The 288,358-nt window shown below is 41.8% G+C and overlaps 2 protein-coding genes, 1 long non-coding RNA gene and 1 pseudogene across 29 annotated transcripts; 3 read left to right on the top strand and 1 right to left on the bottom strand.

The window, feature by feature from the left end:
• LOC112547773 (serine/threonine-protein kinase 17B pseudogene) overlaps positions 1 to 4,699 on the top strand; it is a 7,750-nt pseudogene extending 3,051 nt beyond the window's left edge.
• A 41,015-nt stretch (positions 4,700 to 45,714) lies between these two features.
• Positions 45,715 to 175,430, top strand: LOC112547772 (uncharacterized). Of its 3 annotated transcripts, XR_012901752.1 has the most exons (6): positions 45,715 to 45,823; positions 47,486 to 47,555; positions 48,153 to 48,403; positions 155,111 to 155,161; positions 158,079 to 158,302; positions 160,819 to 160,958. It is a non-coding gene; the product is annotated as an uncharacterized LOC112547772 (long non-coding RNA). The 3 variants fall into 3 exon arrangements; XR_012901753.1 differs by lacking the exons at positions 45,715 to 45,823; positions 47,486 to 47,555; positions 160,819 to 160,958 and adding an exon at positions 175,039 to 175,430 and having other exon boundaries at positions 48,040 to 48,403; XR_012901751.1 differs by lacking the exons at positions 45,715 to 45,823; positions 47,486 to 47,555 and having other exon boundaries at positions 48,040 to 48,403.
• CDH10 (cadherin 10) lies at positions 107,775 to 275,188 on the bottom strand. Of its 3 annotated transcripts, none has more exons than XM_075921417.1 (12): positions 274,596 to 275,188; positions 217,314 to 217,694; positions 175,440 to 175,734; positions 160,801 to 160,920; positions 160,182 to 160,349; positions 151,185 to 151,363; positions 139,623 to 139,876; positions 132,407 to 132,543; positions 130,172 to 130,293; positions 120,738 to 120,846; positions 117,837 to 118,088; positions 107,775 to 108,800 (listed from the first exon to the last, which is right to left on the bottom strand). In XM_075921417.1, exons 2-12 carry the CDS (start codon positions 217,542 to 217,544, stop codon positions 108,307 to 108,309), a joined length of 2,361 nt encoding a protein of 786 aa, XP_075777532.1. In that variant the 5' UTR covers positions 217,545 to 217,694; positions 274,596 to 275,188; the 3' UTR covers positions 107,775 to 108,306. The 3 variants fall into 3 exon arrangements, with proteins under 3 accessions (XP_075777532.1, XP_006112678.2, XP_075777531.1); XM_006112616.4 differs by having other exon boundaries at positions 151,176 to 151,363; positions 274,596 to 275,187; XM_075921416.1 differs by lacking the exon at positions 274,596 to 275,188 and adding an exon at positions 248,507 to 250,897 and having other exon boundaries at positions 151,176 to 151,363.
• LOC142827203 (uncharacterized) lies at positions 247,422 to 288,051 on the top strand. Of its 23 annotated transcripts, XR_012901743.1 has the most exons (9): positions 247,422 to 247,694; positions 251,044 to 251,100; positions 255,002 to 255,067; positions 262,448 to 262,499; positions 275,200 to 275,244; positions 276,090 to 276,125; positions 280,143 to 280,464; positions 280,625 to 280,800; positions 281,425 to 288,051. XR_012901743.1 is itself a non-coding variant. In XM_075921420.1 (8 exons), the coding sequence occupies exons 2-7, from the start codon at positions 251,079 to 251,081 to the stop codon at positions 280,767 to 280,769; spliced, it is 633 nt and encodes a 210-aa protein (XP_075777535.1). In that variant the 5' UTR covers positions 247,422 to 247,694; positions 251,044 to 251,078; the 3' UTR covers positions 280,770 to 280,800; positions 281,425 to 288,051. The 23 variants fall into 23 exon arrangements, 9 of the variants coding, with proteins under 9 accessions (XP_075777535.1, XP_075777533.1, XP_075777536.1 ...); XM_075921420.1 differs by lacking the exon at positions 262,448 to 262,499 and having other exon boundaries at positions 255,005 to 255,067; XM_075921418.1 differs by lacking the exon at positions 262,448 to 262,499.
• Positions 288,052 to 288,358: the final 307 nt, after the last annotated feature.

The raw sequence follows: 288,358 nt of genomic DNA, 5'->3' as shown, positions 1-288,358 counted from the left end.
CTGCTGCCTCATTACTTCCTGATGTTGGGAATTGCATTTGGTCAGATCTTGAAGTGGAACTGCTGGGATAGTGCCGGTGACTTCCCTTGCCATTTTTAGAGTAGCACTGGCCCTTTTTGGAAGCTTGACTTTGAAGACACTGATCCTGGTTATATTAGGGATGTGGCCTTGCTTGAGAGTGATGGGAATTATGCTGTTCTCCTGAAGATGGGCTCTGATAGAGGGTCTTTCCTGCAAAACAAGACCTTCTGGGGACAAGGCATCACTGGATGGTCTTGGAGGCCATATAAAATCTCCTGGAGGTGAAGTTCCACTGTGTGGTCTTAGTAGTAGGAATGGAGATTGATCCCCATCTTCTCCAATTTAACTAATCATTGCCTATATAGGATTGTATCAAATGCCTTACTGAAGTCCAGATAGATAAGATACATGACATTTCTTTCATCTAAAACAATTTTTTACCTTCTCAAAGGAGATCAGGTTGGTCTGGCACAATCTATCTTTTATAAAATTATGTTGTATTTTATTGCAGTTATCTGCAACCTCCCTCTCCTTGCAGCACCAGTATTCTTCATGGCAAGTTTCCAAAGTTGTTGTCTGTTTCTAGCCTAATGGAGACTTCTGTAGGGCTCCTACAATGCCCTCTTTCTGTGTTGTGATGGTGGCATGCCTTTTTGGATGCTTTGGCATAACATCATTTAGTAACCGAATGTGTATCTGGCTCAGACAGACTTCCAGGGTTGCCTTTGTTTCTTGGGGATGGCTACAGAAAAATTATCTTCAATCATGATATTCGTAATGTTAACAAAAGGGAAATGATGTTCTCTGTCTCTGTGCATGTACCTGAAGGACTTTGATTTCTGCATGAAAACAATATTCTGCCTCTTGATTTAAAGCCCCAGAACATCTTGCTGGGCAGTTCCAATCCTATTGGTGATATAAGAATAGTAGATTTTGGTATATTTCAGAAGATTGAGAATGCCAGTGAACTATGGCAAATCATAGGAACTGCAGAATATCTAGCTCCAGAAATCTTAAACTACGATCCTATTACCAAAGCTACGGGTATGTGGAACATTGGTGTAATCTCATATATGCTGCTAACTCAAGAATCTCAATTTGTCGGAGCAGATAATCAAGAAACTTTCCTCAATATCTCTCAAATCAATGTGGATTATTTAGAAGAAACTTTTGCATCAATTTCATACCTGGCCAAAGACGTCATTCAGAAACTTCTTGTCAAACCCAGAGGAAAGACCATCAGCAGAGGCCTGTCTCTCTCATTCTTGGCTGCAACAAGGGGAATACATACTATTGCATAGTCCTGAAGAATCTTCCTGTTCTTATAGAATCATAGAATCATAGAATAATAGGACTGGAAGGGACCTCGAGAGGTCATCGAGTCCAGCCCCCCGCCCTCAAGGCAGGATCAAGCTCCGTCTACACCATCCCTGACAGATGTCTATCTAACCTGGTCTTAAATATCTCCAGAGAGGGAGATTCCACCACCTCCCTTGGCAATTTATTCCAATATTTGACCACCCTGACAGTTAGGAATTTTTTCCTAATGTCCAATCTAAACCTCCCCTGCTGCACTTTAAGCCCATTACTCCTTGTCCTGTCCGCAGAAACCAAGAGGAACAAATTTTCGCCTTCCTCCTTGTGACACCCTTTTAGATATTTGAAAACCGCTATCATGTCCCCCCTTAATCTTCTTTTTTCCAAACTAAACAAGCCCAGTTCATGAAGCCTGGCTTCATAGGTCATGTTCTCTAAACCTTTAATCATTCTTGTCGCTCTTCTCTGTACCCTTTCCAATTTCTCCACATCTTTCTTGAAATGTGGCACCCAGAACTGGACACAGTACTCCAGCTCAGGCCTAACTAGTGCAGAATAGAGCGGCAGAATGACTTCACGAGTTTTGCTTACAACACACCTGTTGATACAACCTAGAATCATATTTGCTTTTTTTGCAACAGCATCACACTGTTGACTCATATTCAACTTGTGGTCCACTATGACCCCTAGATCCCTTTCCGCCATGCTCCTTCCTAGACAGTCGCTTCCCATCTTGTATGTATGGAACTGATTGTTCCTTCCTAAGTGGAGCACTTTGCATTTCTCTTTATTAAACCTCATCCTGTTTACCTCTGACCATTTCTCTAACTTGCTAAGGTCATTTTGAATTATGTCCCTATCCTCCAAAGAAGTCGCAACCCCACCCAGTTTGGTATCATCTGCAAACTTAATAAGAGTACTCTCTATCCCAATATCTACATCATTGATGAAGATATTGAATAGTACGGGTCCCAAAACAGACCCTTGAGGAACTCCACTTGTTATCCCTTTCCAGCAGGATTTAGAACCGTTAACAACAACTCTCTGACTACGGTTATCCAGCCAATTATGCACCCACCTTATCGTGGCCCTATCTAAGTTATATTTGCCTAGTTTATCAATAAGAATATCATGCGAGACCATATCAAATGCCTTACTAAAGTCTAGGTATATGACATCCACCGCTTCTCCCTTATCCACAAGGCTCGTTATCTTATCAAAGAAAGCTATCAGATTAGTTTGGCATGACTTGTTCTTCACAAACCCATGCTGGCTATTCCCTATCACTTTATTACTTTCCAAGTGTTTGCATACGATTTCCTTAATTACCTGCTCCATTATCTTCCCTGGGACAGACGTTAAACTGACCGGTCTATAATTTCCTGGGTTGTTCTTATTCCCCTTTTTATAGATGGGCACAATATTTGCCCTTTTCCAGTCTTCTGGAATCTCCCCTGTCTGCCATGATTTTTCAAAGATCATAGCTAAAGGCTCAGATACCTCCTCTATCAGCTCCTTGAGTATCCTGGGATGCATTTCATCAGGACCTGGTGATTTGCTGACATCTAACTTTCCTAAGTGATTTTTAACTTGTTCTTTGTGTATCCTATCTTCTAAACTTACCCTCTCTCTGCTTGTATTCACTACGTTAGGCACACCTCCAGACTTCTCAGTGAAGACCGAAACAAAGAAGTCATTGAGCATCTCCGCCATTTCCAAGTTCCCTGTTACTGCTTCTCCCTCCTCGCTAAGCAGTGGGCCTACCCTGTCCTTGGTCTTCCTCTTGCTTTTAATGTATTTATAAAAGGTCTTCTTGTTTCCCTTTATGCCTGTAGCTAGTTTGATCTCATTTTGTGCCTTTGCCTTTCTAATCTTGCCCCTGCATTCCCGTGTTGCTTGCCTATATTCATCCTTCGTTAGTTGTCCTAGTTTCCATTTTTTATATGACTCCTTTTTTATTTTGAGATCATGCAAGATCTCCTTGTTAAGCCAAGCTGGTCTTTTGCCATATTTTCTATCTTTCCTATACAGCGGAATTGTTTGCTTTTGGGCCCTTAACAACGTCCCTTTGAAATACTTCCAACTCTCCTCAGTTGTTTTTCCCTTCAGTCTTGCTTCCCATGGGACCTTACCTACAAGTTCTCTGAGCTTATCAAAATCTGCCTTCCTGAAATCCATAACCTCAATTGTGCTGGTCTCCCTTCTACCTTTCCTTAAGATCATGAACTCTATTATTTCGTGATCACTGTCCCCTATACTGTCTTCCACTTTCAAGTTCTCAACTAGTTCCTCCCTATTTGTTAAAACCAAATCCAGAACAGCTTCTCCTCTGGTAGCTTTTTCAACCTTCTGAAACAGAAAGTTGTCTCCAATGCAGTCCAGAAACTTATTGGATAGCCTGTGCCTCGCTGTGTTAGTTTCCCAACAAATGTCTGGATAGTTGAAGTCCCCCATCACCACCAAATCTTGGGCTTTGGATAGTTTTGTTAATTGTTTAAAAAAGGCCTCATCCACCTCTTCCACCTGGCTAGGTGGCCTGTAGTAGACTCCTAGCATGATATCACCCTCATTTTTTACCCCTTTTAGCTTAACCCAGAGACTCTCTACACAGCTATCTCCTACGTTCATCTCCACTTCAGTCCAAGTGTGTACATTTTTAATATACAAGGCAACCCCTCCTCCCTTTTTTCCCTGTCTGTCCTTCCTGAGCAAGCCGTACCCTTCCATACCAATATTCCAATCATGCGTCCCATCCCACCAGGTTTCTGTAATACCAATGATATCATAGTTGTATTTATTGGTTAGCAATTCCAGTTCTTCCTGCTTATTACCCATACTTCTCGCATTTGTATATAGGCATCTAAGATACTGATTTGATCTTGCCTCCCTGTTGTGCCCTGACCCTCCTTTCTCCTTGCCATTATAGGCCGTAGTCCCCCCCATTTCCAACCCATCTCCCAGTCCCGCACATTCAGCACTTACCTGTGGGCTTTGCTCACCTGCCCCCGACAAACCTAGTTTAAAGCCCTCCTCACAAGGTTAGCCAGTCTGTGTCCAAACAAGGCCTTCCCGCTCCTGGAAAGGTGAACTCCATCTCCGCCAAGCAGTCCTTCCTGGAAGAGCACCCCTTATCCATTGCAGGAACACACAAAGTGTTCAGAGGAAAGGAATACCAAATCAATTTGTAATGGTACCTGTTGTGACCAAACAGATAGAGAACATTTCTGAAGACAGTAGTACAGTCTCTAAACATTTTTGATGTGATAATTCATTGCAACATCCTCAAGACTTCACAACATACTTAGCTTTGTTACTATACATCTGTCTGTACAGGTCCTCCAAACTGAATTTAGGGTTTTAATCCAATGGTGAATATTATGAGATAATTTTATCCATTCATGCTTCACAGTTATACTGGAAATGCACTTTCAAGTATGTCTCTTTATGTGTTTCTTCCTTTCAAGTCCATTGCTGGCAATGGTTTTTATTCTTGCAGTACTAGAGTTCTGGCATCAGGGGAGTGCCTTATGTTTCAAAGGCAATTAAGTTGACTATATTTGCATGTTTCAAGTTTTAGTCCAAAAAAGTTTTGTTGTTTTTTTAAAGGACAATATGCAATGGGCTTAAATTGCAGCAAGGGAGGTTTAGTTTAGACATTAGGAAAAACTTGTAAACTGGTTAAACACTGGAATAAATTGCTAGGGAGGTTGTGGAATCTCCATCACTGGAGATATTTATGAGCAGGTTGGATAGACATCTATCAGGGATAATCTAGACAGTGCTTGGCCGTGAAGGCAGGAGACCGGACTCAATGACCTCTTGAGGTCCCTTCTAGTTGTAGGATTCTATGATTCTAGAACAGGTGGGGGCATCATTGCTGTTGCTTAGATGGCATAATGTAGACCAGTTCCAAACGAACTAGGAACAGCTGAGGCACATTAAAATACAAGAAAAAGTAAATCCCTTACAAACCTCAGAACAGCTTTAGTTCAGTTTTCATTTGGTCAGAGGTTCAAATTGTCCTTTGTCTGAACTGTTTTGCCTTCATGATATTCCACCCTTTTAATTCTACTTATACAACATTAGTTGTGTGCAAGAGAAAAGAAAACACTATCAAGACAAAAACAAGAAACAGTTAAGTGACTAATGATAGAATAGTAAAATCTCCTGTGAGGCTACTTAGTAAAAAGAATGCATTATAAATAGGATAGTAATTTATAATAAGAAGCAAAGGTTAAGAAGCATACAGCTGATGGTTCAGGTTCCACAAATGGAACTTGATTATTTTCATTTCCATTTAATTTACAAGTTCAGCATCTTACAAGAAAAAAGAATGGGATCAGACATGGCATGTTAGCATAATAAATGCTCATTACCTGATTAACAATGAAATGGGTTATTTACCAGTGCACAGTATATCTGCAAAGCATTTTATCATACAGAAATCATAGAATCATAGAATCATAGAATAATAGGACTGGAAGGGACCTCAAGAGGTCATCGAGTCCAGCCCCCCCCCCACCCTCAAGGCAGGACCAAGCTCCGTCTACACCATCCCTGACAGATGTCTATCTAACCTGGTCTTAAATATCTCCAGAGAGGGAGATTCCACCACCTCCCTTGGCAATTTATTCCAATATTTGACCACCCTGACAGTTAGGAATTTTTTCCTAATGTCCAATCTAAACCTCCCCTGCTGCACTTTAAGCCCATTACTCCTTGTCCTGTCCGCAGAAACCAAGAGGAACAAATTTTCGCCTTCCTCCTTGTGACACCCTTTTAGATATTTGAAAACCGCTATCATGTCCCCCCTTAATCTTCTTTTTTCCAAACTAAACAAGCCCAGTTCATGAAGCCTGGCTTCATAGGTCATGTTCTCTAAACCTTTAATCATTCTTGTCGCTCTTCTCTGTACCCTTTCCAATTTCTCCACATCTTTCTTGAAATGTGGCGCCCAGAACTGGACACAGTACTCCAGCTGAGGCCTAACTAGTGCAGAGTAGAGCGGCAGAATGACTTCACGAGTTTTGCTTACAACACACCTGTTGATACAACCTAGAATCATGTTTGCTTTTTTTGCAACAGCATCACACTGTTGACTCATATTCAACTTGTGGTCCACTATGACCCCTAGATCCCTTTCCGCCATGCTCCTTCCTAGACAGTCGCTTCCCATCTTGTATGTATGGAACTGATTGTTCCTTCCTAAGTGGAGCACTTTGCATTTCTCTTTATTAAACCTCATCCTGTTTACCTCTGACTATTTCTCTAACTTGCTAAGGTCAGAGAAATGGTCAGAGGTAAACAGGATGAAGTTTAATAAAGAGAAATGCAAAGTGCTCCACTTAGGAAGGAACAATCAGTTCCATACATACAAGATGGGAAGCGACTGTCTAGGAAGGAGCATGGCAGAAAGGGATCTAGGGGTCATAGTGGACCACAAGTTGAATATGAGTCAACAGTGTGATGCTGTTGCAAAAAAAGCAAATATGATTCTAGGTTGTATCAACAGGTGTGTTGTAAGCAAAACTCGTGAAGTCATTCTGCCGCTCTACTCTGCAATATAATGCACCATAATATTCCATTTTACTATCGGTACTAAAACTATTTTAAATAATAAATTTAAAAGCGATTATGTTAAGCAAATGTAAATTACCAGCAATAAGCAAATAGTACTACCTGCTAATTGTTTACAGGCTGGCAAGCAAAATTACTTCCAGACTGTAATAATCTGAATATGATTGAAGGACACTCATGATTTTCATGGTAAAATACCCTCAGTTATCTCAAATGCTCAATGTATTAATCTTAAATTACTAGCCAATTTGCCCATCATAAGATGGGATTTTCAGGTCTCTCCTCCTCGTCGGTCTTCTGTCCTGAGCCTCTGGTCTTTCGCTCCGTCTCGCTCTCTCTATCTCTCTCTCCTCCTACTGCCTCCCCGTCTCTCTCTCAGCTCTCCTCTGCCTTCTGCCTCTGTCTTTCTCTTCTTCTCCCCTTTCTTCCTCTCACTTGGGGGACTGAGGAGCCAAAATGGCCCAAATGGTCACCCTCCTGCCCCCCTTCGCCTCCCACCGTAGCACTCTGCTGATTTCTGCGCTGCTCAGCTGGGCCGCTGCGGAGGAGCAAGCATCTGTTTGGGTTTCCCCGTGGCGGCCCGGCTGAGCGGCACAGAAGTCAGCCGAATGCCACGGCAGGAGGTGAAGGGGGGCAAGGCGGTGATGTACACGGCCAGACCCCGCCCCCTGGCGATGTAAGTCACCGTCCTGTCCCTCTTCCCCTCCTGCCATGGCACTCAGCTGACTTCTGCGCCACTCAGCCGGGCCGCCACAGGGTAGCAAGTGGTGCAAGTGGCTGTTTGGGCCCCGCACTCCCCATGCAGCACAGGCCACCCATAGGGAACAGCCAGCACTTCATCAACAGCGTCGCCCAGAGGGAACAGTCAGCATTTCAGCGTTACAGACTCTCAGATATTGGGCTACTATATATATGATTTTCTTTATTTCTTCATGATAAGATACTCCTATGTTTCTGTTAGATAATTGAAACTGCTTTAGAGAAGATGAGTGAGAATATTCAGCTGGAAATATAGGAAGATGATATGTACGAGCCAGATAGGAGCACGAGGGTGAGGACATAGGCAATTTCATCAGTTGCATATGATCTGAGTCTTGTACGGTATGCAGAGAACGATTGTGACAAGTGTATAAATACAACCTATTCACATGTATGCATACTTGTGTCCTAGTCCATGTTAAAGGTCATATACTACTGTAATATAATGTGAAACTGCTCCTGCACAGTGGTTGCCTTAAAAATCAGCATTTGCTGGTAGTTTAAGATACTGTTCAATCGGCACTAACTTTATTTCCCTCTAGAATTTAGAACTGGAGGATATCTGGAGAAATGGTCAGCAAATTCTAACTTAGTGAATGACTAGTTTTCAAGTCATGTGAAATGTCAGCACTGATGAGTTTAACAAAACTCACTGTTCCTAAAACAGATATTGAATCAGGTTAATGAATGGCTAGTCAGTGTCAACAACCTGAGCAGCCCTTATGATGTAAATTTAAGCATAGAACAAGTGTGGAATATGTGGTTAGGTAAAGGGACGAGCAGTGAGAGAGAATAAATAAATGCAGGACTAATGTGTGGATTTGGTGAATGAGTTCTTAGGGACTTTAAAACAAAGGAAAACAGAGAAATCTAATGCAATGTATTTTAAAGCAGATTTTGCACAATGTAGGTGAAAAGGACTATTTAATCGTAGAATAAAAAACAAACACAAAGTGACAGTACTTAGTTGCCACAAGAATCATCACTAGTGTAGGTGTGTCTTTTAGTTATACCACTTATGCCAGCAGATGCCAATAAAGATAAACAAATAATTTTGGTTAAAGGGAACATAATTATAAAGACTGCTACTGAAAATCAGTTTGACTGAAATTAATTTCACCCAATTTACCTTTATTTTGGGGGCTGATCTTACAAGATGCTGACCCACCCTCAATTCCCCTTTTAAGTCAATGATAGTTTGAGGATACTGAGGATATAGAGTCTGTCCCAGGATTTGAGGCAAGATATGTAAATATTTCTCCTAATTGTTTCAGTCTTTTTTAATCTGATCTTTATCACAATTAGATCATAAATCACATGAGCTCAGACTTTATTGTACCTCATGGGAAAATATAGACTCCACAGCAGTATGCTTTATCAGCTCATTTGGCATTCCTACTCTAGGTAGAGTGACATTACATAATTTGTGATGACTTTGTTCTGATATCTAGCCTTCATACAGGATTGATGGTCCAGAGTCACAGAAGTGTCATCAGTGATAAATTCCAGCTAGACTTTAATCTTTTTTTTTTTTTTTTTTTGCTTGATGTAACATCAAAGAATAATATCACAGGCTGCAAGATATTTTAGACAAATTATTAGAGGAAGAGGATCCACGACTGACAGATTGAATGAAAACTGTATTTATATTTTAAGGTGCATCTTCCTTCTGAGATTCTAGAGACTCTGAAGTAAAAATTCAAATTAGACAGAATCTCAGGAAAGATCTAAAGCTCTCTAGTTCATCTTTTACTATTTATCATATGTTTACAAGTTTGAAATTGTATTACTTGTTCTGGGAAGTTGGAAAAGTGGCCTGGTCAACACTTGGATGAGGGGTAAAGAGTGAAAACAGGTGCTAGTAACAGCAGGTGATTCATGTTGAGGAGATTACCCTCTCTGATATTGATAGTCAATATGGTATAAGGCAAGGCTCTTTGTGGTTCAGTTGTGAGATTTAAAATGTGAAGTAAAACCAGGATTCTGCTCACCCCTTGTCCCTGTTAAAAATAACATAGCATTTCCCCTACAATAAGAGGAATATTAAACTTTTGTATTTTGGACAAATTCACATTTGGCCAATTCTGTCTTCTTTTATTCCTCCTTACAGTTTGAATTGGATGTGGTATTTGTTGGCGGGGCGGGGAGGGGGGGGGTTGATAGCAGCTTTCAACTTCCTGAAGGGAGGTTTCAAAGAGTATGGAGAAAGGCTGTTCACAGTAGTGACGGATGATAGAACGAGGAGCAATGGTCTCAAGTTACAGTAGGAGAGGTCTAGGTTGGATATTAGGAAAAACTATATCACTAGGAGGATGGTAAAGTACTGGAATGGGTTAAATAGGGAGGTGGTAGAATCTCCATCTCTAGAGGTTTTTAAGTCTCGGCTTTACAAAGCCCTGGCTGGGTTGATTTAGTTGGGATTGGTTCTGCTTTTGGCAGGAGCTAGACTTGATGACCTCCTGAGGTCTCTTCCAGCTCTATGATTCTATCTCCAACTCAACTGGAATATATTGCTACTATGATTTAGTATTTTCAGTAATAGGTTTTATGGGACATAGGTCTGGATCACAGTAATATGAGTAACACCCTGATTGTCAACATTACTAGAGAAAGGTCAATGAATGGATGGTGGAGGCTGGGGTTGACAGCTGGATTAACCTTTCAATTCCATATCAATGTAACTTCTGTTTTTTCTTGCAAAAGGAGGACTGGTCTCTCTAAAGCAAAGCTGAAATTCAGCTCATTAATTAAACCAATGAGTATGAAAGAATAATCTAGTGTCTATGCTGATTCTGTCCTTGGTCTTTTTCTGTATGGAGATGACAATAGATATTTAAACTTTGATGATGTAGGGAAGACATTGACATTCCAGCAAAATGCTTAGGTCACTTCTAGTAACTGGAATATTGATTATCATGCTTATTGTCAAAAGCACCTAAAAAACCTCTGTAAATCTTAGCAAGCTAGAGGGCAGGAGAAAAGAAAGAAGAAAGGGAGATCACAAGAATTGCCATCCTGTTGGGATTTCTTTTAAATTTTAAAGGGCCGTTTTTCCGGAAAAACTACACTTACGTCCACACTGTTCGAAAGAACAGAAGGTATTTTCTGACAGTGGTAAACCTCTTTCTATGAGGAAGAAGCCTTTTTCCAAAAAAGCTTTTTCGGAAAAAGGCATATGTGGATGCGGAAAAATGTTTTTTCAAAAGAAGAAGCCGCCAGGAAAAAACACAGGTGCCCTGGTGGCTACTCTGTCCACAGTAATCACAGCTGAAATGTGAGAGAGCATCCAATCAATGTGGATACTATCTTTTGAAAAAGCAAATTGCTTTTTCATTGTGCTTTTTCTGCGTAGACACTCTCTTTCAAAAAAAGTTTTTCTGGAATATCTCTTCTGGAAAAGCTTCTTCCAAAAGAAGCTTGGAGTCTAGACAGCCTATGTTTGTCAGGGCCACAAGAGATGTGCAAAAACATCTGCATAACTAACAGCTAAACCTTCTTGCTCAGTGTCACTGGTGATTGGCAAGTTAAGTAATAGAAGCATAAAAAAGGGGGAATGGTCTGCATAGAGTGGACTCCTCTTAAGTTCCTTAACAGCAGATGGAAGCCTTCCCACCAGAAATGTATAGTCAACCACTCAAAAACCACTCCAGTCTCTGGGGAACAATCAATTTGGGTGCTCTAATTAGTTTCATTCGTGTATATATGCTTGAAATTATATTAAGTAAAAACATTAAGTGAAATTACTCTTGTTTGCACTAATCATCAGGCAGACATGCCATGCCCCAGAGATTTATTTCGTGATACCAGCTCTTGAATAGTAGTGTTTCCAAGGGCTTTGGGTTCAGAAAGCCCTGGGTAATAATTGAGGTTACTGTGAAATAGTCATTCATGGGAAAGTGGATTGATATAGACATCTCACTTCACAAAACACCATTATTTGCCAATAGCTTTTGGTCAGTCATAAATAGGGCAGGTTTGAACCAGTGACCTCTGGTGAAAGCCTCTATATTCCATTACCAGTTCTTTGATCTATGCAATTCCCTTCAACTACATTTTTCCCTTTCACCTATGTGCTTGTATTAACCCCATCTAAAGATCAATGCACACAAAGAGTAGGCCCAAGTTTTACTTTATGCAGACTATCTCCTATTTCATCATACTACTTCTAATTATTCTGTTTCACATGATTTACACTCAAAAAGATTATATTTTCATTATGTCTTCTTTCTAATGTCAGAAATGACAGCTGTTTGAAACTCCAAGATTTATCTAAAGATAAAGACCTTATGAAACCTTCACTAGTTTTCTGAATTGCTCTTCAATTAAATGGTAGGTCTTTTGAATGCAGTAGAATAAAAGGACACAAAACAGCACACAGTATCATGTAACTTTTTACACCTTATTTTCCAAATGCATTGTAATAAAAGGGGATGATTTGTAGGGTATATTCAAGTGAGTTTTTTTAAAACAGCAATTTCATATCTGTTTCTTTTCTTTTTTTTGTAAAAGTCTGAAAAGGTATTGACGTTTCATCAGAGGAAATGGATTTCAAGCTACTGCCCAGTAAATGTAGCTTGGAAAAATTTCTATATATTTCACCAAAGACAATGTAATTGACCTTGGGGCAATGGATAACAACCTGTCATTATAATTTGACAGAATAACTGGTTGTCTTCTAATGCTTAACATTCATTTGTGTAGTGTTCCTTCAGTAATACGATCTTTCATGTAGAAAGAAAATACCAGAACTCTTCTCTATATCTTGAAATGGAAGGTTTTTTTCATGCTTAAGAAATATATAGCCTATGTACTGAAATAAAATAGCAGATAATTTAAAAATAAAGAGCAAATAAACATAATGCAAAAACAATTATTTGTCAATTCACAATGTCAGCTTCCTATCCGTTACACCATGGTCATACATTCTTGTCTTCAGTGAAAGCTATGAATTTTCTCCAAACAAAAGAGAAATAAGCATAAAATGCTTTCTACTAACTAATATTTAATAAGCTAGATTTTCTTCAAAGTAAAATTCTTACCATCAGTTTGCATCAAGATGTCTGACTAAGCCTCTGGGTTGCAATCTCTCCACCAAAGTCAAAGAGCTGTACCTTTTCATCTTAGGTGGAAGTTGGGGTTTCCTTTGTACTACAGTGAATTTTTCAAATAGATTGTCCTGAAGAATATATCCATGTAAAAATATATTTCCAAGCCACTAGGTAAGGAATATGGAGTCTCTTTCAAGGGAAGTTTCCTGCTGTTTTTTGCCATGCTGAAAATGTCTGTTAAAATGTTAATTATCTAGTTCCTGCCTCCTCTGGTGCAACTGGATGATGATTAGAAATGTGATTTTTTTAATCTTCTCCCTCGCTTTGAAAGTTTGCCTTTACCCCTTGTTTGCTTACTCAGTCTATTTGTGAAATATGGAAATACATTCTAATTGTCTTTCAAAATACTTTGGGAGTAATTACCAGATGGAGAAACTATATTTCTCTCTCTTGGAGTAGAGTAATTCCTATTTGGCTGGAAAACTGAAATTGTGTATTTAAATATGGTTAAGTTAATAACTTTTCATCAGTTGCTTACAACTGAGTATGAGCTTTTCATTGGCACATTGCAAAGCATATTGTTAACAGACATTGACAATAGTGAGTAAGGTTACTCACTATTTAGGGGGTCACAAGCTGTCTTTTCTAATTGAGGCCAAATTTTCTCAGTTGGGAGTAAATGGTAGCCATTTTATGAACTATACAAATCCATCTAGGGCCAGGCCCATACTATACCTGGAAAGTCGGTTTAAGGTACTCTGTATAATACATGTATGTATAATATGTATCATACGTAGGTGGAGTTGGCTTACATTAAACTGAGCTTGGTGCTGTCTCCACTGCGGGAGGTTGATGGGAACAAATGTTCCCATCAACTTTCGTTACTTCTCACAACTGTGAGGAATCCAGGTGCCAGCAGGAGCTGCCTTTGGCTATACTAGACACCAGAATGTTCATCTCCGGCGTGGCAAGCGAGGACATGCCCTAAGAGGCTAAATGTTTGTATAATGCACATCCACTAATGTAATCTATGCCATCAAATGCCAACAGTGCCCCTCTGCCATTTTAATTGGCCAAACTGGACAGTCTCTGCGGGAAAGAATTAATGGACACAAATCAGATAGCTGAAAAGGCAATACACAAAAACCTGTTGGAGAACACTTTAATCTTCCTGGACACTCATTAATGGATCTCCAAGTCGCTGTTTTTCTTCAGGCCAATTCCACAAGCCAAATACACAGAGAAGGGTTAGAACTTAACTAATTTACAAGTTTAATTATTATGCAAATAGTATGAACAAGGACACAGGCTGGCTCGCACACTACCTTCCACATCCTATGACTTAAACTACCAACTAAACAATGGAGGTTCTAATTGTTCTGATCAGCCTGTTATAACTATTTGAACCACCTACTCACTCTCTCTCTCTCTCTCTTAATTTTTTCTCCTTTCCCTCTCTTTTTATTTTCCTCTCTCCTCATCCCCACCAGCTCCTTCCCTTGTTTATTCTTAGATCTGGACTTCTAATACTCCTGGCATCTGAAGAAGTGGGTTGCTCCCATAAAAGCTTATGATACCATTGACATGTTTTGTTAGTCTTTAAGGTGCTTCTAGTCTATTTGTTGTTTTTAAAGACTTTTTAGGTTCATTTAAATAGTGCTGTTGGCACCTTATTCAATTGATTTAGATAATGTATTGGAATTTGGAAGACTCACCCTGTCAATGAGAGACACATGTATTTCTCTGTTGTGAAAAGTTGCAGTGCCCCATTCTGTGGTTTAAGCAGTTTTCTGGCCTATCTACAGGAATTGTCTCATAAATTGTTAATGGACACAAGGAAGTTAGTAAACACATCAAGATCTCACTTTTGGCTTCAAACTCGTCTCAGGCCACACATGCTAGGATGTTTAGTCACACACAATTTGGCATGTTCAATAGTGTAGGTGATGGGCATAAACAATATCCCTTTAGTAATAGTAACTGCTGATTTTCACAATAGGTTTCCTAACTACTCAGAAGCCACTGGTGCGATTCACATGTCTATAGTGTGACCTCCTAAAAAAACATAAACCTTAAGGCTGTGTCTAGACTGGCATGATTTTGCGCAAATACTTTTACCGGAAAAGTTTTTCCGTTAAAAGTACTTGCGCAAGAGAGCGTCTATACTGGCATGTGCCTTTGCGCAAAAGATTTGCTTTTGCGCAAAAGCATCCGTGCCAGTGTAGATGCTCTCTTGCGCAAGAAATTAACGTGGCTGTCTACACTGGCCCTCTTGCGCAAGAATACTTGTTCAAAAGGGCTTATCCCTGAGTGGGAGCGTCGGAGTATTTGTGCAAGAACCACTGATTTTGTACATTACAAAGTCAGTGTTCTTGCACAAATAATCGCGGCCAGTGTAGACAGGGGGCAAAATTTTGCGCAAAAGTGACTGCTTTTGCGCAAAATAATGCCAGTCTAGATGCACCCTAAAGGTTTTGTTATGCAGGCCCTCAAGGATCACAGCAGTCTATATATGAATGCCAATGTTATCTGCACTAGCAAAATTGATGATGTCTGCATTTTCCACAAATTGGGAGTCTAACTTCAAAAATAGGCTGAGACATTATTGCCACTGAATGACATGGTCCTAAATAGAATCACTGTCCCTGCTGTGATTTTAAGAGACCCTGTAAAACCTTTTTCTTGGCTTCTGAAGCCATCTCGTGATACCAGAGGCCCAAACAGAAAGTTTAAATTTGTAGCGGGGTCAACCCACCACTGTGAAATCGCCTGCTGGTTAGTCAGGACATCAGCTCATTTTATGGGAGTCATCGCCTGTCATCATGCTGCTCTACTGTTTCCAGTGATTGACGACTCCCATGCAGTGTTATACTAATTTCAGGGATTAAAAGCTTGACTTCCTGGCTGACCAGGCTATTGTGAGCCACTCAGTGCTCTGCACAACACACTGTTAAATTCCTCAGAAAAAGATTCAGAGAGATGGGAAGCTCTCAAAGTTCTGGCTCTCATCCCTGGTTTCAATGAACTACTTAATCCACTCCCTGTACTGGTCACATCTGTTGAATCCCCAGCACTGCCAGTTTATTTGCTGCTTCTTTATGCTCCATCTTTCACACCTCACACCAGAGATTTATCAGAATCTGGCTATAGCCATGTGAGACGGTAGGCTTGTGCTTGACAAAAGATGTTGTTGTATTGATGGCCATACATAGGGCCAGTGATGGTTCTGCAGTTCAGGGATCAGAATGAAATGGAAGAGTAAAATGCTGAATAGGTATGCTTGCAGCCCTCAGGAGTCTTTCATGTCCAGGGAGTTCATTCCTGGGATAAAAAGGCCAAGAATGCTGGGCTTTGGGATTGTAGGATTCTTAGGACATGAGTCTAGGACCCTTGGCCTGAACTGCAAAATGATGCTGTTTGAACCTGAGTGTCAGTGGGTGTTGGGCTATAATCTCACTTCCCTGATTAATCCCAGGGGTCCTGGGCAGGGCCAAACAGCTTTACATTTAGATAGAAGAGAGGGGGTTGGGCTTAAGACTGAGTCTCTACCTGAATCTGGGCTTACATTGCATCATATCCAAAGAGGGATGGGTGCTTCAGTGGAATTTTGAGTCCTGTGACTGAAGAACAGAAATCCAGTATCTGTATAACTATGTAATGTTTGGTTTAAGAAATTGATCATTCCCTTACCCCTTCCTCTATGAAATTAAGAAATCTTTAACAAGATGAGAATGGTAAATGTCATCTTATTTCTGATACTTCCAAAAATTATTAGCACATGTTGGGTATATTTGTATCTATTCTCTCACCTATCCATCTGCATGCTGAGCCATGGTACATTCAAGTATATATCAACTTCGCATCAAATCTCAAAGTAAGCAATGGAAATCTTTTTTTGTTGATTTCAATTACTTTTGGATCAGACACTTCGTTTTTTTAAGTCCCTTAGGAAAAACTCTTGAATCTAGGCTTAGAAGTAATCAAGTCAATATTGTATTCCTGAAAATCTTTCATAGGTTGGGGGGGAGGGGGGGAATACACAGAGAATAAGAACTGGTTCTAGGCTATTTCATTACCAAATTGAAATGGATTTCTCTTATCAGTAATGAAAAGATTATTCTATAGTCAATGAAACAAAAACAATCACAGACAAATATTGAAAGACAATGTCTGATTTTGCACCCAGAGTTCTTTATGCCTGCAAAATTCTAACACATATTTAGTCATAAATTATAAGGTCAAAAGAGAATATTATCTACTTGCCCTTCTACATAACAATGGCCAATTAATTTGTTGACATTAATTCAAATTTGAACTATAGCATGCCTCTTAGAAAAACATTCAGTCATGATGTATGGATTTCCAGTGATGGAGAATTGACCACAATCCCTGGAAAGTTTTGTTTTTTCCAATGGTTAATTATGCTCTCTTGAAAATTTTGACTTATTTTTAATCAGAATTTGTCTGGCTTCATCTTATATACATTGAACCATGTTATACCCTTGTCTTCCAGTTTGAAATGCCCTCTATTATCAAATTTCTGTTCCTTATGTAGATATTTATATGAACTGAAGTGAAGTGACTTTTTTAGACATCTAATTTCTGACTGCAAATCAAAAAGGCATACATTTAAATTTTGATATTTGCTTTCTAATGATAATGACTGAAATTTTTAGTTTTTTTTCTAATAGCAGATGTAAAATTAAGTCCTGACCTTGAAATTGACTCAACATGGGTAGATCATCATTGAAGCAAATAGGGGTCCATGCAGTACAATGGTCCTCCAGCTGTTAACTTGCAAAATTTAGGAAGTTAAGAGTAATATTTTCTAAGGAATCCAACTCCTAGTTTCAAAAGCGCTTTGAACACTTAGGAGCCCGGGTCTCATTGAATGTCCATCAATGGCTCCTAGATTACTAAAATACATTTTTTTAAATGTTGCCCTTAAAAGTCAGATTGTAGCTATATTAAAAAGGAGTGCTGATTGTGAACACTTCTACCAGAGACATGGCTTATTGCTGTTGGAAAAGGGTTGGAAAAGGACAATAAAATGATTAAGGAGAGAGATTAATAAAAACTGAGACTTCTCAGCTTAGAAAAGAGAAGACTAAGAGAGGACTATGTAGAGTCTATAAAATCATGTCTGGTGTGAAGAGAATAAATAAGCACAAATTATTTATTTCTTCCCATAATACAATAAAAAGGAGTCACTAAATGATATTAATAGGCAGCTGGCTTAAAACAAACAAAAGACGTTGTTTCTTCACACAAAGCAGAGTCAGTCTGTGGAACTCTTTGCCAGACAGTGTTGTGAAGCCAAGACTATAAGGCTATGTCTAGACTGCAAGCCTCTTTCGAAAGAGGCTTTTTTGAAAGTATCTTTCGAAAAAGCCTCTTTCGAAAAAGCGCGTCTAGACTACAATACACGGATTGGAAAATCGATCCACTTTTTTGAAAAAGAGCGTCCTGACTGCTGGACGCTCTTTTGAAATCAAAAGCCACCCGGAACCACTTCTGCCAGAGCATGGGGGCAGCATTTCCTTCTGGGTGCTGCTGCCTGCCCTTTGCAGAGACGCGTGGTGAAAGGGACGCCCCTGAACACCTGTTGCTCTGCTTCTGCAGCTGCCTTTGCTGTCCCTCTAGGAGGTAAGCACGGCATTGCAGTGCTGGTTTGGAGTGCTCAGCTTCCTGGGACACCCCAGCAGGTTTTTTGTTTGGAGGTTTTTCTGTTTTAGACCCGTTTTTTCGGCATGGAGCCAGAGATGCCCCTGGGCAGGCGATGGCCCCACGCCATCATATTGCAAGTGTTGCTGCATCTGCATGACACAGTCATGAGGCTACTTCCTCATCTGGACCCAGACCAGAGGTACGAAGGGATAGTCCGTCATGCAGCCCCACTGCCCTTGTCTCCAAACTTCTTTGTGGACAGGCGTGTTTGGAGGCTTGACACCAGCTCTGACTGGTGGGACCGGCTCGTTATGGAGCTCTGGGATGACCAAGAGTGGCTACGCAACTTCCGGATGTGAAAGACCACTTTCCAGGAGCTGTGTACCTGGCTCGCCCCTTCTCTGCAACGGTAAGACACCCACCTGCGGCCCACTATCCCCGTGGAAAAGAGGGTCGCCATTGCCCTCTGGAAGCTGGCAACCCCCAACAGCTACTGCTCCGTGGGACACCAATTTGGAGTGGACACAGGTCTACTGTGGGATACATCCTGATGGAGGTAAGTCATTGTCTGGGGACAGTCACAGTTTGGGGTGGTGGGAAGGGAGACTGTCAGGAAAGGCAAAGTGGAGTGTGAGTGGGAGGGAGCTCCTCCACTCACCCTGAATTGTTGGGGGGGGGAGTTCTGAGGAGGGGATTCCCGGGGTGTTTGAGAGGGAAGGTGGGTGGTGGGTTTTCCTCCTAAGAGATAAGGCACCCCTTCTAACATTTTGTTGTCTGTCTCTTTCTGCAGGTGGTGAGGGCCATCAATTCGGAGCTGCTCAACAGGCTCGTCTTTCTAACAGATCTGGACAGCGTCATGGCCGGCTTTGCTGCCCTTGGCTTCCCGAATTGTGGAGGAGCGCTCGATGGGACACACATTCCAATCCATACACCGCCCCATCGAGCAGCCCAATTCATTAACAGAAAGGGCTACTGTTCTATGGTCCTCCAGGCCCTGGTCGACCATCGTGGCCAGTTTTCTGACATTTGTGTTGGGTGGTCAGGGCGGGCACATGATGCCCGCATCTTCAGGAACTCGTACCTGTACCGGAGGCTTCAGGCAGGAACATTTTTCCCGCATCACGACTTTGCGGTTGGGGATGTGCACATGCCGGTGTGCATAGTGGCTGATGCCACCTACCCCCTGATGCCATGACTGATGAAGCACTACACTGGCCACCTGGATGCAAGCAAGGAGCAGTTGAATGCTCACCTTAACCGGGCTCACAACCAGGTGGAATGTGCGTTCGGACGTTTAAAAGGCAGATTCCGGTGCTTGCTCAAACACCTAGACATGGGGGAGAGCAACATCCCTGAGGTGGTGGCCGCGTGTTGCGTTCTCCATAACCTGGTGGAGAGGAAAGGGGAGGCCTTCCTACCGGGGTGGGGTACAGGTGCTGATGGTCAGGAGAGGCACTTTGCCCAGCCCCGGACAGCTGCTATCCGCCAGGCTCACCGGTCTGCTGTTTGCATACGGGAGGCCCTACAGGAGCAATTCTCAATTGGAGGCCACTGACTCTACTGAGGGGCTTCTGCCTGGGGACTGGGCCCTGGCCCAATAGAAGCTTCCCTCCACAACCCATCTCCTGACTCTGTTTGGAGAAATAATAAACACCAGCGTTTGTCTCAAAATAATAAGTTCTGTTTTATTTTTTTAAATATCACTCACTGGAAAATAGTATAACTGTTGCAAACATAAAAAAGCTTTTGTTCATTTTTTATGTAGAAAATATACGTTCATGTCAAACTATGTACAATAAACATTTTGTTTAACACATTCCTTGTCATTTAACTGGGATGATGGGGGTGCTTGAAACCTGGTGGGGGGAAGGGGACTTGAAACCTGGAGTGGGGAAGGGGACTTGAAACCTGGAGGGTGGAAGGGGATCAGGTTGCACGGTGCTTGCCTGATCTCAGTCTCCTGCTTGGGCCTCGTGTTCGGGGTCCACCACGGAATCGGGTGGTGCGCCTGTCGGTTGGCTGGATAACAGTGGGTAGGTGCTCTTGAGACTGGGAGGCCTGGGGGAGAGGAGGGCCAGGGGGAGAGAGGTGCTGGGGAACTGGGGGGGCTGGGGGAGAGGAAGGTCCAAGGGGGGAAAGGGATGCTGCTGTGGAAGGGAGGTTTGGTGGGGCAGGGTCATGGGGTGCTGGAAGAGCAGGACCAGGCACAGGAGCAGGCAAGCCGCAGACCTCCCTGAGAGTGGCACTCAGGGACGTGCGCTGCTGGACCAGCTCCTCCATCAGCCGATCATGCCACCGATCCTCTGCCTCTGCCCTCTCTCGCAGGATGGTGTTGAGCTCTTGCACGGCCTCCACATGCTGCCTCAGGATGTCCACATACACTGTGGACACTGTGGACACTGTGTCTGCGGCTCCCATGTCCCTGAGATGGAGGTGGGGCTGGGATGCTGCGGCCCTCTTGCATAGCTGGTCCGGCTGTGGAGGAAAAGAGGAAGACACAATCAGTCATAAAAAACTGGACTATGTAGCACTTAAAATACTAACAGGATGGTTTATTAGGGGATGAGCTTTCGTGGCCCAGACCCACTTCCTCAGATCAGAGTAACACGGCTACATTTCTATCACAATCAGTCATGTGTGCAACAGCTGTCCAAAAGGGCATGCCCTCTCCTTGAGACAGGGGAATCAGACATTCTGAAGGTAACACCTTGTGTGACCTGGACATTGCCCATGCGAGAGAGCTGGTAAGAGGCCATTGGGCACTGCTCCTTCTCACTTTCAGGGGATCTTTGTTAACATTGGAGGTTTAGGCCTCCAGGAGAAACAGAGATCCAAGTACCACAGAAAGGGATAGAGCTTCTGGGGACCCTATCCATGAGCCCCTGACCAGCATCTTACTTGAAAGATCTAGAAGGGACACTGGTATGGGAAAACAAGAAGCCCAGCCTCCCTGGGCAAAGGAAGATCATTAGGCACTTGAAATATTTTCAGAGCAAGCTGAGGAGTTTCACTTCCCTCACTGGAGCAGGGTTTTGGGTACAAACTTTTAGTAGGGAAATGAATAATAAAATAATTGCTTAGTTCCTTACTCACCTTCACAGAGTATCCCATGGCAGATTAATGGGGAAAAAAATAGGATGTAAACATGAACTGATTCCTCTAGGCATGTGTAGATACCCTCCTCCCATCCCCAAACAGAAATCTTCTTCCTTACAGGATGAAGTCCAGAAGTCCAGCATCAGAGTTAAAGAATCAGATAGTACAATATGGGTATGTCTAGACTACAGGGTTTTGTTGACAAAAGTGGACTTTTGTCGACAAAACCATACCTGCGTCAACACTACCACAGAGTTCTGACGACATAATGTCAACAGAACTTGGCAGTTTTGTCAATGGCGGTAAACCTCATTCTACGAGGAATAACGCCTATTGTTGACAGAGTTCTGTCAACAGTAGGTGTTATTGCATCTACTCTGTCCTTTGCATCTACACTCTCATGTCGACAAAGCAGCTTGCTTTGTCGAGAGAACTGGATGTAGTCTAGACGCTCTTTGTCGACAGAAGCATTGTCGACAGTATCTGTCGACAAAGCCTCTGTAGACAAAAGCCGGTAGTCTACTTCAGAGTGGAACCCGAGAGAACTGAGGACAAGTAGAGCAGGGACCTTTCTGAAATACCAAAACAAAAATCCTATTGTAGGCTTGTCCTCAGAGCATTCACATTTTTACCATTCTCAGACCACTTTTGTTTGTTTTTACAGCTGGATAGCAGACTTTTTTTTCCCCCCGTGTTGATTACTGTCATTTGATCTTACATGTTCTTCCCAGGGTCTTCCTCTAGGATCATTGTAGCAATAATATCAGCTTTAGGAAAGAAGAAAATGTAAGTTTATTTTCCTGGACAATTTCTCTGACCAGGGTTCTATACAGAGAGAAAGCTAAAGCAACATTAGAGTTACAAGCTATCTGAAACTTCAGAGGGGTAGCTGAGTTAGTCTGTAACTGGAAAATTTTTTTAAAAAACAACACATAGTCTAGCTGCACCTTAAAGACTAACAAAACATGTAGATGGTATCATGAGCTTTTGTGCGTACAATACACTTCTTCAGATGACCAAAGTATTGAAAGTCCAGATCCAAGAATAAATAAGGAAAGGGGGGGGGGAGGAGAACAAAAAAACGAGAAAAAATAGTGAATTGGATTTTCAAGTTACAAGAGGCTGATAAAGAACCTCTATAAGTACCAACCAGCCAAACCATGGGTACTTATAGAGGTGCACATTGTTTTTTATCAGCCTCTTGTAACTTGAAAATCCAACTCACTATTTTTTCTCCTCCTCTCCCTTCCCCCTCCCCCCCCCTTTCCTTATTCATTCTTGGGTCTGGACTTTGAATACTCTGGTCATCTGAAAAAGTGGGTTGTACATACAAAAGCTCATGATACCATCTACATGTTTTTTAGTCTTTAGGTGCTACTAGACTATTCGTTGTTTTTTTTAAAGTTTTTCCAAGCTATCTGAAGTATATTTGATTACAAACACAGAGATATGCTGCCAGGGAAATCAATCATAGGCCTGGCTGAAAAAAGCAAAGATGAAGATAACCCTTATGGAAAAGTGGTATCTCAGAAACAAAAATTCAACTCTTACAGGGGCTTATTGGAAATATTGATCTCATACATAGGCATGCACCATTGAGCCAGATTTCATATACCCATTGGGTGCATCTAAACTGGCAAGATTTTGCACAAAAGCAGCCGCTTTTGCGCAAAAACTTGCCAGCTGTCTACACTGGCCGCTTGAATTTGCGCAGGAACACTGACTTTGTAATGTACAAAATCAGTGCTTCTTGCGCAAATACTTTCATGTTCCCACTCGGGAAAAAGCCCTCTTGTGCAAGAATACTTGCTCAAGAGGGCCAGTGTAGACAGGGAAGAACTGTTTTGCGCAAAAAAGCCCTGATGGCTAAAATGGCGATCGGGGCTTTCTTGCACAAAATCGCGTCTAGACTGGCCATGGATGCTTTTGTACAAAAGCACTTTTTGCACAAAAACATCGGTGCCAATCTAGACGCTCTTTTGTGGAAATACTTTTAACGGCCATTCAGTACTTGTGGATATCCCCTCTGCATCTCATCCCACAATCAGATTTCTTCTTAAAGGAATCTTCTTGACTCAGTTCAGGGAATAGTACCAGAAAGAGAAAGTGAGCACAGGAACCACCACTTGGAACACAATGATTAACTGAGATCTCGTGCACAGATCCTTCCACAGATATGAGATCAGCTCTGGTCATGAGTGTCAATATGCCTAATAGGATTTTCATAATAAATGGGGAAAACATTCTGTATTGGGCAGAAACAGGTTTCCTGTTTGTATGGGCATGTCTAGACTATGTTTTATTTTTGAAAGAGGATATGCAAATTCCGCGGGTCTTTTTTCAAAAGTGTTCTTTTGAAAGTGAAAGTAGTCTGGATGCATTTTTTTTCAGGAAAAAAAACCCTTTTTCAAAAAACTGCATAAACCTCATTTTTTTAGGAAGAGCGGTTTTTTGAAAAAGGATTTCGGGTTTGGGTAAGGTAGGGCTTTGTGACCTAGGGATGGAAGTGGAGCACAGGTTCTGGGAGGGAGTAAAGGTGCAGGAATGAATTTTGACCCGAAGGAGAGGGTGTAGCAGTGGGTGCAGGTTCTGGAAGGGAGTTGTGACTTGGGTGGGATGTGTGTGCAGAGGATTTGGGTAGTGACCTAGGGCAGGGAGTTGGGACGTTGCAGGTGTTAGGGTGCCAGAGGAAGGCTGTGGCTGAAAGTCATTTACCTGAGGTGGCTCTGAGCCAGTAGCTAAACCGGCTCCCTGAGGCAGGTTCCCTTCTGCAGCAGCCCCAGTTCCCTCTGTGTGCTGCTCAGAGTTGCACAACACTGAAGGGCAAGAGATTTTGTATACCCCTCTGCCCCCAAGCCAATCATTGCAGCTGGGAGCACACAAATTCTCACTCCACCTCGCAGGGTTGTTTGGTGCTAAAGGGGAATCATCAGCCATCTTGAACAATGAGCCCTGCTACATGGTGTGCACTTTTGGCGAGGGAAAGGGGAAGAAGATGTTGCACTCTCCCCCATCCTCTCCCTACCAAATGCGTGTCTCTCACCCCCATCTTACTTGCCAGGTGTGTGCCTCGCTATTGAAAATGGCTGGCAGCTCCCTCTAGGCACTGTGTTCCCGTGGTAAAGAGGAGCCACCAGCCATTTTGAACAGCCTAAGGGTCTTGGCAGGGTGGGCCACAGTCTGAATCAAATGGGTTGATAGGCTGAATCTGGCCTGTAGACTGTGTCTTGCTCACTCCGGTCTAGAAGCTGTCATTTATGGTCATATTATGCCTTTTAGTCTTCATCTTGAAGCACAGGCAGTCTTCAGTGTCCCGGAAAGGTGTCTTAGAAATGTGTTGAATTTCAAGTTTCTTAGGCAAAAACTCAAGACTTCTTACATTTTGATATATTTTTATTTAAAGTAGAATCTATAATTAAATAAGAAATTATAGAATAAAGATGGTCACAAAGTTAAATGAATAAGCTGTACTTCTATTTAGTTCTTCACTCTTCTAAAAGTTAACCCACACCAATCTACATACAATTCTTTGTTCATCTGAAATACTGAGTTGGGTAGTTGGAATCATGTGTCTCTTCACAGGCTAATGAGAATATAAAGCATATTTCTTGAGGATTTTTAAATTGCAATTGCATGCCACTGCTCTGGATTCTGTTTCAAGATCCAGAGATCTGTATATCTTTACACGTGAAAGTCTTGAAATGTCCATCTGCATTTTTAATTTCAGACATTTAAGAAACTAACATACTTCTTTTTTGCTACATACAACTCTATGACGAAACTCCCAGTAGGCTCATTGTAGGTCATTATTATCCTCCTTGATTATTATTATCCTCCTGCTTTGAACCTGCTGTGTTTTCCCTGATATGACTGTGTGATAGCTGTGCAAGGACCATTTTGAATTTGTCTGGTCTCCATGGGAAGTACTTTCACATTCTTTATTTTTAATATACTTAGTGTATTGTACCTAAATATGAAAATTACTTGTCAGCTGTTCTCCAACAAATTTGCTTGAGTGCTAGCTAGATGAAACAACTATGTAAACCTTTAATCTTTATATCAGATCCTTTTATTCCTTCTTCACTTTATGAGCTGTACACTATTTAAATTTCATGTTTCACCTAGTCTTTCATACAATATAGATTCCTTGCATATCTTTTCTCATCTTCTCAAGTATTTTCATTAACCAACATTCCTTATTTAAAATTAAACCATGCATTATCATGACACTTGGTGATTACAGTTTCCTAGCAACTGTAATTTTTCTTAAACTGCCTTTTGTCAACTCAAAGGGTCTATATAAAGTTCACACCATTTTTTGTGGACTTTAGTTAGAATGCTTAATTATTTCCTTTTTTAACCTTGAAGATTACATAGGGAAGAGAGCTGTGAGTAGTATTAGGGCACAAATTCTTTATTTGACTAGCCTCTGGAAAGCAACACAATCACACTTCAGCAAGCCAGGCTTCAATATAATAGATGACAATGGAACAGTGTGTAGATTGGGGTGGGAACCTCAGGCCCTGGCCCCTGGCTTGCTTGGATCCAGCCCCCAAAGCTCAGGGCTCTCCTCTCCCACCCCCCAGCATTGAGGAAGCCTGTGCCTACTGCAGAACTGGAGCACACAAAATCTACTAGCCTGGACCACTAGGTTCTGATGTGCGAGGGAAATGTGAGGAGTGTCTTTCTCCCTCTCAGTTAGGGGCCACATCAGTGAGGTTTGTCTTTTTTTTTTCTTCTCACTTGCGTGCAGTCCAGGACTGATTTTTCTGTGGGTCAGCAGCCCCTGATCCAAAAAAGGTTTCCCACTCCTGGTATAGATTAAGGCCCAGTCCGAAAAAAAGATTTGTTGGGATAACTACTGTTTTTGTAAAACAAGCTTATTTTGTTTGACAAATCTGAATAAACGATGCTGACAAAAGGACATTTTTGCCTTGTTAAACTGTTTCCACAATAAGGCTTTTGCTGGTAGAGAAATGTTGCAAAAAGACAGGCCCCTGACTTCCATTGCTCTACTAGAGAAAATCCTGGCCTAAGATGAAAGGTTTGTTGATGAGAATGTATTAACCAACTCTTCTGAAAATTGTAGTGTAGAGAAGGGGGAGTTCTATTAAAGCAAGCTAACTTAGTCAGGTCAAAGCCTAGGTGAGAAACTCAGGTTTAATTCTGCCAGTGTATCACATGCTTTTTTAATTTGTTTTGCAGTAACAAGCAGAACTTCATTTATTAGGCGCACTGAGCAAAATATGATCCCCCACTCCCAGAGAGAATCTAAGTATGAAAGCAGAACAAGTGTACACAGATAGATGGATGGGGATCACACGAAAACAAACAGACAATATTAATCAGTGTGATAGACAAAGGGTTGAGGAAAGCAGATGTCTAACTATTGTCCAGTTTTTGTAGACATCACAAGTAAGGATAGTTTGAGAAAAGATAATGAGTTTGTGTTGCAGTAATTTAAGGGAGCCACTCCTTAACATTGGACAAAGTATATGGGTGACTGTTTCCAAATGTAACTGGGGGGAGATAAAAATTGATGTCATTGGGTGAAGGAGTTGCCATGTCAATAGTGAATGAGAGATAGTAAGTAGGGTGGGGGATAGGATATGAAGGGCCTTGAAAGACAATACCTTTATTTGCTCGTGGGAGAAAGGGGAACCAGTGAAGGGATGAAAAAATAGAGCTGACGTGGTCAAAGTAATGATCTAGGAAAGTGATCTTTGGAGGTGCCTTTTGAATGGATATGATCAGGGCAAGAAAAGAGGATGTTGCAGTAAATAATACTAAGGATGGACTTGACTGAGCAGTATTAGATGAAGATATAGATATAATATGCATCCCAGAAACTTGGGACATAGTAATTCCAGTGTATAAAATACACAGGAATAGTGGAGTAAGTCATCCTATAGGGAGAGTGGCACTACATGCAAAAGAATGAATGGACTCAAATATAGTAAAGATCTTAAAGAATCAAACTATACTACATAAGGTTACCAACTTCCTAAATGCACAAACCAAAGGCCCCTTCTCTGCTCCTTCCCCGAAGCTCTGCCTCTAGCCTTCCCCTTCTTTGATACCCACCTTCCCACTCTCACCCTCTTGTCATTCACTCACCCCCACCCTCATTCACTTTCACCAGGCTGAGGCAGGGGGTTTGGGATGCAGGTGGGCATAAGATCTGGGGTGAGATGGGCTCTGCGTGGGGACATAAATGAGAGGTTCAGGCTGGGACAGAGGGATGTGGGGGGAGGAGGGAAGAGAGAGCTCTAGCTGGGAAGTGTTGAGGCTGGGGTGTGGCTGGGGATAAGGGTTTTGGAGTGCAGGAGGAGACTACAGGCTGGGGCAGGAGGGTTGGGTATGTTTGGGCATGTGGGACACAGGGTCCTGCTGGTGCTTGCCGGTTCTGCCTGGTACCTGTGGCCCGTAAGTGCATGAGCAGCCAGGGAAGTTCCATGCAGTGCCCTTATATCTACAGACACTTTCCCTGCAGCTCCCATTGGTTACATAATGTGGGGGCAGTACTCAGAGCCTCCCTGGCCAGCTCTGCATGTAGGGGCCACAAGGACCTAGCGACTGTTTCTGATGTGTGGAGCCAGAGCAGATAGTGAGTCTACCTTAGCCTGGGGCCCCAACTGCATGCTGACTGGTGTTTTAATGACCCAATCAGCAGTGCTGACCAGAGCCACTGCATCCCTTTTTCATCTGCGTGTTCCAGTTAAAAAACTGATGTTTGGCAAGCCTAGTAACAATCTGTGTCAAGAAAACTAATATCGAAAAACTAGAGTCGATATGAAGATTTCACCCCCAAAAGAGAGTGTTTACGCTATGTCTACACTGCAGATTTGTTTTTCTGAAAAACAGACTTTTTTTAAAAAAACTTCACTTACGTCCACACAGAAAAAAATTGAAAGAACAGAAGGGATTTTCCAACATTGGTAAACTTCTTTCTATGAGGAAGAAGCCTTTTTGTGAAAGACCTCTTTCAGAAAAAGGCGTGTGTGGACAGGGAAGAAAGAGTTCTTTCGAAAGAAGAAGAAAGAGGAAAAAGCACAAGCGCCCCAATGGCCACTTCATCCTTGGTAATCACAGCTTAAATATGAGATAGCATCCACACTGAATGGATGCTATCTTTCAAAAAAGCAGGGGGCCTTTATTCATGAGAAGACAGCATACTGAATTGCAATAAAGCACTCCCAAGAGATGGTAAGGGAGATGCTTACAGAGGGTTACAACTCAGAGATGTGTGCAGGTATTGGCACCCTAAGAAAAGTAGGCAGAGAGGCTGGGGTGCTGGAGAAAATGAGCACTCCCAGAAAGGGAAAACTAATGGGGGAGGAGGAAGAGAAGAGAAAGGGATTGCTAGACACAGAATTTTGAATCTGCTGCAGGAGGGGGAGGAAACACCGGGTTGGCTCACTGTGCTGCTTCACTAAATGCTTGAGGATCTCAGTTTGTTCCTCCATTATCCCGAACATGCGTTCTGTGGGCTATCTGTAGAAGGCCTGATCAATGTCCCTGCTGTTGAGCAACATGCGTAAAAAAGAGTCTGTTAACACTGAATCTTACACTGAAATATTTTATTTACAAACCCCTTTTCCAACATTTGCACTCACTTTCTCACTGACCATTACAAGGAATTCATCTCAGCAACCACAACAATCAGAGTGAGTGAGGGGATGGGGCTGATATCAGTTGTGGATACAGACAAAAGACATTCTGTCCAAGGCTAGAAAATCCCCTTTGCAGGAACACAGTTCTAATTAAGCCACACTTCTCCACAGATGGCTAACACCGTGGGAGATATTTCCCTGCTCAGAGTAAGCAAGGGCACAACTTCTTGAGATTGTAGTTTCCACTCTGTTGCTATGTTCCACTTTGGTTTCTGCACAAATGATTGATGAATGGTACAGGCTAGTCTCCTGCAATGGGGACAAAGTGGAGAAAGCTTCATTGCCATGGAATTTGTGGCAGAAAATGTAGAAATACCTCAGAGCAACCTCTGGAAAGTGATTGCTCAGACTGGATGACTGTCAGCAATGGAGAACAGTTGCTGGCTGCCAGACACACTTGGCAACCCAGGGGGAGTTCCTGGTTCTTGTCTGCCTCAGCCTCCTCATCTACAATATCATCCTCTGGGCTAGGTCCTCCATATACTATCTCCATGCTCACTGAAGTATCCACAGGGCTCTTGGAGGTAAGGTGTGGTCACCACTAAGGATAGTGTCCAGTTCTTTATAGAAATGGTAGGTCTTCTGTGAAACACTGTAGTGTTGGTTTGCTTCATGTGCCTTACAATAGACTTGTCTCCATTCTTTAATCTTTGCTCTGCACTGTAGTGTGTCCCTTTCATGCCCCTTTTCACACAAGGATCGAGAAATGTGTGTGTACATGTCCCTGTTCATACAGGCCATTTGCAGCTAGAACTGGACACATTCCTCTCCCCAAACACTGATCAGATGCAAAGGCACCATGGCAGTCCAAGTCAGAGAATGTTTGGTGCGATGGCCGCATGGGCTTTCTGGGAGATGCCATGAGAACTGCAAGCTAAGCCAGTCTGTGGGAGCTGGGGGAGGGTTCAGGGGCTCATGTGGCGAGAAAGGGGGCTTGAGAAGGGATAGGGTGAGCACTGGTCACTTAGCTGCAGGGCAGCAGAATTCAGACTGCTGAACAGAGCTGCAGATTGGGAATTGTGGACCAGTTCCTGGAGGCCAAAATCAGCAACAAAATGACTCAAGGCATCTGCACTGCATGTTTGTCGACAACATAGGGAGGGGGGAAGACAAATTTTATCTGTTGTGGAACTGGAAGTTTTTTTGTCAGTGAAAATAACCATTTTTCCCAACAGAAGTTGCATTGCAGTGTGAATGTTCATGCAGTTTGGTTGACAAAAAGCACTTCCCTTGAAAAATTTGTCAATGTAGACAAAGCCTTGGCCTTCACTAAGGCTATAAAGTATTTTCCCACATCCAAGCCATTTTCTTTTAGTTAACATATCTGAAGAACTATCCAAGATTGAAGTGCTAAAAGAGAAGGTTTTGCAACTTTAATTGATAAATTAAGAAGTCTTTAAGACCAGATGACATTCACCCAAGGGTTCTGAAAAACTCCAATATGAAATTGCAGATCTCCTAACCGTGATATATTACCTATGGATTAAATCGGCTTCTGACTGGAGGATAGCTAATTTCAGAGTTGTGTGCAGTATTAGGTCATATATTTGAGAGGATAGAGAAGAAAACATCAACTAAAAATTTGTAACTCATCTGCTCCAAATATATCATAAATATAAAAACCTCCAATCAGATATTACCAATACATTTCAGACAAAATAAAAGTACCAGAACTATAGAAGTTCAGCTTGCCTCATCATTTTATAAAACAGTTGCCTAGAGATTAGAGGCAAATAAATTTGACGCTGACATTTTAATATCAGTGAAGACCAGCTGAACTTGTCTCTCCTCGGGAAGCTTTCATTTTTCAATTATGGTCAGAATAGAAGAATAGTTGGAGAAATAGTGGTCAAAAACAGCTAACATAGTTTAATAAAAGCCAGGTCACAATTAATGAATCTGATTAACTTCTTTGAAGAAATAACAGTGAGAGATGATTGGGTCATGACATGCACATAATCCACTTAGATTTCTAGCTATCTTTTAAAATAGTATAGCATAAAAGCCTAGACTATTAGATAAAATGTTAGTAATTCTAAATTGGTAAAATATCTCAGAAACTGGTGTTAGAGAGTAGTATTATATCAAATGTGTAGATTATATAGGAAAGACTGGCAAGTGGACTTCTACATTTATCAGTGGTAAATCGAATGATCTTATTATATAACCAGAGGACTTAAGAAATAACAAGGAATTTTCAGAAAACACTAAATTGGTTGTGCAATCAGTACTGAAGGGGATACAGATCGATTTCTAAGGTTGTCTACACTATCTACACTACCAGGTTATTTCAAAATAATCTATTTTAAAATAACTCCTGAAATAGCTATTTTGAAATATGTTTATTCCTCTTCACAAGCAGGAGTTGCTATTTTGAAATAACAAGCCCATTATTTCAAAATGACAGGCTTGGTTGTGTGGAATATTACTTTATTTCGAAATAACTCCCCAGTGTAGACATGCCCTAAGAGAGTAGGAAGAATAGAGAACCGGTTAAATAGTTCATGCAGAATAACAGAAAAAGGTAAACTTGTTTTTTTATGGCCAAAGTCTACAAAACACTAATCAGGAAAAAAATAGAAGGTTGGGTAAAGGACATTTTAATCCAATGTCTGGCATAGTTGTATTAGAAGAGCAGCACCAGGCAGCAGCCCATGGATGTTAGGAGCTCTTGCATTGAGCCTCAATCACATCAGGGCTGTAGGGTGTCCAGGTTACAGTAGTGTGCTACTTTCAGTGGAACACACCATCAGAGATAGATTAAGCTCTGGGTTTGTTCAGAAAGGCTGGTGAGACAAAACCCAAAGTTACTGTGCACATTTTGAATGTCAATGGAAAGATAAAAGGGTATTGTGAAGATGGAAAAACTCATATGAATTACTGCATTAAAGTATGACAAGAAAAGGAAATCTTGTATTTTAGGGATGTGATGATTCTTCAGTGTGATCCATATTCAAATTTGGTATTTTGCTGATATTTGTATTTAAGCAATTATGGGTAAGGGGAGACAATGAATATGAATCAGTGGAGAAATGGCTACCATTAAATCACAACTATTGTTTCAACAAAGCTTACAAGAGCCACTTATGGTTCCCTCCAGTTGATCTCAAAATATTTCTCTCATCCCTACAAAATTTTGCAGACTCTGTTTCATTCATTATAATGAATCCCTTCTACTACCATGTTCAGATTCATACTAGTCTACAGCCAGTTCTTGGCCCCCAAACTAAAAACTAGCTCTATTGCATCCTGTGTTCGTCTTTCTATATATATATAAAAGCTTTTCCTGTGGGACAACAGAGTGACGTCAGTACGTCTCTCTACATCCTGCAACCCCTCCTCTCCAGCCACCTGGCCTCCTCCCTCCCTCCCTTACCAGTGCTGAGGCCCCGGCCTCCCTGGTGCTGGGACAGAGAGCAGCCACACAGCTTTCCTGGTCTTCCTGGAGCTCCGGGGCCTGGGGTGACAGCCACAGGTGTCCTGGTCTTGCAGAGGGGGAAAGGGGTCTGGGAACCATGCGCCATCCCCCTTTGTGGGGAACAGGAGCTGTGAGGCCTCCCCCCTTGTGGTTGGAGGCACAGCCAGGCCTCGGCTCCTCTCCCCAGCAGCTCGGGGGGCAAAGAGATGGGGTGGGGGAGCAAAGAGGAAGGGGTGGTTTCAGCCTCTGCAGTGGAAGGGAAGAGCTATGGCAGACTCAGACCCTCCCCAGCAGCTGATGTGGGTGCAGAGCCAGGCCTGCCTTAGCTGGCCCCAACCGCCCAGCAGCAGAGGGTGGGAGACCTAGCTCTGGCCTTGCCTCAGGCGGTCCCAGCGGTTGGGGTTGAGAAAGCTGACGCAGGCCAGGGCTACCACGCCTTGAACTGGCCCTCCCTGGTGGCTGGGGGGAGGGAGAGAGGTGAGGCTGCCTATCCCTAGAAGGGGGGGTTGTCAAAAGTAGCAAGCCAGGGGGACTGCCCCCTACTATTAACTAAAAAGAAAATAAAAAAGACATTTTTGAATATTGACATCTGGGATATGTAAAAGTTGGATGTCACACAACTATTTGAGAGACTAAGAGACTCAAAAACAAGGGGACATGAACTAAAAGATGATAAATTGATGTACTTAATGGGAATTTAGAAGTTCCTTTGTAAGGAAGAATACAAGATGTGTACAAACAAAAAAATTAGCATATATTGTCAGTAGGTAGCTTTAAAGGAACATATGACTTCCTTCCATCCTGAATTTCTTGTTGGCATTTCAGTAGTGATAAAACTTTTACATTTCATGTCAGCTACCACCTGACAAGCTGCCTATTTTATTATTATTATTTATGGTTTAACAGGGTAATGATACAGCTTAAACAACTTAGTCAAAAAAAGCGAAAAGAATGATGACATTTTAAATAAGATTTATTTTTGTAGGTAATAGAACTTGTATAGCATTCTTAAAAATGGTAAATTTCCACTGGAGCTACTAATGCAATATAAGTAACTAATTGATGGGGATGTTTTTGTTCTATATAATGAATCTGGTTTTGGGACAATATCTGTTTGGTCTTTTCATCTTGATTCAAAGTTTACTACCGTTCATACATTTTTTTCTGATCTGTGTGCCATATTTATCCAATCTGTATATGCTGTCACTGGTAGTCTTATCATTACGGAAAGATGTGATTTTATCTTATTTTCTTCTCCAGATTGAAATGCAAATGAACCTTCTACTTGTCTTCAATTTCAAGTTCACCAGTGAACTTCTATTCATACTCCCTGTATTTCACTCTGGGCATACTTTACATGCTAAAGACTTACAAGACGTATTGGCAAATTGGAAGCCCTCAATGCCAAATGTGGATTACATCTCAGTATTTGTACATCCTGTGGCCAGGGCAATTGACAGCAATTCTGGACAGCAGGGCAGAAATCAGTTGGCCCTCTGCGCTCCTCCCTTGTTTTGGGTCACAGCCTCTCTGAGGCTATGTCTAGACTGCAGGTTTCTTTTGGAAGAAGCTTTTCCAAAAGAGATCTTCTGGAAAAAAGTCTTCCAAAAGAGAGCGTCCACATTGCCAAAGTGCATCGAAAAAGAGGTCTGTTTTTTCAGAAGATAGCGGTCACACTGAATGGACGCTCTCTTGCATGTAAGCTGTGATTACTATGGATGGAGTGGCCACCAGGGCACCTGTGCTTTTTCCTCTTTCCTTGTCTTTTGAAATAACTCCCTCTTCCCCATCTGCACACACCTTTTTGTGAAAGAGCTCTTTCAGAAAAAGGCTTCATCATCATAGAAAGAGGATTACCAATGTTGGAAAAAATCCTCTGTTCTTTCGATTTTCTTTCAGAAGAACGCAATTGCAGTGTGGTCGTAATTGAAGTTTTTCGGAAAAATGGCCATTTTTCTGAAAAAAAGAAAACCCTTTGTAGTGTAGACATACCCTGCCTGGAGAATCCCTAAGCATTACCAGAAGAGTCCTGAGCTTGCTCATCCGCATGCCACAGGTGCTCAGATGAATGCTATGGTGGCTGCACCACACTGAGCCTCCTCTTTCTTCCCTGGACAAGCCTGCCTGCTCTGGGGAAAATGCAGCAGTGTCTCTTGATTCATTTATTTTTATATGACCTATGCAGTTTTGAGGGCCCAGTAATCCAGCAATAATACAGCACTATGGAGAGGATATAGCCTGAATAGATCCTGAACTCTGATGTCATGCAAAGATCGTCGATTCCAGATAGGGTGTAAACAACCTGTGGCAGATGTTATTATGCAAATCTGGTGAAAAATGTCCATATGAGATTTGGAGGGCCTGCTGCATCTAGAACTCAAATAGCAAAAGCTGGAGACTGCTTTGACAGGCTCATTTTTCAGAGAGATTGGAGTCATGGGTGGACCTGATCCTGGGTTTTGTGGCTTTGTCTTTGACCACAAAAGATGAGGCTGACCTTGTCTAAAATGAGGGATATAAAGTAAAGTTTTCACTGTTTATTTTATAGGACTTGAAGAATTTTTTAAGCTTAAAAATAAGAAACATTAGAAGATACTTCTGTTTAAATAAAGAGATCTCCTAGGGCTGCTGTGATTCATGGCCTAATTCTGACATGTGCTGAAAAGCAGCATGTGGAATTCTTTAAGTAGCATAATCTCAGGTTGCAGTAAAATGTCTTTATTTAACTATTATATGAGCAATATAATGAATGAAAACCAGTTTTGGTGTCTGACTCAGAAAATCTCTATACTGTACTCTGTCTTCATTTCTCTCTAGGGAGCAATTCATACTGAAATCAGGTGACTGAAGTCTTTTGCCTTTGGGACATGTGTTCTAGTTAATGACAGGTGAATGACAAGCATTCTGGTGTTTCAATTTGGATAAGCTGCTGAAAATGGATTGCAATTTAGATGATTATTTTAAGGATATCACTTTTTCCTCCCTTCCTGGTATTCCATTTCTCTCCCTTGTTTCTTAATTTTAATTCACCCATGTCCTCTTTCATTCTTTTTGCCATCCCGTAGTTCCTTAATGTACTTCGTCCTTACTATACTTCCATTTCTCAGAATGCCATCAATTATTTATTTATTTTCCACCTATTGTGGGTGCACTGTGTGTGCCAGCTTAACCTGAGTAGAGCATGAAGTGAGTGAATGCATTTACCTCAAAATCTCTGGGTAATATTCAGAATTATCATTCATAAAGAGAGGTGTTATTTTCAAAAGAATATATCTTGCTCTGATTAGTTATTCAGTAAGGCTATGTCTAGATTGCAGGCTTCTTTCGAAAGAGGCTCTTTCGAAAGCATCTTTCGAAAGAGTCTCTTTCGAAAGATCGCGTCTAGACTGCAGGCGGATCTTTCGAAAGAGAAATCCGCTTTTTCGAAAGAGAGCACCCAGCGAGTCTGGATGCTCTCTTTTGAAGACGGCCTCTTTACATTGAAGAACGCCTTCTTTTGAAAGAGGAACTTTCGAAGGAAGGCGTTCTTCCTCGTGAAACGAGGTTTACCGCCATCGAAAGAAAAGCCGCGTTCTTTCGAAATAATTTCGAAAGAACGCGGCTTGAGTCTGGACGCAGGGGAAGTTTTTCGGGAAAAGGCTACTTTTCCAGAAAAAACCCCTGAGTCTGGACACGGCCTAAGGGTGTATCTACACTGCACTGTTATTTCGAGATAACTAGCATAATTTCAAAATAACAATGCAAGAATCTATGCAGCCATTCCATTATTTTGAAATAATTTCAAAATAATGGATGGCTTATTCTGAAATCTGTAAACCTCATTCTACAAGGAATGATACCAATTCTGAAACAGCTATTTTGAAATAAGTGGTGTAAATATGCTCCATTGCTGCTATTTTGAAATAGCTCCTCACGAGGGTCATTCTAAGTAATTTCTCCCCAGTGCTTCCCAAGGTGCCTGAATAGTGATAGCACATCCACATTAGGGGAACCAGCCTTGGACAAATTTTGAAGCTTCCCTGCAGTGTGGACATGCTGTTTCGAAATAAGCTATTCCGGTAAATATCTTCCAGTATAACTTAGGGTATGTCTACACTAGCTCATTAATTCGAGCTAGGTAGGCAAATGAGGCGACCAGAGTTGCAAATGAAGCCCGGGATTTAAATATCCCAGGCTTTATTTGCATGTTCCCATCTGGTTGCCATTTTGAAATTTCACTATCCCGAAATCACTGCCGCGTGGCTACACGTGGCAGTGAAACATTAATTCGAACTAAGTCCTTAATTCGAACTAAGGCCCCTACTGGATGAAGGAGGTAACCTAGTGACAGATGATGTGGGGAAAGCAGAAGTACTCAATGCTTTCTTCGCCTCTGTTTTCACGGACAAGGTCAGCTCTCAGACAAATGCGCTAAATGACGCAAGATGGGATGAAGTTGGACAGCCGTTGGTGGGTAAAGAACAGATTGGGAACTATTTAGAAAAGCTAAATGTATACAAATCCATGGGTCTGGACTTAATGCATCTGAGGGTACTGAGGGAGTTGGCAAATGTCATTGAGGAGCCTTTGGCCAGTATCTTTGAAAAGTTGTGGAGATCGGGAGAAATCCCAGATGATTGGAAAAAGGCAAATGTAGTGCCCATCTTCAAAAAAGAGAAGAAGGACAATCCAGGGAACTATAAGCTGGTCAGTCTTACCTCAGTTCCTGGAAAAATCATGGAAGGGATCCCTAAGGAATCCATTTTGAGGCACTTGGAAGAGAGAAAAGTGATTAGGAATAGTCAGCATAGATTCACAAAGGGCAAGTCGTGCCTGACTAATCTGATTAGCTTCTATGATGAGGTAACTGGCTCTGTGGATGTGGGAAAGTCAGTGGATGTGATATACCTTGACTTTAGCAAGGCTTTTGATACGGTCTCCCACAATATACTTGCCAGCAAGTTAAGGGAATGTGGATTGGATAAATGGACGGTAAGATGGATAGAAAGATGGCTAGAAGGCCGGGCCCAGCGAGTAGTGATCAACGGCTCGATGTCAGGATGGTGGTCAGTTTCTAGCGGAGTGCCCCAAGGTTCAGTTCTAGGACCGGTTTTGTTCAATATCTTTATTAATGACCTGGATGAGGGGATGGATTGCACCCTCAGCAAGTTTGCGGATGACACTAAGCTAGGGGGAGAGGTAGATATGCTTGAGGGCAGAGATAGGGTCCAGAGTGACTTAGACAAATTGGAGAGTTGGGCCACAAGAAATCTGTTGAGATTCAACAAGGACAAGTGCAGAGTCCTGCACTTGGGACGGAACAATCCCAAGCATAGTTACAAGCTGGGAACCAATCAGTTAAGTAGTAGTTCTGCAGAAAAGGACCTGGTGGTTACAGTGGATGAGAAGCTGGATATGAGTCAACAGTGTGCCTTGTAGCCAAGAAGGCTAATGGCATATTAGGGTGCATTAAGAGGAGCATTGCCAGCAGATCCAGGGATGTCATTATTCCCCTTTATTCGGCTTTGGTGAGGCCTCATCTGGAGTATTGTGTCCAGTTCTGGTCCCGCCACTACAAAAAGGATGTGGACGCATTGTAGAGGGTCCAGTGGAGGGCAACCAAAATGATTAGGGAGCTGGACCATATGACTTCTGAGGAAAGGCTGAGGTAGTTGGGTCTGTTTAGTCTGCAGAAGCAAAGAGTGAGGGGGGATTTGATAGCAGCCTTCAACTTCCTAAAGGGAGGTTCCAAAGAGGATGGAGAGACGCTGTTCTCAGTAGTGACAGATGGCAAAACAAGGAGCAATGATCTCAAGTTGTGGTGGGAGAGGTCCAGGTTGGATATTAGGGAAAACTATTTCTCTAGGAGAGTGGTGAAGCACTGGAATGGGTTACCTACGGAAGTAGTGGAGTCTCCATCCCTACAGGTGTTTAAGTCTTGGCTTGACGAAGCCCTGGCTAGGTTGATTTAGTTGGGATTGGTCCTGCCTAGAGCAGGGGGCTGGATTTGATGACCTCCTGAGGTCTCTTCCAGCTCTATGGTTCTATGATTCTGTTACTCCTCATGGAATTAATTGTTACTCCTTGTTTCACAAGGCATACCGGAGCAGTCAACAAAGGCTTCCCTTGTCTACTGCAGCATATCTAGCCCTGCCCTGCTGTACCGATCAGTTGATCATCAGCACAGCACGGTGGCCATTTTTATGTAAATGAAGTGGCAGTTAGTGTATGCTAATGAAGCATGGGTTATTTAAATCTCTGCTTCATTAGCAATTTTGATGTGCCTAATCTACAGCTTTCTGTTGACAGAGAGGTGTAGTCTAGACACGGCCTAATGTGAGAATCTGGTGGTAAAGATAAAATTTAATTTGTCCTCAGAGTTTGCTTGATTCCACTATAAAAACAAATAAGCCAACAAACCAACAATGTCCCTGATAAAAATACCTACTGATTTGTTTCCTTCATTAAACAGTCTTTATTCTGAACTTCTTTATTTTCCGTGCTAGTGAAAACAAACAAAAAACAACAAAAAACATTTCCTTGAAGCAGACGGTGACAGATTAGACCAAATCTCCTTCTAACTTTAGGAGGAGTCTAAAGCCTCTTTGAACCTTATTTTATAAAATGATCTATCAGTCAATAACAATAATCTAAAGTCACCTTTCTCCATGTCTTGAATACTTTTTTGGTGTAATAGGTATTCATGCTGAAGAAGAGAAAACAAAACACAACACTTCTGCACTTCACATGAGATTTTAACTGTGAACATCTCATGTTTTGGAACATTTGGTCATTTTCCACGCTGAACAAGACCAGGCAGAGGACTGAATTCTTTAAATGCCCTTTGGGCCTCAAAAAAAAAATAGTAAAAAAAAAAAGTTGTTAAAATCATCAGGCCATATAAATTGTTTTATTGATTTAATGATTTAATGACTGCTATTGTGCATTGATAAAAAAGACAGTTGGAGCCATTCTTGCAGGAGTGCAATATCTCTTACATCTGATAAATGATATGACCAGGACAACCTCAGTTAGTTAATAACTAATCATTAGAAATGGGAAACCACTTGACATCAACTTAGATTTCAATCTATTTTACCACTGGCACTAAGTCTATACTTTCAGCATTGTATTCTGGCATTGTGGGCCTTTTTGTTTAATGTTAAATCATTTTTATTTCAAGACACTAAGTCTGCAGTAATCACAGAAAGCTGTTAATGCACAGGACTGCATAACTGCTACACAGTAAAAGGCAATATAAATTACTTCAGAGAAATTTCAAGTAAGGGTTTCAGCTTAAAATTATAAAGAGATTCAATAATATGAGGAGCCATGATGGTAGATAGTTCAATCACTAGGGTGTATTTCTAAGCATAATTGAAAAGCAGAAGCCAGATGCCCAGATATTTGTTACATTCTTGCAGTTTATTGAGCTTCAGGGGGTAGCCAAGTTAGTCTGTTTCAGAAAAAAACAACAAATGGTCTGGTAGCACTTTATAGACTAACAAAACATGTAGATGGTATCATGAGCTTTTGTGGGCATGGCCCACTTCTTCAGATGACCAGAGTTATTTGTAGGGGATATGAAAACTGGAAATAAATAGGAGAGGGGAAGAAAAAGGAAAAAGGAAGAGGGGGTGAGGGAGGGAACAAGGCATCATTAAACATCTGGAGAATGGGTACTTAAAGAGATACTTAAGCAGATAAAGATCAAAGTTGATAGATAGATTGCTGAGACAGGAGGGATACCACTCAGAAAGTTGTTAGCACCTTCAGTGGTAGAGTCCCCACCAGCCCATACCTCAATTGAGTCCATTAGCATGTGAATTGAATTTGTGGATATACTGTAATTCCAAGCTTTCCCTATGGATTTGGTTTGAAGAGCTGGCTTGTGTCAGGACCGCCACCTGCAGGTCTGTCAGAGTGTGATTAGGCAAGCAGAAATGTTCTCCAATTGGCTTTTGTGTGTTCCTTTTACATATATCTGATTTATGTAATTGATTCTTTCACACAGAGACCATCCAGTTTGTCCAATATATATATAGCAGAGGGGTACTGTTGGCATTTGATGGCATAGATCAAATTACTAGATGTACAGTCAAATGATTGTTTGATTTTGTGGCTTATGTTGTTTGCTTCAGTGATGAATTTGTCAGTGTAGATATGTGGGCAGAGTTGGCATCTTTTTTGGTTGCAGGGCTGAGTTCCTGGAGGCTTATGATGTGGTTGTGTGGCATGGTGTGACGGACCGGGCCGTGTCTGGGCACAGCTGAGGGCGTCCACTCAGGGCGAATTGCTCAAATCCGGGGCTCCTTACAGTCCCCAGACTGGTGACCTCTCCAAACAGGCCACAAACCAGTCTCAGAGCGCTTCTGCTGCCTGCCTGTAGCCTCACGAGCAAAACCCCTTTGACACCCCAGCAATATCCATGCCCCAGATGGCCCCGGGCCTCATACACAGGTGGGAGGGGGGGGGGGTCCTAGCACCCAATCCCACCTACCCCGAACAAGTTCTGCCCGGTTCCAAGAAACCAGACACAGATCCCTGGTCAATTTACCCTCTGGATCTTACCCACAAATCACGCTGGGCCAATCCTTTAGAATCTATATCTAAAGGTTTATTATCACAAGAAAGAAAAGCATGAGAGTAAGGTTGTTAAAGATTACTAAGTTACATGTACCGAATCTCCCAGTCCTCGATGCAGGCTCTAGCAGAGATGTTACAGCTCCTGGTTTAAAAGTCCTTGTTGCACATCCTAAGATCAGGATGGGTCCACAGGTCTTTCGGGCCCTTCAATTCCTGCAATGCTGCCTCTGGGATGAAGTGCTGAGCTGAAGACAAAATGGCATCGACCACATGGCCTCTTTATACCTCCTTCCTGGCCTCTTCTTGTATGCACAGGTCACCTGGTCAGAGGCCAATCTCTGTGTTTCCTGCTGGCTGCTCTCAGGTGACAGCCCCCATTCTTTGGGTGTGTCTTTGGCCCATCAAGTGCCATTGTCCCACAGGGTCTGGCTAATCAGCCTGTCCATAGCAATGCTTAACCACATTCAGAGAAATATTCAGCTTCCACACAGATTACAGATTCCTACCTACACAAACAGATATTATACACTCACATAAATAGCGTACATAAGATCAGCAAACAATAAGCTCCTATTCAATACCCCACATGGCTCCCTTTTATACCAATTTCTGGGGCCAACACCCCCACCTAGGGGTGCAGCAGCGATCTGGCTGCTTCCCTCGAATTCGGTAATGTGACACATGGTTATCAGAAAGAATGCGTTTTATGATGGGGGTTGTCTGTAAGCAAGAATAGGCTTTTTTCCAAAGGCCTCAGAGTGAGGGATCATTTTCCAAGATGGGTTGTAGATTGTGTATAATGCGTTAGAGGGGTCTGAGGTGTGGACTATAGGTAACAACAAGAGGAGTTCTGTTATTTTCTCTTTTGGGTATGTCTTGAAGTAGTTTGTGTCTGGGTGGGTATTTTTGGCTCTGTCAATTTGTTTTTTCACTTCCCTGGGTGGATATTTCAGTTTTATGAATGCTCTGTAAAGACCTTGTAGGTGATTGTCCATGTCTGTGGGGTCAGAGCAAATCCGATTGTATCGTTGGGCTTGGCTGTGTACAATCGACTGAAAAATGTGTCTGGGATGGAAGCTGGAAGCATGAAAGTAAGTGTAGTGGTAGGTGGGTTTCCGATATAGGGTGGTTGAAATGTGTCCATTATTTAACAGTACAGTAATGTCCAGGAAGTGGATTTCCCTTGTGGTCCAGGCTGAGGTTGATAGTAGGGTGGAAGTTTGTTGTTTGTCTCAATTTGTAGCAGTGTACACACAAAGATAAGATATATGCATTTCTACCTTTTTCATGGTGTGAGAACAATGGTGAGTGTTTGGAATGAATAGAATTGAGTGAAAAGAAAAAGGAAGTTTTTTCTGAAGATACAAACAAATAAACCTGACAAAGGGACCATTGACAATAGCATTAGATATTATGTATTAACCACAATGTCATTTGACTTTTAAGATTAATTTCCAGAATTAGACAGCCCTTAGACATATAGTTTACAGTTTACTCATTTAACATTATGGAAGTAATTCTGGAAGTAGTATTCATTTTAAAAGTCAAAAGGATATTTAACATTTGAAAAAGGAGTTGTAGTCAATACTAAAGTGACATAGTCACTGTTGATCATGACATATGAATTCATTCTTGAATACTCTTCCCAAAGTAAGTTGTTCTCCCTCTGTTTTCCATGAGGATGAACAAGTAATTTTGTGCTGGGTGCATTTGCAGATATTTCATGTTTTAGTGACTCAAAGTAAAGTTGAAATGGAGAAGGTTATGATTTTTGTGGAAGAGCTATCTCTTTTGTAGCCATTCAAAAATACTGTTTCGCAGAGGATGTATATTCAGGTAGGGCAGATGGCAACATTTCTTGGAACATCTGTTGCCCATCATTCTTCTGCACAGCAAGCCAGATGCTGTTGACAACTTGTATGTAAATCATACTGACAATTTGTTCAGTGTTTTTCTTGCTGAGACTGAGGTTATCCTGGTCATATCATTTATCAGATATTGGAGATAGTACAATCCCGCAAGAATGGTTCCAACTGCTTTGTTGGCCAATGAACTACCAGCAGTCATTAAATCAATAGAACAATTTGTCTACCTTGAATTTATCTCTATCTTACATCAGGGATTATTACCCCTTCTCTTCCTGGTACTGTGTGAAGATATACATTGATATTAAATGTTTTAGAGAATAGAAAAATGTAAAATTGCTTCCTGTTATTGTTCTTAGTTTTTCTACGTATGTATGCATGTATGTATTTACTGTGGCATTGGCAGATATTTCAATGACCTTGTGTTTTAAAATTACTTTCATCTCAAGAAAGTGACATGTATTACTATACAAATGTCAGGCTTTTAAGTTTGCAAATGCCTTCTATAAAGTATTCACATTACAGGAGGTTTATTTACAACCTATTTCAGGTTATGCTCTCTTTCATTCTAATTTTACCCAATAGATGCAGCAACTTCTGGATAGTGCTTCAGGGGTATCTTATTTTTTCTTTAATTAATGTAGCAACTCAAGTACTAAACTAAAATTATTGTTATTTCATAGATTAATTTAGATTTTCTAAGCAACCTTAATTGAGCAGTATGACATTATAAAGACAAAAATATATTTACATATGGTATCCATAGTGTAGAAGTATTAAGACTTTGGTTAGTGCAACCCTTGCTAATAGAAATTGTGTGAACAAGTGCCCAAAAACCCGAGTAAATTTGCACAGTATTACACAAAGTTGCAAAAATCCCCAGAAGGACTTTACTGTATTAAAATCAGATCCTAAGAGGTACTTACTTCATAAGTTCAGCTTCTTGTTTTGTATATAGTACACACAGAGAACTCCAAATCATTTACCTTTTTTACTTAGTCAGAATGTGCACATCGATGATACATCTAGTTGCCCAGATCATGTTGTCCCCTGTAAATGGCCCTACTGACTTCAGTGGGACTGCTTTTGTGATTAAAGTCAGCAGAATTTGTCCCACCTTCTAAAACAGTATATGTTCCATACTCAGAACTTGGACATACTTGAGAGAATTATTTAAAATAATCCTTCATAGAACGTTTATATAGAATCATAGAATCATAGGACTGGAAGGGACCTCGAGAGGTCATCGAGTCCAGCCCCCCGCCCTCAAGGCAGGACCAAGCTCCGTCTACACCATCCCTGACAGATGTCTATCTAACCTGTTCTTAAATATCTCCAGAGAGGGAGATTCCACCACCTCCCTTGGCAATTTATTCCAATATTTGACCACCCTGACAGTTAGGAATTTTTTCCTGATGTCCAATCTAAACCTCCCTTGCTGCACTTTAAGCCCATTACTCCTTGTCCTGTCCTCAGAAACCAAGAGGAACAAATTTTCTCCTTCCTTCCTATGTTTAAATTTCAGAGAGGTAGCCATGTTAGTTTGTTTCAGCAAAAACAACAAGGATTCCAGTGGTACTTAAAAGACTAACAAATGTATTAAACTATTTTAGATTGGTATTGAATCTTTGAACTCAAAACTACACTTACTATTGATCATCCAGTTTTCATCACTATAGTATCTAGGCACTAATTATGTATCAGCATTTTTATAGATATGTTATTCTTTGTAGTCTCTTGAATAACACATGATTTTATGTACTTTTATAGTCCTAGAGTGAATTCCTGGCAAATTGATGGCAAAAGTTTTGTTGATTTCAGTGAGGATTTCACCTTTGGAATCTTAAAAATCCTTCTACTTTTCTGGACAAATGTGTTCCCTCCTCCCCCACTTGCAGGAACTGAGTGTTATTCACTGAAAATTCCCTGAAGGTTAGGATTGATTGCACCTGGAATATTATGAAATTTTATCTGATGTTTGTATAAAATTTGAGGTGTTTAAAAAATAAAAACCTACTTTCATGCAAAAGAAGTTCAAAGTTAGTCATATATTCAGATTTGAAGTCCAAAAGAGACTGTTAATGATATCTAACCAGACCTCTTGAATCACCTGCCCTGCTTTGAGTAATCTGCACCCTTTAATTTCTGTATCAAGCCCATAACTTTTTAAGAAAGATGCCCATTCTTTAAATCTAAAGACTTCAAGTGATGGAGAACCCACCACATCTGTAGGTAAGTTGTTCCAATGATTTATTGCCCTCATTGTAAAAAATCAGCACCATACTTCCCTGCTTTAGTTGCAAAACTGAACTCAACCTTTATGGAGCTGAAACTGGTGCTTCCAGTCTTCCACCACATCTAACATGAAGTAACAATACATATCTCCATAAAGCTTTTCATGTGACCGATTACTATTTTCAAAGTAATATCCTTGAGTTTTATGGAAAAGAAATATAGGAATAATTGTTACATTTTGTAATTTTCTTCACAAAAACAAATATGTTGAAATCCAGGTACGATTCAGTAAACGCTAAATGAACAACTCCCATGTCGAGTCTTTTGAAATAAGTTTTTTGGAAGCATAAATAATGCTGGGCCATGCAAACTTAAAAAAGGATTAACTTGCTGATAAACAGGATAAAGTACTGCCAGTTTCTCTCTTTCCATTTTCCTCCCTCATGTCTAAGTGTGTTTTATTAATATTATTTTTAAAGCAGGTTAGTTTGCTGAGGGAGTTACTTACAAAGATGATACCCATTCAGTGAAAATTATTTCTGTTTTCTCCTGCGGTGGAAAGGTTGAATGGAAAAAGCTTAGGTGAGTACTAAGCCTGGCATAAGCTGACATGTCAGCAGGGTTCCATAAATACGAGATTAGTTTTAGAAGTTCAGCAGGACAGAATAGTTCAAACCAATCATTTGGGGGTATACATTAACTTTTATGAAAAGGTGGAACATATTTTAATTCATTCTGACACAACAAGGATTAAGAATCAGAAAGTACAAGTCAAATGGTACCTCAGCCTTTGTTAGCACAATAGATGCTGTTGGCATGGCTTTAAAAATAGCCTATTTTAGGGCTTATCAAGGCCCACAATGAAAGTCCAACATCTTTCTTCATTTTTATATTTCAATGAGTGTGCCATACAACTAATTTTGAAATATTGTAACTACTTAAGGGAGATGTTTGATATTTAAATAAAACAATATTTTCTTCTGTTCTATGAGAATTTGAATGTTTATCTGAGAGAATGAACTATTACCAGGAATCAATTCTTAAAACACTGTGATTAGACATAAAATTGTTAGGGCCTTCATCCTGAAAATATGCATGTGAGTAACTATACACATGAAACTAGTCTCTTTTAAATTCACTGGGCATACTGGTGATCTGTCACCATATGTCAGTTTTTGCCAAAGAGGTTTCTTCTGCCATCAATGCATGCAGAGATTCTGTTCTACATAACAAGGGCTAAACAGGTACATTAATAAGAGATTAACTAACTCAATGGCATTATGTCCACATATACATTTGTGCAACCCCCTGAACAGCTATAGCTAAGGCTAGACACGTCTAGTGAAGTTTGAAGTATTCCTTCAGATTCCTTTCTACAATCATGTTTAAATGAAGAATAAATTAAATAATCTTTGCTCAGTTATTCATTGTCTAGGCTACGGTAAAAAAGTATTATTTTCACAAAACGGGTTCTGATTATTTTTTTTATACTCCGGGTAATTTAATTGTCCATTCTCTCCATCATTTCATCTTACTTGTAGTCAATAGGCTTAGTCTCGTTCTGCTCATTTCATGAATTTTTAAATGTTTGCTGTTTTTCTTATTTGTATTTAAGATTTTAAATTTGAAAATGATCTAAAATATTGTTTATTTTTATTTAGAATTCATGAAAAGATGTATAGTTCTTCTTTGAATGCTGGTCACTCTGTGCAGTCCACTGTAGGTACATGTGTAGTTCTTTAGACTCAGAAGAGAATTGCTGCAAGTGGTATCCATTGATTCATGCATGTGCCCCTGCTCTCTTCATGCTTCTTAGAGAAGAAGCAAGAGACTCAGGAGCAGATGGAGTAAACAGACCACTTTATTGCAGATATTCATTCCCCTCGTACCCGCAACACAACATTCCGAGGGAGCAATGATTTGGCACCAGTTACACTCCCTTGTCCATTTCGTATATTAATTCACACATATCTATCACTACTTCCCCATAATCCTTATGTAGTAATGTTAACCCCTATACAATAAATATTAACAGGCAGATTATGAATATTATTATACCTGCCTCTATTTACTGTTTACAAAATTTCTAATTAAATCAACATTTCTCTACACTCCATACTTTCTGAGTCAGCAGTTTACAGAGATTACAAAGGATGTGAGCCTGAAAGTATTTTTACAGAGCAAATAAGAGTAAGCAAAAGACAAAACAGAGAAGAACAGCTGCATGCTTATCTATCTTTCTAGGTTGCAAGACCGAAGGGAAAAAGCGAGTTCAAAGGACAATGCCTGCTGTAGCTGGACTCCTACCACTAATGTATAGCCATCCCTAACCCCTATTAATTCTTACATATCCCAACAATGCTCACTGCCACCAAGAGTATAATGAGTAGGGTGTGGAGCAATCATTTCTTCCATTCCTTTTTTATTGCTGCATGATCTGAATTGGAATCTCCAGTTTCAGTTTTCTTCTTCAAGACTGTACATATTTCAAAGTTTGTTAGTTTTATCTTTAGTTTCTTAGTGTAAGTATTTTTTTAATAATATTATTAGCAATTAGTTAGACTCCCTGTCCAGGAACCCAGCTGGTTCTCAATATGGGAATTGGATAATGCCCAGAACACCAGACTTTAAAAACTGTCTCTCCTTTCCTCCCTCCTTCTGACAGTGATGTCTACCAGTGCTGCCTATACTTCCTCAGGGAAGCAAATATATCTGCCAGATGTAATTCAAGTTGAACCTCTGAAATCCAAGTCTCTGGCCCTGCACCATCCATGGGGGGGAGGGAGGGGCTGATGGTGGCCAGGAGGTGGGGTAGGGGAGCAGCAGTTCCAGCAGGGAGGCTGAGCAACCATAGCTAGGCTGACAGGAGAATCAGCAGTTTTGATTGCAGAGAGGCCAAATCTTTGTGCAGCAGCGGAGGAGTGGCCCCCAACTGAGGACGGACCCTGAGCGCCACCAAGGCCGGCGGGCGGCCAGACCTTGGCCCCGGGGCCATAGGGACAGCCGTCGCCACCGGCGGTCGACCAGCCCCAACTCCGATGAGGGTCGAACCCCACCACGCCAGACCCGGAGGGAACGGCCAAGCCGAGAGCGGACCCGGCCAAGGGAGCTCTCCCCGGCGACTTCCCCCGAACGACCCAGGAGCCGAGTGACCGAGCCAGGGTAAGTTCTGGGGGTTGAGGCGGCGCCGCCAAGAGCTGCCAGGAGGGAGGAAGGAGCCCGGGGCAGGACACTTTTGGCGTCCATGGGTGGACGGGTTACGGAGGGAGTGACCCCCCATCCACCGCGCCGGGGCACTAGCAAGCCCCGACGCTCAGGGCCCCGGGCTGGGACCCGGAGAGAGGGTGGTTTGTCACCATGTTTCCACAGAAGTAATGAAAGGGGTTGGTAAACCATCATAAGTAGCCAGACAACTGTCATAAGGAAGTTAATAGTGTTTAGGACTTTGTCTACACTTTTGAGTTTAAAGTGCGGCCATGGCAGCATTGCCACAGCAGCACTTTAATATATCCACTTTCCCCCTCAATGTAGGCAATAGTCATTGTTCAAAGAGCTGAGCTAGTCTCAGACATTTCACTCAAAACACGCTGGTTAAAATAAAGCATCAAACAAGTTTATTAACTACAGCAAGATAGATTTCAAGTGGTCATAAGTGATAGCAAAGAAATCAAAACAGATTACAGAGTAAATAAAACCTCAAACTAAGTCTAAAATACCAGATAAATTTGAATGAGGAATCTGACCTAACTGCAGACTTGCAGATTCTAAAGGCACAAACTGATTTTGCATTACAGCTTGGGTTCCCTTCCCCCATTCTAAGTCATTTGTCTTTCACAACTTGTTTCAAGTGTTGCGTTTTGGGAGAGTGAATAAAAATTATGATGTTACTTACCACTTTATATTGTCCAATCCTATGGTCAGGATATGCTTTCTGCCCAGTTGGTGGGGAAAGTGGTTTGGTCACATGCCCTTGAATACTGTGCTGTTCATATCAGCCATTACTCATTGGTGGACTGAAATATTCACAGGAAGGCAAAGCCCTTTCATTGTAGGTATGTAAAATCCTAGTTAAAAAGATAACTAGTTAAATGGTTTAACCAGTTAACCATGATCTTGTGACTAAGTGCAGCTGGGGCCACCACACCACAGGGTGCTCTAGGCATGCAGGGCTGAGTCTGCTGCACTGCGGGCAGAGACTGCTATGGCCAGGCAAGGCCAGCCACACTTTGCCATGGGTAGAAGGTTGCTCCGGCTAGGCCAGGTCCACTGTCTCATGCTGTGGCTAGGGGCTTCTACAGCTTGATTGGTGCATACCCCACCTGCACCATAGTATGATTGGCCTGGCCTGGTTGGAGTGCCCCCTGAATGTGGTGCAGTGTGGTTGACCCATCTGAATTGGAGCAGCCTGGCCGGACCTACCACAATGCAGGCTGCTATGCCTGGGCAGAGCCCGCTGCACCACATTGCACCACAGGTGGGGACTTCAATGGCCAGGCTTAGCCAAGCTTGCTATACCATGCCGCGGGTGGTGGTGCTGCTCCAGCCCAGCATAGCCAGGGCAGCCGCCATGCCAGCTAACCAGTTACTCTGCTAAATGTGCCAGTAAGTGGATGCTTACTGGGTAACCAGTTAACTCTTTACTTCCTTATTCCATGGTCTGAGTCTTTATTGATAAGACTTTCTTCATGGTTGTACCTAAAAGGAAAGTTGTGATCATTACACAGATGTGACTACATTTGAAATACAAATATCCATAACTCCAGATACAAAAATGATACATAAAGGCATTTAAATAAAAATGTCCGCCGCTTTTTTCCGGCTTTTAGAAAAGCCGGAAAAGAGCATCTACACTGGCCCCGATCCTCCGGAAAAAAAGCCCTTTTCCGGAGGATCTTATTCCTACTTCAAAGGCATTTTTATTTAAATGCCGCGGGGGATATTTAAATCCCCCGCGGATTTCCCTATTACGACCTGTGAAATTAACATTTCGGAAAAGGGGCCAGTGTAGACGTAGCCAAATAGAAAAAGGATAATTATAGTCAGCATATCATAACTTTTCTATAGACACCTTATGAGACAGATACTGTGCAAGATGTAGCATAATAGTTATAGAATCATAGAGCTGGAAGAGACCTCAGAAGGTCATCAAGTCCAGCCCCCTGCCCAAGGCAGGACCAATCCCAACTAAATCAACCCAGCCAGGGCTTTGTCAAGCCGAGACTTAAAAACCTCTAGGGATGGAGATTCCACCACCTCCCTAGGTAACCCATTCCAGTGCTTCACCACCCTCCTAGTGAAATAGTTTTTCCTAATATCCAACCTGGACCTCTCCCACCACAACTTGAGACCATTGCTCCTTGTTCTGCCATCTGTCACTACTGTGAACAGCCTTTCTCCAGCCTCTTTGGAACCTTCCTTCAGGAAGTTAAAGGTTGTTATCAAATCCCCCCTCACTCTTTTCTTCTGCAGACTAAACAAACCCAAATCTCTCAGTCTCTCCTCATGGTGTTCTACACAGCATTTGTGAAATCATTATAGTACTCTGCTTTATATAAAATATAATACTTAGTGACATTTCACTAGTATATTTATAGTGTGTGTTAGAATAGCTTGTTCTGTAGTCAACTAAGTGTTTAAATACTCGTACATCTTATAAAAATTTTCTATCCATCTTATTAAAATAGCAATAAGCATTAAACCACTGTTCTCTCTCTCTCTCTCTCTCTCTGTGTATAGATAGATAGATAGATAGATAGATAGATAGATAGATAAAATTAGAAAATTTATAAAATTAAGATATATAGGTAATCTTGGTAACAAAATTAGAAAGATGATCTATATATCTTATTAATATAAAAATAACCATTAAATCATTTTAATATTAATAAAAATGTCTAAAAATAAAAGTCAGTCTAATATAGAGCAGTAATGGCTTTTGAGTATGCTGTAGCTATACTGCAATGTTACAAAAAAAGGAAATATTGTTCAATAAATACAACAAAAAGGACATTTTATATAATGTGCAAGAATTTAAAAAGCCCACAAAAATCCAAACAAAAAATTGTGTGCAGATAATAGCTACAGTATTTATAAATATCTACATACCAGATTTATCCTAGTGATATCAGTGTGATGAATCAAAAACTCATGCTGAACTTCATTTATTTTGCAAAACTTACTCTTTCACCTGTACTCTTTCCACAAATCCAGCTGGCACTGGAACTGAAAAATCTCTGATCAGCTTCAAACTTCCACCATTTAAAAACTAGAAAGAGGGCAGGGAAGGGAGAAGTATTTCACTTTTCTAATCCCAAATATGAAACTCCCGCCTATGTATGAAACTTATGATAGTACATGGTCCTGGATCTCCAATGAGCAATTTTGCACCAACGACGGGCTTAAATTCTAATGTTGTGCATGTCCCAGCTTTCTAACAAGATAAGCACTTGCTAATTCTAACCCTGGAAAATCCAAGATATCAGACTCTGAAATGGTGGCATCAATTATATAGGTCCTTACTCTGCAAATTCTCATACACATTCCTCACTTTACTACTGTAAACTTCTCATTGTAGTCAACTTCAGCATTTGCACATAATATAGGGTCAGGGATGATCATCTGCCTGGAAATTGTACAGACTTTTTTCTGGATAATTTTCAGCTCTCACTCATAGTTTTACTGATTAATAGGCATATATGTGTTAAATATGTAACTATATATCAAAAATATTATTTTTAAAGAAAATTAAGCATTTGAAAATAAAGTTTAACACAGATAAATACTAAAGCAACCCAGAGTTACATAAGAACATAAGAACGGCTGTACTGGGTCAGACCAAAGGTCCATCCAGCCCAGTAGCCTGTCTGCTGACAGTGGCCAGCACCAGATGCCCCAGAGAGGGTGGACCGAAGACAATGATCAAGTGATTTGTCTCCTGCCATCCTTCTCCAGCCTCTGACAAATAGAGGCCAGGGACACCATTTCCATCCCCTGGCTAATAGCCTGTTATGGACATAACTTCCATGAAATTATCTAGGTTCTCTTTAAACTCTGTTATAGTCTTAGCCTGCACAGCCTCCTCTGGCAAGGAGTTCCACAGGTTGACTACACTCTTTGTGAAGAAGAACTTTCTTTTATTAGTATTAAACCTGCTACCCATTAATTTATTTTGGTGTCCTCTAGTTCTTCTATTATGGGAACTAATAAATAACTTTTCTTTATCTGCCCTCTCCACACCACTCATGATTTTATATACCTCTATCATATCCCCCCTCAGTCTCCTCTTTTCTAAACTGAAAAGTCCCAGTTGCTTTAACCTCTCCTCATATGGGACCCGTTCCAAACCCCTAATCATTTTAGTTGTCCTTTTCTGAACCCTTTCCAAGACCAAAATATCTTTTTTGAGGTGAGGAGACCACATCTGTACACAGTATTCAAGATGTGGGCGTACCATAGTTTTATACAGGGGCAGTAAGATATTCTGGGTCTTATTTTCTATCCCTTTCCTAATAATTCCTAGCATCCTATTTGCCTTTTTGACCGCCGCTGCACACTGTGTGGAAGTTTTCAGAGAACTGTCCACGATAATGCCAAGATCTCTTTCCTGATTTGTCGTAGGCAAATTAGCCCCCATCATACTGTATGTATAGTTGGGGTTATTTTTCTCGATGTGCATTACTTCATACTTATCCACATTACATTTTATTTGCCATTTTGTTGTCCAATCACTCAGTATGGTGAGATCTTTTTGGAGTCCCTCACAGTCTGCTTCTCTCTTGACTATCCTAAACAGTTTGGTATCATCTGCAAACTTTACAATCTCACTGCTTACCCCTTTCTCCAGATCATTTATGAATAAGTTGAAAAGGATTGGTCACAGGGCTGACCCTTGGGGCACACCACTAGTTACCCCTCTCCATTCTGAAAATTTACCATTTATTCCTACCCTTTGTTTCTTGTCTTTTAACCAGTTCTCAGTCCAAGAAAGGATCTTCCCTCTTATCCCATGGCAATGTAATTTACACAAGAGCCTTTGGTGAAGGACCTTGTCAAAGGCTTTCTGAAAATCTAAGTATACTGTATCTACCTGGGACCCCTTTTCTTCATGTTTGTTAACCCTTTCAAAGAACTCTAAGGCTGTGTCTACACTGGCACCATTTTCCGTAAAAGGGATGCTAATGAGACACTTCGGAATTGCAAATTCCGCAGGGGATTTAAATATCCCCCGCGACATTTGCATGAACATGGCTGCCGCTTTTTTCCAGCTCGGGGATTTGCCAGAGAAAAGCGCCAGTCTAGACGGGATCTTGCAGAAAATAAGCCCTTTTCTGGAAGATCCCTTATTCCTACTTTCAAGCGCCAGTCTAGACGGGATCTTGCGGAAAATAAGCCCTTTTCTGGAAGATTTTCCTACTTTCAAGTAGGAATAAGGGATCTTCCGGAAAAAGGCTTATTTTCCGCAAGATCCTGTCTAGACTGGTGCTTTTCTCCGACAAAACCCCGAGCCGGAAGAAAGTGGTAGCCATGTTCATGCAAATGCCGCGGGGGATATTTAAATCCCCCATGGAATTTGCAATTCCGAGGTGTCTCATTAGCATCCCTTTTACGGAAAAGGGTGCCAGTGTAGACACAGCCTAATAGATTAGTAAGACATGATTTCCCTTTACAGAAACCATGTTCTCTTGTCCGACAAATTATGTTCTTCCACATGCCTCACAATTTTATTCTTTACTATTGTTTCAACTAATTTGCCCGGTACTGATGTTAGACTTACCGGTGTGTAATTGCCAGGATCGCCTCTAGAGCCCTTTTTAAAGATTGGTGTCACGTTGGCTATCTTCCAGTCATTAGGTTGGGAAGCCGAATTAAAGGATAGGTTACAAACCACAGATATAGTTCAGCAATTTCCCATTTGAGTTCTTTTAGAACCCTTAGATGAATGCCATCCGGTCCCGGAGATTTGTTAACATTAAGTTTTTCTATTTGTTCCAAAACCTCCGCTAATGACACTTCAATCTGGGACAGTTCCTGAGATTCATCACCCACAAATGATGATGCACATTTGGGAATCTCTCTAATGTCCTCAGCTGTGAATACTGAAGCAAAGAAATCATTTAGTTTCTCCGCAATGGCTTTATCGTCCTTGATTGCTCCTTTTATATCTCGCTCATCTAGGGGACCCACAGGTTTTTTAGCAGGCTTCCTGCTTCTAATGTACTTAAAAAACATTTTGTTATTTCTTTTTGAGTTTTTGGCTAGCTGTTCCTCAAAATCTTTTTTCGCTTTTCTTATTACATTTTTACACTTGATTTGACAGTGTTTATGTTCCTTTCTATTTATCTCACTAGGATTGGACTTCCACTTCTTAAAAGATTCCTTTTTATCACTCACTGCTTCTTTTACATGGTAGTTAAGTCACGGTGACTCTTTTTTAGGTCTCTTGCTATGTTTTTTAATTTAGGGTATACATTTAAGTTGGGCCTCTATTATGGTGTCTTTAAAAAGTTTCCATGCAGCTTGCAGGGATTTGGCTCTAGTCATTGTGCCTTTTAATTTCCTTTTAACTAACCTCCTCATTTTTGTGTAATTCCCCTTTTCGAAATTAAATGCCAGAGTGCTGAACTGCTGAGGTGTTTTTCCCACCACAGGAATGTTAAATGTTATTATATTATGGTCACTATTCCCAATTGGTCCTGTAACGGTTATCTCCTGGATGTGATCCTGCGCTCCACTCAGGACTAAATCGAGAATTGCCTCTCCCCTTGTGGGTTCCTGTACCAGCTGCTCCAAGAAGCAGTCATTTAAGCCACTGAGAAATTTTATCTCTGCTTCTCTTCCTGATGTCACATGTATCCAGTCAATATGGGGATAATTAAAATCCCCCATTATTATAGAGTTCTTTATTTTGGTAGCCTCTCTAATCTCCCTCTGCATTTCAGTGTCAGTATCGCTGTCCTGGTCAGGTGGTCGGTAATATATCCCTACTGCTAATTTCTTATTACTGGAGGATAGAATTACTATGCATAGCGATTCTGTTGAACATGTTGATTCATTTAATATTTTTATTTCATTTGATTCTACATTATCTTTCACATACAGTCCCACTCCGCCACCCACCCGGCCTGCTCTATCCTTCCGATATATTTTATATCCCGGTATGATTGTGTCCCACAGATTTTCCTCATTCCACCAGGTTTCAGTGATGCCTATTATGTCTATCTCCTCCTTTAATACGAGGTACTCTAGTTCACCTATCTTTTTAGTCAGACTCCTAGCATTTGTGTAGAAGCACTTTAAAAATTTGCCACTGGTTATTTGTCTGTCCTTCCCTGAAGCATTGGATTCCTTTATATGCGGTTGTTTGTCTGCTCTGGCCCATGGTTTGACCTCTCCCCTACTCTCTTTCTGACTACAGCTTAGAGAATCTCTATCAATGGATTCTCCTCTAAGAGAAGTCTCCATCCGATTTACGTGCATCTCCGCACCAATCGGCTTTCCCCCATCTCTTAGTTTAAAAACTGCTCTACGGCCTTTTTAATGTTTAGTGCCAGCAGTCTGGTTCCACCGTGGTTTAAGTGGAGCCCATCCTTCCTGTATAGGCTCCCCCTCTCCCCAAAGTGTCCCCAGTTCCTAATAAATCCAAACCCCTCTTCCCTACACCATCGTCTCATCCACGCATTGAGACTCTGAAGCTCTGCCTGCGTAGTTGGCCCTGCGTGTGGAACTGGAAGCATTTCTGAGAATGCCACCATAGAGTTCCTGGATTTCAGTCTCTTTCCTAGCAACCTAAATTTGGTCTCCAGGACATCTCTCCTACCCTTCCCTACGTCATTGGTACCTACATGTACCACGACCATCGACTCCTCCCCAGCTCTACATATAAGTCTATCTAGATGCCTTGAGAGATCCGCAACCTTCGCACCAGGCAGGCAAGTGACCATACGGTTCTCCCGGTCATCACAAACCCAACTATCTATGTTTCTAATGATCGAATCACCCACTACTAACACCTGCCAGTCACCTGAACCAGAGTTCAGTGACAAATAGTGATCTCAGAGCTCCATTCCAAGTATCCTATTATATTTATATTATACATATTTTTCCGTATCTTAACTATGTTTTTTCTTTTTCATCGTGGATTATTGGTTGTCAATACCGCGATATCCATGGCTGTATTTTCACTTGTCCTTTTATATATAAAGCTTTTAACATATAATAATCCAAATTAAGTAAGTATTATATTATAAATTATATTTTTTACTGCACATGACTCTTTGCAGACTGGCCACAAAGAGTAACCAGAAAAGGACGGGTAATCACACCTGCGCATATGACTTAAATACATATACACATTTAACATATCACATTTCCTTTTCCAAAAAGGACCTTACTTTTCAGCAAGGTTAGAAAACTGTTTCATGGACACACTCTAATTTATTGCCAAGGGCCAATGGTTCTTCTCTTAAGGGATTCGGAGGCAATAAGCACATAAATTGGGTGAAGGCTTACAGATTTTACTAAGCAAATATTAAGGTAAAGTAAAATACTTAATATCAGAATAAAGTGCAATGCTTTTTAAACAAATCTTAGAATAAAATACAATACTTATTAAGCCTAAGCAAACCTCAGAATAAAATGCAATGCCTACGTCTCTTCTGCTGCTGGGAACCTCCTAAAGAAGGACAGCGGACGGACTCCTGTGGCTGGTACGTAGTACCTTCTGTGGCTTTGGTCTACGCCAAGGTTCCAATGTTAAGAATATTCCCGGCTTTTATATACTGTTGGATCTGCAGTAATCACACCTGTTGTTTTGAGAACCTAACAAGATTGTTGATACTTTGCATATTTTCCCAGGCCAAATAATTAGCATTATCAAGTGGGAAAGTTTTGGCATAGATAGCTATGTGATCTTCCCAAGCCCTCCTGCACTCCCATGCCAGGTGGCTGTCCCAGAACTTGTTGAAAGTCAACAGTGCATTCCTACACTGTACCATCTTGAGCAAACAGCTAGCTCTTTGAGAATAACAAAAGAATAATAAGAAGCAAAAGAGCACAAATGGCTGCTTAGAGCATCCAAGCCTGACAGGAGATGCAGGCATAAAGGGAATGATTGTGGTACACCACTTAATTTCCTCAACCTCACAATCATCTTCCACATTTCCACTACACCTATTGATATTTAGTGGAATTACAGAATCAGTAATTTCTTTGGAGTGGTCTGATCATGAATTACTCTCCAGCCAATAGGACCAGTTGAAGAAGCAGCCAAAGCAAGGGGCTGCTGTACCTGAGGGGAATGTCTTCCAAGAGTGACCTTGGGGAAAACTGCAGAAAAGAACTAGCCAGAGAATGCAGCCTGTAGGAGCAGCTGCAAAAGCTACTTTGGACATTCAAAAGATGTTCTACAGTTTTAACTGGACCTATCTTTGTCCGTTCTCATTGGCTTTTTACTACAAACCTCTCTCTTCAGCATAGCTTCTTCTTAGGAGCTTGTGTATAGGGAGAATTAGTGCATGATGAGTTGGAGTGCCAGTCTACACTGCTCTACTCTGCCGCACACTGAGCCACCATGTGGCTCTTCCTATCATGCCCTAAATATTCTCTAGTGCATTTTGATATAGTAGTGTTTGAAAGCTCTTGAAACAGTCATAGGGAGCTACTCATGTGCTCACATAATAAACATAATAAATATAATTAATTTTAAAAACAATAATATTTGTGCACCCTCAGTCTCTCATTGAGTGTAATAGAGTTTTGATGCTCCAGAAATGCAGAGTTGAGCACAAAGTGAACTTGTGCATTTAAATGATTATACAATTGCTGATGAACCATTTATTTCCCTTTTTTTCTATTAATTGTATTTTCCCATCTATTCTTTTTTAGTTTTTGTCTCTAATAAATATCTAATGAATCATTTAGGCAGCATATGATCCTTTGACCTTTGTTTCTTTAATTGATTATTATTTTTGGTGTCCTTACTGCATTCTTCAGACTCAGTTTAAACAGGACTTGGGGAAGAAGCCCAGACTATGGCAGTGTTCATGCCTGAATTCAAGAAAAAAAAAACCCCAGATAATCACATTTCATTTTAAAATTATTCACAGCATCTAGAGCTGATTTTTTTTACAGTTAATGAAGGGAAAGAATGGCCATAGGCATTTTGTTCAACTTTCTGTGCAATACAATGAATAAGCGAGTAAACATATGTATATAATAGGATAAATATTTGAATGCATTAATAGTTTGTTGATAAATGAAATAGCTTCTCCTGTAAGAGAGAAACTAATGCTGACCATTTTATATAGCCATCTGAAAAACAGTTGTAATTTTCTATGTCCGGAAATTTTGACAATTCAGTATGACATAAGAATTAACAAGGATGTATTGGTCCCGTTTCACTATGGCATATGGAAATGGGAAAAAAGAAGAAAGGTGGACTTGTCCAGAAATGTATTTATTTTTCATAATGTACATTAAGGGAAACTGCCCTATTATGGGATCAGAAGCATACTGTCAGTGTTTAAGGAGAGAAGCACACGATGCTTTAATAATATGCCAAATAGATAACTGCCCTAATGTTAATTTCAACAAAGCCTCAATTAATATTTTGGCAAAGCCTAGCAACATATCACTTAGTTGTATTTATCAAAGGTTTGAATGATGTTTAATTAAAACAGCTTGACAAGAAAAAAATGCCAAAATCCCATTAGAATAATGATTTATGATTTCTACCTGTAATGATTTTGTCCTTTCTGACAAGTTTTGGTCGACAATGTTACCTTCAATGCAAGGAGTAAAAAGGAGTTTGTGAGATGAAAGCAACTTCAAATGTGCAAAGTGTCCCATGGAGTATAAGACTGGTGAAGGGATATTACTGCGTATTAGTGAAGAACACCAGTTTGTCACATAGCAATTACGACCTCTTTCAAGAGCATGTTCACAATGGAAATACGCCAATTGAGGGAATGGGGAAACTGCAGCTGTAGCTGTGGCCAGACCATTGATCTTGAGTTTATGGATTTAAAAAGAAATGTAAGCCATTAACTTCTCACTCAAGAGCTAGGGCCTCATTCTGATGGCACTTGAGATGGGGGGGGTGGTGAGGGAGGAAAGTAAGGAGCTTCTCCTTGCCCATTTTGTGTGGCTGCGGAAGGTCACTCACAATAGCAGTCTCTGAGTTTCCAGTCACTGCTTACCGCTGCCCTTTCTTGAGTGAGACTAAAATACAAATTAGCAGAGGAGGAAGGAGGAGGTAAACTCTCACCTGACTCCTGCACTGGCCAGGAAAGCAGGGCCAGGTCGCTGGGGGACCAGTCTACAACATGTCTGCCTGAGACACCATTTTTCTATCAGAGCGGTTTGGCATCACCCCGTAGTCAGGATTGTGGAATAAATGCTACATTCTCACAACTAATATTTACCTGTCTCTTATGAGAGCTGAGTGATTACCATCATTTGGTTGTTTAGATAGCACATTGAACTGTTTAAGTCAGTGGTCTCCAACCTTTTTACACCCAAGATCACTGTTTAAATGACAGACCAAGCCAAGATCTACCGCCCCGCCGCTTCCTTGAAACCCCATCCCTTCCTTGAAGCTCCGCCCTCTCTATTCTCCTCCTCTCCATCACCTGCTATCCCCAATCCTTATACTGCTGCTTTTTTTAAAAGGGTTTTCCAACATTTGGAAGAGGTTTTTCAACATTTGGAAGTGGTGATCAGCCAGGGTGCACCAGGCTTCACGTGGGCTGGTGAAGAGAAGAAGCTGCCTGACCAGCTGGCTGTGGCCTTCAGACTGGAAGAGGCTGAACCGCGCTCCAGCTGATCTGGCGGCTTCCCCTCTGCACCTGCCCACATGGAGCTCGGTGCACCCTGGCTGAGCGCCATGGTCAGCTGGCCGGGAAGCCGCTTCTCCTTCACTCCCACCCGGCTGCCCTGCGCTCAGCCCGGGAAGCTTGCTCCAGCACAGCTGGAGCTAGATGCAGCCTCCCTGGGCTGAGTGCAGGGCAGCCGGGCTGGAGGGAAGAGAAGTGGCTGCCCAGCCAGCTGGCTATGGCGCTCAGCCAGGGTGCACCAAGCTCCATGTGGGCAGGTGCAGAGGAGAAGCCGCCGATCAGCTGGAGCGCGGGGCAGCCTCTTTTAGCTGAAAGCGACAGTCAGCTGGCTGGGGTGTTTCAGCCCTCCTGAACTCCCAGCTCCCACCATTCCTCGCAGCTACTCACCTGTGTTGTTGCTCGGTGAGTAGCTGCTCCTCAAATGAGGAAATCTAATGTAAATGTACTGCGCAGGCGTGCAGTTCAGAGAGGGCTCAAGAGCTACTCTTAGAGCCCCTGAGATCTACCGGTAGATCGCGATCTACTGGTTGGTGACCATGGGATTAAGTGAATTAAAGTATGAGTAAATGCATGAAGAGAATTAACATGGTGTCTCAGGATCCATATTATTTCAGCACCTTTTTTTCAAGATAGATTGCAGGTTTGCTGCTTTCCTGTATAATCTTCATGACAATTAATTCTCAGGATTCACTATTGTGGCTATTCCTTTCCATCATCAGTACAATGCATGTGGATCACAACTGCTGCGTTTTTAGTACTTTATAGTTGGCAGTTCACACAACAAATTAATAGTACTTGTTCTCAAATACTAAAGTCTATTCTTAAAGTGAAACTACTCCATTGTCACAGTCTTCTAAGTGCTGTCAAGTAGCTTATAATTAATTGAATGTTCCTTTTTTTCAGTAAACCTACAGACATTTTATCAGGCATTTCTGATAAAAGACTGCATCAGTGTTTCGGGGTATTCTCCCTCTATGCTCCATTGTGCCCTTGGATAGAATTTGCAATATTTCATTTCTTTATAGTAATGTTGCTGCATTTCTTCTCTATCCATCACATTCTGAAAACATAATAATGTATTTTCTTTTCTTTTTAACTCTCTCTTATTCAAGTTGCTACTTTTAAGTCCGGTCTTTTGTCAGCATCTTACATGTGAACAGATTTTTAGGTACTGCATTTTCAGGCCACTGAAAAAAAACCTCAATTAGAAAATGCTTCCACTATATCAATCTATATAAATTAGATTTTTTTTCATCAAATTCTGATTTTATATTTTTAAGTAAGGGCCCATCCTTGATTCACCAAAGTCTTGGGTTCAACTTTATGTACAGTAACTTTTCAATAAATAACAGTAAATACCAATATATTGTTACTTGTTTGTAATAGTGCTGCATCAAATGCCTGTTTAAATTTGTATGTTGAAAAATTCCATGATAATAATGACCTTTTTGTTCTTTCCTGTACTGACTGCATGTTGTTTATAATAAGCTCTCTCCAGAAATCACATGGCCAAATTTTTCAAAGCAACCTATAGCTGAGTAAATATGATCTTATGTTTCTAGATGTATGCATGCTGCAGTTACACTATTTGTAAGTATCTCATAAAAGTCTAATAATTGATTAATATTAGTGAATGGGTAATGACCTGTAATGGAGTCTAACAGATCATTATGTTGCCTTTAATTATGGCCAAAAAACATCTGTAATACCTCCAACAGATATGTTTGTAGATCTACTAGAAGACTTAACCTGACATTGTCGAGGTGCAGGAGGGGGCCATGCAGACCTCCCTCTGGCACTCCCAGGGCTTGAGGAGAGGGGCCATGTGGGCTTGATGATGTGGCCATGCTGTGCAGGGGGAGGAGAGGCAGGGCTGTGCTGCCTAGTCCCAGTGGTGCTGTTTTGGGGCTGGCTCTCTTCAATATCTTCATCAACGATTTAGGTATTGGCATAGAAAGTACGCTTATTAAGTTTGCAGATGATACCAAGCAAGGAGGGGTTGCGACCAGTCTGGAGGATAGGGTCATAATTCAAAATGATCTGGACAAATTGGAAAAATGGTCTGAGGTAAACAGGATGAAGTTTAATAACGACAAATGCAAAGTGCTCCACTTACAGAATGGGAAGCGACTATCTAGGAAAGAGAACAGCAGAAAGAGATCCAGGGGTTATAGCGGACCACAAGCTGAATATGAGGCAGCAGTGTGATGCTGTTGCAAAAAAAGCAAACATGATTCTGGGATGCATTAACAGGTGGGTTGTGAGCAAAACACGAGAAGTCATTCTTCCGCTCTACTCTGTGCTGGTTAGGCCTCAGTTGGAGTATTGTGTCCACCGCATTTAAAGAAGGGCACCGCATTTAAAGAAGGATGTGGAGAAATTGGAGAGGGTCCAGAGAAGAGCAACGAGAATGACTAAAGGTCTAGAGAACATGATCTATGAAGGAAGGCTGAAAGACTTGGGTTTGTTTAGTTTAGAAAAGAGAAAATTGAGGGAGGACATGATAGCAGTTTTCAGGTATCTAAAAGGGTGTCACAAGGAGGAGGAAGAAAACTTGTTCATCTTGGCCTCTGAGGGTAGAACAAGAAGCAATGGGCTTAAACTGCAGCAAGGGAGGTTTAGGTTGGACATTAGGAAAAAGTTCCTAACTGTCAGGGTGGTTAAACATTGGAATAAATTGCCTAGGGAGGTTGTGGAATCTCCATCTCTGGAGATATTTAAGAGGAGGTTAGATAAATGTTTATCAGGGATGGTCTAGACAGTATTTGGTCCTGCCATAAGGGCAGGGGATTGGACTCGATGACCTCTTGAGGTCCCTTCCAGTCCTAGTATTCTATGATTCTACGATAAGGTGATGAGCCCCATCCTTAGCTGACTACTCCCTTCCTGTTGAGTCTGCTTCCAATGATCACTCTGTAGGATAGTTGTCCCCCATGTTCCTGCCCCAATTGTAGACTGTGCAGTATCACATTTCTCTGATCAGCTCCCTCCCTTTCTATGTATGGAAAACAATCTAATTCCAGGAACTTCACATTTTCCTGCCACAACCAAACCCTGACCTTGCTTTAACTTAGGATAAGAAGAAGCTGCATACCAAATTGGGTGGTTCTAGTTCTTACAGTTTACAAAAATTTCTTGAACAACTGGATTTGCAGACAGACAGATGTCTCTAACATATCTGTATATAGATGTAATGTGTACATGCCACTAATGTCTTAAAGACCCTTAAGGCAGTCATTAATAATGTATTAATACTTTGTAGACATAACCTTTATACAATATGTGATCTGTGCTATTTTAGGTAATCTACACATATTACATATGCATTTTCTTCCCTATTATAACTGTAAATAACACTACGCAAAGTAAAATTATTTTTTTGTTGAGTACCTACTGTTGTAATTGGTTAGATGTGATATTTTTATGGTCAAGAAGTATTGAGCTATTTAATATTATTTGAAATAACTGTTTGAACAGAAAGGTCTGGAAGGGAAAATGCAATCAGGTGACTAGTGCATGTGATAAATAGTATATTAATGAAAACTCAAATGGTGTGACTTTTCGGTCACAACGGATTTACACTAGCATTTCTTAATTTGAGCTGAGTTAATCCTGTTTTACACTAGTGTACGTAGGAGCAGAATCACACACCTAAGAGATGGGTGGAGGTGCTGTTCTGTAAATGGAGCTTCAGAAGGAATTACGAAATTCATGTAGATGGCATAACTCTATTCACTGAAATTGCCTTTAAAATTGCTTTTAAAAGCATGGTAAAACTATGTGTAGACATGGCTTAAAGGATACCTTAAAGATCTCTGGCTAGAATTCTGCTATTTTTTCTTCTATCTGGAAATGAGATTTTTATAATGCCAAACTCCACTTCCAGAGGGGAATTTGTGGAGAGCTTATTTCTCCTATGTACAGATTAATGGTCCAAAAATGCGTCCCATCTCATATGATTAAGTGTATGATTTTGTCATAAAAATATTAGTAAATTTCAGTACAACAATTAAGTAAAAAAAAAACTCATCAAAAGGCCAGGAGGTGCTTAGAATGGTGAGCTCGTAAGAAGGGTATCAGAGAGGAGTTTGAGAGCAAGCTCACCTTGTGCTACATACTCAGGCCATGTCTACACTAGAAATCTATTTAAAATTACTAAATTCGACTTAAGAATTCCCAATTTAACAAATTCAAACTAATGTGTCCTCACATTGAAATTAGTCTGAGGCAGGCTCCATTAATGTGACCTCACCATCTCAGACTTAGAGCCCCAGAAAGCACTCTGGGTGGCCAAAAAGTTTGAATTAGCAGCACCCGAGTGTCCACGCTTCCATTATTTCAAAATTTCTATTTTGGAATTAGCGTCACTCCTCATGAAAAACAGGAGTACAGAGTTTGAATTTCATGGCCCATTATTTTGAAAAAAATGGGCTTGGTAGTGATGCACTGCTTATGCATTCAAACTTAGTGGGGTTATTTCAGAATAAGGTCCTAGTGCACCAGTGACTCCAGTCCTATGGAACCCGGTCTGCCTCTCATCCCCTCCAGACTCATAGCGCACTGTGGGCTGCTGCACACGGTTGTAGTACCACTCATATTTCGCGCCTCTGCCCCTTCATAGATGGAGATAGAAAGGGATGGAGAAGCCAAACTTGAGTGGCATTATGACCCACTGTGCCAGATCACATCCTTGTGCTTTGTTTCATGGACTGTATTCAAATGTATTGTTTGTGTGACCGCTAGCACTAAACTGTAGCTATGGTGATGGTTGTGCTCAGGGCCGGCCTTAGGGTCAAATCGGCCCCGCGCCTAAGGGGGCCCCGCGCCCCTGAACCCGGAAGTGCCGGCGAGTTAAGAGGCGGGCCCGGCTCCAGCGCTGCGCGGGGCTGGGTCTCTGCCCGGCTCTGCCCGGAGCGGCCCCCAGACCTCCCTGCCGGCCCCCCCGGCCCCGGACCGTCCCGTGCGCAGCTTCCCCTCGCCGCCCACTGCTGCCCATGTGCGGCGTTGCAGGTGGGCGGGGCCAGGGCGTGACGTCACGTCACGCCCGGGATTTTCAAAGCGCCCGGAGGCCAGGCCACGTGGCTGCCTCTGGGTTCGGACAGCAGGGCCCGAGCGCAGACTCCGGCCCCGCAACGCGAAACATAGGGAAGGGGCTTGTGCAGCGAGAGGGGGAGGAAAGGGGAAAGGCACCAAGAGACAAATGCCGGGGGTCAAGTGCAGACGATGAGGGAAAGGGCAGGAGAGGTGGTGTCAGTGAGAGGGGGACAGGGGGATGCCTGGAAGGGGGGGCACTGGGGGCTGGAGGGGGAGGTGCTGGGAGAAGGCTTGAAAGAAGGGGGGCAGGAGAAAGGTGGGGATGGAGCAAGTCATGTGTGAGGGCATGGAGGGGAATGGGGCGGGCCTCCGGGAAAAAGGGGGCAGGGGCAGTAAGGGAAGGGGGAGGCACCAGGAGGGTGCAGGGCCAAAGGAAGGTGCAGGTGCCAGGGGATTCTGGGAGTGAAGCAGAAGGGCAGACACCTGCAGGGGAGGGACCAGCACCAGAGGAGAGAGGCAGGGCAGATGTGTAGATAGAGATGTTGGAAGAGGGGATGAGGAGGAGTAGCTCACTTGATCAGAGTGGGGCTACCGGAAGAGTGGTCACAGGGGGGAGTGAAGGGCAGGTGGAGGGGGGCAGATTGCAGGAGGGCTGAGGGTATGGAGAAGGGCAGGAGTCGGGACAGTAAAAGAGGGTGAGGAGTGGGGGGGGGGGGTAGCAGGCACCAGGGGAGATGATGGAGCAAGGAGAGGAGAATGGCAGCAGAGACAAAAGGTAAAGGTTTAAAAATATTTATTTATTAACCTGATATGCTGCCCACGGTCAGTTTGTTTGCACCCCACGGAGCAGTTTGGGTTCATGTGGGGATCAACAGGTGGCTGGCGAGTGGGAGCCAAAACAAAAAAGTAGTCAGTGTAATGATCTTCTGTTGATATGTGTTTTAGTAGTTAAATTCCTGGACTGTCATTGCTCATGAAAAGTGCTATCACATGGGTAGAAATCAGGTAAATATTGCATTTTATTAATATCAGCAGAACTGACTTAAATGGGGCCTGTGTGTTGTGTAGTCTTGCCTTAATTTTTATATTCATGCCTGTCGGTGTAAGAGAAGCTATTTGTTTATATTTTCTTGCATATGCAACTACAGTTAAGTTGAGGCCCTCAGCATGTTCTGTAAGTATCAGTGTGGCCCTAGGGGATTCCAAAGTTGAGTTGTCCTAGCTCATCCCTGACAAGTGTCTGTCTCACCTGGTCTTAAATATCTGAAATTTAAGCCCCCTGCTTCTCATCTTAACCTCAGAGGCCAAGCAGAACAATTTTTCTTCCTCTTCCTTATGATACTCTTTTAGACACTTGAAAGCTGCTCTCATGTCCCTTTTCGGTCTTCTCTTTTCCAAGGTAAACAAGGCCAATTTCTTCAGCCTTGCCTCATAGCTCATGTTCTCTAGACCTTTCATCATGTGTGTTGATCGTCTCTGGACTTTCTCCACATTTCCTGAAATGTGGCACCCAGAACTGGACATGATACTCCAGCTGGGGCCTAATGTTGATGGCTCATTCCCTGCCTAGGGGACGTGAGACTAGGAGGGTGAATTTCCAATCTTCCTGTTTATTCTTTTCCTAAGCCAGGAGGGCACAGTAGTTCTGATGCGGGCTGCCTTCCTGCAGAGCCCCTACTGCCCCCTGCCTGAAACCTCGTGCAGGTGTTAAACAGCTGTCCAGACCACCCTAGAGGTGACTGCATTTCAGCATGCCTGAAGCAATGCTGCACTAGCAATGGACAGGAGAATGGCTCCCAGGCATGGATTGCTCATGACTGCTTCAGTCCCGTTGATGGGCCTCAGCCTCTTTCCTTCCACTCCCCCACTTTGCAATGGGGCTGTAGACTCTGGGGGGAGGTGGTTGGAGGCAGGCAGAGGTGTCTCCCTGTGACAGATGTAGACACGTCTCTGTATTAATCATTCTCTCATTGAAGTTTTTAGCTTTGTAGTGAGTCCTTTTACATGGAAACTTTGTATTACGTCTTGGTAAAATAGTCCCTAGGACAAGTGAGGCAGAGACTGTCCCTGTGGAGTGAATGAGGTGGGAATGGATAAGGCAGAAGGAGAGCACCTCTGGGCGGTTGCAAAGGTTGGAGAGGGGATGGAAGCCAGATCCAAGATCAATGAGCCCTGGGAAGTGGGCCCATTGAAAGAAGACTGGACCTGTGGGATGCCTGGGGGTCTGCAACAAGGGCCTGCTTTGGGAAGCCCCCTCTTTGGAGGTGACTGTGGCAGCATTGAGCCAGCAGGCACCACAGACACTAACTGCAGATTAATGGGACGGCCCTCACAGATCTTACGCATGCGTAAGATGATAGATCTGCAGGAGGGGAGGCACTGGCATAGTGAGGGGGCCAGAGGGGTCAGTTGTCCCTGGGAGAAAAATAATATAAAATGGATCAAAATTATAGGTGATTTGTGAATATGCTGACTTGAGAGTGGAGAGATTTCATATTGTCACGTATGATTCCTGGTAACCCATCTCAAATATGAAAAACTAGGTTGATACATGTTCATATCAGGAGCTGTTGAATTCAGTTCACCATTTGCAGTATCTCATTAGGATGTTTAGTGGAGAAGATGGGTTTTTTTTTTGTTTTTAATTTTTTTTTATTTATACTGTGGACAAAGCATGGGCTCACAAGAATTCCTCCATTGTTTTACCATAAGTCTCAAAAGATTTGGTGTTTTTCTAAAGGCCTGGAGTCAGTTGATTATGTAGGAATCTCAGCTTTCATTTAAAAAAAGTTCTCTATACTTCTGGGCTTTACAGCTAAGGAGGAAAGCTTTAAAACATGAACCCTAAATACTCAAGAAACAAAAGGCCAATAAAAATCCAACATGTTTTATTTTTAAAATATCTTATGATTTGTAGACCATTCTCATAACTTTGTGTAGGTGTTTCTTGTGATTCTTGGTTTGGCAATACAGTACTGCTCTTTGGCTGGTGAATTTAGAGAGGTATCTCCCTTCAGTTTCCCTTTCCACCCTCCTTTTTTATCACAGGTCATCAGAGAATCATAGAGACAATGGAGAGTAGGGTGAGTCCATGACTCTGGTTAATGACTGGTCAGGGTGACTAACTATTATCAGCCAGTGGTCTGAATGAGCTATCTACTGCCATCTGTTAATCAACTGTAGGAAAAGGCTTCACGAGCGGACCTTATTTATATAGACAACTTACTTTGCCACAGAGATCAGTAGACACACTTGCTGTGTCAAGATGATCAATTTTTGGCTCTTTTGGGTTGAAATTCACTTAAGACTTGGAGCTGGGAGAATGAAATGTTGTTATCCATATTGTATGATTAAAAGACCTGAACTTAATATGACCTGGTTTAGGGTCTACCATAACTTGAACACTAAGCAGAGGATAGTGAGTCACATCTAAGTGAAAGTCACAGAAGATGGAACAGGTTTTATTTCTGGTGGTGTAGAGTCTATTTGGGAGTCCTCAATTATATCTGACACTTTATATCGAGTGTTTAAAGGCAGAACTGACTAGCATCAATTGAGAGTCCTTGTCTTGTCTCAGTGATCGCTTGAGCAAAACTCATTGATAAAATCTTGTCTAGACTGACCTTGGATTCAACATGCAGGCAATGTGTTGAAGGGCAATGCAAGGAGGCAATGGTGGTGAAATCATTGGTGCTGAAATCACTAAGGTCTGGAATTTGACCACAGAACTGACACTTTCTTAACAAAGACTCAATTTTTGTTTTTAAAAAGTAAACCAATTAACAGAAAACTGCAACGCTCTCTGGTACCTTTTTAAAAATCAAACTTTAAACTTTATTGAAAAGATTGGATAGTTTGCAATTGAAAATATTTGACCTACACTTCAGGCATTTTTTTTTTAAACGTTCAACTACATTTTGATCAGATCTACTTCTGATGTAATATTTGTGTGCAGTTGTGTTTTGTTGTGTGGGTGTGTGGTTGTTTTTTGTTGTTGTTTTTTTCTCAACAAAAAATCCTGGGGGGAATAGGGGGCTGCCGCCAAAGTGGTTCGAATTGGGCCTCACACTTCCTAAAGCTGACCCTGGTTGTGCTAATAGTTATGTGAAGGCATGGCACTCAGAACGGTCTTCCTCTGTTTCACAATCACAACTCCTCTAGTCTAGTTTATATACTTTTTTTCTCTTAAATATTGAAAATTGAAAAAAGCTATCCCTTTTGTTTCTTGGAAATAGACTCTGTTAATATCCAGCTGAGGTTACTGCCAAATAAGCTATGTATAATATGTCCCTCTGTTTTGTTGTCTCTCTGCACTATTACTAATTCTTTCCTGTTCCTGCTACTGGAAATCACTTTTCTTTCTTTTTATTCATTCTATTTATTCATTTATGTTCCCCAGGGTTTTCTGACTTACATTTCACTGTGCCCATCCCTTGTTTAGATGGGAAATATTAATTAAATGTACTGCACCATTGTCATTCCTGTCTTCTTTTTTTTTAATGGGAGACACTAGTATGGTGGGTGGCCAGGGACAGGTACAACTAAAGAGATGTAAGCTTTTTTTTTAACTTTGCCGTTAACCTGATTTTAATGGTAGATATGAGGACATGAAAGGTGACTCACACTGTACCTTGTTATTCAGCTAAAATAATGGCAAGGAAGGCCCTATTTTTTTTTCAGAGAACTCATACCTCCCTACACAAGTGGAAGAGAAGTGTGAAGGTTCCCACAGATCTGTCCTCAGTTGACAGTACTTGACTACCGTATGTGTTGTTTTTTTGTTAGAATTTGAATCCAATCTGGAATTGGGTTAGCATTGCTACATGCATTATCAATGATAATTGAAAGAAGTTGACAGCAAGATATATCCAACTGGGAATCTGGCTCTGAAAAAACTGTAACAGAGGTGCACATGGGACCTCTTAGGCTTTGCCTACACTGCCAAATGAATGACAAAACTTTTTGCATTCACAGGTGCTTAAAAATCCCTCTCTCCCGAAAGACAAAATTTTTGCAGTGGCAAGTGGCAATGTGAAAGGCTCATTGTCAGCAGTAGTACTCTCCTGTTATCAACATGAGCCCCCTCATAAAGGGTGGAAATATTTTGCTGGCAAAAGTGCCAAAAACCAGTATTCATACTACCAGACTTCTAGTGATATGGCTGTGTCACTAAACGCTGTGTAGGCAAGCTTAAGTCACTTGAATTCTTGCCCATCTGTGTGGATGTAATTGTGTTCACTCACAAATCAGTCAGATTTGCACTAGGGGGAAGCAAGATCTGTTTGATCCTGGCAGTTTGCATTGTACACGTTCCAGTTCTGCAGGTAATTCTTACATTTGATCTCATCTGTTCAGTTATGAGCCAAAACATAATTAATGAATAGTAGGTAAAAAGAAATGAAATGTAGTTTACAGGCACTCAACCCTTGGTTAAGGCGAGCTGCGCAGCAGTTGGTATTTGAGAATGCTAGGCAGGGGAATGCAATAGAAAGGAGCTGACTCTCTAAGAGGGATGTAGTAATGATAGATAAACATGTCTGAAATGATAGATAAACAGGAGGCAAAGTAAACCTCAAAACAAGGTCAGAGTCCACAAGCTTTCTTGTTTGTCAAGAAAAATGAGGAAACAAATCAAGGGACACTACATCTGCAGGTCAACAACTTGGTGTTAAATGACCTTTCCTGTGGGATTAAAGTCTTGTATATTTTCAGAGAACTCTTATTATATGTGTGGTGCATTGAAAACTACATGAAAGCTAAAGCTATCAACTTTAGATGCTCAGGGTATTTTTTCTGGAGCTACTTGCTGCCTAGGGATTTCTGTAAAGAAGCACATCATCTGGATCTAGCTGGCAGCACTCACCTTGCAAAGACCTAGATCAATGTGAAGTGAGTTGTATATCTTCTGCCTTAGGAAGCAGCCCTCTCTCTCTCTCTCTCTCTCTTTATGAGAAAAAGTGATCATGTTTTTTTAAAAAGGATTGAAGTTATACTACATCATTTGCTGACTTGTTTCATCATTGATCACTCCATAAGTTTTACAGCCTAAATAAAAACTGGAGAAAAAATAGATATATTGGCTCCTGTGAAGTCAGAAGTGGTTTGGGCTGTATAATAGAACAGGAAGAAAAAATAAGGAAATTCACACATTTGGGCTATGTCTAGACTGTAGAATTTTCGAAAGAGGAAATTTTCTTCCAATCGCTTTTTCCTGAAAGAGGATCTTTCAAAAGTGAAAGTAATATGGACACTTTTTTGGGGGCCGGGGGAGGACGCTCTTCTTTAAAAAAGGTGGTTTACATGGTTTTTTTTTCAGGAAAAAGGTTTTTCCTGAAAAAAAAACCACGTCCAGACTACTTTCACTTTCAAAAGATCCTCTTTTGAAAATGAGATTGGAAGAGGAATTTGCATATTCTCTTTCGGAAAAAACGTAATTTGAGATGTGCCCTTTGAGACAAAAGCAAGAAGCACCTGCAAATAATGTGGGGGAGAGTTTGTGTCCTCATTTATGTCTTGGCTCTCTGACCAAGCAAATTTCTATGACCAAGCCAAATTCTCACTTTCTATTTTCACTTGCTCTTGATCTCTCTTCTTTGCTGAATTCATTGTGTCCCATTGCTGATGTAGGTAACACAATACTATATAATTTTTCTTTCAATATGATTTGTTCAGATGGATTAATTAAAGCTCCTAATTCAAACTACCATTACTCTTCCTGCAATGAAGAGTATCGGTAGTTCAACTTAGGAGCTTTAATTCGAGCTACCTAGTCCGTGCTGCATGTAGCCACGGGCAGGTAGTTTGAACTACGGGGCATTTAAAAATGGCGGCGCCTGGGAACATGCAAATAAAGCCTGGGATATTTAAATCCCAGGCTTCATTTGCAAGTTTGAACTAGGGTGGCAGTGTAGACATACTCAAAGAGATCATTATAGATAATTCTCTGAAAACTTCCACTAAATGTGCAGTGGCAGTCAAAAAAAGCAAACAGACTGTTCAGAATAGTTAAAAAAGGATAGAGAAAAAGATGGAGAATGATATTACCTCTGAATAAATCAGTGGAGAGTACACATCTTGAATAATGAATGCAAGTTGTTCATTAGTTCCCATAATATAAGGATTAGAGGATACCAAATTAAATTAATAAGTAGCAGGTTTAAAACTAATATGCGAAATTTCTTCACACGTGCGTAGTCAACCTGTGGAACTCCTTGCCAGAGGAGGCTGTGAAGGCTAGAACTATAACAGAGTTTAAAGAGAAGCTAGATAATTTCATGGAGGTTAGGTCCATAAAAGGCTATTAGCCAGGGGGTAGGAATGTTGTCCATGACCTCTGTCTGTCAGAGGTTGGAGACGGATGGCACGAGACAAATCGCTTGATCATTGTCTTCGCTCCACCCCTTCCGGGGCACCTGGCACTGGCCGCTGTCGGCAGACAGGCTACTGGGCTAGATTGACCTTTGGTCTGACCTCGTATGGCCATTCTTATGTTCTTATGCCTCAACTCAAAAAAAGATATTGGGAAAAGTTCAGAAAATGACTGCAAAAATGATTAGGGGTTTGGAATAGCTGCCTTATGAGGAGAGAGTAATAAGACTGAGATTTTTCAGTTTAGAAAAGAGGAGACCGGGGGGGGAATATGATCAAGGTCTTTAAAATCATGACCCATTGTGGAGAAAGTAGATAAGGAAAAAATATTTATTAGCTCCTACAACACAAGAACTAGAGGTCACCAAATGAAATTAATAGGTAGCAAGTTTAAAACAAACAAAAGAAAGTATTTCTTTACATAGCAAACTCAACCTGTGGAACTCCTTGCCAGAGGATGTTGTGAAGGCCAGGACTTTAATAGTGTTTAAAAAAAGAACTAGATAAATTCATGCAGGTTAGTTCATCAATGGTTATTAGCCAGGATGGGTAAGAATGGTGTCCCTAATCCTTGTTTGCCAGAAGCTGGTAATGGATGACAGTGGAGGGATCACTTGATGATTACCTGTTCTGCTTATTCCCTCTGGGGTACCTGGCATTGACCACTGTTGGAAGTGAGGATACTGGGCTATCTGAACCTTTATTCTGACTCAGTATAGCCATTCTTATGTTCTTATGTGTGTTATTCCTGTGTGTTAAGAGTTCTGGATTTTAAGACACCTTGTGTCTTTTTGCAATCTCCCTTATTTTGAAATAATAAGTGGATCATTCATACTATCAAGCCCATTATTTTGAAATAATAGTCTGGTTATTTTGAAATCTGTACTCCTGCTTTCCTTGGGGAATAAACAGTTATTTTGAAATAGTGTGGATGCTCTGCTTCTGCTATTTCAAAATTATTACTCCCCAGATTCATTGAAAGTAATTTCTTCCCTGTGCTTCCTAGGGCTCTAAGTCAAAGTAGCACATTCACAATAACAGAGCCTGCCTCAGACTAATTTCGAGGCTCCTCCCGTAGTGGGCCCACTATATCAATTTTGTTATTTTGGGTGGTGTTAATTTGAATTTACTTATTTTGAAATCATTTCATAGGGTGCACATGCCTGTAGCTATTTACCTGCCTTGCCCACTGAAATCAGTAGATCAGATGTAGATTTCAGTTACACCTGTGCAAATCCTGAGCAATTGCAAAGAAACTAATTGAAATCCTCAATTTATCCACCTGAAAATTAGATCAGATTCTGGTCCAATGGGAGTTGCATGCATACAGAGCCAGATTTAGCCCTGGGCCCCCAGAGGAGTTAGATTTTGTGGGACCTCATCAGCTTTTAGGGTAGGGCCAAAAATGAGGGGTTCAGAGTGTGGGAGAGACTGCTGGAGAGTAGGGGTGGGATGCAGGGTCTCAGAGGGAGGAAGGAATGGACTACGTCCCCCTTCCCCTGGAGGAAAGGCTGACCCAGAATACAAGAGCTTTAAGAGCTGCAGACCAGGGCACGTCTACACAGCAGAGCAAAAGTCGAATTAAGATTCACAACTTCAGCTACGTTAATGTGTAGTGGAGGCTGAAATAGCCTAATTTGGGTTTTGGTGGTATCTACACAGTAGGAAGTAAAAGGAAGACCACTCTTCCTTTGACTTCCCTCACTCCTTGTGAAATGAGGATTATAAGAGTCAGAGTAAGAAGTCTTCCAGCTTGACATTATTTCAAAATAATGACTTACTGTGTAGATGCACATTTTGTTATTTTGAAATAACATCAGTTATTCCAAAAAAACTTTGCTGTGTAGAGGTACCCCCAGATTTATGGGGGTGCATACAGCTCCACCAGGTGTGGAGAGAAAAGAGGGGGTAATGACAGCATGCAGAGGAGTTTTGTGGTTGCATCCCTGGGCTAGGGATGTTAAATTGCATTTAATCAACTAATCGACTAGTTGAGGGAATTTCCATCGATTAGTTGAAAAGTGGGGGAAACTGCAGAGCCACAGCAGGGTTAGCTTCTAGCTCTGGGAGTTAACCCGACTTCAGCTCTGCCTTTTAAATCTATTAAGAGCTGGCAGGCTCTTAATACGTTTAAAAGGCTGAAACGCAGGTGGAGGGGAGGGATCAGGTGTGAGCCCGCTCTCCGCCCCCCCCCCCCCCCGCGCTGTGCTTCAGCCTTTTAAATGTATCAAGATTCTGATGGCTCTTAATTCATTTAGAAACCAGGGGCATGATCCTGGGATTGGGCATGAGCCTGGAATTGGGTGTGAGCCGTGAATCAGGTGATTCCCGGCTTGTGCCCAACCCCCTGCTACGCTTCTGCCTCCCTTGCCCCCTGAAGAGATGGTGTTGGAGGTAACCAGCTTTTAAGCCATCTCCCCCAGCACCAGTTCCTGCTCCCTCCCTCCCAGCTCCCTTCCTCCCACTTTCCCTCCCTAGAAGCTCCCTCCCTGCCTCTGGGGAAGGGGGGAAATGATTATTTGAGTCATTTAAGCATAAGCTTATCAGATCATCGATTATCAGATAGCCGACTAATTGCTTGCATCCCTACTCAGGACCCAGCCAGGGAGCACTGCAGCACACTGGGGAAAGAGGAAGGGCATGGGTCTCCATCCCAGGGCCCCTGGGCTGCATCCCATTAAGCTCATTTCATAATCTGGCTATGCATGAAAGTAACTGAAGGTAAAGCTGATCTCTACATATTTAGCAAATAATTTCTTTTTCCAATAAAACATCCACTTCCCACAATAATCCCAACATATCGCGTATGTGGTTCCAAGGGTTTATAGACCTTCTGTCATGGCAAATATACGCTTAATTCTTTTCCATAGCTGCAACTCCCATTAATATCATTGGAAACTCCTAGATTCTTGTCCAACATATGTATGGCATATATTTGCACCCACAAGATTCGTCATCCCGTAGGGCCTCATCCTTAATACCTGAAATAATTTATTTTCCTTTATGCATATGCTTTTGATTCATCATAAATATATTAAGATATAAAACACCCCACCTACAATAATAATGTTACCTATTTGGATGGTGCACAATAACACTGCGTGTCACTCACTGCAGTAGGAAGCTCATAATTACAGTAATAATCCTCAACTCTTTCATCCTACTTTGGGGAAAATATGTAATAATCTTTTAAGTTCCTTCCTTTAAGAACCTTTTTTTCAACTAGATGCGTCTTAATCTGAGTTTTATATAACAAATCATCCTTTTTTAATTGTCTTAATCTTTATTCTTCCCAGTGAGAGCAGACATGTCTATCAGTCATTATATCCATTTGTGAAATAGACATTATGAAAGAAGAAACTTAATTGGCTTTATCAGGTATTCATCCTCCTGTTTTTCAAAGGTTTTTTATAAAGGTTAGAATGATATCAGAGAGCACCTTGCTCTAATAGGAAACGATACTTCTCAGCCTCCTCCAGCAGTTGTTTTACTATCCTTAAAGAACATTCATAAAGTCTGAAAGCATCTAGTATGTCCTTGGGGCATTCCAAGGCCTGCAGCCAGTGGAAAGCCAGAACAAAAGGTTTATTTTGCATAACTATGACCAGGTTTCAGTAGGATCCAAGCTTCTTCCTTAGTGAAAGTATTGTCAGGAGCACTTTTCACTAGCTGATTCTTATGAGCAGTTTTCCATGTAGACCATGGTACATTCATAGTCTCAGGGTGAAAGGCTATGTCTGCAAGCCTCTTTCGAAAAAGAGCATGTAGACTACAATCAATACTTTTGAAAAGCAAGCTGCTTTTTTGGAAAGAGAGCACCCAGGCAGTCTGGATGCTTTCTTTCGAAAAAGCACAGTTTGCATTACATAGCACCTTTTTTAAAAGAGCACTTTTGAAAAATGGCATTCTTCCTCATAAAATGAGGTTTTCCACAGTCGAAAAAACTGCCGCGTTCTTTTGATTTATTTTTGCAAGAACGTGGCAGCACTCTAGATGCAGGGGAAGTTTTTTTTTTAAAAAAAGGCCACTTTTTTAGGCAAAACCCTGTAGTCTAGACACACCCGTAGAGAATAACTTTTGTAGTCGACAAGAGTACGTCTAAGGTCCAACACTGAGTTCTCAAAGCAAAAAGGATGCCACACAGGTATCTGTCAAACACAAGTAGTTACTTTCCTGACAGCTAACAGCTGTGCCCCATAACTGAAAGAACAATATGACAAAGAAGTGACATATCTTATGTGCCTTCCTGCAAGCCTGGAACCCTCGGTAGGCTGCGGACGAAATGGGAGGTTGTCTCAGCTTCCGAGGTTCCGGTACCCAAAGCCCATCAGTGAGGTCCAAATTGCTGTGCTTTGGTGCAGCCTTAAATACAGTTCTCTTGCCTTGTTTTGCAGTTTGGAAATTTCCAGGGTTTACTCATTACGTGCTGATGTAGGGCTTAGCTGTTAGTTATCGATTTGGTTCTGATCTAGTTCTACTTGTTCTTTGGCCTTGTTTACGTGATCACTATGTTAGGGTAAACAGAATTGTTTGTGTTCTTGCCCTTTACCCTTATCTTATACTTGTTCTTGCTATACTGGCAACAATACTTATCTTAAATGGTGTATGTTCCCAAAGACTTGCTTCTGGCTCATCAGATATAGGGAAAAGGGAAAGGGAGGAAAGAATGCAGGCCTCACCACCCCTAAACTAGCACATACAAAGTTCTTCCACTATTAACCCCTACAACTGTGATAAAATTTGCCCAGAAAAAGAACAGGCAGGATATCACAGTCAGCTGAAAATGAAGGCGGTTGTGTGACATTGCTAATTGACAAATATCAGAGGGGTAACTTTGTTAGTCTGAATCTACAATAATGATAAGTCCTATGGCACCTTATAGACTAACAGTTGTATTAGAGCATAAGCTTTTGTGGGCAAAGACCGATTTTGTCAAATACGAAGACCCCCTTCTCATTATTGCTCATTGAAGCATGTCTCAATCTTTTCAACCTGGCTGAGTTATTAGAAAGGGCTGCATACAGGGCACACTAGAGGTGAGAAGGGAAAGAAGCAATTTTTTCTTTGAGTGGTGTCCCCATGGGTGCTCCACTGTAGGTGTTGGATCGTTCTGGTGTCGCAGATTGGCTCATCACTGCTCAAGAAAACTCCAGACTGCACATGCACAGCACGTACCTCATACCATTCTCACTCATTTGATCTCACGTGGTCCGGCTCCCTCCAGTTCCTTCTTCACCGCCCGTGGTCGCAGATGGAGCGAGCCTTCTCTCCTCAGGCAATCTTGTCAGGAATAGGACAGATAGTTGTTTAGTGTTTGTAGTTAGCGAGTCAGAGATTTTATAGTTATAGTTATTATAGTTCGTTTTTAATAGTTTAAAAAAAGCTCATTGGCTTTAGTCCACCGTACAATTAGCCATGCTGGGCTCTCCTGGTTTTAAGAAGTTTGCCATATGTCGTGATGCCATGCCAGCTGTGGACTGTCATGCCAAATGTATCAAGTGTCTCGGTGAGGCTCGTGTGCCTCAGAAATTTGTCCACTGTGCCAAGTTGACAGTAAGGGCACATTAGGACAGGGAGATGAGACTATAAATGCTTTTATTTGACAAGGTGCTTCAGCCACCTGAGCCTTCTCATACAGTTACCATTCCACTGTCTCCTAGGGCAGAGAAAAGAAAGACTGTTTGCCACAGTTGGCTCCAGCTCAGTCTTTACTATCAGCGCATCTGAGTGTCAGTGATAAGGCCGGCACATCAGGCTCAGCGGCACCCAAACATAAGTCTTTTTCAGAGACGAAATCAGGACAAAAATCTACAATGATGCCATCAACGATTGTAATGGTCCACCGGTCAGCACTGCTGGCAATGGCTATAATGGTACCAGCAACATCGGAACCTTCTGCATCGAGACCATCAGCAAACATACCACCGACCTTGGCACCACACACACACACGCTGACAACCTCAGCACCGACCAGTGCAGCACCAACCAGCTTGGCACATACAATGACACGAGCATCTTCGGCACCATATGTCTCATCCAGCCCTCTGGTGCTGAAGAAAGCACCCCAAAAATCTACCTCAGTGAGATCAACAAGCCCGGAACCACTAACGTTCTCACTGGCAATGTCTTCTGCACCACCTTTTTCCATATTCTTTTCAACTAAAAATGGATGACAGGGGTCACATCCCACATGAACAAGCTAGACACCATGTGCCTAGGTACCGTTTATTGTCATCCCCTTATACAAGATACCTACCTCATTCTGCTCCTCCTCCTTCAAGGCAATCACCATGCTCACACCATTCCGCACACCATTTTGAATTCTGTTGTTCTCCGTGGCACCTCTGACTGCTTAGCGGCACACTAGTATGCCACGAAACACAGTTTAAGAAACACTGCTCTACAGCTCATCAGTCAGATCCGGAAGAAAGCCAACTCTCTGAGGTCAAAGAACACCCACCAGACGCATCACTAATTAGGCTAATTTCAAAGTAGGATTAAGATCCTCCGGAAAAGGGCTTTTTTTCCTGAGGATCGGGGCCAGTGTAGACGCTCTTTTCCGGCTTTTCTAAAAGCCGGAAAAAAGCGGCGGACATCTTTATTTAAATGCCGCGGGGGATATTTAAATCCCCCGCGGATTTCCCTATTACGACCTGTAAAATTAGCATGCCCCTTTCGGAAAAGGGGCCAGTGTAGACATAGCCTAACTGATCACTTGTCATCCCCTGACAAAGTGTTCATACCTGGTGACCAGTCCCCTCCTGAAGACCTGAGCTTTTCAAAATGGTGGCTGCATCTCAGGACATTACATTACATTAACTACATCAAAAATCTCCAGCCGTCACAACAGGGAAAAGTTGCAATTCCCATAGACGACGCCATCATGGAAGCTACTGATCAGATATGGCAGTCTCCAGCTTCAGTGCCTCCGACTAATAAAAAGCTGACAAAAGATATTTTGTCCCTCCAAAGGGGCTAATTTCTTATTTTCCCACCCTCAACCAAATCCTAGTGTTAGAGAAGGGAGACTGGTTTACAACCCTTGATCTGCAGGATGCCTATTTTCACATAACTATTCACCCCATGCACAGACGATTCCTACATTTCATGGTGGGCACAGATCACTATCAATACCGAATACTACCATTCGGCCTTTCATCAGCACCCAGTGTGTTTTCAAATACTTTGGCTGTTGTCGCAGCCTGTCTTCGCAGACAAGCCGTGATTATTTTTCCATACTTCGACGATTGCTTCATGAAAGGCCTATCAGAAGAGGATACACAGCGAATGGTGGCAACAATCAGGAAAACATTCAATCTCTTGGGTATTATACTCATTGCACAAAAGTCAATGCTACAACCTATACAAACTCTAGAATTCATAGGTGCCAAGCTAGACTCCATATCTGCAAGAGCATACCTCCCTATACAAAGATTCCAAGCAATTCAAGAATTTGTTACTACTGTTACTCTCAGCCCTACAGTTACCATGCTCACCTGTCTCAAACTTATGGGTCACATGGCTGCTACAACCTATGTGGTTGACCACTCTCACTTACATCTTCGCTGTCTTTAGCACTGGCTGGCGATGGTTTATGCCCATCACGAGACAACTACACACCCCGGATTCCCCTCCACTCTACATTTTAAAATCTCTTGTATGATGGACCAATCCCTGCAATCTTCTAGCAGGCGTACCATTTCTTTGAGACCAACCGTGTGTACGTATAACTACCGATGTGTCCCTCATCAGATGGGGAGCCCACATGAGTGCCACATCAGTACAAGGACGATGGACTACACAAGAGACTACTTTACATATCAATTTATTAGAATTCTGAGCAGTGTTCAATGCATGCAAACATTTCATTACACACGTTCACGGCAAAAACATCAGAATATTGACCGACAACATATCAACAATGTACTACATAAATTGTCAGTGAGGAGCTAATTCTCATGCTTTATGCACAGAGGCGGTCCAATTATGGAACTGGTACATGTGAAATAAAATCACCCTTGTAGCTTCGTATGTACCAGGAATAAACAATATAACAGTAGACACCCTCAGCAATTGCTTTGCCCTGGACCATGAATGGGAGCTATACCCTCAGATCCTCCAATCTATCTTCCAACAATGGAGTCCACTGAAAATTGGCCTCTTTGCTTCCTACACAAACAAGAAATGTCGCCGTTACTGCTCCCGAGCAGGCATCAGACCAGGGTCTCTAGGAGACTCCTTTCTTCTTAGTTGGAAGGGCCCCCTCTCATACACATTTCCCCCATCCCACTCATTCCCAAGGTGCTGGAGAAGATTGCCAGAGACAGATTGACAGTTATTCTCAAAACACTGTCTTGGGCACAACAGATATGGTTCCCTTGTCTGTATCTGATATCTCCTCAGCCTCCCTACCTCCTTCCGATTTGGCACGATCTTCTAACTCAGGACAGAGGAATCGTACTCCACTCGCAGTCACATTTTCTCTGCCTAACAGCATGGTTCATTGTTGGTTCCACCAGGAAGAGCTACAGTGCTCTCACCAAGTAAAACAGGTACTTTTGCACAGCAGAAAACAGTCTATCCAGACTACTCACCTCCAGAAGTGGCATAGTTCCTCTCTTGGTGCTGTAACAAGCATTTAGAACCAAGCACCATGCCATTACATACAGTTTTGGACTACATACTGTCCCTCAAGGAGGCTGGATTACCCTCTCCTCTTTAAAAGTACATCTAGCAGCAATCACTGCCTTTCACCAACCAATTGAGGGGTGGTCAGTTTTCTCACCCCACTACAAAGAGATTTATAAAGGGTCTTTCCAACCTATACTCGCCACATAGGCTACCACCACTGTTATAGAATTTAGAAATGGTTATAGACACTCTTACCTGTGCCCCCTTTTGAACCTTTAGCTACTTGTCCACTGTCTATGATGACACTAAAAGTAAATTTTCTACTGGCAATCACTGCTGCCTGCAGATTGAGTGTGTTAGCAGCCTTGATGGTGGTTCTACCATACACTATTTTTAATAGAGACAATGTAGTACTACGTCCCCATCCTTCCTTCATTCCTAAGGTTTGTTCTGACTTTCACATAAATGAACCCGTCGTACTCTCTTCATTCTACCCTTAGCCACATTCAACGACAAAGGATGCTATATCTCAATTATTGGATGTACATAGAGCTCTTGCATTATATATAGCTAGGACCCAATCTTTCTGAAAATCAAATCGTTTGCTCATTTCTACAGCGGACCACAATAAGCGATATCCGCTATCATCACAACCATCTCCAAATTTATAGTCTCTTGCATTACACAGTGTTATAGCTTAAGGAATAAACCACTACCTCAAACACCTAGAGCAAACTTGACAAGAGCGGTGGCGACTTCTACAACTTTTCTCCATGGGGTTTCCCTCAAAGTCATCTGCACAGTGTCTACATGGTCCACCAATGACTCTTTTATGAAGCACTATGCAATCTTGCAGGCTCAAGCAAAAGACACTATCGTGGCCTCCACAGTACTATCAATCGCTGTCAAACCATAAATCCAAGACCCACCTACCGCTTATACTGAGTACTGCTACATATACACCTACAGTGGAGCACCCATGGGGACACCACTCAAAGAAGAAAAGGAAGTTACTCACCTTCATGCAGTAACAATAGTTCTTCGAGATGTGTCCCCCCATGGGTGCCCACTACTCACCCTCTCCCCATCTTGGATTCTTTTCTTAATATCTTCCAGAAACTGGGGCGGGCTCTAGGAACTGGCGGGAGCTGGACCACAAGAGAGATCAAAAGAGCGCAAACGGCATGAGGCGCATGCCACACATGCGTGGTCTGGATGATCACTGCTCAAGAAAACTCCGATCTGCAGCACTGGGATGACCCAACACCTACAGTGGAGCACCCACAGGGTTACACATCTCAAAGAATTGTCGTTACTGCACCGAGGTGAGTAACTTCCTCTTACTCTAAGCCTCTCATTTGAGAGGCCCTCAAGAGTGAATGAAGTTGTGAACTAGTGCATGGGATTTCAGTGCCACTGAGGTTTGGCCCAGCTGGCCCTCCATTAGGATGGAAGAGTGATAAGATCAAATTTGAGTGAGTAGTGGTGTGACCCTATACAAACCTGAAGGCTACTGTGACTCTGTGTGCCAGGTCTCAATGACACTTTCTCACATTTGGCCTGGCTGTTCCACTGTTATGATGGAAGGGTAACCAGGCCAAACCTAAGTGGTGGCCAGGTGTTTAAACAGAGTTCAAAACCCAGCTAGATAAATTCATGGAGGATCATCAATGGCCATTAGCCAGATGAGGGGAGCGGGGGTGAAATGGTGTCCCTAGCCTTTGTTTGTCAGAAACTGGGAATGGAAGATAGGATGTGGATCATGTAAGGATTACCTGTTTTGTTCTTTCCCTCTAGGGCATCTGGCATTGGTCACTGTTGGAAGACTGGATACTGGGCTAGATAGACCTTTGTTCTGATCCAGTATGGCCCTTCTTACACTATGAAACCATGCACCAAACTTCAATATCCAGAGTAAGGGACAGTCCCAAAGGACAGAAACCACGATTGCAGGATTAGTGCATCACATGTCCTGTTGTCCAGCTTCACTGCTTCCAGAACTTTCCTTCAGCCGAACTGTAATGATAGTAGGGTCTCAGATCTTGTCCAGGGCCCCTATGACTTGTGGATCCCTGGCTGAATAGAGTCGCCAATATTAGTTGGAGCCTCTTGTAGAAATGTGGGAGTTACAATATAGAAAATGGAACATGAGGCATTTTACACTATATATACTATTTTAGTGCTAATTATCCCAGAAAAAAATCAACAGATTATATTATATAACTTTTTAATGAAGTTGTATCGAAACAAAAATTTACAAAAAACGAAGCACTCACCTTGTCCCAATTCTTCCCTAATAACTTGCCACACAAATAACATTTCTTATAGCTACCAGAGGGCATAATTTGCTTGGGTATATTGTTAAACAAAAGACTAAAAATACAGTTAAAGACAATATCATTCTAGGAGACCAACCATTCATGTAGAGCAAATTAATACTCTTGTTGTGGGGTTGAACCGAAACTGTCAAAATGATAACAGCTGAATTACTTACTTAGTCTGCTTCACTTAAAATTTCACTGACTGACTTTAAAATAATTAGTTCACGATCAAACCTTTTTATGAGAGAAAAAGTTAAAATAGAAAGATCAGAGGCTCATAAAGCAAAGGTGGCTCTGGGCTTCCAAATATAGCAGTGTATTGTACTGCAAATTGCCTCCCTGTCTTGTAGGAAGTGACTCACTACATACCTACATCCATTTAAAATGTCTATCTTTTTACATTTTAGTCCAGTCCTGTTTAGTTCCCCCCCCCCCCCCAATACTAACCTTAATGTTAAAAGTATAGATAGGATGCTTAGGTGAGTGCATATATATTGATATACTTTTTGCCTGGAACTTACCTATTGTTCCATTTGAAACAATGCTAAATAAAATTGGAAGGATACATTCTTTAATTGGGAAGTGATTACTTACATTTTTATATCTGTAGAATTGTCATTGTACTTGCTGAATGAGAAGCAATTAGCAATCTAAATTTAGTATGATATGATGTCTTGTTTGTCAAAAACAATTTTTATCTTACTCTTGTGTAGCCTCAAAATTGTATGCAATGTTTCTTCCGCTACTTCTATTTGTAAATCTAATTCTTTTAAACACAGATGGAAATGTGAATTAACTGTGCTTTTTGAGAGGTCATTTATATTCCAAAATATTGGAAAATGTTACAAAATCTGCTTGAGAATCAAAAATTGATTTTTTTTTTTACAGTGGTGTACTGAAATATAATGTTACTAGAAGTCTGGAAATCCAGGTGGTAATTTTATTATTGGTAATAGCCTAATAAAAATTAGTCACGTGTTATATAAATGGCATGGCATTATTACTTTCCAGTAGCCAGCACAATTTTTCTTCAGTGAACTGGACTGCCAAGAATTAAAAAACTAAAATACATTTTAAAATCCCACAAGAACCAAATAAACAACACTCACCACTCACATAATTGTCCTATAGAAAGAGATTGATCCACAAGGGATCAAAACAGAAAAAAACTTTTGTTTCACTACTTAAAAAGTGATATTTTGACACGGTGGAAATAAATATAGCTGAACTACATAGTAGTAACAACTATAATGTAATTAAACTTAACATCCTGAGAGGGAGGAAATATCAAAGAAGCCTCCCACACCAGCATTTAATTTCAAAAGGGGGAACACTGCAAAAATGAGTAGGCTAGTGGAATAAAATTAAAGGAACAGCCACGAGAGAGAAATGCCTACAAGCTGCATGAGTCTCTACCTCCCCTGCTTCTGCTGTCCCGCAGCCCGACCTCCCCATAGCTGGGCTCTGTGGTCCAGGAACATCTGTGGTCCAGCCAGACCAGAGAGTCCCAGTTAAGGGAGGTACAACCTGTATTAACTGTGGTATGTAACCTACTGCTTAAATCAGCCTCTGTACCAGATGATGGCAACTTAGGGTTGTTTTGCTGTTTTTTGGAAAATGTTCCAGAAGTGATTCTGGAAATTACAAGCCATTAAGCCTAACCTCATTACCAGCAAATTGGTTTAGACTATAGTAAATAATAGAATTATCAGACATCTAGATCTAATTTTCTGGGATAATTAGCACTAAAATGGTGTATATATATTGTAAAATGCCTCACGTTCCATTTCCTATGTTGTAACAACATGGCTATTTAAAGGGAAATCATGCCTCATCAATCCTATCAAAATTATTTGAGGGTGCCAGGTAGGAAAGGGAGGGAGACGATGTCAATAAACATGTAGACAAAAGCAATTCAATGGATATAGTGTACTTAAACTATCAGAAAGTCTTTAACAAGGTCCCTCAGCAAAGGCTCTTAAGCAAAGTAAGGAAATATGTGAGAAGTTTCACTCATGAATTAGTGAGAGGATGGGAAAGAACGGTTGGAAAAAATGGTCACAGTTAAGAGAGAGGTTAACAGGAGTTCTCTAAAGAGTTGTGCTCGGACCATTACTGTTTAACATATTCATAGATGATCTGGATCAAAAGATAAACAGTGAGCTGTCAGATTTGCAGATGATACAATATTACCCAAGATTGTTAAGTCCAAAGCAGACTGCGAACAGTTACAAAGGGATTTCACAAACTGGGTGGATGAACAAGAAAATGACAGATGAAATTCAATGTTGAAAACACACAAAATAATGCACACTAGACAACATATCCCAACTATATATGTAAAGGAAAGAAATCTTGAAATCAACTTCGGTAGTTCTCAAAATATTGCTCAATGTGCAGCAGCAGTCAAAAAAACTAACAATGTTAGAAAGTTATTCCAAAATAGATTATTTAAAAATAGCATGTCTACACTGCAGGGAAGCCTCAAAATTAATCCCTAATGTAGACCTGCTATCTCAATTTAGAGCCCAAGGAGGAATAACTTAGAATGGCCCTGGTGAGGGGCTAATTCAAAAGAGCAGAAATGGAGCATCTACATAACCCCTGTTCTAAAATAACTATTTTGAAATGGCGTTATTTTTCATAGAATAAGGTGTACTGAACTCAGAATAAGACATCTGTTATTTCAAAATTATATTGAAATAACAGAATTGCTGTGGAGACACTCATATAGTTACTTTGGAATGCCAGTTCTTATTCCGAAATAACTTTGCTGTGTAGATACACCCAAGGGGCTACGTCTACACTGGCCCCTTTTCCGGAAGGGGCATGTAAATTTCACGAGTCGTCGTAGGGAAATCCGCGGGGGATTTAAATATCCCCCGCGGCATTTAAATAAAAATGTCCGCCGCTTTTTTCCGGCTTTTAAAAAAGCCGGAAAAGAGCGTCTAGACTGGCCCCGATCCTCCGGAAAAAGTGCCCGGAGGCACTTTGAAGTAAGAATAAGAGCCTCCGGAAAAGGGCACTTTTTCCGGAGGATCGGGGCCAGTCTAGACGCTCTTTTCCGGCTTTTTTAAAAGCCGGAAAAAGGCGGCGGACATTTTTATTTAAATGCCGCGGGGGATATTTAAATCCCCCGCGGATTTCCCTACGACGACTCGTGAAATTTACATGCCCCTTCCGGAAAAGGGGCCAGTGTAGACGTAGCCAAGGAGACAAGTGTCATGACCTTCCAAATACCCCCTAGGACAGATTATCTGAAAAATCTGAGGCTAAGGACTGCTGCTGCTGCAATATGGCAATAAGATTACTTGGGAAGTCTAAGTTACTATCTCTTCCTTGTGCCTATGCCATTCCTGTTCAGCATGGGGGGCAAGTGTCATTAAGGTAAATTAATGCTGTTTACGGTGGTATTTACTACCTATACAGAATTACTTTTGGAATTTCACTAGGGCTATGTCTAGACAGCAGAGCTTTTCCATGATACCGGAGGTATCAATTTCCAAAAAAGCGGACTTGTTCTTTCACCATTCACAATTTGCATATCTTTTCCCAACTTTTCTATCTAGACATAACCTAGGATTTGATAATAAAATTCCCCACAAAACTTTCAGTTCTGACTTCCTCCTGCCCTGATATACTCTCTTCTTCCAAAATTGCAGATCTTCAAATATGTGATGTAAACTCAGAAGGAGATGGGGATAATCAAATCATTTGTGTTTTTGTTTTACTTCTCTAAGACCTTTCTACCCCTTGCTTATCTTGTTTGTCTGGGTTGTAAACTGAATGAAGCTATTCTGGGAGATTCCCACCACCCCAACATGATGTAATGTTATTGTCTTAAAATATCCTATTAAAATCTCCAGATTTACTTTCAGTAGTCACCTGGAGATTGATGCTGATTCCGGGAGACTCGAGGCCAATCCTAGAGGGTTGGCAGCCCTCGTTTACCTCTGTGCTTCCTGGATTTAGGTGACAGCAAAAGCCTGCGAGTGAAATGCAAAGAGGAGATATCATAAGATAGCCAAATCTTTGGCCCTCTGAAAAAAAGAACTCCGGAAAATCATTTGAATGTCAGATCTTTTGATATTTCCAATCTGCTTTCCTGATTTAGGGCCCTACTTTCTTCAACTTATTCAGTGGAATTTCAAAGTACAAAGAAACTGCCGGATTTGGCCTTAAGGAGGTTCAGGTATGCTGCAAATTTAATCATTCACTCTTTTCTGTGCTTATCAGACTGAACATTTGAACTGTTTGAGATTCACCCTTCACTAACATGGAAGAAATGAAATCAGCCTGACAATAAAGGAAGCCATCTGCCATCTCTGTCAGTAATGCAATATGAACGTCCATTGTTATATTATTCTCCAGGTAGATTTATATTTTAATATTTCATATGGCAACAGCACTACACAAAGGATCACTGGAATTCATTAATCAGCCTGTATAATTTTGTAAAAAGAATAATTTTAAACTTAAACTCAAGTTGTAGCTTGAATTCCTGCTCATTCATTTCAGTGTTAAGCACTAGAAGAAAACTACAATGCTGCATGTCCCTGCCCGAGAAATACTCTGTGGCATATTCTTTTTTTAAAAAAGTCATTTTTTTATCATTTAATAACTTGTCCAGGGCACTATATTGTGTATTAAATGGATTCCAAATGTAAGATTAGTTGATAGTGATTAAGAAGACTAGTAATTTCAGTTGATAGGGTAGCATTGGCTCCCCTCTAGTTATGGTTGAGAAGCCCTTTCTTTTTAAAGGATGATTTTTTCTACGTTTTCTAATATCAGAGGGGCTACACAGAGCGTCATGATATGTGGTGAGTTCATGAAGGTATAGGGTAGGGCTAGTGATACAATTTGAGGTCATTGGGGTTTCTGAGATACAGCCTTTCCAAAAAAAAAAAATCATGCTCCAACTTTTGTTAAAGTTGAGTTTCAAGCAAGGAGTTTTGTACACAGCTGGGTAGGGCTACTGGAACAATGTGTACAGTGTGTGTGCTGAGAGCCATTAAACAAAACTGGAATATCTTTATATGATGAAAATCACTTCATACCAGGGGGTACTGGAGCACTCTTAGCACCTGTATTTTAGCACCTATGTACCTGGGGCTCAAACTATATTCTTAATTGCGTCAAAAGCTTGTGGACAGCATTCACTGTCCCTGGAAAATATTATTTAACAACAACTAGAGATGTATGAATAGGCTTGCACCTACTGCCCTGATACCAAATGGATTACATTGTCAGGGATAAAATTAAATGCATGTCTTACAGGTACGTCGGTATTTCTCACACCAATACCAACCGGAGGCTGGGCGTAGCAATATGACAGTACCTGTAAAAAAAATTTAAGAGTAGATGGAGTGTGAGGGGCGGGGAGTAGTGCGGGAATCAGGGCAGGGGCTCGTGGATGAGGGTGTGGGCAGGGGCTTAGGTCAGGATGTGGGTATGTGGTTGTTGCAGGGGATTGGCTGGGGGTATGGTGGTTTCAGGGCAGGGGGCTGGGAGTGTGGGGATGCAGGAACCAGGGCAAGGGGGTCAGGGCTGGCCCACAACATTTTGGCTCCTAAGGCAGGGAGCTCAAATTATGCCCCCACGCTCCCTCACTTGGGCCAAAACTTTGAAAGGTCTCAATTTTCTGGGTCCTAGTGGTGCTCCCCCAAAGTCTGGTACCTGAGGTGGCCGTCTCAATTTGCCTCATGTTAAGGCCAGCCCTGAAGGGGGTGGAGGAATGGGGGCTCAGGGCAAGGTGTTGGTGAGGGTTGGGAATTTGGGAAGCCAGGATGCCATTTAGCATGGCATGGGTGGGTGAAGCCCTCTCAACCCCAGAAGATTCCTATCCACTTGCTGCTTGCTGTTCCCCTTCTGTCATTCTCAGGGAATGAGTCACTCAGTCCACTCCCCCCCTTGCCTGTCCTCCTCCCTGGTCAGGAGACAGAATGTACACTCGCTGTGAGCGCTCCCTCCCTGATAGTGACAGAAGGGGAACAGCAAGCAGGGACCTGGTAGGGCTCTTGAGCGGGTTTCAGCCCAGCCTGCCTGCCCTAAATGGTGTGTTCTGGAGGGCTCAGGCGTGGGGGAGTCCCAGAATGGGGTCCTGGAAAGGGGTGGGAAGGCATGCCTGAGCCAGCCCCTTTAACTTGCTTGGCCACTTGCTGCTGAGCATGGCCGTCTGCAGAACAGCCCTGGGAGCGCCCATCTGGGAGTGTGCTCTACCTCCTTCTGTGGCCAGAGTGCCACCGCTGACTGGAGGGGTGCGCTGCCTTACTTTCACCTCTCTACATTGTGCAAGTGCGGCAAATTACCCAAGAGAATTGCTAGCCAGACAGTTTTCATGTGGACTGGATGTCTTGAGGAGACATGTGGCCATTGAAGTTGAGCAGTACATACCACTGTAAGTTTGACCACTTCTTCCCCACCCCCAACTCCTCGCCCAGCAGAAACTCGAAAATTGATTGTAACCGTGTTGTTCAATGTTCCTCGGACAGATTAGGGAAAGACGTTACTGTGTGAAAATGTAATCTGAGGAGAAATTCAGATGGCTCTAAGAGTATTTTTGAAAGAAGCAAATACGCATTGGAACATTTGCTTAGTGAGACTTAGGAGGTGGAGATGTGGGGAAAAGCCTATGGGCCTGTGGCAGAAGGAATAGAGATCAATAGTGATGGGTTGTAGGGGAGGAGAGAGTTATTCTGGGGCTTAAGTCAGAAGGAGTTTTGGGAAATAGGATGAGAAAAGAGGATTGAAAAACTGTCAAGGATAACATGGATATTGCTGTCACTCTAGCTTCTTGTCAAATCTATCTTTAGAAGAGGGATGGGAAAACCCTTTTACTGACGTACCCCACTCCTCCGCCCAATGAGAAGGAGAATGACACTCATCACATTCCCCTTCACACCAGAGCCTAGGGGAGCCCAGGTATGTGCTCCAGCCCCACAGGAAGATGGTGGTGGAGTGGGGCCAGGAATTGCAGTGTGGGATATCCAATGCTTGGCCAAGCTGCGGGGTCCAGATCCAGGCAAGCAGAACATAAGAACAGCCATAATAGGTCTGACTAAAGGTCCATCTAGTTCAGTATCCCCATACTTCTTATGGGGAACAAGTAAATAGATTTTCCTTATTTACTTTCTCCACACTGGTTATGATGATGTCATATTAACTATCATCCAGTTCAAAAGATGATGTAAAGGATAGCTTACAATTCACAATTCCACAATTTCTTTCAGACCTCTCGGGTAAATGTTATAAGGTCCCGGTGACTTGTTACTGTTTAGTTTATCATTTTGTTCCAAAACTTCCTCTAATGAGACCTCAATCTAGGACAATCTAGGACAATTCCCCAGATTTGTCACCTAAAAAGAATGTCCCAGGTTTGAGAATCTACCTCACATCCTCAGCTGTGAAGAACAATGCAAAGAATTCAGTTTCTCTGCAATAACCTTATTGTCCATGAGTGCTCCTTCAGGTCATCTTTTTGAGTCTCTCCTTCTCTCTGGCGATGTTTAACACTTTCACTGATTCCTAGCCTTAATCTATTTTCTAGCTTGCGCTAGTATCCATCTCTCCAGCTCATTGGATTTCATTGTCTCCCGCAACCACTAAGCCAGCTGGCTCCCAGTCTCTCCAGTCCATTACTTTCACTGGCTCCTGGTGCCAGTCCCCTTATCAAACCAAACTCAGCCTACTCCCAGTGTTTTGTTTTCCCCTGATTTCTAGACCCAGTCTCCCTTTTCCAGTTCCCAGACACAGTTTCTCTCCCTTTCACACTCATTGTCCCATTTCCCTTCCCTCTGGTCTGGCTGTTGCTTCCTCTGCATTTGAGTCAGATGAATTTCTCTACCATATAGTCTAGGTGCCAGCAGAAGGGTCACAAAAAGGAAAGGAATGACAGGCTGGCTCTCTGCTCTCTTTTCCAGGGCCTGCTCCCACGCTGGCCGGCAGCAGCAATTACAGGAAAGTACTTCTGTGCACTCTGTGATAGGGAGAGCATGCCCAGTTTATCTCTGAGGATGGCTCATACTCAGCCTGATGAAGCTGCTCAGTGAGGACAATTTCAGAGGTTGTAACTCTAGAACTCTAGCGAGTCTCTACTGAGCAAGTACAAACTGCAGAGTTTGGGAGTTTTGGGGAGGTTATTTTTGAAGGCTTATAACTTAACCAAAAGTGGGTAGATTTTCATGGGAACAATAAAGAACACATCCCTCATGCAAAGGTCAGTCACTCTCAAATTTCACATCTCCGCTCCATATTGTTGAGCTCCTCCTAGAATAGGTTCTAAGAATGTTTTAATGTGGGCAAAACAACATATTTGTCCTCAGCCATGTTTCCAGAAATAGGTTAATTATTTCAGCTGAAATTTTCCAACATAATTCAGCCTGAGGCAGATACCAAACATGGAAAACTTACTGCCAAATAGTTAAGGTTGGCAAAGCTTTAAGCAACTGAAAACAATATCTTCTAATGGGAAGTGCCAGGTGATATTAATGATAGGCTGCATTAGCAGACCTCTATAATTCCCAAACTTTTCTGTGAGGGAAGTGTATTAGAGTCAGAATGAGAGGATATTATTTGTGGTGATTTGGTATAGTGGATATTGACCTATCATCTTAATTTAGTTTTCAATGACTACAGTATAGGATAAGGTCTTTGAATAAACCAAAATTGTATATATCTCTTGAATGAAAACAACTGCAAATAGGGCTGGTGACTTTCATCAATGCATGCAGATATCTGGAAGTTCAGACTGAAAAAAAAAATTAAATTATAGGTATAGAAAATGTCACCCCACTTGTATTGATTGGTATAAAAGTTATGTAAGTAATTAACTCATTTGCATACATCTGAGCCTAGATGAATGAAATAATATGCATTAACTGGAGAAGCAAGGATCTTTATTTTGTGTGATACCAGTTCTTTGTTTTGACAGTTCTGTCCCAGTCCTGTCACCCTAGTTACTGAAAAATGTATCCTGTGAGGTTTAAGGTCTTCTCCCATTTAGACCAAATTGTAAGTAAAAATGTTGCACTGAGTCACTGTATTTAATATGTCTACAATAATAAATCTAATAGCACTTTGCAAATTCAAAGGATAATGCCAAGTCCCTTGCCCACATAATATTCCTTTTTATTGCTTTACATTAATTTGTGACTTTTATGTTTATATAAGGTGGCAGACTATACTCTTGGGGGAATTCTGCACCACTTCATGAGTGCAGGATTCACATGCCCCACACATTTCTTTGCTTCCCCCAGAAAAAATGAATTCCTGACAGGGAAAAAAAGGAAAGCCACAAGAGCAATTGGCCCCCTCCCCTAGCAGCGCATGTGCATTGTTTTGCATGCCCAGAGCAGCCAGTAAATCCCCAGTCAAATCACTGATAGGATTTCCCTCTTGACCTGCAAACACAGGCCAGGGTTATGTCAGACCCATTTCAGAAACCTTTTCAGCTGCAGGAAGCACTGCAACTCCCCCCTCCTTGCCTGCTTCCTGGCCCCATCATTCATCAGCCATGGGACTTATTCCCCATCCACCCAACCCCCATGTATCTGGACTCATTTCATACTCAGATTGCCCCCACCAACCCTCACCCTCTGTGCCCAAAAGCCCCCATCCCACTGGTCCCCCTGAACCTGAATCCACACCACAAGAAGTCTCTTCCCTTGCACTCACTCTCTTCTGAGTCCCACCTCCCTGCATCTTGACCCATTCTTGAATCCAGACCACTCCCCTCACTCAAACTTCCACCCCCCTGGACCACAAGTCCCACCTTCCTGGACCTAGACCATCCTGACTACCTCCCTGCACCCAGACTCCCACCCCACTGAAACCCCTGCTGAGCCCTCCACACCTACACCACTCCCTGCTGAGCCCCAGTCATCTTTATCTGGACTCACTTGCAGACTCCCATTGTGTCTGCACCCAGAACCCATCCCTAATGAGCCCCTGTTTATCCAGATTTCCCTTGGACCCAGTGTGACGGCGCGTTGGGGGTCCCCCGTCTTCTGCACCCCAAAATGGCACAAACAGACTCCACCAACCAGTAGAATTGAGGGTGGTTTATTGCTCCTCCAGGATACAGCACAGATGTAATCTGGTTACAGGAACTGGGGCTAAGAGGCCTCAGTGCCCCCCTTGAGATAGGGGAATCCCAGCCCCCTCCCCAGTTCCTTCTCCCCTGCTTTCCAGCCAGGAACTAACTCACTCTCCCCCAGCCCTGCCCCCCAGCCAGGACAGTGTTCCACCTTCCTTTGTTCCTCTCCATGGCGGTCAGCTGGCCAAACCAGTTGGGATACCCTCTTTGCATAGTGACTCATCGCTTGTCTGCTAGGTGGTGCTACAGACAGCAGCCAGAGAGTTAGCAGGTTCCCCCCCCCACTACGTCACACCCAGACTCTCTCTCAAGTCGCTTGCACCACAGATTGGCTCACACAGAACCCTTCCACTCCACACCTGGATCTCCCTATATTAAGTCCCTCCACACTTGGATTCTCTTGGGCTGAGGCTACCTGACTACATCTGTTGTGCATGACATGGAGGGGCAGGGCCCCAGAATGTTTCTGGGAAGCCAGGTGCATGTGCTTGATCAGGGTCAGATGCAACTTCACTGTCATGTACATGTCTGGAGGAGGGAGGGATAGCAAGGTCATCGCCCGTATTTGTGCAGTCAGTGGCTTGTGATCCCCACTACCATGCTGGAGTTGCTACATTTATTTATTGACCAATAAAATTTGTAGTATTTTGCAGAATGTTAAAATATTGTGTGCAGAATTTATTATGGCAGAGGGAGGGCAGGGACATAGAATATGCTTCAGAGTAAAATTGCCAGCACAGGACTCTGATGGTCTTTGTTTATCCACACAAAAACCTGCAGCAGTAGGAAGTTGCTAGCCTTGCCAACCAAAATACTTCAAAACTAAATGTATGGAATCACCCTTGGAGGTAAATGCTGACAGTAACTATGTCTATTCAGTCTTTCTTTTGCGTGCTGATGGGATTGTCATTTTTGTGGTAATGGTTTGTCATATTGATACCTGTCTACTGCAAACTGGACTGAAATACTAAAATGACTTTTCATAGTCATTGTCTTTACATTGCCACTATTGGGAGTTTCCCCAATTTTATTTAGATATGTGTAGACTGCACATCACCTCTGCTTGTTCCTCTAGCTGCAGAGGCTAGATTGAGGTGTGTACCACCTTGTGTAGTGGCATTGGGAAATCTGGGTTCAAGGACAGGACTTGGCATTTTGCTCTGAAGAACCCAAGGATCTTGGTCATCCTGAGCTGTAGGTCTATCTTTGTAGACTAGTTTCTGAGAAAGTTCTGTCTTTTTCACACACAAGTTTGACTCTTGAGGGTAATGTATTTCTTGAGCAATCATGATGCATACTGAATCAGTCCTATGAAGAGCTTTCAAAGATCAAACCTTGAATTCCATGGAGACTTAGTGAAGAAAGCAGGACATTGGGTAATGTGCTTTTGCCATCCCCTGTATTCTGGATAATTTGCTGTGTTCTGAAGCAACTGTAACTTTTTAAAGGTCATCAACTTTCCCCACCCCCCCAAAGTAGAGCATATTGCAATAACTAGACTCAATCCCAAATATACTCTGAAGAAGTGCAGTCTCCTTGCCAATCATAAATGGAAAATCATGTATTTCATGGCTGAAGCTGGTTTGGTACCAAGGCACAAGAGAAAACAGAAGCCTAGAAGAACACTGAGAAGGCATCGCTTCAAGGCCTGGAGGCTCAGAGTATATACCTGGTTGTGAATGAAGACCACTTCCTCTCCACCCTCCTTCAGAGCACACACACAGCAGCGTTATTTCAAAATAACTGACGTTATTCTGAAATAACAGAGTGTGTCTACACTACAAGCCTTTATTTCAACATAATGGTGAGCTGGAAGACTTCTTCCTCTGACTCCTGTAACCCTCATTTTAGGAGGAGTAATGTGTAAACATTACTGTGCTGTGTAGGCAGCTCCTAAAGCCTGAGTTCAGCTATGCAATTGACATAGCTGACGTTGTATAGCTTAATTCAACTTTAGCCCTGCTGTATATTCATACCCGCGGAGACCCAGTGCAGCTCCATGCATGGGGCTAGCCAGGGTTCTTGGGAGAAAACTCAGGACATTGAACTGGTGCCATAACTTACACAGGATCAGCTGTCTGATCACCAGCACTCTCTAAAATAGAAAGGTGCAAGAGCAGGCCTGTCCACCTCTGCAACCTCTCAGATATACTAACTAGGGGGCAGGAATTGATGGCAGAAAAGTACACTCCAAGATAGAGCAGTAAGCATGTGCCCTACCAGATGGCACAAAGCATGTATGGGAGGAGGCCCACACAGCACCTGTTCTCCACCATCAGGCCAGTACTCTTGACCCATTTAAGCCAGGCAGAGTAGATCACCAAAGAGATGCTTTGGTAAACCTTAATCCATGCAGGTCTCCCTGGGCCATAAAGAGCATGTCATCAGTATATAGGATATCCATGCAGAACCCTTCTTACATGACCATCATCTATGTATGCATAGGTGTGGAATCGCCCTGTGTGTCCTGGAGGATGGTTCTGGCTGGTACATCAGTATTGAAAATCCTCCATGGTGCTGAGCTAGTGCACAGAGCTGTTTACCCCACCTAGTCTCTTTCATGTTCTCCAGGAAGTGAATGTGTCCTTGACTCCTGAGCATCTGAATTTTCTTGACATTAGGCCACTACCATGTATGTGTTCACACCTACCCCTAATATGCTACCTGAGTTGACTGAACAACATCCAGCTGGATTGCTTTGGAATTATACCTCTTCCTCACCCTCATGTCTCACTCTGACATCAAATGGTGGGATCTGCTGTCACCCAATGAGGGCAGGGAACTCAGTGAGCCAAGCTGTATTACATTCTGATTTTACGGGCCCCCAGGTATATTAGTTGGCATTTCCTCCATTGAGCTGTTAGCATGGACCTGGTGCAGTTCATCAATTCCCCCAGTGAGGAGTGGGGGGGATCCTGACATACATCAGCTTGCAACCTTTCTTTCAATTCCCCCAGAACATAACAATGGCCATACTGCATCAGAACAAAGGTCCCTCTAGTTGCCAGTGATGCTTCAGAAAAAAATGAACCAATCTGGGCAATTATAATGCGATCCACTCCCTGTCATTCAACCCCAGCATCTGGTAGTCAGAGTCTCAGGCACACAGAGTCAGGGGTTGCATCTCTGACCAGGTTGGCTAATAGCCAATGGTGAGCCTAGGCTCCATGAATGTATTTAATACTTTTTTTATTTAATTATTGAACACATTTATAGTTTGGGCCTTCCTGCTATCCCCTGGCAATAAGTTCTCACAAGTACTCATGTGAAGAACTACTTCCTTTTCTTTGTTTTAACTCTGCAGTCTATTAATTTCATTGGTTAACTATACTGAGATGCTGGCTGCACTTCTCTCTTCCTCTCCTTATTTATACACATCTCACCGTGGCTCTACAAAGTCACAAAACCTCTTTACTAACTCTTTATTAACCTTAACCATCCATCATAGTTAGAGAAGAAAGGTGAATGGAGTGGTAGGATGGTAGGCGCTTTGGCTATGTCTAGACTGCAGGCTTCTTTCGAAAGAGGCTCTTTCGAAAGCATCTTTCGAAAGAGCCTCTTTCAAAAGATCGCGTCTAGACTGCAGGCGGATCTTTCGAAAGAGATATCCGCTTTTTCGAAAGAGAGCACCCAGCGAGTCTGGATGCTCTCTTTCGAAGACGGCCTCTTTACATTGAAGAACGCCTTCTTTCGAAAGAGGAACTTTCGAAGGAAGGCGTTCTTCCTCGTGAAACGAGGTTTACCACCATCGAAAGAAAAGCCGCGTTCTTTCGAAATAATTTTGAAAGAACGCGGCTTGAGTCTGGACGCAGGGGAAGTTTTTTCGGGAAAAGGCTACTTTTCCTGAAAAAACCCCTGAGTCTGGACACGGCCTTTGTGGCCTGTTTCTTTTCCCTTATCCAATTATGCTTCTCAGCCGAGTTCCTCTGAGCAATGTCCCTGACTCCAGAGATACTTCTGAGGAGCAGTGGGTGCTGTTAACAGTTCTCTCCTAGGTGTCCTTATCTGGATGCCACATTTTTCACTTTTGCTCTCACTCCAGTTCCTCTTTCTTTCGTTTGTGGTTCCCAGTATTCATTTGCGGCCTGGGTCCAATGGCTGCTCCCACTCAATTGAGGGGATGGTCCTCTAGTTTTGGGTGTGTCTAGTCCCACCTGTCCCAATATCTAAAAATAGTACAAACCTTTCAAGCACTGCAGAGGCCCAGAAACAACAACAACTTGTATTACATTGCCCTGCGTCATCCACAGAGCCTGCGTGTCTCATATACTGATAGAAACAATGGTCCATTGGAAAATGGAGTATCTGTTTTTAAAATTAAAGACTATATCACAGTGCATATGCACAAAGGGTCGAATCAAGTTGCATGGGCAACATCAAATTACGCAGTTTCCTAACTCTTTGGTGATTGAATTTGCAACCCTAATGTTATTTTGGTATAGATTTTTTTTTTGTTTACATGTAATGTAGTTGTTGTAGAGTATTGACCCCCATGAGACTCCTTGGGTAGGAAATGTTGGGACACATGCCCATCAGAACTCTTAGGTGTGGTCTGACTTTCTGAAGAGAAGTCTTGATAAAGCTACACATGAAGTCAGTGGAAGCTGAAACCTCTTGGTCCTTATGGTTTTTCAGCTGGTGAGAGCGAATCTTAGGAGATGTTTCTGTTTTAAATGATTACTTGAGACAGACACAAGGCCCTCCTGAGAAGTATGGGAAAATAACTGCTGCATCTCCTTGTTATGGGTGCAGTATAAACTAAGTTAAAGTGCCTAATACAGAGAGGATAGAGTCCAATGCTTCCCGCCCCTCCCTTTCCTCCTTTGGAGAGGTGTGTGCCAGAAATTACACTAGCCTGGATCAGTCCTTAGCTATGTAGGGACTGCTTTTGTACTCAGTTCATGCACAAATAGGGGAAAGACTTCTGCTTTCTCTACTCAGATCTGCTGCACATACATGGACCGAGGCACAATTAAGTCTTCAGATACAGAATACTGCTATAATTAAGGGTCAAAAAACAACCTTCAGAGGTTTTTTTTTTCCCTGTCTTGGAGGCTCATTTACACAGAGGCTGCTCAGGTCACTGCTCTGAGAAGATGATGTTCAGAAGGTTTCTATATATCTTTGACATAATTGTGCATAGTTCTTGTCAAGAGTTCTTGTGCTGGAACTGTCATCTTAAAAGGTTACTGTGACATTTCCAAATTTTTCTGTGGCAGATATGAATGAAACATGTTTTCTCTGATATGGAACTTGATATCTGATACACATAAAATGTTTATATATTATTTTATTATATTGCTAAGATTAATTTTCCCAAGTTAATCTAAAACTTGAACTAAAAATAAAGCAATAAAAACCAAATACTAGACATATAGAAATATAGATTTAACTACAGCAATTTATTTTTTAAGCCGACCTTCCAAACTGCTGAGGAAAACCTAGATATTGGCATTTTGCTTTATTTCTATTGTCAATGCATCAAATACTCTATGTAGAAGAAAAAGGAAACATGTTCCAATGTGCATGGTGTGGATGGGAGGAGTTAGTAAACAGTTGTGTATTAATAAGGCCCCTTCCAACATGTAGCACTCACTAACTCTTTTGTACCATAGTTGGATCAACTTCTGCTATGAAATGAGGAGTGCTCATAGCTGACTACACAACTTCATATTATGAGATGTTTGTTATCTTATATGTTTTTGTCAGCAGTGAAATAGCAAATGGGGTTGATATATAGTCTCAGAGGGGTAGCCATGTTAGTTTGTAACTTTAAAATAAAAGAGAGTAGTCCTCTAGCCCATTAGAGGCTAACAAATTATATAATTGCTCATGAACTTTCTTGAGAAATGCCCACTTAATCAAATCTTCATTTTTATCTGAGGAAGTGGGTCTTGCCCAGAAAGCTCTCTCTCTGTTTTTAGGGTTGATAAATGTGATCATTATGCTTCAGGGCAAGCACTCCAGTTGAAATATCACTGAATTGTGTTACAATTGGCTAACATTTTGAGCATATCCAAATTATAACTACAAATGTGGTTTGGTTAGATCTTTAAGTATGTTCTGAGAAACTAACCTAGAAGATGATTTCTGTGATAAAAACAGTGGTATTTTTTTAAGAACCTTGTTCCATAATTTCTGTTCATCATTAAAGGATTTCTTGAAAAATCCCTTAATTCTCCAAATCACTATTAATATTTCTTATGCTGAAGACTGTCCTGTCACATTAAGTTGCCATATCCTCCACTTTATGGAATCTTGTGTTCGTAGCCTGCAAATTAACAAGAACAAAAATGCTAATAGAACTGCGGTATGTAAAAATGAGGCAGAAGCAAATAAATATGTTCATGTCAAATTGAGGAAGACTGAGGCTACGTCTATACTGCTGCTTTTTGTTGGCAAAAGGTACACAAATTGCGGTCCACAATTGGTGTACCTTTTTCCGATAGTTTTGTCAGAAGAGGCTTTTCTGAAATTTGGGCCTTCTACCCTGGGCTAAATTTCAGAAAAACCTCCTCTTTCGGAAGAGCCCTTCCTCCTCGTGGAACAAGTATGCTTTTGTGCAAAAAATGTCAGAAGAACAGACACGTTCCTGAACTCAGACATAGCCAGATTAGACTATGCCACTTCTACCAGCTGGTAGTAGTATGTTGTGGTTGTCTCAATTTAAAATAAGTAACTGAAACATCATATAGAAGTTTGACACTAGAAGGAACAATCATGGTCCGACTTCTGCACATCACAGGTCACTGAAACCCATTTATTTACTCCTGAAGTAGTTCCATAGGGTATGTCTACACTACCCTCCTAGTTCGAACTAGGAGGGTAATGTAGGCATACCGCACTTGCAAATGAAGCCCGGGATTTGAATTTCCCGGGCTTCATTTGCATAAGCGGGGAGCACCATTTTTAAATCCCCGCTGCTTCGAACCCCGTGCAGCGCGGATTTAAAAATGGCGGCTCCCCGCTTATGCAAATGAAGCACGGGAAATTCAAATCCCGGGCTTCATTTGCAAGTGCGGTATGCCTACATTACCCCGCTAATTCGAACTAGCGGGGTAGTGTAGACATACCCATACTCCATGAAAAAGCCCTCTTCCTACATTTTATATGTGGAGCTAGCTGCTTCCTTACAATGTAAAACCACCGTTGTTGAGACCTTATATCCCTACCAAGAAGCAGGTCATCATAGAGATAATCTGTATTTTTGGCCAGTTTCAATTTTTCTATCTCAAGGGCCTTCTAAGTCCACAATGGGAGATATTGCTGTGAAAGTGTGCATTGCATTAAAGCATTTACTACTCTTCCCAGCTCTTGACTTTAGTAAACAGACCAGCATTCTTCAACTGTAACACTACTTTGTGGTTATGCAGACATGTGCATCACAGAGGACATTACATGGAAGTAAACACTGGTTTGTCAGACCAGGTTCATGATACAAGAATGTTAAATAATTTTAGTCTATTTGGGGAGATTGTTTCCACCATACTCTTAGACAAGAGGGCTATTAGTTGAGCTAATTGAAATTTAAAAGAAAGCAATAAATAAAGTGCAACTAATCAACATTTGCTGGGTTTTATTGTAAAGGTAAATTTTATAAAGTCATTTGTAGTATTTTTAATTTCAAGAAATGTTCAATGAGAAAAAAAAAGACTGTCCTTCAAAATATTTTGCTTTGTTTCATTTTTCATTTTGTTTCATATTTTTTAGGTATTTTTAATTGCTAGTTCTGATAGGCCATCTTGGTAACATGGTGAGATTTTTTTTCTTCCTTTGGCTTCAATTACCTAATCTCATAAAATATATACTGGCATTGGAAAATGTTCAGAAAATGGCAACGTAAATGATTAAGAGTTTGTAACGGGTCCCATATGAAGATAGATTAAAAAGACTTGGACTTTTCCTCTTAGAAAAGAGGAGACTAAGGGGGGATAAGACAGAGGTCTATAAAATCATGACTGGTATGGAAAAAGTGAATAAGGAAAAATTATTTACATATCCCCACAATGTAAGAACTATGGAGTCACCAAATGAAATTAATAGGCTGTAGTTTTAAAACAAACAGAAGGAAGCTTTTCTTCACTCAGTGCATAGTCAATCTGTGGAAATCCTTGCCAAAGTATGTGGTGAAGGCTAGGACTTTAACAGGGTTCAAAAAAGAGCTAGATAGATTCATGGCGGTTAGGTCCATCAATGGCTATTAACCAGGATGGGTAGGAATGGTGTCCCTAGCCTCTGTTTCTCCGGAGGTAGGAGACGGGGTGGGATCATGTGAGGATTGTCTGTTGTGTTTCCTCCCTCTGGGGCATCTGGAATTGGCCACTGTCGACAGACAGGCTACTGGACCAGATGGACCCAATATGGCTGTTCTTATGTTCTTAATATTAAAATAATAACCTTTTTCTCAAATGCTATTTTGAAAAAAAAACAAAGTAATTTTTAAATTAAGTAGAAAATTGTTTGAATGAAATTAGGACCATTTAGAATAAGTGGAGGTGAAAGCAACTTTGAATGTTCTGTTTGATTTGGTAGGTTTTAGACATCTTTACTGTTTTAGTGTTATGATTCTTGCTTCCCAGTTTGAGGCTATTAATTAAATTACTTCAGTTCATCTTCGACCACCCATTTTTACCTTTCAGACACTGGAAAGGTGGTAAAGATGGTTTCATGGAACAAAAGGACACTGGCCAAAATACATCCCTAGAGTCACATATGCTTGTTTTGTGCTCTGTAATAATTGGGAATCGAATGGAGAGTGTTACATGGACACATGGGTTGCTGAAGTGGTATACAGCCTATTTGTTTAAACCACTGTGAGCTCTGGGCCTTTAATGGTGATCGGTGAGCACGAATAAGGAGTTGCTCTTAATCCACTGAATGCAGGACCATATTTTGTTCACACTGACACTCATGAAAGGAGGAAGAGGAGCATAATCTCTAGCTGATATGTTGCTATTATGTACCTTTTATTAAAATGCTTTTTAAAACTGAATGATTTTATGTCAGGCTGTCACTAGTGTATATATAAAAATAAATATTTAAATGTGTCCATGTCTTCGCTATAGTCAGCAAAATATTATTAAAGAACATGCCTTTTATGAACAGGACGAGCCAATTTGCAAACTACAGGCAGTCCCCGGGTTACGTCAGTCCGACTTAAGTCGGACCCCTTGTTGCAAATGGGGGCGGGAGGGGGGTGCAGCTAGTGCGGGATGCCTCCCCCACTGTCGCTGCCTCCGGTGGTGCGGGGTGCGCTTCCCCCCAACAGACCAGGGAGACGCGGAGCTAGCGCTCCCCCCCCCCCAGCAGACCAGGGAGACACGGAACAGCTTTTCTCGCCACGGAGGACGTGGGTGGCAGGACCGCAGTGTGCAGTGTGTCTTGGCTGTCCCGCCGCCCGCGTCCTCCACTGTGAGAAAAGCCACTCCGCGTCTCCCTGGTCTGCTGGGGGGGGGGGGCACAGCTAGTGCACCCCCCCCAGCAGACAAGGCTTTTCTCACTGCAGAGGACATGGGTGGCGGGACCGTCAAGATGCGCCGCGGTCCTGCCGCCTGCGTCCTCCGCAGCGAGAAAAGCTGTTCCGCGTCTCCCTGGTCTGCTGGGGAGGGGGGGTGCAGCTAGTGCACCCCCCCCCAGCAGACCAGACTTTTCTCACCGACGCCTGGGGTAGAGCAGCTGGGGGGCTGCCGGGTTGGTCCCACAGCGTCGACGTGCGGCGCTACTGGACCAACCCAGCAGCACCCCAGCTGCTCTGCCCCAGGTGTTCCCAAGTCAGCCGCTGCTGAAACTGACCAGTGGCTGACTACAGGAATCAGCCGCTGATCAGTTTCAGCAGTGGCTGACTTGGGAACACCTGGGGCAGAGCACCTGGGGTGCTGCTGGGTTGGTCCAGTAGCGCTGAGGAGCAGCGCTACCAGACCAACCCAACAGCACTCCAGCTGCTCTGCCCCAGGCGTGTCCGATTCAGCTGCTGCTGGTCAGTTTCAACAGCGGCTGAATCTGGATGCCAGTTCCGACTTACATACAAATTCAACTTAAGAACAAACCTACGGTCCCTATCTTGTATGTAACCCGGGGACTGCCTGTACTAACTGGGTAGGGTTACCATCCATCCCGTTTTTACCGGAACAGTCCCTTATTTAAGACCGCCTCCTGGCATTCTGACTTTTTTAAAAAAATGGGCACATTATCCCATATTTCCCCTGAACAGCGTGGAGCAGGGAGAGCTGCCAGCGCTCAGGGCTTCAGCCCCTGAAGCCTCAAGCACTGGCGGTACCCCTCCCATTCCTGTATGCTGCAGGGCTGAACTTCATTCCTGCAGGGGGGCAGGGTAGGCAGCGAGCCACTGGCACTCAGAGCTTCAGCCACTGGAGCCCTGAACACTGGCAGCTCTTCCCCCAACACACACTGTGAGGCTCAAACCCCGAGCACCAGTGGCTCCCCTTCCCCCTCCCCCGTGCTGCAGGGCTGAAGCCCTGAGTGCCAACACCTCCCTCCCCTTGAGCTAAAGCCCTCAGCCCTGGCAGGCCCTCCCCCTTTGGCGTCCCATATTTGGCATAGGGAATTAAAGTCACCCTAAAACTGGGGCAAAAAGTGCAGCCATGCTTCTTGGCTTTACGATGCCTCGCGTCTGTATGTAGTAGAGTCTGTAACTAGTGCAATACGCACAGGAATTGTATCACCAGTGCAGTTTTTTGCAGGCATTATTGTTGAGTTGAGTTTAAAAATAGCGTAGCAGGCAGCTTTAGAGATTTTTGACAGGCTTTTGCATAAGCGGTGATATGAAAGAAAGCACAAAGGTCTTGAAGAAAATGTGGCAGTAGAAACTGGTATTGGCAAGGGTCAATAATTCGATAATATATAGAAAATTATAGGAGTGGCACAGCGATAACAAAAAGTGTATTTGACCTCTAATGCTGAAGCGTCTAATCCGAGAGCACAGGGTTTCTGTGAAAAAGGCAGCTACTCAGAACCGTGGGGGAGATGTGTGGTCTGGGTCATACAAAAATGAACTAGCAAGATGTTGATTCAGTTTTGTGAGAGGTGGGTGGATGTATTAATTGCTATCTGTAAGAGGTAGGTAATGAGTAGACTGGAAACAAAATGACAGATGTAGAGGGTACTGTGTAGTGAAGTGGGTATTTTACGTGCATTTTATTTCCTACCCCTGGCTTGTCACTATCCCTTCCTCCTAAAACTACCAGCGACATATGATAAATCATTCTGTAAAACATGTACGAGAGGAGGTAGGTCCATGAGAAGATTGTAATTTACAAACTCCCCATTGCCCACCATACGTCCTCTGACAGAGGGTTTGGTGTGAGGTTTGTTTGGGGACAGAAGCTAGTGGTTGGAGGACATAGGTTGATAGAGTTCAGATGAGTATCTAAATTATTTGGTATTTAGTTAACTTAAACTGCAAACCTTTTGAAGTTCCACCTTCATTATGATGTATAGATACTTTTCCTGTGATGGGACTGGTTTCCTTTATGATCATGTATGTCATATGATGAGCACACAGCAACAGCCCTCAACAACAAAACATACCTTTATGAAGTTTGGGTTCTATCTTCCTACATTCTGCTATATGAATGTTGACACATTTGATTTGAGTCTTATTTTACACAATATGAATCCATGATTATGGGTTCCTTTTATGTTTCTATGGCTACGTCTACACTGGCCCCTTTTCCGGCAGGGGCATGTTAATTTCAGCTATCGTAATAGGGAAATCCGCGGGGGATTTAAATATCCCCCGCGGCATTTAAATAAAAATGTCCGCCGCTTTTTTCCGGCTTTTAGAAAAGCCGGAAAAGAGCGTCTACACTGGCCCCGATCCTCCGGAAAAAGCACTACTTTGAAGGAATAAGATCCTCCGGAAAAGGGCGCTTTTTCCGGAGGATCGGGGCCAGTGTAGACGCTCTTTTCCGGCTTTTCTAAAAGCCAGAAAAAAGCGGCGGACATTTTTATTTAAATGCCGCGGGGGATATTTAAATCCCCCGCGGATTTCCCTATTACGATAGCTGAAATTAACATGCCCCTGCCAGAAAAGGGGCCAGTGTAGACGTAGCCAATGTGTATTTGGGTTATGTATAATATTTTCTAAGGCTACTAACAGAAGTATTGGGGCTAGCATGGTCCCTAACTGGTAAATGCGGTACTTAGTTCCAGTTCCCATCTGACCTTTTGATACCCGGCAATTGTGATATGATTTTTGGAAGGGAAAGTGTGCTCAATAACTTTGAAGTGAAGAAAAAGAATTTGTGAGTATTAACAGACAGGAAATATTGTAATGCGAATCAAAATATTGCACACATTTAATTAACTTTTCATATGATTAAAGAAGTAATTTTTCCTGTTTGATAATTAAATGTTGGACCTCTTTTTGAATGAGCATTATACAGAAGCACTGGCTGGATTTATACTAGCATAGGTTTGATGTTCATTAAAATGTGCATATTTCTTTTATAGTCTTGTATATAGAATACATCCTGATTGCTTCTGTGCATTAGGGTTCTTGCACATGCAACTGCCATGGATATCAAGTGGAGACTTACTGATATCAATTCTTCTGTAAATGGAAGACAGAATTGGAACTCAGTCTTAATTTGAACTTAATCTTTGTAATTAAATTTGTTATTCTTGCCCTTCCAAGGAAATTTGGAAAATCTGGATGTGAAAATAAAAGTTGCTTCAAAGAAACATTAATCTTCTGCATCTGCAGTTTATATAGTTTTGCAGATGACCTATGGGTAAGTCACATTCCCATAGCATTTAGTCTTCCCTCCCATCTGTGGTTTATAACAGCAAAATTCTTCTTTGTTTCAATGATCTCAATATAGCTTTGAATGGATTATTTTTTACATCAGAAAAAGTAGAAAATGCTAAGTATCCCTCAACATTTTTGATAAACTAAAATGAATTTCAATAAGAAAATCAAGAGGGGGAATCAATCTGAAAGCTTTTTTACAATTCAAAGATTTAACTCATTAAAAGTTTGGTCTTGCTACACTGAAGGCACTATAACTATCTACCTTATATTTTCTGAGCTACACTGCTTTTAAGCACTCCATTAAGGTAAAGAGATTTGTACTGTAATATGAATGTCATATTCTCTCTCTCAAAAAAGCTAATATAATTACAATATTTGTTGAATTTCCGCCAGTAAGAAAAATCAGCAAAATTTGCACAATATCAATGTTTATTCCGCTATATGATTATACGATTTTTTCTGCTTTAAAAGCGCTGGAAAATATTTACTTGTCAAATAATCTTTGAGTGTTCCCACAAACAAATTTTGTATAATCTAAAGTTGGAGGGCTACTGAGAGAAACAAGTTCTCTTGAGTACCTGCTCTGTTGTATAATTGTCTGACCCTGTTTCTTAAGGCTATGTCTACACTGCCAGAAACCCTTTATCGCAGATCCTGTAAACCTCATTTTTTGAGGAATAAGGGATCTTGTGAAAAAGATTTTTTTTCCCAACAAATGGCCACGTCTATACAGGGCTTTTTAGTGGCAAAACCTCTTCCACAAATGGGATCAGCAGAATATATGCAAATGAGATCGTGATTTGCATATCTTCTGCTGAAAAAACCCGGCAGTATAGGCATAGCCTAAGTGTCCTATTTTTTTTTTCTTAATTTGACTTCTGGGAAACATCAATACTCAACTGAATTAGTAAAAATTATTGGGCGTGTCTGTTCAGTGCTGTCAGTCTGTATGAGGAAAAAATCACCTATAAATTTCCCAGTCCAATAAATTGCAGCTTTATGATCAGTTAAGGTTTTGTGCCTTAACAAAAAGGGAGAAACTGTTTTTTTCTCATAAACAGTTATATTTGAATTAATCTCAGTGACTTTAATGGGATTTTGGAACAGCAAAAAAAAAACCAAGCTTTGCTAGAGGTTTGTGCATTTGAGTAATCCTACTGATTTCAAGTTTAATAGTGCATATGTTTAGTCACATAACAAATTTGTTGTAATCATGAACTAGAACTTACCTTCTTGGTCACAACCGAAAGGCTATTTTTCCTCATCAAATGAATAGCCCACCCAATCTGTCTACCTCTGAACACATTCACTTCTAATTATTGGTGAAAAATGCTTGGTTAAATTTAGACAGCATTACAAAGTGTGTTGCAAGCACTGTTGTTACAGGAGTAATTGCAACCTCTTCTTTAGCTGGAGTGGGTAGATCTTGGAGGGGTTGAGGGGGAATCACACTTCATCTCCTAGACCAGGAACATAGTTGTAAAAACTGGTTTATTTCTTAAAAATAAATACAAAAATATAAATATAAAACATTGGCAGATAGAATTTGATGAAATGAAGTTGCACAAACTGTTTTTTTAAACCAGCTGCATATCACACTTATTAACACCACATGTACATTTTAAAAAAAAATTTTAATGTACAGAACTGAACATACTTTTTTTCTTTGCCTTCTTAAAAGCTGCACTTGCAAGGGTAGGACATGGACCTAACAAAAGCGGCTTGTACATGAGGTTGCTTAAGGGAATATCACCTTGTTCAAACTGTTGAAAATACTTTTACTTACTAAAATGAACAACACTGAATTTCCATAGCTTTGGCTTCTGGAAGGTGATTAAATAAAATGCTTTATATAGTCTGTGACATTGTACTAGAAAGAATGAATGACAATGACAAAATTAAAAAGAAAACCATTGTGCTGAGTGGCAGGAAAAATTTCCTGAATGTTAAATATAGTCAAGTGGAGAAGGTGTCTGTAAAGTTACTTCCTCTCAAATGAACCCTACTGGAGGTTAAGAAGTGTCTTTGTCACTTTCTCCTCCACCATACATTTCAGCTAACTTATTAAATCGAGGGCCCCATTCTCTGAGGTAATCATAGTTTTGGTCTCCTTCAGTAGTAGCTGACTCTAAGGAGCTCAAGGATTCAGCTATAGAATCATTTCCTTCATAGGCATAGGTTGCAAGTGAATCATATGGTGGTGCAGAGGGATCAACATCATGCTCCTTTAGCCTTTGGTTAATGAAATCTCGGACATCTGTGTTATCTGGTGCTGAAGGAGTCCTCCGTGGTATAAATAATGTTTCAGGAATAATATCTCGTCGTAGCTTCTTATCTTCAATAGCTGCAGGATTTCTCAGTGTGCCAATATCAAAGGCTTGAGTGTCTTCCTCTCCACCGCCTTCATCATTATAACTCACAATGTTGTCTCTAATGTCCTCTTTAGACAGGATCAGAGGCTCTTTCTTTCTCTGCCTCTTCAGAGCAGCAAACAGCACCACTATAACTTAAAAAAAAGAACAACAGAGGAGTAGATAGATAAACTAAAAATTTCAATTTAACAATTTCTCAGTGGCAAGCTCAGCAGGCACAATAGGTTTATTTTACTGATGTTTTATCAGCTAAGCTTAAGAGTACTTGAAACAGCAAGGACTCTATCCTGTTTTTGACAATGGTCTGAAAATGGCTAGGACTACACTTTAATGGTGAGGGAGAATATTTTTTGCAAGTTTCAAGTCAGTTTCTCAAACAGTGAATTAAATATGTATTTCAAATTATAATAATCAATCTTTGTAGCCTTTCACGTGAAATAGCTTGTTTCTGACCCCTTTCCATAAAGTTAAACATTTGTGAACTAGTGCATGGGAATCTATTTGCAAAAAAAAAATGTCGTCAAGATAGTGCTGATTTATGTCTCTATTGTCATGGTAATTGTGTATGAGACAGTGTGGTGCTGTTTTATGGCTGATTGCAATTAGGGAGAACATAGGTGTCACTTTTTATTATTTGTAGTTAACACAAATGTTCTTTTAGAGAAAGAGGAACACCTTCTAATTAACCTGGAATTTAAATTAACTTCTATCTCCCTTATTAAAACATATTCACTTAAAGGCATATTAACCTCTATACAGATATGGTATAATTGTTTCAGTTAAGTTATAATCTTTTAATTTAGAAAAAGTGCACTTTGTTTCCAAAGATACTGATTATTTTTAGGGTGATTTGATAATAGTTATGAATAATAGGCATTCAACCCTTTTTTGGTTTGCCAATAATTTATGAACTGAGCTTAAATTTTATGGGTATATTTGACACATACGTATTCACAAATTAGCTTAAATGAATAATATTCAGTCTCCAGCGTAACTGGTTTGCAAAGACTGTTGTTTGGTCACTTAATTTATACAAAGTTATCTCAGCTTGTGAATTCAATAATTAAAAAAGGACAAATAAGAATTTTTAAATAAACCTATTAATTTTTTATTCATTATTAAACTATCAGAAAATGTCATTTTTTGTAGAAGAAAAGTTCATAGTGAGATGAACTTTTAGAACCTCATTCAAAGCCCATTGAAGCCAATTAATTCTATCATCAAATATGAAACTATGAACTCCAATGAGCTTTTTCTCAGACTCATAATTGCCAAGGTGTTTGTGAATAAACAACTTTTGATGACCACAATCACTGTGGGTGCTTCTACACAGCACCGTTATTTCGAGATAACTAGTGTTATTTCTAAATAACAATGCGAGCGTCTATATAGCCATTCCGTTATTTCAAAATAATTTGGAAATAATAAATGCCTTATTCTGAAAATGTAAACCTCAGTCTATGAAGAATAAAGCCTATTCCAAAATAGCTATTTAAAAATAAGGCATGTTTAGACACTTCACTGATGCTATTTTGGAATAGCTCCTCATCAAGGCCTTTCTATGGGTATGTCTACACTACCTTCCTAGTTCGAACTAGGAGGGTAATGTAGGCATACCGCACTTGCAAATGAAGCCCGGGATTTGAATTTCCCGGGCTTCATTTGCATAAGTGGGGAGCCGCCATTTTTAAAACCCCGCTGGTTCGAATCCCGTGCAGCGTGGCTACACGGGGCACGAACTAGGTAGTTCGAACTAGGCTTCCTAGTTCGAACTACCGTTACTCCTCATTTCACGAGGAGTAACGGTAGTTTGAACTAGGAAGCCTAGTTCGAACTACCTAGTTCGTGCCCCGTGTAGCCGCGCTGCATGGGGTTCGAACCAGCGGGTTTTAAAAATGGCGGCTCCCCGCTTATGTAAATGAAGCCCGGGAAATTCAAATCCCGGGCTTCATTTGCAAGTGCGGTATGCCTACATTACCCCGCTAGTTCAAACTAGCGGGGTAGTGTAGACATACCCTAAGTTATTCCTCCCCAGTGCTTCCTGGGGCTTTAAATCAAGATAGGATGCCCACATTAGGGAAGCCTGCCTCGGACTCATTTTGAGGCTTCCCTGCACTATAGATGTGCTATTTTGAAATAAGCTATTTCGGAATAACTATTCTAGAATAGCTTATTTTGAAATAAGTGTGCAGTGTAGACATACCTTATGACTGCAGTAAACTTGTAAATATAATTGCCTAGGAACAAGGAAATTTGGTGAAATCTCTTGACCCAAATTGCAATATTCATACGCTAGCTGACTCCATGTTTCTCTGAGAGAAACACTGAGCAACCTAATAAGTAAAGATGGTTCTATTATTCCCCCTTGCCCTCCACACAGAAAGTGTCTCTTCGTCTAATACTACATTTTTTTTTTTGCAGGAAAAATGTTATTTTTGGTAGAAACAAATTCTGATTAGAATAAATAAAGTTATTTTCACTCAGCATCTTCTAGGACATGGGCTGAGAAATTACAATTGTAATCCCAATATTACTGCCACTTAAGTAAAACTAGCAGATTTGACATTATGTGTGGTGCCAGCTCATGCCAAATCCAAAGGTCAATTCAGTCATTGATTATTATAGATCAAAGTGATTTCATTTGGTGTTTAAATTGCATGAAAACAAATGGGTTCTTACCTGACTTGTTTCATCTGTACCTCATTATAATGTAGCAGCAAACATTTACCTTACATATACCTCTGTAACTGAATAACCCATCAAATAAGGAAGAAGCTTTATGGAATACAAATGAAGAACTTTAACGGAAAAAATGCTAATTTCAAAGCAAATGGTCATTGTATGTGATGATCAGAGATCAAAGACTCAAAATTCATTCCTCACTCTCTGTCATCAAAGGAAATATGTAATGACTCTGTCAGCTTGTTTTTTGTGAGAAGAAGCTACAAGCATGGATGTAAGGAGAGATCGTGGATGTTTGGCTTGTTTGAATTCTTAAAAGGGAATATACCAGATGCAAAACAGAGTTTGCCTAGAGATACTTTGGGTACCTTAAAGTCTTTTGAGAAAACAGCAGTTTTTTACATCACTTCCATCATTTGGCATTATAAAACATGATTCACCTGTACATATATATTTACCTGCTTTAAACTTTTAAAAACTTTCTTTTCCTTCAGAACTGGCTGCCAGCATTGTCTAGTGAAAGATCTTGAGTACTAGTTGATATGGATCAAGTGACTCTCAGGACTGGGTACAACCTAATGGTTACATCTACACTTCAGGCTTTTGCGCAAGAACAGCTCTTGCACATGAAGGCAGTGTGGATGGGCAACAGGGATTTCTTGCATAAGAGAGTATCCACACCGCCATGGATGCTCTTGCACAAAAGCACATGACAGTGTGGACATGCTTGTGCAAAACAGTTCTTGTGCAAAAAGCCTTCATTGAAGATGTTGCCAATGTGTTTTTTTTCTTTATGACCTTCTAATCACAAAGTCCAGTTTGTCTGGGTGGCAAGATAGGTGTCTGGAGAGGCTAAGGAGGTTAACTATGACTCTTGGGTAATACTAGCCTAATGATCCAAGACTTCACATTTGTTACTGGCTTGGTGAAACATCATTATAGAACATACCACCAACTCGGTCTGTCTTTCCTTTTTTCTTAAAGTCCACACTGAAGAATGCACTCACATTTGTGAGCCACTCCAGATAGCAGGACACCATGCCAGGTCACACTGCAGAGAATCCTTAACTGAAATTAATTAACAGCGTCTCTGTGTCAATTTGGAAATAAAGTCATTTTACTAAACTTATTTTAATGTAGTCCCACAATTAACTTTGAAATATAGTCATCAGTAATTGTATGTCTCTAGACCAGGTCTGGTGCTGCAAATAACAGTATTTCTGACTCTAAACTCTTAACAGCTTTTGTGCTGTGCCACACCATATTACATGCACTTCAAATGAGATTGATATCAATAAATACAAAAAATAGCAACAAGTCATAGTAAAATATTAAGTAAAATGTTAAGTGTATAAATTATTTTCTTGATTATCATATGGACTAAAATCATTTTCTTTCTACCTCGATCATCCTGGCCACTGCTGCCTTTGGGGAACTGGATTAGTTCCTTTCATCCTGCCCTTCTTTAGTAGTACTTAGTAGCAAGTGCTGGGCCTAAACAGCAACTTGAATCTTAAACTGAGTCTGTAAATTTAGTGAACCACCTGCTCTAGTTGCTCTTTTTGAAGGTCCTGAACTGCAACCCATGCGCATCTTAACTAATCTACTCTTCTCTCCTCACCAGCTGATTGATAATGACCATGGAAAGTCAGGTTATCCATCAGAATACCCAAGTCTAGGTGGCTTTTGCTACTTATAAAAGAGAGGCTCTTCTCTGAAAAGTGACTCTAAAATGACATCTTGGGATTGCGAGTTTGCCTTCTCTCATGACAGCAGATTCAAATAAAGCGTCTTTTTATTTATAAAGAGCTTTAGAAACAAACACCATCAATAAGATTCCCCAATAACTCTGCTGGTCCTGGAAGCTTATCTATGACGATGAGACATAAGATGTCCTGTTTTATTCTCACACACGAACACCCATTCCTGAAGCCCATGGTGTCCTTAGTTACACCTATGCAACTGATGTGGCTTCAAGGAGCCTATACAAGCGTAACTGATTGAAGCATGACAGTGCATACTTGCTGGGGATGACAAAGAGGACTATAATCCAAGACCTGCTCTTAATACTAATTAAGCACCTTCAGGTGTTTAAGACAAAATACTTATTTTAGTCAAAATTATCAGATGAGACTTCACAAATCAGCTCCCTGAATTCAAAGTAAAAATTATTTCTCAGAGTTACAGCATAAATCAGTGTCTGACTCCTGATTACGAACCCATCTGGGGAGGAGTTAAAAAACATAATGACAATAGATGTAGAGCAGAGAAACTTGAAGATATCCACTGAAATTCATTGTTTTGCCCAATACAGAAAATTTGAGAGGCCAACCATCTGCCATATAACCAGAAATAGGCTAAAACTGGAAATGCTGTTTATCTCCCTGCTAAAAAGAAATCTAAATATGTAAACACACAAGAACTACCTAATGAACAAAGAAACACTTTCTTTTTTTCAAGAGACCAAATGGCTGGTATGTTCAGAGGAAGTCTCATCCACCTGTCTGTCCATGGGCAGTCTTCCCCAGAATAGCTAACTCCACAGCTTGTCCTTCGTTTGAGCAGGGACACACTATTCCCACTTTTGCAGCCCCTCTCAAATGCACTCCTCAAGTGGCAACAGCCCTTTATCATAATGTTTTATCTCAACAGGCCCAGCTGTTATAAAATTTCTCTTTGGAAAGCATGCCACTAGCAGCTTATTAAAACAACTCAAAAATGGCATGTTCAAAACAAATGTATTGCTTATTCAATGACAGGTTCATAGATAGCAAAGAGAAGGGTTAAACAAGTGCCTGTGTACATTTTGTCACCTAAACTTTACTCTTTCCTCAGCTGTTTCCACTTAGCCCAGCTGCCTTCACCTTTGAGATGGGAAAGAGAAAGGCTGCCATTTTCTCTGTCTAATTCCCTCATTCAGTTGCTGTCTGTTTAGCCTAATTGGAACAAGGTGGATTTCCCAATTATTAGTTTCTCCTGTTCTTTCCTTAAAGATCATGGTAATTTTTCTGGTCATCAGGGCCTCATAAACTCTTCTGGGGCTACTAGATCTTGTGGGGGCTCTAGGTTCAGCGGTGGGGAAGAAATGAGGAGTTCAGTGTGTGGGAGGGTGTTGCAGGTTGAGACATGGATTTGGGAGGATCAGGGAAGGAGGTTAGTGGGGGTTCCGAGACTGGAGGGAATTTGGTTGCAGGATGGGGCTGGGCAGTGCAGGGTCTGGGAGAGAAGGTACAAAAGGGCATGGAGCACAGGGCACTTACCTCACTCAGCTCCCATTTGGTGGTAACAGGTGTCTCTGCATGGCCCATGCTCACTTGTAAGCAACCCCTCCCCCCCCACACACACACCTCCCATTGGTCAGGAATCAGGGGAGGCAGCACCAGGACAGAGTTAACCTGGTGTGCTGCTGGCTAGAGGGGCAAGGGAGGAGGGTGAACAGCAATGCACAGAATCACCTCCCCCACAACCAGGCAAAGCCTACTTGGAACACAGCACACAGGGGCCGTAGTGGTTCCAGTCCAGGGCCTTTAGCTAAGGGAGCGCCTCTTAGACTGCAGTTGCAGCCCCCATAGTCCCTTTCTTAAACCAGCCCCGCTGCTGGTAACTTATCTTTGTTATTGTTTTGTTTTCCTCTTACCAGCCTTATTTGATTTAATCTCATATAATTAGGATAATATCAAATAGGTAAACTGAACTGCATAATATATTAATAAAAATAATAGATAACTCTCTTCTCTTTCTTCGTTACATCATTTCAACAAATTGGCTTCTGAAAAAAACTTACAATGGGCATTAAACAAACCCCTATGGTGATCCTAAAATAGCTAAACATTCCTGTCCTTTTTCATTACTAAGGCATCAGCAGAGTTTCTTTCTCCCATTTGTATCACAATTAACCCCAATATATCAAACAACTGTAAGTCAGTTGTACTTGCAGACTAGGATTTTTAGTTCATCAAAACCCTTTACATTTTTCCCAAAAATGTTTCCATTCCCCTTTATCCACAGGAGACCCAAAAATTCACATTTAAGATTTAGCACATTAAGATTTCCTAAATGACTACTATCACTCCAAAGAATAATTTACTCTTCAGTTCATAAAACACAAAATTATGGTGTGACTCAAATGAGAAAGACATATTAAATCAGGTTACTCTAATGGCCTGGTAAAGGCTCATTTGCACTACAGTTCATTATATAAGAATTTACAAAATAGAAGATAATATTAAATTTAAAATTGAGGACTAAGAACCTGTACAAATTCCATACATGTCATTCTATCAGGGGATCAGAGTCTAATCCACTTCCCTAAGCGGGAATACTGCTAACCTAAGTAGGATGAATCACTACGTGAACTTAAAATGAAAAGTATTGACCAGTTTGCTTTGTTCTCACAACCATTTCTAGTACATTTCCTAGTAGAAAGGGATATAGATAACAGTTTTACATGGGTGAAGGAGTAAAAGTATCTCAAATCATTTATATAATTAAAAGTACATTTTACTATTCTCTACCAATAAATTCCAAAAACCAACATCCCATATTGATTGGACTTTGCTCTGTAATTCAAACTCCTAGCTATTTTTGAAGCAAGGGTAGGGAACATTTAACCTCCAGGCTGGATCCGGCCCCCTGCTTCATTTAATCCAGCCTTTGGGAAGTCTCTACACTATCAGTGCTGGCTTGCCACAATATCTCTGTAGCTCCTAGAGAGATGAATGATCAGAGAAGCTCTGCATTCTGCCCCTCCCCCTCTATTCCCTCCGACACTGGCTCTGCAATTCCCTTGCCTGGGAACTACAGCCAATGGGATCTATGGGGGGAGCATCAATCATGCAGAACTGGCTGGTTTCTCCACCTAGTGGTAGGGATGTCAACACACATAGTCAACTACACGATTAACCAGTAAGATGGGGCAGCGGGGCTGGAGGAAGGAGCCTGCGATGGGGGAAGCCAACGTAAAAGCCAGGTCCTCCCAACACTAGCTCAGTAGTGCTGCCCCCCTGCACTGCCTCAGAGATAGCTGCATGGGAGGCGAGACAGGGGAGGCTGCCGTGGAGCTGCCTCTGTCCACAGCTAGGCTGGACCTGCCATGAACAGAGTTTGCTGCTGCCCCACTCTGCTGTCTCTGTATCAGAGGCAGCAGCACAGGTGGCAGGCAGAAACAGGTCTGCGTGGCAAACTGTTTCTTCTGCTGAGGGGGCCATTGACTATCTGATTGGTGGTGCCACAGTGCAGGGCAGACAAGCACCATGCCACATGGCTTCCACATGTATGGACAGCTAACAGGCTCCACACATTGCCCCCACTCCAACCATCACTACTGAAGCTCCAACCATCACTACTGGGAGCTGCAGCAGAGTAGTGGGCAAAACCACAAGGGAGACCCGTCACCGCTCTGGAATCTGCTTGAGACAAGCACAGCTCAGAGCCTGCACCCTGACTGCTTCCTGGGCCCCTACACTCTGGGCCATCAAGGTAAAAATGAGTGAGCGAGGGTGGAGAGAGCAAGTGTCTGAGGTGTGTGACTGGGGGCAGGGCTTCAAAAAAGAAGTGCGGGACAGGGCTATTCAGTTTTGCACAAATACTAACCCTACTGGTAAACTTAAGCATGGAGGTACTGAAGCAGGGTACTGCACTACTGACCCGGAGCCACCTGAAGCAAATGGAGTGGTGCAGTTACCAGTGTTAAATCCAATGATCTTATACTGTGACCTGGAGGCGTCTAATAAAGAATTTGCAGAAAACACTAACTTGGTTGGGGCAATCAGTGCTGAAGGGGATGGAAATAGATTTCCAAGACTAGGAAAATAGGACACAGACGCCCAAAACTCTCTCCAGGCCCGCACACCCACCTACCCCAGCTCGGAGCCGCCTCCTGCACCCAAAGTAACTCATGGAGCCTTCACTCACAATGTCCTCCAGCACCCTAACCCCTGTCTCAGCCCTAGCCCCACCCATTCCTGTATTCCAAACACCTCATCCCAGCTCCACCCCAGAACCCACACCTCTGGCTGGAGCCATGGCCTCCTCCTGGACTAGCCCAGAGCCCCCTATGATTGGCCTCATGCCGGAGCCTAGGGAAAGCCTCGAGCTCCACTCTCCACCTCTGCCTGAGGGACTGAATGTGCCCCTGGCTGATTTTTTTTTTGTAGGTCACTAGCTCCTGATAGGAAAAAGAGCCCCACCCCTATTTTAAGGCAACAACTTCACTGTAAGTATGTAGATACTGCCATTTGCATGCTAACATTTGTTAAAATAATTCAGCAAGCTGAGGTTTTTTTTCTCTCTCAGTCTCATAGAAACAATGCTTTACTGCATTTAAGTTGACCACATTTCCACTGTATTTCAGTAGGAATTTTAATCTCATATCACAAAACACAGCCACTAATATTTCCAAAACGTTGTAGTTTGCAACTGGTCAGACCTCTGTATCTCTGGTGTATTAGTCCATTTGGGAATAAAAGAGGTATTGTTGTATAACTTACCGAGCAGTATAATGATGCAGAGGAGAATGGCAATTAGAGCACCAGTGCTAAGGCCAGCAGGAAGGAGCAAGGCCTCGGCATTACACGACTGCATGTTCCCCCGGGTGTCACAGGTGCACACTCGAATTGTCAGAGTGCCGGTGCTGCTCTGGATTGGGTAGTCATTGTCAGATATCACCACTGGCAGCAAATAAGTGCTTATTTCATGTCTACTGAAGCCATTTCTTCTTGTCAAAATTCTGGCAGTATTATCTATACCAGTTTAAAATAATTATGTATATTACTAATGTGTAATATATAACTATAAAATTCATAGTTTATATAATATACACACACATTTTTAATTACTGTTTTTGGTTCATTATGTTACTTTGGAAACTATACTTAACATCTGAGATCAGGCTTTTTTCTATTGCTCTTTTGAACCAGACCGAAAAGCTGTTTCCCTTTTCCTTTACTTCCTCTTCCCCTGAACAAACTGTTGGCCAACACATTATATTCCTCAGTATCTCAAGCTGAATGTGATTAGAAGAGTGATTACCTCAGGCATTCAGAAGATCAATATGCAATACTATATGCCCAAACTGTTTAGAAATGTGAATGTACTCCAGATACATGTATCAAATAGTGCAGTCTGACCATGCATGCCTACCCTGTAGAGCTCCCCAGTACTAGCCCCACCCCAAGAGCCCCAACCTTGGCCCCCAGAGCAGCTGCAATATACACCTTAGGGGTCTCAGCCTAAGAAGCTTCCTCTGCTCCCATTCTCTCCTCATTGTCCTTCTCTTCCCCCCACCCCCCCAAAAAAATCAGGCATTAGATCTAGCCTCTGACTCACAACCAAAAAGACTTGATCTTTTATTTAGATCCAGCTCTTGTATTATTCTGTCTCATTCCCCTGTCACCAGTTGGTATAGTCTCTCCGTAGTTGATCTTTTCTCAGTGGTAGTATTTGGGGGATGCTTGAGAGAGTGGAGGCCTATTAAGCCTAGAAAGATATCTGTGTGTGTGTGTGTGTGTGTGTTTGCATGTGCGCGCGTGCGCGCATGTCTAGGATTCTGTAAGCTTAAACTGAAGCTGAATTGATGAACTAAGATTGTGTAAAGTGAAATCTTCTGCAGGCTGAGAACTGCTGACAATGTTATAGGGTGAGTAGGTCTCAAAACTACCTTCTGAGTTGAGATTCTACCATTTCCCTTTACCTCAACTGAGATCTGTTAATTTTTAGATAAAGAGCTTAATGATGAGAACAGATCAATGCCATTTTTTTTGAATGTGCATGAATGAAAAAACCCTCCAATGAATACAGGTTTGTGTCCTTTATATAACTTCAGTGAATTTATATTTTGACTATGGAGTTCTAAATGTGTCTATACAGACTAGGTGGCGTGATTATATCCATGCCATAGACATAATTTCTCATGACCTTTCAACTATCTCCTCTACTCCCCACTGAATCATTGCTACTGGGACTACATTTCAGACTCTGCACAGCTTTGTACCTTTTAAGGTCTAATATCCTGTGATTCCTGGGACCCACAAAGTGTCTGATATGATCAGATTAGAGATTTCTAACTTCCAAAACAGGGACAGTGCTGTTGCTTGTCTTGGAAAGGGCCCAGTTATTAAGTTTCAGTGCTATTTTCAAAGTCACTAAGTGGATTTAGAAATCAAGTTCCCATGAAATGTGCAGCTAGTCATGTAGGCTGCTTTGAAAACCTGTTTGAAGTTGTAGCATACAGACTTCAAAGTCTAATATTTTCAGTCCTCTTGCAATGTTCCTTTTGTTCCCCGTCTCTTGTAATTAGACTATAAGCTTCTTGAGGCAGGGACTATCTGTCTGTAATCTAGGGTATGTCTAGACTACATGGCTCCATCGATGGAGCCATGTACATGAGTTTACTAGACACAGGAAAATGAAGCGGCGATTCAAATAATTGCTGCTTCATTTACATCAAAATTTCACGAGGCATAACGGAGCTGTCAACAAAGGCTTCTGTTGTCGACTGCCGCGTGTCCAGACTGCCCCGCTGTGCCACCAAACAGCTGATCGGCACAGCGTGGTGGCCATTTTTATGTAAATGAAGTGGCGATTATTTAAATCGCCGCTTCATTTTCCTATGTATAGTAAACTCATCTACATGGCTCTGTCAATTGAACCATGTAGTCTAGACATACCCCTAGTGGTGTGGGTCTCTGATGTATGATTGGGACTAGTAGGCCCAACATCTTTTAAGTCTAAAACCAAGTGTTGTGTCCCCCTTTGGAAAACATATTTAAAAATACAAATAAGTAAGAGCTGGTTAAGACTCAACTCTCCTGATTTATAGTCTGAACTTATATTTCTTGTTTTAGATAATGTGGTTTAACAGGACTCCCCTGATTGCTCCCTGAGATGCAGTTTGCAATTATCACTAAACCAAAAGACAACAAAAGCACTATGTTATAAAACATATAAAGCCACCAAAAGAAACTGAAATCTTGATCCAGATTTATTTCAACATAGTCTTACGTTTTGGATTTATAAAATATTTAAATCTTTACTTGTTTTAAAATAAAGGAAAGTATTTCCATCATATTGTTCCCCACCCACAAACATTTTACAGTTAATAATATAAGCTGTGATGATACCAATTTTCCAACATATGACCCATAAAGTATTGGCATGGACAAGGAGAAAAAAGGGTTAAAAACACAGTAAGGTTATGGGTATTTACAAAGCTGTAGCATTATAATTTTGTCTGCTCTCTGTATGAGGGTCATTGGCCAATGAAGGCCCAGTCCTTCAAGGTAATGTTTCTCTGCTTTTGCAAACATAAGTTCTGCCATTTCAGAAAAATACCTGCAATATATTAGGAATTAAAAATAAATCTTATACAATGGGCAAGCTCCATATTTTACCTTCATTATCTTGAACAGTAAAGTTTGGGTTAACAGCAGCTAAACTGAAGAAAAATTTTTGTCCTCCAAGGGGGTCATCTTTGTCTACTGCACTTATGGTCTGTATTAACTGTAGACAAGGAAAAACAAAATTAAGCAAGCATTGTGATAGTTACCTGGTTACTTTAAGAAACAGTGCTATCTTAAAAATCCATATTTACGAATCAAACTGAACAAAAATATCTTTCATAATATATGCTGTTTCTTCTCCTCATTAAGTGCAAAAAAATGTATTAAGTAACATAGATCATTGGTTCAGAGTTTCGATTCCAAATACAGTAAAGCAAAGTTTAAACTCAATGTTTAAAAATGAAAACCTCCCTCTCCAAAATTTGTTATAGTAATATGTCAATTACAAACATAATTATTAATTGCAGTTCAAACTGTATATTTTATTTCATGAAATGTTTGAAAACTGAAAATAAACGTTTCAATTTTCTTTTTTCAATATCTCCTCCTACACCAACTTCTCAGTGCTTCTTCAGCTTTCAAAAACTTTGATTAACGAAGGTAAAAATGAAATACTGATTCTGTCACTGTAACTCTTCCAATTTTGAGGAAACTGTAAGAGGAAGAGAGGTTGTAAGAAAACCCCTAGACTTTACTTGATTGCACTCAAGAGGCAAAAAGGTAGATGATGTGGGGGGAAAAACGCTTGTCAATGTCAAACACCACAGAATGGAAACCACTCTAAAACTTCTAAATCTGTAATCAAATTAATTTGTCCATTGTTCAGCACAGAAAATCATGTAAATTAAGAGTTTGAGGGGAAAATATTTAACATGACACTCAAATATTCTAATCAAAATGCTTAAGCACAATAAGCTCTATCACCGAAGACTGGGATCCTGGATAGATCTCATAACTTAAGCAGCATCAGAGTTGACAGACTTCCAAAGAAAGCCTGTTGTAGGAGCTGCATGAAGAACTGGTGATTCCTTGTCATTCTTTTAATGAACCAGTGCAGATCTTTGAAATTTACTGGCCATTAGCTACTGCAAGTGCCATCTCTTACCTGTAAGTCTGAGATTTTTGCTGTTTTATCCCCCAGGGCGATTTCTACCAGTCACAGCCACAGTTACTACTCTATGCTGTTAGTTACCAGAGCTACCTCTCCACTGACTGACTTGAATGTTCCATCATCTATTGAAGTTTAACTTGGAAAAACCTGAAGTTTCTTTTAGAACCCTCAACATATCTTCCTGCTCCAATTTATTGTTCTCAGCTATATAATCCCACAGATTCCTCAAGCCTGCAATGTACTTGTCATTGTTGACAACATTCTTCCCTATGACATGCTAAATCCTTCTTTCTTTGTCTCTGTACAATCTCCCAAATACAGCCGTTTATCTCCATTCCTACCATTTCTCCCTTGTCAAGATATACACCCTCTGCCCTGCAAGGGCACCCACGACTCCCTGCTTCATCAAATCACCAACCGTTTCTCAGCTGCAGTTTTTAGCTTTCTTACTGACTTTGATAGAGTTCCACCAAATAATCATCTGTCTCCAGAGTAACTGTCCCAGCTCCCCACAAAGTGGAGCCCACCACATACTGCCTCTGCATCCAAGAAAAGGCTTCCTTCCTTCCTGCAAACCCCTCTCTTTTCCAAGGCTGAATTTCAATATTCAGGACCTTCACTAACAGAACACCAATTAAGTTCAGCTATATTTATATAACCAGCAGCTTAGAACTATTTTCTGGCAACTTCCAGTACCAGATGTAAATCAATAAAACAGTTCACTTAACACTACTACTGTTTTGTTTTAACCAAAGAGTAGTGATAAGATTTGTTCCTTTAATTAATTTTCTATTTGGTGAAGTGATCCTTGAAAATATATGCATAGATATATATAATTAATCACTCTCTGAATGTTCGGGTGCTTTTGCATCTCTAAATGAGATGCACTACCGTAAATAGATATGTCTCCATAGATACCCTCTTGACAGTGTCATGCTACTCTAGTGGCTTTATTCTTAAGGAATGAGGCACAAAAAATTTAATAAACCTCTTGGTGTATTTGAACAAGGAAATAGAAAGCCTCATATATTTAATTATACTGTTACACCAATGAATAGTTATTGAAAAGTATGTCACAGTTTAGGGGCAACTGGCAAACTCAACAGGACAATGATAATTGGATTGAGATACGTCTACACATATACACTATGGCTGTGTCTACACTGGCATGATTTTGTGCAAATACTTTTAACGGAAAAGTTTTTCCCTTAAAAGTATTTGCGCAAGAGAGCGTCTATACTGACATGTGCCTTTTGCGCAAAAGCATCCATGCCAATGTAGACGCTTTCTTGTGCAAGAAAGCTCCGATGGCCATTTTAGCCATTGGGCTTTCTTGCGCAAGAAATTGATGTTACCTGTCTACACTGGTCTCTTGTGCAAGAATACTTGCGCAAGAGGACTTATCCCTGAGCGGGAGCGTCAGAGTATTTGCGCAAGAAGCACTAATTTCATACAGTAGAACATCAGTGTTCTTGCTCAAATACTCGCGGCCAGTGTAGACAGGTGGCAAGATTTTGCGTAAAAGCGGCCGCTTTTGCGCAAAATCTTGCCAATATAGACACAGCCTATATGCTGGGACACTGGCACAAGGTTCAATCATAATTTTCCTGCTGATTTAGGATCTTATAATCCCTTCATATCACGCATATTTTTTTGGTATGTGTAATATACTTCTTTCATAGTAAAGAATCTAAAATGTTTTCCAAAGAGTTGGGCTCTATCACCATCAGTGAGCTACAGACAGGCATGTCTTAAATGGAAAAAAGCAAACATTCTGTGACAGTACTAACAAGACATGGGGAATTAAACCAGACAGAATATTACGAGAATTGTAGGTAGGCAGCATTCTGAACCCAGTTTGATTTGCTGAGGACCAACAATTCGACTATCTGGTTTTCTGCATACAAAAGCTTTCTATCTCTGAGACCCAGCAAGCCTAATGCTGGCCCTACTTGGTGGCTCCCCTGAAAGCTGCCACAGACCTCTGGTTGAGAACAACAGTAGTGGAACCAAAGGTCTTGCACACTATGCACAGTTCTGGTCACCCTCTCTCAAAAGAGGGCAAGGAGGAGAAAGATAAGCTAAAGATGTGTGAGTAAAATGGTTAGAGGAATGGAAAGACTTCCATGAGAATAAACTGTGTGAAAAAATTGGGAGTATTTAGTTTTGAGAGTAAATTAATAAGAAGTGACATCATAAAGATGTAAACACAGTATGATAATAGAGAACATTAAGTATATAAGTCAGTCACCAGATGATCAATGTTATGATGAAACTTCCTTTCCGGGCAGTTTTTTCCAAAATAGTTCACTGCAGGTTTCCTTAATCCTTCCTCTGAAGGCTCTGGTACTGACTGTTATACTGGAGTAAATAGACTAGTGATCTAAAATCTGGTATGAAGATTCCTGTGTACATATGTTCTACTCAGTAAACAGAAATCTTAACATGTGATTTAGATGTCCAATCACAGACATGCACAGCAAAAAGTATACTGGTGTATCGGGATTTCAGCACTACCCAGAAACAAGATAAAGATTGGAGAGTTGTGAAAAACACAGTATTGAAAGAAGAAAGGCTAATCTCAATACAATTAAAAACACATGGGAGATATAAATAGAAGGAAAGGTCACCAAAGGAACTAAAGTAAGAAATAATTGGAAGAGATGAGCAAATAATAAGAAAGTTGTTTAAGAGAATCAATCTTTCAGAAAAAATGACAGAAAAAAGCAAAGAACAGTTAGCCAAGGAATCAAAGGCAATAAGAATGTCCTATAAATACATCCATAAAAAGAAGAATGACAGGAACTAAAATCGCTTGAACTTGAAAAGGTGAGGTGTATGAATTTTTAAATAAATCTATTTGAATTTAGCTTATAATAGAAAGTCTAATGATAACAAGGGCGTCAGAGGAGTCTAATCAAGGAAGCTATTGATATGATACTTGAAGATGCCAAGAAAAAAAGAATTAAAATACATGGCAAAAGAATATTTGATAAAACAAAACACATATAAACGCATAGATCTGGATCAAATGCACTGAAGAGTTTGTAAAGAATTAACAGAAAAAAAATCAATGTTTGCTAATCTGCAATAAAATAGAGTTAAGAGAGATGTCAACAACATACTTTAAGAATATTTGTCCTTTTCATATGTGTTCATTTTTTTAATTGTATCCTTTGGTATATATGGTTGTGACTATTTGCTTCCACTATTTGATCTGAGGAAGTGGGTCTGGCCCACGAAAGCTCATCATCTCCCCTTCCCTCCCCTTCCAGCTCCCTTGTCCCAGGTTTCCCCCTCCCCTCTCCCACCCTCACTCCTCCGTCCACCCACCCCACTTATGTTAAATAAAACGAGAGGTTGTTTGCCAAAGCAGGTGTCTTTATTTGACATTAGGAAGGATGGTTAGGAAGAGGAAAGGAGAAGGGGGGAGGGTGGAAGAAGGCCCCAGTGGGGCATGCAGAGAGAGTTCAGTCCTCCTCCTCCTCCTCCTCCACCAGGAAGCTCTCCCGCAGGGCTTCCCGGATCCGGACGGCCCCCCGGTGGGCTTCCCGGACAGCGGCGGTGCGGGGCTGAGTGTAGTGGCCAGCCATGTGGTCAGCCTCAGCCATCCAGGCTGGCAGGAAAGCCTCCCCATTTCTCTCACACAAATTGTGCAGCACAGAACATGCTGGCACTACAGGAGGTATATTGTGCTCGGCGAGGTCCAGGCAGGTGAGGAGGCATCGAAAGCGGGCTTTCAGTCACCCGAAGGCCCCCTCCACCACGATGCGGGCCCTGGTGAGCCTGGCATTGAAGGCCTGGTGAGAAGGATTGAGGTGCCCTGTGTAGGGCTTCATCAGCCACGGCTGTAGGGGGTAGGCGGCATCCCCCACCAGGCAGACGGGCATGTCCACGTCCCCGACCCTGATGTGGCGGTTGGGGAAGAAGGTCCCAGCCTGCAGCCTCTGGCACACAGAGGAGTTGCGGTACACCCGTGCGTCGTATGCCTAGCCGGACCAGCCCACATTAATGTCCGTGAACTGTCCCCGGTGGTCACAAATGGCCTGCAGGATCACGGAGAAGTACCCCTTGTGGTTGACGTACCGGGAGGCCTGGTGTTCCAGGGCACGGATGGGGATGTGCATCCTGTCGATGGCCTCCCCTGCAGTTGGGGAAGCCCAGGGCGCCTAAACCCCGGATGACGGCGTCCAGGTCGGCGAGGCGGACCACCCTGCAGAGCAGCACCCGGTTGATGGCCTTGACCACCTGCAGAGAGACACAGCAAAGCGCCAATCAGTGGGGCGCCCGGGTGGCTGGGAGTGTTCGTGCCCTGGCAGTGCCATGCGCCCCACTCCCGGAAGCAACCCCCCGGGTGGCGTGTAGTATGGCCGGGAGAGACCGGTGCGGGGCACTTTCGCCTCCTCCCTCCCCCCCCTTTTTCCCTGGGGCGGCCCATCCCCTCCTTGCAGCCTCCCTCCCCCCCCCCCCCCGGTCCAGTGGCTGACGAGTGCCATACCTGCATGAGCACCGCTCCGACAGTGGATCTTCCCACGCCGAATTGGTTCCCGACAGATCGGTAGCTGTCCGGCATGGAGAGCTTCCAGAGGGCGATGGCCACACGCTTCTGGAGGGGGATGGCGGGCCTCATGCGAGTGTCCCTTCTGCGCAGGGCAGGGGCGAACCACTCGCAGAGCTCCAGGAAGGTGTCCCTCCTCATCCTGAAGTTCTGGGTGCACTGTCGGTCCTCCCAGTGCTCCAGGACGATGCGGTCCCACCAGTCGGTGCTGGTGTCCAGACGCCAGATGCGGCGGGGCACGCCGGTGTCCGGGCGCCGTCGCGGCTCCTCCATGGCCCCCAGGGCGGCCAGGCGGAGAGGCAGGGGGCTGACGTGCACCAGGTGGTGCCAGGCAGCCTCGAGCCATTGCTGGCAGGCTTGCAGCAGCAAGTCCAGAAAGTGCACCAGAAGGTGCAGGGCGAGCTCTGGCTCCATGTTGCCACCTGTGGCGGCGTCCCCGAAGGGAAGCACCGACACAGACGGGCACAGAGACCAACGCTTTGCTGTCCCTCGGCGAGGTTGGCAAGCAAGCAGGAAAAGCTGAGAATCGGCTGTCCGGGGGGTCCCTTTAAGCTCAAGCCTCAGATAGCCTCAGACAGCAGCCACACAACGCAACTACTGACCTGATGCCCTGCCAGAACCGGTTTCAGGTGCCCTTAAATGTGCCCCTGCGTCCAATCAGTGTGGCAAAACGCTAATTCGAACTGGTTTTTAGGTCTAGCTGGGTTAGTTCGAATTAGCTTAGTTCGAATTAACTAATTCGGACTAAGTTAGTTCGAATTAGCGCTGTAGTGTAGACTACTCAGAGAGGTAGTCTGTATCAGCAAAAGAAGCAAGGAGCAAAGTAGCACTTTAAAGACTAACCAACTGATTAGGGTATTAGCTTCTGGTCTAATGCCCTTATACATTTGATAGTCTTTAAAGTGCCACTGAACTCCTTGTTGATCATACTTATATGTTATGTTTCTATTCTGTTTGGTATGTCTACACATCAAAATTAATTTGAAATAGATGTTATTTCGAATTAATTTTAATATCGTCTATACAGGCAAACCGCTATCTCGAAATAAAATCAAAATAGTGGAGCACTTATTCAAATTAGTTAAACCTCATTCTATGAGGAATAATGCCAAATTCGAAATAGCTAATCCGAAATAAGCACTGTGTAGACACTTATTTCGAAATAGGGGGCCTCCAGCCCTTCCCAGTTTCCCTTGGTGGCCACTCTGGGCCAAACCAAGAAAACTCCTCTCCTCTCCCGCAGCCCTGAAGCCCTTAAAGGGGTAGACTCTGGCCACAGTGCATGTGCCAGAGCCAGGCCTGACAGCAGTCGCTGCCTCTGACACAGTCGCCGCACAATGAGCCAGCAGCTAGAGACAGCCAGTGGTCCCCCGCCCAGTCCCCCAGCTTCCAGGAGCCAGCCAGAGGCAGGAGATGGCGGGCACCCTCCTGGACTATAGTGGAGATCATGGACCTCATCGAGGTTTGGGGGAAGGCCTCCAATGTCCATGATCTCCACACTAGATGGAGGAATGCCACCGTGAATCAGGACAACCAGATTTTCCAGCGGGAGCTGTTTGCCCAGGGTCTTGCCATCTGTGCCCATCTGCAGACCCTGGTGCAGAGCGTGCTGCTTCATGCAGCTCCAGCATCTGCTGCCTTGCTAGCTTCCTCTCCTCCTCCCATTCCTCCCCCTCCCGCCTCTCCCTTCTCAACCTCCACACCCTCCTCCCCATCCCCCCAAGGACGCTGAGGTCCCCATACCTGCCGTGCTGGGAGACAGTTGTCCCGGCGAGATCCCCATCCCTGACCCCTGAGCTTCCCCTCCCCCTTCCTCCCCTTGCTTCTCCCTTCCAGCTCCGTCCTCCCAGCTTTCCCCCTCCCCATCCCACCCTCTCTTCTCCCCTCTCCCGCCTCCTTTCCCCCTTCTCCCCACAGTTTCATTTCCCCCCCCCCCAGTTTTGTTAAATATAGAGAGTTTATATTTTTGAAAATACGTGTATTTTATTAGACATCAGGAAGGGGGTTAGGGAGGGGTAAGTGGAAGGCAGGCAAGCAAGCAGACACACCTGAGACCAGCTGCCCGGGGAGGGAGGGGTGTCCCTTTAAGCACAGGCCTCAGATAGCCTCAGGCAACAGCCACACAAAGACACTCCTTGCCTGATGCCCTAATCCTGATCTGGTTCCGGCAGGCCTTAACTCTATATCAGTATCTACTCAGTGTGGATGCAGAATTTCGAAACAGCGAAATGCATTTTGCGAGTAGATGCATTATTTCAAAATAACTTATTTCGAATTAACTATTTCAAAATAAGCTATTTCGAAATAATGCTGTAGTGTAGACATACCCTTTGTCTTGTTATGTCTCTATTCTATTTTTCTGTCTTGTATATTTATAATTTAGGGTCTCTGGGGTTTTCTATGGGTTTGGAATATCTCAAGCACATGTTAGGTGCTGCTATAATACCTCATATATTAAGATACTGCATTCTTATGTAATATATTAGATACAAAAAGTCAACATAATGCTACATAATAAATATAAAGAAATTAAATACATAACTACATAAATACCATATTCTAGTATACAATTGTAGATTTTGATGAACAGTGGATATTCATCAGTGGGGAAGACTTTTCAGTAAAGTCTGACAATATATCATTTGTAATTATGGTAACAAAAGGAAAAGAAAGAACGGATATACAAGCGGATAGAACCAAACTAGCATTGACCCCAAAAGATTAAGATGCATGCATTATAAGCATAGCCAGTGCTGGTGAATATTATAATTCCTTGAGTGAAAAAAAACACCACCACTTAACAGTGATCAGGAGCTGAAGGAGTTCAAAAAATAAACTAGTCTCAGTAAGTCTACATTCATCTTTCACACTTTCTTCAACAATACTGTAATGCTTAACCTACCATTCTGGTACCAATTCTGCCACTTTAAAAGCATTTATTTTTCTTGGACAACATAGTAATAGAGAAACTCGTTGGTTTCCAGCAGATCTAATGGATAGCTGCTGCCAAGGAACTAGAGAGTGGGCAGCAATTGATCAAAGTATATTTTTCTGTATCATGTAAAAGCCAAAGAATATAATATGTTACCAGTTCAGCTATTAACATCTTTTATGTTTTTGTTTGACTTACCCACAGAAAGTTTTTTGAAGACACATTTTTATGCAAATGACAGTGTGTGACATTAATGTTTCTAAACACAATATATATGAATTCAAACTACAATTAAGCTCTGTAGTATTGAATTCTTTTGAAAAAACACACCAAATTTTGTTGCCAATTATTTAATTACAAATTGCTTTCTTCTGGGAAGATAACACTGAAACCAATTAAGGATATATTTTTCAGACCTATATGCTGAAGTCTACAGGAATTGAAGCAGGGGTGGGGAATCTCAGGCCTAGAGGCTGGATGCAGCACCCAGCTTGCCTGGATCCAGGCCCCCAGGCTTCAGGGTCAGTGGCCCTCAACCCAAAAAAGGTTCCCCATCCTTGATCTAAAGCAACAAGAACAAAAACAAACCCTGATCCACTGATGCAAAAGTGTAAAAGTAAAATGAACAGAGCTCCCATAGAAAAATATTTCTGTAAACTAAAGAAAAGTAAATAGCTAATTTACATGCTAATGCAACTGCAAAGTATTATTGTGTGGGTCTGAAGACTTATTTACTGACAACCATTCTTTGCCTTCATTTTCATAAACTATACTAGTAGCACTCTTCTCCAGCAGCAAGCTTTCTCAAGCATTTTTAATAGAATGATCCAAAACTAAGTGCCATGGCAAAAACAAATAGCTTTGAGTATTTACAGAATGCATACCTGTCCAGCTCTTGCATTTTCACATACAAATGTATCATAGAATATGGCAAACTGCGGGGCGTTGTCATTAACATCCAAAATTCTAACATAAACAGAAACACGAGTAGTGTCTTTGGGATTATCTGCCAAAAGAAATAAAAGTACGAACAAGTGATTTCTTTTGTTCCTTTTTTTTCAAGACTATTTTCTTTAAAGTACCTCCAGAGCTCAGCTTTCACGGTCAGATCCTCAGCTGGTGTAATTTGCCATAATAGCTCTATGGATTCATAATGCGAGGGACAGGTCACATGAGTGTTTAGAGCCGATTCTACTTACTACCAGAAACAAATTCATTTTCAGGAATCAAGTGGGGAATTAGGCTTTTTATATGAAGATAAACATGTAAAATCATGAAATAATTAACTGTAATTTATATGAAAAGGATCTCTATTAGTATTATCAAATCACAAATTGTTATTGTTAGGCTCAAAAGTACTGTTCTGCCGGAAATTTGTTTTTTCAAAGCAAAACTTATTCCGGAAAAGCAGCGAGCTGTCTACACTGGCCCCTTGAATTTCCGGAAAAGCAGTGACGATTTACTGTAAGAAATCAGCTGCTTTTCCGGAAAAACTATGCTGCTCCCACTCGGGCAAAAGTCCTTTTTCTGGAAAACTGTTCCGGAAAAGGGCCAGTGTAGACAGCACAGTAGTCTTTTCCAGAAAAAAAGCCCCGATCGCGAAAATGACGATCGGGACTTTTTTCCGGAAAAGCGTGTCTACATTGGCCATGGATGCTTTTCCGGAAAAAGGTATCTAACATATTATAAGGGGGTGTAAATCAAAACAGAAAAATGGACATGTTTAAATCATGATAGGAAAAAGCATACAATTATATTTTTTTTAAAGCAACCACATAAAGAGCTTACATTTTCACTGACATCTGTGGGAGTAGGATTGGGCTTAAATTTCCATCACTAAACTGAATACACTTTTTCTGGTTTTGGTTTTATTTTTTTTTTAATTTTTGAGGAACTACATTGTAGTTCAATGGAAGTCATACATACATCATCCATTTCTGAGAATTCCTTTCCTGAACTATATTAAACATTTATATATTTGTTTATGGAATAAACTAGGAAACAATAAAGATTGATCCCAAATTTCTAGTATAACTGGGTGTATGACATTTCAGGGTATCTTGGGAACAATCTGTTAAATATTCAGCTCATGGTCCTACTGTATCTCAGAATCAGGAAATATATGCCTTTTCTACTTGACTTACTGAATTTCTTTAAAAAGGCAAACAGAACAAAAATCTGAGCACTGTGAAAAACTACATCTTAAGCACAGTATTCCAACATTGCCTCTTCTCTTCAGAACATCAGAAATGCATTAGAAAGGGATTTTGACTACAATCGGGGAGGCATGAATTTCAAGCAATTATTATGTAAATTGATTTCTGCTAAAATACCTGAACTTTTCCAAAAAATTAGCATGTCTCTTTAGAAACACCTATGAAGTTGAGAAGTTAAATCATAGGTGGGCAATAAGTGGCACATGGTCAGTTCTCCAGGGTTAGTACTGGTGGGCCAATAGATACTATATTTACCTGCTCAGCAGGTATGGTTGCTTGCAACTCCTGTTGGCCATGGTTTGCCACAGGCTGGGACACCAATTCCTGCAGCTCCCATAGGCTGGGAATAATGAACTGTGGTCAATGGGAGCTGAGAGAAGCCATACCTGTGGATGCTCAGGTAAATAAAGCACCTTGAAGCCTACCAGGTGCTAACCCTAGCTAACCGTATCTGTCCCATGGGCTGCTTATTGACCACCCCACCTTCCTCAAAATATCATCATGAAGAAATGAGTTCAATAGCTCAGTTTAAGCACAGAAGGGCTTTGAATTCTCACTGTATGAACATATTATGAAACAGCATAGTTATCACAGTGGCCAGCAGTCTGAAGAACGGTGACATCAGGCATGTTTATCATCAGAAAATATTGCTTTTAGTGCTTATCCTAAAGCAGAGAATTTCATATTGAATGCCCCTCATGAGTTGATTTGAAAATATCACAGATTTTTTTTGGACACCTAGAATCTTTTGTGACAGTCAGAATGGAATTAGATATAATGATGTAGTAATCTTAATGGTTCCTTGGGTTTATTTTTAGGAATTTTTTTCTGGGAGACAGAGGATTTTATTGATGTATTTAAATCACTTTTTAAAGTAAGGAAAACTAAAAAGATTTGGCTTACTGATCTCAGCTGCTATAACACTAAGATTGTGCCACTGTGATATCTCTCGGTCAAGTGGTTTGGAAGTATAGATGGATCCATTTCCAGAGTGTATATTAAATATTCTGTCAAGGTCAGTATGACGATCCAAAGAAAATCTAAACATGATAAAGGAAAAAAAAATGTTATGTGACTGAAAATTTAAAAAAGCAACTCTGTCTTATGATTATACATCTGTACAATATTCACATTCTATACACCTTCTATGAAAAGTGTTACGTACTTTAAATGAAAAAAAATCTTAATGTATGCATTTTTAAGCTTTTTAAAATGCTGTGCAGTTCATATAATATTTAATGTTGGTGACTGCCTGAACTTAAAAAATATTATAATTTTTACGATTAATGTAGTACACAGAAAAAATACAAATCTTATGAATGATCTCAACATGGATTTACCCTTGACATCGACTCTGACAATTTACTCTGTAACTTTCCATATTCTATGATTTTTTTAACTAAATGATATTATATTAAGATACGAATTACTATAGGGAGTGCAGGAGAGAATGTTGCCTAACTCAGTAATTGAACACTTTTTTCCCAAGAGGAAAATTTATTTTCGGTATAAAACAAAAAAACAAACAAACAAACAAATCTGACATCAGACTGATAAATTATTTCTCAACTTTTTTAAACAACTCTTAAAGCTATCATCTCATAGTTTATTGTAGATTTATTTAAAATAAATCAAGTTTATTGAGGTTATACAGAGCAAAACTTTCCCTGCTTTGTAGAGAAAATCATTGTGTCATCTGGGTATAAACTGTAATCATATATCAGACTGCCCTCTGATTCTTCCCATTTAAGACCCAATCCTGCATTTCCCATGCAGCAAAAACAGTAGGGAGTTTCAGTAAATGATGGACTGGTACCTTTCCATGAGTGTATCATGGGATTTCTAAAAGTATTCAAGGTTTGCTTAACTCTGCACTTAGTGAGAGACCAGATAGGCCAACACAGTTCTTTTTGAAAAGCCTGTCCTGTGCCTGTAATAGTATGAAGGACTGATAATATTTGGAGAATCATCAAAGAGTTCAGGTACTTTTATGAATTTATATGAATGACTTAGAACCTTCACAAAAACCTCTCTTTGTATTTCTAGTACTTACTGATTTCACCAAAATGCCATGGAAATAGCCCCTCTCGTGGTATTTTGATCCTTCCAGTCCCAATTAAAACAGGAAGTGCAGAGGTAAACAAAAATGACAAAATAAACTGACCTGAAAGCTTTGAAACCACACAAAAGTTTTGCTTCAAATTTGAAGCGTGTATTAGTTCTGAACCAGGTGTCTAAATCCTACAATTACAGTTAAAAATAATCCTCAATGTCTAGCACAATATGTCTATATTGCATAGAAGTGATTCTGTCCTCATCACGTTTTTTTTAATGTGGAGAAAAGACAAGGTTAATAGTACAGATTTTCAACAAGCAAGTAGTGTGGCTGTTTGAGTTACTTCTCACATTACAGCTCCACAGTCAATAATGAAGGCCCAGAAAAATCAGATTCAATTGTTACAAGCCTTAAATATCTGACTATGCGTGTCTTATGCAACCATACACCTTCTGCATAATATATGCATACCCAAATATCCCAGAAGATACTGCTGTTAAGATGCGAAATCCTAGACTAAACATGATGGTTACTCGTCTGTTAAACAAATCGAGTCAATGGAAGGAGCAGGCCCCACAATTTTTCTGAAAATATAGCCCTATTTTCTCTTTTAAAAATACCAGGGCCACAAAGTTCACATATGGTGCTGGGCTTCAATCCTTCCATGGGCTGTTGGGATTTTGGATCTGGTTTGAACCATTTGGTTATGCCTACCCAGCCCAGAGCATCAAGCGTCTCATTTCAGATTGCTAGACTGAGGTTCGTAGGGCAGGCACTGATGTACTAAACATACTAGGCTATGTCTACACTGCAGGCTTTTGCCAGCAGACAGTATGCTAATGAAGCACTCATTGACATTTGTCGCACTGTCATTTGCATATTCTCTGCCAATGCTTTTTGGGCAAGAGGTTTTTGTGCAAAAACAAGCAGTGTAGATGGGTCCGTTTTGTGCAAAAAAAACCCCTTTTGCGCAAGATCCTTATGCCTCAAAAAAGGAGACAGACATAGCCTCTGACTCAGGCTGGAGCTCAGGCTCAGAAATCTAGGGAGAGGTTGTGCTTTAGAGCCCGAATTCCATCCTAAGTTGCAATTTCTAAGCCACATGAGCTGTTCAGCCTGGGTCAGCAGGCTGTACAGACATACCCTTTTAGAAATAAGGGCTGCATGTAGAATGCAGATCTGGACTGGGTTCAGATTCCAAAAAGCTTTGGAAAAGGGTTGCTCATACGCAGAGATATAGTTTGTGCTCATTTCTATTATTAAAAACCCCCCCAAAAATTGCCCATTTTTTAAATTTTAAAAATAGCTTGACCTCTCAGGCTAATCTGATTACAAAAGGACACTACCAGTCTAAATAAAGAAGGCAAAACCTTAACGGTCCATTGTCTCCTGTAATACCTGTTACACTACAGGGCTATGTTTGTATTAGCGGGTTCTTGCGCAAGAAAGGCTGTTCTTGCCCAAGAACCCATAAAGTGTCCACACGGTCCGCCCACTCTTGAGCAAGAAGATTTACAGTAAAGCGTGGGAAGAAAGGGCTTCTTGCACAAGAGCTACACTCTTTTCTAAGCCCTCTTGCACAAGAGCTCTTGTACCAGAAAGCAGTGTGGACGTGTGGCAGAGGTTTCTTGCGCAAGAAAGCCCTATGGCTAAAATGGCCATCAGGGCTTTCTTGCTCAAGAGAGCATCCACTCTGCTATGGATGCTCTTGCGCAAAAGTACATCTCTTGCTCAAAAGCACATGGCCATGTGGACGTGTTCTTATGCAAGAGTTCTTGCACAGGAACTGTGTAGACATAGCCTAGATGTCTGCAGATGGTTTGGAAATAAGTAAATGTTACAAAGCTCATTTTCAAGAGCTGAATTCTTTGAACAGACGAGTGGGACTGCTGTTGAGATTAATAAAGACAACACATCTACACCAGAGTGCTGAGTCTGACCCCAGCTATGGAAGTTGTTGCAGTTAGTTTTTTTTTCTCAGAGAAAACAGGAACAATAAGGAAGGCAAAGAATCAAACACATTTATCTGAATTACTACTGCACATGTGGAAAGACTTGCCCTGACCTGTTCCTTAAACATCTTCAGTCTATTATGCTATATCAATGTCAGGAAATAGCTTATTTTGTTGAAGTGGCTCCACTCCTCAAGTTGTGTCAGAGACAACATAAGTGATATCACCAGCTTTGTTCCTTTTAAGACCACAACTTCAAAAGCGCAACAACTTAGATTCTCAGTTGTCACATGAAGTTAGAATGGATAAAGAAGTTATACTGAAATGCATTATCAATACTGAGTGCTTATATGTTCAAAACTTTCATCTGCTATCTTACTTTTCCACCAAGAGAAATTATAATAAGCAGATCGCCACATGAGCATGAAAATTTGTATCTGCATCCGATTCGCAATCCACTAAAACTGTCTGTCGATATCTGCATCTGCAGATATCTGCAGATTTGTGGGGGTCTACTAACAACTTCACCACTCTGAAGCAGTGACACTGGGCTGTGTCAACCCCCTGACCGCTCCAGAGAAATTTGTCCCACCATCTGCTCTGCCCTGGCTGAAGCTCTTTCCCTACTTTAGCTAGGGATGCTACATCCCTGGGTCCTCACAGACCTTGCTTCCCTCCCAATGAGATGTTCAGACATCCCTACATAGCTGTGGTACCTCTAAGATACAAAGACCCAGCCAGAACAGACAGAGCTGGTGACTACTTTTTTTCCCAGCAACCACCATGGCTGCCCACTAGTTTATAGTACACCTCTTTCAAAATAGGACAACTCCTTCGAGGAGTTTGCCTCTTCTGTCTGGAGCACGCTGCAGACTGCAAGTCCCAGAATGCCCTACAGGCAGTTGTCACATGTCTCAGCATGTCTAATCTGCAAAAATGGTCCATGGATACATAGCAAATATCTGCAGAGTTTCAGTACTCATAAGTGAGGCTACAATTCATTTTCCTTTTCAAGCACGGTTTTACCATCCCTCAAAATTTACAAACAAAAGAGTATTTATTGGTCTTATAGTTAGTAAATGATTCTCTGTGGCTAAAACAAACCAGATCACATAGAAATTTAAACATACTGCTAAGCCCTCCCCCAAACAGCTACAGAAAAACTCTAGAGCCTCATCCATCCACGAGCATTCCTTTCTGCCCAAGGACCAATCTACACATTTCCCAGGATACACAAATAAGGGAATAGGGAAAACCCACCATAATCTGGCCTCAGCACTTTAACTGAAAGACTACCAGGACTCTCAGAATCTATCCTCAAAGCACTCAACACACAAAGGGTCAACTTCCTCTAAGAGAGTACCGACTTGCTCCAGAAACTTTGCAATATTAACAACCTTCTCCAGAATGCCACTACATCCTTGCCACTACACGTATCACCTCACGATACACCAACATCCGTCACCATGACATTGACACCTGCCTCAAGATACTACAAGACAATGCACAGCACTCAGAAATCCCATATCACCTAATTCATCTACTTTATCCTCATCCACAATTTTCTGTTTAACAGCAAACGCTATTCAAACCATGAAAACAGGCATAGATACCAGCATGGCTCCTCAGTACACCAGCCTCTTCCAAAGAAGAAAGCATGGAAAAATGCATCACAAACTCAACAATATACAAATATATCCCTGGTACCATTGCACATGATACAGTGATGATATTTTCATCCTCTGGACAGACAACTAAAACCTGCTCAACAAGCTTCAGCAAATGCCTCCATCTGTTAAACTCTTTCTAGAATACAGCTGCACCAACGTCAACATCCTGAATTCCATGATTAGCTTCAGTATTTAAACCCTACAAACAGCTATACACAGGAAGCCCATAGATCATCATAGTTATTTTCACACCAAGAAATCTTACCTTCAGCCAGGCTGTCCAATATCACAGAATTGCTCTGAAGAGAAACAGCTAAACACACTTAAAATAACTTTCTGTTTACAAGGACACTACACCAAAGAGGTACATGACATAATGGAAAGGGACATCCAAATACCCAGGAGAACCTGTGTCAATACAGTCAAAAATTATACTGACTGCACACCTCTCCTTGTTACCTGCTTTGTGATAAAGGAAAGCATATGGGGTATCATTAAACAATTACAACCCATACCCAATAGGGACCACATCTTGAAGTAAATCTTTCCTTACCACCCTCGTATGGCCTTCATTCACTACCAATGGGTGAACAATTTTCACAGTATATCACTCCATGTCTAACCTCACAGTCCTTATCCTCAAAGGACACCTGCATAGTACCTTCAAAAGCCTATCCTAGGAATGTAAATTCATAGCTCTGCTAGACATTAAAAGATATGGCCTTAACAGAGACAATGATTTTATTGTTCATTACAACAAATTTGTAACACAGCCCACTACCTTCCAACTCTTACCTGTGCATTCATTTTAAGTGGTCTCCTACAGCATGTGCGAACCCTTTGTGTTTATTAATCTGTTCTGATTTGTAATTAGCTTATCTACCCTGGTTACCTTATCCAGACCTGAGAAACAACTCTGTGAAGCTTGAAAACTTGTCTCTTCCACCAACAGAAATAGGTACTATAAAAGGGTATGTCTACACTACCCTCCTAATTTGAAATAGGAGGGTAATGTAGGCATACCGCAATTGCAAATGAAGCCCGGGATTTGAATTTCCCGGGCTTCATTTGCATAAAGCCGGCCGGCGCCATTTTTAAATGCCGGCAGTTCGAACCCCGTGCCGCGCGGCTACACGCGGCATGGAGTAGCTAGTTCGGATTAGGCTTCTAATCCGAACTAGCTGTACTCCTCGTGGCATTTTACCCTACCATTGGGATTGGCATGAGCAAATATCAGAAGGTTCAACAGCCCCTGCCACCCATGGACCACAGACTTATCAGGGATTTCCCAAATCCTATAGGTCTAGCCACAGGACAAGCCTACCTAGGCTCATCTAGTGCTCAAGAAAGCCCAAAAGTTTGGAAGTAGTGGTGGCAGATTGCAAACTAGCCTCATGAAGATGTATTGATGGGAATAAGGAGTACCCCAAGCGGCTGGAAGTAGAAGGCAAGAGTAGATCAACTAACCTAGGCCCACAGCAAGGGGTTGTGAGTTTGGAAGGTCTGATGGATTTGCCTCAGGGTTTACCAGGAAGTTTGTGCATGTACCATGGTAAAGATCAGCTACTGTGTATCTCCTATTTTATGTGCCGACAGAGGCATGTAAAATAGGCTACCTGACATAGTCAATGAAGCCGGGATTTAAATATGCCCTGCTTCATTAAAATAAAAATGGCCGCCACGCTGTGACGGATCAGCTGATCATTGGCACAGAGCGCGAGTCAAGACATGGATCGGTCGACAGGGGAAGCCTTTGTCGACTGCTCCTGTAAACCTTGTTTCAAAAGGCATAAGGGAGTGGTTGACAAAGGCTTCTCCTGTCGACCAATCCGTGTCTTGACTCACGCGCTGTGCCGACGATCAGCTGAGCTGGCACAGCGCGGTGGCCATTTTTATTTTAATGAAGCAGGGGATATTTAAATCCCGGCTTCATTGACTATGTCAGGTAGCCTATTTTACATGCCTCTGTCGGCACATAAAATAGGAGATACACAGTAGCTGATCTTTACCATGGTACATGCACAAACTTCCTGGTAAACCCTGAGGCAAATCCATCAGACCTTCCAAACTCACAACCCCTTGCTGTGGGCCTAGGTTAGTTGATCTACTCTTGCCTTCTACTTCCAGCCGCTTGGGGTACTCCTTATTCCCATCAATACATCTTCATGAGGAGATAAAATAGGAGATACACAGTAGCTGATCTTTACCATGGTACATGCACAAACTTCCTGGTAAACCCTGAGGTTTTAAGTTCTTCTCATTCAAACCTTAGAAATTTCTCCCTGATTTCTCTTCAGTGCCAGGGTGGAAGAGCTATCTCAATGTACAAAACTTTCATCAACTGCAATTTGAAAGAGAAACCATTTTCTCCACACATTTTTTTTGTTTGCTTCTGGTTTGTTTTTTAAATCATGAGGTTTATAGAGAGATCATGAAATTACCTGATAGGGCTTGAAGCAGAATCAGGATCTCGTGCCATCACAGTTCCTATGATTGTTCCCACCTCAATATCTTCATGAACCTCAAACAGGTAAGAAGATCTGCTGAAAACAGGAGGCTCATCCACATCCTCCACAGAGATTTTTACAATTGTAGTATCTTTAAAAGGCCCAAGATAATAGAATCGTGGATCCACATGGGTATTCTCGGCCTCTACTTTCAGTGTATAAAGCCTTCTGGTCTCATAATCCAGTGGCTATGGCAGAGAGAAAAAGGAAATGTTATTAAATTACACTGCATATGTTGGATACATAGGAGAGGTAAAGACACAATGGTCCAAATCATCAGCTGATGTTAATTGGTGCATCTCCTCCATAATTAATGGTAGCTAATGGTACTCAAATAAATCCATCTGGCATTGTTCATTATCAAAAGACAGAATAATTGACCATGGACCACTAATCTGTCCACTAATGTGACAATTCTTATGCGGAAGAAACATGTACACACATTTGTCTGAGATTCATTGTTTAAGGAGATATACATTTAAACAGACCTAAGCTGCCAACTGAAATTTTGCAAGGGAAAAAATAAATTTGAACAACCAAAGATTTAAAACTTTGTTGAGAAAGAAAATCAATACTTAATCCTGCTCATTTTAATTGAATTTCATAAAACCAAGATCAGAGATTTTTTTTGCAAAATAGATTTGACATTTTTGTCAGCAGATACTTTTAAAATGAAAAGAGAAGGGTTCGGGGTTATAATTAGAATCCATTTTGAGTAGACAAGAAACTCCATTCCCCAATTTCTCTGCAACTGTCACAGATGAAAAGTGGTAGCTAATTAATGATATATAGAGAATAAGCAGGCTGAGAATTTACCTGTCTGGCTGCAGAGCAGACTTCATTAGCTCACACAAAACAACAGGGAGATATCAAGCCCATAGTTTTCACTTATCAAATTGGATTCTAAGGACACATTCAAAAATTTCCCCCTAAAACTCATAAAATTAGTGCTTGTGAAAGATGACAGGCTGACAGCTTTGGGGACTTAAACATTCTTTGTAACAGCAGAAGAGGTATATTACGGGCAACGAAAACTTGTCTCCACCTCCTCTGCTCCACCTTCTTATGAAGAGAAATCAGAGTAGAAGAAAGAGTAATTATGTTCCCAAGTACACTCTCAATGCCTTTTTACTAAGGCTGCTATCGATGATACCAAATGAAATGCAGCAATTTGTTGACTAGGAACTGAAACTCAGAAATGGCTATCTAACAGTAGTAGTTTGGAGCATCTCATGATGCAAGCTGGGTATGAGCCCAATCGTTGGAAATGAAAGGGCTTGTAACTCATTACCAAATCATTTGAGCAAGGCAGTCCACAACATGTGTGATTTTAAACCCCAAGCCAACAAAATGCCTAAACTAGTGCTTACCTTTCAACACCTAATGCCAGGTCTACACTAAAGATCCATATTGGTGTAACAACATCACTCAGATGTGAAAAATCCATCCTTGAGCGATGTTGTTTTACTGACCTAACTCCTCTGCCGCCCCATGTAGATAGTGCTACATAGATGGGAGAGCTTCTCCCATCAACATAGCTACTGCCTCTCCAGGATATATATTATACTGATAGGAGAAGATTCAGCAGAGCAGAATCTTCACTCAGGCTTTGTCTATGCTGGCTGATGTAAAGCACTGACAGTTATAGCACTGTTCACAGAGCACAGCAGTGAGGTGTCCACACTGTCGGCTGCCAGCATACTAGCATGATCACACTCGTGGGGCTTGCAGCGCCTTTCGGAGTGGTGCATCCTGGACTGCTATCCCACGGAGCATCTCTTCCCTTTCGACCATCTTTCAATGGCTTCTGTGCTGTGTGCTCTGCCTCCTCAGTGTGTGGGAATGGATCCCCAGCTTTTGATGAGAATGCGAGTAGGTCTCACTAGCACATGAGGAATGGCAGTTGAGTTATTCCTGAAGCTGCAATGTGAAAATGAGGACTCAACAACATGAGATTTCTTGTTGACCACAGCGGAACATCACTTTTGGCTTCAGTAACAAACATGGATCATGTAAGCTTGGGATGATGAGCAGTGGCTGGGACTGCAGAGCTTTGGGAGGAGAAAAGCTCCTTTCATGGGATTGTGTGCTGGATTGCCCCAACCACATGGCGCGGGGACATGCGAGTGAGAGCTGCCCTGCCGATGGCGAAGCACGCGGTGATCACACTGCAGAAGCTGGCTACTCCAGACAGCTTTCTCTCAATCACAAATCAGTTCGGAGTGGGGAAGTCAACTGTTGGACTAGTGCTGACAGAAGCGTGCAGGGCCATCAATCGCATCCTGCTCCTAAAGGCCGTGACTCTGGGTAACATGTATGAAATTGTGGATGGCTTTGCTTGAATGGGTTTCCCAAACTGCAGTGGGGAAATAGATGGCACACACATTCCAATTCGGTCAGCAGACCACCCAGCCTCTGTGTGCATTAACTGCAAGGGGTACTTCTCCATTTTTCTGCAGGCGCTTGTGGATCACTGTGGGTATTTCACAGACATTAACGCAGACTGGTCTGGAAAAGTGCATCACAAACATCTTTTGGAACACTGTCCTGTTCAGGAAACTGCAAGTGGAGACTTTCTTCACAGAACAGAAGATCACTGTGTGGGAAGTGGAAATGCCTGTTGTGATGCCTGGAGATACTGCCATCCCTTAATGCTGTGTCTCAAGAAGACATTCACAAGGAGCCTTGGCAGTAGCAAGAAGAGGTTCAATAACAGGCTGAGCAGGTGCAGAATGACTGTGGAGTGTGCCACTGACAACGTTAGTATGGGAAGCTGGACTTAGCCGATGATATATAACACATTAATACAATGTGAGTTGGTAGATACTGATACAGATACTCTTCCTCTCAGGGGTGGCCTCTTTTTTGAAAGTTCAAATATGGTAAACCTACTGGTTTATGGAGCAGGCATGGCCAGCTGGAAAGAGGCGGAGCAAACAGGAAGGTGACTTTCACATAAAATAATTCAAAGGGCGGGTCTGAAGATTGGTCACCTGAGATCAGGGCAGTAGAGTTCAAACAGATGACCAGAGAAACAAGAACAAGCATTGTGGGAAGGGTAACAGAGGCTAGTCAAAATGCAGTACTACACCACAATGGATCTACGCTTCTCACTGAGGTGGTTTACCCAGAGTGCACTAACTGCAGAGCTAGTGTGCAGTGTGCACTAAGGGCCTTGCCAGTGTGGACACCTCAGAAGTTACAGCACTGGGGGCTGCTTTATTATGTGGTAACTTTCCATTGTAGGCTTGGCCTAAAGCACTAAAGTGGCACAGATGCAGTAGTGCACCTGCACCATTTTAACATTGTACATGAAGTTAAGTCCTACATTATTCCATTCCTATTAAGCATGTATTAACATTTCATTTAAATTAATGCTGAATGGGATCCTTAATCTACATTTTGAGTGGAGTAGTAGCTGAACTCCACTGTTAGTTATTCATCTGTTAGTTATTCACTACTTGTTAGTTATCCATCTGTTAGTTATTCACTACTTGAAGGTGCACTGGACTGTGCACTGAAGGTACACTTGGTCCTGAATTAAAGCTGACTGAATAATACAAAAACTGACTCATGAATATCTTCACAAACGCACGTAGAATTTGGTTCTTTGCAATTTCTGGGGCAATATTATTCATTTTCATTCATGAAGATGAACTTGATGCCTTACCATTCTAAATCATGCAAACATGATTCTAGGATGCATTAAAAGGTGTGTTGTGAGCAAGATATGAGAAGTCATTCTTCCGCTCTGCTCTGCGCTGGTTAGGCCTCACTTGGAGTATTGTGTCCAGTTCTGGGCACCACATTTCAAGGAAGATGTGGAGAAATTGGAGAAGGTCCAAAGAAGAGCAACAAGAATGATTAAAGGTCTAGAGAACATGACCTATGAAAAAAGACTGAAAGAATTGGGTTTGTTTAGTTTGGAAAAGAGACGACTGAGGAGGGGACATGATAGCGGTTTTCAGATATCTAACGGGGTGTCACAAGGATGAGGGAGAAAAATTGTTCTTCCTGGCCTCTGAGGATAGAACAAGATGTACTGCGCTTAAACTGCAGCAAGGGAGGTTTAGGTTGCATATTAGGAAAAAGTTCCTAACAGTCAGGGTAGTCAAACACTGGAATAAATTGCCTAGGGAGTTTGTGGAATCTCCATCTCTGGAGATATTTAAGAGTAGGTTAGATAAATGTCTATTGGGGATGGTTTAGACAGTACTAAGTCCTGCCATGAGGGCAGGGGACTGGATTTGATGACCTCTTGAGGTCCCTTCTAGTCCTAGTATTCTATGATTCTATTAAATGCTTTTGCACAAATAATTATTAGCTCAGAATTGTGTTCTTCCTTGTGAGCTATTTGAGATGGATTATGAGAACTGCTCTGTAATAATTTATGAATTCTACATGAAGGCCTAGTTAAGGGACATTTTTTTGTTAATACTATATTGGTTTCACTCAACAGGAATTTGTCTAGGGAAAAAAAGGCATGAAGAAAACGAATGGCTCAAAATAAGCCATCCCTCAGTGAATATTTCAAGAGTTAAGAAGCAATGCTGGGACTATTAACTTGAATGATTTTGCCTCCTCTCCAGCCAATCTACAAAAATCGTTTTCGTCAGAACAGGATAAAGCTGATGAACACAAAAGGATGACCTAACACAGGCAGGATTACAAGAGAGAGATAGTAATTGCTGAGAGAAAGCAGACAGGCATATGACACTGCTGTAGGGTATGAAGAAGTTAGCGCTGCTTAGGTTACCATCAGGAAATGATATAATTTTAGGTGAGACAGACATGCACGCGGACTGTGTGCTGTTTTAAAATTATCTTTTTCCTAGTTTTGTTCCTACTGTTACAATAAACAGAACTTTGGTGTTAAAAAGGCCATCTAGTCACTATGGGTATGTCTACACTACAAAGTTAATTCGAACTAACGGACGTTAGTTTGAATTAACTTTGATAGGGGCTACACAAGCGCTCCACTAGTTCGAACTTAATTCGAACAAGCGGAGCGCTTAGTTCGAACTAGGTAAACCTCATTCTACGAGGACTAAGCCTAGTTCAAATTTACTAGTTCGAATTAAGGGGTGTGTAGCCCCTTAATTCAAACTAGTGGGAGGCTAGCCCTCCCCAGCTTTCCCTGGTGGCCACTCTGGGCACCACCAGGGAAACTCTATTGCCCCCCTCCCAGCCCCGGACCCTTTAAAGGGGCACGGGCTAGCTACGGTGCCCGTGCCAGGTGCAAGCCTGCCAGCACCCAGCTAGCAGACCCTGCACCTGGCACGGCTCGAGCCACCCACCCAATGCCCCCCATCCCTCCCCATCTTCCCGGGACCAGGCTGGCGGCTCCCGGGAGCTTGCCCGGGACCGCAAAAGGCGGGCACCCGCCTGGTCTAGTGCGGACATCGTGGACCTCGTCCACGACCTCCGCACTAGGCACAGGAAAGTGGCCATCTAGGGCGGGAGAGCTGCCAGCCTGGCCACCCAGGAGCAGATGTGCATGAAAATCAAGGTGGCCCACTGAGACCCCAGACCCTGCGCCTTGAGCTTACAATGGCCGTACTGGGTCAGACCAAAGGTCCATCTGGCCCAATAGCCTGTCTGCCGACAGCGGCCAACCCTAGGGACCCTGGAGGGGATGGACCGAAGACAGTGAACAAGCCATTTGTCTCGTGCCATCCCTCTCTAGCCTTCCACAAACTTTAGGCAGCGACACCACTCCTACCCCCTGGCTAATACCACTCCATGGACCCAACCTCCATGAATTGATCTCACTTCTCTTTAAACTCTGTTCTAGTTCTAGCCTTCACAGCCTCCTGCAGCAAGGAGTTCCACAGGTTGACTCTTTGCTTTGTGAAGAACAACTTTCTGTTACTAGTTTGAAGCCTGCTACCCATTCCTTTCCTGTGGTGTCCTTTAGTCCTTCTATTATGGGAACTAATGAAGAACTTTTCTGTATGCACCCTCTCCACCCTACTCATGCTTTTATAGACCTCTATCCTATCCCCCCTCAGTCTCCTCTTTTCTAAACTGAAAAGTCCCAGTCTCTTTAGCCTCTCTTCATATGGGACCTGTTCCAAACCTCTGATCATTTTAGTTGCCCTTCCCTCTCCCACCCTCTCTCTTCCCCTCTCCCACCTCCTTTTCCCAGTCTCCCCGAGTTTTGTTCAATAAAGAGAGATTCTATTTTTGACCACACGTTTTCTTTATTTTGTACATCAGGAAGGGGGGCTAGGGAAGGGTAAGTGGAAGGAGGTAAGGGAGGAATGGGGTACGAGCCTCCGATGGGGAGGACTGGGTTGGCTCTGTGGGCTTCTGGGGGTGGAAGCTCTCCTGCAGCCCCCCAATTGTCCCCTCTCCCCAGATGGCAGCCTGCGGCAAGTGCAGCCGGTCTGATGGCCGAGTGCTGTGATGTGCCCAGTGTGGGCACTCAGGGCACTCCAAGCCAGGACTGCTTTGCAAGCGGGGCACCCCTTTAAGCACAGCCCTCGGCTAGCCTGAGGCAGCAGCTCCACGCTCTAAGTCCTCATCTGATGCCCTGCCAGCACTGCTTCCGGCCATCCTTAACCCCGGTTCAGGGTCCACTTAATGTGGACATGCTAGTTCGAATTAGCAAAACGCTAATTCGAACTAGTATTTTAGTCTGGATGCGTTAGTTCGAATTAGCTTAGTTCGAATTAACTAATTCAAACTAAGTTATTTCGAATTAGCGCTGTAGTATAGACATACCCATTGGGCTCGTCTACACTGGCCCCTTTTCCGAAAGGGGCATGTTAATTTCACAGGCCATAATAGGGAAATCCCCTATTTAAATAAAAATGTCCGCCACTTTTTTCCGGCTTTTAGAAAAGCCGGAAAAGAGCGTCTACACTGGCCCCGATCCTCTGGAAAAAAGCCCTTTTCCGGAGGATCTCTTATTCCTACTTTGAAAAGGGCTTTTTTCCGGAGGATCGGGGCCAGTGTAGATGCTCTTTTCCAGCTTTTCTAAAAGCCGGAAAAAAGCGGCGGACATTTTTATTTAAATGCCGTGGGGGATATTTAAATCCCCCGCGGATTTCCCTATTACGACCTGTGAAATTAACATGCCCCTTTCGGAAAAGGGGCCAGTGTAGACGTAGCCTTAGTGATTATACACTCCTACAGGGAAAAGCTGCAAGTGTCTGAGCTCAGTTGAGCCTGCCATGTAATAACAGTTTATATAGCACATTTTGTAGCCCAGGGCCTCCTCTAGGACTGGGAGAAATTGTGAAACTCCACTCCGCAATATATAGAGCAGGGATGGGCAACCATTTTTTAGTCGGGGCCATTGACCCACAGACAAGTCAGTCAGGGGCCACACACAAGTGAGAAGCAAAAAAAGAAAAAACAAATCCTCACTGAGGTAGCCCCCATTGATAAGGAGGAAGATACTCCCCACATTCCTCTCACACACCAGAGCGTGTGAGTTTGAGTGGTCTAGTGAGGCCCAGGTTAGTAGATTTTGTATGTTCCAGCCCCGGAAGGAGGCAGCGGGGGCTGGAGTGCCAGATCAGGCTCCTCAGTGCTGGGGAGGATGTCCTGAACCTCGAAGGCCAGGTCCTGGTAAGCTGGGGGCTGCATCCAGCTCCTGGGCCTTAGGTCCTCCACCCCAATGTACAGGAAAGATGTCGAACATCTTAGAGGACACAGTCAAAGAAACAAAACGAGGACTGAGGTCTTCTAGCTATCCCCATAACCATTATGCATTATTATCTTATTTTAAAAGTTTGAGTGGTCTAATCAGAAAGTATGAATAAAACCATACAACTGTTATTTAGGTGACTAGACTACATATATGAATATTAGCAAATAGTCTAATTCAACAGTTTATGAACAATCCAAAGGTGTAAATTCATGCCCACAAACTCTCAGTAAATACTTCAATGTAAAGCAAATATATTCACAGAAACTAGGTAGGGCTCATGAACACTTCTGAAACAGGTGGAAAAATGAGCTACTATGGGTGATTAATGATTTGCAACAAGCCAACTCTACCACCAATACAAACCAAATGATTTTAAGACTGATCCACAATCTGTACACAAAAATAAGAAGACAATGAATTCCCACCTAAGCCACAAGCTCCAGCAAAAATCTGTGCCAGTTTCATTAAAAGCCAAATATTTTGGCTCATTTATAAATATGTGCTCTGCAGCACTGAAGGAAGAGGAACATGAGATTCTTTCAAGAAGTATGGAATTCACAGTGCTGCCCAGGGGGAGGGACATGATATACAGTGATACCTTTGTTTTAAAATTTGCAGGAATGATGGCCTGATCACAAAACTATACTACATAAAACATTTGTGCAGGTACTCATTTTCACTGGGAAATGACACATAGCTGAAACTAAGGGTATGTGTATACTTGAAGTGCAAGCACTGTGCTGCTGTAGGGTAGTTACTTACTCAATGCATTCTTCTGTTGCCATAATAAAGCCACCTCTCTAACGGTATGTCTAGACTACAGAGCTTTTTCATTATCCCAGAAAAACTCTGTCGCATCCAAAGAATGTGTCTGCTTTTCTGAAAAAAATTTGGAAAAGCAGATGCGTTTTTCTGGCATCCCTGTAAACCTCATTTTATGAGGAAGAAGGGATGTTACAAAGGTGGGTTTTGTTTCCAACATTTGGCTATGTGTAGATGGGCCAATGTCAGAAACACCACTTTCGGTAGAAAAGCGGAAAAAGATACACAAATTGAGGTTCGCAATTTTCGTATCTTTTTCTGATTTTTCTTTGTAGTGTAGACACAGCTTTATAAGATGCAGTAGCTAAGTTAACTTCTGTTAAATTCTTCTGTTGACATCTCCATGTGTTCTCAGCAGGGCTTGGGCTGACCTTACTACACCACACAGGGCATGACATTTTTCACAGACTTGAACATTGTAGTTAAGCTTTGTAATACAGGCAGTCCCCGACTTACGCGGATCCACACTTATGTCGGATCCACACTTACGAATGGTGCTTTTCTCGCCCCAGAGCTCACGGGCGGCGGGTTGCCACCCATGTCCTCCGGGGCGAGAAAAGCTTCTCCCGGTCTCCCTGGTCTGCTGGAGGGTCCAGCAAAGCCGCTGGACCCCCGCAGCAGACCACGGAGACAGGAGCAAAGCCTTGGAGCATGCCCGCAGCGGGACAGCCCGGGCACGCTTGAGCTGTCCCCCTGCGGGCGTGCTCCGCGGCTTTGCTCCCCATCTCCCTGGCCTGACCAGCAGACCAGGGAGATGGGGAGCAAAGCCTCAGAGCATGCCAGCAGTGGGACAGCCGTGGCGCGCCTGGACTGTCCCGCTGCCTGCATGCTCTGCGGCTTTGCTCCGCGTCTCCCAGGTCAGCAGACCAGGGAGACGGAGCAAAGCTGTGGAGGACTTGGGCGGTCCCGCCACCCCCGTCTCCCTGGTCTGCTGGGGGGGGTGCAGCTAGTGCCCCCCCCCAGCAGACCAGGCTTTTCTTGCCTACCCCTGGGGTAGAGCAGCTGGGGGCTGCTGGGTTGGTCCAGTAGTGCCGAGGAGCCGCGCTACTGGAGCAACCCAGCAGCACCGCAGCTGCTCTGCCCCAGGCGTCGCCAAGTCAGCCGCTGCTGAAACTGACCAGCAGCTGACTACAGGAAGCCCGAGGCAGAGTTGCTCTGCCCCAGGCTTCCTGGAATCAGCCGCTGATCAGTTTCAGCAGCAGCTGACTTGGGGACGCCTGGGTTTCTTAAGTTGAATCTGTATGTAAGTCAGAACTGGCGTCCAGATTCAGCTGCGGTTGAAACTGATCAGTTTCAGCAGCGGCTGACGCCAGTTCCGACTTACATACAGATTCAACTTAAGAACAAACCTACAGTCCCTATCTTGTACGTAACCCGGGGACTGCCTGTATAGACCAGTACTGTGATATCCACAGTACTCTAGCTAGGATTAGACATTCAACTGTCTTGGGCATTTTAGAAAATCCCATACTCTTCGCTGCAGCTATTATTGCCACATAAAGTTTGCATGCTACTAAACCCTGGCTGGCTGTTACTGATTGTGATGTTGTTTCCCTATGATAGTACAGTTATCAAAACAGAGTTACTGGACACTTATTTCTTGGAGATAGCATTTCCGTTTACCAGAGCACTGCCTTGTCTCTCTGTGAAATATGTTAAAATCTGTTTCTAGCACCACTGAAAAACTGTTAGTCGAACATCAAACAAGCCTGTACTATAATCTGGGAATATGTCTACATTGGCAAGATTTTGTGCAAAAGTGGTCGCTTTTGCGCAAAAACTTGTTGCCTGTCTACACTGGCGGGAAGTTCTTGTGCAAGAACACTGATGTTCTAATGTGTGAAATCAGTGCATCTTACACAAGAACTATGATGCTCCCGCTCAGGAATAAGACCTCTTGCGCAACTGTTCTTGCGCAACAGGCCAGTGTAGACAGGCAACATGAATTTCTGGCGCAAGAAAGCCCGATGGCTAAAATGGCTATTGGAGCTTTCTTGCGCAAGAAAGTGTCTACACTGGCACAGATGCTTTTGCAAAAAAGCACATCTCTTGTGCAAAAGCACATGTCACTGTAGACTCTCTCTTGCACAAATACTTTAATGCAAAAACTCTTGTGTTAAAAGTATTTGCACACAATCTTGCCAATGTAGACGCAGCCAGGGATATTAGTGTCAGTATTTTAGAGTGAGATCTCAAACACTGATTATTTCCTGTTCTAAATAAAACAGGGAAGCAGTACAAGCTCTAAGATATAGCTGTGTGATAAATTGTGCAAATGCTGAGCTTTTAAGGGTGGTTATAATTTGTTCTATAGTGTCTGATGTATAACATTGGGATTTACATCCTCTACACCAGTGGTCCCCAATGCGGTGCCTGCAGGTGCCATGGCGCCCGCCGGGCCATTTATGTGTGCCTGCGGAGCAATCTGGGCTGTCCCCACCCCTGGGTGTGCGGCAGGTGCCAGTCCCGGGCGCATGGGCGGCTCCTGCCCCGGGGTCGCCGCACATGCCAGTGCCAGCCCTGGCCCCAGGTGCGTGCCACATGCCGGTGCCAGCCCCAGGGCTCACAGCGCCTGGGTAGCCCCTGCCTGGGGTCGCAGCACATGCTGGTGCCGGCCCCGGATGCGCGGCATCTGGGCTGCCTCTGCCCGGGGTCGCCACACATGCCGGTGCCAGCCCTGGCCCCGGGTGTGTGGCACATGCCGGTGCCGGCCCCAGGGCGCACGGCACCTGGGCGGGCCCTGCCCGGGGTTGCTGCACATGCCGGTGCCGGCCCCAGGCGCATGACACCTGGGCGGCCCCTGCCCGGGGTCACGGCACATGCCGGTGCTAGCCCCGGGCGCCTCATGCTTGGCCCCGCCCCCAGGCACGTGGCCTGTGAGTGGCCCCGCTCCCGTACGCGCAGCACATGAGTGGCACCGCCCCCAGGCGCCCGGCAGCTCCAAAACATTGGGGACCACCGCTCTACACCAAAACCATTCAGTAGTTGTAACTGATTATAGACACCTTTCGCACAGTTATTATGCCTTCTTGTGTGTCCTTCTGTGTCACAATGTCAAACATATCTGTTCCATCACCATCAGTAATTCTGTATTCCACTTCAGCATTTTTCCCAGTGTCAGCATCAGTGGCTTTTACACTGCCAATGGCAGTGCCAACTGGGGAAGATTCTGGAATGCGGAGGTGGATAGTACCTGAAAGAAAAAAACAGAACAAGTTAAGAGACGCATAACTTTTAGAAACTGTGAATTATTGTACAGTTGTAAAATATATTACCATGTGCTATTTGTTCTGCAGCAACTCTGCTTCGTTTACTACAGAGCCTGGACAATGAATGAGGCAGAGGATTATAAGAGGGGAGAGCATAAAGTAGAGGGGAGAAAAGGATTCTATTCCTAGTTCTGCCATGGATTTCCTGTGCTATGTAATGCAATTCTGTATACATGCCTACAACAAGGGGGACAAATTAAAGTGGTAAAGGCAAACTTAATTATGAAATTTTCTCACATGTATGCTGGACTTTGCAACCTTCTTTTAGTGTAATCATACATAGTGTTGATACTTTTCAGATACTAATAATTACTCTACTGCTATATGACTAAATATACAAAAATATTCAGTTATGTTCCTTGGGAGATGTGTTTATTGTAGACATGTGATACTCCTTTTTCAGATGTCCCACACTCATTTTTATTTCACTTACTTTTGTGTCCCTAGCTACAGCCTTTGCTGGAGCTATGTCTACATAGCAGCATTATTTCTGAATAACGCTAGTTATTCAGAAAAAACATAGTCCATGTCTACACTGCAAGCAGTTATTTCAACATAATATCAAAATAATGTTGAGCTGCAGGACTTCTTACTCTGACTCCTGTAACCCTCATTTTACAAGGAGTAAGGGAAGTTGGAGGAAGAATGCTCTAACTCGGACTTCCTACTGCATAGACAGTGCTAAAAGCCGAAATAAGCTATTTTGACTTAAGCTAAGCCATTCACATAGCTCAGGTTGCGTAGCTTATTTCAGCATTAGCCCTGCTGAGTGCCCTCAAGTATTTGTTCTCTCCTTTGATTCATTAGAGGATTTTCCCCCTTTCCCTTCTATTGCTCATTATCTAAACAGTTCTGTTCATTTTTGAAACATTAAAAATTATAATAGAATTTCATTGTTACCACTTACTTTATGCCTAATACTAAAAATGCTGTAATCATAAAATACCCAGTTTCTAAAATGATGTGTAATTCTAAGACACGAAGAAAACCTATTTTAAAATCCTTATAATTGAACGGTAAACACTTTTCAGCTACTAAATACCAAGGCTGTTATCCTGCTCTAGTCCCTGTAAGAAAACACCATTTTAGTTAATTTTTAAATCTACCTTTTCAGTTAAAAGAGTGTCAATCCTATTTATTTGGCCAATAATGCAAAAATATTCATTTGTACTTTTAAAATGAATCATAGTGGCAATAAGCCTGGTGCTTTCATATTTATATTGTAGTTACAAATTTGATTGCCCTAAATATTTGCAAAAAGCATATTTTAAGACAAATGCCTAACTATTCATAGAAACCAGATTTGAAATTCTCATGTGCATGTGTTTGCATGAGAACATTCGATATCATTCTGTCAAGAAACAAAGAGAATCACCTGACTATTCTGATCAATCCCTTATAAATGACAGTTTGAAATTCAAGTATTTGAATTTCAGTCCACAAGGTAAAAAAAATGCAATAAGATATGACAAAAAATACAAATAGCAAACAAGCTCCAGGAAACTGAAAACTTCTTATGAACATTCCATGAGGAAAAAGGCTTTATTAAATCATTTTGTAGCAAATTATATATTCACCGCTACAATTAAAATTGTATGCACAAAAACAACTCTTTTGTATTGGTTTTGAGCTAGAGTTTAAACCCTTAAGCTTTAGCATAATGCTGATGAGCAAAGATGAAGATAAATCAATATCAACAATTATAAATAATGGATTTAAACCAGAGTTTTACTATACCATCTACTGTTCTGGATCCTATCCATGCCATTCATCTATACATGCAGGAAGAGGTCATTGTACTCAACTGCCAAGAACTTGAGGAGGGAAATCCCTTTAGCCACACTGTGCTTTAAGCAAGCATTGTTTTTAAAAAGAGAATTTTTAAAAACCCAAACAGATGCTGCTATGACAATATCCTCCTTGAAAGAGGAAATACATTAGGCACACTCTATGCAAACATAGTGAACCAGAGGGATATTGCCCTTCATATTTTTCATAAAGGACTCTCAGGTAAATGCAAACAATTTGAGAGATCTAACAAGTTCACAGCAGCAAATATTTTATCACTGCCTGTTTTGTCTAAATGTAGCTTATATTAATTACTAGTGGAGAAACCTCCAAGGTTAGGAGCTTCAGTTCAGTAAAGCATCCAAAACAGATGCTTAACCAAGCCTGTTGAAATCTTACTCCTCCCCTCACTGAAAACAAGTCCAGCTCTCTCTCCTTTCCTTAAACTTGTCCCATCTAGATCCACTTTTCTTTTGCTAATACTGTTGCAGAATGCTTCAGAAATCCAAAATGGGAAGAATTTAGGCCCAGCACATTAGAAACCTAAGTTACTGCATGATTATGGAATGGTGATGCACCCCAAGCAAGCAGAAGCATTAAGCGGAGCCAGTGGAGGGCATGTTTCCCCAAAGAAAGGCATAAGATGAATTGGGAAGGACATTGATAACCTTCCATTGCAGCTGCAACAAGATCAAGGCAAGTTGTTATGTCGTGGGGAGTTTCACAGCATAGGAAGAAATCAGTGGAAAGGCAGAGAGCTGGAATAGGTGCAAGTGTCCATTTTATTGCATAGCACAGAACTCACTAGAACAAGCCCAGACTAGCTGGGCTGACCCCAGTGACCTACTCAGTTACCATAACAACAAGATCTATATCTACAACCCAATATACAACACAAGTCACTTCTTGGTTGCTCCTGATACCTAACAGAATGGTAGGAAGCTTAAAAAAGGGGTGTGCAACGGAAGAGATGGACTCCTGCTGAGGAGATCCATAACACAGAAATTATGTGTTTCATTGTGGGGATAGGAATGAGTTTCAGGATTATTCTTATTTTTAGGAACTAGCTTAATCTATTCCAGTTATTATATAATGTTTGTCCAATATAATTAAAATGCACATTACATTGATTTTAAACTGCATCCACCTAGAGCATGGGTTCCCAAACTGGGGGGTGTGCCTCCCTGGGGGGGCATGAAGAAATTCCAGGGGGGGGCACGAGGTGACCAACCCCCCTCCCCCCCATTAATCTCCCCCTCCCTTACATTTTGCTGCTATTTTTGTTCTTCGGCCCCAGTCAGTTCCTTTTTTTTTTCTCAACAATTTTTGTTGCTATTGGAGGGCGGGGGTGTGAGGGTTTCTCAAAAATCAAAAAGGGTGTGATGCCGAAAAGTTTGGGAACCACTGACCTAGAGAAAGACCATCAATCATCACACCAGAGAACAATGAGTCAAATTACATTTCTCATATATTCATGGTGTTTATTGATACACCCTGCTACAGAATGCATGGTGATGAGTCACTATTGTATTACCAAAGTGAATTTAGCTCTGTTTATTAATATGAGTTTGACATCCTTGCACCTCAGTGTTTCCAGCTCTATGATTTAACTCATATTTACTTTGTCATTTTCATTACCCTTCTGTAATGTTTAAATCTGTGTACTTTGCTACATTAGTACATAATCTCTCTATAATCTGTTAATCATTCAAAAATGACAACAAAATCCCACTGCTCATATTTATAAAATAAATATTTATTCAGTGCTGTGTGAGACTGTGAGGAAAGGCCATATGTCCCACAATATTTCATGAGACAGTACACGTGAAGAGGAAGCTTAAGGGTGCCATGGCAACATTTAATCTCCGTTTCCATATTCTTAGGTGTTTAAAACAGACTACAGCAGTTACTTTGATTTTTTTCAATGAATACAGGTATGTTCTTATTCTTTTTTTAATTTGAAAATGCTGCATGGTGCATGCAAAACATTCTCTGAACTTTGCACTATATTGCCCCAAATACATGGAACATCACACTCATCCTGACCATTTTGCATTTATGATCTGTCTAGGTACTTATACATCCCTCATTGCCACTGTATCAGACCACTCCCCTCCTTCTCTTATTTTGTTTGTTTTGTCTTTTAGTTTAAATTTTTTGGGGCACAAACTCAGTATGTGTTAGATTGTGCCTGTAGGCTCAATTCTGAGCAAAAGGTAGTGCATAAATGGCAACACCCAGAGTTGTATAGCCCGTCAGGCAGTGTGCCTCAGAGACCAGAATGAGATGTTTCCTCCTTCCTCTTGCATTGGAGTGTAAGCAATTAGCTATATATCAGTACCAGTAGCAAGCTATGACACTCCTGATCTCCTCAGCTGAGCTAGTCACTATGTTTAGAGGGAGGAAGAGGAGGGAATGGGAGAAGCCAGAGGAAAAAAACAGGGCTCCATGGACACCTCCTCTGGAGTATGTATGTAAGGATAGACATATCATCTTGGGAGTGCTTAAGCCATGCTCCTACCTAGGCTTATTTTCTGACACCAGCATCTATAACACAGTATATTATTTGTTTCCTATTAACCATTCTAAAGTATTATTGATTGCTACACTTATGCTCAACCAGAACAACTTGGACTTCAGGTAAAGGGGGAAAGAATTTGTTAATTCCATTAGCTTTGTGAGTCCAGTGAATTCAAACAATTTAACTTGGTTGTTTTTATCCACTAGGATGACGTCAAACCAAAACTCCACTTCTGAATATAACTGAAGTTAGGGAAAATTTGTGCATCAATCCAAACATGACCTTTGTTGTCTATTCTAACTTTATGATTCTCTGCTTGTGGTTTAAGCCCATTTCCTGAGAAGCAGCAACAGTAGCAGCACAAACCCTAATGTACCTGTATGCCCAATTGTAGAAATCCTGCTCCCAAAGAGACAGCTATCTGCTTGTGCATACTCCATGAGCAAAATGAGGCAGATTTTTTTGTAGAATAAGGGAGATTTACATAAGTACATAAGGGATTCAGGAGCAAACAGCCCATTGAAAGTGACAAGTCCCATCAATTTCTACATTCAAGTGAGGACATAGGAGCTGGGTAATATAAATGAATTTATATTGGATGTTCTTGTTGGTAAATATCACATTGGGACCAGAGGTAGAATTGTCTGATTACACTTTTATCATATTGTAACCAAAAACAATGAGCTTTAGCTAAACTCATCATAGCAACTGATGTTTCCATTTATGAGCTAAACACTTGAGAAATTGTGCATAAGCTTTCTGAGAAATGGCCTGAAATTTTTGAGATGTTTATGTTTCTCTGACTGTTCCACGAAGGATACTGTTGTATAATGAGTTATCTGACATGCAGTTGTTCATGAAATCATGGTTAGTCTCTCAAAATCACAACCAAACCAATATGCTAGATTTATCCACAGCTCAGAAATCAGTTCCATAAGGGATGTGTTTACTAAAATCTTAACTAAGCAGTTTATCAATGAAGCCTATTAATGCCTAAATAAAATCTAAATACTTTGATGGGATGTGCAATGGCAGTGAACCATCAAATATTGGTTAAAACAAAACATACAAACTAGAGTTATGTATTTAATTTTTCACAGTTCTCTAAATATTTCTTTGTAATCTATACATATAGCTCCTCTAGGATAAAATATCTTTCCTTTGCATCACAAAATGCATGTTTTCAATGTCAAAATCATCAGAGGATTGGCATGCTGAGGTGTTATGAGCTGAGTCCAATCATTAGTTATGCTTAGGTTATGCTGCTTTGCTACCACAAAGTGACCATAAATCCACCTAGCTAGCCATTTAACACAAACATGGTGACCCTCCTGTTCCTATTCAACCCTTCTTCTCCACAGATGGGAATAAGAGGTATGGCCAGAGCATTCCAGCACATTGGTGCCCTTCCTTGACAGACCAGTAACTTGTGGCTGTTATCAGGTTGCTGTCAATCATACTTTGGGACCAGCACCTGGCTGGTCTAAGACTGGGTATCCTCTGTGCTCCAAATTGAGCTGCATCAAATGTCCTATGCCTGCAGCAGATGATTGTTCTCACTGGGTATTAACAGCAATCAGTTCCCTAAAGTATCTGCTGTGAACACTCCACAACTGATATCAGTGTTAAGTTCACAAGTTTCAGAAACCAGATTTGTATCTCATGCATTTATGAATCTTGTGATTGTCTACACTATGAATCTAAAAAAAGTCTAATTAATATGACAAATTTAGAATTTTAAATTCATTAACTTAGTAAGAGAATGTCAATTTCATGAAGCTTATATACACATGATGAAATCAAGAACATTTTAATGTTTATTTGCAAGTTTTAAATTAAATTTAAATATTATTTCAAAACATCAGTTCTACTTTAGTAGCACCATGAATCTGGCAAGTTTTCTATCAATTTCATGAGCTCTTTAAGATTTGTGTATGTGGTTAATATGCTCCATGACTAACAAAATCGTTGAGGGTGTCAGCAGAAAGGGAAGGGTGGCTATAAACATATCCCCAACTGCAAAGTAATACAGGACAAGTCTGCTGTAGAAGAAAGATGTCATAATCACTTCCACTTGAAATCAATGGAAAGATGCCCATTGACTTGCCTGGGAGTAGGATCAGCCCACAAATGAATACAATGAATATAAAAGCTAAAAAAGCCAGAGGTATTCAATCAAAAATTCAATTATAACACTTCTATAAAGTCTACTCAGATACTCAAGGCAACAGTCTGGCCCCTGCTTTAAAACAAAACAAAACAAAAACCCTGCATTTTATAGTACTAAATATACCTGTTGAATCTAACATATGAGGCTTTTTCTCCTGCAGTTTTCAGTCCAGACAGCATCAAAAATGCTCTTCTGCAATAGTCTGCAAAACTGCTGGGAGCAGCAGAATATAATACCGCTCTGCACAAAGCATCAGAGGTGCCAAGATCATGTATGTACAATGTGCATCTACAGAGAAGTTAACTTATCAAAAGAATCCCTGAAAAAGCGAAAGTAGATAGCAAGTGAAAGATGAGTGGCAAATACTACCCAGGGAAAATAATTGTAAGTACTCTGAACTCTCCTTGATTTATCTATTTTGAATTACAAATAAAGTTCTTTTTTTCAATATAGCAATTTACTATTGAAAAAGAACAGACAAAAAGTATGTATTAACTGCAATGTTAGGAAAGCATTTTGATTTTTACATTGCATATTATTCCATACTGAACAAGCTGAAGTTGGAGGTACTGGTCTTGATTCTCTTGTTTCAGTGGAGAATTTAGATGCAACACCTGCAATCTCAAAATTTGGGAGCTGGACTCACAGGAAAAAGGGACATTGGTTCCTTTATGGGGTACCTCTCCCTTCAGGGTTGAGAGGACAGTGGTCAGAGGAGGTGGGGGAAAGGAATCCTAAGCTGGTAGGAGGGCAATAGTGGGGGTCAAGTAAGTCATTGGTCCCTGTGAACGAGTGATGGAGAAACTAAACTGATTGCTGGCCCCTCCTTGTAGCTGGTATTTAGTGTAGGCACTGATTGAAGAGGGATACAGTTCACTGATATAGAGGGGTTGGAAGGGAACTTAAGGGAAGACCTTCTCCAAAGAAACTGGAGAACTGAACAGGGGCTCCTAACACCGGTACAGTGAGGAGACACCCCTCTCCACTTTTGACCAGCCCCACCACTGAGGTTCCAACAGGCTGGAAATGAGCTGTGGAGGGATGGAAAGGACTAATGTCAGCCGTGAATGATATGCAAATGATTAACGCAGGAATGATGACCTGCATGGTGTAAGTTATTACTGGACAATTCCCAGAGGAGTTAAGCTAATAAAGTTGGTGTCTAATTAAACCACATCACTTGCATCTCATCTTTCTTCCTGTATGTTCAGGACAATTATGCACTGTCTGCTATTTCTTAATAAACTTGCTGAAGCCAGAGATACTGGCCTGACTCTTCTCTGTTCAAATCAGGAATAAAATTCAGTGCAAATCAGGAATAAAATTCCATTGAAGTCAATGGAGTTGCAACAGGGTAAAAACAGTGCGAGAAGGGACTGGAAATTGTTTGCTGTTACAGATTTTTTGGCACTCTATAAATGTTCTGGCTGCAATATATGCAAAAAAATTTAAATACAGATAGTAAAATGTTTACCCACCTAAACTATCCTACCACAAGAAATACTCAAGGAATTGATGCTCATTCTGTATGTATCTTCTCCCAGCTATTTAAATTCTAACCAATTTGCAATATAAAAGAGTCTAACAATTCCAGGTTACATAAATGGAGGCTAATAATGGTTTCCCATTCTAGTACAAGTCTATGAAGCTTTGAAAGCTGTAGTATGACAAAAAAAGGTTAAAAAGTAGTATAAACTGCTTTGATATGATTATGCTGTCAAAAACAGTGATGTTAAATGCCATTCACGTTCACTTAGGGAGATTCTCTGCATAGCAGCTTTTTATAGCACTGTGTCTATACAAATACAGATCTGTTGGATTTCCTTCAGGTAATTCCTCCTCAGATTTGGGGTCTTCATGATTAAATGTTTAAGCAGGGACTACGGGGCACCTATTTCCTCCTTGCTAAAATTAATACATGTTTTGTTTTCCATTAAGAATAAAAAATGTTAATCCACAGGTAACAGGAAAGGAAGAATTGCTCTAATGCTCTTATGGTATTTCCCCTACTCCCCCAAATAATCCTGAAAGGTATCCCAGGTTTCCTTTTGTTATATTTGATCATGTAACCATTTGCCTGAACAAAGGGGTACTGTAACATTTAATTTTCTACTTTAATAACAGTGAATAAATCTGTACATAAGCCTTTTGTTCATGTGTGCCCCATAATCTAGATTTACTTTAAATTAAACCAGATGGCGATTGCTTAACTCTTTAATTCAGAAGCTTTTGTAGTGAAGGGGGACTATTAAATGTAGCTTACTCTGGGGGAATCGTGGCGGATTGTCGTTGACATCAGTCAGGGTGATGTTCACCACGGTGGTCCCTGATAATCCACCCATCTGGCCTCCCATGTCTTTTGCCTGGATAACTACTTGGTACTGCTCCCTGTTTTCTCTGTTCATGTTTGGCAAAGCAGTCCTGATGATGCCTTTAGAAAAACACAAAAGCAATTGTTATCCATCCCAGTGTTTTGACATGCACAGTACCAAGATACAGAGTGTTTTTCAATGAATCTTTAAAACATATTTTCAAGTGTGCAACCACTATTAATTTAATCCAGTTATCTGTGTGTCTCTGTGAAGAGTTTTTAATATAGCTTCTCTCTTTTTATGTAATATTATAGAAACAAAAACATTATAATTTTCGAGATTATACCCCAAAAAATACAAGTTACTTATATTTTATTAAGCTATATCTAATACAGATAGTTTTCACATTTATTGCAAGGATTGTAAGGTATTGAAACAAAGCAAGTAAGAAACATTATAGACCTTCACTATGGGCTTTATATGAATCTATCCTATCTTTCATGAGTTTTCTAGATGAAGAAAGAAAACTACCAAGCTTATAGTAGATGAATACAATATTATTTTCCTGACCTGTTTCTGGCTCCACAGAGAAATATGGCTGTCCCTGAAGTATGCTGTAGATGACACGGGCACTGTTTCCATATGAAGGATCATCAGCATCAGTAGCTGTGACTTGTACCACAGAAGTACCTGAAGTATCCAAAATCAGATTAGTTTTGCATAGCACCAGAAGGAGGAGCAAAGCACTAGATTTCATTCAAGTAAACTGCATTGAAATCTTCATCGACTTTTGCATCACAGGGATCTCAGTTTGTTTATCTACGTATACACTTGTAGTTATTTAAAAATGTATTTACTTGCTTAAGTTTTAGTATCTAGTATTTAGAAGTTTGGGAACTAGTTTCCTTAAATCTTACTAAAATGAAACTAGAACAGAAGCAGAGTTTAATGCATATCTGCACATGTTTACTGATGGCTAATAATTTTTTTTCTGTTTTTTGGATATAAAAGTCTGACACCAGATTGTCTCATAAATCGGTCTATGCGCTGATGTCAGTGCATTATACAAAGATCCAGGAATTCTAAAGGGACAGAAGATTGAATAGTACAACCAGATCTGCACTTCTCACCCTGATGGTGAGGAGGTGAGATACAAGTCACAAGATACAAGAAGGAGATACAAATCACCACCACTGCCTCTCCACTCTAAAAGGAAAAGCACACATATATTATATAAAGTATTAATATACATATTTTCCTAAAAGATTTAAACATTTCATATTGCATCGTCTACATTTAAGGACTAGCATGGCCATTTCATTTTTTGCTGAGATATAATCCTTCCCAAAACTCTTCAGTGACCCTTCACTATTATTTCTTTATGCATATTCCCCATCCTGATGAACTCTAAGTGACGGCACTTATAGTGATGGAGATTATGATGACTGTTTCCTATCTACAGTAGTTCCAGTACTACACACACATTTATTTGCTTCTCTCATTCTGTATTCTTAAAAAAAAATCATCTATCACCATGGCTAGTGATGGGATTTCTTGGGAACAGCAAGTTCTTCAGATACATTTCTTCTCTAGTCCCAGTTAGCTTTCCTCTGCTGCAGACCCTCTCCACATTGCTGCATAATATTGACACCTGTGACAACAGCAACCAGAACCAGTTCTCCCCCACACTCCCTTCTCGTGAGATCTACACTAACCACTGACTTTAAAAGTAATTGCCATGGCAGGGCCTATGGATGAAAGGCTGCACTTTGCTACATTTGCTGGAGCAATATTCTCTAAATGTGCTAAATACTCTGGTCCTGAGTCAGCAAATTACTTAAGCACGTGATTAACTTTAAGCATGTGAATACTCCTGATGATGTCAGTGAGACTATACACATACTGAATGTTAAGCACATCCATCAGGGCTCTGCTGATGTAGAGCTACAGAGCTCAGCATCTTGCAGAATTCTTTTTCTGTAGCGAAAACAAGAGATGACTGAGCAAAGGATACCTCTAAAATAAGAAAAGAGCAGGTTGGGGAGACAGGAGGGTGTTTCCTGATTTTTTAGGTTGATGATCATATGAACACTTAAAAATAGAATGCAGAATGCATCTAAGATGATGAAATTGGGAGTAAAAATCATATAAAAATAGCTGTGTATGGAGACTAGACAAACACAAGACAAAAACTTGGAATACCTTCTGTTATACTAATGATTGTTAAAGACCATATCTAAGTGAAGCAGAAAATCTAGAAAATGCTTTGAAATATACTAATCTACAGATTTCTTTAGTGATACTGCAAAATCATCTTGGAAAATGATAAAAGGTAACACTATTCTTTTAGAGAAGGCACATTTTAACACTATAAATAAAAAATGGAGCCATATGTGCATAGATGTGCATATGTGCATAGATGGAAGGCTTCAGACCAGAGATGGATTCATCTGTTTATGAAACTATCACAACATTTGGCTCAGAGTAAATTTTGAGGGGTACAGTGGTTTTAATTTTTTCTCTTGGGTCTGAAATCAAGTTTTGAGACTATGATCCTGTAATTAATTGTTTGTGGATGGACTACAGAATCTGTATTCTACAAATAGCAGGATCAGGTCTTGGATTCTTAATCCCAAATAGCATTGTTGTGGAGTATTGTACATCCAAGGCAAATATAAAAAAAAATGACAAGCACTATTGCATTAATGCAAGTGAAACATTAACAAGGAAGAATCAAGCCTCATAGGAAAAAAGTTCCTGATTAGTATTAGGAAGATTTTTCTTTAGTCCATGTGTTCTGAGATATGTCCATTCTCTCCTCTTGTGCTGCCACCTTTCTTACTCAGTCCATTCAGAAAGAAAGGAGTGGTCAGAAAAGAACTTCACATATACTATCCCCAAGCATGGAAGCCTCTGTCCAGTGCTTAAATTTGCACTGGAGCATAGCTTTTCAAACTTCTCCATATACAACAGAAGGACTTGAAAGATCAGAGCCCGTATCACAATGGTGTAACACATTATAAAGTAGAGAAAAATATCTTTAAACGCCCAATTTGGGCAAGGAGATATCTGTTCCTCCTCTTTAAGACACAGTTTATCAACTTACTACCTGAATTATCTTTTTCTTTCCTTTGAAGTACTGAGTGAAATTTGATGGCCTCATATATATGCATGTGCTTTATACAGACCCATTAACAGCATTTGTTAAAAAGGAATTCAAATGTGTTCCAATTGGATTGTTTTCCTCTTCTATCAAAACTAAAATAGATTGGCAAGAGTTCTCTCTGGAGGGTAATTTGGAAGAAAAAATGGAGAATATGCTTATATTTCTGAATCCTTAGCAGAACTGGACCTCTGAATGTTATTTGATTGAATTTTGAAGGGTAATAAGACTCTGGATATTGGATAATATTTCTTCCTCTTATATGGAGATCTATTTTTATTTTATTTTATGATTTGAATGCTGGTGAGAGGATTAAATCAATGGATATTGAAGTGAAGTTACAGTAAAACTGTCAACTTCTCTTTCTGCATTTTTCTTCCCAGTAGCATGTGACTATTCTACATACCTCTTCAAGACTTAATGAATGAGAGGAAAGTTGGTGCTCAGCGTTTTCTTAGATATAAAAGTAATTTAGTGAAATAAAATGAAGAATTGTCCCTTCCCTTCCCTTCCCTTCCCTTCCCTTCCCTTCCCTTCCCTTCCCTTCCCTTCCCTTCCCTTCCCTTCCCTTCTTTCTGGGCCTGGGACATAAAAGTAAAGCAAAGCTCCTTTCGTCCTCCCCATGCAACCACAGAGGGGTCAGACAGAATCTTATCTATAGTAGGGACCTTGAGAACAACCAAACGCAGGGAGCGGGGGAGGAGAGACTAATTTAGTTCTATAATATATTTCCAACAAACAATTCCACTAGTTCAAATTATGTTTTGGTCTACCATGCAGCCTTCTTGTATTCTATTTTGCTATGCTGAATTGCATGTGTCTAATCAGACCAGCAAATTAATTCAAATCAATTTAAATGGGTTAGATGCTTTCCTTTCTGTTTCATCTACACATGTAGCCATTACCTTTTAGCAAACCATTTGTTTCTCATCTAGTAGCTGATTTTTAATCCATTTCAATAGCTCTCCCATGTATCAGTCTTTATTGATGAAATCTTGGTGGATCAGTCTTTTATGAAGTACTATATCAAAAAAGGTTTTCTGAAATCCAAGCAAAATGAATGCACATCTTTTGCTTCTCCTTTGTTTGCCAATTCAGTAATGTACTAAAGAATACTGAAACAAATTCATTTTAGTGTTGCACAGTCTTTCAGCAATTTTTCCATTTTTAAATGAAGGCAGGTTTAGATAACCTATGAAAATGTAATGCATTTAGGATGTTCTATCACATATTACATTATTTTAGATGGTTAAACACCTCGTGGTTATTACTGAAATAAATGGCAGATCTGATTCTCCTTCAATTTACCACTGGTGTAAATCAGCAATTAATCAAATAGCAACTATCAAATAGCAGAAAATGTGTGAGAGAAGAATCAGTGCCCTTGCCAGACATTTACTAGGGAAAGTAGAACTGTAAACACTCTGCTTTATGCAGCCCTAGAGTTAAATTCTGTGCCTGAGATATGCATACGTAAGTCCTGAAGAAATTGGCAGGAGGCAGAGTAACATGTTAAGTGCAAACTTTGGTCCTTATAATATGAAGCTGATAATACCATTGTATGGTAGGACGTAAAAGGGCCAGTATTAAGCAAGCACAGTCCAGCAAATCTGAATATTGCAAAGTAGTTGGAATGTACTGGTGATTCTGATGCATAAAATATAATGTGTAGGTCCCCTGTATTAACCCAGTTTTACCTTGGTACAACTCCTAGTTTTATGCTGTACAGTGCAGTAATGCATTGGTAAATCAAGCCTATATAGTATTTCCATAATATAACTAAAAAGCCAGTTGCTTTCAGAAGACATGATCAGAAAATAATTGTATTTATACTTTTTCAACATCTATAAAATCTGACCTAAACTATGTGTAATATTAATACACTTTTTAGTGCTTTCCATGTACATATCTTAAATACTTCACAAATATCAATGGATTTAACCTTTAAATTAGGTAAGGGTCAGGCAAAATAATTAACTACAAGAAAGTCTTATAGAAAGTGAATGTCAGAGTTTGGACAAGAACTCCAAACATCTCCCTCCCCCCAGTTCTGTGCATTAACTAAACACAAAGCTCATTTCTGCTAGAATATTTTATAAGCAGCATGCTGAAAATGCCAACATCTATCTGCAATTTCTAAAGAAAAAGAAGGGAGGTAATGGCATATGGTTTCCAGTTTGTTAATTTTTCAAATGTGAATGCCATATTATATGCAGCAAATTAAATGGAGAGGAGATAGACTTAGTGAAGGTAATATCAGAAAGAGCTCATAGGTGAATGGCATTCCATTAAGGGAGTACAAAGGAGTTGGAGACAAGCATAGCATGAGAGATTTGTCTAAATTTTTTTGGATGGCTTTAAAAAAACAACATAATAATCATGATTCCTTGGATTTTTCTGCTGCTGACTGTGGATTTTATTTTAGCATGCGGCAGCCTGAAAAAGTGTTTGGTAAAAAAAGTGAAGATGCGATGCAATCATATAAGCCATTAGAATCTGTCATTTTGAGATTCTGACTGAGTGGATGTAGAAAGGTTTTCTTGGGGAATTAGCAGGAGCAAGTAAAGAAAAAAGAAAAGGAAGAATATACAAAGATTTAGCATGGTGAGTGACTTAAATAAGAAAGACGTGCTACACAAAACTATTATTGCTGTGATATTTAGCAGTAGGAAAAGGGGACATATCATACTAATGAGAGAGTGAGCAAAAAGCCTGGGGAGCAAGAGGAGCAGTGGCAGCTATAAATAGTCTCCACTGGTCTTCAAAAGAGAAAGACAAAAGGAAAACTATGTCTAAAGATGACAGGCTAACTGTGGGATGCCCAAGTTGAAGTCCACATGTAAACCCAGAGGGAGGTTACACCTGTATGAAGTGCACATTGATATCCATAATGCAGGAGGGCAGAAGAGATTAGAGGGCTAGGAGAACAACTAGGAAGGATGACAGCCATCAGAGATGCTAAGAAAATCATAGCCTGGGGAATTCTTAGTCTATGCTGCTAAACACTGAAGATATGAGGCAAGATAAGGCTAAGGGAGTGATTAAAGAGCAGAATATCTATGCTGGAAGAGATGACTAGAGAAACGTAATAGAAAGGAAAGAAATGATGAAATTATAAAATGAAGCATCAGACTTAAAGCCAAATACTTTTATTCTTGCCTGAAGGCTATTAACAGAATGTCCACGGGAAAAAAGCACAGGAAAGAAAATTGACGTATCCTCAGAGAAACAAAAGAAACACCAAGAAGAAAGTTGTAAATGATAATCCTTTGAGAGTCAGTGGAGAAAAGAATGAAAGAGGAGGATATTGACAGTAATTTAGACAAAGACATCAGGGAAGTAAGCTACATGAGGATTGGGCTACTGACCTAAATGCCCAATCCTCATGTTTGCCTATGAAATGCACAAAGGAAAAATCTACAAGATAATAAAGATTGTGAAGAGATTAAAGTAGTTAATACATACATTCTTAGCCATTTCTCTCATACCACAACCAGAGACAGAATTCCTAAATGCACAAGGAATGCAATAGCTATTATCACCCACCTAAGAAAGAGCAATATATTGTTGCATGCCTGCCCAGGCAGCTCCACGGATTGATATACTGGGAGAATAATCTCGAGTTCTTTCCCATCCTCTATGGAGTATTTCATGATTCATAGAATCATAGAGTACTAGGACTGGAAGGGACCTCGAGAGGTCAGCGAGTCCAGTCCCCTGCCCTCATGGCAGGACCAAATACTGTCTAGACCATCCCTGTAGACAGTTATCTATCTACTCTTAAATATCTCCAGAGATGGAGATTCCATAACCTCCCTGGGCAATTTATTCCAGTGTTTGACTACCCTGACAGTTAGGAACTTTCTCTAATGTGCAACCTAAACCTCCCTTGCTGCAGTTTAAGCCCATTGCTTCTTGTTCTATCCTCAGAGACCAAGATGAACAAGTTTTCTCCCTCCTCCTTATGACACCCTTTTAGATATCTCAAAACTGCTATCATGTCCCCCCTTAATCTTCTCTTTTCTAAACTGAACAAACCCAGTTCTTTCAGCCTTCCTTCATAGGTCATGTAGCTCTTCTCTGGACCCTGTCCAATTTCTCCACATCTTTCTTGAAATGCAGAGCCCAGAACTGGACACAATACTCCAACTGAGGCCTAACCAGCGCAGAGTGGAGCGGAAGAATGACTTCTCATGTCTTGCTCACAACACACCTGTTAATGCATCCCAGAATCATGTTTGCTTTTTTTGCCACAGCATCACACTGCTGATTCATATTCAGCTTGTGGGCCACTATAACCCCTAGATCACTTTCTGCCATGCTCTTTTCTAGATAGTCGCTTCCCTTCTGTATGTGTGAAATTGATTGTTCCTTCCTAAGTGGAGCACTTTGCATTTGTCTTTATTAAACTTTATGATTAAAAGGCACTAGAAAGGAACAGTCCCTATACTCCAGGGATAGAGTGACCAGAAGCAAGTATGAAAAATCAAGACTTATTGGGAGTGGCAAGGGGGAAAAGAAGACAGCTACCTATATAAGACAAAGCCTGTAATACAGGACAGTCCTGATAATATTGGGATATCTTGTCACTCCATCAAGGGCATACAAGGGTTTCAACTGTGTATTACTGCTGTCTCTTCCCCCCTTTTTCTCTGTGTCCACTCAGGGAGTTGCTGAGCACATATTTGGCCTTCTGGAAAGAAATGCAGACTGTTTGGTATTGACACTCTTTGTTTGGTATTGACACTGTGTTAAATGGAGGGGAGGGGTAAAAAATTTGATAGGGCTTGTTTGAGGAATTTTAATTAGAAGGCAGTGGAAAAATAGAATGGTAAATGAAATCCTAGTAAAGAGTTAAACTAAAATGGAACATGGGATGATGTACCCAATAATTTGGACAAAACTGTCCAAGTAAACTGCTGAACAGTTACTGGTTATTTTTAAGAATTCTTGGGAAAGAATATGAGACAGCATGGAGAAAATCTGTAGATCTGAATAGGGCTGAGTGGGATAGGAATCCACAGAAATTAGAAACTAACTGAATTTTCAATTAAATTCTATCAGATGTTTTAGAGAACCTATAGAAAGAATATGATTTTCTGTTACTATAGGACTGGCTCATAAAGGCAATTGTTACAGAAAGGGGTGTTATTTCTATGTTATTATGGTTGATATGACACTTTCAGCCTATGTTTGATGGTTTATAACTTCAGTGGGAAAAAATTGACTTCATTCTTCGCATTGCATGAAGGGATCTGAAAAAAGGGGAAACAAGAATAACCTAAAAACAGAAGCTCTAGTAAGATGGTTAAAATGTGCCTTTAAATCAGGTGACTCCATTTTTATTTTATTTTTTAAAATAGTACTGTGTTTATATTTTATTGGGTCTGTGACCCACTCCCTATTTTAACTACTGTCACCTTGCACCTTGTGTAATTGTCTATGTTTGTGCTAACTAGAGACAAAATTGCATTATTATGGGTTCAGTTAAATCTCCTTGAAATTCATAATTGTAACATCTGCCTTTCACTACTGATACATGTAAAAACAATTAAATGTCTTTATGAAATAATATGAAATAATAGCAGACTTCACCAGAACCATAGACAAATGCACATGTAAGTTAAGGGTTTTGCTTGGGTATTTTTTTGAGATGTCCAAGAGAGATGCAATGGAAAATCAAGACTATAGCCTGAACAAGCACTGGGAACACTGCCTTGAGAAAGGCCTAGAGGGAACTTTTGGTCTAGGCATTGACCGGACAGGGCCTGAGAACACTGAGAAAAGAAACGCTTATGCTCTTTGATTCTTGCTGTGCTCAGCAAAACAAGACTCTGAACATTCACATTAAATAAGTACAACTGCATCAACATCAAATTCTCCTGATAAATGAAACAAACCACTAGACCCCAAATTCTAGATAGGTAGTTAGGTCAAAAGGGGGTAATATTATTACTGTGAATATGACTGCAGAATCCTGATTTGGCAGCACTCTACATCCTCTTTCCATAGGTATCTATGACAACGGAAATTGCAAGGCAGTAGAAAGTCAGACCCTATGCTTTCAGCTGAAAAATCTTATGTATTTCTCTTAGAAAATTGTCCTTGAATTTTTAGACTATATTTTGACTCCATCTGTGAAATAAAATTGTTTAAAGTAAATTGTTTAAAAATCTGTAGTTATACCCAAGCTAAAATAGTGATACAAATTTTGCTCTTTACTCATAGAATTTAGTCCTATTAAACTTCAGTGGGACTACTTGTGTAAGTAAACGGGACAGAATTTGGTTCTCTATACTTTCCACTACATTTTGTTTTCTGTAATAACTGCCACATCTTTGTAGATATTCCAGGTATATTCAGTGTTTGCACTAGATGGGCACATCTAGACTATATTTTAATTTCGCAAGAGGAAACATTCCTGCAGAATTTTCATATCTTCTTCCGATTGCTTTTTTGAAAGCGGGTCTTTCGAAAGTGAAAGTAGTCTGAATGCGGGGGTTTTTTGGAAAAAAACCCTTTTTTGAAAAAACTGCTCCTCCTAAAAAAACACTCCTCCTTCTGAAAAAAACACTCCCAGACTACTTTCACTTTCGAAAGACCCGCTTTCAAAAAAGCAATCGGAAGAAGGAATTCCATGGGAATTTGCATATCCTCTTTCAAAATTGAAATGTAATCTAGACGTGCCTGATTAGACCTAGGTGCATTAGCCTTTTTTTTTCCAGTGCTATCATTTGAAAGACTGTTTACTTGATTAAAAGTATCAGAAGAGTAGCCAAGTTAGTTTGTAACTTTTAAAATAATGAGTAGCCCTGTGGCACCTTTGAAGAAGAACAAAAATACATAGAATTATGAACTTTTATGGGTGCAACACACTTCATCAGATGAAACAGAAACATATATATGACAGCAGAAGACGTACCTGTCAATTGTAAGGCCAGTGTTAATTATGCTAATTAAGTGGGATGTATGTGTTCATTCATAGCTTTTGATTTGAAAATGCAGATGTTAAAGGCAAGGGAAACTGGTTTTATAATGAGCCAACCAGTTAAATGTCTTTATTCAAGCCCAGGGTAACACTGTCAAATTACTTGATGAAATGAAGTACATACTGGCACCTACCGCCCCAGAGAGTGCACAATTTTGAACTGAATGTGTGGTCTAATGATTGCACATGAAGCTATAAGGTCATGAATATATCAGAAGCATTTACAGGGAAAGGGGCTTTTTATAATTAAAATTTGATAATAAGACCCAACCGGTTGAAACTAAACATGAAATCATTCACATTAGGTACTCTATATTAGGAAAATACTTTAATGAAAGCTATTGAACCATTTTCATTAAAAGTATCCAAAATAGCTTATATAAAACATAGCGGGATTTTTTTTGGGGGGAGGGGATTGTGAGGATGGTGCTGATGGACTGAGATGTAATTTCCAATCCTAGCCCCATACATCAAATGCCTCTCTTTCCATATGATACAGAACCGTTCCACCAAAACCTCTCCCTAGTTGAAGTGCTATGACATTTGCTGAGACTTACATCACTAGAAAAGCTATCATTAATATATATAGTCAATGTTATTTTTGGGTTTCATTTTAAAATACTGAAACAAGATAACCTTGCTGTAATCACATTGTTATTTGAACTATTTTTGTAGGGTTCCAATATAAACCTGTCCAGTGCCTTCTCAATAATGCATTACTTTTTATTTTCATTAAAATTGCTTGGGGAATGTTGAAACTTTGAGGCTGTGTTTAGACTGCATCCCTTTTCCGTAAAAGGGATGCAAATTAGACAAATCGCATTGCAAATGAAGCGGGGATTTAAATCCCCCCCGCTTCATTTGCATAAACATGGCTGCCACTTTTTTCCGGCTCGGAGCTTTGCCGGAAAAAAGCGCCAGTCTAGATGTGGATCTTTCAGAAAATAAAGCCTTTTCCGAAAGATCCGAGGGTACGTCTACACTACAACGTTAATTCGAACTGACTTAGTTCGAATTACTTAATTCGAACTAAGATAATTCGAACTAACGGATCCAGACTAAAAAACTAGTTCGAATTAGCGTTTTGCTAATTCGAACTAGCATGTCCACATTAAGTGGACCCTGAACCAGGCTTAAGGATGGCCGGAAGCAGTGTCGGCAGGGCATCAGAGGAGGACTTAGAGCGTGGAGATGCTGTATCAGGCTAGCCGAGGGCTGTGCTTAAAGGGTCCCGACCCCCACCCCAGACAAACAGTTCTCAGGGGTGCCCCACTTGCAAAGCAGTCCTGGCTTGGATTGCCCGGACTACCCACACTGGGCACATCACAGCACTCGGCCATCAGACCGGCTGCCATCTGGGGAGAGGGGACAATTGGGGGGCTGCAGGAGAGCTTCCACCCCCAGAAGATCACAGAGCCAGCCCAGTCCTCCCCATCAGGGGCGCATACCCCATTCCTCCCTCACCTCCTTCCACTTACCCTTCCCTAGCCTCTCTTCTTGATGTACAAAATAAAGGACAATTGTGTTCAAAAATGGAATCTGTCTTTATTGAACAAAACTGGGGGAGACTGGGAAAAGGAGGTGGGAGAGGGGAAGAGAGAGCCTGGGAGAGGGGAGGGCAACTAAAATGATCAGGGGTTGGGAACAGGTCCCATATGAAGAGAGGCTAAAGAGACTGGGACTTTTCAGCTTAGAAAAGAAGAGACGGAGGGGGGACAGGATAGAGGTCTCTAAAAGCATGAGTGGGGTGGAGAGGGTGCATACAGAAAAGTTGTTCATTAGTTCCCATAAAGAAGGACTAGAGGACACCAAAGGAAAGGAATAGGTAGCAGGCTTCAAACTAGTAACAGAAAGTTGTTCTTCACAAAGCAAAGAGTCAACGTGTGGAACTTCTTGCTGCAGGAGGCTGTGAAGGCTAGAACTAGAACAGAGTTTAAAGGGAAGTGAGATCAAGTCATGGAGGTTGGGTCCATGGAGTGGTATTAGCCAGCGGGTAGGAGTGGTGTCCCTGCCCAAGGTTTGTGGAAGGCTGGAGAGGGATGGCATGAGACAAATGGCTTGGTCACTGTCTTCGGTCCATCCCCTCCAGGGTCCCTAGGGTTGGTCGCTGTTGGCAGACAGGCTACTGGGCTAGATGGACCTTTGGTCTGACCCAGTACAGCCATTGTAAGCTCAGGGCTCAGGGGCGGGGGTCTCAGTGGACCACCTTGATTTTCATGCACACCTGCTCCTGGGTGGCCAGGCTGGCAGCTCTCCTGCCCTAGCCGGTCCACTTTCCTGTGCCTAGTGCGGAGGTCGTGGACGAGGTCCATGATGTCCGCACTAGCCCAGGCGGGTGCCCGCCTCTTACGGTCCCGGGCAAGCTCCCGAGAGCCGCCAGCCTGGTCCCAGGAAGAGGAGGAGGGCTGGGGGGCATCGGGTGGGTGGCTCGATCCGTGCCAGGTGCAGGGTCTGCTGGCTGGGTGCTGGCAGGCTTGCACGTGGCACGGGCACCGTAGCCAGCCCGTGCTCCTTTAAGGGATCCGGGGCCGGGAGAGGGGCAGCCGAGTTTCCCTGGTGTTGGCCAGAGTGGCCACCAGGGAAACCTGGGGAGGGCTAGCCTCCCACTAGTTCGAATTAAGGGGCTACACAGCCCTTAATTCGAAATAATAAGTTCGAACTAGGCTTAATCCTCGTGGAATGAGGATTACCTAGTTCGAACTAAGCGTTCCGTTATTTCGAATTAAATTCGAACTAACAGAGCACTAGTGTAGTGCCTATGAAAATTAGTTCGAACTAACGTCTGTTAGTTCGAACTAACTTTGTAGTGTAGACATACCCTTATTTCTCTTAAAATAAGGAATAAGGGATCTTTCGGAAAAGGCTTTCTTTTCCGAAAGATCCTCGTCTAGACTGGCGCTTTTTTCCGGCAAAGCTCTGAGCCGGAAAAAAGCAGCAGCCATGTTTATGCAAATGATGCGGGGGGATTTAAATCCCCGCTTCATTTGCAATTGCGATGTGTCTAATTTGCATCCCTTTTACGGAAAAGGGATGCGGTATAGACACAGTCTGAGATGTTTGGAGGTTTACACCACATTGTAGATGCATCTAGTTACCAATGCAGTTAATAGGATGATACTTGCATACAATTCTGTAACGTTATGTGGGGTTCTCACCGTCTAGTATCAGTGTCTTCTTCTATGGGCTGTAAATACTATTCAGGGTCAGTGCGGTCTCTCAAAACATTATGTAATATACTTGTAATTCACATACTAGTAGCCACTAAAAAGTTAGCATAACTAGAGTTACTCAAGTTATTTTGCACTCTGAATGTACAGTAAAACTCCATTAGTCCGGCATCCAATGCTCCGGGACTCCTGATGGTCCAGCACCATCAGGAACCCGGAAGTGCTGGGGCAGCCGGACAGGCTTCCCCCATTCAGCTGCTGCTGAAATTGACCAGCAGCTGAATCGGGGAAGCCGGAAGCAGAGCAGCTGGGGTGCTGCTGGGTTGGTCCCGTAGCACTGCCCCTCGGGGCTGCGGGACCAACCCGGCAGCACCCCAGCTGCTCTTGGGGACGCCTGGGGCAGAGCAGCTGGAGTACTGCCGGGCTGGTCCCGCAGCGCCAAAGGACAGCGCTGCGGGACCAACCCCGCAGCACCCCAGCTGCTTTCCCCCAGGCGTCGGGATTCAGCCGCTGCTGAAACTGACCAGCAGTGTCAGTTTCACCAGCAGGCTGAGTCCTGATGCCTGGGGCAGAGCAGCTGAGGTACTGCGGGGTTGGTCTCGTAGCACTGCCCCTCGGCGCTACGAGACCAACCCCACAGCACCCCAGCTGCTCTGCCCCAGGCGTCCCCAAGTCAGCTGCTGCTGAAACAGATCAGTGGCTGATTCCAGGAAGCCCCGGGCAGAGCATTTCTACCCCGGGCTTCCTGGAATCAGCCGCTGACCTGTTTCAGCAGCAGCTGAATCGGGGACCCCTGGGGTAGAGCAGCTGGGGTGCTGCAGGGTTGGTCTCGTAGCGCCGAGGGGCAGCGCTACGGGACCAACTGGGCAGTACCACAGCTGCTCTGTCCCAGGCATCCCCAAGAGCAGCTGGAGTGCTGCTGGGTTGGTGCCGTAGCGCCACCCCTCGGCGCTGCGGGACCAACCCGGCAGCACCCGAGCTGCTCTATTGCAGGCATCCCCGATTCAGCTGCTGCTGAAACTGACCAGCAGCTACTGAATCAAGGACACCTGGGGCAGAGCCGGACTATCGTAAGGGGGGGCTATGGGGTGTCTGGGGTGGCATCCCCTCCCACCCCACTCCAGACCCCTCATAGCCCCCCCTTCTGATAGTCCGGCATATCTGATAATCCGGCACCCCCTGGGTCCTAAAGGTGCCTGATTATCAGAAGTTTACTGTAGTAGGAAACTGTATGCTAACTCAACAAATATCTTACCTGAACCTTTTGTAAAAATGTTTTTACCATATGGAGGGCTATTCTATAGGTTGAACAGGTTAGCTGACATGATGTGACCACAACTCTGCAGCCTGTGTACACCAAGACAAACTGAATTCAGCATCATGTCAGCTAATTGTGATTCTTTGTATTATTTGTCCTGGCTTATATTTACCACAAAGTGATTGTCAGCATGTAGGACAGTATGTAACATTGTTTTTATTTCCTTTCATAGGATTCTAGCTAGCAATTGCTCTTATCCAGCCCATTTACCAGCCACAAGCAAAAATGAGAAGAAATGGCAAAGCTCTTGCTTAAGAACTAGGATATAGAGTGAAATGAAGTGTGAAGAGGAGAACAGTGAAACTACTCCTGATTTTTACTGTCACCAGCAGGGTAAGGGACAGCCGGAAGGCGAACAACAAAGTGCACACCTCCAAAAACTAAAGCAAAAGAGGAGAACAAAGGCAGAGAATAAACAGAAATTTCCAGCATTAGAAAAAGGAGCAAGGGAGTATAGTTCTTTAGATACAGAACCCATGAGTGAAAACATGGCTTCACTGACTTAATAATAGTTGGGAACACAATTACTTTAAATGTTAAAAATATGTATTTACACTGGAAATTTGTACTTACCGACTACTGACATTTCAGGAACACTAGCGGTATAAGTTTCTTCTGGAAACGTTGGTTCGTTGTCATTGATGTCATGGATTTTGATGACAAACTCTGACTCGGGCTCCACAGGCCTCAGAGTTCTTCTGTTAATAGCCTGGGCACGAAGGGTGTAAAAGGCTTTTTCCTCCCTATCAATTCTCCTAGTGGCATGAATGTCTCCCGTTTTCTCATCAATAATAAAAAGTGTACCAGCGCCATCTCCTGATAAAATGTACTTGAGAGAGCCATCTCCTTTGTCCTGGTCAGAGTGAAGCTAAAGGAGAAAGAGAGAGAGAAAAAAATCTTTCACTTTAAAAAGGGGGTAAGTTTTTTAAAATTATGAAGTCATCCAACATGCAAAAACAAGATTAGCACTGAAAACAGTTATTTTCTGTTTATATTGACTTGGCATACTGCAAACATTGTGCTGTACTAAAGCATTCATGTCTCCCTTACTTAACACAAAGAGTCTTTTAGCTTGACTGCTGTAGCAGATTTTAGTTTTCCAGCAACACCTGTTCTCTTCTGTGAAACATTTGTGCCACAAATCTTAAAGAAGAATTTTATGTTAATGTTGACCTTTTCTTTCCTTGAAGAGAGCCTATTAAAAATTCACAACCTGCTGTGTTAGTTGTAAATTCACTAAGCAGATAAAGGACATGGCAGGATACATGACAATTAAGAAAAACAGAAGAACTGGTGATGTGTCTCACAATTTTTAAAGTTTTTATTTCTTATTATTTATGTTTCCTTCTCCTAAACTGGAGTACATTTTAGTGTAACTCATTATCACTTTTATGCCCATCAAATACTTTAAATGGTTTAAAGTAAAAAGCAACAGAATTATAAGCAATCGGTATTGATTTGAATCATATTATCTAGATATCTTTCTTCACTAATGGCTTCTGACTCTGGAACATCCCTAATGCAAAATATTTTATTATATAGTAGCATATTGAAATGCAATTGACTAAGCCAGACTGTTACATTCAACATCACTTCCCCCGCTTCTTGTTACACAATTCCCTATCTCATGGAGTCTGTTATGTCTGACTTGCAGAATGAATTATTCAATTTATTTTCACACTGAAATGTATATTTTAAAATGTATTTATATTTTACAGATGTGTCATATTTGATAAAGGCCCAAATATTAATTTTAAAGTACCTCTAATTTGCTTATTTTGTAGCCATGCTGTTGAGCATGCAATTTTGGGGAAAAAACAAACAATCAGCTTTTTAAGCCCACAGCAAAATGAGTTAAAACAGCTATGAGCAAAATTTCTGATCATTGTAATTATGCAGTTAGTTTCCTCACTAACTTATTTGTTTATCTAATCATGCTGTACATACAACGATAATGCAAACAGGTGAACAGATAAGTGCTATAGTATGTGTCAACAATTCTTTGCACTTTCAAATGAGTTACAACATTTATTTAAAGGCACAAAACTGTAGAGTCAAAGTTCATCTTAGGAAAAAAAATCAGGCCCCAAGAGTATTAGAACGGTCCAAAAAGTTTCAAACATGAAATAAAACTAGTGCAATTCAGGCTTTTTTTCTCTCCTGCTCTAACTATAGCCAAGGAAAACAGCATAGCAATATTAAAGTAGTGCTGAATACTTATACAAATACCATCTTCAAACATACAAGTTAGGCTTCCAAAAAGATGTTCTTGCTTAGGGCACACTTCATCAGGTCTAAATATTCCCCATGGCATGAAGTTCATTTTTTTTTCTGATGCACCATGTTGCTTTCATTCTCTTTTCTAAAGTCTCTATCTCAGGCCAATATCAGAGGCAAGATTCTAAACTAGATGGGCCATTAGTTTGCTCTGGTTTAGCAATCTCCAGGTTTCTGTGAAGAAACTAAATTAATTCAGTGGAGCAGAGGGATGAAGTAAAGGTGATAGAGTTAATTTCTCTTGTTGCAGTACAATTTCAGAAACTGAATCTTTCCCACACACTCATAATGGGTAGAGAAGGAAGGGAACTTATAGAGGATCTAGGACTAATGCCATTATCAAGTTAGAAACTTAGAAAACCAATTAAATGTTACTGAACTTTGATTACTGTAATTTTCTCATTCTCTCACAACTAAAAGAAAGTGTACACACATAGCAAAGAATTACTGGGTGAATTTTGTGTTTGAGCTAAAAATTAAAATAAAGTACACAAAACAAAACACATTTGTCATACATCTCTCCTTTTCTACAAACAAAGGAGATGGTTGGAGCAGCTGGTGCCATATAACAGAAACAAAACAAGAACAGTAATTTTAAGGGGAGTGTCTTCTATGTCATCTTTAGTTCTCTTCTCCTTTTCTCCCTCCAGTTTCTTTGCCATCTACAACTTGGAAGTCTCAACCTCTCCATAGTCTCCTTCTCTTCCACCTCTTCTATGCTTCCTAATTTTCTTCCCTGGTTTTCTCCTTTGCATACCCAAAGGGGGAAAAAAAGGAATCTTACTTGCTGTTCCTTTACCTATGTGTTTTGAGGAGGACCAGGGGGACAAAGCCATGATACAAAAAGATCTCACCAAACTCCGATACAGAGGCAGCAAGATGGGGAATGCAAGTAGTTGACTAGATTAACTGATAAGCCTATTCATGTATGTCCCTACTATGTATATTCCTCTTCTCCTTACATGTGCAGGGACTCAGGGGTCTACCTGAGCCTCTCCTGGTTAAACTCCAAATCAAGGCCATCTCTACCCCCAAAAATAAGGAAAGAGAAATTCTTTAAAAAGACTACTGCTCCTTCCCCCTCAACTGGTCAAACCAAGCCACATTCAAGGTTGCAGGGAGCCCTATTTTAGAGGTGTTTGACAGCTTTACTTAATAAATGAAGTATTCTGTGTACAGGACATATCATCTCTGCATATGTATATATGTAGAGCATTTAAAATAGTTTTAGACTTATTCTAATACATTTCTAATTGCATAGCCCTGAGTCAATAACATTGTCATCTTAAATATCAAATGACTGCATGTAGTCACATATTGTCCCACTTTCTTAATGCCATAGCAAAGTCAACATGCTAGTCCGGAAATATTCATCTTTTAAGTCACTGAATGGTGATAAAAATATGCAGTGGTGACAGGCTAATTTAAAAGAGTCCTTTCCTTTTACCAAATTATTGTAGACACTAAGGGCTATATCTGCCCTCGAGCTGCATGGGGAATTTCTAACAACTTTAATGGGAGTTGCACATGCACAATAAATTCACTTCACCAGCATTAAACTAGTGTGATCAGGCTCTCTGGAGAGAAAGGGATCCAAATTTGCTGAGGTAAAATTGATTTGCCAAAACCAGTGTCAGACCATGGGTTTATAGGGAAGATCCTTTTAGCTATTTTTCTAGCCTATGAGCTACAGCATATTCAAATACCCCGCCTAAAGATGTGAAACACAGGATTCTTGGTTTATCGTAAGAAGCTTACAATATCATTTGCTTCAGAGGCATATCATTGTAAGCCTCATTCCAAATGTTTGTCATCAAAAGGTGCTTCCACAATCCCAACAGGCACTGATTTTCTAAAAGTCTGGAAAGACACCTCACAAAATTCCAGATAGGCAAATATAACACATGAAAAACCATAGGTATTTGAGTTCTGGCATGCAACTATCCCCCTCAGGTGGCCTAATGAGCGATGTTGCATTCATCAACAGACATAAATACATTACAGGTTGGACTTTTCTTGTTTAGCACCCTTGAGACCAACCAGTCCCAGACAAGGGAATTTGCTGTATACCTATCCCTGGACCAGCTGAGGAAAGAACTCAGACAAAGAGTGGACTGGAACAGTGCTGAAGGTTGTTTATTGATGTAAATTCTTAAGGGTACTGGTAATACTCACACATGCATCACACTCATACTAGGAATTTGGAGGTAGGCAACAGGTGCGGCATAGATTTCTTCTAATTTCATAAGCAGCTGCAGCTGGCAAGGCAACAGCTTCCTGGAGATCAACCACAAGGCCACAGTGCTCCCTGGAGATCCCTTTGGATCTGCAGGAGGGATGTTCTTCTCTAGGCCAGTCCCAGGTTTCTGCTGTGATGTTACATCTTGTCCGAGAGTGAGAGAGAGAGAGAGAGAGACTTCCACTTGGGTGCTTATCACGTTATTTATACACTTGCAGGGTCCTTCCTTGTCTTAAAAAGTTACAGAGAGCAGGACTGCCTTGTGATTGGATGTTTCTCATTCACACTTCCTCGCTCGTTCTATAGGTCACATACATATTTATAAAAGTGCATATGATTAATTCCACTTAAACAATGTCACTTTTAAGCAAGCGTCTAGCCTTATAGAATTGACATAACAGAAAGCTACTTAAACCACATTTGCTCAGCTAACAGAAATTATCTTAACCGCATCAGCTAAATGGCTTTAAAATAAGAGCCTAGCCTTACAGGAAACTCAACTAGCAGAACCTTTCTAGACTGCATTTGCTTAACAGGAGCTAGTCAAGTTTTAGCTGAGAGAGCTAGAAGTACAAAACAAGGGGAGGAACAGGCATTTGTGTCTAATCAGCCATACTCCAATGAGGGGGGTATGTGTCCAGCTAGCTACAAAAGGGAGGTCTCCTGATACCAGCCCCTCAGCCTGCTACCCCTCCTTGCTGCCAGCTCCTTCAGTGCAGGTCGGCTGTCTGCAGGTCAGCCCCAGCTCTGCTGCTGGCCAGCTGGACACCTCTGGCCCCACTGCCGAATGGCAGGTTGTCCAATCACGCTGCCGCATCCCCAACCCTACTGCTGCACGACATGTGGCCACAGCCACGTTGATTCTGCTGGGCTGCTGCAGCACAACCCCAGCCCCGATGCAGCCCCAATCATGCTGCCACTCCCGCGGCTGCCTCCCAGGCTGCTGCAGCCCAGGCAGACTTTCCTTCTTGGCTGCTGTGGTCTGGGCCACACTACCAGGCAGCAGACACCCCCTGACTGCTCTCCTCCTAGGCTGCGGTGGCCCCACTGCTAGTAGACAGGCAGGATTTCACCTGGCTCCCAGTTGCTGGCCCTCCTGCCCCAGGGCTCTCTCACCTAGGAACATCTGGGGTCATACTGGACCATGGATGTTGCTGGAAGAGAGAATCCCGGATTTGGGAGGTGCAACCTGTAGTAATAGAAAGACCTTAAAACACTGAAGGGGTTTGAAGTGGGCTTAGAGAATAATTTATCAGAACTTTAGACCCTCTTTTGTTTGCAAATTGGGGTACATAGCTCCCCCAAAATAAGCTCTCCTGGGATGTCTTTATTTGTAGCCAGTCAACAAATAGAAAATAAAGGTGATACAAAACTGTATGGAGGGAAAAGTGATATTAACCCTTTTTTTCTCCCCAAGCCTCAAGAGATAATTCCAGTTTGAGAGATGAAGAAAGGTTTCAAGTGTTTTTTGTTGTGGTTGTTGTTCAGAACCAGCTAAACAACTATTCAACTTCTTATATAGTAATTTGGAGAGTCTGGTTTTTCTTTCATTTTCAAAAGATATATTGAATAATCTCTAAACAAAAACTGAAGAAATTATGTGGTGGCAGATAATTTTGGTATTTACACTACATATTTACTAGAATGAATCCTGAAAAGTTTCCGAGCCACCAAAAAAACCCCCAAAAAACCCCGCTTAGGAACTTGATTTAATTCATCAGTGTTTTAGTTGATTGACTATATGATGGTTGCCTGCTTTCTGTCACTTGGACAGCCCTGCTTTTTTCATAGAATGAATAGAGGATACCTACACATTCTGAATAAAGACACTATAGCATGGAGAGACATAGGATTCTCCTTTGTCCTGGAGTATTGTGTATAATAATCACAAACATATTTTAAACTAGTTTGTTATGAATGTAAAATGGAAATGTATTTATCATAAAAGATCGTGAATCTATGCTGAGTTTCAGAGATTTGACATATTTTAAACTGTGACTAAAATGCTCAGAGGAGATCAGGAGTATATACAAAAAAGTACTTAAACTGCTGATGACAAAGTGTGTCTCTCACCATCAAATTCATTTGGGAAAAGTCACAACATTTAGTCAAACAGTGTCTTCCTCTACAGCATCCAAATGAATCAGAGGTAACTAAATAAAGGACTCTAAGAATACACCTATGAACTTTTTTGTGGTATCTGGCTGCTAATTGGTTGCAGAAAAAGGCTGTAGTCCGCACACTTAATACATAAAGACTTCAGATCCTCATGGGAGGATCTATCAACAGGGTTTCTCAGACACTGTGGGTCAGTTTGATGGTGCCCAATACTTCTCAAACATCAGGCACATATTGTAGTAAGGTGCTCACTCCCCCCTTAAGCTGCAAGTTTTGCAGGTCAGCCTACAACTGCCACTAGAGGAGAAAGCAGTAAAACACACAGAAGTGAGGTGAGGAAGTAGACTGTATTCCAGCTCTTTCTGTAAGCACTGTCATATTTCATTCCTGTGTGTCAGAAATGAATAACTTCTGCCAGGTGCCCCAGTTTTACCCTGATGTGAGATTGAAAAGCACGTCCTCTGACACTGCCTTCAAACACACAGCATTATCCCAAAGGAATAAAAAACCCACCCTTTTTATTAAGAGCCACACAGAGTGCTAATACCAGAAATATCTATTAGAAATGATGTTTTAGGAAAAAATACTGAATGATTTTAAATATTTCTATGAAAACTCTGAGATACTGTACCAAATGAAATATCATTTGTCTTTTCATGACTAGCTGGATAATTGGCAAAAAAGAAGTGTGTGATTTTTTCCTCCTGTATATTACTTTAAGTGTAAAACACTTCACATAGCTCTTTTGGTTAATGGGCATCTGTGTTTCATGACAGCCAAGCTGAGAAAGGAATAGACATCTGTTTCACTTAGCAATTTTGTCTCACAAAACAATCAGCTGCTAAGATGTGGTTTTGTTTTTATACCCATACCTGGTATTTTGCACACCAATGAATTTCTTGTTCTATCTCCCACAGGAGAACTTCACTTTTTAGTGATCACCACTATAGAATTTATTTTACTGGACAAAAAACAGAATATCTTCTGCATCATTCCCAATCAGGTCTGACTCACGCTACAGCAACTGTAATTACCATATGACACAGCCTGGTACATTTAGTTATCAATCTACACAAAGATTAAAATATTTTGTTTATCCTAAAAACACTTTAATCAGAGAACTATCATTTACTACGATTATTAAAATGAAGGCAGTACAATAAATAATGGACAAAGTTTGGAAAGAGATGCATCAATAAGCCTATTAGATGAAGGGCTTTTGAAGAAACATAATTAGCTCTGCAATAGGGAAAGAGATCCAAAATAGAAGCGTACGTCTACACTACAGCGCTAATTCGAACTAACTTAATTTGAATTAGTTAATTCGAACTAAGCTAATTCAAACTAGTGCATCTAGACCTAAAAACTAGTTCGAATTAGCATTTTCCTAATTCGAACTAGCATGTCCACATTGAATGGCTCCTGAACCGAGGTTAAGGATGGCCGGAAGCAGAGCCGGCAGGGCATCAGATTAGGACTTAGAGCATGGAGCGGCTCTCTCAGGCTAGCCGAGGGCTGTGCTTAAAGGGACCCGACCCCCACCCTGGACAGACAGTTCTCAGGGGTTCCCCGCTCGCTTGTCTAACTCGAGGAGGGACAGCAAAGCAGTCCTGGCTTGGAGTGCCCTGAATGTCCACACTCAGCACATCACAGCACTCGGCCATCAGCCCGGCTGCACTTGCCGCAGACTGCCATCCGGGGGGGGGGTGGTCAATCGGGGGGCTGCAGGAGAGCTTCCACCCCAAGGAGCCCGCAGAGCCACCCCAGTCCTCCCCATCGGGGGCTCGTACCCCATTCCTCCCTCACCTCCTTCCACTTACCCCTCCCTAGCCCCCCTTCCTGAAGTACAAAATAAAGGACATGTGTGTTCAAAAATAGAAACTCTCTTTATTGAACAAAACTGGGGGAGACTGGGAAAAGGAGGTGGGAGAGGGGAAGAGAGAGGGTGGGAGAGGGGAGGAGGAAACCTGGGAGGAGGGAGCTGGAAGGGGGAAGCCAGGTGAAGAAGGAGGAGGGGAAGTATCAAACTGTGGTACGCCATATATTCAGTACGGTGTACAGATGTGATCTCCTCACCCCAGAAAAGATATTTTGGACTTGGAAAAGGTTCAGAAAAGGGCAACTAAAATGATCAGGGGTTTGGAAGAGGTCCCATATGAAGAGAGGCTAAAGAGACTGGGACTTTTCAGCTTAGAAAAGAGGAGACTGAGGGGGGTATGACAGAGGTCTATAAAAGCATGAGTGGTGTAGAGAGGGTCCATAAAGAAAAGTTCTTCATTAGTTCCCATAATAGAAGGACTAGAGGGCACCAAATTAAATGAATGGATAGCAGGCTTCAAACTAATAACAGAAAGTTCTTCTTCACAAAGCAAATAGTCAACCTGTGGAACTCCTTGCTGCAGGAGGCTGTGAAGGCTAGAACTAGAACAGAGTTTAAAGAGAAGTTAGATAAACTCATGGAGGTTGGGTCCATGGAGTGGTATTAGCCAAGGGGTAGAAATGGTGTCCCTGGCCTCTGTTTGTGGAAGTCTGGAGATGGATTGCACAAGACAAATGGTTTGGTCATTGTCTTCAGTCCATCCCCTCCGGAGTAGCTGGTGTTGGCCGCTGTCGGCAGACAGGCTACTGGGCTAGATGGATCTTTGGTCTGACCCAGTACGGCCGTTCTTATGTTTTTATGTTCTAAGCTCAGGGCTCAGGGTCAGGGGTCTCACTCGACCACCTTGATTTTCATGCAAACCTGCTCCTGGGTGGCTAGGCTGGCAGCTATCCTGCCCTAGACGGCCACTTTCCTGTGCCTAGTGCGGAAGTCGTGGATGAGGTCCACGATCTCCGCACTAGACCAGGCGTGCGCCCGCCTCTTGTGAACCTGGGCAGGCTCCTGGGAGCCGCCAGCCTGGTCCCGGGAAGAGGAGGAGGGCTGGGTGGCAGTGGGTGGCTGGCTCGTGCCGTGCCAGGTCCAGGGTCTGCTGGTTGGGTGCTGGCAGGCTTCCACCTGGCACGGGCACCGTAGCCAGACCGTGCCACATTAAGGGCTCCGGGGCCGGGAGGGGGGCAGCCAAGTTTCCCTGGTGGTGCCCAGAGTGGCCACCAGGGAAAGTTGGGGAGGGCTAGCCTCCCACTAGTTCGAATGAAGGGGCTACACAGCCCTTAATTCGAACTAGGCTTTAGTCCTCGTAGAATGAGGTTTACCTAGTTCGAATTAAGTGCTCTGCTAGTTTGAATTAAGTTCGAATTAAGTTCGAACTAGCAGTTTGCCTGTGTAGCGCCCATCAAAGTTAATTCGAACTAACAGCTGTTAGTTCGAATTAACTTTGTAGTGTAGACATACCCTTACTTATTAGAATTAAGGTCTTTTTTTCTACTTTATAACTCATATATTGAAGAACTATTCTTTCCCCTACATCTCAAAACATCAGATATTTAAACTTGCCAGTTAATTTCCCTTTGTACCAGCCTAGAAGACAAGATCTAGAGCAGATGTGGCAAAATCATTTCTCCTTTCCCTTTTCTCTTTCTAGCGTATCTGGCCTGCACAATCTTTTCCCTAACTGCTGAGTTTTAAGTAACACAGCTTGGTGCCAAATCTCATTCATTTGTAATGAGACCCGCGTATTTCGATTTATTCTGAAGGTAGTTTTTTTAAGTAACTCTCTTGTCTGATAAAGGATTTTGCACTGTGTTTCAATGAGACACTTACAGTCTCACTCTTAATCTCCTGAAATCTCGCTCATTTATGTTGTCACAGCTTGCAAGTCCTATGCTATAGCACGTTGTTTAAAAGAGCTGAGAAACAGAGAGGAAAAATGTATATCAGAAAGAGCAATTTTGTGGGACTGGGAAAGATGAAGAGAGACCAAAGTTAAAAGAATATACAGCAACTGCATATTGGTTGGGAGTTAAGAAAAGCTTTGAAATACTCCTACTTGCTCAGAACAGACAAACACAAAAACTCGACTCTGTACTGCACTGCCAAGGTTAGATTATTTCATTTCACTTTGGATTCATTAGCGTCACAGGGCTCAATTTACATCTGGTATAACTCCACTCACGTTCTTTGGGTGAGAGGGGAGAAAAAGTCAAACAAACAAACAAAGTCCATACAGCAGTTAATCTCAGAGTTTTTAACCTCATTGTTAACTGCTGCTCTCTAGCCTGATGCCATTTGCTAAAGGACTTCCAGCTCTCTTAGACCTCAAACTCCATGGCTAAATCTACACTGCGCATTGTTGCGCAAGAAGATATGCAAATGAGGCACGGTGATGAATGTTACCATGCCTCATTTGCATACCTAATGAGCTTCTATTTTTGTAGAAGGGGCTTTTGCGCAAGAAGGAGCTGTCTATACAGCTCCTTCTTGTGCAAAAAACCTCTCTTGCACAGGAGCCATTCTTCCTCATTTGCATATCTTCTTGCGCAACAATGCGCAGTGTAGACATAGCCCATAAGTTCAACAGAGGCTTCATCACAAGTGTGTTACATCAGCTCTGTGAGGTTTTCTTCATACAGTTTCTCCCACATTATTCCATCAGAGTGGCTGTGTTTGCTATTGACTGAGCTGTCCTGCTGATTTACAAAAGGCAAGATCTAGCCACAAAATGACTGTTTTCTCATTTGCTCTGAAGCCCAGTTTTCCTTTCCTGCTCACTAGAACCTTAGATCAATCCCTGCCATAACCAGGGGCTGCTGCAGTACCTCTGACACAGTCTTCCCATGGCAGAGGGGTTTACACTGTAAATGTATATCAACTCTTGGGGGTGTTCTTCATATAGCTATTGGGCAAGGTGATGTGTATCCTTTGGAACTACCCCTACCCAGCTTGGGACTGCCCACTGCCTGTATCCTCACTCCTTAAGGATATAAGCATATTATGTGGGGGACCTTACAGAAGGGTTGGGGGCAGGGGGAAAATGCTCCTTATGTCTAGGATTTTAAGTGGCCTCAGACGTACTAGTGCTTAGTATGCATGGTGAATATGTTTCAAGACTGGAAGGTTTCTTTTTAATGGCTTGTTAGTTTTTGGCACTGTGGACCCTCTTAGCATATATTCGAAAATTGTCCACTTATGCATATTGAAAAGAATTGACCAGGATTCAAGAGCATACCCACACTCTGCCAAACATTCAGCAACAATCTACATAAGTTGGTCTGATGTGAATTAGGGAGCTCAATGTGCTGAAACCCAAAGCAGCCCTTCCTTTCACTACATTGGAAACTCCATACACATTGGAAAGAAAAAAAATTAATCTACACAGGCTTTTCAATAAGGACAGCAATCAGAGAGGTAATTAAGCAACAGTTTGAGGAGACCTTTGTGACAACAATAAGAAGCATAGTTTTTATTAGATAGCTTAAATATGACTTTATAAAGCAGCTTAGGTATTAACCAAATAACCATTAAAACAGCATTAGCCTTCATACATCTTATTACACAATTTGCATTATGTATAAACATCAAGTCCTTTTCTTTTTAAATGAATGCAAAACTTCATTAACATCAGTGCTTCTGAGCTCTTCTGGCTTTTGATGGAGACTCACTGAAAACAAAGAAAACATGATTTTTTTGTTTGTTTGTTTCCCAACAGAATCACTATAAAATGTGAATTGTCCTGGAAACCAGCTTACAGTGAACTAGAAGCACCAGGCCAGCCAATAAATCCAAGACGTCCTATGCCCTGCAACTTTCAATTCACCCCAGCTCATGTGGAAACCTACACCCTGCCATGGATTGGTTCATAGAGGTCCCCTTGAGACTGTCACCAAGACTAACCCTAAACCAGCCCACCTGCCCTTGGGGGCAGCCCACCAGCTTATCCTGATGGGCCAGAAGCTCTGGTCCCTCTCAGCAAATACACAGAGTTGGGATAATGTCCCTCAATCAGAGTAACACAAGGCCCTCTAGGAGGGTTGAACTACAGGGACTTGTCAACGCACAGCCTCAGATAGGACCAAAACACTCAATAAATCCATCTTACTCTGTATAAAAGCTTACACAGAAAAATAGCATACGTTTTGTCTCTTTTATCAGTGAAAGAGAGAGATGTGCAGCTGTTGCTCCTCCCCCGAGTAACATGGTAAGAATTATTTACACTGGGTTAGATAATAAACAAAAAGTGTTTTATTAAAGTATAATAAAGTAAGATTCAAGTGAATGCAAGTGAAACCAGACAGATCAAAGCAAGTTATTAAAATGTGCCAGTTAAGCCTAATGCAATATGATGGGGACTAACTTACCTACAACTACTCAAAAGAGAGATCTTGGAGTCATTGTGAATAGTTCTCTGAAAACATCCACTCAATGTACAGCAGCAGTCAAAAAAGCAAACAGAATGTTAGGAATCATTAAGAAAGGGATAGAAAATAAGACACAGAATATCTTATTGCCTCTGTATAAAACTATGGTACGCCCACATCTTGAATACTGAGTACAGATGTGGTCGCCTCATCTCAAAAAGATATACTGGCATTGGAAAAAGTTCAGAAAAGGGCAACAAAACTGATGAGGGGTTTGGAATGGGACCCATACTAAGAAAGATTTAAAAGACTTGGACTTTTCAGCTTAGAAAAGAGGAGACTAAGGTCATGATAGAGGTCTATAAAGTCATGACTGGTGTAGAAAAAGTGAATAAGCATAAGTAATTTACTTATTCCCGCAATATAAGAACTAGGGGTCACCAAATGAAATTAATAGGCTGCAGAATTAAAACAAACAAAAGGATGGTTTTTTTCACACAGTCAACCTGTGGAACTCCTTGCCAGTGGATGTGGTGAAGACTAGGACTCTAACAGGGCTCAAAAAAGAACTTGATAGATTAATGGAGGTTAGGTCCATCAATAGCTATTAGACAGGATGGGTAGGAATGGTGTCCCTAGCCTCTATTTGTCTGGAAATGGGTGACAAGAGAGGGATCACGTGATGATTTCCTGTTGGGTTTCCTCCCTCTGGGGCATCTGTATTGGCTACTCTTGGCAGACAGGATACTGAGCTACATGGACCTGTGGTCTGACCCACTATGGCCGTTCTTATGTTCTTAATACACTATGAGAGATTTTTAGAAATCATATTTCTCACCCTAATCTTTATTTTAGGTAAAATCCTTCGAGTCAGAGAGAATCTTTTTTCTGGCCTGGTCTAACAGCTTCTTATATATCCTCTTAGAGTAGGGAGGCAGTTCCAAAAGCCAGCTGAAGGTGATCATTGATTGCTTCCCATCCCTTATATAAAATTTCTCCAAAGGGCAATCCTTTTTTCAAGTCTCTCTTTCCACATGGGAAAATACCAAATTTTTGAAGAATTCCAGCAGCAGGTGGCATAGTCATATGTCCACAGTATTGGCTTATAATAAAAACCAAAACCATTTGCAGATCATGGTCTTGAGCAATATGCTGTTAAGTTCAATAAGTACCATTAGTTAGTGTCTTTCACTAGAATACCTAGAATTAATAAAACAGATTTACACAATTTCCACTACATGCATCTGACGAAGTGGGTCTTTGCCCACGAAAGCTTATGCTCCTACACTTCAGTTAGTCTATAAGGTGCCACAGGACTCCTCGCCGCTTTTGCAGATTCAGACTAACACGGCTACCCCTCTGATACTTGACACTTATGTTTGTAACTTTGCATACAAGAATGATACATGTACATAAAGAAAATGTATATATTCAAGGGAATTCAGGCTATTGAATGATAGGTTACTTGTCCTGTTCTGCATAAAACATATCTGAGTTATGAAAATACAAATTCAAAAACTTATTTCCATAAAAACTAGGGGGCGTAGCATCATGCACTTGTTGATTTATTTTAGACTGTGCACACTTTAGGCCAAGGCCTCCGGAATTATACTGGAATAGGTACGTTCTTGGAAAAGCTGTCCTTTGCCACTGTCCATGACACTAAAATGACGCCAAATCTTTGTTGTGAATTAGCTTTCATTGAGATAATGTGAGTATGTCTACTCAAGCTAGGACTGTCACCCCTAGCTCTATGCATAGACATAGCGTAATGGTAGGAGTGGTGGGGCTAGGAGAACAATGATGGAGGGAAGGGTTACATTTGCAAAGGGGGGAAGAAAACGAGGATTTGAGGTCAGCAAGCCCTGGCTGGGTTCTTTGAGAAAATCTGTATTTTATAATCCCTTGGGGCTGAGAGGTTTTGGAACTGACAGCACAGGTTCCTTGATTGTTGAGGGAAAAGAAATATTGATAACGTTGCCAACATATGGATGCTGGATTAGTCTTGGATCATGAAGTTGCAGAAGCTGGTGAGAGCAAGGAATTCTTCATGACATGGACACTACTGATCATGGGCTTCTTTGGATGGATAGAAATGACAATTTGCCTACTCTTCAGCATGTAACTGGTGGGCTAAGAAGTTATCCTCCGAGTATTGAGGTGATTCACTAAGGAAGAAGCGATCATAATTTTATTCTTGGTGCGCATCTTATAAAATCTATAAAGAGACTGGGATTGTATCAGAGGTTTGTATCGAGAAGCTATGCTAGTTTCCTCTGATTTGACTCTGGATCCGAATAATTGCTACAGCAATAATATGAAAGATTTATAACCTGCTTATGAGATCTTTCAGGAGGATATACGACTTGATTGAAATCCTGTCTAGCTTATAGAACTCATAATATGATTTTACTTTTATTTCTTAAATAACCAACTTTGACCTTAGTGCTTATCCCTTAATAACTTCCTTTTGGTAGTTAATACATCTGTTTTATACTTTACCTAAAAGAATGCATTTTGGTTGAACTGTTTGGGAAATCTGCTCAAGTTGCGAGTGCTGGTGCACATCCACTTTCTTTTGTAGAAGGGGCAGACTGTGTAAGAAACTTAACTGATCAGGCTTATGACAAGAGCAAGACCGATAGCCCTGCGGTCCCAAGCTGGGGAGTAGGGATGTAGTCGAAAAGTAGGGATGTAGTCGAAAAGTAGGGATGTAGTCAAAGAGTAGTTAAATAGTCGACTATCTGATAAGCCGGTTCCCCCCCAGCACCATCTTCGCAGTGAGTGAGGGTGGAGGAGCAGAGGCATACCTGTGCTTTTACTATAATTAAAAGGCAGAGGTGTAGCATGGGACCTGACAGAAGCCAGGACTGAAACATTTAAAAGACAGAGCTGCAACGGTCTGTACCAGCTGCCTGCATGCCCAGCTCCTACTTCATTTAAACTGCAGAGCCGCAGCACCCCTTATCTTATCTACTAATCATACACCTGATACAAATTAGTCATTTATTTGATATTTAACATCCTTATTGTGGAGCTGCAAGAAATGACTGGAGTCTCTCTTTTGTTGGCTCATGAGTAGCTGGCAAAAGCATTCATGGAACTCAGCTGAGTGTGCCACTCTCTGTAAGTACCAGAGGGGTAGCTGTGTTAGTCTGGATCTGCAAAAGCGACAAGGAGTCCTGTGGCACTTTATAAACTAACAGATGTATTGGAGCGTAAGCTTTCATGGGCAAAGACCCACTTCGTCAGATGCATCTGACAAAGTGGGTTTTTGCCCACGAAAGCTTATGCTCCAATACATCTACTAGTCTATAAGGGTATGGCTACTCAAGCCACCCTAGTTCGAACTAGGGTGGCTAATGTAGTCATTCGAATGTGCAAATGAAGCCCGGGATTTAAATATCCCAGGCTTCATTTACATGTTCCCGGGCGCCGCCATTTTTAAATGCCCGGTAGCTCGAACTACCTGCCCGCGGATACACGCGGCATGAGCAAGGTAGTTTGAATTAACACTCTTAATTCAAACTACCGTTACTCCTCCTTTCAGGAACTACTGTTGCTTTAAATTAAATATTTTACTAATATATCATCTTCAAAGGCCTTGCAGGAGGAGTAACGGTAGTTCAAATTAAGAGTGTTAATTCGAACTACCTAACCAGTGCCACATGTAGCCGCGGCAGGTAGTTCGAGCTACCAGGCATTTAAAAATGGCGGCACCCGGGAACATGCAAATGAAGCCTGGGATATTTAAATCCCGGGCTTCATTTGCAAGTTCGAATGATTACATTAGCCACCCTAGTTCGAACTAGGGTGGCTAGTGTAGCCATATCCTAAGGTGCCACAGGACTCCTTGTCACTTATGTAAGTATGATATCTGAAGAGGTTTACAGCTAGTTACAACATCATAATGTGAGAGGGAGCTTAGGTTTGTAAACCGTAGATGGGGCAGATCACAGAAACTGGCCCTACACTCTGATCTAAGTCTTTCACAAGCCATGCATGCCATTGTGCAATAACACAACATAAAACAACTGCAATTTCTTGAACTACACTGCATCACACTGTTCTTTTACTCTTTGTATAATGGGATATACTATATTCACTCCATTGTGTGAAAAACAAAAAACTAAAAGTAAAACAAAAACCATCCCAAACACTGCCTGAAATCGTGCATTCCCTACCAGCTTTTGTTGGTGCCTCTTGCTTGATGTTTTTTTACATTAGTTCAGAAAGCCTCCATTTGCTTTCAGACCTATTTACACCTCTCTGTACTCTGTGAAGCTCCTCTTTAACAAACACATGATTTTGAATAACTGAAATCTTTGAGTCCCTGTATCATTCTCTTTGCCCTTTTCACGTCTTTATTCTTCTTTTTAAATGTGACCAAACTTGCATGTGCAATTCTAAACATAGCCTCTCTGAACTGCTCTCTCTCATCTTCTCCAGCTTATATAAAGCCACTTGAGATTTTCTTAAGGCCACTGCCAAGCCTTCTTTGCAAGTTTAATCACAGTTAATCAATAATCATTTTGTTTATTTCAAATTAAATGACACTGCCCTCCAATTCTGTTACTAATGCAGCGTAATTGTCCCTCTTCATTTAGAATTACTGGCATTTGCATGGCTCTCATGAATATGCTAGTAGTAGAGTATCCCTGTAGTATCCTTATGGAAACATTGTGGCATGGGAAGTGTACAGCAGTCATTGAGGAAAGTATTAATGGCTTAATTAGGAGAGCCTGAATGATCAAAAATCAAGTAGGAGTCCTATAAAAAGTGGAAACTAGGGGTGTGTCTAGACTACCTAGTTTTGTCGACAAAAGTGGACTTTTGTTGACAAAACTATACCAGCGTCTACACTACCGCTGAGTTCTGTCGACATAACGTCGACAGAATTCAGCAGTTTTGTCGACGTGGTATACCTCATTTTATGAGACATAACACCTTCTGTCGACAGAACTCTGTCGACAGAAGGTGTTATTGCCTGTAACATTGCGTCCAGATTACGGAGTTCTGTCGACAAAGCAGCTTGCTTTGTCGACAGAACTCAATGTGTCTGGACGCTCTTTGTCGACGGAAGTTTTGTCGACAGTATCTGTTGACAAAACTTCCGTCGACAAAACGCGGTAGTCTAGACGTACCCTAGGTCAAAGTGAAAAGGATGTATATAAACAAACACTATGGCTGTGTCGACATTGGCATGATCTTGCGCCAAATCGGCCGCTTTTGCGCAAAAACATGCCGCCTGTCTACACTGGCGGGGAGTTCTTGCTCAAGAACACTGACGTTCTAATGTGTGAAATCAGTGCTTCTTGCTCAAGAACTATGATGCTCCCACCCAGGAATATGCCCTCTTGTGCAACTGTTCTTGCGCAAGAGGCCAGTGTAGACTGGCAACATGAATTTCTTGCGCAAGAAAGCCCAATGGCTAAAATGGCCATCGGAGCTTTCTTGCGCAAGACAGCGTCTATACTGGCACGGATGCTCTTGCGCAAAAGCACATCTCTTGTGCAAAGGCACATGCCAGTGTAGATGCTCTCTTCTGGAAGAGTTTTTGCACAAGAACTCTTCTGCAAAAGAGTTCTTGTGCAAAATCATGCCAGTGTAGACGCAGCCTACAAGGATGCAGGAGCAAAATTAGAAAGGCTAAGGCACAAAACAAGCTGAAACTAGCTACAGACATAAAGGGTAACAAGAAGACATTCTACAAATATATGAGAAGCAAGAGGAAGACCAACAACTGGGTAGACCCATTGCTCAATAACAGAAAATGTGGAAATGGCAGAGGTGTTTAACTACTTCTTTATGTTACTTTTCACATAGTGAATGACAGGGAAAATCTGGTAGTTTCAGAAGTTAAAATAGGGGGAAAAAAACAAGTTAAAATTATTTAGAAAATGTAGATGTCTTCAAGCCACCAAGGCCTGATGAAATTCATCACAGAATATTCAATGAGTGATTGAGAAGGTATCTGAGCCATTAGCCATCAACTTTGAAAAGTCATGGAAGATGGGAGAGACTCCAGAAAACTAGAAAAGGGCCAATATAGTGCCCATCTATTAAAAGGGAAATAAGGACAATCCAGGAAACTACAGATCAGTCAGTTTAACTTCTATGCCCAGAAATAGAATGGACAAAAAATTAAGAAATCCATCTGAAAACATCTGGAAGATAAGGTGATAAGTAACAGTCACGTGGATTTGTCATGAACAAATAAGGCCAAACCAACCTGACAGCTTTTTTTGATAGGCCTTGTGGAAAAGAGTGAAGCAGTAAACTTGGTAGATTGTAGTAAAACATTTGATACAGTCTTGCATGACCTTCTCATAAATAAACTAGGGAAATACAAGGTAGATGAGGCTATTATCAGGTGGGTGAATAACTGGTTGGATAACCATTCTCTAAGAGTAGTTATCCATAGTGCACAATCATGCTGAAAATTCATAACAAGTAGGTTTCTTCAGGGATCAGTTTTGGGATCGGTTTTGTTCAATGTATTCATCAACAACTTTAATGATGGCCTAGAGAGTACACTTATAAAATTTGCAAATAATATCAAGCTGGAAGGGGTTCCAAGAGTTTTGGAGAATAGGGTCATAATTCAAAATGATCTGGACAAACTGGAGAAATGGTCTGAAGTAAACAGTATAAAATTCAATAACGACAAATGCAAAGTACTCCATTTAGGAAGGAACATAGAGAATGGGAAGTGACTGTCTAGGAAAGAGTACTGCAGAAAGGGATGATAGTGTGACCCTGTTGCAAAAAAAGCAAACATAATTCTGGGATGCACTAACAGGAGGGTTGTGAGCTAGACATGAGAAGTCATTCTTCTACTCTATCCTGAGCTGATGAGCCCTCAGTTGGAGTATTGTGTCCACTTGGGATCATCGCATTTCAAGAAAGAGGTGGAAAAATTGGAGAGGATCCATAGAAGAGAAACAAAAATGAGTAAAGGTCTAGAAAACCGGACCTATGTCTCTACATACTTTTGTTATTTGCTTATATTTATCCTTTGTCTTTTGATCTAGTTTCCACTTTTTATATGACTCTTTTTAGATTTTTACATCATTTAAGAATGAATGGGAGTGGGGGCACAGGAACATATGGAGAGAGAGGAACAAGGCGACAAGAGGACAGGACCACGAGGGGTGACTGAAATGGGGTACAGGGACACATGGGGACGGCAAGGAAGAGGGATGTAGGGACACACAGAAGCATACAAGAATGACTGAAACAGAGGCTAGGATCTGAATGAGAGAGCTTCCACAACTTACACTCCCTCTCTCCCCCTCCCACAATCACTCTGGTTTATTCTGAATTTGTTCAACCCATGGCCAAAACAACCCTCCAAGTTTACCACTATGCTTCTGCCCAGGAATTACTTCCCTCTCCTTAAACAACTCCATCACTGCTGATTCTCTCAAGTCTTTGCATTGCTTCTCAGGGTGCAATAGATACGTTTCTATACTCTAGTTTACATAAATTATTATTCACAATTCTGTATTAATATGCCTGATAAGGAACCTATTTTCCAAAAAGAAAAAAAAAAACACTTCCTGAAACGTTTTTTCTTGCTTGTATTATTAGAGACAAACTTGCTGTCAGGAATTTTGAAATAAATTACCAACAAATATTGGCACTGGCATGACTATAGTGTGTTATTTTGGAAAATAAGACATTCTGAATTTTTTAGAGTTTTAAAACACTGTGCAGAAAATTTTTAATGTTTATGCTCAAAATTCCCCCAAAAACCTCTTCTGGTTTGTCTCAAATGGCAACACCACATTGAACCCCATATACTCCTCCAATGGTCCCTGCCGCATTCCTTAGAGGCCCTCTTATCAGTGTTCTATAATCTGCCTGTTGCTTGGCTAGCATAAATATTATTTTAGATCCACAGTGTGGTCTATATGAGGTTGGACCCATCAGAATATAAAGAGTGTCTGACTATATGATGCTCATTTGGACTATTCACTGGTCTGGCTCTTTATCCTTCCAGAATGATCCAAAACACTCACTTGGGCTTTAAAAGTCACTTACTGAGCAGTTGGAAATTCCATTTTATAATCACATAATTTAATTACCTTACTGTTCAATATTTCTTCTAAACAACAGTTATTTACAAAGAACAAAATATCTTGTAGTGCTGATCTGTGTGACATTTCACCTTTGAAACTATCTCCCCTAAATATTTTCATTACAGATACCCTTGGTATTTAGGTTTGCCAAGTGTCCGGTATTCACTCAGACAGTCCAGTATTTGCGGGCTCTGTCCGGTTAAAAAAAACATGTGAAATGTCTGGTATTTTCTGTTTCCCTGTCGCATCTGGTGGGGGTAGAGGAGTGAGGAGAGCAGCAAAGTCGTAGTGAAGGGGGACAGAAAGGGGCACTAGGGGGGTGACAGGCTGGGCTGGGAGTGGAGTGTACTCTGCTCTGGCCCTCATGACCAGAAGAGACTCGGAAGCTGGCCACGTGATGCCTCCCTCAACACCAGCCATGGCCAACCCGCGTCTCTTACCCCCAAAAGTGCGGCTTGAGAAGCCGCTCCTGTGCCCCCCTCAATAGCCCCCACTCTCTGCCGGCTTCCCCTCAGTCCCCGGCTTCCTTGTGCTTACCGGGTGGAGCTGCAGGGTTTTAAAAATGGTGCCCAAGATGGCAGACATCTTAAAGGGGCAACCTCCTTTTTACAAAAATTGTTTTTTTCTTTTTGCTCCACAATTCTGTTCTAGGGAGCTTCCCCCCTCCCCCCCGGTGTTTTTTTTTCGGGGGGAGGGTCGGTGTTTTTTTAAACCATCTGGCAACCCTATTGGTATTTAATGTCCAGCAATATCTATTTAGCCCTGGGGTGGGCAAAGTATGGCCTGCATACAGCATCCACTCTGCCAAACCACCATATCTGTCCCACCACAGTACTCTGGGCTGTCAATGTCCCACAACCCTGACAGACCCTGAAGAAGGCTTCCTGCTTGCCATGGCCCCAAATGCTGTTCAAAGCAACTGACAGTTGGGGCCACGTGCATCTCTGCACCACACAGGTAGAGTGGGAGAGGGTGGGCAAAAATTGGGGCAGGGAGACTGAAGACTGGGGGAATGGGTCCCATGGGGAAGGGAAAGAGAGCAGGAGACTGAGGGATTGGAGCAAGGAGGCAGAATGGGAGACTAGAGCTGTCAGAGCCAGAAGGTGAAGCATAGGGCAGGGAGTGAAGGGATTGATTCTGATGAGGCTGGAAGGCATAATAGGGATGAGGAGACTGGAGGATTAGGTCCAAAAGGGTTGAGGGGCAGAGCAGGGGGTGACGGAGCTGGTACTGTCTGTGATGGCCCTAGTCATACACAGAATAGAACGCTACTAAATTTGGGGCAAAACTAGTGCCCTACAATTAGTGGTGCCCTACACAGCTGAGTATGCCTTGTAGGCCTAAGGACAGTCCTGTACAAATTAGGGATGTTAAAAAGTGGATAATTGTGTAACTGTGTAGCTGCTGAAAATCTCAGGCTGGCTGCCAGTCCCGCTGCCAAGGAACTGGCTGCTGCCCCATGCTGCTACTTCTAATACAGAGTCAGCAGTGCAGAGTGGCAGCCTTTTCCTTGGTAGAGGGGTAGCAGCCCGCATATAACTGTTAACGGTAACCGATAAGCCCAGATTTATCAGTTAACCCTTTAAACAGTTATACTTTTATGTCCCTAGTATGAATCAATGCTGATTGTTACTATGAAGACATCTCACTTGTCTAAGTAATTTTTAACTTGTTCATTTACTATTTTGACTTCTGAGCCTACCTCATATTCACTGGCATTCAATGTGCATTGTGTCCAGTCACCACCAACCCTTAAGCCATTAGTCTGTTGGCCATTATGAGTCTCATGCCCATTCTCTCAGGTGAATTTCATTCTCAAATATGAAGGACACAGAAGCTAGATTGAGGCTACATATTTAAGCATGGTGAAACAGGGAACATATAATAAACACAATACCCTGCACTGAAGAGTGATTCCTCTTTTAACCTCCCAAACAAATGAGCCATGAAAACAATCAAGAATGGGAACATACTCTATGGTGAGACATTCATGAACCAACAACAACATCAGGGGGAACAGAGATAGGTGAGTGGTTGTGTGTGTTTACTCAAAGGAACAATGCTCCTCTGTCCACTAAAGACAACAAAGAAGTTACATTTAAATTATATAATGCTTCAAAAAAAAGTTAAGGGCCTTTTTAATTCAGAATTTTTGTTTAAACATTTGCCAACTGCACAGACAAAAATTCAGATATAAAAAATAAGACAAGACTTCCCGCAGAGACACAATTTAAAAAAATATAAAGTCACTTTTTAGACACATCCCCTCATGGGGATTTTATTGTAAGTGACTGATTTTCTCTTACTGCTACCCATTGTTATCTGTGTACACTGGGTTTTTAAAAGGTCATCTGCATTTCATAAAAGGAATAACCCTAAAGTGCCAGACTTTAAATTGCTGTTGAAACTGCAGGGTTTTCAGCTATTTATACATTTATAACTTCAAACAAGGTGTAGGTCAAACATTTTGGAAACTTCCTTTTTTATTATGCTTTTAATTCCTGGAGTGAATGACTGTATTGTGATGAAGTGGACTCTGCTTTTCCATAGCTATAGCTATGAATACAAATCATCTCAGTTTAATTAGTTCTTTCCTTTTTAGAAAATCCTTTCAAGACAGGCAGACATCACTTTACAAAGAAAGAAAAATATTTCCTAAGATGCTGGTTTAAAAGTATGAATATTTTTTTTACACAGACTTATTTTTTAAAAGGTAAGAAAGCCAGCCAATGGCAGAAAATTATTGCTTAAAAATCCTGGGTTGGAAACCACCCAACAGGATCATAAGTCCCCAGCATGATCGCAGCTAAATCTCACTGATGATTAATTTCCTTGTATGTCTGATGGAAGGGTGCCCACTATCTACACTGTCTTCACTGTAAATCGCCCTGCCAGCTGATCAATGGAATTACATTTTTATGCTAGCACTAGACTGAACTGATCATCTCTTTTAGAAATTATATAATGCAATGCCAGATCAATGCTACTGGTGGGTTATGAAGGAAATTGTACATTGTAAAGTATTTTTCTGATAGGGTTGAAAGAGGCAAATGGCAGAAACCCTAGAATAACAATAGAGATGTAGCCATGTTAGTCTGGTCTACCTGAAACAAAAGACAGGACTATGAAGCACTTTAATAAACCATCTTCTTAGGCTTTAAAATGCTGCATAGCCCTGTGTTTTTTTCACCTAGAATAACAGTTAGGTTGTGTCTACATTAGTGAGATCTTGCGCAAAAACTTGCTGCCTGTCTACACTGGCCATGAGTTCTTGCGCAAGCACCCTGATGTTCTAATGTATAAAATCAGTGCTTCTTGTGCAAGAACTCTGACGCTCCCACTCAGGAATAAGCCCGTCTGTGCAACTGTTCTTGTGCAAGAGGCCAGTGCAGACAGGCAACATGAATTTCTTGCTCAAGAAAGTCCAATGGTTAAAATGGCAATCGGAGCTTTCTTGCGCAAGAGAGCATCTACACTGGCATGGATGCTCTTGCGCAAAAGCACATCTCTTGTGCAAACGCACATGCCAGTGTAGACGTTCTCTTCTGGAAGAGTTTTTGCACAAGACCTCTTCCGCAAAAGAGTTCTTGTGCAAGATTATGCCAGTGTAGACGTAGCCCTTGTGTGACTATGCCAGCGTCTATTTCATTGTCAGTTAGTTTACTAGCATATACAGGCAGTCCCCGGGTTACGTACAAGATAGGGACTGTAGGTTTGTTCTTAAGTTGAATCTGTATGTAAGTCGGAACTGGCGTCAGCCGCTGCTGAAACTGATCAGTTTCAACCGCGGCTGAATCTGGACGCCAGTTCTGACTTACATACAGATTCAACTTAAGAACCCCAGGCGTCCCCAAGTCAGCTGCTGCTGAAACTGATCAGCGGCTGATTCCAGGAAGCCTGGGGCAGAGCAACTCTGCCTCGGGCTTCCTGTAGTCAGCCGCTGGTCAGTTTCAGCAGCGGCTGACTTGGGGACGCCTGGGGCAGAGCAGCTGGGGTGCTGCTGGGTTGCTCCAGTAGCGCGGCTCCTCGGCGCTACTGGAGCAACCCAGCAGCACCCCAGCTGCTCTGCCCCAGGCGTCCTGATGCAGCCGCTGCTGAAACTGACCAGCAGCGGCTGAATCAGGACGCCTGGGTCAGAGCAGCTGGGGTACTGCCGGGTTGGTCCGGAGCGGCGCTGCGGGACCAACCTGGCAGCCCCCAGCTGCTCTACCCCAGGGGTAGACAAGAAAAGCCTGGTCTGTTGGGGGGGGCGGGCACTAGCTGCACCCCCCTCCCCCAGCAGACCAGGGAGACGGGGGTGGCGGGACTGCCCAAGTCCTCTACGGCTTTGCTCCATCTCCCTGGTTTGCTGGTCGGGAGATGGGGAGCAAAGCCTTGGAGCACGCCCGCAGGGAGACAGCTCAAGCGCGCCCGGGCTGTCCCGCTGCGGGCGTTCTCCAAGGCTTTGCTCCCCATCTCCCTGCAGACCAGGGAGACGGGGAGCAGCTTTTCTCGCCCCGGAGGATGGGGGCGGTGGACCGCGGTGCATCTGGGCGTCCTGCCACTCCCGTCCTCCGGGGCAAGAAAAGCCCCGTTTGTAACTGCGGATCCGACGTAAGTCGGATCTGCATAACTCGGGGACTGTCTGTACCATCCTATTTTCAGCAGGTTGTTTAATTCATAACTAACATCTCTACCAGTGAAAAGATACTTCTCAGTCCAACTAAAATGATCTATCATTTATACTGTGCTCACCATGATAGCAAGACTGCCCTCAACATCCCTTTCAGATATATCCTGCCTGTAGTTTGTAATTTTACTATCTGACTCTGCAAAGTGCTCTGAATCCTTTGCTTGCTTGTTTAATAGAAACAAACAATGACTTCCTCTCCAATATACATACAATGTGAAATATACAACATTTAAAAGCAAAATCAGTTTAAATACTCTCCCTGGGTACGTCTACACTACAGCGCTAGTTCGAACTAACTTAGTTCGAATTAGTTAATTCGAACTAAGCTAGTTCGAACTAGCGCATCTAGAACTAAAAACTAGTTCGAACTAGCGTTTTGCTAGTTCGAACTAGCGCGTCCACACTGATTGGACGCAGGGGGGCATTTAAGGGCAGCTGAAACTGGTTCTGGCAGGGCATCAGGTCAGCAGTTGCTTTGTGTGGCTGCTGTCTGAGGCTATCTGAGGCTCGTGCTTAAAGGGACCCCCCCTGGACAGCCGGTTCTCAGCTTTTCCTGCTTGCTTGCCAACCTCGCCGAGGGACAGCAAAGCGTCGGTCTCTGTGCCCGTCTGTGTCGGTGCTTCCCTTCGGGGGGGCCGCCGCAGGTGGCAACATGGAGCCACGGCTCGCCCTGCACCTTCTGGTGCACGTTCTGGACTTGCTGCTGCAAGCCTGCCAGCAATGGCTCGAGGCTGCCTGGCACCACCTGGGGAACGTCAGCCCCCTGCCTCTCCGCCTGGCCGCCCTGGGGGCCGTGGAGGAGCCGCGGCGGCGCCCCGGCACCGGCGTGCCCCGCCGCATCTGGCGTCTGGACACCAGCAGCGACTGGTGGGACCGCATCGTCCTGGAGCGCTGGGACGACCGACAGTGGACCCAGAACTTTAGGATGAGGAGGGACACCTTCCTGGAGCTCTGCGAGTGGCTCGCCCCTGCCCTGCAAAGAAGGGACACTCGCATGAGGCCCGCCATCCCCCTCCAGAAGCGGGTGGCCATCGCCCTCTGGAAGCTCTCCACGCCGGACAGCTACCGATCCGTCGGGAACCAGTTCGGCGTGGGGAGATCCACTGTCGGAGCAGTGCTCATGCAGGTACGGCGCTCGTCGGCCACCGAGCCGGGGGGGAGGGGGGCTGCGAGGAGGGGATGGGCCGCCCCAGGGACAAAGGGGGGGGCGGGAGGAGGCGAAAGCGCCCCGCACCGGAGGGGTCGGGCTGTCCCGGCCGTACTACACGCCGCCAGGGGGGTTGCTTCCGGGAGTGGGGCGCGGGGCACTGCCAGGGCACGCACGCTCCCAGCCACCCGGGCGCCCCACTGATTGACGCTTTGCTGTGTCTCTCTCCGCAGGTGGTCAAGGCCATCAACCGGGTGCTGCTCCGCAGGGTGGTCCGCCTCGCCAACCCGGATGCCGTCATCCGGGGATTCGGCGCCCTCGGCTTCCCCAACTGCGGGGGGGCCATCGACGGGACGCACATCCCCATCCGTGCCCCGGAACACCAGGCGTCCCGGTACGTGAACCGCAAGGGGTACTTCTCCGTCATCCTGCAGGCCGTGTGTGACCACCGGGGACAGTTGACGGACATAAATGTGGGCTGGTCCGGCAAAGCACACGACGCCCGGGTGTACCGGAACTCCTCCGTGTGCCAGCGGCTGCAGGACGGGACCTTCTTCCCCGACCGCCACATCAGGGTCGGGGACGTGGACATGCCCGTCTGCCTGGTGGGGGATGCCGCCTACCCACTGCAGCCCTGGCTCATGAAGCCCTACACGGGACACCTCAATCCCTCCCGCCAGGCCTTCAATAACAGGCTGAGCAGGGCCCGCATCGTGGTGGAGGGGGCCTTCGGGCGACTGAAAGCCCGCTTTCGATGCCTCCTCACCCGTCTGGACCTGGCCGAGCACAACATCCCTCCCGTGGTGGCGGCATGTTGTGTGCTCCACAATTTGTGTGAGCGGAAGGGGGAGGCTTTCTTGCCAGCCTGGATGGCTGAGGCTGACCGCATGGCTGGACACTACGGTCAGCCCCGCACCGCCGCCGTCCGGGAAGCCCAGCGGGGGGCCATCCGGATCCGGGAAGCCCTGCGGGAGAGCTTCCAGGTGGAGGAGGAGGAGGACTGACCTCTCCCTGCATGCCCCACCGGGGCCTTCTTCCACCCTACCCCCCCCTTCCCCTTTCCCCTCCCTACCTACTGTCAAATAAAGACACCTGTTTTTCCAACAAAAACGTCTGTTTATTTCAGAGAACTGGGGTGGGGGAGGGAGGAATGAAGGTGGGAGAAGGGAGGGGGAAACCTGGGACGAGGGAGCTGGAAGGGGAGGGGAGGGAAGGGAGGAAGGGAAAGGAAAGCTCAGGGGTGGGAGTCTGGGTGCCTCTCCCGTCTCGCCACACTGCGGGTCCGGGGGCGTCGGTGGGGAATGGTTGTGGAGGGGGGGGCAGAGAGGACAGGGGGTGTGGAGGAAGCAGGAGCGGAAGCAGGAGGAGCAGGAGGAGCAGGGGGAGCAAGAGGGGGAGCAAGAGGGGGAGCAGGGGGAGCAAGAGGGGGAGCAAGAGGGGGAGCAGGGGGAGCAAGAGGGGGAGCAAGAGGGGGAGCAGGGGGAGGAGGAAATGGAAAGCGGTCTAGCAGGCTCTGGAGGTGGCCTCGCAGGGCACGGCCCTGCTCCTCCAGGGCCTCCAGACTCCTCTGGCGCAGCCTGAGGTCCTCCTGGACCCAGTGGTCCTGGAGACGGAGCTGTCGGTCCAGGAACCGGAGATGCCGCCTCTGGTAGTCCTCCTGGTTCCTGGCTGTCCTGCTTGCCCGGGCGCGGGCGGCTGCTGCAGGCGGGGTGGTGCGCCCTGCAGTCCCCGGTGCTGCAGCTGTGGTGCAAGAAGACCAGCGGTCAATTACCCCAGGGGCCCAGGTGTGTGAAACCCAGCTCCCCTCTGCAAGGCCAGGGCCCCTGCAGGATCCCCAGCTGCTGCTCCGTAGTGGGCAAGGCCCAGGCGCACGGTCCCGGGGCTCCCTCTCGCCCCAGCCCCCCGTACACATAAGGGGAACACGAGGGTACTCACAGGTGGATGCCTCCCCGGCCTCTGATGATGCAGGCGAGCGGCTCTGTGGGGTGCCTCGGGGGTCCCGGGTCCTGGGAAGGCTGGCAGCAGGCTCCTGGCTCTCAGAGCCCTCTTCCTCCTCCTCGGTGTCCAGGAGCGGTCCCTCTGCCCCGGGGTCAATCACGTCCCGGGGGGCAGGGACGGCATGAGGCCCCAGGATGCGGTCCAGGGCATGGAAGTGGGGGCAGGCCTCCGGGTCAGCCCCTGGCAGGCAGGCCCGGGAGTAGGACTGCCGCAAGTCTTTAATCTTGCAGCGCACCTGCTCCCGGCTGCGCTGGTGGCCCCTGGCGGCCAGGCTGGCAGCCATGCGTCCATAGACGGCCGCGTTCCGGTGGCTAGTGCGGAGATCGTGGACATTTGAGGCTTCCCCCCAAACCTCGATGAGGTCCACGATCTCCGCACTTGACCAGGCGGGCGCCCGCCTTTTGCGCCCCCGGGCAGGCTCCCGGGAGCCGCCAGGCTGGTCGTGGGGAGCAGTGGAGGGCTGGGAGCCCTCGGATGGCTGGCTCATCCTGTGGCAGGTGCAGGCTGTGCAGGCACGGGTGCTGGCAGCCTTGCAACTGGCACAAAGTGAGTAGCCAGCCCGTGGCCCTTTAAGGGCTCCGGGGCCGGGAGGGGGGCAATAGAGTTTCCCTGGTGTTGGCCAGAGTGGCCACCAGGGAAACCTGGGAAGCCTTAGCCTCCCACTAGTTCGAACTAAAGGGCTACACAGCCCTTAGTTCGAACTAGCTAGTTCGAACTAGGCGTTAGTCCTCGTAAAATGAGGTTTACCTAGTTCGAACTAAGCGCTCCGTTAGTTCGAATTAAGTTCGAACTAACGGAGCGCTAGTGTAGCGCATAGGAAAGTTAGTTCGAACTAACGTCCGTTAGTTCGAACTAACTTTCTAGTGTAGACATACCCCCTCTCACCTAACCATGAAAATGAACAACTCTCCATTTAACCCACTTACACTTCGTCATGGCCTGGATCAATATTAGCTTACAACATCTACCCATGGTCAGGATCAATATTAGCTTACAACATCCATCCATGATTAACAGATTCAGATTCAAGAAGCCTGCCAAACAATTAACAGGGTCACTTCGTGATCAAAGTGCTAAAACAGCACTAGATGACAAGGCAATTTCAGAGAAGTTAAATGAATTATTTGCACCCATCTTCACTGCAGAAGATGTGAGGGAGATTCCCACACCTTAGCCATTGTTTTTAGGTATATATCTAAGGAACTATCCCAGATTAAAGTGACAGTGGAAGACAGTTTGTATCAAATTGATAAAATAACAGTAGTAGGACCAGATGGTATTCACTCAAGGGTTCTGATGGAACTCAAATATAAAATTGCAGAGCTACTCACTGTGGTGTGTTACCTATTGTTTAAATCAGCCTCGAGATGACTGGAGAATGCTAAAATATTGCAGTGTTGGGATATTTTTCTAAGGCTTCATATGTAATCCTGGCAAATTACTGGTTGAAAATCAGCAAAGAACAGAAGAATCAGACACATAGATGAATATGACATTTTGGGGAAAAGTCAATCTATTAGAATTGTTTGAGGGGAACAACAGACACATGCACAAGTATGACCCATTCAGTATGGTGTGATTGGCTTGTTTCCCCGTCCAGCTTTTCCATGTGCCTGGTGAAGTAGTAGACAATTCACTCTTCTTAATATAGATCCAATAGGTTTGAGGCAGGGGTTTAGCTTATGCTGTTAATATATAAAAAGAGGTGTATCATAGCCAACCACCCTTTTTGACACCTAATGTGTGCTTGTTAGGGACAGCTAGAGGAGATTGGCTTTCTCAACTGGTTGAAATGAAATCTAGTGTTACATAAAAGTTGCCTCTTTTGGACCCAGCTGTTAGTTTTGCAGACTTCTGCCAAAGTTTTTAGTGAATATGAAAGGAATTTTGCAGGAGGCTCAAGATCATTCTTTCTGGTTTCATTTAGCATGTTTAGGGTTTTACCTTTCTTTAAATAATTACTTCAAAATATCAAATATTTGGCTGCTTTATTAGAAAATCGGTCATTTGATATTGAAGCACTGTTTTCACTACACCACTGATTAACAGAATGAAGATAAAGAGTCGGACAAATTATTAACTCTAGTAGGCGATGGCACAGTCTATAAAAGTGAATAGTAAATGTATATGCCATTTAAAATCAGACTACACAAAGCTCTGAACATTAAACCATTGGGAACAATTGTGTATTTGCAAGGAGATAGATTTAAATGACCTAAAATAATATTTTTCAGATCTAGAGTGTTATGATGGTATAATGTAATATAGCAGGCACAATGAATACTAACTGACCTGTAAATTTTGCAACTGCATCTTCCTTTCCTGCTTAAATTGCTTTTTTCATGGCTGAATATACTATACATTTCACCATCCACAACATTACCAGACAAATTCCTGAATACTAGCAGACTCTATTCATATGTAGTCTGAGTTTTCTTTCTCTAACATTCAGATAGAGTTTTGATTATTCATTTCTCATATTCGATAGAGTAGGGTATGATCTGCAAAATTCAGAATTGTACCCAACTAACATGAGGGTTTTGTTGATGCTAGTCTTGTTTTGTGCTCATCTTTATTTTGCATTACATTATTGGGCTATTATTATATTTTGACCCTCATTCTGTATTTTTTATTTTATATTCATGGGTTTTATATATATGTCTAATGTAAAGAAAGTACAATTATGTACTTTCATACTACAGGTTGAACCTCCCAAATTCAGGACCCTCTGGTCTGGCAACATCTATGGTCTGAAAGGGGAGTGCCAGCTGTGCAAGCAGTAGCTGGGTCAGGGGGCAGCCAGGGAGCTTCCGTTCCCACTGAGGAACCTCCGGCGTCAATTGAGCCAGGTGACTGGTGAGTGCCAGTCTCAGCTAGGGAACCCCAGGCTGCAGTGCTAGCCCAGCTGGGGAACCCCTGGTTTTCCCTAGTTGCAGAGGGGCTGGGGTGGGCAGTCCTGTTTGGGGAAGCCCCGGCTGAAGCAGGACTGGCAGAAGCGAGGGCCCTGGTTGGGGAACCCCAGGGAATTCCCAACAACAGTGGGCAGAGTGGCTTAGCGGCCTCAGCTGGGGAATCCTGGGGAATATGCTGTGGCAACAGAACTGGCAGCAGCCAAGCAATCTTGCCAGGCACCCTTGGGGTAACCTGGGGAAGAGTGTGGGCATCAGTGTGGAGAGCCTGTGCCAGGCTAGCGTTATTGGGACTAGTGGCAGCGCAGAGAGCTCCAGACTGAGGAGCCTGGGAGCAGAGCAGCCACCAGGGGAGCACTGACCTCCCCTGGTCCAGCAAACTCCCTGGTTTGGGACAGCTCAGGTGCCAAAGGTGCTGGACTGACCTGTAGAGTTACATTCCACCTTATCACACGTGATGTCATTAATACTCTGTGATATTCTGTTGACTGATGCTTGCTTCTTTTGTGATTCCAGTGTGAAAATCACAAACTTCCAGTTTACATTTCAAGGGATTGTCCTACTCCTGCTTGCAGGTAACAGAGCTGTGCAGGGACGTGTGGAATCTGGGGTTAGGGGTCAATTAATTGGCAGACAACCTATGGTAAGATGCAGAGAGCTGTGTCTTTATATTTTAGGGAAAGACTCCCTTGTCCCTCTCTGTTATTGAGTTCTTTGCAAATTATTGTTTTTAGTTCTAACACACTAGTGTTGTGTTACATTACATAGTTATGCTGCAACATTCCTCCAAGGACTAGGGTGGTAATGTAGGCAACCGGAGTTGCAAATGAAGCCCGGGATTTGAATTTCCCGGGGTTCATTTGCATCTCGCCGGGCGCTGCCATTTTCATTTGCATCTCCGTGCCACGCGTGTAGCCGCGCGGCACGGACTAGGTAGTTCGGACTAGGCTTCCTAGTCCCAAGGAGTAATGGTAGTTTGGAATAGGAAGCCTAGTCTGAACTACCTAGTCCGTGCCGCGCGGCTACACGCGTGGCACGGAGATGCAAATGAAAATGGCAGCGCCCGGCGAGATGCAAATGAACCCCGGGAAATTCAAATCCCGGGCTTCATTTGCAACTCCGGTTGCCTACATTACCACCCTAGTTCGAACTAGGGTGGTAGTGTAGACATACCCTGCTTTATCTAACTTCTCTGAGGTATGTCATGAAAAATGACACTTTCCATTGTAGTGTTGTTAATTGTCTCTTATTCAAGGGACGACCTTTATTTTTTCACCTTTGTGCAACAGTGGGGGAGGTCTAGGTTGGATATTATAAAAAATTATTTCACTGGGAGAGTGGTAAAGTACTCTCCTACTCCCCTAGGTTTACCTAGGGAGATGGTGGAATCTCCATTCCTAGAGTTTTGAAGTCTCAGCTTGACAAAGTCCTGGCTGGGATGGTTTAGTTGGGATTGGTCCTTCTTTGAGCAGGGGGCTGCACTCGATCATCTCCTGAGGTCTCTTCCAATCCTAGGATTCCATGATTCTAAGAATAAGTTTGGGTGTTGCTGACTGCTATGAAATGCAGGAAGAAATACTCTTGGCAAATGTAGATGAGTACTGCTTATACATTATAGTATAAAGAGGAGGGCTAGGGTGAGAGTGCTAAGAAAACAGTTCCTTATTTTTGAAATACAGTGTTAGGAACCCTACCTCCTGGCCTAGTCTGATTTTTCTTATGTAGCATAACGAGTATATAACGTAGCAATTTGTGACATGTCTAATCCACTCGAGATATATGGCTAAATCCTGTTCATTTTATTCATTTGGATAATCTCCAGCAACCTGAGTGATGACTAGCTGTATGAAAACACAGTTGCCACTGGCTGAAGGTACTGTGTACAAGAGGGTGGGAAAATGTCCCATGGCGGAATGGGGGAGAAAATCCAAAATTTGAGGTATTGTACCCACATCTCCACTGTTTTCCTCAAAAATAAAAGAGGGGAAAAACCACAATGATATTTTGCAAAGTTTTTGCCTGACATAATTTTGTGAAAAAATTCAGTTTGATCCAAGTTTTGCTTCTGCCTTTTCCTTTTACATATGTATGTATTTATTTTTGGTAAGAAACAAAATCATATTATTCAACTAAATTCACCAAATTTTTTTTTTTTCTTTTTGCATCTGGGAATTGATGAAGGAAAAACAGATAATTTTAGTTAACCGTATTATAAGACATACACAACAAGGTGGAGTTTGCTGGATTATTGGTACATTCCACGATCCTATTACACCAATATCATCTGTATGTGAAGAGAGCATAGGATAAAGAATCTTTTAGCAATGTCAGAGCTAATTATTCTATTTTGTGCTGCAAAATTTGGGTATGTCTACACTTGCCTCCTACTTCGAAGTATGGAGGCAAATGAAGCATACCGAAATTGCAAATCAAGCCCGGGATTTAAATATCCCATGCTTGATTTGCATGTTCCCGTCCGGTCGCCATTTTAGAAATTCACTAGCCCGGAGTAACTGCCCACGTCTACACGTGGCAGTGAAACGGGAGTCCGGTTTAAAGCCCTAACTCAAATTAGCTGGTATTCCTCCTGCAATGAGGTTTACCAGCTAATTCGAATTAGGGGCTTTAAATTGGACTCCCGTTCACTGCCACCTGTAGACGCAGGCAGTTACTCCGGGCTAATGAATTTCTAAAATAGTGACCGGCCAGGAACATGCAAATCAAGCGCAGGATATTTAAATCCCGGGCTTGATTTGCAACTTCGGTATGTTTCATTTGCCTCCCTACTTTGAAGTAGGGGGCAAGTTTAGACATTCCCTTTGTCTTATAAATTCAATGGCAGTAAGAGTCAGAGAGAGATGACAATATGTGGAATATTGCTTCCTTTAAATACTTGCCTCAAAATCTGAGGACATCAGTTTACTAACAATATGAAACCTTTTCTGAAACCAAAAAAAAGCCTGTTCAACTTTAAATCATGTAAAACTGGAAAATATTAAGCATCATCTTTAACTAATTGTTAATTCTATTCAGCAGAATTAGGATAAAAAGAACTTTAAAACTTATTTCAGCAAACTATACCCTATACTGCCTCGCCCCTCAAAGTAAACTAAAATTGTAAATGAATTATTTTTATTCTACATTTGTCACTGAAATTAGTTCTGATGTAAGAAAAGGACAGATTAAACCAAGCATTCCAGTGAAAGTATGCCAGAAAAGCTCCACAAATGTCTTTCAGTACCAATTTCAACAACTGCACTGTTCCACTCTTTCATTGCTCCCAAGAAGAAACTTTCCAGTGTTAAGCTATTTGGTACCTTTTTGTTGTACAGACCAAGGAAAATTAGGATTAGACTATCAAACTGATCTTCACGCGAGATGTAAAAAAGATATGACGCCACACCTGAGACATAAATTATAGTCCACTTACCCTCTGTAAACCATTTAGCCACAACAATTTTATGAAATCAAACTAATTGCATAATAAAGTTGAAAAACAGGAAGAACTCATGTCTTGAACGTGTAGTGTTTTTCACTGTGCATTCTTTTGTGTATGTTAATTTATCTTTTGTGATGTCACGTATACATAATAAGAGGAAAGGAAGAGTTTTAAAATAATTTCAGAAAATTCACTGTACTTATTCCCGTATACATTTAATAGCTATGAACAGGTAGCTGCATGTTGAGAAAAAGTTATTTTTGTTGACTTAGATCTGTTGAATCCATATACACATCAGTCTCTCAAGATGGGGATGAGGGAGAACCCTATCTTTGAATATGTGAGTACGAATTATGACACACAACGGTATCTTGACACACAACCGTATTTCCTTAAGATAATAATTCATAGAACAGCACTTTTGATTCTGTAGAAAAAATCATTCAGTTATTTTCTTCAAGTATATTTAGGATTAATCTAGTTTTGCAGAATAAGTTTAAGAAGGATTCATGTCTCATAATAATACTCATTTCTTTAAAATAAATAATTGAATTGTACCTGGAACCTGACACTAAAACAAAGAAGGAGTCAAAGTAGGAATCAGTCTTTGGGCACATTAAGGATACGTCTAGACTACAGGCTTTTGTCGACAAAGGCTTTGTCGACAGATACTGTAGACAAAGCTTCTCTCAAAAAAGAGCGTCTAGACTACAGCCAGTTCTGTCGACAAAGCAAACGGCTTTTTCGACAGAGAGTCTAGACGCTCTCTTTTGAAAAAGCACAATGTGGATGCAATAGCGCCTTTTTCGACATAACTCCATCGAAAAAAGGTGTTATTCCTCGTAGAATGAGGTTTACCGCCGTCGACAACACTGCCGCAATCTGTTGACTTACTGTTGACAGAACTCGGCGGTAGTGTAGACGCCGGTATAGTTTTGTCAACAAAAGTCCACTTTTGTTGACAAAACCCTGTAGTCTAGACACACCCTAAGAGGTTATATTAAGGACATGTTACCCTTTCACTATGGCTAAAAGAGAATGAAATTCTTAATCATTATTATAAGACAACACATCCAGATAAAATATCCTTGTATCTGTTAGATTTAACATTTCAGTTGAATTAATCTCTGAGTCACCATTTTGGAATTATGAAATGATATCATTATGAATTATGATTGTTGTATGCTACTATATTCTATGATAGTATCATAAAGATATTTCAATAGATTCTACAATCCATATATAAATTATGTCCTCTTATAATGCCTTACTTTTCTGGGTCTAATTTTCTATAGTATGCCAGAAAGGGTAACATTTGATAATACAAAAAATATTGCTTTGACATAAATAAGACATATGTTAGTTTTATTATCACCAGACATTTCAAGCAGCTAGTTGTCATAGACAAGGTGCTAGACATCATAGAAACAAAGGAAGGCCTGGACTTTACCCCAAAGAGTTTACAATATGTAGTACAATTTTCATGGGAAAAGAAGGCATTTATAGAGCTTTTTAAAATGTATCCTTTGTTAAAAAAGTCATTTCATATATTATTAGTAAAATCTCAGAATCATTGCAATATATTCAAAGCTGTTGTGTCTATCACAGCAGGTCACAAAAGTGTTTGGATAGCTGCTTTCTCAACATTAATTGGTGACATTATGGATCCTACTGAGTTAGGCAAAATATCCTGTAACTTGGCTCATGATAAGCTAGCTACTTTCCTATGACATTCTTCTAACTGTCTTTTCTGGAACTGGCTTAAATGATAAAATCTACAAATCAAGCAATAACTACATAATGAATTTCACATACTGGTTGGAATGGTTTGACTGGATATGATATTCAGAAAGCTTCAGGTTCCCTCTCTGTTGCTAGAGATATGGATGCATGCTAAGAGATACTTGATTTGCCACAGAGAATTTCATCCATGACCTTAGGAAGCTAACAGCTCTGAAATCACAACCATGAAAAATCTGATACCCCAAAGTTTGCATCTCTGCTGACCATTTCATTGCTGCAGACCTCATATTAATAACATTTTGCAATTTTAAAATAGACAAAATATGTTAAGCATTTATTTTGAATTTGACATTCTGCCCTTGGCAAATATTTTTCCTACAGTCTTGGCCCAACTTAATTCACATACAAACCCACTAGCCCAATTCCACACAAACTCTGGGAAAACTGAGACCCAAGGGGTGTCTCCTATATAGTTTTGGGAGGAAACTGCTAAGAGGAACCTGCCAGTGACTCCAGCAACAGAAGCTGCTTCAGACACTCAAAACTTTCTACAGCACTGACTGGACTCTCTTTGTCCTGTTATGACTGGTTGTTTCTCCAAGCGACTCCCTCACAATCTCTTCCCCTTAGCATCCCTCCACACACGCCCCCCTTGCCTGCCCTTTTCCCCACCTCAAATTTCTTTTCTTTAATGTCACATTGCCCTTCCCTTTTCTTTCCATTTCTCTTCACACCTTCTACCGACATGCCCCATATATTGAGGAACATCACATTGTTCAGTTTGCTTGCCTGTTCCACCCTTTCCCTCATGCCGTGCCTGTATAGTCTATTTAGATAGCAAGCTTCTCAAGGCAGGACTGTCAGCTACTCCATTTGTATAGTGGCTAGCACCTTAGGGTCTCATTTTAAGTTCATCCTTAGGCACTACCATAATGAAGAGGACTAAAAATTATTAAAGAAATAATGCAGCTTCATTCCTTCTCTTCTGAGCTTCAGCCATGAATCTTGGGAAGCAGATATGAATATGCTAACTTTTTAAAAAGGGGTTTGTGATGACTTCAAAAAGAGATGTGAAGTGTTTATTCTATGAATGCATTTTAGAAATGGAAATTAAATAATTAACACTTAGATTGTTCTGTTCTTTATACGGTGATTGGCTCTGTAAAGCACCACAGAATGAATCTGCTGTAGAAGGTGGCTTTTCAGAAATATACTTGGATATACTTTGCCTTTCAGGTGAGATGTTCTTAACGTGCAGATGGGATTTATTCTTCTTACAAAGTAAATACAGGTTGAACCTCTTTAATCTGGCATTCTCTGGTCTGACAGCATCCATGGTCTGCCATGATTTGAGTTAGCCGGATGTCCACTTGTCATGGGTGTGGCCAAGTTTCTCGTAATTCCATAGTTTATTTACAGCCAACAGCCCTGGCTCTCAGTGTTCTTTGATGTTATTTAGCTCTAATTACCCCAAAAGTCTTCTAAGAGCCCAGTAAGCAGTGGAAGTGTTGGTAATGCAGGTAGGCAATACTGACCTCCTGGGGTTCAGCAAATTCTCTGGTTCCACACCGGTTAGGTTCCGAGGATACCAGACTAGAGAGGTCCAACCTGTATAACGAACATGAAATGGCAATTTTATCTTTAAAATGTCTCAGGTTGATAGCCATGTTAGTCTGTAACTTTAAAAACAACAAGTAGTCCTGTCGCACCTTAGAGACTAGTAGAAATATATATCGTATCATGAGTTTCTGAGGGCAAAATCCACTTCTTCAGATGTGGGTAATGCCCATGAATGCTCACAATACTATATATATTTGTATTAGTCTCTGCTTGTTAATTTTATCTAGAACTCCCTTTCAAACTTCTTCTCAGTTCTGCCCCTATTTATTTTCTCTTGTCTCATATTTTACCTGTTCCTGCTTTGATCTTTTAGCAATACCAACCTTAATAATCTGTTTCCATTTCCCTTCCCAAATACCTTGTCACTTCCCTTTCACATGGAAAACTCTTTATGCACCATTCTATAAGCCCAATATTGTCTTTTCCTTCAAATACCTCCACAACACCCTTTTTAACTAATGTGCTCATAAGAAACTGACAACTAACAATGCCCAGGTTGTGTGAAAGGGGGGGAGGCAGTAGGTTTTTTTAAAAAGTTTGTTTGTATTTTAGCCCTCTCCCCTGCTCAGTATGTGGTTTGTGGTCTCCAGTTGTGAACACCTAAGAGCAAGGATTCTTTTCATTTCTTCGCCTCCACCTCAATGCTATATTGCCACAGTTGTGGTCAATGGAGGTACCAAAACTGAAAATGCATCCTTGTATAAAAGAGGGAGCAGCTAGCAAGGCTTTCTCTCTGAGGTGCTTGTAACTTTGAAATTTACAACACACCTTCATCTGCAATGGTCCAGAACAGCTGGTATTCAGGGCATGCTTTGGCGCTGTTTATTTCCCCAGATGTTTTGGAAGCTAAAAATATGATCGCTATTATTTGTAAGTAAGGTGGAGTATTGTGTAGAACTATTTTCATCACAAATAATTTATTTTCTGTTTGCAATGAGAATGTGATGCTGGTTTGTATTATAATTGTGTTTTTAATTCATGAAAAGTGTGCCTAGAGTTTGCATAGACACTTTTGAGAGATGTATTATGAAAATAAATAAGTATAAAAATCATCTCCATAGTACCCAGTGCATTTTGGGTGCTTCTGGAACTACAAACCATAAATAATAATCTTTAGAGTTAAGCATTGAAACTACATCCAAACAGAGAAATAAATACATGGAAATAGTTCCTGACAAAGGCAATTTAATCACATTTGAGCTTTTGTCTTTCTTGAACTCCTACTTGCCACTTGAATTTCCTGGAAATTTGAATAAGTGTTGCCTCCCTCAGAAAAAAAAATCAGTTTGCCTTCAGTATATTTCCACTTTTGGAAGACAAATAGGGACTATTATAATTGTTTTCTCTTCTTTTTTCATGAACTTTAATCCTTCAGCCAGAGATGCAACAATGATACTTCATGGGAGAACTAAATGGGAAATATTGAAAGACACTACCAGGAAATGTACTCAGCAAACCAAAGTCCTTCCAAAAATAAAGTACTTTGTAAGTGAATTTTAATAGAAACTGGGACTAAAAAGAGTAGAATAAGCCTATTTAGCTACCAGCTACAAGGTGTTAATCAGAATCTTGATGATTAACACCATGTTCCACTTATGAATTAGCTACTGTCTGTCCTGAGAATTTTACCACCTCTGAGAACCATACGCTATGGGTGTTAATGAGGAAGAAACACATTGCTTTCTTCCTTGAGTGCCACTGCCTCATTATTCCTTTGTCCATTTACAACTCATTTTTTGAAATCTGTTTCCTAGCAAAATATTAGATGTTAATTATAAATATTTTGAACTGACGTTTCCAGATATTATGAGCCCAGTCCTGCAATACTTATATGAATAGTTCTGCTCTCTTCAGCTGAATGAACTATATGAGTATGGGCTGCAGAACTAGAACCTAGATACAATTTTCCCCAAAAATATTGTTTACTAGGCTCCTATGTCACTTCTGAAAATGGGACATTCTTGAAAATTTTACAACCCCCTGTTAGCTGGTCAGTTTCCATCACTATAGTTTATAAGAGTTTTAACATACAAACTGTGTAATTTCAAAGCACAAATTCAGTCTGGAAGGCCCATTTTTTTCCCACTCCATGTTCACTGCACATCTGAAACCTACATTGAATATTTTAAATGCAAATTCAGCTGGACTTGTCTGGAACTGTATTAAAAGGATTAGTACTGTGTAAAATTATATACAGTAACAGAAAACAAAGGCCAGGATGAAAAAAAAATACAAGTATGAAGTCAAGGAATCTGAGCCTATTTGCTATTTCTAATGGAAGGCATAAGGGTTCTGTTGAAAAAGGCTTTCTTTCTCAACAGATCCCGCTCTAGACTGCCGCTTTTTGTCGACAAAGTGCTGAGTCGGCAAAATGCAGTGGCCATTTTTATGCAAATTAGGCATGGGATATTTAAATCCCTGCCTCATTTGCAATGTCGACCTGCCTAATCTGCATCCCTCTGCCGACAGAGGGATGCAGTCTAGACATACTCCAACAGACTAACACAGCTATCCCTCGGAAAAGTTCTTATAAACTTACAATAGAATGTAATAGAAAAATTCGTAACTGCTATATAATTTCATAGGAAGGCTGCAAAAGTCTATGGAAAGCATTCTTACTCTCTATTAAATTATAGAAGTCTGAAGCTAGGTCTACACTAGACCTGGCAGCTTGGCTTAAGTTGGCATCTCCAGCTACATAGAATATGTGGCTAGAGTTGGCTTACCTTAAGCCTAGCTTGGCAATGTCCCCACAAAGGGAGCAAATGCTCCCATCAGCTTCCCTTGCTTCTTGAAAAGGAGTAGTACTGGATCCTCATAGAGGCTCCCTCTGATTTTGATTTAGCAGGTCTTAACTAGACTTGTTAAATCAAATTTCAGAAGATCAATTGCAACAGCGGCAATCTTCCTTTCAGTGTGGAAAAGGCCGAAGAATAACTCACATAGAGTTGGAGTCATCCCTATTATATTTCATAGGATTGTGCCATTACAATGTGCTTTCAGACTAAAATCAACTGACATTTATTGGACATTGGGTTCCATGAGACTCAGACTCAAAATGAAACTCTGGTGGGTCTGGGTCAAATTAAGGTCCCAGTTTTTCATTGGTACCTGCACCTGCCACAAGTCACTGTAACATCCATAAACCTCCTGAGTTTTGCACATCAGAACTCAAGTCAATAAAAATAAAATAGTCTGCACTGTCAAAGCTTGTGTATGCCCAATTTGTCATGGAATTCTGCAACACAAAAGTTCAATGTTTTATATTGAGAGAGCGAGAGAGAGCGAGAGAGAATTGGGCCAATTTGAATTAAAACCTATGTAATCCAGCATGTTACGTGAGGTTATTTTAGTCAAGAACCTTAATCTGAGCAAGGCAGCATAACACGGTGTGGATATTATCCAGGGTAATGTGGTGAAATTAAATCTTTTCACAATATGCATCCACTGTCACATAAAGTAGTGAATGTAAATTTTGGTTGCTTCTCAGTGAATCTATTTAACAAAAGCATGAAGTTTAAAGCCTCAACTGGTGCTTTCTTGGAGTACGGAATTCTTTTCTTGTTGTCAGCAGCATTAAATTCACTATTTCATTCCTCATATTTATTTTCCATCACATTTGTTAATGATGTTCATCCTCTTCAATTTATTGAGGCATAGGGAGCACCGGATGAGGGAGAAAATGTTGTGTTCACAAATAGGAGAAGAGGTTGAGATATGAATGGTGTGAATATCACACAATTACATGTGACTATTTCAAACATTTGTAAGTTTCGAAATAGTCTTAAGCAACTAGTTCCATTATTGCTTTTAGAAATCTCCAGTGGAGCAGATATACAACTTATACAGTGATGTCTGAAAAGCCCACCATTCAGCTAGGAGAACGTGTCACTGTAAAATAACTTGAGAACAATAGTAGGACGAATGTGTAAAGAACGTAGAAAATGAAATATTAAAACAGACCTACCTTTCCTACATATTGATAATCAGAGCCTGTATACTCCTCCAGCAAAAAGAACTGGTTCCACATCCAGCCCCGTTTCTGGCGGTGAAGTGCTTTCCCATCACTCCCTGATACACGTGACACAAAACCTTTTGGTTGGTGGTCAGTAGTCCTTCTGAAGAGCATTTCTGCATAGCAGGGATGTGGCAGGTACCCCCAGAGCAGCAATAGCAGTAAGACTTGTTGTATTATCATAGTTCTCCACTGCTGATTGTCCTCCAAGCCAGATGGCTGTGGGGGAAATAATGTCGTTTTCCTGGGTTTCCTTTTGGTGTCTCTTTAGTTGGCAGTGAAGCCAAATTGTTTCCCGTTGTTCATCTCTCTTCTGCACATATCCACCAAATCCTTAAAGTAAACAGAAAAGACATAGTGTAAGTTGAAAATATTCCATTTGTCTGTGACTCTCTCCACATCAGACTTCACCGTACAGTTGCAAAGCCTCACAGCAAAAAAAGCAACGTTTTATTTCTCATGTGCACTTAACTGATGACTGGTGTGGAGACCGTAAGGGTTTTTTGTCAACCTTCACCAACTCAGAAGGTTTCAAATACAGTGAGTAGCTGCTTTCAAAACTTAACATGAGAAACACGACCAAAGTGCATTTTTTCTTAACATTTTCAGTTTAATAACTCTGCTGATGGTTTTTTTTCTTTATGTAGACTAGGGGATTAATACTATTAGCACTTAAATATTAAATACTGCAGCCTTTACTTCAGATATTTTCCACCTGATTTGATTTACAAGTCTTCTAGTGTTTTATTAATCTTGTTATCCAGACGCCTGATAGGCTAATGCAAACCAGTTTTAGAAGCCATAGAAATGGTGAAACATTAGTTCCCCAAGGCTTTTTAAATGCCAACAGGAAACATCATGTGCATCATAAGAAATGCAACATGACAAGAAGCAAACTTTTTAATATAAAAAAGATCTCAGGATGTGGTGCTTTCTGTATGAACTGAGGTAGCATGCAAACTGAAATTTAAATTCAAGAAAAAAATGATTAAAGAACTAGAGCCTTTTCTGATTTGATGTTAAGTCATAGGGAACTTAGGACATTCTTGGTTTACAATATACTTCAGATCTGAAAATCAATACATGACTATTACTACATACTGAAAAAAAGGAAGTCCACTTCCAAAATTCTTTTGTTAGATTTGTGCAGCATTTTGGTTTTTCTTCCTGACAAAATAAAGCAGCATCTAGCACCACAACAAAACAATAGGCTGATTCTATCAATCTTATGTTAACATCCGACAGAAATAAACTGTTTCCAATTTTGTGCCTATGCTCCTTCTCAGCATATTAGTATTCACCACTTTTGACACCATTAGCTGGTTACCACTTTAAAATATTAAATTTGGAAATTACCAAACACTTAAGAGCAAATGTCTGCACAGCTCATTTACATTTGTTTCAGTGGGAAAATAATGAAATACATTTTTAGAAAGGAATATTAACACTTACATGTTATTAGGATCACATTTGATCTTTAATTTCATTCCAAAGCACCACTGCAATTTGACTGAAGCTATTTTGAAATATATTAAGTATAAATAAAAGATATATAATTATGTATCATAATGGTACATGAAGGCCTTTAACTATACACAATCATTATTGCAGAATATTCTAACTCTATACATAAATATAGAAGACAAAATCAGTAACTATAAATACAATGAACTCTTGTCATATGCAAATAAATATACTAAATGACTGAGGACAAAAGTTTCATCAGTTCTGTCGTTTCTAAAACTTTTTTACTTTAGGCTTTTAAACCTCTGGCTAACAAAATTAGAACACTACGTTGCTTGTAAATCCAATTTGTGCACCCTATTTTTTCAGTAACTCTTTGCCATGCTTCCATCACCACCTTTTTCAAATCCTACCTAAAAATATTCTTTGTAGCAATATCTCCTGTAAGTACTTTTAAGTACCATGCACCTAATAGAACTTGGATATATGCATGCCTAAAATGAGTAACTACATACACTTATTACTGTAACAGTTGTCTTTCCTTCCCCCCCTCCCCCCCACATTTATGTATCCCACCCCTACTTATGGTATCACATCTAACAGTTAATGCATAAATTTGGCAGAGGGATACTCTGAACAGAAGTCCCTTTGATTTTCCATGAACATGAAGGACATGACTTTGCCATTAATTCAATGGAAACAATATTGGACTGTTAGACTGACATTCTTCAACAATCTTTTCTTTTACTTATTTTGGAACACTAATAGTGACTTCTGTGAAATACTGCTGCTGCTACTATTTCCACAATATTTTATTTTAAATTATATAATAAAAGCTGTGCATAGACTATATAATGCAGTCTGTACCCATACAAGATGTAACGTAACTGTAGAACTTGTTGATTTCTCACTCGTTAAATTTGTGAGAGAAAAATGTTGGCTTGATATTTCAGGATCTTTTCAGCAGCAAGAGTATATGAATACTCCTATGGCTTTTCTCTTCAATAGTATAAATTTTTTTAAAAAAATTCTCCTAATTCTGCAAAAGGTGTATTTATGCTATTGTTTCCAGCTTCTCTTTATGTTCATATGTGGTATTCTTCATGTGCAACAAAAGAACCTGAAAAGATACAGCAAATTTGTGGGTGTTCCCTGATTATTTCCCTAATTCTTTGGTACACCTTAGAACCACGCATTGGGCTATATTGATCCCTCACAGAAATCTTTTCATGACGGTGGTTTTACACCATGGATGAATACGTTCCTAGGTGTTTAAGATTCTTCCAAGAAAAGCTGTGTAAAATTTTCATAATTTCCTTCTTCCTTGGAGCATCACTACTGTTGAAGTTCACTGAAGTTCACAACCCAAGGAGTTTGTAGTGATGCTGGGCTATTTCTTGGTTTGGAGTGGACAGCATGCAAAACTTAGAAATTTCACAGAGTATCAGAACATAGGCCAGATGGTCTTAGAAGCTAACTTTTGATTTGAGCGTTTGGGTTCATTCAGAGCTGAAGGACTGGTAAACATCACTAAGTATTTGTGCTGCAAGGAAAGAATTGAAGAGTGTCATCCACAGACATGTTCACAGTAATTTATAGACATTTGAAAAGTTTTGTCATCATAAATGCCAAACAGTGCGTCTTGTTGCCTGTCCTCTTATTGTGACCTGGGTTATAAAAAAAGAATTACTGTACTTTTTTTTTTCCAATTTGCAAAAGTTGTATAATGAGTCTCACATCTTAGAAAGTTTCAAATATTTTTCACTTTATATAATATTTATTTTTAAAGCAATCCATAAAATACGAATATCTCCCAGCACAATGTATTACTGGGAGACATTGTATTACTGATAAATGTCTGCTTCTACCTGGATACACAAATTGTTTTTGACTTTAATAACAGCAAGATCAGGACCCAGGAGTATTCCATTGTAATGCTGTATCACCAGACCAACACATCCTTACTTGGGAATGGACATCAGGGGATGGATCCCTTGATATTTATCTGTTTTCTTCATTCTCTCTGAGGCAACTGACATTGTCCACTGTCAGAAGACAGCATACTGGGCTAGTTGGACCTTTAATCTAACCCAGTAAGGCCATTCTTATATTCTTGTATGAGAAAACAATATTTATGTGAGCAAAGATTGGAAGTATAAGGCTCAATCATAAGTGTATAACATGGAGTAGGTACCTTGTTGTTTACTTGTTGCTACATAAGACTACCACAAGTCTGTGTTGCCCACACACCCAAACATACGGATTTTTTAGAGAGCGAAAGATTCTCTAAATTTTGGTCTTAGATGATGGTTCATGAAAAAGATGGGAGCTGTTGCTATATTACCCTCAAGATGGAAAATTATTGGATTACCTGTAAAGGAGGTACAGTATCTTCTTTCTCTTGCTTTCCCCCCATCCCTCCCAATTGGTATGTATACTCCATCATTCACATATCACTGTTTGACGTACAAGTGTTGTTAAATTCCTCCTGGGAAATAATGTTTCGATGTTAGGGAGTGTTATTGAATTTCCTTCTTGTTAAATTAGGTCAATGGAATGAAAGCTCTGATGGAATTTGTTAAAGTTACAAAACTAGCTAATGTACATGAACTTGGCAGGCAAGACTGCTTAATGGATATATGGTTCTCCCCCTTGGACTCCTGTTTGAGTTCAGCTTGCTGCTTTAAGTGTAATATTAAGTTTGATGGTCACCGACTTGAATGAAATAAAATGTACTTTAAAAACAACAAAAGCAGACTGCCCTTTTGCCTTATATACTACAACTAGTAGTGGCAATGCCGCCAAATAAAGAACACTGGGAGAAATGGTATTTTTGTTTCAGAGTTATAAGAGAAGGTATAATGACAATGAAAGAAAGAAGGCATTCCCAGTTCTGTACTAAATACTGAAGGTCAGCTGAGATTCTTCATTACTTTATTAGGGCTCATCTAAATCAGTGGTTCTCAACAATTTTTATACCAGGGATTTGCAAACCCATTCACAAACTTTTGATGGACAAGTAACATTTTATTTGCATATTTGCAAATTAATTATGCAAATGAATATTCAAATATGAAAATAAAATGTTACTGGTCTGCCAAAAGTTTGTGAATGGGTTTGCCAGCCCACAGTATAAAAAGCCCCAGCTCCCAGAACCCCCAGTGCCAGACCTAATGCCTAGAGCCCCTCACCGCTGCTCTACCCTCCCCCCAGCACCAGCCATTAACCCAAGTCCCCTAGGGACAAAACCAACCCCCTCCCATTGCCAGCCTCTCACCCTCAGAATTCCCTAGTGCCAGCCCCTCTATCCCAACACCTTAGTGCCAGTCTCCTGTTTCCAGAGACCCACTGCTCCTAGATCCCCCCTACCAGCCCCCAGACCTCAACATTAGCTCTGTCCTCAGTGCTGCCCTGCCCTGCTAGCCCCCTCACTCCTAGCTCCATCCCCAGAGCCAGCCAGTGCCAGATCTCCTTCCTGGATGTCACAGTGACCCTCAGTGTCAGTCCCCTCACCTCTTAGAGCCACCCACCCCCAGAACCTCCATGCCTGCCCCGCTCCCGTCATCTAGCCCTGCCGCTGCCTCCCAGCCACCAGCTGAACACAGAGCACCTCGTGTGGCAGGAAGCCTGCGGGGAGCCCTCAGCATGCTGGGCCCCTGCTGAGCTCCACGTGGTGCTTGCCCCCAGGTGAGTGCTGCAGTTCCCTGGCCCCTCCTGAGCGTAGCTACAGCGATCAGCCAGTGCCACGCACCAAGCGCCGTGTGGAGTCCAGCAACCGCCGTGCTCAGTATAGGCCCAGCGTGCTGCAGGCTCCCTGCTGGTTGCCTACTGCAGCAGCTAAGCTCCACATGGTGCTTGGCCCTGGCTGAGTGCTGCAGCTGCCCATCACATGACCCGGCCAGCAGGGCTGCTTAGCGGACAACGGAGCTGGAACCAGGGCCAGGGTGAGGCTGCTCTAGTAGTGACAGCTTCACAGCAGTACTGGCTCCAGCTGCAGCATACCTAGTGGCCCACTGGACCGCTCACCCTGCTGCTGTGTAAGGAACTCCAATGGGTGAGGCTCATTAGCAGCTCGGGGGATGGACTGGCAATGTGCTGCAGCCCGGTAAACAGGGTTTCACGGCCCATCGCCAGTCCATGGACCAACAGTTGGGAACCGATGATCTAAAACACTGGAGGAACCCGTACTGTTCAATATCTTCATCAGTGATGTAGATATTGGGATAGAGAGTACGCTTATTAAGTTTGCAGATGATACCAAACTGGGTGGGGTTGCAACTTCTTTGGAGGATAGGGACATAATTCAAAATGACCTTAGCAAGTTAGAGAAATGGTCAGAGGTAAACAGGATGAGGTTTAATAAAGAGAAATGCAAAGTGCTCCACTTAGGAAGGAACAATCAGTTCCATACATACAAGATGGGAAGTGACTGTGTAGGAAGGAGCATGGCGGAAAGGGATCTAGGGGTCATAGTGGACCACAAGTTGAATATGAGTCAACAGTGTGATGCTGTTGCAAAAAAAGCAAATATGATTCTAGGTTGTATCAACAGGTGTGTTGTAAGCAAAACTCGTGAAGTCAGTCTGCCGCTCTACTCTGCACTACTTAGGCCTCAGCTGGAGTACTGTGTCCAGTTCTGGGCACCACATTTCAAGAAAGATGTGGAGAAATTGGAAAGGGTACAGAGAAGAGCGACAAGAATGATTAATGGTTTAGAGAACATGACCTATGAAGCCAGGCTTCATGAACTGGGCTTGTTTAGTTTGGAAAAAAGAAGATTAAGGGGGGACATGATAGCGGTTTTCAAATATCTAAAAGGGTGTCACAAGGAGGAAGGCGAAAATTTGTTCCTCTTGGTTTCTGAGGACAGGACAAGGAGTAATGGGCTTAAAGTGCAGCAGGGGAGGTTTAGATTGGACATTAGGAAAAAATTCCTAACTGTCAGGGTGGTCAAATATTGGAATAAATTGCCAAGGGAGGTGGTGGAATCTCCTTCTCTGGAGATATTTAAGAACAGGTTAGATAGACATCTGTCAGGGATGGTGTAGACGGAGCTTGATCCTGCCTTGAGGGCGGGGGGCTGGACTCGATGACCTCTCGAGGTCCCTTCCAGTCCTATTATTCTATGATTCTATGATTCTAACCTGAAACTGTTACCGGCTTCTGTTTTCACTTTATTAGTGCTATTTTCTACACAGCAGCCCCAAAAACTGATGTTATTCCAAAATAACATATTCCGTGTCTACACTACAAGCCATTATTTTGACATAATGTTGAAATAATGTCCAGACAGAAGACTTCTTACTCTCAGTCCTGTAACTCTCATTTTACAAGGAGTAATGGAATTCAGAGGAAGAATGCTCTTTCTTGGACTGCCTGCTGTGTAGACAGCGCCAAAAGCTGAAATAAGCTATTTCGACTTAAGCTATGCAATTGACCTACCTCAAATTGCGTAGCTTATTTCGGCTTTCGCCCTGCCATGTAGACATGCCCTGAGAAAAAGTCTGATGAAATATTTTCTCCAAAAACGTTATGTGGAATTCAGCAGAATCTCAGGATTTTTTTTTCTAAGTTCCATATGCATTCTGAATGAATGTAATACTGATTTTTTCACTCAATTTTTTTCCAGTGTGCAATGGATCATGCCCTTAAAACAATATTGAATATTTGTTGCAACAGGAATTCCACTATTTACAGTTTTAAATCTGAAGCCTTATTTCTGTAAAACTATATTTCAAATTAAACCAATCTCCCCACCCTCCACCCCCACCCCGGAGATAGTAGATTGAGCCCGATTCTGCTCTGATTGACATCAATTTAGCTTCACTTCAAAAGAAGTACTCCCTATGTTCTTTGGTGAGCTGCAGAATCAGGCTAGTTATCTTGATATAGTCCCATGAATATGTCTACGCTATGGTCTATGTTGAAATAATTTTATGTCCCTGCAGAAACCACCCCTCTGAACAACATAAGCTATATCAACGTAAATGCTTGAGTGCATGGTGCTATGTCATCAGGAGATAAAGTTCATATAAAATGGGAACTGACCCAGATTCTCTGTCCAAAATGTGATATTGGCCAAACCTGAACTACATTTTAAGTTTGAAACATTTCAGAAATCTGCTTTAAAATGATTTTCTCACTCTTGCGTGGGTCTGCATTTCTGCTCTGAGTCAGAACTACAATCAGTTGTGCCAAAATACAACATGAAAGCCTGTTTGCACCATTTCAGGCCTAATCAGAAGCATGAAGTCCCATGACTAAGACTTTTCTCATAAAATTGCCAGTCCAATTTGCAGATTTCAAGGCATTCACAAGTAGGTTTGCTTTACGTTAGTGGTCAGATTCTGATTGTTGTTCCAAATCAGAAAGTACCTTCGAATCTTTCCAGAGATGCCCATCACAAAGTAACTTAACATTGCTCCCTGGTTTCAGTATGTTAGAAATGGCACGGGAGAAGCTCCTTGCATGATAATTCACTTCTCACACTTAACATTTCATCCAAAACAAGGAGATACAGAGATGCATGCAGAATTTTTTGAAGTTCACCTTTTGCATTCAGACAAGTCAGCGTAAGGTTAAGTTGTAGGAGAGTTCTAGCTCCCTGAGAGTGAAGTAATTTATGGCACTGACAAGATGTAGAGCAACAACAGTGTCCTTCAATATTATACCACAATATTGCTAAAATTCCAGAGGAAGTTGTTATTCTGGTCAGAGAATTCTTCATGACAAATTAAGATGACCTCTGTGGGAGGTTTTATGATGAGAAAATTTCCATTCTGTTATAAGGATATAATGGGACAGATTCTGCTCTCACAACAGTTTTATTTTGGTTTACACAATCTTAATGTATGACATTGGTGGAGTCACCCCTAAATCACATTGCTGTACATTCATTCTAAATTCTTTAGCCTACTTCTGAAGTAATAAGACCTACTCAGCTAGCCTTTAGAAGAATAACTGGATAAATACATGTTTTATCTCTTCATCAGCCTCACAAAATTCTATGCTCATTGGAACTTTGAAAATTTCAACCTCTTTTGCCACATCTGTAATAAAATAGATGAAGACAAGAAACAGAAAAAAAATTATGATAGGTTAAGAGCACTGCATGGAAATGTGATCATCCGTAAATACTCAGAATTTTTCAGAAAGCCTTTGACAACATAACTTACCAAAGGCTCTTAAACAAGATAAGCTGTCCTGGGATAAGAGGAAAGGTCCTCTTATAAACTAGTAAGTGATTAAAAGACAGGAAACAAAGGGTAGGAATAAATGGTCAGTTTTCAGAATGCAAAGAAGTAAATAGTGGTATGCTCCAGGGCTCAGAACAGGACCAGTCCTAATCAACATACTTATAGATGACCCTGAAAAAAATGAAATGGGGAAATTTGTACATGATCCAAAACTACTTCAGATAATTAAATCCCACACAGATTGCAAGGATCTGAAAAAAGGATCTCACAAAACTAATTGACTGGGTAATGAATGATAAATGAAATTCAATGTTGATAAATGCAAAGTAATGCATATTGGAAAACATAATTCCAATTATACATATAAGATTATGTGGTCTAAATTAGCTGTTTCCACTCAACAGAGATATCTTGATGGCACTGTGGGTAGTTTTCTGAACATATCCATTCAATGTGTAGTAGCAGTCAAAAAGCAAACAGACTGCTGGGAATCATTAAGAAAGGAATAGATAAGAAGACAGAAAATATCATATAGCCTCCATAGCCATATGAGGAAAGATTAACAAAAATAGGACTTTGCACTTAGAAAAAGAGAGGATTACAGAGGGGAATATGACAGAAATCTATAAAATCTTGATTGATGTAGAGAAAGTAGATAAGAATGAGTTATTTGCCCCTTCTCATAACACAAGTAGTAGGGGTCACTAAGCAAAACTAAAAGAGAGCAGGTTTTCCTTAAACAAAAAGATGTATTTCTTCACACAATGCACAACCTGTGGATTGCTGGGGGATGTTGTGAGGCCAGACTATAATAGGAGTCAAAAAAGAATTAGATAAGATCATGGAGAATAGGTCCTTCAATGGCTATTAGTTGGAATGGACAGGGATGGTACCTCTACTCTCTGTTTGCCAGACATTGGCTATGGGGAGAAGGTATTGATGGTTACCTGTTGTTGATTATCTCTGGGGCAACTGACATTGGCCACTGTCAGAAGTCTGGATGTTGGGCTAAATGGACCCTTGGTGTAACGTAGTCCCAAGAAAACCAACCAGTCAAAAACACAATAACATTAAAATGGTATTTCTGATTTTTAAAAAAATCCCAAAAAATAAACAGACAAAAAATCTCTTCTCTGAAGAGAGACTGCATGCAAAATGTCAGCAATATTGAGATTTTCCTTGGATAAACTAGGGGGCAGTTAAAATTGAGTTTATATAAGAAGACTATACCATTAATGTTGAATACAGAGAAATTAGTGACAATTCAAACTGACATACAAATGCACAAATACACTACACACGGCTCACCGATATAATGACCCACATATACTGTGTTTGGACTAGAAGTAGATTGGACTAGATGACCTCTCAAGGTTCCTTCCTGTACTATGATTCTGTGGAGCTTAGTACATGAGCTTCTAAAGCTTGAGCTAAAAGCCAGATGGCTCTGTTAAATGTGTAGAGCAAACCCATTATCTCTCCTTGTAAGGGGTCCAAGTGCCACTACATAGCACAGTGAACCACAATAGGTAGGTATGAGGTACATGAGTATGTTTTATGAATCCCCCAAACAGCACAATAGGTTTGCACAATCTTCAATCTTGTGTAGTAAATGAGGTCTCAATAAAAGGTAGTATGTAAATAATTATAGTGAAATAGCCAGGCAAGTGGATCCATCAGGGTGATTGTAATGCTATAATTTAGAAACAACATATGCCAGAGAAATAAGTGCATGTTATCTTAGAAACAACACATTTATTTTTTCCTTATTCCATTGCAGTCCATCTTTGATGTATTTGACTTTTCAGGGAATGGAAAGATCATAACATTCTATTAGGGATGTTGTCAAGATCCTATACTGAGAGGTACAACACCACTTGCAGTCCTCGAGGTTTAACATTCTCCTTGTCCTGCAGGTGATTTCTTATCCAGCAGCATGAATTCTAATGAATGACACTGAGCATTTATGAACATGACATTCTTTTCCTTCAGGGCAGATGAAATTTTAAGGCTTCAGGTCTGTATTTCTAGTGCTTTCTCCCTGCCAGACAACTATCAACCCCATCAGAGAAACAGAATAAGCACAGAAGCATGCCAAAACATCTAAAACTAACCATAATCGCATCAGGAGTTTATATCTGCGGCTCAGGCTGAAACCTTACCGTTTCAGAGAGCAGTCAGTTCACTAAGGCATGAAGAATTGGAGCACTGAGAGACTGTGCTTGCTTAGAAGACTGTGTAATTTAATAAAGTGCTCATTGGGATCTACATACTGGTTCTTCAAGCCTGTGTTGGTGCCTGTGCCTGCAACATGGAGATTCCCAGGGTATGTCTACACTACCCCGCTAGTTCGAACTAGCGGGGTAATGTAGGCATACCGCACTTGCAAATGAAGCCCGGGATTTGAATTTCCTGGGCTTCATTTGCATAAGCGGGGAGCCGCCATTTTTAAAACCCCGCTGGTTCGAACCCCGTGCAGCGCGGCTACACAGGGCACGACTAGGTAGTTCGAACTAGGTTTCCTAGTTCGAACTACCGTTACTCCTCATTCCACGAGGAGTAACGGTAGTTCGAACTAGGAAGCCTAGTTCGAACTACCTAGTTCATGCCGCGTGTAGCCGCGCTGCACGGGGTTCGAACCAGCAGGGTTTTAAAAATGGCGGCTCCCCGCTTATGCAAATGAAGCCCAGGAAATTCAAATTCCGGGCTTCATTTGCAAGTGCGGTATGCCTACATTACCCTCCTAGTTCGAACTAGCGGGGTAGTGTAGACATACCCCCATTCCTGCTAATCAGATTGATGATAGTGGGAACAAATTCTCCTGTGAAGACAGACAAACAAATGCCAGAGAACCGTGGAGGCCCCCAGTTTGAAACCTTACAGCAAAAGAGTATAATGGAAATGACAATGCTTCTAGAAAGTTTTCTGAAATGATACATTTGCATCCTTATAATTATGTATTGGAATAACAGTTGCACACATCCTATAGTATGCATTGTTATTCATGTTACCACAGGTCTTTCATTTGATTTTTCAGCTGAACCAACATCAGACCCTTTGTATATTTACAATGTACTCGATAATTCTCACAATAAATGGTTTGCCAATTAGCTTTTAAAATTAATTTGAAACTTCAGCTTGTATTCATTCAGCTTATTTTAAGAGGGATAAGGGATCTTTCGGAAAAGGCTTTATTTTCCGAAAGATCCGCGTCTAGACTGGCACTTTTTTCCGACAAAGCTCCATGCTGAAAAAAAGTGGCAGCCATTTTTATGCTAATGAATCAGGGGAGATTTAAATCCCCTCTTCATTAGCAATTGCGATACGTCTAATTTGCATCCCTTTTACGAAAAAGGGATGCAGTCTAGACATAGCCATATTGTTTACCATAGTGTTGACTTGGTTATAGCTAAATAAGTCTTCTGAGAAAATAGATACCTGAATAAGAAACCTCTGAATGACTAAAATGTAGGATTACATATACATCACTAACTAGTTCACTCATGGTTACCTAGAGTTATATTAAATCAATAAATAACTGTGATCATCAAGACTGGAAAAACTCAATACATTAATTAAGCCTACTACTCTTTGTTATAGGAAACTATGTCCCTATAGAGCAAAAGAAACCTTAAATCCTGAGTGCTTCAAGGATTTCATGCTAAAAAAATCACATGGATTTTGAGATCAAGAGAATTTATGGCTTCTTAGACAAAAAGAGGAAGGAGCTTTGAACTGGCTTGTAAGCTAAAGATTTTACCACTGAATCTTTGGATAAAAGGCTTACACAATACTGAAGAAACTCTAGAGAAATTAGAATAGTGTCAAAATCATTAGCTGCATATTTTGTTTTGTGTTTAACGTGTGATAGTCGTGCATGCATAAGTTGCAAATCTTGGGTATGACAGACAACAGCAAGGTCATTTTGCTTAATTGACATTCTTTAATAATTAAATAAGGGTATGTCTATACAGCAAAGTTATTTCCAAATAAGAGCCCTTATTTTGAAATAACTTTCCTAGTGTCTACACAGCCAAACCGCTATTTCGAATTTATTTCAAAATAGCAGAGCGCTTATTTTGAATTTGGTAAACCTCATTCTATGAGGAATAACACCAAATTCAAAATAGCTATTTTGAAATAAGTGCTGTGTAGACACTTATTTCGAAATAGGGGGCCTACAGCCTTCCCCAGGGTGCCCTGGTGGCCACTCCAACATCAACCAAGAACACTTTTCTCTCTTCCCTCCTCCCCAGAGCCCTTAAAGGGGTAGACTCTCGCCACAGTGTCTGTGCCAGTTCCAAGCCTGCCAGCCCAGAGCCAGCAGTCACTGCCCCTGACCCAGTGGCCCCCAAACATGAGCCGCAAACTACTGGCAGCCAGCCCTTCACTGCTCCCCAAGAGCAGTATGCCAGCTCCCAGGAGCCTGCCAGGGTCCAGAGAAGATGGGCACCTTCCTGGACCAGGGTGGAGATCATGGACCTTATTCAGGTTTGGGGGGGATGCACCCAATGTCCATGATCTCCAAACTAGATGGAGAAACACAGCCATCTATGGCAGGATAGCTGCCAGGCTGGCCACCAAAGGCCACAAACAAACCCAGGAGCAGGTTTGCATGACAATCAAGTTGATCCAGCGAGACCCCCAACCCTGAGCCCTGAGCTTCCCCTCCCCCTTCTTCCCCTTGCTTCCCCCTTCCAGCTCTCTCCTCCCAGGTTTCCCCCCTCCCCTCTCCCACGCTCTCTCCTGCCTCCTTTCCCCAGTCTCACCAGAGTTTCATTCCCTCCCCCCAGTTTTGTTAAATAAAGAGAGTTTGTGTTCATGAAAATACGTGTATTTTATTTTCATCAGGAAGGGGGGGTTAGGGAGGGGTAAGTGGAAGGACGTGAGGGAGGAATGAGGCACAAGACCCCAGTGGGGCAGACTAGGGAGGCTCTGAGTGCTCCTCAGGGTGGAAGCTCTCCCGCAGGGCCTCCTGGATACTGTCAGCCCCCCGATGGACCTCCCAGATGGCAGCCTGCAGAAAGTGCAGCCAGGCTGGTAGCAACGCATCCACGAGAAGCACCAGAGTGCCCAGGGACAACTCCACACAGTAAGTCCTGACCTTGTGCCCTGCTGGAACTGGTTCCGGCCAGACTTAAATGTGATTCAGAGTCCATTCAGTGTGGACGGGCTATTTTGAAATAGCAAAATGCTATTTCAAAATGCATTTTGTGTGTAGACACATTATTTCAAAATAAGATTTTTCGAAATAAGCTATTTCGAAATAACACTGCAGTGTAGACATTTGCTAACTGGCCTCATTTTATAAACTCTACTTTAGTTGACCTGAGACAAGCTGTCTCATAATTCCACTGTCATACAAATCTTATAGTAAGTAAATAAGATCTACATTTATGGCTCCATAGTTCCATGTTGGTACCAAAACAAGAACAGGTAACAAAACAAGAATAAAAATTTGTGATAAGATTACAATAAAACTTTAAGTCTAATTTATTTATCTCTTGACAATGATAAGATCCCATCTTGAGTTTTATTTTTGTATATTGTGAGCACTACGATTTAACCATTTTGATTTTGCTTTCTGTAATTTCTCATCTGCTTTCAAAAGTGTTTTGTTAATAAAACTCAAAATCATAATAATTTTCCACTCTGTATATTACCTAAGAATAGTAAGAAAGGGTATGTCTACATTACCCCACTACTTCGAACTAGCGGGGTAATGTAGGCATACCGCACTTGCAAATGAAGCCCGGGATTTGAATTTCCCGGGCTTCATTTGCATAAGCGGGGAGCCGCCATTTTTAAAACCCCGCTGGTTCGAACCCCGTGCAGCACGGCTACACGGAGCACGAACTAGGTAGTTCGAACTAGGCTTCCTAGTTCGAACTACCTAGTTCGTGCCCCGTGTAGCCGTGCTGCACGGGGTTCGAACCAGCGGGGTTTTAAAAATGGCGGCTCCCCGCTTATGCAAATGAAGCCCGGGAAATTCAAATCCCGGGCTTCATTTGCAAGTGCGGTATGCCTACATTACCCTCCTAGTTCGAACTAGGAGGGTAGTGTAGACATACCCAAACCTAGTAGAAATAACTCATTGATTAAATTATTTAACCAATGTGAGTTTAATAACTTGATAGAATGACTCTTGAGGGGCAATTTGCAGACCTTTGGATTTTCTGTGATGTAAAGGTACATCTACATTAGCCCCCTAGATGGATCTAGGGAGGCTAAAGAGGGTGACCGAAATTGCAAATCAAGCCTGGGATGTAAATATCCCGCGCTTGATTTGCATGTTCCCGGCTGGTCGCCATTTTAGAAATTGACTAGCCCGAAGTAATTCCCGCATCTACATGCGGCAGTGAAACGGGATTCCGATTTAAAGCCCCTAAATCGAATTAGCTGGTAAACCTCATTGCAGGAGGAATACCAGCTAATTCAAGTTAGGGCTTTAAATTGGAATCCCGTTTCACTGCTGCATGTAGACGCAGGCAGTTACTTCAGGCTAGTCAATTTCTAAAATGGCGACTGGCCGGGAACATGAAAATCAAGCGCGGGATATTTAAATCCTGGGCTTGATTTGCAATTTCAGTCGCTCTCATTAGCCTCCCTAGATCCATCTAGGGGGCTAGTGTAGACATACCCTAATGGAGCAGGATGATTCTGCAGAAGAGTGAACTCTTCAAATGGCAGAAAGTTATCTTCCAGATAAGTCTGTTTTATCTGCCTAACTGGAGTCACTGTTTAATGAGTGTCGCAACAGCAACTTGTGGACACAGCTTCATCTATAGTTGTGGTTCTATGTAATTTGCCATTCAGCACTGTATTGTACTGCATGGGGGTATAAAATATAGCAGAAGGTTTGGGATACATCTACATAGTCCATGGCAGCAAGGTCAACAGACCCAGGCTCATGCTAGCATGATAAAAATAGATTTGTAGGCAGTGCTTGAAACTGTGACTGAGGCTGCTGGTTTGGCTATAAAGCCTAGGGAAAGGGGTAGCAATCTTGAAACATCCAAGAAATGATGATTATTAAGTGTTGAACATGAGTGATTCCTACTAACTTCATCTGAATCCTGCATACTTAATTCCTTGGAATTTGAGAGCTTGTGTATGTCTGTTTTGGCATCCTAAAACTGAGGTACCCTAAATTTTTGGATAAACTTAAAAAAACCAACAAATAGTCTGGTAGCACTTTAAAGAATAACAGAACATGTAGATGGTATCATGAGCTTTCGTGGACATAGCCCATTTCTTCAGATGACTGGAGTGTTGAACATTGAGTTTCTAAATAAATCTGCAAAAGAGACGAGGAGTCCTGTGGCACCTTATAGACTAACTGAAGTGTAGGAGCATAAGCTTTCGTAGGCAAAGACCCACTTCGTCAGATGCATGTAGTGGAAATTTACAGAGGCAGGTATAAATATGCAGGCCAGGATCAGGCTGGAGATGACGAGGTGGATCCAATCAAGGAGAATGAGGCCCACTTCTAGCAGCTGATCTGGAGGTGTGAATTCCAAGAGAGCAGAAGCTGCTTTTGTAGTTAGCAAGCCATTCACAGTGTTTGTTTAATCCAGAGTTGATTGTGTCAAACTTAAAGATGAACTGTAGCTCAGCAGTTTCTCTTTGAAGTCTGGTCCTGAAGTTTTTTTACTGCAGGATGGCTACTTTTAGATCTGCAATTGTGTGTCCAGGAAGATTGAAGTGTTCCCCTACAGGTTTTTCTATGTTGCCATTCCTAATATCAGATTTGTGTCCATTGATTCTTTTACGTAGGGACTGTCCAGTTTGGCCGATGTATATAGCAGTGGGGCATTGTTGGCACATGATGGCATATATTACATTGGTAGATGTGCAGGAGAATGTACCAGTGACAGTATAGCTGATCTGGTTAGGTCCTGTGATGGTGTTGCTGGTGTATATATGTGGGCAGAGTTGGCACCGAGGTTTGTTGCAAGGATTGGTTCCTGAGTTCGAGTTATTATGGTGCGGTGTGTAGTTGCTGGTGAGAATATGCTTCAGGTTGGCGGGTTGCCTGTGGGCAAGGACCGGCCTACCTCCCAAGGCCTGTGAAAGCGAGGGATCATTGTCCAGGATGGGTTGTAGATCACTAATGATGCGTTGGAGAGGTTTTAGCTGGGGACTGTAGGTGATGGCCAGTGGTGTTCTGTTGGTTTCTTTCTTGGGCTTGTCTCGTAGCAGGAGGCTTCTGGGTACACATCTGGCTCTGTCGATCTGTCTCCTCACTTCCTCGTATGGGTATCGCAGTTTACAGAATGCTTGTTGAAGATCTTGTAGGTGTAGGTCTCTGTCTGAGGGGGTGGAGCATATGCGGTTGTACCTCAGTGCTTGGCTGTAAACAATGGATCGAGTGGTGTGTCCGGGATGGAAACTGGAGGCATGCAGGTAAGTATAGCGGTCGGTAGGTTTTTGGTATAGGGTGGTATTGATATGACCGTCACTTATTTGTATTGTGGTGTCCAGGAAATGGACCTCCCGTGTAGATTGGTCCATGCTGAGGTTGATGGTGGGGTGGAAGCTGTTGAAATCATGGTGAAATTCTTCCAGAGTCTCCTTCCCATGGGTCCAGATGATGAAGATGTCATCGATATAGCGTAGGTAGAGAAGGGGTGTAAGTGGACGAGAGCTGAGGAAGCTTTGTTCCAGGTCAGCCATAAAAATGTTGGCGTTTTGTGGGGCCATGCGGGTGCCCATAGCAGTGCCACTGGTCTGGAGGTATATGTTGTCACCAAATCTGAAATAGTTGTGTGTGAGGATAAATTCACAGAGTTCAGCCACCAGTTGTGCTGTGGCATCATCAGGAATACTGTTCCTGACAGCTTGTACTCCATCTGCATGTGGAATGTTTGTGTAGAGAGCCTCTACATCCATGGTGGCTAGGATGGTGTTTTCTGGAAGATCACCTATGCACTGTAGTTTTCTCAGGAAATCCGTAGTGTCACGAAGGTAACTGGGAGTGCTGGTGGCGTAGGGTCTGAGCAGAGAGTCCACATAGCCAGACAGTCCTTCAGTGAGAGTGCCAATGCCCGAGATGATGGAGCGTCCGGGATTTCCAGGTTTGTGGATCTTGGGTAATAGATAGAACAACCCTGGTCGGGGCTCTAAAGGTGTGTCGATTTGTTCCTGTGTTTGTTTAGGGAGTGTCCTGAGCAGATGGTGCAGTTTCTTAGTGTATTCCTTAGTGGGACCTGAGGAAAGAGGCCTGTAGAATTTGGTATTGGAGAGCTGTCTGGCAGTCTCCTTTAGGTAGTCAGGCCTGTTCATGATGACAACAGCACCTCCTTTGTCAGCCTCTTTGATTATAATGTCAGAGTTGTTCCGGAGGCTGTGGATGGCATTGCGTTCTGCACGACTGAGGTTACCAGGCAAGTGATGCTGTTTTTCCACAGTTTGTGCCTCTGCACGTCGGTGGAAGCATTCTATGTAGAGGTCCAGACTGTCATTTCAGCCCTCAGGAGGAGTCCATGTGGAGTTCTTCTTCTTGTGCTGTTGGTGGGAAGGTATCTGTGTGTCAGTGCACTGTTCAGTGTTGTGTTGGAAGTATTCCTTGAGATGGAGACGGCGAAAGTAGGCTTCCAGATCACCGCAGAACTGAATCATGTTAGTGGGGGCGGCGGGGCAAAAAGAAAGTCCCCGAGATAGAACAGATTCTTCTGCCGAGCTGAGTGTGTAGTTGGAGAGATTGACGATATTGCTGGGTGAGTTAGGGGTACCACTGTTGTGGCCCCATGTGGCAGGTAGGATTTTAGACAGCTTAAAGTCCTTTTTCCTCTGAAGAGAAGTGAAGTGTGTAATATAGATCTCCTGTCTTATTTTAGTAATGTCCACTTGTGCAGAAGGTTGGTGTTTTATGAGAGACTCCAGATTGGAGAGCTCTTTTTTGATGTTTTCCTGTTTGCTGTTCAGGATGCTGATCAGGTGGTTCCTCAGTTTTTTGGAAAGTATATGGCATAATCTCTCACTGTAGTCTGACACTCCAGTCATCTGAAGAAGTGGGCTGAGCCCACAAAAGCTCATACCATCTACACGTTTTGTTAGTTTTTAAAGTGCTACCAGACTATTTGTTGTTTTTCTTAAATTTATCCTGTACACACTAACTTGGCTACCTCCGAAGCTCCTAAATTTTTGAACATGAACATTTTGGCTATAATTCTTTCCACAAGCAGAATTCTCTCTCTCGCTCTCGCTCTCTTTCTTTCTTTTTCCCCTTTCAGCACTGAAACTGTTTTCCCAACATAGTGTATTATGACAACACAACAGTGGCAGAATTTTACTTTTCTTTTGATGACACTATTTAAATGCCTTCCACTTTTTTGCCAGAACTGTGTGGGGAGTATTGTCTGCACAGTATGAACAGTATGAAAACCTATCGCTCTGGAATAAAATGCAGCTTGTTTTGATGTCTCATTGTCATTTGTAGATGATCTGAGAAGTTTCACATACAATTCCTGTATTGGAGATATGTCAGAAAATAAAGCTAATTTTTTCTACTTTTACAAGAAGCAGCTGGTGCACCAGAAAATGGATGACAGGACTGCGAGTTATAGGTTAGAATTTCCTTGGAGACAGAAGTTAACCTTTTTTTTATTACCCTTTTATTTGACCACAGCTGTAACTGGCAACTGTGTTTTCTATTAAGGAACACGGTAAATTTGCAGGCAATATTGCATAGCTAGTGCTGAACTGAATGTTACTTATCGTAAAATCTCGAGTATAATGCGCACTTTTTCCTGGGTTTTTTTAGCATTAAAGTCAGGGTGTGCATTATCCATAAATATAATCTATGCTATCATGTGCCGAAAGTGTCCGTCTGCTATGTACATTGGACAAACATCTCAGACACTTCGCCAAAGGATTAATGCCCACAAAACAGATATCAGACAAGATCACAAAGAGAAAACAGTTTCTTGCCACTTTAACCAGAAAGGACACTCTCTAAATGACTTAGCCACCTGCATTCTGCTACAAAGACCTTTTACATCTGCACTTGAAAGGGAATCCTCTGAACTGTCATTCATGTTAAAATTCGACACTTACCAACAGGGACTTAACAAGTCTTTGAACTTTCTCACCCATTACCAAGACAGTTTCCCCAATTATCACCTGTAATACCATTAACTCACAAACATCCCACTCTCCCTACCTTTAATATCAGCAATTCACAGACACTTACCTTCCTTCCTCCCCCTTCCCACCCCCCCGCATCCCCCTTCTGTTCTGCAATGTGATTTGTCCTTTTCATATTTGTTCATTTTTTTAAATTCTATCCTTTGGTATATATGGTTGTGACTACTTTCTTCCACTATTTGATCTGAGGAAGTGGGTCTGGCCCACGAAAGCTCATCATCTAATAAACCATCTTGTTAGTCTTTAAAGTGCTATATTGTCCTGCATTTTGCTTCAACTACCCCAGACTAACACGGCTACATTTCTATCACTATTCTACATGCAAGGCACTACATTTAGCCGTTTGGAATGGAAATCCATCAACCATATGAAGAAACTCGCACAGATAGACAGACAGACATCATCTTTCTATCCAAGTGCAAGAAAATGGACATCGTACCCAAAGGACTGAAAGTGAACAATCCACTAAGATCAACATACTTCACTGACTACAGTGAAAGACTCTGCCTCACACTATCCAAGAAATTAAGAAACCACCTGATAAGTATTTTATACAAGAAACAGAAAACCATCAAGAATGACATTTCTAACTTAGATCGTCTCATCTCAAGACAAACATCCACACCGACTGACACCTTGCAAGAGTTTTGTTCCACCAGACAAGAAATCTACTATACACACTTCTATTCCCTACAACAAAGAAAAGACAATAAATTTTCTAACCTGCTCCATACCACTGGCTACAACAGCAACTGCCTCAACCCACCGGATAATATTGTTAACCTCTCCAGCTACAAACTCAATCCAGCAGAAGAGTCTGTCTTGTCCCGGGGTCTCTCTTTCTGCCCCACGTCCCCCACAAACTGGATACAATTTTGTGGTGACCTTGAGGCTTTTTTTCGCCGCCTCCGTCTCCGAGAATATTTCCAAACCACCACTGAACATCAATCTGACCTACCAGATCCCCCCTACCAACACCAAAGGAAAAATAATTCTATATGGACTCCCCCTGACGGTCGGAATTACAATCTGGATTTCTATATACACAGCTTCCGCAACAACGCACAGACTGACATTATTCGCAAACGACAACAAGCGACACACAATCTTAGTCGCGCTGAACACCATGCCATCCAGAGTCTCAAAAACAACCTGGACATTGTAATCAAACCAGCTGACAAAGGGGGTGCTGTGGTCATTATGAATAAGGCCGACTATAACCAGGAGGCAACCAGACAACTCTCGAACACCACATTTTACAAACCTCTCCCCTCTGATCCCACCTTGGACTACCAAAAGAAACTACACTGTCTCCTTAAAAGCCTCCCCACAGCTACTCGGGAACAAATCCTCACAGAATCACCTTCTGACCCCCGACCAGGATTGTTCTATCTACTTCCCAAGATCCATAAACCTGGGCACCCCGGACGTCCCATCATCTCTGGTATTGGCACGCTCACTACTGGTCTATCCAGCTATGTAGACACTCTTCTCAAACCCTTCGTAACCAATACCCCCAGCTATCTCCGAGACACTACTGACTTCCTAAGGAAACTACAAAACATCGATAACCTCCCCAATAATACCATCCTTGCCACCATGGATGTAGAAGCTCTATATACCAACATCCCACATGAAGACGGATTACAAGCAATTAGAAACACTATCCCAGAGGACACTACTGCCAACCTGATAGCAGACCTATGTAACTTTGTTCTCACCCACAATTATTTCCGGTTTGAGAACAACTTATACCTCCAGATCAGCGGCACAGCCATGGGTACACGCATGGCCCCACAGTATGCTAACATCTTTATGGCTGACCTAGAACAACGTTTCCTCAACTCCCGTCCCCTTTCACCCCTCCTCTACCTACGGTACATCGATGACATCTTTATGATCTGGACACATGGCCAAGAAACACTGGAGATATTCCACAGAGATTTCAACAACCTACACCCCACCATCAACCTCAGCCTGGACCATTCTACACGAGAGATCCACTTCCTGGACACCACCGTACAAATCAACAATGGAAAATTAGACACCACTCTCTACAGAAAACCCACTGACTCATACAGTTACCTACATGCATCCAGCTCCCATCCAGAACACACCACACGATCCATCGTCTATAGCCAAGCCCTTCGATACAACCGCATCTGCTCTAACCCCACTGACAGAGACCAGAAGCTTCAGGATCTCTACCAAGCATTTATAAATCTCAACTACCCACCCAGAGAAACAAAAAAGCAAATTGAAAGAGCCAGACGAATACCTAGAAACCATCTACTTCAAGACAGACCCAAGAAAACCAACAATAGAACACCACTTGTCATCACCTACAACCCCCAACTTAAACCTGTCCAACACATTATCAATAAACTACAGCCTATATTGGAACAGGATACCATACTCAAAGAGGCTCTGGGAGACAGACCCATAGTCTCCTATAGACAACCACCTAACCTCAAGATGATTCTTACCAACCACCACAGGACATACCACACTAATACCAACCCTGGTACCTTCCCTTGCAACAAACCCCGTTGCCAGCTTTGTCCACATATTCATTCTGCTGATACCATTATTGGACCTAACCAAGTGAGCTATAAGATCAAGAACACATATTCCTGCGCATCCAGAAATATAATCTATGCTATCATGTGCCGAAAGTGTCCGTCTGCTATGTACATTGGACAAACATCTCAGACACTTCGCCAAAGGATTAATGCCCACAAAACAGATATCAGACAAGATCACAAAGAGAAAACAGTTTCTTGCCACTTTAACCAGAAAGGACACTCTCTAAATGACTTAGCCACCTGCATTCTGCTACAAAGACCTTTTACATCTGCACTTGAAAGGGAATCCTCTGAACTGTCATTCATGTTAAAATTCGACACTTACCAACAGGGACTTAACAAGTCTTTGAACTTTCTCACCCATTACCAAGACAGTTTCCCCAATTATCACCTGTAATACCATTAACTCACAAACATCCCACTCTCCCTACCTTTAATATCAGCAATTCACAGACACTTACCTTCCTTCCTCCCCCTTCCCACCCCCCCGCATCCCCCTTCTGTTCTGCAATGTGATTTGTCCTTTTCATATTTGTTCATTTTTTTAAATTCTATCCTTTGGTATATATGGTTGTGACTACTTTCTTCCACTATTTGATCTGAGGAAGTGGGTCTGGCCCACGAAAGCTCATCATCTAATAAACCATCTTGTTAGTCTTTAAAGTGCTATATTGTCCTGCATTTTGCTTCATTATCCATAGGGTTTGTTTTTTTTAAGTTTTCATTTGGCAGTTATGCGGCAATTAATTAATTACAGGACACCAGAGGTTAAGTTGATTTTTATTAGCATCAACAAGCAACTACATACACAGTTTCAAAAAGGTACGTTAAACAAATGAAATCAACACTGCAGCGCAAACAAGCAAATACTGGTATGTTAATTGATCATCTACTCATCTTTAAAGCCCTCGAATTCACTTTTGTTAGAATCTTCCTTGAACAGTTGAGCAATATCTTCCGGGGTATAGTCCTTGCCATCTTCATCCAGGTAATACAAATCATCGTCATCTTTGCATACCAGTAATTCGCCCTCGGCCGATTCATCGTAGCTAGGATTCATCCACAGGGCATCATCCTCGCTGCCATCCATAGCATTAGAGATGCTGCATTTCAGAAACCCCTTCCTTATTTTAGCAAGATCAAGTTCAAGCCAGACATCCGCTATCCACTGGGTAACATCTTGCAGCATTGGTGTTTGCATACGTCCACCTGCAGTAAATGTATGTTCACCTTCCACCAACCAGGTGTTCCATTTCCTAAGTAGTGTATCTTTCATTGGCTTGTGAACTGTCACATCAAGAGGCTGCAACATTTTGGTCATTCCACCAGGAATAATTGCCAAGTCTGTTTTGTCCTACTGAAGCCTTTTCTTGACGGATGGCATATGATGACACCGAAATGCATCCAAAACTATTAGAGACCACTTTCTCATAAGTCCACCTGGCCGCTTTGCCCAAACCGTCTGTAGCCAATCAAGCATTAAAACTTCTTCAATCCAGCCTTTAGGGTGAACATGCATGTGAACAATGTTTGGGAAGATTACATTCCTTGGCATTGTCTTGCGCTTGAACACAATATAAGGAGGCAACTTCATTCCGTCAGACATGCAAGCAAGCATTATGGTAAACCTAGACTTTTCATGGCCTGTGGTAGCAATGGAGACTGTCTTGGCACCTTTCAGTTCAAGCATTCTGTCAAAGGGATTATCGAAATTTAATGGTGTCTGATCTGCATTACCAATTAATGAAAGGTCGTAGCAGTGTTGCTTCCGTAGCTTTATGATAAACTTTTGGAATTGCAGTAACTTGGTGTCTGAGTCCATTGGTAGCTTCTGCGCGATTGTTGTTCAGCGTCGGACCGATAGCCACGGCGATTCATGAACCGATCATCCCAGCCATTTGAAGCTTTAAACCCAGCTGTGTTAGCATACATTTTAGCAATGGTCAAAGCCTTCATTCTAATCTCTACAATGCTAACACTACCGCCTTGCTGACTACGCTCAGCAATCCATTCAACCAGCTTGGCCTCCAACTCAGGATATGCAGCACTTTTACCTCACTCAGCCATCTTCATCCTAGGCAGTGCTTGCAGGCAATCTTTCTGCCGTCTCCAAAGCCAAATGTTAGACTCTGCTATGTTATCAAATTCACAGCTGGCAGCTCTGTTGCCATGAGCCTCAGCATAGCTAACAACTTTCAGTTTTTCAGCGGTCGTGTAAGATTGCCAACAACTCATGACATCCCAAAGAGAGCATGGAATGCCGCACACTATATACTCGTGCGCTCATGCGTGATTACCTGGCAATACAAAAAGGCAAGACAAAATATAGTCGGGGTGCGCACTATAGATAAGAGTTCAGTTTATTTAGGGTTTCTGACATTTAAAAGGTAAGTGTGCATTATACTCAAGATTTTACGGTAATGCTTGCCTCTGATGAAGCTGGTTAAGCCTTTCTAATTTTCTGAAAAAAAATAAGGAGGAACTCTTCCTTTGCTCTCTCGTATTTATTCTCCATTATTTTTCGTTCAATGCTGGTATTTTCATATCTGTTTAATATACATTATTCACTCTCATGACTTAGTAAATATTACATTAAACATTATCCATTGTACTGAATAACCATGATTTGTTCCCTCTTAGCTTTTAATTTTATCAGTCTTCTATTAGGGATGTCACTGTGTAGATGACTACATGATTAACCAAAAAGCCTGGGTTTATAGATTATTCCTGTTGACTACTCACATTCCCCCCTACCCCACTGCCCCTGTATCAAAGACAGCAAGGCGGAGGGGAGTGGGTGCCTGGGTCCATGGGAAGCTGGCTTTAAAGCCAGCTCCCCACAAGCACCGAATCCGCCTGCCCACACCCATCCCCATGCTGCTGCCTGGGGGGTAGGCTGGAGCCAGTAGACATGGGGAACTGGCTTTTAGATGGCTCTCCATGGGTATGGGCTCCATAGACCCACCTGCCCCCCCCCCCCACTGCTTCCTACAAAAAAAGCTGTCAGGGGCAGGAAGAGCCAGTGCTGGGGGGAGCTTGGACCCCCCCCCCCCAAGGACAGGGACTGCTTCCACCCTGCACTGCTCTGTATCAGAGGCAGCAGCACGGGGTGTCAGGCAGCCAGTCTGGGCTAGGGATATTGTCAGTTAATTGACTAATTGAGTAGTGGACAGAATTTCCATCCACTATTTGATTAGTCAATGTGGGTGGTGCTCCTGCTGTGGCTCTACACTTTAAATGTAGTAAAGGTCTGCTAGGTCTTACTACATTTAAAGTGCAGAGCAGCAGCAGGGTTTACTCTCCAGGAAAGCCGTGGCTCTTCCTCTCCTGCCCCCCACACTGCAGGGACGGTGCTAGGGGAGCCATCTTAAAAGCATCAGTTCCTACTTCCTCCACCCCTTGCTGTCTCTGATAGAGCCTATGCTTATCGGGTAGTCGACTACTTGACTAGAGGCTTACATCCCTAGTCTGGGCAGGGAACTTGTTTTTAAATTGGCTTCTGCCTTTCCACTGGCTGCTGGCCCCACCTCCAGGGACTATTGAATAGTTGTGTAAATGCTAAGATTTGATGTAGTTACATGACTATTCACAGTGCTCGCCAGCCGCGCTGTCCGGCAATCTGCGCATGTGCAGATCGTTCTGCGCATGCGCAGATCGCTCAAACCCGGTTCTTCCGAGTTGCAATCTACTCGCCACAGGTGAGTAGATTGCATTATTTGTCAAGCCCTGACTATTCAATTACAATGATATCTAACATCCCTGTCTTCTATCAAGAACGGCTTACTCAATAACTGTTAAAGCGACGAAGAGTCCTGTGGCACCTTATAGACTAACTGAAGTGTAGGAGCATAAGCTTTCGTGGGCAAAGACCCACTTCGTCAGATGCATCTGACGAAGTGGGTCTTTGCCCACGAAAGCTTATGCTCCTACACTTCAGTTAGTCTATAAGGTGCCACAGGACTCTTCGTCGCTTTTGCAGATTCAGACTAACACGGCTACCCCTCTGATACTCAATAACTGTTTAGTATCCTTTTAAGAGCAGTGGCACTGTATTCCTGATTCCGAGTACCTTTCACCAACTCTAAAATGATCACATTCTTTAAGGCTAAATGTTTTATTTTGGCATTCTTGCAAACAACTCTTAAAAAAAAGAGGGTAATTTAATTCCACAGTGAATCTTCTTCCACACTTGGCCAAATGGTCAGCCATAGCAATCATTTACCATTTGATCTATTCCTATGTGGCTTCAAGGACTTGTCAGGCCAAGAGTCCAACATGAGAACATACTTGATGAACCCATGTAATAGGGGATTGTCCTCTGCAGTGCTTCCACCTTTCAATTAGTGGAATTTTCTATATATGCTTGCATTCTTGCCTTGCTTACCAACAGAAGCTTGTCCAATAAAAAGATATTACCTCACCCAGTCTGTCTAGTTCCTGCTGAATTATTATACACTTTACACCATTCCTTTCTTCAGAATCATCCACCACTCAGAACTGGTCACTTGTAGCCACAGACAATAAAAGTGCATCAGGCAATTCACAGCTGCTCTCAAAGAAGTAGAAGAGTAAAGGGCCTTGGGTGACTCTCTCAGTAAACAAGGTCCAATTGGTGTTTCTCTAAATGGGAATTTTTATTGGAGGGATGTGGGGACCTTAAACGGCACTCCTATTGATCTTATAATAATCTATAAACAAAACAGAAGTCCAGCACTTTTTTTTTTGCTTGCCTTGTAAGCAAGATGAAATAAGCAAGCAACAATGCTCATATTAGGAGAATTTTAAAGGCATTGCATCATGTAGCGAAGAACAAACAATGCAGGCTCAAGTTCAATAATATTATGCTCTTACATATGACAATGAAGTTTACAGAATTTCTCTGGGAAATTATAAATCACATATATTCCCAACAAAAAGAAATCTTTGCAAATAATGGCATTATTCACAAGAAAGCTGCTCCTGTGAGAGTCTCATCTTATGCCATTTTTCCTGCAGTACAATCCCATTGATTTCAATAGTTTTCACTTCTGATTTACAAAAGTCAGGAGAAGAATTCGAAGTCATTGCAAATTGCTGACTTCCTTAATTTATCTACAGTTTATATTAGTGTTTACCATCTACTTTTTTTGATATTTTAATGGTTTATGTCAAGTGTTGATGTTTTAATGGATTATAAGTGGAGGCCACTTGTAGGGATTCATAGTGGTGCATTATAATGAGAAATTAATTAGGGGTTAGGGTCTTCTGTAATTTAGAAAGGTATTACTGGAACAAAAATTAAAATTGCTACTTATTTTAATGCCTTCAATGAATCTCCACTTCTTGGCAGTAACCTGCTAGGAGACTAAATGGTAGGTCACTTACTCTAGATTAGCTTTACATTTTCTGTTACTATAGTCTATATTGCTTTTAATTAGGAGCTGTTTTATCAGCATGTATACCACTCAGAAATTATCCTTTAAGAAGATTTACAATAAAAAAGACGGAATTTTCCATACAGTCTTCTGTTTTATGAGTTGTTTGTAACAACTAGAGTATGTCCTATCCTCAAAATCAAACTAACAAAGGATAATTTGTGATGATTTGTAGATTTATCAGCCCAGTCCTCTGAGAAAATTATTGGTAACAGTCTCAGGATACTAGGAACTGTACATACAGTGACCATATTTTCTGAAACAAAAATAGGGACACATTAGCCACACTTCTGACCCTTTAGGCCTGCCCACCTGCCATGGGAAGTCCCACCCCTGGGGTCGTACTTCAACAGGTCAAGATGGACACATGACCAGAGTAAAGGGTGTCATGCAACCCAAGAACTCTTCCCACGGTCCTCTACCAATAGGGATCCTTTTGGGCACTATAGGAGCCCCCCTCCCCCACTGTCCGAAGAAGCCTCTCTCCATGGGTAGTCCAGCCTGCTGTGGACAGGGGCTGCTTCAGTGGGGGGCTGGGAGCTAGTGGTGTCCCCAGTGTGACTCAACATTAACCGGTTAACTGATGAATGGGATTTTACATCCCTAATGAGATGTACTGCAACTGCATTTTTTGAAGTTACCACAAAACTATCAAATGTCCTCCATTTCCGCAACCTAGAATGACCATACTGAACTAACCATACTGGGTGGAGAAGACCATGTCACCATCACTGCTTGAATGGTACATTGCTCAGTGGGTCTGGGCTATTGTATATGTAAAGCTACTGAGAAGTGTATATGTCAATACCGTGATAGCAATGCCTATATTATGTAAATAATATCTAATAATGATTGCCAGATGAGAGCACTTCCCAACCTGCTTACAAAGGTCCAGATGATATTTAAATTTAAAGCTAGGATTTGGCCTAAGGCATCTGTTGATATTACCTAAGAAGATCCTATTAACATTTAGTCACCCTTCAAAAATATAAGGGACCAGTTAGTAAAAATCCAACTGCCTGATAGAGGCGATCTTTGAAGAAAACTGGAAAGACTTTGAATTTACTTCTTCTGACAGCAGCACTTTCTTTTACTGGATGTGGGGTCTTTAGCACAGGCTTCACTTTGTGTGTCAGAATAACTCAGAAATGCGTTGTCACAGCTAACTCCATTCAGGTCTAGACAATGTGCAGCCCAAAGACAGAAAAACAAATCCCTTGAAGCTGGAAGTCAAAACATCTCACCTCTTCACAGAACTCACAAAGGGCTTGTTCACCCAGAGACACAAGTCATGACAACCCTCTCTGTAGAGAGATGATACATCCTGCCTTTCTGTGGACACGCCAAGTATTTTCACTTGGCATCTTAACAGACTGTTTAAATCATCATTTGCTTAGATGAGGAAGACTCACAAAGAGTGTCCATCATTCACACCTCTTCAGCCCAGCTGAACCCCATGCTGGTTCCCTGCGCCTCCTCCATCCCCCGCAGCCCAGCTGAGCCCCACACCGGTTCCTTGGGCCTCCCCTTGCCGCCAAGCTGGGCCACTCATCTGTTCCCTGCACTTCCCTCATACCCTGCAGCCCACTAAGCCCCATGTGGCTTCCAAGTGCCCTCACAAATCATCTGCTTTCCCGTGCTCCCAACAGGTACCACCTCCTACTGCTCCTGTTGAGCAAGAAGTATCCCTGACTCCTATTCCCCCAGTGAAGGAGGGGGAGGGGAAATAGCACCACACAGCTGTGTTTGGAGTCTCGGTGCTTTTTGGGATATTTCAGTGCTTCACGGAGACACCTGGACAGGAGATTAAAAAATCGGAATTGTCCCAGATTTGCTGGGATGGATGGTTAGCCTAACTATACAGCACATGCAAGTGTAACTGCCACTAGGTGGATTTGAATCTGGGACCTCAGGAGCATAGTGTACGAGCCTCAACCCTTTGAGCTAAAAGCCAGCAGGTGCTCAAGCCATGTTTTAGAGGTCTCTTATTCTTATCGGTTGCTGTGGCCTAACAGCCACGGCATGGAACAGTGAACTTCACTGGGGCTTTGTCTACACTGCAGGTTTTTTGAGCAAGAAGCTTTTTGCTGTACTTCTATTGTTAATATGCTATCTCAATCAGGGCTAGTATGGGTATTTCTACATCCAAAATGCAACTTCCCCTCTCCCCCCAATCAAAGGCACATATAAGGTTGATTAGGAATTTGAAATATAGGAGCAAAGTACTTGTCTGGATTGAGCAGTGGATGAAAAAGGCATAGAGATAAGGGCAGTTTGATTTTTCTGGTATTTAGGAAAACAGGACTTTGTACATCATTTGTAAAGAAACAGCACTGCATCAAAGGTAACTGACTCCAGGCACAATGTTACCTTCTAATGAAAGCAACCTGCAGAGCCCCAAACTTTGTCTAACCCTAGGCCAAAGGGGATTTTTAGCTAGCTTAATTAAATTTTGCAAATGAAACAGAGTAAAAGAGACAGCAAGCTGGGACCAGCAATCTTTCAATAGACCACAATCCACGAACTGTAAGTAAGTCTCTTAACCCAATTTCAACATAAAATGAATGAATATAAGATCATATATGACTTTCCATATCTGCCCCAGGGTTACATAGAATTCGAGAAACTAAATACCTATTTGTATTATGTTTAGTTGGAATTCTGTTCGCTACATTTTTTTTAAATTGTCACTTTACACTTCTGAGTTTTGAGAAATACCTTTAAACATCACTGGCAAAAGAAAATATAGCCCTAGGGTTATTTGGTTCATGTTTACATATATTGTGTATTGAAAGGGAAGGCAAATGGAATGATTCTAAGCATGTAGAACAGTTGCTGTCTGAAATAGTAAAACGTAACATAAAAGCAGCCGTAGCATCACTATTATAAATGGCTTGTCTCCAATTTAATGTCTGATACTTTGAGTTTGATATGGCATATCAGCCATTTCAAATCACATTCAGTTAAAACTCGCTATGTAACTTAACAAAAGTACAGTTTTATGTTTCCCAGAGGGGAAGAGGTAGTGATAACAATAGTTTAATTTTACTTTTTTAAAACCGTGACCATTAGCTACTGATTTTTGCTAAACTTATTCCCTTTTCCTGTACACTGTGATAGTCTTCTCTCTCCACTAGAACTTATTTAAAAATAGTGTACCAAAATTATTTTTGTGTCATTCTTATTGAAAACATATTGAGCGGCAGTAGGGTCTAGCAGTTAGAGCAGTCAATGAGATTCAGGAGAGCTGGTTTCAATTCCTGGCTGTGCTTCTGACCTGCTTTATTGACCATAGGAAAATCACTTTAGTTTTCAGTGCATCTGGTTTTGCCACTTACCTTTATTCAAAGTTGTCTGTGTAAGCTCTTCAGATCAGAGAGGGACCAGATGGCATTCATCCAAGGGTTCTAAAAGAACTCAAATGGGAAATTGCTGAACTATTATCTATGGTTTGTAACCTATCCTTTAAATCGGATTCTGTACCTAATGACTGGGAGGTAGCCAACATGACACCAATGTTTAAAAAGGGCTGTAGAGGCGATCCTGGCAATTACAGACCAGTAAGTCTAACTTCAGTACCGGGCAAATTAATTGAAACAATAGTAAAAAATAAAATTGTCAGGCATGTAGAAGAACATAATTTGTTGGACAAAAGTCAACATGGTTTCTGTAAAGGGAAATCATGTCTTACTAATCTATTAGAGTTCTCTGAAGGGGTTGACAAACATGCACACAAGGGGGATCCAGTAGACATAGTATGCTTAGATTTTCAGAAAGCCTTTGACAAGGTCCCTCACCAAAGTCTCTTGTGTAAATTACATTGTCTTCGGATAAGAGGGAGGGTCCTTTCATGGATTGAGAACTTGTTAAAAGACAGGAAACAAAGGGTAGGAATAAATGGTAAATTTTCAGAATGGAGAGGGGTAACTAGTGGTCAGTCCTGGGACCAAGCCTGTTCAATTTATTCATAAATGATCTGGAGAAAGGGGTAAGCAGTGAGGTGGTAAAGTTTGCAGATGATACTAAACTGTTTAAGATAGTAAATACAGAAGCAGACTTTAAAGATCTCACCAAACTGAGTGACTGGGCAACAAAATGGCTAATAAAATTTAATGTGGATAAGTGTAAAGTAATGCACATTGAAAAAATAACCCTAACTATACGTACAGTATGATGGGGGCTAATTTGGCTACGACAAATCAGGAAAGAGATCTTGGAGTTATCGTGGATAGTTCTCTGAAAACTTCCACACAATGTGCAGCAGCAGTCAAAAAGGCAAATAGGATGTTAGGGATTATTAAGAAAGGGATATAAAATAAGACACAGAATATCTTACTGCCCCTGTATAAAACTATGGTATGCCCACATCTTGAATACTGCGTACAGATGTGGTCTCCTCACCTCAAAAAAATATATTTTGGCCTTAGGAAGGGTTCAGAAAAGGGCAACAAAAATGATTAGAGGTTTGGAACAGATCCCATATGAAGAGAGATTAAAGTGACTGGGCCTTATCAGTTTAGAAAAGAGGAGACTAAGGGGGGATATGATAGAGGTCTATAAAATCATGAGTGGTGTGGAGAGGGTGAATAAAGAAAAGTTATTTATTAGTTCCCATAATAGAAGAACTAGAGGACACCAAATAAGTTAATGGGTAATAGGTTTAAAACAAATAAAAGAAAGTTCTTCTTCATACAGCGTGTAGTCATCCTGTGGAACTCCTTGCCAGAGGAGGCTGTGAAGGCTAGGACTATAACAGAGTTTAAAGAGAAGCTAGATAATTTCATGGAGGTTAGGTCCATAAAAGGCTATTAGCCAGGGGATAGAAATGGTATCCCTGGCCTCTGTTTGTGAGAGCCTGGAGAAGGATGGCAGAAGACAAATCGGTTGAGTATTGTCTTTGGTCCACCCCCTCTGGGGCACCTGGTGCTGGCCACTGTCGGCAGACAGCGTATTGGGTTGGATGGACCTTAGTATTTGTACATTGTCTAACACAATGAAGCTGTTAGGACCTCATATAAACAGTAATAATTTATATTTCTATGTTTAGGTTTGTTGCAAAGATCCCAAAGTGCAGTTTCTTTTTCGGAAAGAAATATCAATTTTTTATACTTGTTTATAATATATACTGCAACACCACACAAAAATTTAGGACAAGCAGGAATAAAAACCCTATTCAGATGAAACAGTAGGAGAATTTCAGGCAGAGAACGGGACCAATTCATATCATTCTGCCAAACCTGCTGCAACAGGATGTACTTGGCTCCAGTGGCCCCAAGAAATTATATTCAAATGATTTTGCCCATGCTCCAGTGCTGCATGGTGTTGACTATATACAGCTTCATCTGGGCTCCCAGCTCTATGGAGACTGTATTAATTACATGCATATTTGATTACTTATTTTCTGCCCCTTTTAGCACTTAGAGACTTGCCCCCAACCTTCCACTCTGCACCCATCCTCAATACCTTCTGTTTCCCTCTACCACACAGGTTTTTCATTGCATAGCAGTTTGGGTCAAATTTCAGTAAAAGGTCACAGACTAAATTTTGCGTTTGAAATTTATGACTCATTTCTGTGTCTTTGGTGTGGACCCCAACTTTATTTAAATAGGCTCTAACAAAATATAAATGACTGAGGTAGCATTTAGCAAGAATACCAACATGACATCTTTGCTTTTTTTATATTGTCTTTAACATCCCATGAAGTTGGTGTATCTTGATTTTACATTTTGTTTGAAATATAGCACCTACAACAGCACAACTCCTCCTGAAAGAATGCTGTTCCATTGCTTCAGTTCCAATTCAGAATGAAAATTCTAAATCAACATAATTTTTTCAGCCATGAAATGTTTCTTGTTTATTTCCCTTCGAATTGTAGATGCAACTCAATCCTGATTAGTTTAATGAAATTTAATGGGATTCAGAACAACATTGGGTAAGTTCATAACTAGAGTGGATAGAGTTTATGCTGTACTTGTTAAGTATATTTTCTTATTTAAATTACAGTAATGCCTAAAGGCCATAACTCACATCAAGGTGAAATCATGATAGACACTAGATATGGTGAGAGAGCACCAGCTCTGACAACCTCACTAAGAAAACTGCTCTCTATCAGATGCAATAGAATAAAGATAGGTATAAATAAGTATTATTTTCACGTAGTGACAGATGATAGTGATCAGCTTTTCTTTAACATTAGATAAGAGTATACACATGGCACCTAGTAGATGTATTGAAGTTAGCTGCAAATATACTTCTACAGTATGAAACAATAAGCTGGCCTGTTAGTGGTATTTAGTAACTTTAAATTGTATACAAGCTCCATAATTTACTGTAAATTCACTATCAAATAGCAAATAAGAGACTGAAGATGAAACTGCTTGCAGATACCTCCAAAATAAAAAAAATAATATCCTGGAGGTGGCTAGAATCCAGTACTTACAACTGAAAACAGTGCCCACAGAATCTGTATTATTTTGTAATAATTAAGGATATGTCTACACTAGCCACCCTAGTTCGAACTAAGGTGGCTAATGTAGTCATTCGAACTTGCAAATGAAACCTGGGATTTAAATATCCCGGGCTTTATTTGCATGTTCCCGGGTGCCACCATTTTTAAATGCCCCATAGTTTGAACTACCTGCCCACGGCTACATGCGGCACAGGCTAGGTAGTTCGAATTAAAGCTCCTAATTCAAACTACCGTTACTCCTCATTTGCAAGTTCAAATTACTACATTAGCCATCCTAGTTTGAACTAGGGTGGCAGTGTAGACATACTCTAATATAATGGACTTTTATTAAGGAGACAGCATGGTACATCAATAAGGAAGAGTAAAAAGCCCCCGAACCTCAAACATGTCATCTGCCCCATAGGAAGATCCAATACAAGGGGTCATCCTCAACAAAGTATCACTAATTCTTCCATTGCTAAGGTTCATGTATACAATTTTAAAGTCAGTGGGAATTTTTCATGTGCATCAGATATACGGGTGTTTTATAGGATATTTCAACCTCCCCTTCAATACAGCACAATGAAAATCTTATAAGAATCAAGGTTACACATCATTAAACTGTGATTTTATTATTTTACATAGTACAACTCAAAATCAAATGCCTAACCAGCAGGAGACATTAAGCGAGAGGCATATCACATAGGGAACAATAAGCTATCCTAAATAAGAATTCAGTAAACAAAAATATATATGACACAAAAAGGAGCATATGAGCTACCAGTGAGTGCAAAGCACAGGTGGATAAAAAAAAGCAAATGCTCCAGTCTCTGAGCAGGAACAAGGGAGCTTTGTACCTCTAGGCATGAAATATCTAAAGAAAGCTACTAGTTGAGTTTTGGCTTGAAAAAAAAAAAAAACCCCAACACCACACAAGCATTAAATTACATTACTAAGATGAAACCGGTTGACCTAAAAATGTGTGTGCAAAAGGTTTCAAGCACATTGGAGGATATGATTAGGAATCAAAATGATCTTGACAAATTGGAAAAATGGTCTGAAATATAGAATTAAATTCAGTAAGGACAAATGCAAAAGTACTTCATACTTAGGAAGGAATAATCAATTTGCACATCTAAAACATGCACAAATAGCTGCCTAGGAAGAAGTTCTGCAGAGACTGTTAACCAGGAAACTTGGGAATGGGTCTAGGAACCAGGAGGGAGGCCAGGAGTGGAGCCAGAAGCTGGTGCATGCTTGGAGCCAGTTTAAAAGCCAGCTTCTGACTCACAGGGAGCCGGCTGCTACCAGGGAGCCGGCTGCTACCTCATGACGTGGGTTCTGCAGAATAAAGCTTAAACTACAGAGTCTGCAGTGAAGCCAGCTCCCCAAGAGTGGGGCCAGACAGCTCCGTTCCCAAGGAGCTGCCTGCACTGAGGGCTCTGTGGTATAAGCTTTATACTGCAGAGCCCACAGCATATAATGTGTAACCACTAAAATTATCTGCACTTGCATAGTCTCCTAAATAATTACATTTTAACATCCCTAGCAGAAAGGGACCTGGGAATTTCAGTACCCCAGAAATGAAATCTGAGCCAACAATGTAGTACTGCTGGTACTAAAAGCAAATATTCTGGGATGTATTAGAGTTTTGTCCAGTTCTGACCACCATGCGTTGGGAAAGATGTGGTCAAACTAGAGGGATTAAAAGTCTAGACAACATGACCTATGAGAAAAGATTGAATAAAACGGGCTTGTAAAATCAAGTGAAGAGAAGACTGACAAGGGACACAAAAATAATCTTTACATATATAAAAAAATTGTTAAAAAGATGAGGGTGATAATTTGTTCTCCTTAGCCACCGAGAACAGGAAAAGAAGTAATAGGCTTAAACTCCAGTAAGACAGATTTAGCTTTGATAAGAGGGAAAAATTTACTACCAGAGTACTTAATTTTTAATCACTGGAACAAATTACTTAGGGACTTTTTGGAGTCTCTAGCACCCGAGGTTAAGAGCAGGTTAGATAAATACCTAGCAGACATGGTCTAAAGAGTCCGGCCTCAGTGTAGATGACTTCTCAAGCTCCCTTCAGAGCCTACATTTTATAACATTCAGAAACAAATGGCTTAGTGCTCTCTTCACATTTGTTAAAATTAAATTTTTATCACCTAGTATATATATAACCTTTTGTACTAAAATAATTGACTAGGGTTATATGACCTACAATACTGTAACCTTTTTGCCCATCTAGCAGATCGATACTTTGTTCAATATGCAGTGATTTCATATATTCATTTGAATGCAGAAATTGCTACCTTCTATATTGTACACTAAAAACAGAACTAAGCCATTACCAAAAAATAGATGTTACTTTGAGCAAAATCTGAAAACAGACTCTCAATTTAAGCTTTTTTTTCCAGGACAACATATGGTGACATATACCATTAAGCAATTCTGCAAGTAATTCATTTATTTCAACTGTTCTGTGCATAGCATTTAGAAAGGTAAAACGTTCACCTTGGGGTCTTAAATAGTATAAATCAATTAACATAACTGGCTGTCATATACTTCTCAGGGGTCATTAAAAGTTTATGAAACAAATCACCAGCTTTTGAGAAAAATATGATGGGAGAAAATTTCCCTCTTACTAAAATCCAACCAGAAAACAATACAATGTTTGCATATATTAGAAATGCTTGGTGTATTCTATTTGACCAATGCTACCAGTAGTACAGTAAATCTGAGCACAAAATAAGACAAACCTATCCAACAGACATACTGATTATCCATTGTAAGTTCATCAATACAGGGCCAAATGTAAATCAAAAAGCTCAGTTTCAAGTATATTTTCCTGAAGCTGGTTGGAAAATTAAGAGATTCTGGGACAAGATGTGCTTGCAGACACATTGGTGCAAGGCTCCACTTAAGCTTATATATATAACTAAGTCCAAGCCTATTCAGCAAGCACTATGAGCTTAACTTTACACAAACACTCAAGAGCCATTTCCTGCAAACAAACAAGCATGTGCTTAACTCATTTTCTGAACTGAGCTGCACACATGGAGTTGCATTTTAGCCCTTCCCTACCTCTGGGTCTTGGCTAACATCAGGGCTGGGATGAGCAATTATCCAAAGGAAGGTTGTTTTACCCTCTTAATTTTTAGATCTCAGGAAATCCACTGAAAGTGAATTTAGTTTTTCAATGCCTCACAGCCCAATAGGTCCCACTGGTTCTCAAACATCCTGGCTCCTATAGGTGACTAAGTGCCACAATTACCGCATGCTAAAATGACTGCAGTTGCCCATGCTAAAACACATAAATAAAGAGGGAACAGACATAAGTGACTGTAACAAACGGGATTCTCTTTTGGTTTTTCTTTTGAGGAGGAAGGCAGAATATATCATACCTTGGAGAGGACCCCATCCAACGCCACGCCTTCCTCACTCAAGGTTTGTTCACTAAATCCACTTTACTGCTGAATGAAGGCACCCTCTTCAGGGTTTCATTACTTTAACTACACTGATCAGTTGACTCATCTTATTTTCCTAAGTCTCCCTGATTTACATAAGGTCTACATAAGTAGAACGGGTGGGCAATAAAATGAGAGTGGCTCACCAGGGTTAGCCCTTGGCAGGTTGCTGCTGTTATATTGACAGATGCCTTCACATATCTGGGTGATTGAAGTTTGCATTGGCCATGGATTGCCATTCCCAGTCAATGAGAGTACAGGAAGCAGTGTGGACATTGCTTCCCACAGCTCCCATTGGCTAGGAATGGCAATCCATGGCCAATGGGAGCTGTGATCAGCCATACCTTTGGAGGTGCAAGTAAACAAAGCATTTTGCAACTAGCTAGGAAGCAGCTTGCCCTTATAAGCTGTAACACAGAGTTTGAAAACCCTTGCCTTACAGGATCCTCACAAAAGAGTTATGTCGTAAGGGAGGACACCACGACAGAGCTGATAATTGCCTATGTCCATGCCTGCCTAACCTCGACCTGCTCTTGTAGAAACACCTCATTTCAAGGAACCAGCTGAGAGCTTGGGAGGCTTAAACGGCCTCGATCCTATTAGTCATGAAGTTTAATGAAACATTTCTCATCTGATATTTTCTTTGTTGAAGTGAAATTTATGAAATGTTACTGAAAAAACATACATTAATTTTTAACCTTTTATTTTACTAGTTTTACTCTCTGGAAAGGTATTTGTCTTCTCCCTTAGATAATCTGTGTCTAAGCAAAATAATGTTTTGAAATACAACATCAGAGCAAATACTTGTATAAACAGCTATTCGTTGTTCTTATTTCTAAGACATGCGGATTTCTGCTTGCCCTTAGTTTAAAATACATTACAGAACTTTTCGTTCACAAAGTAGAAAGCTGCAGCTATTCCCATGTTGTCATTTCACGAATGAGCTTATTTGAAGGGGCCCTGCATTGCAAGGAAATGGTATTTTATTTTTCAAGCAGCATATAGTTCAAGCATCAGTCTGTTGAAATAGAGTTTCCATCTCCGTCCCAGTGATGAGTATTCATACCTCTGAGATGGTGTGATCACTCTTCCACTGGAAAGAGGGATAAAAACAATGAACTGCTTTGGAAGGTAATACACATATTTAAGCTGCACTCGGCTCTGTGTAAGGAAGACTGGAGTTATACAGGAAGAGAAAAAATCTTTTAAGCTTGATGCCAAAAGTGTATCCAAAAAGAACAGTGTTACTCTTCCTGTTCTAACATTTCTCTTTTCCATTTAAATAGCAACTGCCTGGTTTGCCCAAAATAATGAAAATTGCCAAAAGGCAAAGTCATGGCAGCAACTCATTCAGACTATTATTATAGGTGTCTGAAAGGATGTTACATCTGGGTCTCGTGTAAAAGCAGTACACAGTTGCTGGGAGCCTATGCTTTAGTGACCTTTACATCTTGTTTAGAATGTCTCTAGGCACTCAGCACCTGAAACACGTCAGTTATGTATTACTGCAGTTGTGCAGCAGCAAGAATTTTCCCCTTCTTCCTTCATTGCCACTGCTTAGGTGTAGTGCCTAGACTAGTCAGTATTCATACTAGACATAAATAATTTTGACAGTCAGGAGAAGCACACACTAAATATCCAATACCTATATAAGAGCAATCAATTTTATCTGACTGACTAACCCCAGAAACATTTTTAACCCCCGCTTTTTTTTTTCTTTTGATCATCCATCTTCTGAAGGCTTATGACAGACCTGTTTTTGTTTCTTTATATGGAAGATCTAACACAGTATAATAAATAATATATTTCTTTAGCCTCCCTATATTCTAACTAAATGGCATACACTGTGACTAAAAGTGAAAATCTATAGATGAATGGTTGTAATCATGATATAGGATAGCTAGGAGATTTTTAGATTTAACATAGTAAAAGAGGATACAAAAACCTGATTTTCCTAAAATTTTCTATGGAAAATTTCTAGATCTGTACTTCTAAAATGGTACTAAAGACATTTCAAAGCAGATTAAGACTAATGCATTTCAAGAAAAACAGTATTTTGTTTTCACATTTTTGTTTTTAGGAAAGTATGCACACCACATAGCCTTCCTCCACAAAAATAGAAAAGCCCTCCTCATACCAAGTGGAGACTTTGACAATGGGACGTATTCCAAACTACCCATCTGACAGTCTACATGCTTCTCTCTCTCTTCCTGTTATGGCTGAACATTTAGCAAACTCTTTTCTGTCTGGTGATAAAGCTCTTTGCTGTTTAAACTTTCTCCTCTTGCTAATGTAGCTACCTTTAATATTAGCAATTATGTACTGAAGATAGCCAAATGTACATAGTTTTACTTCTCCTTGTCCATTTTCTCTTTCTGTTAATATATGGTGTTGGGATTTTTGTGGTACCCTATAGCAACCATACGAGTCAGGTGTTTGGCAGAGTCAAGAGTCTTTGACGCGCTGTTCAATTTAAAGCTTTATTCGATGTGCACAAAGGGAGAGCAATACCAGCCAGGCTCTCCCAGAGAGGAAAGTCCCTTCCTCAGTATTTTATAGCATTGAGTGGTTGCTCCACATGAACCTTTGTCCAGTCTCATCACTTTGCACTCAGCATAAGTAATCCTGTTTCACATTCCCCTGCCTAGATAAATCTGTTTACCGCATACCTGTAACCTTGATCCTCCATCTGCTGAGTTCACCCTCACCTTGGACACTCTCCGAGAACAAAGAGAAGATGTTCCAGAAACTGATTAACTACCCAAAGGGGGGCGGGTGTGAGCTTGTCAGGTTTTTCTGCATGTATGTACCTGCTACATTTTCCTTTGCATAAAATATGTACATTCCGAGGAGTACAGGATCTTTTGAAAAAGGGTTGGTTTTTTTCGAAAGAACCACATCTATACAGTGGTTTCACTTTCGAAATACCCTCCTTAGAAAGAACGTGCAGCCGCCATTATGCAAATGAAGCACAGGAAATTCAAATCCCAGCTTCATTTGCAATTTCAATCTGTCTAATTTACATCCCTCATTTGAAAAAGGGATGTATTTTAGACATAGCCTAAGACCTGTAAATCCACTTTTCACAGTCTGCAACTTTCCCTATATATGCTAATGCCTCATCTTCATTTCTGCTCAAATGTTTAGCCATGTCTTTTCCCCCTTGACTTCTACTGCTCTTGTGTCCCCTGTTCTCCCTCAAAACCCTCTTCTTCAAATCTCATCATTGTCAAATTGGCATGGTATGCCTTTTCATGTGCATAAAAACACATACAGCCAGCCTTCCTCAAATTCCGTTAACTCTGTTCTTTTCAGGATCCAGTTCAAAATTGCTCTCCATATTCTAAAATTTGGTCCAGCCTATCCCAAGCATTTTGTGTCTCTCAGCTTCTATACTACTTCTCTGGATTCAACTCATTCTGGCTTCTTCTTGGTTCTGCTGCATAATCCTATTTCTCTTGGTGCTGAAGACTTTCTCCTTGGCAGACTTTGACTTGAGATATTGCTGTATCCCTGCCTCATTTACTCACTAGCTCATTTCAAATTTCAGCTGACAATCTCTTTTCTACTTTGCCTAAAATTAAAAAAGTAGAAAGAAAAAACCTGAAAAATAGAAAAGAAAGTGGAAAGAAGAGAAGAGAAAATCTTGCACATGTAACATAATTATGGCTCCTCTCCCTACAACTCTCAAAATCATTTTTGATACACTTTTCTTCATAGAAGATTATCACAGTTTTATTTTGGTTTACTGATTTTTGTTGATGTACTGTGCCATATGATCAAATAAGTACAGAAATTATTTATCCAATTTTTCCTTCACAAGTATCTTACAGCATTTGGTACACAACATAGATCACCATCCCATTATATACTGTTGTATCACGTTTATGATGTGGCTTTTTACAATGCTGTCAAAAGTAATCGATTCTGCAGTTGTCTTTCAGACTAAATGTTAAGACTGATCTTTTAGCACAAAACACAAATGTGCTTTGGATAATGATATTTCCAGTTAGGAAGATGACTATATGTTAAGAAGAATGTTGATTACTAGAGAGCCTATTAGGTTTCATTCTCTGAGAATGGAATGAGATGTTTGAAATGGCAGAAAATGTAGATCCTGACATATGGGTTGGTTACTTGCTCAATACTGACCTGTTTGTGTAGTAAGAAATGTAAAGTCCCTCCCAAAAGCAGATCTGGATAACATAAGGCATAGTTATATGCAGTGCAGTTTTAACCATGTCAGTCCCAGGATATTATAGAAACAAGATGTGTGATATAATATCTTTTATTGGACAGAATTTGTTCATGAATGAGACAAGTCTTCGAGTCACATAGAAGTCTTAGTTTGTTGAAACCCACTAATCCCCTCTTTTTATCCCGATTGCGGAAATGGATCACTCTGCCTTGAATGCTCCCTTAAAATATGTGCTAAGTACTTCTGTTAAACAATCTGTTCCACCTCACATTGTGCTGTAATACTGGGCATAGGCGGCAAGTTATATTGGCCCGTGGTCCTGTTGAAAAAAGAGTGCAAAGATGATTCTGTAGTTATGGCACTTGACTTGGATCCCAAATTCCTGCATTCACTTTCTGGGTTCCTTGTGACACCTTGGACACTCTCTTTCTCTAGTGTCCCATCTGTAAATAGTGATAATAAAACTCCCCTAATTCACAGTGGTATTATCTATATAAATCATTAAAAAATGAGAGGTGCTCAGATGCTATACTGATGTGAATATATAATACCTAACGAAAAAGAAAGAGATGATCTCTTTCTCTCTCTCCCTTCTCCACCATTAATATCAGTTAAAATAATACCACCTTAATTTTCCTCTAATAATCAGGGCCGATGGCTTTGGTAGGAGTAGGATCAATATTTTATTTTATTTCTTTCCCACCTGTTCACAGAACAGTATGTTTGCATCCAGGAACAGTCTGTAAATGGAGGAGGGGCCCATTGCCTACAGTATATGGTGTCTTTCAACCCAATGCATATGCACCTTACCCTGACTGATTTTTAACACCTGCAACTCCCACAGAACTCAACTGGTGGTGCACTACTCATAACCAGGCCTTAACTTCAACAAACTCAACACACCCACACAGCTCATTATCTTCAGCTAATTGGGAGTTAACCAAAATGTAATGTAATATGAAAACAAACATTTGTGTAGCTGAATGTCCCCTGAACCAAATGAATAATAAATTATACACAAAGAACAGTTGTCACCATGATTTATTTTAACACACAGGCTCTTTATTTATGTTTACACTTTCCAAAGATCGAAAAGAACACTAGCACATGTCCTTTTTTTGCTGTGTGTTAAGCACTAGAGGAGTTTTGCCTTGAGACAGTTAAATATTTAAAGATTCTATACAGATTTAATGCATCTGTACAGAACAAAAATGTATTCCTGTTTGATAATTAGTAATAGTCTGTTTTGTGAGATTTCTCTAGCTATTCTAATCATGAGTCAGTTTTTCATTTTCTATCTAGTAGTAAAGTCAGATATATTCCTGTTACTAAACCCAGGCAATGCAGTAGGCGTAAAAACTCAAGGCAAGGACAGAATCTTTTCTCTGGACTCACAACTGACATTGTGCCACAAGATGGCACCAAAGGGCTAAGAATCTTCATATTCTTAAGGTTTCTTTGATAGACAAATGGAACATGCTTTGGTGAGAATTTTACCAGAGAAATCATCAGAAGTTCACCTTCCAATTGGTCAATACTTTGTTCACATACCCCTCCCTAACCCTGACAAGCTCCTGAATGTGGAGACCTAATTTTGATTTATTTGATATTCAGGAAGTTTATTTTCCTAAAGTTAGAATTCCTAAAAAATGCAGAAAGGAAAAGAATAGCATTTAGTATGAAATATTTGATTTTTAAGGCATCAGAAAAACATCTGGTCAACCAGCCAAACTGAGATGGCTTTAAGTAAGTGAATTTCATCTAAGTTAAAAGAAAGCCAGAAAAGTTTAATCTAAAAACTGATGAACTCTTTATTTTTTGTTAGTAACTGAATATTAAGATCTATGCATTTTTTTCACATTAACATTTTACACAGAAATTCAATTGTCATTTACGGTTCATTGAAGTCTTTAGAAAAGTGGATGCTACAAGAGTCAAAGATGAAAAATATTCTAGTATATTTTTAATTTCACTGTTATGTTCAATTTTTTCTATTTCCTAGTTTCCACAAAATATCACAACTCACAGAGAATTTTGTTAAATGCAGGAATAAAATTCTATTCGGTCAGATTGAATTGTCTACCTATTTCAAGAGCTGGACACAAAGTAAAAGTTCTATGCCTTAATTGCTAAACTGGTACTTATAATTCTACAGTTCTTCACATGAAATTTGACTTATTGACACATACCTCTTCAAAATAGCGATAAAGTGTAGTGTCTACACATAAAAGAAGCAAAGCTATGTATTCACCTTAACATTCTTGAACAAATTGAATTTCTTTTCTTAAAAGAAGCAATACTTGAAGGATGCATGCAGTATGAAGTAAGACATTTTATGTCCAAAATATTTCATGTTTTATTGCCACTGTTTATCATAGTACAGTATTTAACTGCATTGAAAGATGAAATTTCATCCATGGATCAATTTATTTTACCCATTATGCTTTAAGGCACTCACATGTCACTGCTCAGGGCTTAATGCCCCAAAATAAGTTCACTGAAATTATACGACTCCTACTAACTTGAAATGGGCTTTGGTTCAGGCTTTTATTCATTTGTTTTTCTTAAACTTGCAGATGTTCCTTTTTTAATGTTTTGATTTCTTCATATCATGTATCTTACCTAATTCTATCTGGTCCAATTGTGCTCTGTTATCATACAGTGACAACACAGGAACTCTTTTCCAGAAGTAAGATGTTCATAAATCAGTCGTATATTCAAACCTACAGTCTGTGCTTTCTTTACTTCCTTTTCTTATTAAAAGCCTGCTAACCAATGCTTTACAAATGTATAATTAATTCATATTGGGAAGTGTAATTACCATATTATAATACCAAGGAATTTTGCATATTGTTTGCTTGAGTTCATGTATTGTGCAGTAAGCATTTCCTTTGGCAAGTCTGCAACACTGAAAAATGACCCAATCAGTTGTCATGTATGCACATAGACTAAAAGTAGTTTAACAATGCTCACTAGTGACTGAGATGAGTTGCTCCATTTAACTTTAAATGGCACAGTGACTGTAGAGATGAATAGAAAATCTGTAAGAGAAAAAATATTTGAAAATGGCTTTTTCTAATATTGTTCTAAATCATGAATCTAACTAATGTAATGTAAGTCCCCAGATATAACAAATTGAATTCACCTTTTTTTTTGTTTTAGTTTTGCATTTCAGATGTTAAATAAACTCATTCTGTCTCTCAGCTATTCACTTGTAAGTATTCAGTTTAAAATGTCTCTAGCCTAGTGACCAGACACAGTACATTCTGCTGAAATGTACCAAAATTTAAACAGAACTATTTTTATAATGCACTGTGCCTCAGTTCATCACATTTTTTTTAATTCTCATTATTCTGACCGCAACAAGAAGCTGAGTGAAATGAGCTGCTACTGGAACCTATCCACACATAATTCATGTGCTTCAGAGAGCAGGTTCAGCTGCATGACACAATGGTAGAAAACATTGTTTCTTTCTAGTCTGTGCTCTCGCTCAGTTTATACGATTGTACCATATACTTTTAGTAATCAAAAACCTTAATAATCAAAAAACATAATTTCATTAGTGGGCAGTATCTCAAAACATCAAGTAAAAGAATGAAATACTTGCCTTATACTTATGTGATGAAATGACATTGTAAGTTAGTTAAATCAAGATACTCCCTCATCTCGGCTCACTTAAGATGGAGTAAGAAATGTGTGGATAATAAATTACAGTGTCCATAAAAGTATTAATGTTCTAGAGGAAACATATCTACATTCAGAGATGGAGCTATCTCCTCTCCCACTGAAAATAGGTCTGGTCCTTGACACATTTCAGCCCATTTCAGTGACAAAATGGCAGATGAAATTTAATGTTGGCACACTGGAAGAAGAAACAATCCCAATTATACACCCAAAATCATGAGGTCTAAATTATCTGCTACCTCTCAAGATAAATATATTACTCCCCTGAAAACATCCTCTTAATGGGCAGTGACATTCAAAATAAACAAAAAGAATGTTATCATCTAAGAGGAAATGGAAAGATATTTTTTTTAAATCACAATGCTACTACATATATATCCATGGTATTCCCACACCTTGAATCCTATATGTAGTTCTGGTCATGATTAGGGCTATGAAACAACTTTCAAATGAGGAAAGATTAGAAATCAGGACTATTCAATTTAGAAACGAGATGACCAAGGGACAATATGATATATGTCTATAAAGTCATTAACACTGTAGAGAAAATAAATGATGAAGTGTTTTTTATACCTGCACACAATATAAGAACTACAACTTAGGAAATTCATTGCCATGGGATGTTGTGAAGAGCAAAAACATTACTGAGCTCAGAAATGTAGCAGATAGCTTTATGGAACAAAGGTCCATCAATGGCTATTAGCCACGATAATCAGGGATGGAATCTTATGAAACTCCAAATGACAGAACTTGGAATGGACTACTGGGGATTGATCACTATCAGTTATCCTGTTCTATTCATTCCTTATGAAGCAGCAGTGCTGGCCACTTGTCAGAAGAAAGGATAATGGGCTAGATGGACTGTGTGTGGCTGGTCTTTTGTTAATCCCTGAAGATAATTCAACTCAATAAAATGCTTTAGACATGAAGACAAAGAAGCAGCAGATTGCCTAACAGGACGAAAAGGGTGCATCTACACAGCAGTGTTATTTTGGAATGACAGCTGTTATCCCAAAATAACAATGTGTCTATACAGAAATTCTGCTACTTTGAAATAAATTCAAAATAACGGATGGCTTATTCCTACTTCTGTAAACCTCATTCCATGAGGAATAATGCCTATTCTGAAATAGCTATTTTGAAATAGCTGTAGTGTGGATGCTCCACTGCTTCTATTTTGAAATAACACCTCCTCAGGGCCATTCAAAGTAATTATTCCCCAGTGCCTCCTAGGGCTCTAAATTGAGTCGCATGTCCACATTAGGGAAGCCTGCCTCAGACTCATTTTGACACTTCCCTGTAGTGTCACTAACTGCACTATTTCAAAATAAGCTATTTTGGAGTATTTCTTCTGGAATAGCTTATTTCAAAATAAGCGTGCAGTGTAGACATATCCAAACAGGACAAGAAAGAAGAAAGATTTGCCCAGTAGTAATCAAGACTGCAACGCTAATAGCAAGGTGAAGATGGGTGCCAGTTTTTTGGCCAGGAACAGAAACCCACCCCAGGATTTCAATGGCAGAAGCATTCATGCCCCCATACAAAATAATCACTTTCTAATCATTTAAGCATAGTGACGTAACTCATGTCAGTATTCAATGTGGTTTAAATAATTTATGGAAGAAAAAAAGGGAGTGTCAAATCAGAGCTGTAGTTCTTCTGAGGTCTGATGGGGATTCTTACATTTGTAATGTGAACAAAAAGAATTTAAAGATGGCCCAAACTGTAAAATTCATATCCAGTTTCTCCCAGATGCAGTTTCATTGCTGAAATTTTGGATACTCGTTTAAAATAGGAATAGATTTTAGGATCATAGGATTAGTATTGACTTGTAGGTTATCAAGGGTTTTTTGGGGGCTGAGGGGGGAAGACTATTACAGAAGCTCATACGTTTGATAATGAAAAACCAACAAAAAAGCTTGATAACTGTAAGCAACCACCACTGATTTAATGTTTAAATGAATCAACAGCATGCTCCTTAACCTACATGTGTGAACTGGCAATAAAAAGGGCTAGGATAGGAGAGGATAAACAGCAAGAGCATGCACACCTGCATGTCCTACAAGACCAGCTGTCAGGAAGTAATTTCTCAACACAGTATGCACCTGATGCTGTATTTATTAATCATTCAAAATACCCTTTGAATATACCAGGTGTTTTGACCATGTGGAGACATCAAGAACAGTCTCAGTAAGAGTTAGGTGCTCTGGGAAGTTAGGATGGTAGTACTAAGAAGCAGCATCTCCTCCTGGGGGACATATAAGGAAACAAATTGGCCAGCGTCTTTTTTTAGAAAATTACTTGCTGCTCATATTATTATAAGACCTTCAGCGTAAAACCTTAAAAGATTTGGTGAGTTGTTTTGAGCACATCCTGACCTATCCCCGCCCCCCCTTGGCCTTTGAGTCCATGGCTCATTTATTTTATCACCGGTACACACATCTAGTAAATGTGGCACATTTTGTCTGTAATTTGAATGATTAACATGAGTTACCTTATTATTATTATTTTAGTGACAATGTGTAGTTTTTCAAAAACATATATGCTTCCGATATGATACATTATGCCTTTATTTTATGTTTCTTCTCTTAGTGAAATAAACATTACTATCAGACTAATTCCAATCATCCTAAATCTGGTTTGGATACCATTTCACTAACTTCATCAGTGTTCCAATTCATGCACAAATTGCAAGTGGTGCAATGGGAGATTCTTACAGAAGACCAAACTTTGAAAAATAAATGAAATTCAACTAGGAAAACAATTAAAACCAAACTTATTTCAGGGAAATAATCAGAAATATTGATATTTAATGTGAGGGAGAATCTTGAGAAGTTGCGATGTGGCAGTGAAAATGGACAATGGCATTTTGCTCTTCACACAAAGGCATCCTATAACAAAGCAGATAAATGAATTCCTCCTCTGGAAGCGTGAAACAAAGTACGGATTTGAAAGTGTAACTGTGTAAGCTATTAACCAATGAGCCTGGGCTCATTGGTTAACGTTCATGGTTATATGCAGGTTCCCAGTATGCACAGGGAGCTGACTTAAAAGCCGGCTCCCCAAGCACAGAGGCTTCTGGAGAGCCACCTGCTACCCCATACTGCTGCCTCTGTATAATACAGAGGCAGCAGTGAGGGGCAGCAAGTAGGAGCTGTTACATGCAGGGAGCCAGCTTAAAAACCGTCTGCCCCAATGCATCAGCTCCTGGAGAAACAACTGCTACCCTGCATGTAATTGTATAACTTCTGAAAATTTACTTAATTACACACATTTTATCATCCCTAATCCAAAACCCACTGAAGTTAATGGGAGACTTCAGCAGGAATTGGAGAGGTACTTAGTCTCTTAGTCCACCACACTTTAAACCAATTTTTCATTGACAGTGAGATTGACAAGCATTGGATGACCTATCAACTGTTTTTCCCTTAAAATTTCTAAGGCTCATAAAAATAATCCTAAATCATCTGGCATTAATTGGGGCGATTTATCCACACAGTAGGTGTCTGTGTTGAGAAACAACATACTGTGGTGCTGGGTTACAGTCAAAGTCAATAGGGCCAGTAGGTGCTCAACATCTCTAAAAATCATTCTCTGTAAGTTCCCAGTGTAAAAGCAGAGAATCACTCCTATCAGTGCAAACAATCTGTTCAGTTTTAATTGTGATGCTTTAAAATACTTTTAAAGACATTTGCTATATTTAACTTGAAAGACATTTCCTATTGCTACGTCCTCTACTTCTCTGCATTTTGCATAAAACTCACATTTATTTTTGTTAAGCTTACAAAGCTCTGCTTTGGTTGAAATAGGAAAGTTTTTAATAGTATATATTATTTTAAGTTGCCAACAACCTTTTGTTTGAAGGTTGTGATTAACATTTGAGTTAACAGAAATGTTGTCTGCTTAGTATGTCTATACTGCATCTTAGTACAAGGCTCCCAGTTCAAAGAGTTAGATTTGTGCTAGCGGGGCTCAAGTCAATGCATGAAAAACAGCACCATGGATGTTGCAGCTCAGGCTGTGAGATGAAGGGGTTAAAGGGGTTTGAGACCCTGAACTGCAACCCAAGCCATAACGTTCACACTGCTTTGTTTGGGTATGGCTACACTAGCGACCCTAGTTCGAACTAGGTGTAAGCGGGGGAATGGTCCCGCTATTGTGGGGAACTTTCCTGGCTTCAATACACCCCGGTGAAATGAACCAGCGAAAGGATCTGAGTCCCCGCTCCCACTTCCTTTACCCCACGGCTCCCTGATCCTGAGGGCTCCCCCTCCACTCTCCTGAGTAGCAGAGCCCTTGAAACCCCAACAAGGCTGGGCCCAGGTTTCCTGGGGCTTAATCCCTGACCTTGTAGTCACTAGGGGCAGGAGTTAGGGTGTCCCCACTCCGAGGTGCTCTCTTTACACTGCAGGCCTTCTTGGCCCAGTGATCACTTCATAAGTTTCAAAGCAAATACAATTTATTAAACATCAACTGATTAAAGAGAATAGAATAAGAAACAATGAGAATGGTTAAATGAGAACACACAGCCCTGCTCTGTAGCACAGGGACATCAACACAGCAGTCTGCAGAGTGTAAGGACAGTTCACAGTCTCTTCCTTAGAAGCCCTGGATGTGCTGCAAGGGGCTGCAGGCTGGACAGTGACCACACAGCCTCAGTCTCTAAATGGCCAGACCCCTCTCCCAGTCCAGAGCCTTTCCCCACACTTTGCAGGTCCCAGTAGCTCACCACATTCAGCTGCAGGCTGTGCTGCTTGGCCAGTTCCAGCTCCTTGTGTTGCTTCTCTGTTCCTTTTGGCTTTCTGAGCACTGCCAGTCTGCTGCTCAACACAGGGTCTGCACTGCTTGGCCTGTCTGTGTCTGGTTCTGTCGCTGCAGGACTTCTTCTTGTACTCCTCTTTCAACTCTCTGTCTTTGCAGGACCTCTTCTGCACACAGCTTGTTCTGCTCTTTTCAGCTCCCTGTTTGCCCAGAGAGAGCCAGAACAATCCCCACTTACAACCTGTCAGTCAGGCTGAGCTGGAGTGTTGGCTGCTTTCCATTGTCTCTGGGGTCTGTCAGTCTCATGAACCCTTCCCCTTCTGAAGCTGGTAAACCAAAAAAACTCCCACAGAGTTTTAGTAAGGGGTAACAGTCCCCTTACATAGGGTGGCTAATGTAGTCATTTGAACTTGCAAATGAAACCCGGGATTCAAATGTAGCTGTGGACAGGTAGTTTGAGCTACTGGGCATTTAAAAATGGTGGCGCCTGGGAACATGCAAATGAAGCCTGGGATATTTAAATCCCGGGCTTCATTTGCAAGTTTGAATGACTACATTAGCCACCCTAGTTCGAACTAGGGTGGTTAGTGTAGCCATACCCTTAGTGAATCAGCTCAAGCTCTGTTAGCATGTGTTTGTCTACATGAGCTGGGAGCATCATTCCAAGGTGCAGTGGAGATGGACACACCTTGCAGAGTTTGAGATGAGCCTACCTTGCAGGCTCCAGCCCAAGCCTGAATGAATCCACTGCATTGAAGCAGCTCCTGAGCCTGCCTTCCATGAGTAGGTCAGCTCAGCTCTGGCTGTCTAACAGCAGTGCACACATGCCCAATGCCACTAATTTCAGAAAGAATGTAATTTACTTGCTTTGGTCTGCCTATTCCATGTATTTAATATTTTCATAGACGTGGACAGTAAATTAAATATATATATATTCGGAAATGAGACCCTATAGTACTTAGTGATTATGACTTATACTTGCCTCATTAGAAACTTTATAACCCTCTCCCCATCTTGAATATTTTCAGCCACTCCTTTTCCACAACACTCGCATTTGACTAAGAATAGATTTTTTCTGGTCCACTTTGGCATATCTATTTCCAGTGAGGGGACTATTATCGCCAAAGCTCTTTCATTACTTTATACACATCACTCATTTGCTTTCACTGGAAGTGAAGGCTCATCCTATACTTATCATTGATTTAAAGGTGCATGTATATTTCTTACAGTAACCAATGAAAAAATGCACAATACTCACATGACAGTTTCTAAGCCACAAACACCTTACTTGTTTATTTATGTTCTGCATTAGGGTTATGTACAAATTCTTCACATGTTCAGTTCATTTTGTTAAATAAACATGTAAGTTACTAATGCTCAACCTAAGAAACAAGGGCCTAATAACTAATTTCTACATATTTTACATTATGTTAATCTGACAAAAAAACTCCATGATACTACATGTTGTATTTCAAGCTCTTTGTTCTTAAGTGCAGAGACTTGCATTGATATCTCCCCCTTACTACTTCAAAGCCTGGCTGTTGTAACATCTGCAGAGCTCACAAGGATTGCATTCATAAAAAATTGCATGGTTTTATCATGCTAAATGAAAGTATGTCATGTTTTTATGTGGTAATGCAAAACACTGAGACTGGATTTATTGCATTAGCCTATCTAATGTGGCAGATGATGGAATGCCAGCGATAAAATCGTAAGATTTACAAAAAGCAATAATTACATATAGGGTAATATAAAATTGCACATGGGAAAATATTTCAAACAAAGACTTCTATTGTTGTCATAAAATACAGAAGGGAACTTATTTGGCTTCTGAGTACCAGTAAATATCTGGGCATTTCATTTCCTACTACATATTCTTTGTGAGTGGTTACCTTTAAAAAACAAAAACAGAAGATTGTACATCCTTTACTCATACACTAAATATGATTTGAAGTTGGCTTTGACTTATGTATATATTTATAAAAAAAATGAGTATCAAAAACTATTGTATGATTACATAAATATTGTCCCTACACTCTCACACAACTAAAACAGACACCTGCCATGTTACTTCTTAGAGTATTTCTAGTTAAACTTCCTAAAGTTCTGTGTTCCCTCAATGCAGCCCATTGGTCTGAAGATAGCACTAATACTGGCAGCTAGAAGCCTAAGTCTGAGTTCAGAAGCAGATCCCAAATCATATGGCCTATTAATAGTGCAACCTGGAGAATGTTTCAGAAACACTCCCAGAGCTGTTTATGTTCCTGCAGCACACAGAATGGCATAGACATATATTTCACACTTTGCTTCTGGAGGCAAAACACAAGGAAGGAATGGATTAGGGATGTTAACTGCTGAGTATTTGTGGAAATATGTAGCTGCTTAAAATTTTAGCAGTTACACATTTATATGCAGGGGGAGCAGGTGAGCACCAGCTCCCACCTACTCCACACCCCGCTGCGTCTGATAAAGAGGCAGCAGCATGCGGGGCAAGCAGCTCTGTGGGAGTCAATATGTGTGGGGAACTGGCTTGAAAGCCTCTTCCCATGTGTACCGGCTCCTGCCTGCCTGCCCCCCAATTCCCACACTATTGCTTGTCTATCAGTGGTAGCTTGTCTATCAGTGAATGGGGGGAAGGGGGAATGCAGCTTCACAGAAGCTGGCTTTTAAGCTGGTTCCCCCCTCCCCCCCAGAGCATTGGCTCTCTGCCTCTGTGGGAAGCTGAGGGAGGGGTAGGAGGCAGCTCTGAGGAAGCCGGCATCCACAGAAGCCAGCACCCATAGAGGGTCGGCTTAAAAGTCAGCTCCCCATATTTCTGATACAGAGGCAGCCAGGGGAGTAGCGCGTGTAGTTGATAGGCCCAGGCTTATCAGTTAATCATGTAGTCAACTACACATTGACATCCCTAGAATGGATATCTAGTGTATATTAGGAATTAAAGAAAATATAATACCCTTATTTATTGCAATGCAATCCTATTGAAGTGTATACAGTTTCTTTTCCTGTTTTCACCTACAGTAACCATCTTTGGTGTGAAATGGTCAAGAAGGCTAAAGAAATACACAAAAAAATACTGGTTAGAATATTTCTGATAGACAATCCACTTAATAAATGTTAAACTGATAAGCTAACAAATAGAATTAATGAGCTCAGTGACTCTCTTGTTTGGGTCATATTCTTGTTTCTCCAGCCTACACACAGGAGCAAAAGCACTGCCTGTGTACTGTTTATTTTCTGCTTTGTTAGTGTGGCCTAGTGGATGCAGCACACTCAACTCCCAAAGGGCATGCATTGTTCTTTTCTGACTCCTGTCCAGTGCTTTTTTTTGTAAAAAAAAGAAAAAAAAAAAGGTGCCAGGTCTCCAGGAGACAAGTTGTTGAGCTGTGACTGGAGGTGCTGGTACTGCGTCTGGAGGTGCCGGTACTGCGTACAAGGCAGTACCATCACAAAAAACACACTGCCTGTAACCAACACAATTTCAGAGTGGGTTTCAATATCCACCCTTTTCCATGGACTAGAGGGAAGTCACCATTCAAAAGACAGAGTGAGGAGGATGTAAATCTACATGGAAAGAAAAAAACACCTATCCACACATGTGTATGCACACACACCCCTAACACAAACACATATACACATGGGATTTTTCTATGGCAACAGAAAGATCAAGACACTAACTATTCCAAGGGAGAGGATGTGGTTAAACAGAGCATAGTTTTAAATGCTGGAAAAGATGTGTGTTTTTCTTAAGGGACTTCTTATACGCAGTTAATGAAATATTTGCTGTATCACATTCTGATTCTCTCTTTTCTAGTTTAATAACCATGGACAATCATACACAATTCAGTGAAGATTAAGGATGCTTGATCAATGTTACCATTCCTTAAATACTCGGGATATTAACAATAAAGTATTCTTTCATGTTATTGACCGTGGGGGTATCCAAATAATATGTTGATAGTAATTAAAAATAAACCAATATTCAGTCTATATTATAAATTATACGTTAATTGACATCTCTAAAACTAGAGTTACACAGAGTAAATTATAATAGAAAACAATCCATTATTCTTAGTGCACCCCCAGTGATAACATGTTTCCAAAAAGTCTCTTAAGTCCCTCTATATCTGTTTACCTGCCTTACCTTCTATCTTTCCTTCTTTTTCTATCCATCATCCCAAATTATGGAGCTAACTGAGAACACCAAACACATCATTGATATGTATGAACACTGACAAATTATGAAGTCTAATTAGGAAGCCTGAGACCTTACAACACTTCAGCTAATAATTAACCATTAAAAATATATTAAGTTAGAAACCCCTTCTCTTTTTTATGCCAATGCAGCAATACTTCACTATTAATCTTACCCCATGCACTAATGCTGCAACCTAGTGGAATAATAAAGTATTAAATATAAAAATTCATAGAGAGTAAAATGTGCCAAATGGTTGTACACCTGGTTAACAGATATAGAAAATAAATAATTTGCATGGAAATCACTTAGCTGAGGCAAGCTGTTTCAATCATTTGTTTCTTTGGAAAATCATGATGAGGAAATGACTTTGAAAATTCAAGGTGGGTATCTTTTTCACATTAACGTTTTCTGCCTTTCACACTGAGTATTTAACAAGGAAGATGGACAATTATGTAGCTGCTTCAATTTAAGCAGTTTTGTTCGGAAATTCTCTTTTTAAAAAGAATATATACTTTTGACTGGCAGCATGAAATCAGTTACAATTTCAACTAAGCTCCTGTTTTGATCACAACTATAACCATAATATTAAATTATTCTAGAATTGTACGCTGTTTCCCTCACTTTGCACTTTCATATGGGATCCTTAGTTCATTGAGATCATTCGCACACACAAAATTTTACTATACCTATACACACACCAACTCCAAAGCAAAATCCACAATCTGCTCACTAAAGCCATAAACAGCTGTTGTCTAAGTATATACTGACATATATTAATATCTATATGTACAGATACAGGCCCTTGATCTTTTCCTATACCACTTACAGTTAGAAAATCAGAAAATATTGCAAACATAAAGCAAGTAGTAATGTCCATTTACCTACACCTCCCATAGCTACAAAGTCCAATTTAGCATAAAAAAAAAAACTAGCATGAAGTGTATGCTATGATGTGTTTTATCATGAAAATTCTGTCAAACAAAATTAAGTTCAAATACACAAATGCCTCACGACACTCAAAACCACAGAACACATTGATTTAAGGTAGGAATAAGCTATTACACAAACCTGCTGCACAAATGAGCTTGTCAACTACATTGGTATTTAACAGAATGGGTCTGAATCTGAGAAGTTCCCTAGGCACATACAAGATTACCATCTTATGATCCAAGAAGTATTTATCTCCCTATGCAAGCCACATTGACTCTATATGGAGCTACTTTTTCTACTCTGGAAAAAAATAATTTATCTTTCGAACTTTCCTCTCCCCACCCTTACCCATACTTAATTCTCTCATCTCTTTCTTTAAAGAAATTAACATTATATTCAAATAATGCGATTAGTATACAAGTGCCAGTCACCTACAATTCTCAAGAACACTAGCCCTAAAGTGAAAATATTCCTGGCAAATGGTAATAGGGCACTTTGAGACTAAGAGATATTTTCCACATAAAATAATCTGTCAATAGTCACATGTAAATATAAAGCATACAGTCACCATAAAAAACAGACAGATCATTATTTGCAGAGCTGCTGCTTCGTTGCCTGTCTCTCTCTCACACATGCACACACACATGACAAAATAGTGTCTCAAAACACAAGTAACTGATGTGCAGTTTTGGACAACAGAAAGGTGTTTACTGGAACAAAAGATGAAAATTATAGGAAACAGTGTCATTTGTGTAGAAACAACAAAGATGATAGGTCAGTTTTAAAATGCTGGTTGCTGTTTGTCACTGATTGCACGTGCAGATACAGCCTCTTATGGTAAAAGGCTGCTAGGTTTTTCTGATTTCACTAGTATACACAGTATTAGCCTACTGCAAATATCTAGTGCAGCTGAAAAAGCCATCAACAGTTACTTCTTGGGAATATGAATTTGGACTCGCAATGTGCTGCATTAATTTAACACATACAATATGGATTTCATTGCAGCAGTGACAATAAAGGCTCACAACAACTGCTGACTACATATATTTTCTTTCTTCTCTCCCCCTTTTTCCTTTGATTTTTACCTTTTTACCACAATGCATAGGAAATGCTTGTATAGGAAAAGTGTGTGCACTTTGTATGAGCGTATATGTACTCACATACATACACGCATGCACAAAGTAGTGCCTGTATCTACCCTGCCATCCACCTCAAAACACAGATTTGCTCTCTGAAGAAGTATTTTGCTGTAATTGGGATTTAAATCAATGAAACAACAAATGCAATAGTGAAATATCAGAGAAAGCTGTAACTGATACAATCAGGATGCACTGACTGTGAGCATGTATGTGTATGTTGCATGCTCTGCTCATGAAATATGAAACACTGTGCTTTTTTAAGTCCATACAGTATCCCTTCCACCACCACCGAATTTGCAGTAATAGAATACAAACGAAAACTCCGCTGTTTAGAAGCTAGCTTGGTTCCTGGGATTGGAGGGGGTTATTGCAAAATGCAGCTCAATCCTGAATATGTAGCAAGGCAGTTCACTTTGAGCACAGTATATACACAACACATTTATCTCCATTTCATTTGTGTGTCATATTTACCAAAGTGTCTTTGCAATGTATAAAAGTTGTATGTAACAGAAGAATTCTATGGATTACATAAAAGACAGTGCTGCTGCTCTTTCAAGGAAATAAAACAACCAAAGAAAATACAATTGCAAAAGGTTCCTACCTTTTATTCTGCTTCTGAGTAAGTGTAGTAGTGTCCAAGCCAAGCAATGCTGGAGAATTTGCTACAATCTTCCCTTTTTTGTTTGTTTTCTGCTGTTATTTTCTAAGGCTGATCCTACTTGAATCTAACTCAGCTTCTTCTCACAGCATCACTTAACTCTGGACAGCAGGGAACCAACGCTTAGGGGGGAGCTCTCACTGACTGGCTTTCATTCAAAGCGCCTGATTAAGAAAATAATAATAATAAAGCATCACTCCCTCACAGAGAGCGAGTGGGAGAGAGAGAGAGAGGTTCTGCTGATTGAGCCACAGCACTTGCCATGGGAAGGCTAGAGACTGGGAAAGCACAGGCTTTCCCAAGCACACAGTGATTTGCAAGTGAATGCAGTGGGAGGTACAGAGAAAGGAAAGCTTTTTGTGTGTGTGTGTGTATGGTTGCTGTTGAAACCTCCCCATCCCCATCCCCCTCCCCCTACTGATAGAAGGCTCTCTGTGTCTGAAGTCCAAGGTAATCAAACTAATCTACTGTATTCGCAGTGATAAACAGTAAACACATGACCGTTTTTGTAAACATTTTTCCTAATTAGATATTTACTTTTCATTAGCCATCAGTGATCCTACAGTCTTCACCATGCCAAGCCACAAAAGAGGTAACAAAATAAACAAGATACCAAGCTAAACTGAAATGCAACCAGAAAGTAAATTATTATTGTTACTGTTTTCATTGAACTTCCATTTCCATGAGTTTAAAAAAAAAACAACAAAAAAAAAACCTTTCTTCTGCTCCATCTGTGTTGTAATGTGTAGAAAAAACAAGGAAGGTTTGCACTGTAAGATACCAAAATGTATCCAAAAATCATCTGAGAAGATGGTACAGAGCTACTATTCATTCATTCTTCCAAACCTTAAGTTTTCTTCAAGTTGATATTTGCATCACATGTGCTTAGGACATTATTACTTGGAGCATTAAAATGTAGCTTTTGCTGATGTAATCCTTTTCACAGATTTAATCTATAGCAGTTGATGTTTCCTAATGCAACAAATTGGACTCAGCACAATCCCTCCATGGATCATAGTAAGCCCAATCCTTTCTCTGTGATATAGTAGAGTATTGTGTAACATTGGTTAGATACAGCAAATATCCACATAAGATTAAGTCAGTGGATGTCAGTATTGCTCCATCTAAACAGTGGAAAGAGAGATTTTTTCTGGTTGTAAAAAAAGGCCTCAACCCTTCCCCAAAAGTTAAGATGTGTCCAATTTAGGATGCGCGCAATGTAAGGAGACACAGATGATGTAAAAAAAGATTTCCTAGCAGTGAAATGTGTGACATTATAGATTAGTCTCCTCAGAGAAAGAGATAGAGGCCTCACTGTCACAAAACACCAGGTCTTAAAATGTGATCCAGGACCGTGGACAGGTTTGCGGAGCCTTTAATGGTAGGTCATGAGTGCCAACAGTCCACATTGTGCTCTCTCTTCTTTCTTGTTTCCAGCTGCTGCATTGCACTTAAAAATGATAGGAAGAAAAAGTAAGTACTTTTTCTTTATTATTTTTCCATGTAGCAATTGCTACAGTTGCCACAGGAATGTAATGGCATCACTTAAGGGAGAGGAGATGATCTGTGCTGTCACCAATGGGAGTGGAAACAGTCCACTGATGGCTCATGCAATGCAGAGTTTGAGAATTCCTGTCCTAGGGGCAATGAAAAGTACAATAAACAACATTTATTGACACAAAGGAATAAAACAATGCAACAGAAAATACTTCGCTCTCTTTTTCCAAGATATAGCACAATGTATTACATTATAAAACCATTGTATTTATTTTTGCTGTCTTTTCTCCAAAGCTATGGCAATATAAAAATAATGATCTCCATTTTTGCTTCTGTTCCTGCTTTACATAGAATTTCATTCTCAAAAATCTCTCTCTCTTTCTCTCTCTCTCTCTCTCTCTCTCTCTCTCTCGGTATGTCTACACTGCCACCCTAGTTCGAACTAGGGTGGCTAATGTAGGCATTCGAAGTTGCAAATGCAGGCATTCGAAGGTGCCGCCATTTTTAAATCCCCCTTAGTGCAGACTCCGTGCCCGCAGCTACACGCAGCACGGAGTAGGTAGTTTGAATTAGGCTCTCTAATTCAAACTACGTAGGTAGTTTGAATTAGGCTCTCTAATTCAAACTACCATTACTCCTTGTGGAACGAGGTGTACCGGTAGTTCGAATTAGAGAGCCTAATTCGAACTACCTACTGCGTGCCGCATGTAGCCGCGGGCACGGAGTCCGCACTAAGGGGGATTTAAAAATGGCGGCGCACGGCAAGATGCAAATGAAGCCCGGGATATTTAAATCCTGGGCTTCATTTGCAACTTCGAATGCCTACATTAGCCACCCTAGTTCGAACTAGGGTGGCAGTGTAGACATATCCTCTCTCTCTCTTTCTCTCTCAAGGAGAGATTAGCTTATTGAATTAATAAATGTGACTTTCTTTTTCCCTCAAACATAGGGAGAGCCGTCTACACTACCAAGCAATCTGTGTTGCAACATTGCTGTGATATCTTTACTGACTTCCAACCTTTCCCTTTATTCATATGAGACAGGAAATTTAAATTCCCTTGTGTTTGATAGACTCTGCCCAAGACTGAATTCAATGTAGTTTTCAGAGTTATTGTCTTTTCCACTCAATCAACTGTGGTGCTGGCTTTCCAAAAACAACAGGTCCAGGAAAAACCTCTCTCCATGCGAGGCTGAACAGCCTTTTAAAGTGACAGCTACATTCAAAGATTTACAGGGAGTTATAAAAAAAAAGTTTGTACATTATTGCAAAATATTTTGCAATAGCTCTGCAACCCTGCATAGCTGTTCTGATGAGTCAACAGATTCTTATGTTATGAATGGTTGATAGTAATTTTTCTTTTATTTTTACATGTTGTTATTAACATTGCAGTCAGTATGAAATGGAATACAATGAATGTATATAAATTATTATATTTTATGTATATTTTATGTATATTTATAAAAACATACATATATATTTAAGATAATGTAACAGAAACCCTTATTCCATAATAAAAGGGCCTTGTTCTGGTTTTACATTAATTTAGACTTAATCGTAATTAAAGTGGACTAATCTAAATTAAAACAAAGCTATCTTATTCCAGGATAAGACTGTCCACACATGGAGTTATTCACAAATAGCTATCAGACTCCAAATTCACATTCTACCTTCATCTGAATTAAAGTCAAAAGTATATATGCTCTAACAGATTTCTAGTTTATGTTTCTTATGTGTTGGTTCCCATTGAAAACTCAGCATTCACCCACAGTTATAACACAGTGGTATCAAAACAAAGCATATATTTACTATAATAGGCCTAAGAAAATATTGGGCAAATGTTTATTTTCTAGTATCTACAATTACATTCCATGTATAAGTGGCAATACTATCATAGCTGGAATGGTATCTTTATATAACTTTGCCAAATTTTAACCACTTGGACTGAAGTTTTTCTGTGGTGTCTATCTGAATTATTTTAGCTAGTTTCATCAGCCAAAACAGATCAGTTATTTCTGAGAATGAAGTTAGGGAAAATAAAAATATTTTTCCTTATGCTAAAAAAATCTGGAAACTTTTTCTTTGTAAAAGCTTTAAATAACCCTATGCTTTGGAGCAGTGACTTGAAATTTGGCTTTTGTGTTAGGGAAGTACTTTTTGCTAGCCCCATGAAAATCCACCTGAATCTGGCCAAGTTATATAAAACTGAAAAACTGCAGTTTGTGTACATGCAGAAGAGACTTTTTGGTATTTAGCAGCTACATTTCCCAAATATTCCATCTGCACTGAGCATGCTCCTGTCCAGGACTGAACAATACTTCCTATGCATCTGCAGCTCTGAGATGCTGCAGGGCCATGCTGAGCCCTGAATGTGTCTGGGTACTGAATGTGGCGAACCTTCCTCTTCCTTTGCTCTGAATCATTTCCCCACAGTGCCCCAGAAGTTTGAAGGAGAAAGTGTCATAACTCACACGCAGAGGGGACAAAAAACAGATCTGCACGAGGATGGGGAACAGGCTTTACATGAGCTAGGTCACAATGGATCATAACAAAATGAATTTTCTAAGCAAGCATCCACTAAGGAGCACATGTGTTTAGTACAACCTGGACCAAAAACTTTCTTGGATTGGCTTCTTTTCCAATTTGTCACCTCCTGGGTTAGTAAAACCAACCAGGATTGCTACAGGAAGTAGGTAATCTTCTCCCCACTTTCTCTCACCAACCCAGCACCATCCTCACAGAAAGCAAGGAAGCAAAAAGAGCCAGATGACCCAGAGGAAGAGAACACAACAGGTAATCATTATGGCTACGTCTACACTGGCCCCTTTTTCGAAAGGGGCATGCTAATTTTAAACTTTGGAATAGGGAAATCCGCGGGGGATTTAAATATCCCCCGCGGGATTTAAATAAAGATGTCCGCCGCTTTTTTCCGGCTTGGGGAAAAGCCGGAAAAAAGCGTCTAGACTGGCCCGATCCTCCGGAATAAAGCCCTATTCCAGAGGATCTCTTATTCCTACTTTGAAGCCAATCCCACTGTGGCCTTTGAAGTAGGAATAAGAGATCCTCTGGAATAGGGCTTTATTCCGGAGGATCGGGCCAGTCTAGACGCTTTTTTCCGGCTTTTCCCCAAGCCGGAAAAAAGCGGCGGACATCTTTATTTAAATCCCGCGGGGGATATTTAAATCCCCCGCGGATTTCCCTATTCCAAAGTTTAAAATTAGCATGCCCCTTTCGAAAAAGGGGCCAGTGTAGACATAGCCTATGTGTTCTTTCTCCTGGCATCCATTTCCAGACAAACAGAGGCTAGGGATACCATTCCTACTCATCCTGGCTAATAGCCATCAATGGACCTAAACTCCATTAATTTATCTAGTTGCTTTTTGAACCCTGTTCAAGTCATAGTCTTCACAACATCCTCTGGAAAGGAGTTCCACAGGTTTATTGTGTGCTGAGTGAAGAAATACTTCCATTTGTTTGTATTAAATCTGCTGCCTATTAATTTCATTTAGTGACCCCGGGTTCTTATATTATGGGAACAAGTAAATCACTTTTCCTTATTCACTTTTTCCACACCAGCCATGATTTTATAGACCTCTATAATATACCCCTTTAGTCTCCTCTTTTTCCAGTGTGCATTACTTTACATTTATCAACATTAAATTTAATTTGCCATTTTGGGTAAGTCTCCACTACAGAGTTTTATCAGAAAAAAATGTCTGTTTTTCTGACAAAACCTGAGTTACGTCCACACTGCAAGCACGTTCTTTTGACAGTAAAGCAAAAGAATGGAGGGGTTTTTGTGGTATTGGTAATCCTCATTCTATGAGGAAGACAACTTTTTGCAAAAGAGCTCTTTCACAAAAAGCCGTGTGTGGATGGGAAGGAGGGTTTTCTTTCAAAAGAAGAGGCATCCAGGAAATAGCACAGGTGCCCTGGTGGCCACTGCATACAAACTAATCACAACTCTACAATTCCTGTCTCCTGGCCCCTCTTAGAGCTGCAGGCACCCTGGAAAAGCCTTGCTGCAGGAAGCCAGCCAGAAAGCAACACCCTGACCATGCAGCTCTCCCTGCCACAGCCATTGCAAATCATGTCCGTCCCTGAAGTCCCCCGCAAGTCCCCTGCCCCTTGCAGAAAGCAGCCCCATGGGTCCCAGGACCCTCCCAGGAGGACCAAAAGATTCAGTCCCTCCTCGAGCTGTGGAATGAGGAGGAGACGCTGCAGGATCCCCAGGCCAAGTGGCGGAATACCAACATTTATTGCCATATGGCTGCATCCCTGGTGGAGCGCGGACACCCACCCAGGACCATGGAACAGGTCAGAGTAAAGTTAAGGAACTGCGCCAGGGATATGTCTGGGCCACTGAGCACAGCTCCCACTCAGGGGCAGGACCCTACACCTGCCCCTACTAAAGGGAGCTTCACCAGATCCTGGGGCATGGGGAAACATCTTCCCTATCTATTCTGGTGTACTCCAGGGTTAAGACCCCCATCATAGTCTGGCCGGATGTTGCCCCAGAGAAGGAGCAGGAGGGCCAGTCCCAGCTGATTGTGCTGGAGGAGGAGATGGGCACCATGACTCTCTCCCTCAAGCTGGTGCAAGGGAGCCAAGTCATCTCCTAGGTCTCCTTGGATGCCTGGGAGGAATCCGAAGGTGAGTGGTCTCACTTTTGTCACACTCACAGGGTGGGGGAGGTGGACGTGCAGGTGGGCGAGCGAGTGTCGTGCAGGATGCTTGGGCAGGACATTGTGCTGTGGTCCATGCATGTGCAACCATATGCTGTGTTACTGTGAGGCACACAGCTGCAGCAGGCAGCCATTGAGCACACCCAGGATCCTGCTCCCAGGCTCAGAGGAGGACACACATGTCCTGTCCCTGGGGATGGGGAGGCGGCTGGAAGCAGGCTAGCCACAATGGTGCAGGCACCACCCCACACAAACTGAGGAGTGCTGAGGACAGCAGGCATGCCTGCACATGTGAGGCAGCAGCTGTTTCCTCACACAGCCCAGTGAGCCGCACCTGTGTGTGTGGACCCTGGGTTGCTCCTGGCTCCTCTGCCACCCATGAGGGGATCCCACTGTGGCCAAACACTTCCCTTGGCTGCTTGTCCATGGGCCTGGAGGTAGAGGGTGGGAAGCAGGTAACATGGTCCTCTGGGCATGTCGGCCTTGCACATGGGACATCCCTCCCCTTCCTCTGGGCTACAGACTGTTGGTCGCTGCTTGCAGTGTCTGCAGAGATGACTAACCACCTCTCCCTGTTGTGTTTTCTCCACAGCTGGGCCAGCCGGCACTGAGGGCTGAGCCACACCACTGCAGCCACCTGCCAGAGCTCGGGGGACCAAAAGGTGTGGCAGGGTCCAAGAAGACCTGATGCGGCAGCATACAAGTGTCCTTCAGGACATACACCAGACCCTGGTGCACGAGGTCTGCACAGACCTGGAGTGGCGGGAGCGCACCTAGGACCAACTTATGCAGCGGTGTGACACCATGTGTGCCATCATGTTATGCACGGTGGCACACCCGCCTGATGATGCTGCTCCAGGCTTCCAGCCTCCTGTCCCCCTGCTATGTCCATTGCCCATCTGCCTGCCTTCCCTCCCACACCTCTGCTCTGTCCTCAAGTGATGCCCAGGGACCCTCCCCAAGTGATGCCAAGGATCCCCTCCTCTTGCCCCCTGCCAACCCTTACCCCACTCTAGCCCCTACTGTTCTCCCAAGACCCACCCAACCCCAACGAGGTCCCTGCATCCAAGGTGGCACATCGAGCCGCCCGCTCTGAGTTATGAGCCCCTGTGACGGGGCGGCGCCTGACACGGCCACGCCCTACACTCGGGCAGACCCCGGGGCCCACCTGGGTGGTCCGGAGATGCGGCCGGGCAAGAACAAAACTGGCACGGCTGGAACAGCCGGCGGGGAATGGGAGGGGTAAACCCCGGCGCCGGCTGATGATGCGACGTGGGGGCAGGGCCACGGGCCGGCAGCGGGAGATTCAAAAGGGGGCCAGGAAGGCCCTCGGGGAGGAGGGAGCGGAGGCGGACTGAGTCCTAGGGAGGAGCCAAGCTGGGTAAGGGCTCTCCCTTGGCACGAACCGAGGAGGGGGAAACGGACTTTCCTCGAGGGGGGGGGAAGAAGTGGCCCAGGGCGGGGCCGCGGAACCCAAGAACGGAGGGTTTGGGGTTAGCTACCCCCTCCGTTGAGTGAGGCCACAGACCTCACCTTAGGGCCCTGGGCCCCCTTCCCATTCCCCCATTTGCAAGCGGAGGGGAACCAGCCGATCACCCGCAGCCAGCAGTACGGACTCGGCTGAGCCAACCGGAGGCCGCATAAGGAACCCCGGAGTCCCGTCGTGGCATGGGCGCATGGCCCTGCGGCGGGTAGGGGGCTCGTGACAGCCCCCCCCCCCCAGTTAAGAGCCTCCTTCCCACTACCCACCTTTTCTGAACCTGTAATCAATACAGACTGCATTTTTTCAAACCACACTGGTATGTATATTAGGAGGTCAGGGAAAGGTCGAAGGGAGGGGTTGTGGTGGTAAAGGAAAGGGCTGGAAGGCAGAGGCCCCTAGGGAGGAGGCCCTGGGGAGATTTACTGGGGTCCTTGAGAAAACCTCTCCCTAAGGGCCTCCTGGATGGCTGCTGGAAGGCTCGCCCCTCATGGATGGCGACTACCCCGCACCTTGAGAGGATGGCCTTCCCCTTCCTCTCCACAATGTTGTGGAGGACACAACATGTTACCACCACCTTGGGAATGTTGTGCTCCCCCGTGTCGAGGCAGATGAGGAGGCACTGGAAATGTGCCTTGAGGTGGCCAAAGGTGCTCCACCTGGATCCTGGCCTGGTTCAGGTGGGCATTGAATTGGTCCCTGCTGGGATCCAGGTGGCTGGTATAAGGCTTCATCAGCCACAATGGCATCTGCACGTCACCAACTGCTAAGTCACAGGGGGAAAAAATGTGCCTGCCTCCAGCTTCCTGCACAGGCTAGAGTTCCTGAACACTTGGGCATCATGTGCCCTGCCTGACCACCCAACAAAAATGCCTTAAGTATCTCTGGTGGTCAACCAGAGCCTACAGCACCATGAAGAAGTAGCCCTTTCGATTAATATAATGGGCCGCTCAATGGTCCGGTGTGCGGATTGGGATGTAGGTCCCATTGATTGCTCCCCCGCAATTCAGGAATCCCAGGGCAGCAAATCCAGCCATGCTCATATCCAGGTCTCCCAGATGGATGACCCTCCATAGCAGGATTGAGTTGATGGCTCTCACAAGCTGCAGAAGGAGATAAAGAACACACAAACCAGAGAATGAGAGAGGGGTGCCTGAGTCCTTGGGAGATGCATGCCCCCCTCTCCTCCCCTCCCCTCGCCCAAACACCCCAGGAGCCACTTCCTATGAGCCCCTCCCCCCCAACACTCCCACAGCAGCAGGGCTGTGTGAGGGTGTGATGGCACAAATCCCTGGGGATGTTGCATAAGGGTCCTCTTATGCAACGCTTCCTCCCCCCCCCCCCCCCCCCAGGGACTACAGCCTAAGAGTGCCTTACCTCAATGAGGAGAGCCCTGACTGTGGACTTCCCCATGCCGAACTGGTTGCCCACCGACTGGTAGCTGTTGGGGGTGGAGAGCTTTCAGAGGGCTATTATGACTGGCTTCTAAAGGGAGATAGCGGGCCACAGGTGGGTGTCATGTCTCCAGAGGGAGGGGGCGAGCCAGGCACATAGCTCCAAAAAGGTGACCTTCCACATGCAGAAGTTTTGGAGCCACTGTTGGTCGTTCTGTTGCTACATGAGCAGCCAGTCCCACCAGTCGGAACTGGTGTCTAGCCTCCAAAAACACCTCTCCACTGTGGGGTTCCACAGGCATGGAGAGCATCCCTAGAATGAGCTAGGGGTCCAGGCAGTGCAGGACCAGGAAGGCAGCTGGTAGTAAGTGCTGCAAAAATTGCAGCATGGCCATGTGGGGCCATTGCATGCCCAGAGGCAGCTCCAGCTCCATGGCACAGGAAAGCTTCAGGAGCTGCCCCTGGCCCCAGCATAATCCCTTTGGCTGGTTTCTGGCCAGAAACTGGCCAATGGGAGCTGCCTGTGTGAATACTAGGCAGCCAAGAATAACGTCGGCTCAGTTATTCACACAAGCACATGGAATAACTGGTTGGGAAACGTAAGTTCTGCAAGAAGGCAGGCTGGCTTGGCAGCTTACTGGTAAGTCTCCTGGCCATAGCCTGCCTCTGGCATTCCAGCCCCTCCCTTCCCTAACCCTCTGCCCCACTCTTGAACCCATACCCCTTCTCAGATCTGGCACCCCAATCTCCTGCCCAAATCACAATCCCCTCCTACTCTAGGTCACAACCCAACCCCTGCACTCCAATCCCCTGCCCTAGGTCACAACCACCTCCTTCACCCAAACTCCCTCCCAGACTCCATTCTCCCTCCCGAACCTCAGTCCCTTACCCCAAGCTTTTTTCTGCACCCAGTTTCCATCCGAGACTCTGCACCTCCTCCATTAATATCATAGAAGAGTACAGCCCTCGACCACTTTCCAAAATCTTGCCGTGTCCTTGTAAAAAATGATTGCCCACTCCTGTTCTAGGGAGAAGCCAAGGACAGGGTGTAAAAGCACCAGGAGATTGCTGTATACCCTTAGCAAGATGCAGATGAAGGGCAGATTGACGACTCTAAAAGACAGGGCAAGCATCTATCATTTGGAACAAGATAGCTGAGATATGAGAAGAACAACTTAAGAAAACAAGCATTCATGAAATGGCAATTGATTATAGTATAACAGTGCAAATCTTTCTGATCCCAATTAAGGAAAACTGCTATAAGAAGATGCTGCTTTGCCATAATTTTTGGGAACACCATATCAAGACTATCACATTGGTCCGGACCAATAGAGCCCCATTCTTACCTATCCATGATCAATCTGGTTACTAACTGCTATTCTTAATTAACATTGTATATTGCCTTTCTCCCTATGGAGATCTCATGTGCTTCTTATAAGTATAATGTTTTTGGTGGAGAATTGAGAAAGGGGGATAGCATGTGCTTTTTATTTATTTTTTTAAGAATCAATGGAAAAATAGTAAGAGGAGGATATACTGTAATTTTGGGTACAGAAGGATTATCCTGCAGTTTTTTGTAATTGAAGTGATCAATAATTCAGGGTGTACACCCTGGTTGTAAAAGCCCAGGTAAGATAGAGGAGAATTAAATTTCTTCCTTCCCTGGTCAGAGAGTTGCAAGTACAAAGAAAGGAGGAGGAGAATTAGACTCCTCACTCCTTCCCCGCTTCAGTTGGCCAGGAAACAAGAAATTGTCTTCAAGGTATAAACCCTAGCTGTCAGAGCAAAGTGGAATAAGGAGAGGGGTTTAGTATTCCACTCTCTGACTCAGTTGCTGGAGAATAATTTAAAGATGTGAAAATAAATTCACTAATGTCTGTGAAGCACTAGGATAATATAGTGATGATCCCATGAAGAAATTAACTATCTTCTCAGCAGGGCTTGAACAGTGTGCAGCATGTTTCCGAATACATGCAACTTTGCAATTAAATGAGGCCCAGACCCAATAAAAGCTAAATGCTCTGGAAGTTCCCCCTGCAATAGCATTCATAATAGTCTGGGCTTTCTGCTTTGCCATTGCTACTCCCTATTTCCCCAGGGTAACTCCTAATATTGTCTTCCCGTGCCTTCTTCCCCACCCCCACCCCCCATCATAACCCTTTTAATCCAACACAGAGTCCATGGAAAACTCTAAGATATATGCTCATATCCATGGACCAAATGCCCTGTCTTAATTCATCCATGTGTGTCCTTTTCTCCTACAGTTAAAAATTCAGAAACCACTTTTATGAAAAAGCAGAAACATATCTTTAAGGAATGCTGTACACCCTTTTTTACCCATTATCATTACTCGTGAACGTACAGTACAAGGTCTGCCATGTAAAAATCTTCTCTCTCGGTGCCCTTTCTTCCTTGGTCTTTATCTCTTCTGATGCTATAAACAAATATGGGCATCATAAAAAGTTGAAATTATCTATAGTTTCCTTGCAGACACCCTCTGGTATGGTATAAATGAAATGTGGGATTGAGATGCAACACATTTATGTCTTTCCAAAAGACCACACGTAAATAAAATTGCAGAGCCAGACAGGATAGCAATAAACCAATTCTATTGCAAAATGTATTCAAGAATTTCTGCAGTGATTTAAAAACAATATCCACAAAAGCCTTATGGACAAATCACTACAGAATAGTAACAATAGTCTTTCAACACCCATCTTCATGTCAATATAATGAGCAAGAGAAATGTGAAAAAAAATTAAAACCAAATGTTTGATTAATACAGCTGCAACAAGAGAGGAGCCTGTCAATTGTAAATTTTTTACATATGTTAAAAAAAGGACATTCATTATAATGGTACTTGCACACTTAAGTGGCACTGAAATTGTTCTGAAACAAAAAACAGGACTATGTAGCACTTTAAAGACTAACAAGATGGTTTATTAGGTGATGAGCTTTCGTGGGCCAGACCCACTTCCTCAGATTAAATAGTGAAATTGTTCTGTTTGTGCTACTCAGACACCTTTTGGTGTTTGCCATTTCCACCACTCTTTAGACAACGTGTTTATTGTTTTCTTGCTAATGTTTGCTTTAACATTTTTGCCGTTTACTTATAGGTGTAAATGATTACAGGAAGGAGACCAAAAAGTAGATTGCAGCTTTGTTTATGTGACCTGAATAGCAGTATCATCAATGATACCCTCTGTCTTCCTCCATTTTTCCTTTTTCTAACTCCCGCCAGTAAGATCTTCATTTGAAATATTCCTACAACTTGCTGTTTCATCCCATTATAATATAAATAAATTATCCTACATGTAGGTGTCAGTGTGGCATTTTTCGCAGGACGGATTTAATCAGAAGTGTGTTTTAGCAGAAGAGAGTTGTAAATTCTAAGTGTAATATACAAACAGTTCTGTGAATGTATCTGTTCCTGAAGGGATGAGAAGTGGTGCATTGCCATCCCATTGAACTTAAATAAACATGTACGTGTATGTCCAATTGCACAGAAATGACTAAATAAATGAGGAAACTCTTCTACTTTGATTAAATGTAATCTGTGTTCTTCCAGATCCTTTTTTTTTTGCATTTGGCAAATGTGATGGTTGTCATGATACAAGGAATAGAAAACTAGCTTCAGCTCAATTGCTCACATTTGAAAGATGCATTTTTGCAGTGAAAGAAATAGAATTAAGCACAATTTTCAATCTAAATAATACCATGGATTACTTTTGCAGAGTTCAGGGAAACAGAAAGCAGATAGGAAGCCACGGTATTTACCCAGGCATCAAAATTAAAGATAGGTAAAAAAATTAAATATAGAGAAATGCTAAACTTCAAATGTATTCACACAATTACAGCTACAATTATAGAGAAAAGCTGGGTATGGAGTGGAAATATCTTGAGTTCTTTACTGAGGCTTAGATTATATCCGTGTATCCATGTTCAGAAGAATCACTAAAAACGCTCATCTCTCATTTTCCAAATTGAAGATAATACATCCTACATCCCTACAAGGCTCATGTGAAGATGACTCTCCACAGATTTCTGAGGTTGGAAGTGGGTGATAAAGAGCAGGACAGTGTTTGTGACCGTACTGCATGCTCGGTGACAGGAGTTCTATGTGCAATGTAAAACAGCTCAGAGCCAAGTAGCCACAATCTGGGCCCAGTGCAGAGAGTCAGCAAATGTCAAGAGACAGGATTCCAGGCAGAAGGTATTAGTAATGCAAGTCACTGTCCTAGTAAATTGCCTCCTTGCTCTGAATAAAGGGAAACTCCTTCCCCACAAGAGACGAGGAGTCCTGTGGCACCTTATAGACTAACTGAAGTGTAGGAGCATAAGCATTCGTGGGCAAAGATGCACTTCGTCAGATGCATCTGACGAAGTGGGTCTTTGCCCAGGAAAGCTTATGCTCCTACACTTCAGTTAATCTATAAGGTGCCACAGGACTCCTCGTCGCTTTTGCAGATTCAAACTAACACAACTACCCCTCTGATCCTTCCCCACAGATCACCAAGGCTGTGTCTACACTGGCAAGTTATTCCGGAAAATCAGCCGCTTTTCCGGAAAAACTTGCCAGCTGTCTACACTGGCCGCTTGAATTTCCAGAAAAGCACTGACGATCTAATGTAAAATCATCAGTGCTTTTCTGG

This window comes from Pelodiscus sinensis, chromosome 2, assembly GCF_049634645.1.
Source record: "Pelodiscus sinensis isolate JC-2024 chromosome 2, ASM4963464v1, whole genome shotgun sequence".
Taxonomy (NCBI): domain Eukaryota; kingdom Metazoa; phylum Chordata; order Testudines; family Trionychidae; genus Pelodiscus; species Pelodiscus sinensis.
The sequence above is the reverse complement of the archived record's forward strand: the minus strand, read 5'-3'. Positions and strand labels throughout refer to the sequence as shown.

Excerpts from the sequence above, each read along its gene's own strand:
- LOC142827203 (XM_075921418.1), top strand. The coding sequence starts at position 251,079 with ATGGGATTCAGAACAACATTGG. Across the intron at positions 251,101-255,001 it reads GGGATTCAGAACAACATTGG|GAGGAAGGCAGAATATATCA; the intron begins GTAAGTTCATAA and ends TTTTCTTTTGAG. Across the intron at positions 276,126-280,142 it reads AAAAATGATAGGAAGAAAAA|AGCTGCAGGCACCCTGGAAA; the intron begins GTAAGTACTTTT and ends GGCCCCTCTTAG.
- CDH10 (XM_006112616.4), bottom strand. The coding sequence starts at position 217,544 with ATGATAATACAACAAGTCTTACTGCTATTGCTGCTCTGGGGGTACCTG. Across the intron at positions 160,921-175,439 it reads TCCTGAAATGTCAGTAGTCG|GTACTTCTGTGGTACAAGTC; the intron begins GTAAGTACAAAT and ends TGGATACTTCAG. Across the intron at positions 120,847-130,171 it reads AAAATGCAAGAGCTGGACAG|TTAATACAGACCATAAGTGC; the intron begins GTATGCATTCTG and ends CCTTGTCTACAG.